The 288,358-nt window shown below is 37.7% G+C and overlaps 4 protein-coding genes across 12 annotated transcripts in view; all 4 read right to left on the bottom strand.

The window, feature by feature from the left end:
* Window positions 1–1,519: 1,519 nt before the first annotated feature.
* On the bottom strand, window positions 1,520–203,018 carry gabbr2 (gamma-aminobutyric acid type B receptor subunit 2). Of its 3 annotated transcripts, none has more exons than XM_039680846.2 (19): window positions 201,928–203,018; window positions 142,819–142,956; window positions 83,249–83,419; window positions 74,672–74,773; window positions 71,961–72,026; window positions 71,566–71,754; window positions 70,608–70,850; window positions 64,567–64,627; window positions 60,171–60,251; window positions 58,527–58,677; window positions 57,969–58,101; window positions 55,661–55,768; window positions 49,665–49,787; window positions 17,528–17,638; window positions 15,358–15,582; window positions 14,900–15,082; window positions 13,167–13,296; window positions 12,768–12,882; window positions 1,520–7,120 (listed from the first exon to the last, which is right to left on the bottom strand). In XM_039680846.2, exons 1-19 carry the CDS (start codon window positions 202,237–202,239, stop codon window positions 6,955–6,957), a joined length of 2,808 nt encoding a protein of 935 aa, XP_039536780.1. In that variant the 5' UTR covers window positions 202,240–203,018; the 3' UTR covers window positions 1,520–6,954. The 3 variants fall into 3 exon arrangements, with proteins under 3 accessions (XP_039536780.1, XP_088979394.1, XP_088979396.1); XM_089123268.1 differs by lacking the exon at window positions 201,928–203,018 and adding an exon at window positions 185,043–185,198; XM_089123270.1 differs by lacking the exon at window positions 201,928–203,018 and adding an exon at window positions 184,110–184,255.
* Window positions 203,019–223,650: 20,632 nt separating this feature from the next.
* On the bottom strand, window positions 223,651–242,303 carry galnt12 (UDP-N-acetyl-alpha-D-galactosamine:polypeptide N-acetylgalactosaminyltransferase 12). Its single transcript, XM_039680662.2, has 10 exons — window positions 241,702–242,303; window positions 240,268–240,437; window positions 238,911–239,100; window positions 238,490–238,675; window positions 238,004–238,121; window positions 235,724–235,900; window positions 231,475–231,606; window positions 230,952–231,065; window positions 229,048–229,203; window positions 223,651–227,671 (listed from the first exon to the last, which is right to left on the bottom strand). Exons 1-10 carry the CDS (start codon window positions 242,058–242,060, stop codon window positions 227,534–227,536), a joined length of 1,740 nt encoding a protein of 579 aa, XP_039536596.2. The 5' UTR covers window positions 242,061–242,303; the 3' UTR covers window positions 223,651–227,533.
* Window positions 242,304–245,802: 3,499 nt separating this feature from the next.
* Window positions 245,803–286,076, bottom strand: galnt4 (polypeptide N-acetylgalactosaminyltransferase 4). Of its 3 annotated transcripts, XM_039680937.2 has the most exons (12): window positions 286,015–286,076; window positions 283,420–283,647; window positions 260,486–260,920; window positions 256,836–257,005; window positions 255,278–255,467; window positions 254,963–255,148; window positions 253,370–253,487; window positions 252,219–252,395; window positions 250,892–251,023; window positions 250,694–250,804; window positions 247,984–248,136; window positions 245,803–247,822 (listed from the first exon to the last, which is right to left on the bottom strand). In XM_039680937.2, the coding sequence occupies exons 3-12, from the start codon at window positions 260,860–260,862 to the stop codon at window positions 247,694–247,696; spliced, it is 1,743 nt and encodes a 580-aa protein (XP_039536871.1). In that variant the 5' UTR covers window positions 260,863–260,920; window positions 283,420–283,647; window positions 286,015–286,076; the 3' UTR covers window positions 245,803–247,693. The 3 variants fall into 3 exon arrangements, with proteins under 3 accessions (XP_039536871.1, XP_039536873.1, XP_039536870.1); XM_039680939.2 differs by lacking the exons at window positions 283,420–283,647; window positions 286,015–286,076 and adding an exon at window positions 283,380–283,398; XM_039680936.2 differs by lacking the exons at window positions 283,420–283,647; window positions 286,015–286,076 and adding an exon at window positions 280,471–280,750.
* Window positions 286,077–288,228: 2,152 nt separating this feature from the next.
* Window positions 288,229–288,358, bottom strand: part of elmo1 (engulfment and cell motility 1 (ced-12 homolog, C. elegans)) — a 96,490-nt gene continuing 96,360 nt past the window's right edge. For all 5 annotated transcript variants that reach the window (XM_089123272.1, XM_039680545.2, XM_089123271.1 and 2 more), the window contains one exon: window positions 288,229–288,358. This exon is cut by the window's right edge and continues 987 nt beyond it. The gene's annotated coding sequence lies outside the window, so the exon portion shown is untranslated.

Genomic DNA, 288,358 nt, shown 5'->3' on the forward strand with positions numbered 1-288,358 from the left:
TACTTTGGCTGCCATGAGCCTGGGAAAACACATCCGTCGTGCACACTTGCTGGTGAACTTTGTTCCCAAGCGAGTAAGTCACTTGCGCAGTGTTGTACGCATACAGTAGATCCTCCTGACGTAGATTACGTCATGCTGATGGGGGGGCGTAAGACCGTTTACATAGTCAACGCGAGCTATGCGAGCAAGCAACGCGAATGACGCGAGCGACGCGCTCCCAACGCGGATCCATATGTCATATCAGGTCTAATTATCAAACTTAAAGAAGTTATTTAGCTTTGCGTTAACACTACATTACCCTGTCATATGTGGTTGGTTTTGACTTTGGCCATCATGACACCATTATAACTGTGTCATTATGGACTAGTTATGAAGATGTCAGGTTGACAGGTTATGATTTCTTGGTTAATGTCAAGTTGTCATAACAAAGACATTTCTGTCTTTTTTAATGTCAAGTTGTCATAATCAAGACATTTTTTGTCTTTGTTCATGTCAAGTTGTCATAACAAAGACATTTCTGTCTTTTTTAATGTCAAGTTGTCATAACAAAGACATTTTAAACAATGTCAACTTTGCATTAAAAGTGTCATAATTTACCAAATGACAGTTAATGACAGAAGTCATAAACATTCATAAAGACTCCTTCATGTTCATGACAGGTGTTATGTCATGTTTATGACAGTGTCATGTCAGTCTTATGCACACCCCTTCAAATAAAGTGTTACCGACTGGACAAAGAGAATGACGCGTACGACCGCATTGATATGCTGTGGGCATGTAGCCCCACCCACGTCATCATGCGTCATTGGCCTTTTAGGCGTGAATATAGGTGTCTTAGGTGTCTTCAGCAGGTGGCGCTAGAGCGCGATATCCCATAGTAATGTGTTGTACCTCGTTTCCCTCCTTCTGGGAACAGTAGTTATATGCATAACTCAACATCATTCAAGGTAAGACCGTGGTGACGGTCTGAGTGAGGTCGAAATAGATCACACTTTTACATAGTTTTTCCATACTGATTTTTTTTAACATAAAATTACACATTTTGACAATGCATTCTCACCCCAAGGCGTCACCTTTGACCATGCTTCAATATTTGACGTTTTAGGCACCCTTTAGCGTCACTTACATGACGCGATCCTACGGCGTCATCTAACTGACGCTAAAGGAAAGCGTCAGTTAGAGGACGCGGTTAGGTTTAGGTGTGGGGTGGGGGTAGGGTACACGCGATCCTAGGGCGTCATCTAACTGACGCTAAAGGGCGCCTAAAGCGGCAGATATTGAAGCATGGTCAAATGCTTCCCAAGGCGTCAGTTAGGTGACGCCTTGGGGGTGAGAATGGGCTGATTTTGAAGAATGTAAAAAAAAATGTTTTCCCATAATAAAGGGATCTGAAGAAAGTCATACAGGTTTGGATCAACATGAAGGCGAGTAAATTACACGATATTCATTTGTGTTTTGATTTTGGTGTACTCCCGTCTTAATTTCCAAATGAGGTGCTTGATAAATAATGAAAAACGAATAATTTAAATTATTTTATTAATAAAACATTTTTTGCAATAATTTATTAAAAATGTTGATTTCCATGCAGTTTAAGGGTACAAGAAATATGAAATGAACACATCCACTTTGATTTGTTCAAGAGCTCCTGTGTGTCTGTGTGTGTGCCAGTGCAAACACACGGGACGGGTACCGCAGTGGAGCACACAAGTGTACACTTCCAAAAAGCACTGTATAGAAAAACAAAACAACAGATTTGTGGAGTTCCTCTTTTTGTTTTCCAGTTTTTTTTTTTCTTTTTTTTTTTCTTGATGGGCAGTGATACGTTTTCTGAACTCAAAAGAGATGATAAAAAAAAAAAAATTATAAAAAAAATAAAGCAAAAGGACAAAAAAAAAAAAGAGCGGTAAGTCTTCCAGCACAGAATAAATAGTTTGTATAGCAATGTGTAAACTTGTAGACAGCACGTTTTCACACAGTGGCAAACAGACATACACGCTCACTGCTAACATTCTGTCTTTTTAACGTCATTTGTAACACCCCCCACAATCATTGTATTGTACCTCTACAGAAAAAATAAGTTGTTTACATTATATACATTAGAAGTTGTTCATTCTCCTGGGGTGATGACAAGGCCTTGCTATTGTTTGTTACATGATGCAAAGATAGACCAGTTCACACCAGAATACGCATGGAGTCCAGCCCAAAATTTTCACAAATCTTGTAGACTGAATTCATGAATCTCTTTGCACAAATGAGTGTTTTCTAGTTTTAGAAGAACACAACACTTAGATCATTTCAGTTTTTTTAAGTAAAATCACAGATTTAAGTGACCAACAAATCAGCTCTTGACTTCATTTCCAAGGTTATTGCCAAGACGGTCATATACAACCAGATGGGCATTCAATAGACCATGATGCATTTTCAAAAGCAACGCATTAACAGGTTAACCTTGTGTTTCGCTTGATACACATGCGCGCGCACACACAGTGATTTGAATCCACAGTATAGAACATATCCAAATAAAAAACATATAAAGCACTACCTTGTATCTCTTTATCCAGTTTTTGTGTTTTTCCAGTGATTTTGTTTTAAAAACGCGACTGTCACAAATTCACTTTTCCCATAACGGGAATGACATGTTTACACAGACGGATCAGTGCTTACCGTTCCATTGTAAAAAGAACAGTTTGTGGTGCATGTGGTGCTATAAATGTCTTCATATTTGTTTTTAGTACACTTCATAGTGTCAGACAGTCTTTAGGGTTGTTCTGAGAAGCATGATCTCTATGACAATATTTCTGTACAATGTCAACATTAGTGTCATAATTATACCCCAAAAGTACAGGTAGTGTAAATTATATTTTGGATATAATTCTGCCTTCCAGCTTAATGTACCATTAAGAACATACTGTAAATATATTTATCTATACAGTTATAATGAGCTAATTATTGCCACTTTAATAATTATTATAATTGTGCATTTGTCAGTAATGGAGTAAAATTATCAGCAAAAAAATTCAATCTATAATGTATGCATAGGATACCATGCATGAAAGATTAAAAAATAAATAATTCTTTTTAATCAATCTAATACATTCTTTGTGTATACATACTTTACCGTATGATTACTCTGAATAAGAATCTCTTAATAATCTCTTGTTCAAATAATTACATGTCACCAGGCTTCTGTTGCCTCAACTAATTCATATTATGGTTATCATTATGATTTTAAAGTAGAGTACTGAATTATGCCCACTCCTTGAGCAGATGTTTGGCCTTATCACTTGTAAACATCCCATTCACTAGTAATAAAATAGATATTTGAGTTGCTCTTTTGGATGATTTTCTAAAAACTATTATTTGAATACTAAAGTTCCTGTTTATGCTTGAAAGTTTATACCATTGAAAACCTCTTTAAAGTGATAGTTCACTTTGAAATAAAATGTTGGTGTGTTTTAGCTTACCTCAAGGGCATCCAAGATGTAGTGACTCATAAATGTAAATACACATGGATGGCCTAAGACGTGAAACAAGCGGTTTGTGTGAGAAAACGAACAGTATTTGTATTGTTTTTACCTCTTGTAATCACAGTCACGTCCAAGTGATCTGAGGGTACGGGGGCTTTGTGGCTGTGGTTAAAAGAGGTAAAAACTATAAGTTCTGTTCGTTTTCTCGCACAAACCGCTCGTTTCGTGTCTTAGGACATTAATGTGTACATACATTTACGAGTCATTAAATAATGTTTAATTTGGACTTCTCTGTGCATGCTCTTTCAGGTGGTGACCATAGACCTCCATTATATGACTGATAGACAAGAACGCTTTGACCTAAAAAATATGAAAATTGAAACTACTGCGGAAACAAAGACATCTACATCTTGGATGTGCTTGAGGTAAGCTAAAACATACCAAAAATTAATTTCAAAGTGAAATATCCCTTTTACCAGGGGCCTGATTTATAAAATGTATATGTATGAATGCTAAAATCCACGCAGACATCTCACACACTTCTCCTTGTGGCAGAGAGATGGAGTACTGCAGGTATTTGGAAATATAAGCAATTCTCAAGGAAAGCATTTGGACGTTGACTGCTGCTTTTTTACATGTTAATGAAATAAATGAGGCGGAGATCTGAAACCTGATCTTCAGCTGCGCACAATTACAAGAACATTAGCTGTTTATAGGTTTCACATCTGGATCAAACATTTTATAAATCAGGCCCCAGCAACTTAAAAATCAAATAGGACCAGTGGATTGCAGTATGAGAATCTACCCATTTTATGACAATTCGTAATCTCTTTGTAAAAGGTTGTAATAACAGTATTGACTGTTTACTGCAAGTTTACTTGTCAGATATGCCATATACCGTTTAAAAAAAAATGAAATGCAATATGTAAATGTGAGCTAGCCCTTTTACTTCAACTGTTTCACTGAGCTTCATTGTTGCTTATCACCCTCCATCCCTCCATTAAAACATATTGAAGTTATAATCTTTTAGCACATCTGTTGTGTTAATGACCATATTACCATAAACAGGAGGTTAAAAGGCGATGAGAAACAATGAACAAATAAAGCCAGTTATAAATTGTATATTGTTTTTTTATGTCCAGTATACACTATTATCTTGTTGATGTTTTAGTTTGTTCTCTAATATAGGACATTAAATATGATGTTCACATGTGCCAACGATGATTATATTGTGGGATACTGATTGTTGAACGTGCCAAACAACATATAAACATTAAAGACATTGATTAATAAACAATAATGTTGAAATGGACTTGGAAATAAGAGCTGATTGTAGTCAGAATGAAAACTCAGTCATAGTCATATGCTGCAAATGTCTGGATGTAGACCATCCCCTCCGTGGACTGAAAAACTCATTGTGTGTTAGAAGCGTCAGTCTGGGTCGTGGCCGTCATGCTAAGACAAGCTCCCGTGGCGTTGTGGGATTTTTGCGTATCTGTGTTGTTTTATTTTATTTAAAGGTCTTTGTCATCGTGACACATTAGTGAGCGTGAGGTACAATGACGATCACTGTTAGCAAGCGAACCGCGTTGTTTCGGTCTCCTCTTTCTTCCCCGAAAAGTTGAGACTATAAATACCCACGTATGTTGCGTTATCATGAGATAACAGCCATAGGAAGTCACGAGTTAGTGAAATTCTCAATGCAATGATTTAGGAATAGGATAATATATGAAGTCACTGTTTTCGTCATCCGGTCGACACGATTCGGTCCGTTAGGCTCCCGTAAGACAACAGGCACACACGTACAGTAACAAATCTGACAGAAACTAAAACCAAGACACCGACGGTGAGATATCAGCCAAAACACTCAACTCTTGCCATTGATATGAATGATACGTAGCTTATTTACGATAATTCATATTTTGATTACATTTCCAGATGTACAAAACAGCTTTAGCTGATGCTCCCTATCTCTGCAAGACATTGTGCAAAGTTCACAGCACACAATGACATTTCAATAGCAACTATGAGATTATTTCACTGTTGCTAAGAGCGAGGTGAAAAGCGAGTCACTCTGCCATTGCTCCTCTGGAACAACACGGCACACACACACACACACACACACACGCGCGCCTCAACCCGAGCCCTTTTAGCCCAAGCTACAACCGTAGAGGATTCACAAATGTTTGGGTTTTTTTCATCAACCAAAAGAGGAAAAAAAAAAGAGAAACAAACAGAGGGAGGGTAAACTGAGAGACTGCACCAGAAAGTCAAAACGAGGCTTTGTTCTTACGTGACTCGACTTATTAAGTTAATTACACTTGTGCTAATTTTTCAGTCCCACTGTTTAATACAATATCGTCCTTCTGTCTTGCTGCGTGGACCGCTTTTGTGTAACCTCGCAGCTTTCTGTGAGGATATTTTGGTTTTGCTCTGCATGGAGTACCACTTCCCTGTTATTATCGCAATTTGTGAGTCTTCTTGTTCTGTAACAGCCGGTCGCATGACGGCGATTGTACATCCGAAGCATGGGTCTGCATCTGTGTGTTTCAGTCCCGGTATGCAGGATCAACTTGCTCGGCTGTAATGGAAGACTGACTCTCTAAAATCGCCGGTTTTGTCTCTCACATACCTTTCGGCTGGACCTGTGGCTCTTTTGAGGTCGCAGTTGCGCGACACCTAATGTGACATTATATGCGATAAACCAAAGTGGTACCTTCGATACTCTGTTACCAGGACAGGCCTACATGATGCTAGACAAACAATGTGTGGTACACGTCTATCCAGGTGAGAACAGTTGGCCTGCGTTTACACCCCCTTGTTCTCTTTAGTAAAAAATCGAGATACTAATAGTCTTATTTACCATTAACCACTTTTTCACACCATTGGGACACTGAAGCAATACAACAAATTCATCGTACGTGTCTGTTCCTGGTTCGTCGACTGTTTGTAAAGTTCCACGGAGCACCAGGCCTCATCAGAATAATTCATTTCACAGCTCACTTTGATGTTCAAATATGGTATTTACATGGCTGTTGATCTGTTGAATAAAGAGGAGTCCTCGCTCGTATCCGCTGCCCCCTTTCCGCAAGTTTCAGCAGAACCAATGTGCACAGATTTCGTGGAAAGGCTGCCGGCGGAAGCGTCTCTTTTTAGCAGCTAAGGCTACGGCGCCTGTCCTCCGTTGATCCACGCTGCTGTTTGGGGTGGGGGGCGTTGAGTCCATCGAGTTAGGAACGGGAGGTGACTGGACATTGATAATGGTTGGGCTGCTGTGTGAGAACCTCCGGTCACCTCCCTCCTAGCCTGAAGATCAGTCCTGCTCTGATGTGGCTATGGATGGTGGGACGGGGGTCATGGATGGATGAAGAGTCGGACCCCCCCACTCCGGGTTGCTCACACACTTCTGTTAACCGCTGATATTGCTCAGTCTGTCTTTTAAAAAAAAAGCTGATCGCTTCCTGGGAGTGCAGTGCAGGGTTAAGGCTCACAGGCCGGACACCATAACCCTGTAGGAGGGGGGCATGTGTCTGTGACGGGGGCTGGAGGCTGGGCTGCTCGTGGGACTGCTGCAGCTCGCGTCCACCCCTCCTATGGAGGGTAGATATGCGTGATGCAGGATCGGCAGCTGCAGGGACAGTCTGCGCTGAATGCTGTGAACACAAAGCACACCGACGAAAATGGTTATTATATACCCAATTCCTTGTTTTCTTTAATAATCTTTAGTTTTCTTTAATACTCTTTAGTTAAAGGAGTAGTTCACTTTAAAAAAAAACACTTTTGCTGATAATTTACTCACCCCCATGTCTTCCAAGATGTCCACGTCTTTCTTTCTTTAGTCGAAAGAAATTAAGGTTTTTGATGAAAACATTCCAGGATTTTCTCCATTTAATGGACTTCATTGGGAACCAAATGGTTGAAGGTCCAAATGAGAGTTTCAATGCAGCTTCAAGGGGCTTTAAATGACATCAGATGATGAATAAGGGTCTTATCTAGAACCCTCCGAGACATGACTCGAAAAAAGATTTGTTCATTTTGATGAGCGAGTCACAAAGGCTCAACACAGAACAGAGCAAGGAGAGCATTTGTGCTTATAAAACTTAAACTTTTTTTATTTCTTTTTAAAATTACCAATTGTTTCACTAGATAAGACCCTTATTCATCATCTGGTGTCGTTCAAAGCCCATTGAAGCTGCACTGAAACAATGCACTGGACCTTGCACCCTCATTTGGACCTTGAACCGTTTGGTTCCCAATGAAGTCCATTATATGGAGATAATCCTGGAATGTTTTATTTTCTTTTTCGACTGAAGAAAGGAAGACGTGGACATCTTGGATGACATGGGGGTGAGCAAATTATCACCAAAATTCTTTTGAAAGTAAACTACTCCTTTAATAGTGGAGAAGAACTCTTGTATGCCTGTAACAGACGTTCATGTATAATTATATCACAAAGCACATTTAAACATATCATGTACATCATGTTTTGTTATTAATCAAGGGTTGACTGGTTAGCATGACCCCTTTAGTCCATGCTGGTGGATGCCATAACTACACCATCTACCATTTTAAAGTTTGGGCTGTAAAGCCTGTAATATTTTTTTGCATGCTCACCAAAGCTGCATTTATTGGATTTATTTGAAAAATAAACAATCCATACAATCCATGTAATCTATTCCTGAAATGATTTGCCATTACTCCAGTCTTTAGTGTCACATAATTTCTCAGAAATCTTCTGTCTTTCTTAATATTCTTGCTGAAACTTGGAAACTAGAAAGTTAAAAATATTAATAATTTATAACATTACAAAAGTATTTGCTTTTGATGTGTCCTTGCTGACTAAAACAAAAAACAGTGTGTAAAGCATCTTTCTCCATTTTTTTGACAGCAACAATGAAATCACATATATTCCCTTATACAGTAAATATATATTTATTTTGTTGTCTTTCTTGTCTCATAGTCAGGATGACAGGTTTGGGACGGTGAATGTTCTTTTGGCAGTGTGTACCTGGCAGTGTGGATATAAAGTCCATTTCATACCGGTGTCTAGATTCAAACTGCACCCCAAGAGGCCGAAGCCCTTTAAATCAATTACAGAATCCAAATAACAGTTATATAAAGTGCACATAGTGCACACACCACACCTCGCATGATTGCTTTTATGATTGGAGTCTCTTTGAGTTATTACTTTTTCAATCAAATATTAATTTCATACATCAATTAAGGAAAATGTCTTCTGTGTTTAGAAATAATTAACATTGATTAGCCAAATGTTGCAGGTTTACATGCAAAACAAAACAATACTCTTTTTGCCAGTGCTAATATGTATTTATTCTTTACTGCAGACAGAGAGAGCAGTCACAATAAATGAATTTGCCGCATATTCCCATGGCAGAGTTGGTGTTATTTTGCAAGGTCAAGACTCCATCAGCTACTGGGGTAAGTGTGTGAGAGTATGTGTGAGTAAAAGAGAGTGTGTCTGTGTGTTTGATTAACAATGACAGTGCAGAATCCCTCCTCTGTGAGATCAAACATTCATGTGCTGGGACAGCCTGTAGTCCTCTAATTCTACTCTCACGTCTATTTTCAGGGTCCAGTGCCTTTCGCTCTCACTAGAAATCACACATTATGTAACCACAGCCCCCCTCCCACGTCTCTCTCTCTGTCCCTGAACCTCGACATGTTTCATTTACTTCTTTTCCCCTGATGTCTGTATTATTTCTCGGCTTCATGTAAATGAGTCTATACAGCAATGTATGTTGTATCTGTTCACCTTGTTTTTAACGCAAGAGTGGGCCTGACCATTGCTATGTGGTGTGTTTACTCTAATGTGCAAGGCTTCCGGTGTTATTCGCTTTCAGTTATGCATCAATAGCGGCTAAATCAGAAGAAAAAAGCTTTCTTCAGCATTGTAGAACAAGTTAGTTTCAAATTAAAACCCTTTAAGTAACACCAGGTAACTTTTCAACCTTCATAATATATTTCCCAAGTCTCTTGTGAGGTACATCAACTTACAATAGGTTGAATGACACGTCTGCCATAGCCTGACGGGGTCTGTAGTGTTTTTAATCGTACTTTTAAACTTTGGGTTTAGAGAAAAATCGTCTGCTTTACGGCATATACGTCACTTCCACCACCTCTCCACTTCCTTAAAATCGAATGTGTGAGTCAAATGTTAATGTGGCTGGAGCACCACAGAAAAACAAGAAAGCAAAAGGTTTTATCGGAGCAAAGCAAAAAGACAAAAAGAGAAAGTGATCGCGTTAAAGGCAGATCGGGGATCAACATTGGGCCAGTGTTTTCTGGCGTGAGCTGTAGGGGTGCGGACTTGGCTGTCATGCGTTTGGACTAGTATGTACGTTATATTGCTTGCATATCTCTTTGTTTTTTTGTCTGCCTGACTATGTTACGGCCGCTATCTTATCCTCCGTTTATCTTCAAAATAAAGTTACCTGGTGTTTTAACTTCTAAATGCGTGTACAAGTTTGGTAGGGGCTACATTCTTGCAAGTACATGTACACTCACCGGCCACTTTATTAGGTACCCCATGCTAGTAACGGGTTGGACCCCCTTTTGCCTTCAGAACTGCCTCAATTCTTCGTGGCATAGATTCAACAAGGTGCTGGAAGCATTCCTCAGGGAGTTTGGTCCATATTGACATGATGGCATCACACAGTTGCCGCAGATTTGTCGGCTGCACATCCATGATGCGAATCTCCCGTTCCACCACATCCCAAAGATGCTCTATTGGATTGAGATCTGGTGACTGTGGAGGCCATTTGAGTACAGCGAACTCATTGTCATGTTCAAGAAACCAGTCTGAGATGATTCCAGCTTTATGACATGGCGCATTATCCTGCTGAAAGTAGCCATCAGAAGTTGGGTACATTGTGGTCATAAAGGGATGGACATGGTCAGCAACAATACTCAGGTAGGCTGTGGCGTTGCAACGATGCTCAATTGGTACCAAGGGGCCCAAAAAATGCCAAGAAAATATTCCCCACACCATGACACCACCACCACCAGCCTGAACCGTTGATACAAGGCAGGATGGATCCATGCTTTCATGTTGTAGACGCCAAATTCTGACCCTACCATCCGAATGTCGCAGCAGAAATCGAGACTCATCAGACCAGGCAACGTTTTTCCAATCTTCTATTGTCCAATTTCGATGAGCTTGTGCAAATTGTAGCCTCAGTTTCCTGTTCTTAGCTGAAAGGAGTGGCACCCGGTGTGGTCTTCTGCTGCTGTAGCCCATCTGCCTCAAAGTTCGACGTACTGTGCGTTCAGAGATGCTCTTCTGCCCACCTTGGTTGTAACGGGTGGTTATTTGAGTCACTGTTGCCCTTCTATCAGCTCGAACCAGTCTGGCCATTCTCCTCTGACCTCTGGCATCAACAAGGCATTTCCGCCCACAGAACTGCCGCTCACTGGATGTTTTTTCTTTTTCGGACCATTCTCTGTAAACCCTAGAGATGGTTGTGCGTGAAAATCCCAGTAGATTAGCAGTTTCTGAAATACTCAGACCAGCCCTTCTGGCACCAACAATCATGCCACGTTCAAAGTCACTCAAATCACCTTTCTTCCCCATACTGATGCTCGGTTTGAACTGCAGGAGATTGTCTTGACCATGTCTACATGCCTAAATGCACTGAGTTGCCGCCATGTGATTGGCTGCTTAGAAATTAAGTGTTAACGAGCAGTTGGACAGGTGTACCTAATAAAGTGGCCGGTGAGTGTATATAAGATGTACAAAATCATATTTTAGGGTACCTAACATGTCAGTGATATTCGTTCATTTTTCTTGCCTCAAGCTATAATGCAAATCGATTTGTAAAATTTGCAGATTCATTTATGGTAGCTTGATATTATAATATTGACGATATATGGTTATTATCTACCACTCAAACATTGAATTGAAGCATATAGATTCAGTAAAACGGTAACCAATAGACTAGGCTACTATAATGACGCTGGCTTGTAAACGTGAGCATCGCGATCATTTGTCGTTAGAAAAAAAAAAATAAAAACCCATGAAATTATATTCTTGACATGCTAAAAATGTATATGCCAATGTACCTGGGATGAAGACATTTCACACGCGACGCAAGCAGAACACCTGCACGTGATCTCCTCCTACAGTGTTCAGGGCTATCATGGTTGTCAACAAATGCGGTATATGTAGGATGACAGAGTTTACGACAGTAGTAGAGGACGAATGCTGTTTCCCAACTGTAGGGGGACCCCGAGAGCAAAAGTTCCCTGGTGTTACTTTAAGACCCATAAAAATAACTTGCAGCTAGTCAGTACCAGGAGGTTTTGTAGAGATGAATATTCTCATTCTAGAGAGCAAAATAAAATGAAATCATTCATTTTTTGGTCCATTTTCCTGCGAAAGATATGGTAAATAGTATACAGTGTGTGTGTGTGTGTAAAAAATCTGTAAACAGACTTAAATTTCGGCCATATATAGCTAAAAGCATGTCGAATTTCCTCAGACTCATACTTTTGTCTTTTTTGGTCCATTTTCCAGAGAAAGATGTGGTAAATAGTATACAGTGTGTGTGTGTGTGTGTGTGTGTGTGTGTGTGTGTGTGTGTGTGTGTATATATATATATATATATATATATATATATATATATATATTGTATTATATATAATATATATTATATATAATACTATATATATATATATATATATATATATATATATATATATATATATATATATATTTAACAAGTAACAAACTTAAACTCGTGCTTAAAATTTCTGCAAACAGACTAGTCTGGTAACCACGGGACTCAGGTCTTTTAGCATTGTGGCATGCTCCTCCTCAAGACATCTGTGAAGCATCTACCCTTCTCTCTATCAAAAACCTCTTAAAAACACTTCAAACAATCTGAATATTACTGTTCAGCTCACAATCTTTAACGGTTCCATGACATGCTTATTTTTGTACGCTTTAATGTAGCCTCTGAATATTACTTTCTGCCATCTTTGATGTTGATTTTTTTTTTTTTTTTCTTAACGCATTTCTTAAGTATTACCCACAACAATTTTGTCATTTTTCAAGCAAATATTCCACATGTAGATTAAATAAGACTTGTCCTGACTTTAGTAGTGGCGCGCATGGGCGCAGGGGTGGCTAGCACCCTTTATTGGCCAGCCGCACCTGTGTCATTGTCTAACAATTTTTTTGTCAAATGTTATGTCTGGAAAGTTGGACTGATATTTTTTTCATAGATTCTTACGTGTCCAGAAACTTTTTTGGGCCTAAAGTACATGCCGGTGTGAACTCACTGTTCTGGTGAGTTGATGTCTTCTAGTGGACCTCTGCTTATCCTAGAAGGATCCATGGATCCCCACTGAGCCTGAGGCTTCTGCTCTAAGTGGTTCTTCAGAGATTTCTCTCCATCTGAAAACAAAGACATGATTTTCAGAATGCTGCCTTTCCATCAGGATGTCAGTGGTGGATTCAGCTGAAGAAGATGCTGAGTCTGAACTCACACCTTAATGACACCTCAAGTTGACATGTTTGTGGGTGAAAAATGTATAACACCAATAAGGTGTTCTTCTTCTCTGGGTGACAGACTCAGGAACAGAGGAATAGAGTTTCACAAACTGAAATGAGTCACGACTGACAGCTGTGTGTGTGATCGACAGGTGAGGAACACAAGGTTTGATATCCACTTCTCCTACCTTTGCCATCAGTGAAGTTGCGTATGCTTAGGATATTGTTGACATCTTGGTAGTGGTTTTGTTTAATGTATGGAGTCTTTTCTGGAGTGTCCTGGAGTTGCATGGTAACCTCTTCCAGTTCCTTATCCAACTGTAACACAAATTAAAAAATCCGATAGCATTTTACAATAAGGCCCCATTAGTAATGCATTAGCTAACAATGAGCAATATATTTGTTATAGTATTTATTAATCTTTGTCAAAAATATCAAATAAAAATGTTAACTCAATGTTAGCTCAAGTCTGTGTTAGTTAGTAAAATGTTAGTTAGTCTGTGAAATAATACTTTTGATTTTAATACATTTAAATTAGCTAAGATTAGTAAATGCTTTGGAATATTGTTCATTATTAGTACATGTTACTAGCCTGGCTAACGCCAGACTACATATCATTTTGAATGAAACGTGGTCTGGAAACCACATGTAAATTTTTGAGGCGTGGTTTAAGAATGCATATTATTGGGTGCTACAAATGTCTATCAAATGCGCCTGTACGTCTATCAAATGCGCCTGTGCTCCCTCCCCGTTCTGTGATTGGTTCCCTGTTTTAGGGGAAAATTTGGTTCATGGTATCCAGACTGCCTAGCAGCGCGAATAAAATCGCATGCTAACATGTTACCTAATGCAGTTAACTATGGTAGCAAATGAAACCTTACTGTAAATTAGTCATTTATTTATATAACAAATTAATAAAAAATAAAATAAACTCAAAATATACAGTAGTATGTTTCTGTAAAATACTTTCAGTAGTGAAAACATTTAGTGATTTTACAAAACAAGTTGCACCCAAAAATATCTATTATTCTTGATATAATTATAAGTATAATAATTTGGTCTTTATATATATTTATACTTAATCCAATATAGATTTGGGCACTGTAGTTTAATTGGCATAATATATTTTTTGTTTGAACCTGTTTTAGTTATTTTTAGGGCAGGGCAATGATTAATCATGATTAATCATATCCAAAATAAAAGTTTGTGTTTACATAATGTATGTGTGTGTGTGTGTGGTGCGTATAATTATTTTGTATATATAAGTACACACACATGCATGTTTATATTTAAGAAATATTTGCATTTATATACTGTATATATATTTATACATAATTTATATAAAATCTAAATATTTTATAAATTAATAACACATTTTTCTTAAATATATACATGCATGTGTGTGATTTTTTATATACAAAATAATTATACACAGTACATATATTATGTAAACACAAACTTTTATTTTGGGAGCGATTAATCGTTGCCCAGTCCTAGTTATTTTTCTTCACATCATTTGAAGAGTTCAGATGCAAAAGCCTCTAAGTGCCATTTGAAAATTTCTTCTAAAATGGTATTTTTTTTATCAAGCTTGTATATTTAAGTTCAGTAATTTCACTTAAATGGCAATGCAGATTACCTATTAATTGTCATTTAAGTGAAATTACTGAACTTAAATATACAAGCTTGATAAAAATGGTCATTTTAGAAGAAAATTTCAAATGGCATTTAGAGGCTTTTGCATCTGAACTCTTCATTTGTTTTGTTTTTTGTTTTTTAAAAAAAAACATGACCCCCTTTAGTGTACAGGCTTATTATTAATTGTTAGCATTATCTTAATAACTGTTTAAAATACACAGTCATTGTAGGAATGTAATCATTTAGTAATTTATGATGATTGAACGGGAGAAACTTCCGTCACCTCTGTAATTCTCATTCGGAGGCGGTGGTTGTCTGTCTGTAGTCCATCAAGACGGGAAGTGTTGGCCTGGTTGACACTGGTTACCGAGGTGGAAGTCTTGGAATCTTCCTTTTTCTGGTTCTGAGTGAACTTTAACCTCCGGTTCTGTGTGGCAGCATCCGGGTTTGTTCGCATTGTTACAAACTAGCAAACGAGAAGAGAACAAGGACATTATATTGAGATCTTTTGGCATTGAGTCTGCTTAGGATGTATTTGTTTTGAGGTAGTCGAATCTTTCAAACTTCAGTGTGTTCATTTCCAGAGTGCTTCAGGGAATGCAAAGTAAGCACTGTTCTCAATTATATACCAGTGAACTTGCTAGGGATTTGCACAAATCAAAATGCCAGAAAGTGGCTTTCGCTGACCTCTACAATTCTTTCCCCATAGGGCTGGATCATGCTGTACGTTGCAGTACTTACCTTTGGCACAAAAACCAGACACAGCGTGATGGTGCTGCAGAAGATGATGACCAGTGCCACGATGCAGAACTGCACATTAGGCTGATCTCGGGTCAGGAAGGACACTGCTGCCCCAATGATACACATGATGCCCACATTATACACACTCATACCGATGTACTTGCTGTCGTTCAGGGCTGGAATGCTCACATTTCTGGTCTCCCAGGCCAAAAAACACCCAAACAACTAGACAAAAAAAAAAAAGAGAAAAGTGCAATGAATTATAAGAGCAGTGAAATCTTAAGTTTTGAATAGACAATCATTTTCACCTTCATCACCGTGTGCAGACCTCAGTTTACAGTGATGAATCATAAAGCCAGTGAGAATGAACTGTGACTGATTTATTTAACACCCTAATTCCTCTAAAGGCAGCTAACAACACCTGTCCAACTCTCAGGAAGTCAGAGAAGTAATCAAAGCACCTTTGTGCGCGACTAGAGTGAACTCTGAGAAATATGACTCAGCTAACATAATGACGCACACTCTGAGATCTGATTCTGCACCCACTCGCTTCAAACCTGTTCAATCCTAATCCAATCACAGACAGTCTCACTCTTTTTCCTTATTCACCCTCTCATTCTCTCGTTCTACAGGAAGACTTCAGCTGTGAGTGAAGTGATTGAGCAGCAGGTTTTCAAACATGACAAGAGGAAGGTAGAGGACGTTTTCTGAAATGAGAGTGTGATGGCATTTGCACTTGTTCACTATTATGATTTTATGACTTTCTTTCTAAATACATTTCAGCCTTGATTTAACATTGACACCTTTGCCTCCCCACAAATCTACAGCTGTAGTTTTTAGAGAGAAGAGAGACAAAGGAGACTGGAAGAGATACTCTGTGGTCCACAGTTGACCTTTGACACGGATCGTCTACTGTAGAGCAGGGTAAAAACAGAGGTAATGGCCTGCCAGTCAACCCAACCACCTGCCGCTATTACAGCAGCCAGAACAAGAGGACAAATCATTTCCACAGAGCACAAAGTGAGTAAGAGGGCAGATTTGTGTTTGAGGATGTTGCCACCATTGACTCAGAGAGTATGGTCTGTGCTATGGGCAATTAACTGACTGGGGGCATTTTGGTTCCTGAGGCACCTTACCAGTAATCTAAAGAGAGGTTAATTGGAAAGAGCAATCTTGCTCATATTATATCTCCTCCTAGGGGTAAAATGTATCAAAGTCCAGTCAGTGAGTCCGGAAGGAAATACCTTACCATTAAGCGCTGTTTGTAAGGAAGCAAAAGAACAATGTTGCAGTTTACAGCAGTTTCTCAATTTATTTGACTCTATTTCTAAAAACACAATATTTGAAGGTGCTTTTAGTGCTTCTGCTGTAATGTCAAAGCTGCTTATTTGCAAACTTTTTATTTATTTATTTAAGTATCATTTTTTTCTTTTTTTCTACAGAAATTAGGAGTTTCAGAAACTAAAAGTAAACAGCAATGCATTTACAATAATTCTTTTTCATTTTTTTACACAGATTTTTAAACTCAATAAAATATTTTAGAGTTTGATATAACTCGAAAAATTATATTCAATGGTAAAATGCCCACAACTTAATTTCATATAAATGAAATTTACATATTTTAATGCTTAATTTAAATCATTTTAAGGCATATTGCGGCCCTCTTTGCTGAAGCCCATTAGTTGATAACCATTCGTTTACAGTAAATTTGGTTTTAGTTTTTTAGTTCAGTGTAAACAACACAAAAGACTGATATTTCAGCAATAAACAGGGGGTGTTGATTTTGTCATAGTTAGAGCTGTTCTTAAGCCTAAAATCAGAGGTAAAATCAGTGGCTTAGGTTTTTTTTGATTTGTAGCTTTTATAAAATATGATAAAATATATATATATATATATTGTTCCCTAATAAATATCCATGTACTCTAAATTATGTTTGTTAACACACTTATACAATATTGTTTATTGGTGGGTCATGAACATTAGATAACTATTGTATGGCATTTGTATTTCCTGATGTAACACAAGAGACTCAGAATCTAGTATTGCAAATGCATTTTCATGACAGTAAGATTTAGTATAATAATTTACCAAGTGGCAGAATATTCAGACTCGGTTGTCTGCGGGAGCAGATGGCGATCATGTTGTTGCTCTCTAGAATGTTCTCACTCACCATAAGGAGGCCTTTGTAGGCATAGACAATCCCCAGCCAAATGGTCATGTGCGTGTTCTCGCAATGCTCCAGGAAGGGCCGGATTGCAATGTCTCGTCCCTGAGGATCTGCCTGTGGAGACGCAGTGAGAAAACCAATGAGTGGAAATAATCCTGGCTAAAAAACACCTTTGTCACTAACAACAATAACAAAATACAGAGGCAGGGCTTATTTGCCTTGACCTAAAAGCGTTTAATATGAAGGTTGATTTGGGGTTGACTTTAAGAATTTATTACCGGTAAATACATTTGCATTTAGATTCAGGAGTAAATTTGCAAAATTGCATTTGCATCGAGTACCAATACTGAGGATGAAGGCATTACAGGAACTGGGATCATTTAATCTCCCATGGTAGACCTTAATGGACTTTTTCAGAGATAGTAACAATAATATAGTCACCTCTACGGGATGCCACTTGAGAGTTAACGATTAACAATAACTCTTTATGGGTCAGGCATTGATCACTTGATATTGATCCAGATATTTACAGTCTTAAATGCAAGACAGATCATGGACTGGGCGGCGAAGGAGGTCTGAGAAAGAAAAGATCTCAACCGAGTTCTCCTCAAAGTGCTGGGTCTAAAAGTAGCCAAGCTTTAACCCACTTTCTGCTGCCCCACTTTGAAAAACCTTTCGTTTGCCATGCAACAACCCAGACACAAAGATAGACAGGGATCCAACCCTCCAAACGCATTCCTAAGTCTTGCATATTTTTCCCAGTTTAGTCACAGAGTGTAACACCCCCAGCTTTCACCCGCCGCTTGTGTGGCTCTAATCAGCAAGATTTGAATTTGCCATTAAGGAGTTCATAGCACAGAAGACATCTTCACAAAGTGACGGTGCGAGTAAAGTGGGCCAGCCAACACAAGGAGTTCTATTTATAAATTAAATATTCCAAAATGTGATAAATCCTAGAAGTCAACAGACATTGTCAGACCATTTTTAAACTCAGCGAGAGAACAGATCAGAGAGGAACTGATGATGATGTATAGTCTGTGGAAAATGTTGATGTGATAAAGTGCTTCAACAATAGCAACGAAAGAAATAGCAAAACAATCCTCTCACTGAGAGTAACACAATAATGCTTTTACTTCTCTTGTTAAACATTCAAGTGTTCCTTCTGACCTCAAAAACCCAGAAATGAAAAGATAAAACTGAAATAAACTGCTTATTTCTGACTGTACAACAAGAGCTCTGCTTTCCTCATAGCCTGAGCTGTAGTTAGTGAAGCTGTGTGGTGTTGCTGGGCAACAGTCGGTGGGTTGGGCTTAAAGAGAGTGCTGGTTGCTCAGTTATTTCTCACTGCATTAGGCGTCTAATGTAATTGTTCACTGGAAGCTGGAAGGATGTGTGACTGACAGAGAGTCTTTGGAGAGATGGTGACAAGAGGGACACAGTTAGCTGAGAAGAGAGAATTATATCAGTTTATAGACTGGAATGAACCATATGGACACTGAGAACTGCAAAGAGGCAGCCATCAGATGCGTCTTCTTGAGTAGTCGAGTAGCAGGTTTAGACACAGAAGGGGCAGCATACAGATAACCCTTTAACCCCTGCCTGAGACTTTTCACTTACAAATGTATTATTAAAGCCTAGCTTACTAAATGGTGGAAGATTGAATATGTAAATTTTATATATTATCTAATTTATTTATCATAATTGTTCCTAGATAATGAAATCTTTTCAATTTTAATTTTCTATTTCCCTGTATGTCTTTACCTTGTTTAGCCCATGTAAGCCTGGTTTTCACATTCATTCCCTGCAAAGTCTTGTTTAGTGTTTGCACTGCAATTCTGAACATGTTTGTATCCTGTTTCTCCTGTGTCCTGGTTACTTTGATTCTCTGCCTGTTCCCTCAGATTTATCTCCTTGCCTCAACCCTTTTCTGTTATTTAGATTGCTGGTTTATGTATGACCCTTGCCTGAATTTGGATTATGTCTTTGGATTACACTGTTCAATAAATAATGCGTTTGGATCCTCAACCTACTTGTCTCAGAGCTGTTTGTGACAATAACACGCAATAATGAATTTGTCTCTCGAAAGATGTCGGAATTGCGGGATATAATGTCAGAATTGCGTGATATAAAGTTGCAATTGCATCAGAATTTAGTTTATATCTCACAATTCTGACTCGATAACGCACAATTGCGACTTTATATCACACAATTCTGGCTTTATATCACGCAATTCAGAGAAATAAAGTACTGCAAGATGTAAACTAGAAAGTGTATTTCTAATAACAGCATGTCTTTCTTTATCAGTTTAATATGTTATTGCTAAATAAAAATTAATTAAAAAAAAAACTAAACTAAATACAAACATTTGAATGATAGTGTTTTATTGTACATGATCTCATTTCTTAATGCATAAAAGCCTATGGGTGTCAACCCTGCTTCTGGAGACCCAACTGTTGGGCAAAATTATTTCCATTCTGCTTCACCTCACCTGGCATCCTGAAGACCTTGATTAGCTGGGTCAGGTGTTACTCGACCCACTACGAGTGCGATTTGAATCAGGGGTCTCCAGCATGAGAGGTGGATGCGCTAACAAAAACTTAAAGACGTCAGTCGCCAGTGTGTCTCTTGAGGCCAAGAGAGTGAGATTGCACAGCTGGCCTATGTTACACATGTGTATTTAATTAGGATTGTAGCTAAACTCTGCAGGAAAGTGGGTCCCCAGGAAGACCTATAGGCATTAAAGTTTACATTGTGTGATCCTGTCCTCCATCTCTCTCAATCTAAGCATGACGGGGAAGAGTGAAAGAGAAAGAAAGTGTCATGGACTCAGTCCTCAGTCATTTCTCCGCTAGCATATATTTTATTACATTGAGGTTTAGTACAGCATGAATGAGATTTCTATTATCCAGCTTCTTTTTCAGACCTTTGATTTTGAGCTAAGCTCTTGTTTAAAATAAATGATAGTTATAATACTCATTTGTATGGGTCAGTCACCCTTCTCTCCATCTGCTTCTCTCTGACATGGCTTCTTGTGACCACAATCTCTTATCTGTAGTAATCCTTTTACATTGCACCCTGTGATCTCTGCGTGCCACTGCTTAAATGTAGTAAGGCGAGGCAGATATTGTTCAATGGAGCTGAGAGTTGTTTAATGAGAAGTTAAGTCAATTATTCAGCCATCAAATCTTAAGGTCAACTCGAACGATACTTCACTGACCTAATCCCACAGCAAAGACATGACACACATCAAGGAATAAGGTTTAGCACCATGGTTCAAAACCAACACTCGCCAAGCACCAAGTTCAAATAAAAATCAGCTCAGGTCAGTAAATAACACACTGATTTCCATTACACAAGAGTAGATGTTAAAACGTCAAGCTGATTTGTACTCGGCTTTCGCAAAGATAAGCACAAACTAAGTCATAGCTTTACAGTAAACTACGCTTCTCCATCCATTTACGCTTCTTTCCATATGGTGATGTGACTTTCCTTCTGTCCAGTGTTAACGGGTGTAGTGTGCACGACGGCTGCAACTACAGTGGAATCTCTCCAGTGGACCAGCATGACAACCGTCTGGATTGAGCCGAGTAGGAGACATCTCTAGTGTCTTCAAGTGGGCAACTTCCGTCCTCAGTGTTTCATCGACTAGCCCACGACACCTCAAGAGGGCTCGACAGTGACCACAGCCAGTTTCTGCTAATCCCAAAACAATATCTGGTCGTGGGTTAGTCGCTATCTCAGGTGGAAAAATAAGCCATCGATCAAGATCAGCCAGCATTCTAATCCCTTGCAGCTTCCAGTTGTCCTGGGCGAGAATTGGTTTTAACACCTTTTCAAGTTATTGGTCATGTTACGCTTGCCTTCCAATGCTAAAGCTAAACGTTGCAGTACTTGGTCATGGCGCCAAGTAAACCTTGGCTAAGAGCCACCTTACATCCAGTCAAATTGTGCCTTAATGTTGCAGGTGATCACAAAGGACAAGAGGGATCCTCTCCTAAACAGAGGTTTAGGTTGTGCGGTGATGGGAGAACATCATATGTTGACCTGATAAGGAAACTGATCCTAAACTCTTCCATTGACCAAAAGTATTGCCAGCCCATCTTGCGTTTTATATGTGGAGAGGTTACATTATATATATATATATATATATACACATATATAAAATGTAACCTCTCCACACCCGGGTCCAACTCGACCCGCTCCGAGCGGGCCTCGAACCTGGGACACCGGCATGAGAGTCAGGCGCTCTAACAAGGAGGCTAAAGACTGCAGCCCCTAGCATCTGTCGCTAGAGCACCTATTGAGATCGGGGAGTGAGGTTTACTCGCACAGCAACTACTAGCTGGCCTCCGTTACACTCACCCCCTTAAACCTCACTCTCATCCGGGTCACGGCACCAATATAACCCCTCCATTTTCTATATTATATACTATTATTATTATAAAAGTTTGGGGTAGGCAGCATTTTTTTTTTAATTCTTAGACTCTTATGTTACCAAGGCTGCATTTATTTGATCAAATTATTCAATTTATGTTTCAATTATTGAATAATATCAACTGAGGGCAAAACTGCATTTTCAGACTCCAGTCTTCAGAAATTCAGAAATCATTCTAATATGCTGCTGATTTGCTGCACAAGAAACATTTCTTCGAATTATCAATGTTGAAAACAGTTTTGCTGATTAATATTTTTATGGAAACCATGATGCTTTTTTTATTTAACAATTCTTTAATAAACAGCAAGTTCAAAAGAACAGCTTTTATTTGAATTCGATTGTTTTAATCCAAAATCGACTTCCATTATGCCATTTTCTCTGATCATTTTGCAGCTGTGGAAAATGTACATTTTGGACCATGTTTAGCACTTTCTGGCTCGCTGACTGCATCTCTGTGTGGCTCCTCCAGGGTTACATCTACCTGCCCCAGATTGAGGATGAACCTGCAGCTGCACGCTGAGGCTTTGCAGATCTGTCTCCCTCTGGTGTGTGCTTATTTTTGGAGTCCACTGCTCTAAACTCCACTTCAAATGCAGTGACTTCAAAGTGGCCCTGCTGCAGTCCCTGCGGCTGAGCCTGGGAGCTGCCATCACTGATTCATTACAGGCTAAATGCATCATTAGACCAGGAATCAAACCCCGAACATCAAGCGCATTTAAATATGCAAATGAGAACTTGCAGTGGCATGTTTCAGATTGCCTTTGTTATTGCAGCCTAAAATGCTTTTTATTGACATCATTCTTTAATCTAATGCTCCAGAATATCTCGGTTTTAATCACAACTCCCATCTGCTCGCTCTCCGCGAGTCTCCGATGCAAATGACTTTCGCTATGTTGCCGTCACACGACTGCCGTCCCGCGCACCCTTCGCCCTACACAAACACACTCACTTATGAACATGCAGCTAATTTGCGAATAACAACCTTCATAAATGGAGTTCGAGTGCTCGCTGTCAAACGTTATTAGAGCTCACACATGGGCAAACATTTGAATCTGGTGACTACTGGGATTATACTGAGGTATGCACACAGATGCGCTCTCAGTATTACGGTCACGGACACATAAACACTCTCATACACTCACACACTCGCAAAATTGAAAGGCCATAACGTATACAGCATGTTTTCTTTTCCAGGGGACAGTCGCGATTTGTGACTCGGGTCATCTATACATCTTTGTTGAGTCAAGGACACGGAGAGGTCCCACACATGATAAGCCATCAGTCCTGATAACTCATTAGGACTGCTGTTTTTTTCCTCCATGAGGGCAGGCATAGCAAACTGTGAGGGATGGAGGATGGCCGCTCTCCATCACAGTGCACTCTGCTGCCCCCATGATTACTGAAGCCACAAGCACCTTTCTGAGCCGTGGACATCAGAGTGCGGAAAAGAGTAGATGGTTGTTTATGCGACTGTCCTCTAACCATGACCAACATGGTTTATAAATACACCACATCTTAAATTCTGAATATGTTCACATTTGGTGATGGGAATAACAATAGTAGTGTAGGGCTGAAACGATTCATCGAGTTACTCGATAAACTCGATTACAAAAATTCCTTGAGGCAAAAATATTGTTAGAGAATGTCTAAAGTTTGGTATAATTATATATTTAAAAAGAAAGAGTAATGTAAGAAGAAATTTTCAATCTTTTTGCATAAAAAAGAACATAACAATAAGAAATCAATCAAAATCAACCGACATAAAAGCGTATGTACTGTATGTAGCTGAAGAAAAATCCATTCAATTACAAAGAAAAATGTCCTTCCAGTAGTCAAATTTATTTAAGAGCTCTTTGAACCTATTGGTGAAATGTGCAAAATGGGTGGCTGAACTGACCCATTGCGCTTCACATTAAACAAACTCCCGGCATACTTCAAACACTGTCTGATCTAATCCTCGAGGTAAAGTCCCACTTGTGTCTCATTTATTTTATCATGCCTGGGATCATCCGCACCTCATTTTCTCTTGTTCTCGGTTTACCTCGCCTTCATTGACTCCATTGAGGTGCACGTCCTGTCCAGGATATTACCCCTTGTGTTAACATTAATTAAACATGATTATAAAGCTCAGAGTGAACGTGATATCTTTTGATGATGTTAATTTCGTACAAGATACTGAATGTTCCCGGTTGTAATAACAAATTTGTCGATTATTATGTACATGGCTACTGTCAAGATCTGTTAGGCTGGTCCTGCTGGAGTTGAATTTAACAAAGAATTTAGTTTTTAGGAAAGTTAAGCTAAAACTTGTTTTCAAAAAAAGCTGTACTTCGAGCAGTGAGACGAAACTCTCTTTTTTCTCATTTTCTGTCTTTGGCAGACTCAAACGTGTGCATGCCCATCATATTCCTGTCATTGCTAGCCGAGATAGCAGAAATTGAGTCCTTGGAGGTGTTGTGATGTGTATTATGCAGACTAAAGACTGTACAGATTGGCTGCTTAACAGCAGGAGAATTTTTCTCTATAATATTCATGGTTCCATGAATATTCCATGTTATTCTCCTCCATGATACAAGTTTTTTTTTTTTAAATCTGATTTTCACTTTAAATAAAATGCAACCATTTGCACATTTCTACTATTCCAAAGCCAATTCTGAAAGAAAATATGATAGGAACCTATTATTCAATGCGCATCTGATTGAAAGATAAACTGTGCATTTCAGTGTTATTGTTAACATTGTGGTTGTTTAAGCAGACAGTTTGCTCTGAAAATTCAATTTAACAGAATTAACAGCAAGCCAAAGATGGCAAGGTTTCAACTGAACTACACATTTTAAACACTTACAATATTGCTTAGTGTTTACAATAAATGCATGTTCTTAAGTAAGCAAGGTTTTATAGAGTATTTAATTCAATTATTATATATAATTATAATTGCAATGGTAAAAAATTACACTTTAAAATTAGCTATAGAAATGTTAATATTCACAAGTAAATATATGTATATTTTTCAATTGCTGATTTTAAAGCCAATGCTTTCTTTGCCTAAATTCTGATTGGGTGGGCATCTGCATTTCACTCCATTCACACCTCACAATTACCACGTTAACACCTGTCATAACACGAGCAGACTATGTGATTCTTCTTTGCTGTCTTCAGGGCCAGGTCACCTGACTTGGCCCTCAAGCAGGGACACATTGCTAAGTGTGACCATGTGACCGCCTCTTTCTTCCACTTGACTGTTCCCCTAAGAAACCCTAAAGCTGTGCGCTGCATGACAACTTTAAAAAGTGTTATTACACAAATAATGCAGTGTTTCTTAGGACCTCAACTACATGCTGCTCGAGCAAGAACACAGTAAATGGCTATTAACATTAACGGACGGATAGACTATATCAGGGTCAGGCGTACTGTAAGTAAAAACATGAACACACTGGAGAGTTTTTAAGCTACACTTTAATCAATCTGCAAAAAAAAAAATAAAAAAAAATAACATGGTTACTACACTTTTACTATGGTTAAAGGGATAGTTCACTTTGAAATTCATTTTTGATATGTTTTAGCTTACTTCATGGGCATCCAAGATGTAGGTGTCTTTGTTTCCACAGTATTTTCAATTTTGATATTTTTAGGTCAAACCGTTCTTGTCTGTCATGTAATGGAGGTTTATGGGGTCCTCCTCAAAAAGCATGCACAGAGAAGACCAAACACGTTTACGTCACTCGTTGTTGTTTTTTGTGTGAAAACAAATTCAACGTTGTCTTTTGATATATCGAAATCATCTTCCATTGCGATTTCCTATACATCTAAATATGTTTAGATCTTCAAAATAAAGGGTAAAACGAGAGAGATCACGTCCGGCGCATGCGCAGACCAAAGCGCCCGCGCCCTCAGATCACTTGGACATGGTTGTGGTTACATGAGGTAAAAACAATATACTGTTTGTTTTCTCACACAAACTGTTCGTTTCATGTCTTAGGCCATCAATGTGTTCGAGTAATTAAATCATGTTTAATTTGAACTTCTCTGTGCATGCTGTTTTAGGTGTAAGAGTGTTGGTAACCAGGCAGTTGATGGCACATATTTTCGACCTCCATTATATGACTGACCGACAAGAACGGTTTGATCTAAAAATATCAAAATTGAAAATACTGTGGAAACAAAGACACCTACATCTTGGATGCCCTTGAGGTAAGGGCTATCCCTTTAATTTTCGTTAGGGTAGATGTTTTCTTAACTACCCCTAAGTGAAGAATAAAAAAAAATGAATAGTAAATATATCAGGGCCTTGATCAAAGACTGAATAAAACATCCAATAATAGGAAGATCCATCAGCGCTTACTGTAAATTACACAAGCTGTCAACGCTCCTTAGGGATTTCACCCCAAAATGTTGTCATTATTTATCCTCAAGTTGTTCCAAACCTGTATGAATTTCTGTCTTCTGTTGAACATAAAATAAGTTATTTTGAAGCAACACATTCTCATCCCAAGCCTCCATCTAACTGACGCTTTTGACCACCCGTCAACATCCGACGTTTTAGGGCAACCTTTAGCATCAGTTAGATGATGCTATCCTGGGGCGTCACCTAACTGACGCTTTACCTTTAGCGTTAGTTAGATGACGTGGGTAGGTTTAGGTCTGGGGTAGGGTTAGACCACTAGGATAGCGTCATCTCACTGACGCTAAAGGGTTCCCTAAAACGTCGGATGTTGACAGACGGCCAAAAGCGTCAGTTAGATGACGCCTTGGGATGAGAACGGGCTGCTTGAAAAGTGTTGGTAACTAGACAGTTGACGGTAGCCATTGACTTTCATGATAGGAAAAAAATACCATGGAAGTCAATATGTGCCATCAACTGCCTGGTTACCAACACTCTTCAAAATATCTTATTTTTTGTTCAACAGTAGAAAGAAACTCATACAGGTTTGGAACAACATGCGACAAAATGATAACAAAAGTTTCATTTTTGGGTGAACTATTCCTTTAATACAGCCAAACAACTGCAATGCCGTTTGCTCATTGCTCTAATCCATACGATTTTTATTTTATTTTAAATAAATAATAAAATAATATTGCATATTAAATTAATGAATATAATTGAAATAAATGCATATTGTATAATATTTTACACAAAACTTATTGCAATGTATCAGGGAGTGGAACGTTTCTGATATAGTCTCCTGGATTATGTGCATGCACTGCCACACCAAACAGCTCTTTACTGCTTACTGGACATTGTCCGGATGTGGACAGCTCTTGGTAATTGTTCCCTAGCTCGCTTCATTGCCAAATTGGATTACTGTGATTGTAGGTGGCCATTTGAACCAAATACTTTGCACTGACTTCAGAGGGACTTAAAGATAAAAAAAAACTAAAAGAGGAGACATGCTTGGCTTTGGCACCTCTGCATTTGGAAGCATGTTAAAACGGAGCAGCCTATTTGGATTCCTCTGAGCGGCAGCCATGTTCCCCTCCCATCGGCCCACTTTATACCAGCCAAGAGGCCAGCAATCTGTCTCTTTAACTAGGGACAGGGAACTGCTTTTAGGAGGACTGTTTCTTTTGCATTCTGATGAGTCGATTAAATCTCACAGTAAGAAAACCGAAATGTGATGTTGTAGAACATCTTGAAGAGGAACAGACTGCGTTTTTGCAGTTGACGCATTGTGAACATCTCAGCCTATCAAAAAAGAACAAGCGTTTGAGGACATTTTGATTCTCAAATTTTTAAATTAATCTACTCAGCGTGTGTGCACAAGAAAGGGGAATGGGATATGGGACAGAGAGAAAAACAGAGACAAAGAGAGATCCTAGCCTGACAAATGACTTAATGATTAATAGTATGGAACTCTATTAATTTGTTTCCATGGATACGAACGAGCAGCTCAGTTCCAAGTCTGTTGGAATGTTCTGCTCAACAGTGATAACGGGTCTCTCCTAACTTCACTCCTTATGATGCATCAAACCGCACAATGTCAGCCAATGAAATAATCCCACAGTCACGCTCCGCATATGCAATTACGCATATGACGGGATGTCTTCTCATTTTATACTCGTTTCTTTCACTCACACTCCATTTGCATTCACGTTAGTCACGCTGCTGACAGTGTCACATGACTTCAGATGTACTGAATGTGTATGCACACACACATGTACCAGTCAGATTTTTGCAGGTGTGAAAGAGTGTGCATTGGTGTATTTTTGTGTGCGTTGGGCAAGGGGCACTGATGTCCGCCTGACTTCAGCTGGCTGGACGCTCTCCAGGCTGTGGGCTGGCAGGGTTTTAGGGGGTGCAGTTGAAAACGAAGGAGGGGGGCTCGACTCCATCCGGCTGCCAGGCAGCCTGTCACACTGTCAGATGGTCAGAGCTGGTTTGTTATCGGGTCTCAGCTGCTCAGACTGAAAACAGTGTCAGTCGGCAGGCCGGTGCCACGGCCGGTCATCAGCCATCAGGGGCGCTAGAGAGATTGAGTTTGAAAGCATTGAGAAAATATTCTGTAACTCTAGCAATGGAGAAACACATGTCTGTTCCTACAAGGCTCTTTTCATGGGAAGCTACTGTATCATATTTGATATGCAAGGCCTATAAATTATCGACATAATCAAACTTTTCTTAAAAATCTGTTGTACACAATCTACTATGTGCCTTCTGTCATCTGACTGATCGTTTATACTTTATATAAAAGGCCTTTTAGTATCCTTCTGAAAATGTTCCTCTTAGGTCGTGGTTGTTTCTTGTTTTACTGAAATGGAACATGATTTTCAAAAATCATAGAGACATCTGAATGTAACATTTTTGTCAGACGTCTTTGAATAATAAGTAATTATTTAAGTCAAGAAATAAACTTCCATAAAATTCTAGAAAATGAATATAATGAACAACACAAAAAAGATTTTAGAATGTCTCCAGCTGGTTTTATAATTAGCCAAAAATCAAATATAATTTACCGTTGACACGTTATCTCGTCCGTCAAAATCTTAGGCTGACTGTCGGTTGGAATATTAGAACTAAAAACATCGACATGACCTTATGAGTATCAATCACTTCACTGAATATTTGCCAGCTAAAAAATAAATAATTATTATCATAAGATAAATCTGTTTTCAAATCCACATAATTTGAAAAGTACGACATTGATGTCCGTCAAAAAGCGCACAATACACAGTAGTATTCGCCTGAAAGAGAGGTCCAGCGAGTACACGCATTTCCTGGAAAAACCACACTACTGATATTTTTCAACTAAAAATTGTATTAAAATTGATCCTAAATAAACAGTTTATTTTCAGGTTTAAATAAAACAATAAACTAATAAAAAAATGCTTAGTCTATTTTATTTCTCTTTTATTTTTTTATTTCAAATTCCCTACAAATAAAATGTATTTCCAATAAAAAAAATAAAATTATAAGTTTGAGCAAAATATACCTATTTACATTATTTTTGGTTCTTATTTCTCGCCAAATTCCTCCAAAAATACTTTTGTTTATTTCCAGGTTTAAATAAATAATAAAAGATAATCTCGGATTTTCAATGTGGTCTCAGACTGTCAGACCCCACTGTATTTCACTCCTACATCATTGCATAAATTATTTAACAATTTCTCTCAAAGATGAATCTAAAAAAAAATAAATAAAAAAAAAATCAGCTCATTTGGAGTCGTGCGGTAATGACGGACCACCTGCAGCCCGTCACATCGATCCAATCCCTCAGATCGGTCTGCAGCACCTGCCTCTCATATCGGCCAAATGACACATTTCATTCTCGCAGAGACTCGAGTCTTATGAGAGTAATGAAGAGCTGTTTGTGGCTGAGTTATCTGGCTCGGGAGGTCTGTGCGGTGCCAGCGCCATCGACCCACGCTTCAAATCAGCTCTCTTTCACACACAGAACCATTTTGGGGGTGTGAGATTCAACACACGGCTTCATATTAAGACTGGAGAGAGCGAGGGAGAGAGAGAGAGTTTGTTCTGTATGATCATTTTCAGGGCCAATAGAACACAAATAGCTTGTGTTCACATAAAAGACAAAGTCAGAAAAAATCCCATTAAATAGGTTAGTCAAGAAGTTCCGGCAAGTGGATCTGAACGATCCTGGTGAGTTGATCCTGGCGCCAGTCAAGATGATTAAAAATACATGCGTTCTCCAAGCTAATTCATCATGAAATCTTAACGAGAGCAGACAAAGTACTGTAGCATCAGCAAATAGAGGAAAACTCTGAACCTTGCCCATAATGCACCCTGTAACCAAAAAGTATATTTTAAAGATTTATTTCATTGTACTGCAAAATTTTTCATCGCTTAGAGTTCAAAACCTGTATGACTTTCTTTCTTCTGCAGAAAAAAAATAGAAATTTAGAAAAAAAATTGATACAATGAAAAGCTATGGGGTCCAAAACAACATAAGAAAGTTTGAAACGGCATGAGGGTGAGTAAATGATGATGGATTTTTTTTTTGTGTGTGTGAACTATCCCTTTGCAAAAGGTATTGAAGAGTTTGCATTGGCTTTTACAAGATCACTCTGTGTTAATATTGTACAATCTGACAAGCAACAACAATAAAAGGCCGGAAAACTTGAACCGTGTGCACCGAGCAGCAGCATCAGATCTGGTCTGGGTCACAAAAGGAACGAAAGCCACTGCGGAGTATAAATTCATTACAGCTGGTCTGATTGCAGGCCAAGTCTGTCGAGATCTCAGAGCTGATGAGAGCAGGAGGAGGAACGGGCAGACAGTCTGTGTGATTGCATAAGAGAACAGACTGATAAAGAGAAAGGACACTCTTAAACAGAGTAGCTGTAGCATTCTGGTCTGTGTACTATATGATTTCAATCATCATTCCAAAAGCGAGCAAATTCAAATCGCCCATTCAACCACTCTGTAGATAAGGATGGGCCATATCGAGATGGCAGTGTGGAACAAATTATAGTCAGAATCAATACATGTCAAGCTCTGATGTGAACATTACAGTGTGTGCGGATGTTATGGGACCGTTCTCTCCATCTAGCTCCTGATCATGGCTGTCATTAGAAACAAATTCCGAAACTAACCATATACAAAATAAAATCTGATCTTGTACTCTAATGTGTGGGTCTCCACAGCACATCCTTCCTTAATTTAGTCTTTTACTCTATAGGTATGTTTTTCACAACACAGTTGTACAAAAAATGGTGTTTCTTTTTTGGTGTAGAAGACAACTTTGTCAAAATGATCTCTTTTGAAACAGATCAGCGAAAACATAATTCGATAACAACCTGTATAGAAACACTACGACCCGTAGACAGATTCACAAATTTGCACAAATTCACATTTTCACAAATTCACAAAAATGTGCACTTTGGAACCCGTTTTCAAAAGCTTGAGTTTTCAGGCCCCCGTTGATTTGTAAATGAATGGCCGCATAAAAAAAGTTTTGGTAACATTTTACAATACGGGTGCATTAATAAGCATTAATTCATGCTTAACTAATGCACAGATAATACTGAATTCATGTGTAACTAATGTTTATTTAAGCTGTTCATTAATCATTACCACATTAGGAACTAATTAAGAGTAAGGTTAATATATTAGTTCATACATGAATTGTTTTTAATTAAATATGTAATTGTGGATTAATTCCATAATAACTATTTTTTTAACTAATAGTGTCAATTAATATGTTAATTACCAGAATGAGCAAAAGCCTTGTATTTTAACTTCCAGATAATATGATAGGTACACTAATATGCATTAATACATGATTAATTACTAAAATTCATGTGCAAATTACTACAATTACTAAATGCCTAGTTAATAATGATGTGCCCCAACAAGTAAAGTCATAACAAAATTATACCTTTGCAAATCATTAGCCAATGATTAATTAAAGGAGACAACTGGAAGTTGAAGTGCATAGCTCTGACTAATTGTGGTAATTAACACATTAATTTACACTATTAGTTCATAAAATATGTTAAGGAATTAATACACAATGACACATTGAATTAATAGCAATTCATGTAATACTTGATCTATTAATCATATAGACTCTTTATTATTTGCTGATGCAGTAATCATTAATTAATGGTTTAGTTCTTCATGAGTTATACATTAACTCATGATTATCTGTGCATTAGTTAAGCATGAATTAATGTATATTAGTGCACCCGTATTGTAAAGTGTTACCAAAGTTTTCATTTTATGGTTGTGTTTCCCCTAAAAAGGGCAAAGTTACAGTACCAGATGCAACATCACTGCTCATCCACACCAGCAGAGGGCGAGACTCAAACACATGAGGTCACACGCAAGGTCTCCCGCTCGCTTTCCCTCTCTGCCGTGCGCTAATGCCACACGGTTTGGAGTACAATCTCTGTCTCACGTGTGCACTCACTCGCTCTAGATTCGGGGGATTTTAACTAATTTGCAGCATAGCTAGTCGATCACGAGTGGCTCAACAGGTAGATATATAGATAAACTCATGTTCCAGGCCAGGTTGACACTTCAGCGTGAGAAATCGGGGGTTGAGGCGTGTGAAACCAATTAAATGCGTGTCTCACGGCCAATGCATGAGAGTTAGCAGCTCTGAGTGAAGCTATGCAAATGACGCTGGTAGGTCACATGATAAGAGGGTAAGTGTAGTACATCCGGATTACATTCATCCTACAAATATTCATAGAACTTACTTTAATGGTCGCAAAGTAAGTTAAAATTCAAATTTGGTACCTACTCAGACAGTACGTGATTTCGGGCGCATCACTGGTCTCTTTCCACCTTATTTTGCAACGCAGATTTAAGCTTTATCCTGTGAATTTACGAGACATTCGTTATGTTAGAAATCTTGCACGTTCACAGGAAATAATTTACTTCAAATGTAAAAATTTTAAGACTGGCTATTTGAATCAAAAAGAAAAGATAAATAATTCATAAATAGAAAATTATATATACACGTAACAAATGGAAGCAACTGTCTCATAAGAAGCTGTTTACAATAAGTTATTAATAGGTGTTTACTTCAAAGGCCCTTTGAAGCCCTTTGATGCGGCCTTGCTTTGGCCCCGTGGAGCTGTGCATGTGAAGGGCATCGGGGCCACAGACCTCTCTGATGTCTCCTTTGCCCTGCCCACTTACTTAACACAAACATCTCTAACCAGCACAAAATGAATTATGAAAGAAAAGACTAATCACAATTCAGCACTTAAATAAGTCATAATAACAATTTCAAACACAAGCTAAATCACATCCAACATTTTTTTTTTTTGTTCTAAAATATGTACAGAGATACAATCTTAATTATAGATTTGGTAGATGAGCAGAAACGCACACGCGCGGGCTCCTGATTGGCACGTCCCATCGCAGCAGTCTGTTGTGGCATGCAGGTTAATGAATGTGCAGATGGCGGTCAGGAGGGGGGCTGTGCCTGCAGTCGGCTCCATCTCCCCTCTTTTCTCGTTCTTCACGTCTCTCCTTCTCCTTTAATATCTTATTTACCTACGTTATTCACCACATGCAGCTTTACAGCTCTCTCAGTGATCACCTGCTGCGTACTGCCGCTTCGCATGCAAAAGTGTGTGCATCCCGTGAGCAGAAAGCTCACTTGATTTCACAGCTTTCCTAACAAGGGATTCGGCAGGGCAATCACAATAGCGTTATTACTGCCTCCTCACGCAGCAGAGAGCTGTAACTGGGGACAAAGGCGGGGTTAAATATGTTCGGCGGACACCTGCGGCGTGGATCGCGGAAGCATGAAATCTCAGGCTAAACATGTCCTGAAGGACAGAGGCTCCGCGCGGGACAGGGCAGGAGGGCGGGGTGAGGAGCGGTGATTAGGAAGGCAGCCGTGCATGAGTGTGTCGAGGAGAACACGGGGGAGAGAGCAGACTTGTGTACGGACTCCCACGGCCTGCTGCACTAAGTGACTGTTGTAGGGTTTAATAGTGCCATATGGTTTACATCTCCACTCACACCATGCCTTTCCTCCAGTGCTCGTGAGCGTATTGATCCTGAGGGCGCTTTCCTTCCTCTCCTCTTCGCTCTCGCTCTCAGATCTCTCGGTTTCCAGACCGCGGAGAGGATGGAGGCCTCCACAGCAGACTGATGGCGATAAGAGCAGGAAGCAGAAGCACTCTGGGTAGAGACAGTAGACGATGTTCCCACCACACTGAGATTTCCATCTGCGATGTGCATTGAGTTCCCTGCAATTCTGCTAGATTGTTTTTTAGGGAGTGAACAGCCTGATCACATGCAGCGATTGCTTTAAGACTACATGGGTAGCACAGTTTTATTTGAACATATTTAAGGAAAATCCCACAAACAAGTGCTACAAGTGCTATTCTGAATGTTCCACAAATGAAACAGTGCCGTGGATTAATAGTACAGTGTTTGAAAATAAAAAAACACAGCTTGTTTTCAGTCATACACCGATTTCTGTGATGTTCTGAGGTGCGTTTCCCAAAAGCATCGTTAGCCAACTGGTCGCTCGTTCTCGTTATTTCAATGAGTCAACATAGTTCCAACTAACATTCGCAAACAGCATCGCAAAGTTGTGTGGTTGGAACGGCAGCTCTCGAGCTGTGGTTAGAAGCATAGTTTCTTGTTTGCATGACATGTGGACTCAAACTTGAGCCAAATAAGCAAGCTGGCTTTCAGTACAATCTATATCTTTTATTCAGAATTCATATGTCATTTACGTCTTTTAATTTGTCAAGAGATTAAAAGTGTTGTTTTGAATAGTACGCATGTGCGAACGTGCTCTACTACGTAAGAACGAGCCTATGATTGAATCTGGAAATAAAGGAAAATAACTGAGAAAAATTAAAAATAGTCCTCAGATGCTATGTTCGTAATTTATTGTAAAACATTTAGTATTAATTTGATCTCAAACAGATACGTTAAATGTAGTTTTTACTCCAGCACCTGTGTGACATCATAAACGAAAGTCATTGTAAGACCAGTTTGGTACAATACGGTTTCGCGAAACAGTCGTGACTAGCTAGTTGAAGAAATCAACGATGCATCGTACTGGTAGTTAAGCAACGAGTTACGTCGTTGTACGGGAAACACACTCCTGGATGGTTGCTAGGGTGTTGCTTACTGGCCCCAAAACTCTATGACAGGGCCCCTTAACTTTGGAGGCCGACTATCCGGTAGAGTTTAGTTTAATCTCCAAACACACCTGAACCAGCTAATCAAGGTCTCCAGGATCACTGAAAGTTAAAAGAAGGTGAGTTTGATCAGGGTTGGAGTAAAATTCTACAGGACAGAGGCCCTACAGAACCTGCTCTCTAATATTCTAGATATGGCTTTGGTCCCTCCATTTTATTGGTCTACAGGATTTTTTTTTTAACCATCTGTGAAGTGCATTGAGCTACCCACAATGCTGCTAGATTGTTTTTATGGAGTTAACAGGCTGATCGCATGCAGTGATTGCTTTAAGACTGCATGGGTATGGCAGGTTCACTCAAACATGTATATTGCGTTGAGGTAACTGACTTACAGTGTTTGAAAATTAAAAAGAAAAACTTGCTCAGGGAAACAGTTGTGGTTAGCTGCTGTTACATTTAGCTTGGAGCTCAAAATCTTGTCTCTTGCCTATTGGCATTTAAGAAAGACAGCAGTTCTGAGCTTGGTTAAAAAAAAAAAAAATTCAATAGGACCAGTTTAGTAGCAGTTTGCGAAGCAGCTTTTGGGAGCAACTACATTTTAAACTGATAACCGACATCTGTGCTTTTCCACTCTGGATAAGCACCAGCCGCCACTGCACACATCTGAGTCTTAAGGCCTCTTAAATGTAATGCCGTGTAATGAACTGTGGGGCACAAAGAAACACACGTTCCCTTCCCAGCTGCTGATAGATTATGAGTGTGTTTGAGCAGCAAATTTTCATTTTCGGTTTCTTGGACAGGGGATTGTACAATTAAACTAGATTTTTTCAATTTCTGTAGAAAATGTGAGTGTGGAAAACCTGTCCCCACAATGCTAGATTGTTCTGGAAGATTGCTAGGGCATTTCTATGCAGATACCAGGGTTTTCAGAATGGTTGCAAGGGTGTTCTGCATTATAGTCTCTAGGATGGGGCCACCGTCCTACAGAGTTTAGCACCAACCCTGATAAAACTCACCTGCCTGTAGCCTTCTAGTAATCCTGAATAAACTGATTAGCTGGTTCAGGTGTGTTTGATTAGGGTTGGAGCTAAACTCTACAGGACAGCGGTTCTCCAGGACAGAGTTGGCCCATGCCTGCTCTGGGTGTTGCTAGGTGATTGCTTACTAGCCCCAAGCCTCTATAGCCCCTTTCACACAGAGATTCCGGAAAATACACGGATAATGTGACCCGGCATTTGTCCCGGGATTGTTTGATTTCGGTTCATTCACACTGCCAGTAATTTGCCGGGATCTGTGAGTGCATTCACACCCGTTAAGATCCCGGAAAGACACATGACGTCAGGATGAGACGTGTCGAAAACATGTACACAGCTGGTGAATGATCTTCAGCTACAGGGCGGATAGTGAGGAACTCCTGGTCTCTGCTTCGTTCCAGTTTGCAGACATTTGTTTGTTCTTTCTTTGTTGATGACAAACACGAACTTTCTTCTAGAGCAACAGAGTCATGCGATGACACGAGCGTCATCACTATGACACACCCCTTATGGCATTGGTCATGGCTTTTGTTCACACAGCGCACATTCCGGGACTCAATCCCAGGACGTGTTTGCGTTCACACAGAAGGCGTTCTGGAAATTTCCCGAGATCAATGGGCTGTGTGAAAGGGGCTTATGACAGCTCTTAGGCTATGTTTACACGGAAACGATTCTGAAGAGAAAACGCAAAAGTGGCGTTGCGTCATCACTTTTTATTCTGAGTTTAGACGAGCGTTTTGTGTGGGAAATTTGCGTGCAAATGGTGACGTAAAAGTCTGTGAAATTCAATGTAGTATGCACTCCAGGCGGCTAGGAGTGCATACTACAGCAACACCAAGTCCACGCGCCTGCGTACAACTTTCACCGTCAAGCAGACTTTTGCGTTTTTACCGTTTACACGGGAACACGACGATGGAGCGTTTTTAAGATTTCCACTCTGGAGGGTGGTTTCACCTTTTTGCGTTTTTAAGCCCCAAAAACGCTGTCGCCGTGTAAACGAAAGGCACATCCGATGAAATATTTTTACGTTTTCACCCGCAAGCGTTCTCGTGTAAACAGGGCCTTAGAAGATTAGAAGATCCTTTGCTTTGAAAAAGTTATACCACACTTTTCACAACAAGCCACTTGTTTTGAGGGGTCATTCAAAATTCATGTCTGTTGTGGGATGAGTTAAAACAAGCACTACTAACATTTCAAAGAACATAACATTTTTCAAGGCTGCTAATTATGAAGCTCAGATTACGGCCATAAATCAGAGCAATAAAACCCCAAGGTCGGCATCTAAATCCTCTCCCAAACCTCTTACCAGACTGCCACTTCTAGAGAAGTGAGAACTGTTTCCAAATCCAAAGCAAATATAATCAGACGATGCGGCAGACAGGATCACAAATCAACCTGACATCCCATTCATCATTGTAGCCAAATAAACCAACTACCACTGTTATTTACAATCACATGATGTATGGATGAATATATAAGTGTCTCGTTGCAGTATTGGACTCGAGGGACGATGGCCACCAGTGACTAAGGAGACCGTGAGCAAACACTTCTTTATAAGATCCTCAGTGACTCAGAGAGGGCAGATCATATGAGTGCTGCTCTCTGGTTTGTGTCACCAGCTGTGTGCGTCATTATGCCCAGGTGGGTTGGCAGCCAGCCAGCTCCCCTGCCACCGCCGAGGGTTTAATTAGCCGAGCCTCAAGGCTGCGGAGTCCCGGATGTCTTGGGGGACGGAGGAGGGTGATTAATGTCACACGCGATAGCGTGACGTTACCCAGACATGACACCGTCGCTATGTTCCATCTTGCTCAATATAGCGCATATCCCTAGCAGGTGAGTTTACGGAAGAGATCTGCCTTAAGCGTTGCCTTTTACCCATGGGACAAGGAGAGAAAAGCATCTCCTCAAGGACTCAAGGAGTTGATGCAGCTGTGCGCTCAGCATCTGTATGCACCCTGCCACCGCACTGCTGATGCAGCAACATATGAGCACACAAGGGAGAAGAATACTGCCCTCGCTCCTCAACACACTGATGAACAGCAGCCAACCGTCCATCCACTCCACATGCAGGTTATTCAAAGCCCTATACCAACATTTTTATAGATTTATTATGATTACACATTTACTTAAAGTCCCCCTGTGGTCAATAATTGTATCCCTTAAAACTCATCTTTGATCACCAAAATTACATATTTAAAAGTTGTTTTTTTTCCTTGAAAAAAAAAAATAGCTTGAATGTAACTTTACAACCTTGCCTCATTTAGTAAAAGCGGATCAATGAATATGAAAATTATCCCCGCCTCCACTCACTCGCACCAGCTCAGAAATCCACTCATTGATGATCACAATTTGACGTGATTGGTTGCAAGGTAGTTTGTGATGTCAGAAACACCAGCAATTTCAAGCTGCATTTTGGAGACTGCATTTGTCTTTGGATTACTTCAGTTTTAGGGAGAAAATACTAAGCAATTGCGTTGACTTATGAATTTGCACATGGTAAAGTATATAAAAACATCACATATACATATAAACAACATTAAAAACTTGATTTTCACCACAGGGGGACTTTAACACTTTCTAAATAGTAGTGTGAAAAGACCCACCAGTGACAATGATTTGTAATAAACAGGCCCAAAAGTACAATTTCATCACCTCATCATTCTGCACCTCAGAAAATTAAATAGTATTTTCCCAAAAGTTGTGATCTTGCAGCCTGAATATGCTGATATAATGATATATAATATGCTGCACAATAAACATGCCGAGAATCAATATTCATGAATAGATGTGTCAGTTCTTCTAATGAATCACTAAAAGTTGAATCGGTCTGACGAATCCTTCTCTGAATAAACTGGCATAATCTATCAAAAGTTACTGAATTACCATCGAAAAGAAAGTTATTCGTTAGAATCCTTCACTGAATGAACAGATTGAATAGTAATCCATCAGAATTGTTTTTAAATTATCATCTGACTCACAGAACGGCAAATCTTTCAGTCATGTCTGACTTCAGATGAAACTGTTTTGTTCACTTAAAGTCTGTGAAACAGTATCCTTATCAAACAAGTATTCGAAATTATTATAATTAAGGAATTATTGTTCATGTGAAGTGTAGCTTTTTCCAAAATTACTACAAAAAAATATTTATTTTTTAATGTATTCAACTATTACTAGATTAGTATTTTTATGTACACTAATTGGTGGGGGAATAGGATGTATTTGGCAACCCAGAATTATGAAATTTGAAAATTCTATAGATTCACACTTAAACAGTTGGGTTTTATCATTTTCGAATCCATTAAGGCGATTTTCTGATATTTAGGAGAATATCAGTAACCAGACAGTTTCTGGTCTCATTGACTTCCATAGTAGGAAGAAATATATACTATGGTAGAAAATCGGCTGAATGGATTCGAAAACGGTAACTCTGGGGGAGTTGTAAAATGAGACTATTTCCAAAAAAATGAGTATCCCTTTAAGAATAAACCCACAGTAAAATGAAGCCAACTGGTGATCAGTGTCACAATCTGACACTCATCCACGCTTTCTTAATGTTAGGATCACAAGTATGGCAATGCAAAGACAGTGTTTTCCCACAACTTAACACTAGAGGCGTCTCTATCGATTTGTTGCTCGAATAATCCTGTTTGTGTCCGTCTCGTATTTACTACTACATGATGTGTGCAAATTGGTGGCTAAAGAGGCAATGATGTAGAAGTAGGCATTGATCTTCCATGGAGGCAGTCTTTCGTGGCACTATGACGTAATAATGTGACAAAATCCAAAACCCCATCATTTATTGTCTTACTAGAATAATAATGTCAAAAAAATAACAAAATGATTGAATGCTGAAAAAATCTGCATTTTTGAGGAATATAGAGAACTCCTCCCCTCTTTCTCTCTCTCTCTCTCTCTCTCTCTCTTTCTCTCTCTTTATTTCTCTTGCTCTCTTCTGGTCCTGAACAGACACTCTCAATCATGGCCCCAGACATATCCATTACACTCAACTCTACAGCTCCTCACAAAGAAGAAAATCCATTAGTCTGTGTGTTTGAGAGTGAGAGCGAATGTGAGGGCATGTAATAGAAAGAAAAAATGGAGATAGAAACGCATAGCTGCAATACCTCTGTGTCCTCCATGTGCCTCCACTACAGGTGTTGTAAGCATTTTCATCACACTGTGTGTGTGTGTGTGTGTGTGTGTGTGTGTGCGCAGCTCTTACCAGGAAGTATTTACCGTAGTTATTGGATAATGATCATTGTTTTACATTGGTATTTGTAGTAAAACCATAATACCTACAGATAAATCACACAAACAAATATTATTTTCTTCCCTTAATAGTTAACTCTGAGGGAGTTGTAAAATGAGCCTATTTCCAAAAAAAGTGGAGTATCCCTTTAAACGAGACACCATTTGGTGCAGGTTTTTCAGCGACAAAAATAAAAGATGATGCAGTGCTACACTGGATACGACAGTAATGTGTGTGTAATGGCGTTTTTTACCATGTGAACTATTGCTTTGTTACAGAACGTTCGATATGTACTGACTATTTATACTGTAGCGCTACAATCAAACTGAATATTGTGATAGTTGCGATTTGCTGTTATTTCCTTTGCTTCTGCATTTATTGGGTTACTGATTTACATTATCGGATATGGAAGAGAGTATAAGGAGAACTGCTTTTCTTATTGTTTTGATCGTAGCCATTCGCTCTAATCCTGAATAAAAGCTTCAGTGAGACATTACAACACTATTCATTTGTTTAAAGCATGACACCGCGAATGATAATGTTTTACACTTTTGCAAAAAGCATGAACGACGAATAGCCTCTAAGAACGTTTCAGTAAAAATAAAAAATCTCAGTTCATAAAAAAATTTTACTGACCCCAAACTTTTGAAAGATAGAGTACAGTATGCAGTTATCCATGAAATTATACTCAACATCTATGGCGAATTGAGGAAAAGTGGGCTCCGTTTTGCCATTTAGACATCAAAAGTGACCGAACTGACCTGAATTTACCCCATCAGCATGTCAGAGAACTCCAAATCTCTTGAAATAGCTGAATAAACAATATCATATTCAGCTGCAGGGGACTCAGACCCTTAACAATCTGTACATCATGGCCCTGATGGACAGCACTTCTTTCTAAGAACAGCAACCCTTGACATTGTCTTTTAAAAGGCCTCTAATTGGTAAATTGCATCCCCCTTATGCTCAATCAGCAGTCGCACAGCAACAGTAAGTCGACAGAGTCTACTTATCCAAACCACATGAATGCAAGAGACAATGGGAAGACAGGAGGATTTAAGTGAGATGGAGCGAGAGACACTTTCTTGGATCATGAGGAGTGAACTGGAAGCTTAGTGGTAAGGCCTGAAAAGTATGCAACCAATAGGTAAACTCATTCAGGATTATGTTAAATATACACTTAATAAACCACCATCAATCATCTCTCGTCTATACAAATACTGTATACATCGTTGGCAACATAAACAGAGCCTCAACAAACTCCTGTCAAAATGACTGATGTGTGCGGCAGACAATAACCATGTCCACATGATCCCGCTGCTCCTGAAAGCAAGGTTTTCCCTCCAGTTCCTCACACTTGATCAATGGAGGAGAGAGGTGGGTGGCTTTCCAGTCCTAAATGACCCAGTTTGTTTTGTTGAGCCATTGATTCCTACACAAACCACAGCCGTTTAACATAAGGAGTCCAACAATGCCTTTCAGATTGTACCACATGCACACACACCCACAAACACGCACACACACAAATGTACTGCATGAACATGATATACAAAACAAAAAGCTATAGGACACAAATGGACAGATGGCTTTTATCCCTATTAATAGCTCTACTAAGGCATTCTTAGACAAATGTGAATACACAGATATTGTTTAAGGGTCTATTAACATACAGTGGCCCACCCACATTGTTGATTGACTTTAAATATGCATATGTGATAACCAGTGTTGGGAGTAACGCATTACAAAAGTAATACATTACAGTAACATATTACTTTTTGCTGTAACGCAGTAGTGTAAGGCATTACTAATCAATTTTCAGTAATATTTTACTCGTTACATGTTCAGTGAGGCTTGTATTACAGTTGTATTACAGTGTATTGTCTGCTTTTACTTCTTAAAGGCAACAGACTATGTGAAAGTTTTAAAGCAGTCTTTTAGTGCCAGTTCAGAGCGGTCGCGTCTGTAACATTGTTTTTTCCTCATAAATGCGAACACGAAAACTAAAATAAAATGAATATTTTAGGTTCTATGGAGACTGGAGAGCCAACCCTTCCTCATCCGATTTGCGCAGTGTAATTAACAGAATTACAAAAAATCGATTTTGCCTCCTATTTTTTTGTCACGCATGAATGTGTGTCTTTTCCCTAATACTAAAAATAAAACATAGACTGATATTTGTCTAATGTCTGGAGTCCTTTAAGGAAGTAGCCTATATACGTTTCAATACATGTATTTTCTGAGAATTTTTATTTAAAGTTTTGACTGCAAATGTCATCATGTCCATAATGCTGGACTTCCCCAATTTTAAATAATTTATCCTCAACTAGTTTTGTGGTGTAGGTCTACGTATTTTATAATGTTAACTTCAAATAATACTAATAGCCTAATTTAAAGATAAGGTAGCATTGGATCTGGACGGTAAGGAGAATAACGCTGGAGTTGGAAGAGGTGTGTCGCGATTCTGTAGGTTCGTTGATCTGAGTCGTGTGGCGAATCGCGATTTCGGTTTCATATTGCATATCGTTACAGTCCAAAAGTTAAGTTCTACTTAGTTATTTTGGTGAAAGTAACTAAAAAGTAATACATGAGTAATGTAACGCATTACAATTCTGGGACAGTAATATTGTAAGGTAATGAATTACTTTTAAATAACAGTAACAAGTAATACCTAATGTATTACAGTTTGGAAGTAACTTGCACAACACTGGTGATAACCTGGTATAAAAGAGTGGAGAAAAACCGAAATAAATGTCTGGCAGTCCTGTCTATGCATGTACAAGCTCCATTGGTTTATTCGTTGATTTTCTTTTCTTTTGATTTCTTTTGTCTACATTGTAGATAATGAAATCTCAAATCACCAGATTTTGGGGACCAGCCAACAAACATGCTACTGCTTATCAAACAGGTGATGATACCACAATCACGAAATGTATGCATTTGCAAATGTGTAAATTTTAATTCCATTTTAATTGAAGTCATGTTTAAAACCAAGTTAATAATTTGGCATACTGCTGGATGCATGCAATTAATGGAAATAAATTTAAAATGATAAAAAAATTACATTACATTTAAATAAATTAAAATACACCTCCATCTATTAAATGTATAAATATATTATACATTTAATAGGTGGTTTTACAACTACTTTTGTTTACTTTTATACAATTTTGGTCCTTAAGTAATTCCATGTCTCATGTATTATGTGGTTTATACAAGCAAAACCATCACTAAGAATAACTAATTTAGTTGATAGAAGGACATTCATTCACTATAAAATGAATGGAAATCAATCAAATGTCCTGAAAATGCTAGAATATACATGGCTATTTATTATTAGATTGGTCCCCTGCCAACAAAATGAATCATTCCAGCTGTACAGTCACATCAGACCCCATCACTTTCCAGACCTGCATCTAAATCAATCCACAATCAAAGCGCACAAGTTTAAGACCAATTATTCCATGTATTAAAGGTTGGCCCTAAAATAAGCATTTGCACATGAAAAGACCCTGTGACTCACGGCTGTCTGCCTGTCCTCAGTCTGACACCGAGAGTGAGGAAAAACTGCCATTCGAACACTTTGACAGACGGCTCGCTTTCACTTAGGAAAATACATGAGAGAGTCCCTTATATTATACGAGCGTGTTCCTGTGCTCAGAAATCCGTAAACACGTCTGGTATAATGCTCTTCTCCATCATTTCATCCATCATCATGATTTGATGAATTACTGCTGCCGTGATTGATAGAAAACGTACTGAAATGTCTCTATTAAAATAGTATTCGGTTTACCGTCTGCTTTCTAAAGGCAGGAACAGCTCACCTTTAATTACGCCAGGTACATGGAGATGACTGAAACAAGATGCTATAATGAGCCTAATTTACATAGAAAGCAGGTATGTTTGTGCTGAAAAAAACCATGACAGTGGCTTAATTTCCAAACTGACAGTGCAGCACTATTTCAGCACATTTTGTGACTGGTTAAAGTGTATTGGTGATAACTGAATAAGACGTGGGTTATATATTGTATGCAAAAGTGGCACAACTATTAAGTGAATTAAAGGGATAGTTCACTTTGAAATTAATCATTGATATGTTTTAGCTTACCTCAAGGGCATCCAAGATGTAGTTGTCTTTGTTTCTGCAGTATTTTTCAATTTTGATATTTTTAGGTCAAACCGTTCTTGTCTGTCAGTCATTTAATGGAGACCTATGGGGTCCACCTAAAACCACAGCCACAAAACGCCCACACCCTCAGATCACTTACATGTGGCTGTGGTTACAAGAGGTAAAAACAATACAAGTACTATTCGTTTTCTCACAAAAAAACGCTCGTTTCGTGTCTTAGGCCATCATTGTGTACTTACATTTACGAGTCATTAAATCATGTTTAATCTGGACTTCTCTGTGCATGCTTTTTTAGGTGGACCCCATAGGTCTCCATTATATGACTGACAGAAAAAAACGGTTTGACCTAAAAATATCAAAATTGAAAATACTGTGGAAACAAAGACACCTACATCTTGGATGCCCTTGAGATAAGCTAAAACATAAAAACAAAAAATTTATAATTTCAAAGTGAACTATCCACGCTTCATTGGATTATGAGATCTGGAGCATCTCAATGTACTCAAAATGTTTGCCTTTTGTTAGTTTAAGATGCATCTTACACAAATTCTACATACTTGTCATCATGTGCGCGCATTTGCAGGTATCCGTCATTACAGCGCCTGTCCAAAGCCTTTCCGTGTATTTTTGTCTTGGGGATCAGCAATGACAGCACTGGTTTATGGGTGTCAGAAGCCTTGGCTGTTGCCATGGCAATGCCACACTGCAATAGTGTGCGCAGGCAGACTGCGCTTGCTGCAGCGTCGACACAAGAACAGGAGCGAGAACGGTGAGTGTTGCAGAAGAAACCTGCTGAATGCTAATCAGCTCCTCCACAGTTTGTCCTTCATCAGACCAGAGAAACACTCAGGATCTACATTACTCTCTCTCTCTCTCTCGGTAAAAACTGAACAAAATGTTCAGTTTTACAGATATTTTAATGTTTCATAGATCTATAGATTTTTTGTATGTTTTTGAATGAAGTGCTCAAAAATTCAGTAAAAACAGCAATGTGAACTGTTACAAATTGTCATTACAATTTGCATTGATTGCGATGGCAAAGCTGTAATGATTCCAGTCTTCACGCAAAAAAATATTTAGGCCTACATTTAGGATTTATGTATTAAATTGCATATAAATTCCATCAATTTCGATTAAATAGTTTTAGCATATAGTAATAAGTCTTGCAAGTTTACACAAATGAAATGTGTATGAGGTAATGGTAACAGTAACAGTAGGCAACTAATAAACTGAATGTGTTTTAAATATACACAATAACAAGGTTTATATATTTATCATTAATAAATCCAATTTGTTTCAATGCCATACTGCTTGGTCTAGAGCTAGCACCAATTTAATCCTTTTTTATTTTAACAGAAAAATTTTAATGGTTTTCACAATGAACAGATTTATGCTGATCTTAAGCATTTGAATAAATGCATAAAAATGATTCTTTAAACAAAATCAAATAGATGCAAATCTCAGTCGTTTCATTTACGACTATATGCATCACATTAAGTTTATTAGCTTGTTTATATATTAAAATGTGTAATCCAAACAGATGGAAATTTGATATGAAATTCAAATGTGGGTTTTTTAGTGTTCAGTGAAAACAGTTTTGCTGCTAAATATGCTTGTGGAAACCGTGATACTTTTTTTTTTCCAGATCCTCTGAAGAATAAAGAGTGCAAAAGAACAGCATTTCAAAAACAACTAAATCGTATGTAACTTTATAAATGTCTTTACCGCTGCTTTTGATCAATTTATTGCATCACTACAGAACAAAAGTTGTAATTTCACTACAAAATTATTACAATATAAGTTCAAATACTACATGTAGTCTTTCAGTTCATCTAAAGTCATAGAAATTACTATACAAATTGACATGAATTAGAAAAAGATAGCTCTGGAAGAAGTACTGCATGTCATGTCATCCACCCTCATATATTTTAGTAAAGAACAAGTATAAAACTTTAAAAATCCTCTGTATGTTTTTCTTTGCCATAATGCAGCACATATGGCCCAGTTTTGTACTTTTTACAAATGTCTGCAAAGTTTGAGTACTAATCTGGATCAGAGGAAGCATACACCGAGCTGGTTTTCAGCAGAGCCGTGAGTGAAGCTCTAAACACAGAAGTTCGCAGCTCACATCAATGCTGTCCGCTGCACTCGGATCTGTTTACATTCCTCCGTTTCATGTCCCTGACAGACTGTCCACTGTAATTGTCTCCAGCCTCACAGACATTCATTTTAAATAAAGACACACTCAGTGTCCTACAGCAGTCAACAATAGCTTATTCCTGACCCAAACATGATGCAGCGATTCTTCAAAATAACATCAGCCCTAAAGTTCCATTCACACTGACAGAGATTCAACTTAGAGGTTGCTAAATTGCTGTACTCTTGGTTACTAATAGAGTGCCGAAGTTATGACGTCACTGTGTAGGACAACTCGGAAGTTAGCGGTGCATGGATTGCCTCGATCGAAAAGCTATGCAGTTTCCCCATAGACTTGGAAATTCGCAAAAAATAAGATCTGTGTTCAACAAAGGGTTGTGAACATTACCTGTTTTGTCAAACAAGATCATCTTTAAAAGTTAATCCAAAATGTATACATTTTGAAGCCTATATAAAGTTTTAAAAAACACAAGCAGACACAATAACAATTAAAAAAAACACAAGCAGGTTATAACTGGTGTGTTTCATGTCAGATCAAAACGTGAAAATATATTGAGGCTTTGTTAACCATAGACAATTGTAGCAAAAACCCATAGACTTTAGGGCGAGGTCAAGGGAACCAGAAGTGCTAAAATGCTAACTCACTTCCGCGTTTGCCTACAAAGTGACGTCATAACTTCGGCACTCAATAGTCATGCCTAGTAAACTCAACAACATCAGGCGACAAATCATTCAAGCTTCACTGTCTGCTCAACTTTGTTGCATCCCCAGCAGCCACTATCAAACATTGGCATCAGATGGCCAACTTTCATTGAAAATGAATGACTTTTAAACTCTTGGTTTGGCTTGCTTGTCCATTCCAATTCTTTGACCTTTGAGAAACGCAGAAATAACTACATATACAGTAGAGGACGGGGGAAAGGAGGAAGGAAAAGCTCGTCTAAACACCCTAGAGTGATGGGAAAGTTAATGGGCCTTTTCCTAGCACCAATCAATCTGCGCTAATCTCCCTGCCGAGAGTTCTCAAGGGAGACAGCGGCCATGATTCCATCGGTGTGACGGCAAAGTCCACTCAGCCACATCGTCTGTTAGTCACCAGGCCTTTCACTCTTTAACACACTAAGTACAGGGATCATACAGCACAGCAATTGACAGACAGATGGAAAGGAACTGCATCATTAAAAACATACATTTAAAGGGATAGTTCACCCAAAAAATTTAAATCTTGTCATTACTTACTTATCCTTATGTCGTTCCAAACCCCTAAGACTTTGGTAAACCATTGAAAGACAATTTAAGATTTATTTCCCCTCAAATGAAAGTCCAGGAAACCCAAAACTTAGAAGAACCAAAAAGGTCATAAAGACATTGTAAAAAGAATCCATATGAATCGCGTGGCTGAATCCAAGTCGAAGTGATCTCTTTATATGATGAACAAATTTAATTTAGGCTTTTATTCACATATAAACACACATAGAGCGCCTCACGTAGGGTAAACACGAAAACTGATGTGAGCGCCGCACGTTAGAACAAACCTCATTGGTTATTGTACATCACATGCTTGAGCTTCTGTTTACCATGATAATGAGCTCTGTGTATATGTGTCGATCATTTAGATGTTAATAAAAGCCTAAATTAAATCTGTTAATTATATAAAGTGGCTGAATCACTTTAAAAGACTTAAACCGCTCAATTCATGTGGATTCATACGGAAGCATATTGCATTCACTTGAGGAAACAAAATCTACTCTGTTGTTCTGAATTAACAAGTTAATTATCTCAGAATTATGAAATAATTAATACAGAGCAAAAAAAATCCATGAAAAATTGTCTAGTAATTCTGAGATAATTAACTCGTTAATTCAGAAAAACAGAGCAAAAACTTTTTTCCCATGAAATTTTATCTTCACTGTAAAAAAATATTGATGGTTTAACTTAAAAAAGTAAGTAACCTGGTTGCCTTAAAATTTTAAGTTCATTGAACTGGAAAAAGTGAGTTAATACAATGAAGTAGATTAATTTAACCATCAGAAACTCAAAATTATATGTTATCTGAACTAAATAAATGATTTAAGTTGAGTTGACGAAGGAAAAAATGTTGTGATTACTACACTGTAAAAAATATTGTTGGTTTAACTTAAAAAAAGTAATTAACCTGGGTTGCTTTAAAATTTTAAGTTGATTGAACTGGAAAAAGTGAGTTAATACAATGATCATCAGAAACTCAAAATAATAAGTTATCTCAACTAAATAAATGATTATAAAGTTGATTTGACAAAAGAAAATATGTTGTGATAACAAATCTTGAAAATATTTTTACAGTGTTGTAATTCTGAGATAATTAACTCATTAATTCAGAAAAACAGAGCAAAAACGTTTTTCCATGAAAAATTATCTTGTAATTGTGAGATAATTAACTCATTAATTCAGAAAAACAGAGCAAAAACTTTTTTCCATGAAAAATTATCTCGTAATTCTGAGATAATTAACTTACACAGGATCCAATACGATGTGTGTGTGTGTGTGTGTATAAAATATGACATGAGGGTGAGTAAATTATAAGAGATTTTTAATTTTTTGGTGAACTATCCCTTTCAGGTCTGACATTGTCTATTTTTGCTTTGCTTTCAGCTAAACGCGTCCAATCATTTGCAACAGAATCTGACTCAAGTCCATGAACACACATGACTAAATGCACATGACAAAAGCAAGCAGACGTTTAAAATGTCCAGCCCATTCTGAAGCCCTGCTCCATCACACACTTCCCCTTATGTGTCAGCATGGGACAGGCTCATGAAAATGCCTTTTCCAAGCATATGTGCCAATGTCCCACATTCCAGCTGGCCTATGTCCCCAAACGCCATGGATGTGGGGGCAGGCCGTCTCACTTCCTGAACCAAAAATAACGCAGATGGTAATGAAACCTTGGCCGCTACGTACTCCCCGGTGATCCCATCTCCCAGTGACTATGATTTAGTTGGGATTGATTAACCATTACTACCCGGTCGAGGGATTCTGCTGAATCGTTACATACAACATTAATAATAACCAATTGGACTCGCCTCCAAGCTGTACTCTTCCACAGTTCTCTTCAGGGGATCCACGATCTGCCAGCATATGAGGATGCACAAATCAATCAGCAACATCCCACCCACGATGATAAAGAGCTTCTGGTCCTTGATAATCTGGAAGAGAAAAAAAAAAGAAAAGCAATGGATGAGGTGATTAAGGGATGAGAAAGAGGCAGAGATGGGCAGGATCCATCAATGGGCTGTTCGCTCAATTCAAACGCATGATCTTCTCTCGCATTTTGAACCTTTGTGGATGAAAGCGCTGCTCCTGTCTGATCTTTTTATCTTTTCTTCTATTTAACACTGGTTGACCTGAACAGAACTCAAATCAAAAGAAAGGTCATCGCGAGGAGGCCTGCGAGTAATTCAGATGGCGGAAACGAACAAATTCTTCCATGATTCCGAATAAAAATGCTAACTCGTTTTGATCTGATGTCTTTTGATGGCTTACCAATAGCCAAAACCTTGCGTCGTGGGAAACAAGGAGGTTGTGAGCAACTCAATGACCATTGAGCGCCATACTGAATTCTATCAGAATGGATTCTCTTTATCTTCAATCAAACAGAGGTTGATGGTTTCATTAAATGGCCAGACATGGGAAATAACACAGGATCATGATGCTTAAAGATGCATTAGCACAATCACTGAAAGCAATGCTTGGCCATATGACCTTAGAACTTCACTTTATTGCACAAAATCTCCTTTTATCTCAGCAAACGGAAGGTGACGATGGATCAAATACGAATAACGGTCCTAAATCCCCCGCTCCACATTTTTACGGCTACAAATAACACCTGAACTTAAAAATTAACTTTTAAGTTATTTGCACTATAAAAGAAATCACTGTTTTCAAACAGGTTTCCCAAAAAAACGACTTTTCACCCCCATCTGCCGTTAGAAATTTGTTAAAGTATCCATTTAAACAAACACCGATGCATATGGCCTAATTATAGACATCTGTGAACATTTAACAGGGAAGTAGCGCTTTAACATCGGAAGAAAGACACACTTCACCTTTAATGGCGCTAATCATGAGCTTGTAAACCAATAACACTTGGTTTTAAGACCCAATAGTTTAAGCTTTTGTATTTACAGTTTAAATTGCTCAAGGTTTGTACAAGAATATTGCTGCAGGTCTACAAGGGCATGTGGTGCATTAGTGTCAGACTGTGTTTGTGCTCAGTCTAAGTTATGCAGGCCATCATGTGCTTGTGTCTGATTGAATTTACAGATGCACACATCTCTGATGCCATCTATTTGTGACGCTGTATGTTCTATAATGCAGTCTGAATGATGCATTATGCAGTATGTGGATGTGTACGTAGGTTTATGCCATAAAATAATGAATATTTTAACTTATTCTGCATCCCCAAAATAATTTGAACTGTATGTTCAGATAAAATAAAATAAACAACCAAAAAAACTAGGAATAATAAGACTGATAGACCAAAGAAATTGAAGGCTTACAGGAGTCGTTCAGCTAAAAATGTAGGTGAACTCACCATCAAGTCTTTCATGCTTCATAAAATGATGTAAAAGCACCATAAATGTAGCATAAAGTGTTCCATATAACTCTCCTGAAGTCCATATATAAGTCTCCTGAAGCAGAGTTATTGTTGTTAACTAAAACTAAACCAAAAACAATAATTTAAAAAATGAATTATTTGAAATAAATAACTAAAATAAAATATAAAAAAACTTATTTTATTTCAGCAAGTTGCCAAACATTGCTCATTTCCGTTTAGTTTAATTTAACACACTTAAAAACTAAAAATAAATACACTAAAACTAATGAATAAAAATGCATACAATATACTGTAGTCATAAAAAAACTAAAAAAATCCTATAACTATTACATTTTGTCAAAAAAGAACATTATGCAAATAAAATATAATTCATATATGAACAAAAACTATAACAATATAGCAATGATACTAAGCTCTAAGAACAATTATTTAACCGAATCTTTTCACTTAATAAATTGATCTGAATGATTCATTCTCAATTCATCTCACCAACTCAATAACAGCCCTCTGGATTTTTTAATAGTTTCATTATAAAATGTTTGTTGTCGTTGCTTACATTTCCAATATAATTGCATGAAAAAATCAACGAGGAAGGATTTCAGAACCATATTTGTCTATGTAATGTCAGTGGGGTCCAAAACAACACTGGATTCCTTTCACTTTCACTGTATGGACATAAAAACACTGAGAATCTTTTTTTGGTGCATCACAGAATAAAAATCATCTAGGTTTGGAATGACATGAGGATGAGTAAATAATGACATTAAAATTTGACCACAGATTTTAAGTCTTAGAGAAGATAAATATACCTGCAATCAACTAAAAACAGGTATACAAAAAAGTAAACATCACTGTGCGCTGTTAAAGCATGTCTGTGTGTGTATCTGCTTCATCTCCCTTTGTTTCTTCACGGTCTACAGAGGTGATTGACTTAACCCTCGCTGCACCCTGAGGGAGAGACTGTAACAGCCCCCTCGGACCACCGGACCCGCATCGAACGGTGCCTGATTTGCGATGGGCTGTCCGTGGAGTCACATACTGTGAGACTGCTTCTCAGCTTGATAAAGAGATGGCACACCCACATGCACACTCACAAAACACAGTCCTGACAGCAGCCATCGCTTCAGAGTGCCAAAACCCAGCAGTCCATCACTGTGTGGAGCGGGAGTCCGCTCACTGCCAGCTTCCTGCACACTGAAGTGCCAGAGGGAATTAAAGCCCTGAGCCTGGGCATTACCTGTCTCTCAATTTATTTATATGCAGTGCGTCTAGTTAAGAACTGGTAATTGAGTGTGAAAGTGTAACCGAAGAGAAGATCCAGGGGGGAAAAAACTGACATGCAATGTATCAAGCTTGAATTCTAAACCTTTGATTGGAGGTCCATTATCAGGGATAACAGGATTTTTGTTGTTCCATGATTAAAATAAAAATAAAAAAATAAATTAAAGGAGCCGTATGTAAGATTGTGGCCAAAACTGGTACTGCAATCAGTTTCAAATTACTGTATCCCCTCCCTCTCGCCCTGACTTGAGGCTGCCAGATAGGATCCAACATTTCTTTTTTATCCGACACGTTTGTATCTGCAGCTGTGGTAACTAGAGCAGAGCTGGCAACACTCGGTGGAGGGTGGAGCATCAGACCAAAACACAACATGACAACATCAACATCAGTTGAGGGCTGCAACTTTACTTTTTAAATGACAATATCCTGGCTGGACTACTGTTGTCAGTGATATAAGTATTTGAAATGAACATGATTTTTAATTTCTAGTGACATATAAGGGTCATTTTATGAATATTTGAAATCGATTTCTTACATACAGCTCATTTAAATAGATATAGATTTTGACTTTCATGTGAAAGGGTTACATAAATAAATAAATTACTTTGTTACAAAAGTGTGCATCGAAGATGATAAACAGGGAAGCTCGAACGTAGGAGGCACAACACAACGTGGGGCTAGTTGTAACACACTTGTTTTAAATACTTACACACATGCTAGCATGACAAAACTTGGTGTATTTACTAGTAGCCATTTCAACACAATATAGAGAAAAAATTGTGCCAAAATTCCTAAATCTTTGTCAGATATCACTGAACATTTATTTAACCATAGCAAAAGTGCATTTCTTACTGTATTAATAAAAAAACCCCACAGAATTGTACTAGACATGTGTTAAATTAATGTGGGGGAAAAACATTCTCTAAACCCTAAGTAGATTTACACATAACGAAACTTGGTGTATTTACTAGTAGCCATTTCAACACAATATAGAGAAAAAAATGTGCCAAAATTCCTAAATCTTTGTCAGATATCACTGAACATTTATTTAACCATAGCAAAAGTGCATTTCTTACTGTATTAATAAAAAAAAACCCACAGAATTGTACTAGACATGTGTTAAATTAATGTGGGGGAAAAACATTCTCTAAACCCTAAGTAGATTTACACATAACGAAACTTGGTGTATTTACTAGTAGCCATTTCAACACAATATAGAGAAAAAATTGTGCCAAAATTCCTAAATCTTTGTCAGATATCACTGAACATTTATTTAACCATAGCAAAAGTGCATTTCTTACTGTATTAATAAAACAAAAACCCACAGAATTGTACTAGACATGTGTTAAATTAATGTGGGGGAAAACAATTCTCTAAACCCTAAGTAGATTTACACAAATGAACAAAGTCAAAAAGTGTCACGTTGTGCCCCGCTCTCCCTCATGTGTGACGTGTGACATGTCTCGCGTGTCACACATGCGCATTTCCGCTTCTTTGTTTAATTTTAATGGTGGCTGCCAAACCCACTTGGATAGCCAATATCAATCAGTTAAATAAAATAAAAAAAATACTTAATCGGCCCTCATACCAATCCCTGAGACCGGCTCGGGGCATCCCTATAAATAATACTAACATAAGAAGATTCCTTTGAAGTTATGAGTTCTCTCAGCTACCTAGTCTACCTGCAGCATTGTTTATCACCCTCTGTCTTCTCTCTCTTTCTGTATATATTCTGCTTGAAATCATCCCACTGATTCTGACTGATTCTGCAGCAGTGGAAGCAGGCTGTGAGCTCTATAAATAAAGATGGCCAGCAGGGTGCTGGAGCTGTGGCTAGCCATCCTTTACACCACTGTCATACAGTATCAGCTGCCTCACTCGCCACATTCTTACGCTGCATTGAAAAACAAGAGCAGGGAGAGAAAGAGCGTATGAAAGGAGGTCAGTGTGCATGCTCAAATCTGTCGTGTTAAAGACCTGCATGGATGCGCTTGTGCGTATAGCTACAGTTCAAAAGAAACCCACTGCACTATTCCCTACAGTGTGACGCTTTTTCTTGCAGAGAAAATTCACACGCAGACTTGTGAAACCCTTGTCTAGCGGAGCAGGAAGACATTGTTCTTTAGAAGAGATCAGAGATTCATTGGTTAGCAGTGGCAGTGCCGGCTGATTCTCGATATGCCAGGAAACTGAGCATGGAGACAGCAAACTGACCTTCATTGAAGAAAGCAATCCTATATTTTAGCTTTTTGGCAGTTGAAAAATGAGACAGCTGGCAGCCCAGTGGCACCATTGCTTTCCCATGATGCTTTAAGCATGGAACCTGTCTCTCCTTTTACAAAAATCCATTTTTCTCCCTCTATTATCAACATCTCCATTACAACATCCATGTATAAAGTTTCCAAGTTTTTTTTTTTTTTAAATTTGTATCATAATTCTTAAAAAAATCAAATATAAATGTCTTACCATAAAACTGCAGTGAAATGTGATCATTATAAGCTAGATGACAAATTATACCATTTCCAATGTGTTCTGCCACACTGGAACCCAATTAATCCTGTCATATGACCTAAAGTTTGGGGTCAGAAAGATTTTTTTAAAAGAAATGAATAGTTTTGATCTGCAATACACATTACATTGATAGAAAGTAACAGTAAAGACATTTATAATGTTACAAAAGTTTATATTTCAAATAAATGCTGTTTCTTTTGAACTTTGTATTCATCACAGAATCCTGTAAAAATGTATCATGGTCTATTAAGCAGCACAATTGTATAATAATAAGAAATGTTTCTTAAGCAGCAAAATCAGCATATTAGAATGATTTCTGAAGGATCATGTGACACTGAAGACTGCAGTAATGATGCTGAAAATCCAGCTTTGCCATCACAGGAATAAATTCAATTTTAAAATATATTATTTAGAAAACAGTTATTTAAAACTTTAATAATATTTCACAATATTACTGTTTTGTATTCCTTGGTGAGCACGAGAACATTTTCAAAAAAACTAAATTTACTGACCCCAACCTTTTGAACGCTACTGTATCTATTTCCAGTATATTATTAATGAAATTTTTGATAATGATCATTTGAAACAGTATACTTGTGACCTTGACCTGTAATGTTGTTTTGTGAGTGCTATGTTGTAACTGAAATGCTTTGAAAGTCTATTTCTCACCTTCTTCTTCATCTTTACATTCTTGAAGATGGCGTGCACTCTCCAGGTCTTTGCAAACATGGCGCCAAACGCTGTTGTGTACCCCACAATGAGGATCCATGTACGGACCTAAAAACGTTAAATGTGAAAGTAAAACATGGTTGTTACAAATCAATAGTTATTATAATTTCGGCACTGGAATGCTACCCTAAAAACCAAGATTAGATTGTAACACCAGTCTATAAAATAAAAAGCAGCAGAAACTGCAAAACCATAAAAATATAGCGATCCAACAGAATTAAATTAACTCAACATGTGATTATGAATTTATAGTTGTCATGTTAATAGTTGCAGCTGTAAAAATGGTCACATTTTATTTTTTATAAACCTAAATTAGATTGTTGTAACTGTATTTATTGGTAAAGGAAACTTGGTAACCTTTTAGTTTAGGGTGCAATTCTCACTATTAACTAGTTGCTTAATAGAATTTTGGCTGTTTATACTTATTGAGAACATATTAATGCCTTTTTTCGCATGGCCATATTCTACATTCCTTAATCCTACGCAATAATGAGTAATGAGGAATTGAGGCAAAAGTCATAGTTAATAGTGAGTAATAATTCTCCCCCATTCTTAAGAGCGACCGAAAACATTAATTAAAATACAAGTGATTAATTGATTGTAAATATAATAATTAATTTCTCTCTGACACATAAAAATATGTTGCTGATGTTCAAAATATATTAGCGGAAATGTCCTTATTGTTAAGTCCAACGCATTTGTCTTCCAGTCCAAGAAAAATGAATATTAATTGCCCAAATTCACCCCATCCTTCAACAGGCCGTAGAGAACAGAGCCCGTCTCAGGCAGGTAGCATGTGTCCTGCTCAACACATTTGTGAGTTATTTCCCCTGTGACTGGAGTTACTGCAGTAGCCAAAAGCCTCATAATTAAAAGGTGGATTATGGTCACATGCAAACAGACAGTGGAGGCGTGACGAGACACATCCAATCATGCTTACTCAGTTTGGTGATACAGCCTGAGCAGAGGTGAAAAGCGTTCAGATTCAAATATAGAGTAGACCAGGGACAGATGTCCCCGTGGAGGTTGGCACAGGGGAAGCTACAGACATCTCAAAAAGGTTTTGAGTCAGATATCCAGTTGCATAGATGCTTCTTTTCTCTAGCACTTGTTTGGCATGTTGGTTTAAAATGCCAAAGAAATTCCAAATTAGAATAATTAACAATATGGGGGTGGTGATGGCGCAGTGGGACACCAATGTGTCCCTGAGCAAGACACTTAACCCTTAGTTGCTCCATAGGCGTGCAACCTCTGACATATAGCAATTGTAAGTCGCTTTGGATAAAAGCGTCAGCTAAATGAATAAATGTAAATGTAGCCCAAGACTGGTTGCCCACTAAAGCTAAGCAGGGCTGAGCCTGGTTAGTACCTGGATGGGAGACCTTCTGAGAAAACCAGGTTGCTGCAGGAAGAGATGTTAGTGATGCCAGCAGGGGGCGCTCATCCTGTGGTCTGTGTGGGTTCTAACGCTCCAGTATAGACCATTTCACAAGATGTAAACAACACTGGTCCAGAAGCACTTCCTGTTTCACATTGTAACTGTTTTCTTTATTTCACATGTAAAAAAAATATCTTAAAGATGTTTGTTTAACTTTTTGATTCAGTTTTAAATGTTCTGTCGGTTGTATTTTATCCCAGCTTTTATGTAGTGTTAAAAAACTGAAACAGGAAGTGCTTCTGGACCAGTGTTGTTTACATCTTGTGAAATGGTCTATAGTAATGGGCACACTATACGGTCAAAAGAGCATCATCCTTCGGATGAGACGTTAAAACTGAGGTCCTGACTTGCTGTGGTCACAAAAAAATCCCAGGATGTCTTTCGAAAGAGAACCCCTGCATCCTGGCCAAATTTGCCCAGTGGCCTTTGTCCATCATGGGCTCCTAATCATCCCCATATATATATATATATATATATATATACCAATTGGCTTCATCACTGTCTCCTCTCCACCAGTAAGCTGGTGTGCAGTGAGCGTTCTGGCGCAATATGGCTGCCGTCGCATCATCCAGGTGGATGCTGAACACTGGTGATGGTTGAGGAGATCCCCATCCTATATTATTATTATTATTATTAAATGTAATATCATTCAAACTAAAATTCCAATTTCAAATTCCAAATTGTCTGCTTATCATTGTGACAATTTATCCATTACAGCACATAAATGTACCCTCAGAAAACAAAAAAAGACAACTGACCCATAGTCTAGACATATTCATATGTGATTCACAGAAATCAGTCATTACTCACAGTACAGAGGGTCTCAAACTCCTTGTCTGACACAAAAGATCCATCCAGACCAAAGAGGAAAATGGAGGCGTAAGATAGCAGGCCACCCAGAATGATCAGGTTATTCATATAGGGACTCGACATTTTGATCAGCCTGCAGATAGAGGGAAGCACACAGCCGATACATTAAATATTCACATTTCATTTATTATTAACAACTGCAATTAAATGAGCATCTACATCCATGACTGCATCATATACGGTGGGATCCAAAATCCCAAAGCCACTAGTCAAAATGCCTTTATTATGCAAAATATCCCATTGCAATTTATATTATCAAAAGACTGAATGAAAGTGCATCTTCTGGGAATCAAGAATATCTTACAAAAATATCTAAAAAATTCTCTCGAAAATGTACTGCAAAGCTAAATTCAAGGCTGTTTTTTTTTTTTTCAAACTTCTTGTTCTCTATCATATATATATATTTTTTCGGCATTGTTCATTTTTTATTTCCCAGATTTCCAATGTGATCTCAGACTTTTGTCTTTTCTTCCTGTCGTAGTCTCGCTCAGCCCTGACCTGTGGTTGCGGTTTTTGATGTTAAAGAAGAGGAAGGCTCCTGCCATGAGCATGCCCAGGATAGTGATGGTAGACAGGATGCTGTAGAGGGGGACGTTTATTTGTCGGCGCTGCAGACGCACAAACGTCCGATCCTTCGGCGGTTCAACACCTACGAGAGTCATGATGGTTCACAGTCAAAATATCTTGGAGTCATCGCAAAGACCGTCATCTTAGAGAAAGCTTTCAACATTTCCGTGTAACTTAAATGACTAAGATTTTAAAATGCCACTCATGTGACATACAGTATTAGCTCTATTTCTGCACAATGTTACATAATAATATTTGTGGATGGGTTTAAAAACGGTGAACGTGATGTGAGATGCGATTACCGGTAGATCTTACAGTACATCATAATGAGAATTTGGAAGACAGTAGAGCTCTTAAACCAAATGAGTCACCAAAATGAGTCAAGAGTTATTTGTGTGTGTGACTTGACAACCTTGGTGATTTCAAGTACAACTGTGAGGCTTTACTGCTATTAGCTCAAAAGCAAATGGTTTACTCTTTTCATTTAGAAAACAATCTCAGTTGGGGTGAGTGTTTGGGCATTTTTTTTCTCTCTTAACTAAAGAGTTAAGAGAGACAAAATGCCCAAACACTCACCCCAACTGAGATTGTTTTCTAAATGAAAAAGAGTATTATCCTGCCAAAGTATTATTTTTACGTTTCCAGCCAGCGCTAGCTTTTTTGATCTTATTATACACAAATATGTCATGGCCCCCAGAATAACTTGTTGTATGAATATGTAAACAATGAATATATCAAAAGAAAGAACACAGACTAAAACATTTTATTCAGCTTCATTCATCTTTTTTTATATTAAAACTCTGCATATGGGTAAGTTTCTTAAAAAAAAAACAACAACATTTGAACAAAAAGCTAAGAAAATCATGTTTTTGTCAAAGACTTTGTCCAGATCGGATTCAGAATGATTATCAAAACATAGACTGAGTCCATCGACACAACAAAGCTTGTACAGTAGTCCTGTACCTCTTTCGGTTTTGGCACTTTTCCCAGTAACGTTGGGCAGTTTTGATTTATATGTTTGGTGATCACATAGCTTACATGTGCATTAACAACTTCTATCTGCTCCTTCTGGCTTATACAGATCTTTTTCTTTGCTTGTTTTTAGATCCGGAGATGCTGTACTTTTTCAGAAGATCTCTAACAGCGGCCCTACCTATAACAGTAAAAACACGGTTTGCTGGAAAAACTTGTCGATTGGCTGGGAAGTGTTCTTTCATGAATGATGGAATATCTCAACAATGGCGGGGAAAGAGTTAAGCATGCCAAATGATTCCTTCAGATTCCCTCTTAACGAGTTCCATTAAAGTAAGACAATTAAGCATTTTACTTCCTGGCCACCACTGTGTTCCTCAGAGGCAATTTGAAAAAAAAAAAAAAAAAATTTTTTTTTTCCAGGGAATAAGGAAAAAAAAAAAAAAGAATGTCAATGTGGGCAAACAGAAAAATAACTCTTGAATTATTCAGATGACCACACACAGAACAGTGGGCACACAACTATCGCAGGCGTGTGAACCTTCTGTCTCTCTCTCACTCAAACGCTGACCCGCAAACACACACAAACGGGGCTATTCCTACCTTGGAACCTGATGGTGTTGTTGATAAGGTCCAGTACATCTGCAATGGCGTTGTACTCGCCCACCTTCACCTCTTGACCCTCTGTGAAAAACAAGAACAAGAGGACGACTGAGATAAGAGCAGTGTGTTCAAAGCCTGTGCCCCCAGAGAGAAACATGACAATAGACAGTACATTTGGTTTCTGTGCGCTCCACTGCAGAATATGCCCAACATACTGCCCAAAATACTCAGGGCGATGTTGACCTAAAAATGTATGTAAATTGCAACCTCACGCATTTGCACATCAATTAAAAGGCACCAGATTAGAATGTCTGGAAAAACAATGAATTGAAACGTTCATCTTATGATGAATAACCTAGCTTTTCTAACAAGGATGCATTGTTAATTTTTACACACTTTTTGTGTGTGTCCTTTAAAAATGTCCTTTAAAGGTGCAGTAAATGATTCTGGTAAGAGTTGTTAAACTTTTCAACAGGGTTGTTTTTTTTTTTAAAACTCGCTTACTGAACCTTTAAATTATTAAGTCAATATTTAGCCTTGCTATATTATTAATTTTAGCCCATTTTACTCGGAAAGTTTACTATAGTATTTATTTCAAATTATATATACACGAAAGCTCAAAAGTTTGGTGTTAGTAAGATTATTTAACGTTTTTGAAAGGCTCTTATTCTTTCCAAGGACACATTTAATTGATACAGTAAAAAAACAGATGAATTTGATGGAATTTTTATTGATTTTTCAGCAGCCAATATTCCAGTCTTCCGTGTTACATGATCCTTCAGAAATCATGATGCTGTTTTTAGTTATTTTTTTTTCCCATTTCTTCATCACCATTATGCTTTTTTATTTTATTTTGTCTTTGTTATTGCTAAAAAAAAAAAAAAAACTTGAAAAATAGCTCACTGAACTATGTATTAAAGATGAAAACAGATGGTTGGTTAGGTGTAACTTGAGGTTTTGTATACAAAGATGCAAATAAAATAAAGCTTAGTGTCAATAAATCCCCAGACGAACAAGACTTACTCCCAGAAGGCAAATATAAGGCAAAGTCTATTCCAAAAGCCATCTTAAAACTCAATATTTCTCCCTGATGTTCGCTTTAACACTACTTGTGTATTGACTTTCACACTTACAGGAAAAAACACATTCCTTCTAGAGAAAAAAAGAGAACATAGTAAATAAAATATTTACTGTATTATTTAGCTCCTGAAAGTATATAGTTTCCTAACTGCTAACATTAAACATTTCCTGTACTGAACTGAGACGCCAACCCATTTTCTGCTCAATACAGTTCAACTGATGGTCTCAGATTTCCACATATAACTGCTGTGGGTTAAAATAGGCCAAGCTTTCATGTGAATAACGCAATTTAAACATGGTAGCCGACAAGATTAACTAGTACTACTACTAATGGACCTCCTTCGATCTGACATTTGATTAAGTTTTGTACCCAAGGTGGTCTTGCTGTGTCAGGGGAATAATTGACAGGAGTGATGTCAAAGCTCCTAGTAAACGTCATCATTCAGGTACTTATCTGAGCATGAGATCAATGGGACACTACAAAAAACCACAAGCATGTAAACTGATGGATAGCTTTCCCTTATTAATTGTCAACTGTAATGACTTATAAAGACTTAAATATTGGTCAGAAAAGTCTTTCAAAAAGGCGACGAGATAGAAATAGTTTGGCCCGAACACAATCTTGTTAGGAGGTGATTGTCACATAACAAGGTTAAGAAATGGCTCTGAGTGTCCCATCTGGGTGGTTTGATGTAGGTGTGATATAGGAGCTGACAGACTAGGACTCTCTCTAGTCTCTATACTTTAAAGGATTAGTTCACTTTTGAAAAAACTTTTGCTGATAAATTACTCACCCCCATGTCATCCAAGATGTCCATGTCTTTCTTTCCTCAGTCGAAAAGAAATTAAGGTTTTTGATGAAAACATTCCAGGATTTTTCTCCTTATAATGGACTTCAATGGGAACCAGTCCAACCGAGGTCCAAACGACAGTTAATAACAGTTTCAGATGCAGCTTCAAATGTCTTTAAACGACACCAGACGATGAATAAGGGTCTTATCATGCGAAACGATCGGTTATTTCAAAGCTTATTCCAAAAATTAAACTTTTCTAAGGACAAATGCTAGCCTTGTAATATATTGTGAGGCGCGTTTGCAACGTCACGTAATACGTAATTACGTTCAAAAGGTCACGGGCGACGTAGCCGGAAGTACAGAATCAAAATCGTCCGACATCGTTGTTTTACCTTTTAATTCCTTTTTTGTAAACGGCGTTTGAGTTAATTTTCACGTTCAACCTATGCGTTCAACTTGTAAACACTCTGTCTCTGTACTTCTGGCTACGTCGCCCGTGACCTTTTGAACGTAATTACGTATTACGTGACGTTGCAAACGCGCCTCACAGAATGGAGAAAGGCTAGCATTTGTCCTTAGAAAAGTTACATTTTTGGAATAAGCTTTGAAATAACCGATCGTTTCGCATGATAAGACCCTTATTCATCGTCTGGTGTCGTTTAAAGACATTTGAAGCTGCATCTGAAACTGTTATTAACTGTCGTTTGGACCTTGGACCGTCTGGTTCCCATGGAAGTCCATTATAAGGAGAAAAATCCTGGAATGTTTTCATCAAAAACCTTAATTTCTTTTCGACTGAGGAAAGAAAGACATGGACATCTTGGATGACATGGGGGTGAGTAAATTATCAGCAAAAGTTTTTGCAAAAGTGAGTACAGTAAGATAAAATGCAAAAGTGAGTACAGTAAGATAAAATGCATTTCTATTAATGGTGCTCTCTCTGAAAACAAGTGAATGGAATCTTGCAGTGTTGCTTCTCAACAAATATCTGGATTCAGGGATATTTTTTTTTTGGAAAACATTTAAAGGACCAATTAAAAAGTTATTAAGAAGTCATTTTAGTGTAAATGATGTGTGACTGACTGACTGAAAAAACTAAGTTAACGAATAAAGTGAAAGAGTGAATAAGCGAGAAAGTGCGTTAATGATGGGTATGAGTAAGTGAGTGAGTTAAAGGTGCAGTAAGCGATTTCTGAAAAACACTGTTGAGAATTAGATTGGACCGAGCACCACAACAAACTTGTAGCCAATCAGCATTAGGGGGCGTGTCCACTCATGATAAGGGACAGAGAGAGAGAGAGTGAGATTTGAAGAAAACTGTAGAAAGAAAACTGGCTGGGAGACATTACAAAAGAGAAAAGGTTAAAGAAATATCTCTTCTAACATAGAAGGGTTATGATTAGGCCAGAGCTTTAAGACCCATGTTAATATATTAAAAAGCTTTCCAGTGCTGGAGAGAGCTGAAACAGGACACAGAGGTTGAGTATTTCTGCTCCTACTTGAGTAAAATTGGTTTTGAGTGTGTGCTACTGACGACTAACAACCAACTTTTGCTTATACTTTTGTAACGAACGCTCATTTTTTGTTCTTCCTTGTCATTCGTTCATCAAGCTTTATTTTGCTTTGCTTCTGCTATGATAACGAGACATCCACTCTTACATTGCATGTTCATGCATTTAGGGGCGGAATATCATTCATCGCATGTATCTTCAATGCGAGTAAACAAAGTGACTGAGTGAATATGAGTATGAGTAAGTGAAGAGAGACAGAAAGCAGAGTAATAGAGTGAGAAACCCAAAGAAAGAAGAAGCCGAAAGCAAGCGTGCGCTTTGATTCAGTGCGAGTTGTGATTGTTCTCGGTGTAGAAGACGACGCTCTCCAGGGCGCTGCTGATAACAGCTTTTCCTTTCTTTCTTTCTTTCTTTTTTTCATTATTTATCCCTGACTGCCATTCGGCTTCATATTGACAGACAGTTCAATCACCCCTCAGCCAAACAACCCTCCGATCCTGCGGCCTGCTCACAAATACAGTCTGAAGAGGTGATGTACTGTAACACACTATGGGAGGGATGCCTCTGTGCCGAAGCAGATAAGACTGAAGAGGGTGGGGAACGCTGGCCTGCGGCTGCCATGGGGTGTGAGGGGGAAATCCCTGCACCGAGATTAAAAACAGTTAATCTCCCCTGCCCTCAGGAAACACACACACACACACACACACACACACACACACTGGATTAATCACATCAGAGGGCAGAGCAGGGGAATTCTCTGACCCCCATTAAACTACAGGACGGCACCAAAGCCGCCGCTGTGCACACGACCATCTACGTGATGTATTGCACAAGCGCTGACTCAACGTCACACCGAGATATGTGTCACACATACAGAACGACACTGGCATAGATTGAGATGTTCATTTAAGACGGAGATTGATCCACATTGGCTGAACGACCTGAGTTTGATCCAGCATTTCCTATAAAAAGGCTTGTTAACCATGAAAAATGACCATCTAATGGACTTACCTTGAAACTGGGTGAATTTTATGGTTCCCATGCGTTCCCCGTTCCTGAACATCACCTGACCCTGCGAAAGAAAAAAAAAACACACACAGCGAACAACCTTCACAAGAGCTGCTTATCACGTGTAAATGGACAGTTTGCAGAAGTCTTGATTGCACAGTTGAGATGATTAATATCATGGCACATAATCCAAGTTGGACAGATATATTTTACGAGGATCGATTTTCCGTCTTGTTGATATATCCTTCACTCTTGGCACAGCAAAAAATTGGGAGTGTATAGCTTGAAGTCTGGCCCAGTGCTTGTTTTTTGGCTCATTTATTAGGTTAAAGATCTTTGAATTGATCACATTCTTAAGGCAAACATAATTAATAGTTGAGGAGCACATGGAGCTCTGAGATGGTTGTCAGGTTGTGCCAGCTGAGTAGAACTGGGATGGTTTACAGGGATGTTGGGATGATTTCATAAAAAAATATAACATAAAATTGTTATATAACATGTGTTATATATATATCACTTCTGCAAATTGGTTATCGGACATTTCAACAAAGACGCATCTTGTATCATAGAAAAAAGTATATACAGGTAAATTTTTTCTTACTTCAGCCAGCACAACTAAAAAAACAAACTAAGAAGCAGCATAATGGCAAAGAAAAGTTGTACAGTAGGTTCAATTGCAAATAACAGTGATGGAGAAAATGAAGAGTTCAGATGCAAAAGCCTCTAAGTGCCATTTGAAATGTTCTTCTAGAATGATCATTTTTATCAAGCTTGTATATTTAAGTTCAGTGATTTCACTTAAATGGCAATGAAGATTAGCTATTAATTGTTATTTAAGTTAAATTACTGAACTTAAATATACAAGTTTGATAAAAATCATCATTAAAGAAAAAAATTTCAAATGGCATTTAGAGGCTTTTGCATCTGAACTCTTCAAATATAAAAAGGCTATTTTGCATTATTCTTCTTATGCCCTTGAGAGATCATCACAACAATATATATATATATAAATATATATATAAATATATATATATATATATATATAATAAATCCCTTTACCTAGTTAGAAAACAATCATTAACAAAAATTATAGTAGTTTTATAATGAATATAAAATAAATAAATAAATAAATAAATAAAAACTCAACAGACCTTGCAGGTTAATCATGGATATCTGATCAAAACCCAGACGAGTATCTAGCATTTTTACATAAATAGCTCCGTCGCTGGATCAAAATACTATCTAATTTGCTCATTAAATCCTAAAAAGGAAATGTGTAAATGCAGTTTGCTGTCTGTCTGCCCCCGGAACTGCCTAATGAGCCATTTAAAAGGATTTGGGATCACTCGGCCCAATAAAATAACAGGTGAGAGGCATACTGCATTACCATGGCAATGATTAGAAGCCCATTAAAACCATGGGAGGCAACTGAGAAGTGATCATATCTCTAAAAATGTCTGTCTTTGAAGTGTAGAGCAGGCTCCGGTCCCAGTGCGATACGATTCTTTGTTTAGATGCTCTGACGTGGGCGAGCTGGATAAATGCTCGCCTTCACAAAACACATTAAAGCTGCAATTCAGAGTAAAGTGTGTAAACAATATATAATGTGAACTGCAGTACTCGTATATTTACACATACCTCATAGGCTTTCAAGTCGTAATATTTGATTTATAAGCTGAGCATGATGTCATTTTTTTATATATAATAAGGAGAAATGATGGTCATATTTTGTTGTTCAGGACCATCATTTTTAATATTTATTTTATAAAACGGAGGAAAGAAAGTCATTTGGATGGTGGCATGAGGGTGAGAAAATATGTGACAGAATTTTTTATTTTTTTGGGGTGAACTATCCCTTTAAGACTCAAGTGAAGAGCTGTAATAGTAGTCGGTTTTTCTAAATCAATGAAGGGTTTTCCTCAGTTTTCACACTCTTTCTCAGTTTCTTTGTTTAGACTGGTTTGATAACATTAGAAAAGCTGAAAATAGGTTTTGTTGCGCTACAGATGTGGGCTTATGGGTCAAACATCTTGATGACACCTTTATCCGTGTGTGTGTGTGTGTGTGTGTGTGTGTGAGAGAGACAGAGACAGAGAGAGAGAGAGAGAGAGAGAGAGAGAGAGAGAGAGAGAAAGAGAGAGAGAGAGAGAGAGAGAGAGAGAGAGAAAGAGAGAGGTGTGCAGAGGTGTGGACAGGCCGGGAGCAGGGGGCCTTATGGAGATCACACAGGTGTGAAAGGCACCCTCAGGTCTGCAAAAGGGGGTTGTGGGTGGAGGTGATGAAGATGCTGAAGCAAATGAGGATGTCGCTGTTGAACAGTCCGAACAGCAACTTATATCAGCAGACTGTAGATTGTTTACCCTAAAATATCCCCCTAAAACATATATATAAAGAGATCAAACTTCTACTGACAATGCAATGACTCAAACAACAGCCCATATCTGCAGTGCAACAATCTATTTTCAGCTTTCCTAATATAATACAAATTAAAAGAATACTTTTTATAAGACATTTCCTTTTTTAATAAAATGTAAGCAGTTAAAGCCTAGTGAATAATCTGAAATATTACAAAAGTAATGGGTAACTGTCAGAGGTTAAAGAAAGAAAAATTATAATATGCCGATTTGGTGGCCAAGAAACATTTATTATTATTAGCAATGGTGAAAACGGTTATGTTTTTATGTTTTTTTTTTTTAAACAGTGATCATCTCGTTCCAGGATTCTATGGTGAATAGAAAGTTCAAAAGAATAGAATTAATTTCAAACAGAAATCTTTTGTAACATTATAAATGTCTTTACTGTCACTTTTGATCAATTGAATGCATCCTTTCTGAATAAAAGTATCCCTTTCTTTCAAAAATATATATATATATTACTGACCTCAAACTTTTGAACAATATGTTTGCTTCTAGAAGTTGTGCTAACCAAATGAAAGCAGCACACCATTACTCGTCACTCAAAATGATCCACAGAGACTTCTCTAAGATAATGTTTTAGTTCCCGAGGCATGCTGGCACTCAATCGATAGCTCTCCTCAGAGGACTCAAAGTCTGATGGAGAAGCTAGAACAGCCCGTTCTGTTGGACACAGACCCAGCAATCGGTACGAGACAAACCTGATCCTTGCGGGACCAATAAATCTGTTGTATCAGATTGCAATCTATTTTTATGCGATTGTGTTTCAGAAGATTCTATGCTTTGATGGGAAGAAGCTATTTCCCATTATAAATTTTAAATTAGAATCTGAGATCATGAATAGTGCGTATCCTCTAAAACATCACCTATAATAGTGTTTTCAAAAGTATCAAATGCAATTTTAAAATTGTGACGCTTTGAGCGCTGTTGAGTGGAATCATAAACACCACTGATTGGTCATTGTGTTCACACGCTCATCGGATATGTCTGAGATTGGCTACAATGATCAACACACAGGAGCGTTTGAGAGCACATGGAAATGATCTGGAGTGTTTTAACTGTACGTTCACACCGCCGCCGACTTAAGGACGCTTGTAAAAAAGTACGGGGAAGCTTGTTGACGCTTTGAACGCTCTGACTTCGCAGGGAGAATAGAAGTGTCACAACATGAAATGTCATAAACAGAAAAAAAACAAGCAATACATAAAGAAACCTTTTAAAATGACAGCATTTTTATAACCGTTTTGGTCGCATTTAGTCGGGAAAAAAATAGTTGGCTATTATTATTATTATTTGCGGCCAAATCGGTGTCACTATGAGCAAATTAATTGCATTCCCGCTATAAAACGAGCATTCGTAAATATTTCAAATAAAAGTTGCGCTCATACGGTCCCTATAAGCAAACAACGTCATGTCATAAATGATACGAAACCAGTAGGAATCACAGCAATGGCGATTATTAGCTTCTCTTCCATTTACTCGGAACTAATGTTTTGGTAGGAACGAAAGTTTACATTGTATATTTCTCCGGAAACAGCTAGACGCGAAGGACGTCTATATTCCGATTGGTTGCTGGCGTTTTGCCACTGCTTGCCGCTGAACCGCGTCACAGCTCATTACCATAAAGTTGAGCTTCTTTCAACTTTCTGATTGACGCTCAAAACGTGACGCCGATGGATTTGACGATCATTGCAGCTGAGAGAAGCCAGCTTCCATTGAAAATGAATGACTTCTGGCCGCTTTGGAAGCTCAAGTCGGCGGCGGTGTGAACGTACAGTGAGGCACAAGCAGACGTCTATCAGAACTGGGTGAAGATGTATATTTACAACATGTTTTTGAAGCACTTGTAGCCAATCACAGAAATATCCAATGAACGTGTGAGTACGATGGACAATCACAGGCGTTTACGATTCCCACCAACAGCGTCATATTTTTCACATTTCACCGAAGTTGGTACATTCCATTCTTTAAACATATCTTCTTTTGAGTTACATATAAAAAAGAAACTCATACAGGTTTGGAATAATGAATGTTTTGATGACAAAATTTTCATTTTTTGGCTGAGCTATTCCTTTAATATTATGCATCACTATCTATAGGTTAGCAGACTGATCTCATGAAGTAGCGTGTGTATGACACGCCAATTCGTATTTACATTTTTGGCGTGCTATCAAGATGCATAATTGCTTTTCAGCGTGTTTATGAACGCCGTTGACTTAACGTTATTACTGTATATATAAATATATGACTTACCTCAACCCCGTCCCTAAACCTAACCGTCACTGGGGTTAATGGCATTTATGACTGTTCCCTTACCATCCTAGAAAAAAAAAAAAAAGATCGCTCCCCAGATGTAGATCTACATTTTGCTTCGTTTCGCGCGGACATTTGACGGCGTGTACAGACGCGCAATCACTCGGACGTTAATGGCGTAGACATACACGCACACACGTAGAAATAACACGGCACTTGACTCGAAAGTGGCATGTATGTTTACGCAAAAGTCATGATGTCATGTTGAGGTTAGAGTTGTCAAAAAGGTCTGACTTCGGTACCAAGTCTGTACTGAAATGTAAAAAATGTGACGCTGTTGGGCAGAATCGTAAACGCCTGTGATTGTCCATTGTACTCACACGCTCATTGGATATTTCTGTGATTGGCTACAAGCGCTTCAAAAACATGTTTTAAATATACATCTAAATCTAAAAATAGAGGAAATCAACTATTAAATATGCAATACTGTAATTGTCCAATAAATGTCGGGCAATCAACATTATGGTACCGATATATTGTGCATCCCTATCTAAAAGGAGGTAGAAAGACCATTGCTCTTGTTTGCATCTCAACTGGTCTTCCAGCAGTATGTTCTTTTTTATGCGTGTTGTTTGTTTTTGCTTCCTCTCCATTAAGCTTCTGCGCAGAGGTCTCGCGGCACATACATTGTTTGTTAGCAGCCTGGGCAAACATAAAACATACTCTGCTACACATGAGAGATAACTGCTTGATAAAAGCTGAAGATGGAGGGCTGGAGGACATACAGTACTAAAACCCAAAATGCCCATTAACCCCTATTCATTCCCCAAACCAACAGCATTTATTGCACTATGAAAATGCCTTCCGTTTTTTTTTTTTTTTAGAGAGACAGGTCGGTTCAGCTTCAGCACGTGCCTTTAGATTTGCTGACTTGCCTTCCTTTTGCGCTCTGTGATTCTCTGTTTTGGCAGCCTGCAGCAGTGTGTTCTCATAAACAAACACACATTCGGTGATGTCTGCAGACAGGACACTCTCTGCATACCAAATATCTCCCTACCTCTTATCTGGTTCTCATTCTGTCAGTGGCATCGCATGTTTAGCATTACTAGCCTCTAATCCCAAGTTGCATTCTTAAATGTACCCTCCCTTCAGCCTCTCACAGGCAGTTTGCAGCAATGAAAGCAGGCCTATCTCTCTTTTGCCTTGGCGATCACAAAATGGCCTTTACAACTCTGCAGCTTTAGGAAATGATGGCTCAATATATATTGACATGCCTAGATTGTGCTAGCTTTTTAGTGGAACATGTTACAGAATTGTAAAGAGGCCAAACAAACACTGCGCTTGGACCCAAGCAAAGCCTGGTTAACACAAACTTACCGTCACCCCAAAGAAGTTGGTTTCGTTCATCACATCCAGGACCATTTTGCCCACCTCTCGGTCATCCACCGTGAAGTTGTGGTACATGTCGTGCCTCTCCTTGTGTCTGAGGAGCTCCATCACACGAGTGAGCGTCTTCGCGATCACCCAGATGCCATCATAGGCAAAGCCGTGAAACTTGCTGGGCTCCACTCCTTTCTGCTCTCGTTCCCGGTTGTACTCCCTGGCGTACTCCTGCGGCGTCTGAACACACACAGGTAAAGCAGCACCGCTTCACAAATAAGGAAGCCCAAGATGAACAAAAGGGAGAAATGTAGTTTGAAACATATGGACCAGGTTCTTGAGACTTCCATTTTTTAAATCATTAATGCACTTCTACTTTATATTGATTTTAATTACAAAAATGTCAATTGGTAACAATCGGGTAAAAGTTTCTTATTTGATTAGTAAAAAGTAATTAATTCCTGTGATGGCAAAGCTGAATTTTCAGCATCATTACTCCAGTCTTCAGTGTCACATGATCCTTCAGAAATCATTCTAATATGCTGATTTGCTGCTCCAGAAACATTTCTTAATATTATCAATGTTGAAAAAAAAAAAATGCTGTGCGTGTGTGTGATAATTCTTTTTTCAGGATTCTTTGATGAACAGAAAGTTCAAAGAACAAAATTTGAAATTGAAATATTTTGTAACAATGTTTACATTTTATTTAATTAACAAGCAATGTAATCATCATAATATCATCATCGTAACTTCATATTTTCAAGGTTGTGAAAATATGTATTTGTCAAAAATGATCAAGAATATCAGAAACTTGGACATGCTGGTCTAAGCTGCTAAATTTCAACAGGGAAAATTAAGGAAAGCTGACAGTGAGAAACTATTGAAACTGAAATTTAAATGCAGAAATTGCACATGGTAGATTTTTTGTTTGTTTGTCAGAAACTCAGACACTCACTCTTCCTGATATTCCCTTTATCTGTTTGGCACTGAGGGGCTCGAAGTCCACGCTGATATAACCCTCCATGGCTGTCAGCAGCTTCTTAGTGGTGCAGTTTGTGGAGTTTGCCTGTTCCCACCAGTTCCCCTGATACCATCCTGGGATGATCCACTGGTACTTACTGCCATACATGTTGAGGTTATAAGCCTGGAGCACACACACAAGATCAGGGACTCAACAGTCATTTCGTTTTAAACAAAAAACGACTGTTAAGTAAACTGTATTGTAACTGTATGACACAGTTAAATGTACAGTCAATTAAATAAATCCAAAATTCCTCAATTCAACAGACCCTTTGCAGTAAATAAAAGGCTCATAGTGCATGTTATGGTGAATAAGTTTGGCTAACTTACACAGCAGAAGACCTTAGCAGCCAAATTCTCATCGAACTGACCAATGATGATCCGAACATCATTATCCTACAGAGAGGGGGCAGAGAACAGCCTTTAATGGGTAGTTAATGGCTAAACATATATATAATGGTGAAATGTACACAAATACACAATGTAAAAAAAAAATGAAAAAAATCTAAGCGTGCTGGTAACCACAAAGCTGTATCCTTAACCCAGGAATTATTCCAAAATATACAGTATAACATGAAATTCCCATCTGTCATTGTTCTGAAAAACAGGTCCAGCCCCACTCATGCTATTGGTTGAAATGTTGGGTTAGGTCACTCCCACTTGAACCTCTCAAACAAACAGATTGCAAATCCATTTGTAGAATAAATTATACATTTTGTGTTTAAGGAAACAATAGAACGTTCTATTGGCTTTCACTTCTTGTCAATATACGTTCTTTGTCGGTACCTAAAAAGTACACAATAGTTGTCACAATAGTATTAGCACAATAGTATATCAGCAGTATGAATCGCTTCATATCCAGAAAGAGAGAGAGATCTGCATCTATAACCGGCAGCCCACTTTAGCATTCTTTCCTTTCCACCTTGTCCAGTTATGCATCATGAACATCAATCCATCACTAGAGCAGGATGAAGCCAAGACTGAATCCATGAAAATGCTCTGGACGCATTTCTCATGTGCTTAGGGCTATGCTAATATTCGAGATATAAACCTGCATATTCTTCTGAGGTTATTTAGTATCTTTTTTTCTCATTCAGTGCATCACAATCTAAAATCACACATCACGTGTGGGCATCACATCCCTCTCCACCCTATTAACTATATTGCCCTTGAAAATGCCAATGAAAATTTCAGGTGGAAGTCACGTCAGACAGCCTTGTTTGAGGGTCGCCACAGCCCCATCCATCAAAAGATGTCTCACAGTTGCCAGGATATTGAAATGCCCACCAGCGACTTAGAGACATCATCTCTGAATGTATTTTTTTGTAGCTTTTTCCTCTTGGGATGTCATCCTCAAGCAGAAGGCTACGGGAAGAACATTTAACATGCACAACTAATGAGCTGCTCAAGATGAAAACTATCATGTTTAAGCAGAAGACAAAATAATGACTCCTGTGGGTGGGCTAGCAACATCTCAGAAAAAAAGTAGCGTTTACAGGTAACATCACAGCGGATGCATTGAAACTGATCCCAGGCCTGCTCTAAACTCGACAATAGTGACATAAACAGCATTCGCAATGGAGTCGCATTCAAACACTGTTTGAAAGTGAACGTGTGGCATGTGGCAAACAGTTTCCTTCAAATGTTTCTCAGAGACTGTCTCATTTGCCACAAAACCACACTCTGCAGTGGTGCCAAAGAACACGCTGAGATATTGGAACTATTGTGCGAAATTCTCCCGCATCCCTTTTCAGGACCGAACGCTTGGGTCAAGCACTTCTTGCTTCACAATCAGCAGCCGTCACAAAGCCCGCTGCTGCTCCCGACGGCATGGACACTTAACCTGAATTTGTCCAGCTGTGTAAGTGGCTCCAGCTGTCCTGGAGTCCTGGCAGACACAAGCTTCTTACACCCAGTCAAAAAAGAGGCTGGATCGACGCCAGGCTGCCCCAGGACATCGCTCACCACTCGCTTTGCTTTTATTAAGAGCATGGTTGTGAGACTTTCCCACATTTACATAGCAAAGGGTAGCCCATCTACAGTGGATATGTGTTTCAAAACTCTGATAAAAGTCTCTTTGTGTATATATATATATATATATATATATATATGTATGTATATATACCTGTATAATGCAACAAGGGTGACTGCTGCCAGCCCAGACTTGGTGCACAGCCATTTCAATGTGAAATATAAAGTAGAATTTACAGACTCTAAGAGTCAACTAGTCAAAAATCTGACTGTGCAAAATTTGAAGAAACATTTCTTCAGCAGTTCTTTGCCATTTGGGGAATTGCGATAATAGAGGTACTAAGTCAGGCAGGTAATAGAAATCATAATAGTTTCACGGTGGAAAAAATGACTCAGCAAAAAAAGGTGGGAACAAACCTTTAGTTGGAAAATTGCAAAGAGAAGCAGCAGTCAACAATGGCACCATGGCTATTCAGATCATATACGGACCAAAATAAATTGATCACGGCATTCCTGCCACTGTATTGGTTCATGATAATGAGTAAGAAAATATTTTAGCATTCTCTTCAAGAATCATCCAAAGCTTACGCCATAATGATTAAAACAATGACACTGCAACTCATTAGTATATCATTAGCATAATATAATAAGCTTCATAGGGAACTGTCAAAGCATAATGTGGCTGAACAGAAAGTGAGAAACAGACTATGAAGAAAAAGAAAAAAAGTTATTTTGCACTCAAGTTTTCTCAAGGAAGTAAAACAAATAATTTATCTTACCCCAAAATTGTCTTATTTGTGTTTGTATTTTTTTAAAGGAAAAATGTAACAAAATTAACAAGATTTATGCTCAAAATAAGAATTTATTTACCTTTTTTTTAATTTGATTTAATGAGAAATGGCCCAAACTGAATCTGAATCGGTGACTTTCACACAAGTGAGTGGAGTGTGTGCATTACATTCCAGTAATTCAACACAGAAAGTTATATATACACACACACATGTATGAGTGGGACATTGTGAACTGTGAGCTATTTATGTTTTCTTAGTGGTGCCTGTAAGCTTTCTCACCTTCAGTTTCTTCACATTCACGCAGGGATCATTAGAGAAACTCTCAGTGTCTGCAATCTGGATGTCTGCCTTCTCCAGTTCATTGGTCAAATCATTCCGCACCTGTCAGAGAGGGAGAATGAGTGAGAAAGGGAACTAGAAATGAAAGAGAACTGAATGAAAGCAGGGTTTGTGGATGGTGAACCACCCAGAAAAATACCCAATCAAAGGCATCACTCCCTTCCTCTGATACATGTCTCAATTCACTCTAATCTCCTGCCGATCTGACGTTCCCCCTGAATCCCAATCAGCCCGGAGCATCTGTGGAAATCTTTTTTCCAATGATCCCACTGGGCTTTGGATAAAACACGACTCCAACCAGCTCGGCTCCCCACAGACTTCATCCATCCTTGTCCATGGATGCTTTTGAAAAATAGACCAGTCCCTTGCAAATAAAGTCTCAATGCCCTCCACAAAGATTTATGGAGTAAGAACCAAAGCATGTACTGAATTGAGTGCCGGTGTATTGTTTAACCCAAAAGGTGCTAAGAAACGGAACTTTTCATACACTCAAAACCACTTGCTGCAAAAATTCCAACCCATCAACAAGACATGGGACAAAAACATTAGCCAAGCCAGAGTTCGCTGTGCAGTAGTACTGTTAGGTACAGGTTAAAACTCTTAAGAGAAGCCTTATCTTTAAACTTATTCTCTTGAATACAGTCATACACTTGTTGAGTCATAGCTTTTATCACCATCTCACTCCATTATATTATAAGTCAACCCAACAACTAGTCCATTTTGAAAACACACTACCGTTCAAAATTAATACTTTTATTCACATGGGTGCATTCAATTGATCAAAAGTGACAGTAAAGACATTAACAATATTACAAAAGATTTCTATTCCAAATAAATGTTGTTCTTCTGAAATTTTTATTCATCAAAAAATCCTGACACAAATATTTCACAAAATTATAAAGCAGCGAATACGTAATATAAACATGTTTAAACAATCTATCTCGATCTATCTCGGCTGACCACCTGTGATCAGATCACCCGAGGCGCATGTTAAAACCGGGAGTAAACCGTGTCAGATTTTGGCAGAAACCTGAACTCATTCTGACAGACGTTACCTGAAAAGCCTGGCTGATCCACATTGTCTTGATTACTGATGCGCGTTGCGCATATTTGTAGCTTAATGCTGGCAGATCCTGGAAACCCCTTTCCACATGAGCAAGTGTGTGTGTTTGTGTGGGTGTACGCATCCACAAATGTGGATCTCATGAGCATGTATACTAACTGTGTGCTTGTGTGTGAGACCACCTGATTTAAGCAAGAGGAAAGAGAGACAGTAAGAGGCACAGAGAGTGATGGGTGGGCACTGTAGTAAAGGAGCTCCAAAAGGATTATGGGATTTGAGAGCTGTCCTAAAGCAGAGGAGAAATGAGCATGATGTGATGTGAAATTCATAATGCATTTATGCACTGACCTGTCAAATGAACCCAGAGAAAAACAGGAAGCCACATCAGTTAGAGAGACATACTGTAAGAGCACAGTACTGGCTGTCAAGAAGCTCTGCAGGCTAATTTACCATAAACCAGACATTATTCTCCATCTCACCCAGATATACAAACTGTGTATGCCATAAATGCCTAAATATTACGGTTTTCAAAGGAGAGCACAGTCCAGCTTTCAACACAACCTATTTACGTATAATTAATTGAAATTAAAAAGGCCAAAAAGCTCGATCCCCCAAAAAGTTAGGGTCTAAAACATTTTTTGGTCATATTTTGGCAAATATTTTTAAGTAGAAGTAGTAAAATTACTCAAACTATATCTGAAATAAAAATAAAGCTGGAACGCAAACTGCAAATATAAAATATGAATAAATAATATTATGACTAAATACCATATTCGTATACTTAAATGAAACTAATAATACAATAATACTAAACATTTTGTAATAATAATACCATGTTTTTGGAACAAATTTGATTAATTGGTATTAGCATTAGCTTTAGCCCCAGCGTTAGCCACAGTCCTCACTGTCCAAAAGTGATCCTTTTCTTCACAGCATCACGGATATCAACCAGTCATCACGATACCAAACAGCAACATGTTCTCTTTAGAGCTGCCAGGCCTGTAGATGATGAATTAACAGGACTAGCGTGGGTCACAGTTTGTTGTATCGCTGCCTTATTTTTCCCTCTTTTTCTAAACCCACAGCAGTCCATCATCAGCCACATTTTCCACACTGCTCAGGTCCCCGTGAGACCGAGCGCCACGAGCCTCTGATTGGCTGCGTCTGATATATAGGAAGGTGTGTGAGTGTCAGCTGGGATCTTCTCTGTGATGCTGACAGCACAATGAGCTCTGACAGAGGACAGTGGCCTGATAATGTGACGCGCCACTGACAAATCTCATCTGTATATGGGCACTGAGGATGCAAACTAATATTATTTCAAATTTGAGTAGAAGCAGATGGTCAGAGATTTCCTTTTAATTGAGCTGTTTTTCAAAATGTTTCGTTTTTATTAGGCATGTCTGATTTTGAATCATGCTAACTACATTTTTTACACAATACTAGAATTATTTTGAGTGGTTTTAAGCACATTGCTAAAGTGTCAGAGGTGTGGTTCCAAGGTAGTCAAAGGTAACTCCTTGTTAATATATTATTTAAATATATGTAAAACAATATTTATTAACATGTATACCAAATTTTATATTATTATGGTTTTATTTTGCTTACTAAAGACTGGCAAAAGATTAATCATTTTATTCAGTAATATCAATATCAGTAACAAAACTGTCAACCAACTACAGCAGTAAACAACCCTAAACAATATATATATATATATATATATATATATATGAAACTACTGGTTTTGAAACTACTTTTCCTTATTACAATGGCTTTATCTCTTAATTTATGTTTATACATTAAATTATAAATCTGCCATTACTTTTAAAGAAAGTTTCCATATTTTGGGGTCCTGAGTATCCAAAAGTTTTTTAAAACACCTCATTTAAATGAGGACATACCAGACCGCATTATAGACTTTTATATACAGCTAATTATAAACCTAATTATAATGCTAGCCTTAAAATATTTATAATTTTACCTTTGAGAACATTCCCAAGGGGAGCTTCTAGGGACAATCTTGTCTCCAAAGTACAGCTAAGTAAACATACATGCACATTTTTCCTATTCAAGAAACCCTGGACACTCAAAACAAGCAAAGACAAGAAAAGAGACCCTTGATGCTTAAAGACAGCTTTCCTATGTGCACAAATTTTTGTCCATGTGTTATTTTTGCATTGCAACATTCCCACAGGCCTCATGCACCTGTGTTCATGGGGACAGATGCGAAAGAAAGACACATTCAGCCTGATGTAACTGTGGACAAGTCTATACTGGATTGTGCAGTAGCGTCGGGATTCCCACGTCCTCCAGGAGAAGCCGAAGCATCAGGATAAGTCAAACACGACGCGGGCAAAGAGCGAGAAAAAGCCAACACGTTAAATGCACCGCCGAGGCCGTGGAGACATATGCATCTATTTATAGCACAGGTTTTAATGAGCCTTTAAACTGAAACAGACACAAACAGGCACAAAGCACAACACAATGGCCAACGCACGCACACGAACTGATCCGCACAAATATAGGACTGCCCATGAGGTCCTATCCATGAAAGGAGGATTGGATGACTTGTGCTTGGATCATCTCCTTAGGGAATGCAATTAGCTCGGCTGAGCCAGCCGATTGTGCTTGTGTTGCCTGAATGTTTAATCAGTGATCAAACAAGCAGAAACTTCATTACACACACACACACAGACAGACAGACAGACACACACACACACACACACACACACACACGAATAGAGCCCCATTACTGAAGCTGCAGGAGTGTGTCCAATAGGTCACTAATGGAGCACCTTGGTGTAAAAGAGGACAGGGCATGTACAGTAGAGAAACCATATGGTGACCTGCTTAAAACACTCGCTTTCTCGCTTCATTTTCGCACATTTAGAGAGAGGGAGAAAGAGAGAAGAACCTTTGGTCTGACGCAAGTGAGATACAGCCACACAAACCATAATATCTATGTAAACATTTGCTTTTAATTACTGCTGTACGCTGGATGGGATGCAGGCAAAGGATTAAATACTTTAAGAAATTCATATATAGGAAATGTGTATATGATCACATTTAACTTACATATATTAATATGATCATTAATTTTCCTTAGTTTACATGTGTAATAATTGGCAAACATTTAAAGCTATAGAAATTTAGGCAATTTTCTGAACAAAGTACATAAGACTCAAACTATATATATATATATATATATATATATATATATATATATTAGGTCTGTCAGATACGTAAACGTGGTAACACTTTAGAATACGGTTCCTTCGTTAATGAATAACTACACAAGAACTAATGAGTAACACAATATTAACAATCTAGTAACTATTATTAACTAACAAGAAACTCAGATTAACGAACTAGTAAGTAATAGCGCACAGACGAAAGTAGTTCACTATTAAGTAATCAATAACTACTATTTTTTTAATACTTCCCAGAGAACTACTGAAAAAGTTTATTAATAATCTAGTAACTACTAGTAATCACTATTAACTAAAAGAAACTCTTATTAACGAATTAGTAATTAACTAAATAATACGGATCCAAATAATTAGTAAGTAATAGCTCACAGATGAAAGTGTTACTAGATATTTCTGTGGGAATTACCAATTATTTGGATCCGTATTATAAAGTGAAGATCATTGGAACTAACTAGTAATTACTCAAGTGTTACTACATGATCTAGTCATGATTTGTGCAAACGTTTGAGATTTTTGGTGAACTTTAGTATACTTATAGAAAATGTCTTTAGTAACACTTGAGTAATTACAAGTTAGTTCCAATGATCTTCACTTTATAATACGAATCCAAATAATTAGTAATTCCCACAGAAGTATCTAGTAACACTTTCATCAGTGAGCTATTACTTACTAATTTGTTAATACTTAAAGAATTTCTTTTAGTTAATAGTAGTTACTAGATTGTTAATAAACTTTTTCAGTAGTTCTCTGGGAAGTATTAAAAAAATAGTAGTTATTGATTACTTAATAGTGAACTACCACTTTCGTCTGTGCGCTATTACTTAGTTCGTTAATCAGAGTTTCTTGTTCGTTAATAATAGTTACTAGATTGTTAATATTGTGTTACTCATTAGTTCTTGTGTAGTTATTCATTAACGAAGGAACCGTATTCTAAAGTGTTACCGTAAACGCATTACTAACACAAACCCATTTTAGCGGCGTAAATGTTTTTATCGCACGATTAACTGTTTTTATGGCCTAGCAAACGTTGCTTTTTTTTTTCACTTGCTTTTGCAACAGGACGCTGCATGCGCTGCGCTATGAAACCTATTAATTTCAATGGCTTGCGCTGTGCGAGGAATTTTTGTTGCTTCGTCGACCAAAGCGCAAGTGAATCTAGCTAGACCGGAAATTAAACACCAGGCACGCTGCTTCACACACTTGTTTAGGCTTGAGAGTTGGCCAAATAGTTAGTTAACGTTACGTTTTGAGTGGATGACGAGCGCGAGAAGCAGAAATGGATGTCAATAAAATTCTAATAAATGAGAATATAAATGGAAATTTTACTTTTAAAATTTGCCAAATTCCACTGACAAGTCCAAAGTGATCTGTGTGTTCTGTCGTTGTGAATTGATCCAGTCTGAAATACCACCTGATGCGAATTCTCCGCCCCCTCGTCAATATCAGGACCTCGTCAGTATTTCTTTCACCCTTTTATTGATGGACAGTGTTACATTGTGTAAGAGAATATTTGCTCCAAGTGAGAACGTTAGTGTGAAATTGAACACCGTATATGCAGTGTTTTGTTTTTGTTTGTTTTTTTTCAATAAAAAACAATTGCACAAAGCAAGCCGATCCACTTTTCCATGTTGACAAGAGCATTAAATTGAGAAAAACTGATGGGACAAAAAGAAATCAAGAGACATTTAGAACATTAAGAATTAGAATTTTGACATTAATGTGATTAATCGCGATTAAATATTTTTAATCGTTTGGCAGCACTACTCCAGACAGACGGACGGACGGACAGATAGACAGATAGATAGATAGATAGCAATTTATGTGTAAATACACAAAAACACACAAACGCACACAATTGTACTCAAAGTGCGAGGCCTGACAAATGGGTTTAATTCCTCATCGGGGGCCCAAGTCATCTAATCTTTTACCACATAAAAAGGGGATTGGGTCTTAATCTGTAAAACAGCATACGGGTGTGTGATTCATGCGGGAGTGTGAACAGCCCTTAATCCACTTACTGATAGACACTCGGGCAAAACATTGACAGCATCCTGCAATGTGTCCGATATGAAGCAGCAGACAGGACAGGTGCTAAATTCCTTCACTAGAGCAAGCTGAGATAGTAAACCAGAGCATTCATGCACAAAACACACAAATCAAAATCTCATTGTTTATTCCTAGTATAAAGGATTCCATATATGCAATTAGAGTGAAGCACTTCTGCTTTTGAGATGAATATTATTAATACTACTCTGTGACACCCAGATCCTCAAGAAAAGGGCAGCAAGTGAGGTTCTAGATCCACACCTCCTGATTTGTGTGACACAACAGATGCACCTCCTCCTGAAATGTCACATCACACACACAGAGCAAGCCGCTATCCTGAGATATGGCACGGCTGAGTGTGAGAGAGTGTGACACTGGTATGCTAATCAGGCTTCCAGTGCCCTCCTCAGGCAGGATGCTCAGGGATCAGTGTCTATTCAGCATCTCCATAAAGAGGAAACGATAAAAGGATTTACACCTTGCACAACTCATCCTGGACCTCCTTACCTCTCCAAAGGCAAGAGCACAATGCTGTTTGGTCATTCATATACAGACATAACTGCTTATTTATTTATAGTATTTAATTTATAGTATTTAATTAGAGCTATTTGCATTGGTAAGAAAATATGAAATCTTCAAATACAGTGCTACAACCTTTCAATCACTGTATTTTTGACACACCTGGAATGCATTTATTTTGTTTGCTACATATTTCCTTTTGCGGATATTGTGAAAACACAGTTTAGACCTTGGTCAATAATTTACAGCCGTGTCCCTGCGTTTTATCCGATATTTGTTTTATCCGGCAAAATCAAAGTCAGCTTTCAACTTGAACATCCTCTTTATATAATTCAGCTGCTATTTTCCATGTCACAAGCATGGAACGGTGTGTCAGCTTTGTCTCATAAATGGTAAAAGAACATGTTTATTTATGATAACTTGTATAGTAAGCTAGCATCCTATATAGCCAGCATCACAGATAGATTGGCGAATGTAATATATTGGTATGAACTGACAAAAAACAAACAAGAAAGATGAATTAATTTCATCTTGAAACAGCCCACTGTGGGAATTTTCCCCACACGTTTCAATCAGCAACACAAACTGCAGTGTCAGCATTATAATTCTCCATACTAGCAGTAGCTCTAGCACTAACACTGATCCATGGCTAGGATCTTGATCCAGGTTTTAGATCTATCACCTGAGGAATACTTTGAACTCTGACAGCACACAGTTACTATGGAGCACTCGTGTGAGAAAGAGATGCTAATGTCTCTCTGCCCCTGGAGGGTTTCAGCTACATGTCCCATTGGAGGAAGGAATTTCCAGAGGCTTACAATAAACACACAAACACACACGACACAATTCCTGATCAGGTTATGTATAAATTCTCAACCAATCAATTCAATCTACGTCCAGCACAGTCATTGAAATGAGATTGACACTCAATTCCCCAGGGAAATCTTACTGGGTCTATTCATATGAATACAAACAGAAGGAAAATGATACACACCCACACTCAAACAGAAAACAATAGGGCTTATATTCCTGAGAAGCACTCTTCCAAATGTTGTGGGCAGGTAAAGCTGTTTATGTGGCGCAATATAATATCTCTATATTTCTACAATACTTCATTTTCCCAAGACATGAGCATGAGGGTTACTTTAAAACACGTTGACATACAGTATAATTTTGAATAACACAAACATAATTTAGACATGCATCTTTATTTTCTTGAGCTCAATTACCAGTGGAATTAAAAGCATATTAAAATATGGAATTAAAATATTTGAAAAACTTTAAAGTTGTTCTTGATATATATTTTTTTTACGTCTGTTTTAGGGTTTTAGGTGTTAAGTTGTCATGTCAAATAAAAAAAATATATTATTATTATTATTATTATTGGGCATAACTTTACACAGTAAAGGTGAGGGATTTTATTCACATTAAAATCTTGTTAACATTCGTATTGTCTAAGTCTATTGGCTATTACTATTAAAATCAGAGAGCATTTTAACGCTCCATTCACTTCCATTGTGCAAAATTCACTACATTTTTTAATTTAGTCACTCAGAATAAGGACATAAAACATAAGATCTACTCTCTACAAAAATGGATAACATTTTAGTTTGAAGGCTGAGCCACAATCATGATTCAAGATACATTCAGATAGAGGGCAGGTTATTTTCCTCAACATACCTCAGAAAAGCGCTGGACATCCTGGGTCAAGGTTCCCACTCTGCTCCAGTTGTAAAAGTTGAGAAACTTCACCACAGCAGGGTTCACAGCGTTGTCTGACGGGACTGTCCTGAAGAAATTTGGATACTTTTTCCTGTCTGCCAGGACAGGAGTTGTGGCCGCAAAAGAAAGCTGAAAAAGAAGAAGATTCTGAGTTTAGCCAAAAGTCTCATCAAGCTAAATCAATTACATCACAGGATATTGTGAAGTCTTATAAAAATGTCATAGCTTCTTGTTAAAGGGTGATTAATAGTTCAAACAAAAAGGAAAATTGTATCATAATTTATACAAAACAATGTATTTTGAAGAATGTAGTATCCAAACAGTTGATGTATCCCATTGATATATTGATATATGGAAGTTTGGTTAACCATATTCTTCAAAATATCTTCAAAATACTTGAGGGTGAGTAAATGATGACCGTTTTCATTTTGGGGTAACTATCCCTTTAAATGTCATATAGCACTGTGGCGTACAGTATTTGGACTGAGATTGTGTTCACATGGAAGGCAAATGGCCGGCCCATAGCCAGTGTGCCAGGAGTCCACATTGTAGGTGTGAATGAATAAACACACTAACACGTCTCTATAAAAAGAAAGCCCTCACACCTTTGGTGAGTGCCTGTGGTGCCTGAAGCCAGGAACGTTTGCACTGCCGATGGTCAAACTCAGCATATCAGCTTACGGATGCAAGTGTGTATTAAGATGCATTATCGAGCATTACATTTTGTGTTTGCACTCCATAGGGTTCAACAATAAGAATTCGGTACAGTTGCACTGCCAACCCCAGCACAAACATATAATATTAATATATAATATTACAACACATATTTTATTTTGAGCAACATTTTAACAAAGTTTTAGAAAAATGTTTGCCATCAATTTTGAAAAAAAAAAAAAACATTTTGCAAAGGTACTTGAAGGGGTGTGCATAAGACTAACATGAAGCCTTCATAATCATGACATGACACATGTTATGAATATGAAGGAAGTTTTATGCATATTTATGACAACTGTCATTAAGTGTCATTCGCTCAATTATGACATTTTTAATGCAAATATGACATTGTTTGAGATGTCCTTGTTATGACACCTTGACATTAACCAATACATCATAAACTGTTAGTGTCTTTGTCATGACAACTTGACATTACTAAGACAACACAACCTGTCATAAACATGACATAGTAGATTAATTATCAAACTTAAGAAAGCATTTACCTTTATTGGTTAACATTACATTAAACTGTCAGGTGGTTGGTTTTAACATTGGCTGTCATGAAGCCATTATAACATTTTAATGACAAATTCAATTAGTAGTTGAGGTCACGAAAAATATTCATGACACAGTTATAATGGCCTCATGACAGCCAATGTCAAAACCAACCACATGACAGTTTAACTTAATTTAATGTCAAGTTGTCATGACACTGACAGGTTATGATATTATGGTTTATGTCAAATGTCATCTTAAAAAATGTCATATTTGCATTCCAAATGTCATTATTGTACAAAAGCCACTTAATGACAGTTGTCAAAAACATACATAAACCCATTTTATATTCATGACATATGTCATGCCATGGTTATGAAGGTGTCATGCCAGTCTTATGCACACCCCTTCAAGTAAAGTGTTACCCTTATTTTTCTGGTAAATGATGGCAGAAGGTGCAGAATGATATTGATTGTTATTGGTTATGATTTTAACCCATTTTAACTGACGTTTCGCAGATGAACCAATTTCGACAAAACCCTTTTACCTTGGTGGTTCATAATTCACAAAAACGTTCAAAACGTGACAGAAAACCAAACGTCTAAGTATTCAAGGCATATTATCATGTACATGATTAGCAAATCATTGGAAGGTAAGAACATGCGAGAAAGTGAATGGCCTGAAACTCTCTCTTAAACGGCTTCCTTTTTGATTTCCACTCCATCTAGCTCTCCCCGGCCTCAATATTAGTAAGATTCTTTAAAAACTCTTCTATACTGTTCAAGTATTGCGTGCTAAGCATGTTTAAATCTTCTGAGCTTTCAAAACGGGGACTGTTTAAAAAAGGCTTCACATGTTTGAAGACTTTTTTGCTCAATGCATGCCCTCTTTAATGTTGTCAAACACCAGGCAGAGCATTTTAAGCCTTAGCTGGAGCGAAAAAACAAGCCCAGAACGTCATGGTAAGATCTTTGTGCCAGTGCTCCCGTCAGTAGATTAACAAATGTACCTCCGGTTATAATACATCCTGAGGGTTGTTAGTCTCTCAGAGATAAACATATGGAAATGATTTGAGTTCAAATAGCGAAAGCCGTCTTATACTTGTTATAAGACGGAGCACAGTCTTTTGCTTACAGTCATAAAATGTCTGTCGGCTACGTGGCTGCACATTCAATTCGATTACATTTTCAAGGCAAACAAGGCAACAAAATCTAAGCTGAATAGTGAAAGGAAATGTAATCATTTAAAAGCAAGATGTTGATGTTTTGTGAAAATTTATATGGATGGCTTGTTGAATTTGCAGGTGATTTAAGCAGATTTACACGTAGTACTAACATAGTAATCTGCATTTCAATACCACAAGGAAGTACCTCAATATAAAAATGTGACAAGTTCTATTCAATTCTTGTCTACATCAGGGTTTTACCTGTAAATGAACTCGGAATAGGATGCTCCCTTGCCTGGGATTGGATCAACTAAATTACTTTTCCCGTGAATAGAATTGAGGGTGAAATGGAATTGACTTTTGCTCTGGAGTGTGCGGTGGCCGTGACCCTTGACCTCTGGTGAGCTGTGTGAACAGTGTCTCATCTCCTCTCATTTGTGGCCCTCTGATGAATGAAGTGGTGACGTAATCACATGAACACTGTGCGGAAGGGGACATGGTCTGAATACAGCATGTTAGGTTTACTTTCTAATACAAGGAAGAGATTCAGGCTCCGTTCCAGTCAAGTCAAAACTATTTAGCGCTCTTCTCAAAACACATCATTTCAAAGCAATTCTACAGAACATCATAATGCATCGTCATGCATTTAGCAGATTACAGCTAGTTCACATTTTACGATAAACAATAAAGCAGTTGAGATTTGCTAGATAGTATTGCCCTATGCAAGTATAATGTTTTTTATGGTGGATAAAGTTATATATTTGCATATCTCTGTTTATATATACAGCTGGGCGATAATATAGTTAAATTTATATGAGCATAGTCAGAACCCTAACCATCCTGAAACCTTTTAAGTGACCATTTTTCCTTAAAGGGTAATTCCACTGGTGGATACATGAATATATTGAAAGTGGGTCATATATGTAGTAGAATAGTATCATAAATTTCTAATTTGGGTCCTTTTTGGCCAATAAAAGGCAGAAAATAACTTTTTAGTGCTTGTGGATTGTAGACAACAATCCCCATAGTGCATTGCAATGCTCAGCTCCGCAGGCCACTCCCACTACTCCGCCCATTAGATGTAGACTAGAGTTGAGCTCCACTCTGCGCTACCGCATGGAAATCATTTCGCACAATGAAATAAGACAATGCACACTAACATTTTCGTTCTTATTCGGTCTGGTTATTACAGTTTACGTTGGAACTGGATCCTAATTGGCACCACGTTTCGTTACCCCACCCTATCCATAATTCATCCGTCTGCGTATACAGTACCTAATTCGTCCATATTTTCAAAAAGTACCGGTGAAATCAAACGCACTGGCACTGATCTGTAATAGGTCTGTTAGCGCATTAAGTCCAACCCCCTATGGGCGGGTTTGAAAGGGTGGGAACTAGTGCTTGTAGTCTTTACAGAAAGCCCCCCTCTTACACTTCCTCCTACAATGACGTAAAATGACTTTTTTTGCGTCATTGTAGGAGGAACGGAAAAAGGTAAATAGCGGATTTCTCTCGTCTCAGGGGAAAATGAGAGAGTGTTGCACGACCATTCAATAGTTTGACTGGGTTTCTAACAATGGAGATCTTAATCCAAATGGATGGGGTGTCACTTTGTCATAAATGTCAAACATTTATCAATGCATTCATCATGCCATCAAAAAATACCTTTTTATCTTCCAAAGATAGACCGTTTGGAACGTCATGAGGGTGAGTATGATGACCGGATTTTCATTTTTAGGTGAACTGTGTTTCCACTGAACACAAGGGGATTCAGCAGACACTCATTTCACTTAAAGTGAACGTATTTGACACATTTTCACAGTTGAACCTCCTTACGGATACAAGCTGAACTTGTCATGCAGTGAAGAAAAAAACTGCCTCTTAATTCTTTCCCTCATCTCACAATAGTGCGCTGGTGTGTACACACCCTGACAGCCAGAGAACTTGTGAATAACAGTCTAACATTTCAATGAATTCCATTAAACCCCGTTAGAAACATTTAGATCTGTGACTATTTAGACAAGGGAACAGATTTGGGTAGGATTTATTTACAATGTTATATTATATGTGAAATGTGTGAACTAAAGCTATAGCTGACAGCAGACATCAGTGCTGACATAATCACACCACCTGCTCTGCATTTCAAGAGGAAGGAGGGTGAGCAGAACATCCATTTTTCTTTTTAATATGGGTGTGAGCAAATAAAAGGGGATAGTGATGGATTGACTTAATCTAATATAATGATTTTGTGTCCTCTAAGAGAGTTATTGATGTTAATCAAGGTAGGGTTAATTGCAGTGCTGAAAAGATAAGACATTACGATTAGGATAATGATAGAGGTTAGTAGTCTGTGGTTCTATTTGAGGACAAGTGTGCATTAATTGATTCACAGATCGACACTATCTAGATTGGTCTGGTTTGGGCCTTTTCAGACCTGCCTAAAAAAACAACAACATTTCCTAACTGACTATTTTGAAAGAAGATGCCAATCTCAGGACAGTGATGTCACGCCTGTTGGACGTGTCAAAGCCAGTGCATTCAATTAAAAGCACTTAAAGGGACAGTTACCTGAAAATGACAGTTCTGTTACCAGACATGTTGTTTTTGGGCCTCATTGACAATTGACAATTTAAACATTATTCAAAATACCTTATTTGGTGTTCCACACAAAGAAAAAAAAAAAAAACAGCCCAAGTTCCTATTTGCATTCATTATATGAAAATTAACTTGGTCATTCTGCTAAATAATTTCTATGTTACAAAGAAGTTAAATTTTGGCCTGAACTGCCCCTTTTAAAAGCCATTTAAAAAACAAACTGGGCTACATTAGGGTACATTGAAAGGTCATATCACGCTGAAAAAGTTATTATAAATGTAGTTATTATAAAAAAGTATTTTTGAACAACTGAATGTAGCCTTGTAGAGAGCATAAGAGACTTATAAATAAATCTTACATGCGCCCAAATTTGAACGGCAGTTTTGGTTTTCACTAATTATTGTGTTATTGTGTAAAAAGTGATAAAAAGTGATCCATCCATTTTTTTGACAATGAAAAACCATTCAAATGAAAGCCTGTGCTCTATACATCTCTATGCACTGCTTAACCCAAAGTGAACAAAATGTGAATGTGAATGTACTGCTTCAAACAAAAAGATCAACCCTCTCTTCACAAATGAGAGATCAAAGAGTTGACTATCCAACAAACCTAAGAAGCAATTTGTTCTTGTGCAACATATTAGCAGATTTACAGCCTCTATCAGAGTTTAATCCTGCTTTCACATCAATGACCAACTCCAGAATAAGAGTCGTGCCACATCACCCCGTCACTCATCTCAGCTCAATGAAGTGCTTGTTGTTCAAAACACACAGATTAGTGCTGCCAATTAAGGATTTTTATCATCCTAGTGCCACTAAATCCAGATGCACCTACGGGACTCACTGAGCATTAAGGGGTCTCTTGGAGGTTGCTCTAATCTTTGTTTAGTGGAGACTAGCCTACATGTTGAATGCTTCATTCTCTCGAGGGAAAAGTCAAAGCATAATGCACTCACACACAACCATGTTCTCTCCACTGAAAAATAAAAACAGATGAGTTTTCCATTGTATTTTGATTTTAAAATCTCTTTTAAAATAATAAATAAACCTAAAATCTTCATATTCGAAAGAAATAGAGTCACAATAAAATATTGCCCCCAAATGGTGTAGTTTCAGCAATCACCAACAGGGGATAACTTCGGTTCATTTGGTCCGGACAAAAATGACAGTCTAGCCCCAAAAGTCATGCCATTGGTTAAACAATGCTGCTTTATTGTGCTAGCTGGGCCGCTCAAAAAAAACAGACCAATATTTTGATAGCGCCCCAGTGACTGGTTCTCAATACTCTAATTGATGCTTCCTCATTTCTCTCTCCCCAGTCCTCCAGTCCGTGACCCAGAAATCAATCGAAGTCCGGCATCATGAGATATTTATCAATTCTCTAAATGCTGCGAGGACGCGAAGCTTAAGAAGAACGGAATCTTGTAGAGGAGTTTTATAGTACATTTTTTTAAATGAATATCCACCCATCTTTCATACTGTGCGTTATGAGGAGGTGATGACTAAATTTGCTTGCAACTACTGTGTTTTAAAGGTATTTTTAGATGTATAATATCAGCCATTTATAAGCTTGGCTTACCGGTATTTGTCAGAATTTAAATACTTGTGCATCATTAAAGAAAAAAAGAGGGTGCAACACTTCCTCTATTAGCAACTTCAGCAAAGCCACTATAAGTGGAGTAGCTAGATATTTTCTTCTGTATAGACCCCTTTCGCGCCGACGTCACAGTTACGTCACGGCGCTAGCTGGAGGCAAAACAAAGTGAAAACTGGAGGCGGTCAATGCAAAACAGCACAGATTCGGCTACATAATAAGGAGCTTAAATAATTGTTACTATTATTAAATGTCATCTTGTTGTGTTGTTTGGTGCAAGAATTGATGAAAAATGAATATGCTGTATCTGGAACTTTTATTTCTAGAAAATATTCACATCATTAAAATCGCACTGTAATGTCACTGTTTACATTGACGTGGTCTCGGCGCTGACTCGGCAGAACTGCAGATCATACACACAAGTTATGTACAGGACCATATAGGCATCTAAAGATTTATATGCCCTCAGTTTCTCTTTACGATCGGTTTCTCTATAAGGTAGGTGCAAGTTAGAAGTCAGGCCACTCAACCGAGGTAACGTACGTTAATCCTGTCAGATCATCCATGCATTGAGTGAGCGTGTAGGCGGCTACAGGTCTGACAATCTGGTTCCGTCCGTTAAAAATAACTTTTGGAAATAACAATCGCGGTCCTGGACACTGAGTGACCTTACACATTAAGATAATATCGGATTTTCTCCAGTCATTGTTAAAAAACAAGCTAACAATCCTTGCTAACTAGCGTTAGTGAAGCGGCCAGATGGATCTTTCTGCCTCCACCTAAGCTCCGCCCACAAAAAAACGTCACCATGTTTACCAACTGTAAAAGGGTCTATAAAACACTGCAGTAATGACAATGGTTCCCTATAGACAACACAACAGGATTTTTCCATTGGCTTTTGGACTGTTGCAAAAAAGAAGCTCTAGTTAGAGCCATAGCCTTGTGGACAGTGCTCTGACATAGCACAGCATGGATGAACTGTTCACAAAAAGATCAATACCATGCATTAAGAAAATAGATCAAATGAATTGCCATTTCATGCTGACTTCAAAACTTGCGCGGTGTTTCGGTGCATCTCTAATTTTACAAATCTAGCTTTAGTCTCTCCCTCCTCACATTTCATCCCTGCATACTTGCATCTTAAGAAGAAACAGCTAAGACACAAGGACAGAAAACAAGTGTGCACAATTAAGAAATGAAAACCCAGTGACACTTTTCAGGAGACTCAACCCACGCATGGCTTGTACTTACAGCCGTCTCTGCATATTAAACATGGATAGGAGAAAGAACATTAACATTCAAAACATTACTTTTAAATAGCCTGAACTTGCACCTTAAAGCATCTCTCTCAATTCAAGCCAGCTGATCTGTGAACTATGTATCGACATCTAATGCATTAGATTCCCTTTACTTCCTGTAGAGCACATGATCAGTCTGAGCACTTGCTTTCTCTCCGTGAGAGAATAAGAAAGGACGTTATCACACAAAATTAGCCTCTCTCCTTCCCACACAGATCCTTTAACAGCAGGAGGCCTGGCGTCTCCAGGTGATATCCAACCTAGAACGTCTTATGTAAATGCAAGTTCTCTTTACATCAGAAGTGCGTAATTCACATTCACTCTTTTCGGAATTCACAAAGAACACATTTATGCACATTTAGTAATAATAAATAAACACATGCATTCATTTCAAACAAGGATCAGACAACATTTTTTTATCACATCACAAAATACATTTCATTCAAACATACTCCTGCAGCGTTATACGTCTGGTCATGCTCATAAACACACAAGGCTAAGGCAGGTGACATCCTATTGGTCTCCTAATCCTGCTCTCCTTTCTTCTCCCAATATTGTCTCTTCATCCTGTTGCTTGCGCCGCTACCGGGTTTTAATTGCCACCCCCTGCCAGAGGCAAAGCCGTGCCGACAACCCGCGTCTTCTTTCCATCAATCTCCCAGTGCCAGTGTTAATTAAAACTGCACCAAGGAGCCACTGCCTGTCACACCTCTGAGCTCCACAGCCTGGGACTGGAAGGTCACAGTGCTCACCTAATAAGTCCAATAGGGGGACTTGGGAATTTATAAACCATAAATATAGCAGATGACTTTGAGAGTGAAGGTATGTGGTAAAATCTGAGATGGTCCTCACTGCAGAACACGAAATCCAGGGGGATCTGAATCCAACTCCTCTCACCATACATATACCTAAATTTAGCCATCTCCGCCCCCTAATCCCTAACCCCACCCCTAATTCTACCCATCTCCATCCCTTAGATCTGGATCCAACTGGATCTCGTGTACTGCAATGAGGTGCTACTGTAAAATCTCCAAAAGCCAATAAATGAATGTTCAATTTCAGTGCATGTTCGCACTATTTGCCCCACAATTTTAGTTTCTTGTGCTCGCTCACCAAGGCCGCATTTAATTACCAGTAAAAACAGTAATTGTGAAATATTATTACACATTAACATAACTTTTTTTCTATTCTGATACATTTTAGAATGTAATTTATTCCTGTGATGGTAAGGCTGAATTTTCAGCATCATTACTCCAATCTTCAGTGTCATCAAGATTTTTTTTATATATTTTTTTCACATGAATTTCGATAAATACAAAGTTAAAATAAACAATTTATTTGAAATGGAATTAATTATAACATAATGAACGTCTTTTATTCCACTCTCGATCAATTTAATGTGTCCTTGCTGAATAAAAGTATTCATTTGATTTTTTTTTTAAAACGTTGACGTGAACATTTTTAACTTTTGAGACTTGCACTTTATTACACGTAATAAATATTTACATTATTTTAAAAATAATAACTATAATACAACCGCAGTTTTATCTGTTACAACTAACTGTTCTAGTTTAGAATAGTTTTAAACAGGTTTACTATATTTTTAAAGGAGAACTCTGGCACAAAATTAACCTTTGGTCTAATAGAACATTGGTACCTAGTCGACCGTTCTCTGAGATTTGTTTTCATGATAATCGAATGTAATCGAATTTCTTTTTACTTATTATATGCCCCCATTTACTAGCGTTATACGCTAAACAGTTTTTAGAGATAAAACTCTCTATTTTGAGATAAAACAAATCTCAGAGAACTGTTGACTAGGTACTAATGTTTTATTAGACCAAAGATTGATTTCACGTCGGAGTTCTCCTTTAATTATCATCTCATCTGTTTTTTCTGAGGAGGCACAACTTTCCTTGCTTTCTCGGACAAAACACTTGTGGAGCATGGAAGAGAAGGAGTTAGACATAACAGAGGGGGACATTGAAGAAAATAAATAAATGGTGGGGCAGAAAATAAGGCATTTTGCATTCTGGGAGCATAGCCTAACTGAGTGAGGTCTAGTGTAGCCGACTCTCTTGACACTCCGGCTGCCTGAGTCAATAGACAGCATTTCATTCTCATTAAGTTTTTCCAGCCAATTCTAGAGACTGTGGCCTTGCAGAATGAAATATTGACAACACTGCACAACATTGTTCTCAGCAACTCTGCCATCGACTTGCAATGAGCTTAGCTTCGTTGCTCTTTGTTAGCTGACTTGAAATGGAAAAGATTAACAAAACGCAGCCATGGTTGTCCACCTCACGATCTCTTTAATTAATGGTAAATAATGTTTTCGTTCACATGTTCATCCCTCCTGAAACACATGCTTTTCGATGCAGTCTAACAGTCGGTTCTGGTAATGAAAATGCCATTCATTTTCTCCACAGAGAAAACATATTGATCAGACCTACTTAGAACTGAGGTTGTTAAGCAACTAGACATGGTTCTGTAAAAGTCATTATGATTTCTACTTCATTGGGGAAAAACAACTACACAAAATTAAATATTACCAAAATCCTGAAGGGCAGCCAATAAGAGAAGTCACTATTGAACACAAAAGAACTACAGAGAAACTGATCCATCCCTTAAAGGTGAAATGTGTATGATGGCCCTTTTCACAAGATGTAATATAAATCTATGGTGACCCCAGAATGTGTCTGTGAAATTTCAGCTCAAAATACCCCCCAGATCATTTATCATAGCTTTTCAAAGTTGCCCCCTCTTGGGTGTTAGTAAAAAACACGTCGTTTTTGTGTGTGTCCCTTTAAATGCAAATGAGCTGCAGCTCTCGGCCTCCGTTCAGAAGACGCTCTGTTCTTTCTATGAGCTTCGGCTACTCCAGCAATAACAAAACACGTAAATAATCTCACTCATCCAAAATCTCAGAAATAACCAGTAGCAGAGTGCAGGAGAGACTCAGGAATGGTTAGTAGATACATTTATGTAGTTGTTGTGGAGTTACATTGATTCATATCATCAACTTATCTACCGTCATGTTTAACTTTTATACAAGTTAACACAGTTCCCTGAGGTCTTTATAAGATAGTGTCCTGTGCTTGTCTGTGCAGCCAACAACAGGACAGTTTGCATGCTTTACTTGATTCTTTGCGTTAGAACTGGTTACACTGTTGTCGCTAGAGAAACTAAATGTTGAAACTAAACCGGCTTATGTTTTACATGCTATCAGAGAAAGGCTTAACAAAGTTACTGGGTTGTCACTGATCACTGATTTTGTCAAGAAAGAATTGTCAGAAAGAACAGGAACCATGGAGGACATCGTGTTCATTCTTGCCTATTTATGATGATATTTAGTCAATATTCAATGATCTGATTCGTTGACAACCATATAAATATATACCTACGCTACACATGCATCACGCCATCTACAGCTTGCTGACTATTCTGGAATTTTGATCAAATAAATGTTTCTGCTTAGCAAAATACATACAATATGCATCAAATGATTATTATTTTATCTACATACATATACATATAAAGGCAATAGAAAGCAATGTAGATGTTGTGTGGAAAATGAATAATCACAACAGCAATAGTTCTCTCCTCCTTCCTTACCCAAACTGAATATGTTACTAACCAACACTGTTGGAACATTGATTAAATCACATGTTCTGTGTGAATAAAACCTGTAAAATATGAATAAATTAACAACTGGTTAAATCCAACTGTAGTTCAAAAGACACAATGTCTATCCACAAGTTTCCGGGGGGGGCGCTCCTGTAAAAAATAAAGTGGGTGCAACTTCCGGTGAGGCGGCGGAAGTAGCATTCCAATGGTATTTTGTGTGTTATTTAGCGAAGAGGCTAGCTGTTTTTCGGAGAATTATTTTACTATTTAAAGACGCAAACCTTTATGAGAGATGTCGTTACGGAGCTCAGGGACAACATGTGCTGTTCGCGGTTGTACGTATAATCAGACTAAACTAATTCAGTGGCTTAAACGTGATTGTTTTGAACATAAGCCTAAAACGAAATCAGAGTGTTCCTGCCAACGATTGTAGCTTTCTGTTCCTCCATTGAAAATGTATGTACCTTATACTGTCCTTGTCGATAAAGGCAATACAGACATCATCAAAGTAGTCCATGTGACATGAGTGGGTTAGTTCGAATTTTTTGAAGCATCGAAAATAGTTTTTGGTCCAAACATAGCAAAAACAACGACTTTATTCAGCATTGTATTCTCTTCCGGTTCTGTTGTCAATGCTCGTTCACGATTCCAATGACGCTGCTGACGTGTTATCTTGTGCGCCCGAGCTTCGTTTACAGTCTGATGGAGACGCGTGTTGTATTCAAGCTTTTCTACATTGTTTGTATTTTGGTATTGCAATATTTTTTAAAATTGGTTCGCGGATGTCCTAATCGTCCTAATCGGGCGCACAAGATCATTGGAATCGTGAACGAGCAATGACAACAGAACCGGAAGAGAATACAATGCTGAATAAAGTCGTTGTTTTTGCTATGTTTGGACCAAAAAATATTTTCGATGCTTCAAAAAATTTGAACTAACCCACTCATGTCAGATGGACTACTTTGATGATGTCTGTATTGCCTTTATGGACAAGGACAGTATAAGGTACATACATTTTCAATGGAGGGACAGAAAGCTCTCAAACTAAATCTAAAATATCTTAAACTCTGTTCCGAAGATGAACGGAGGTCTTAGGGGCTTGGAACGACATGAGGGTGAGTCATTAATGACATAATTTTCATTTTTGGGTGAACTAACCCTTTAAGCTCATGATGAAGCAGCATTGGAACAATCTTGTTACGAGTGAGAGAAAAAGTTTCTCCTCTGACTTTTAAACAAAATGCCTCTTACTCCAGGCAAAATCATACAACTCTGCACTGCTCACATACCCTAATACTAACAGCCACAGTAATAGAGCGAGTAGAAAAGTAGTGGATAAACGAGAGGGTATCTTCAGGCATGAGGGATGGTGTTTTCCATGACCAGAATATATATTTTTTTAAAAATGAACCAATAAGATTGTATCTCAAGGGAGGAACTACCAGCAAGTAAACAGGATCTCAGGTTCAAAGGTGGCCCAATTAGTTAAAGGGAGTGTTAGCAGACACCAACTGAGGAGACTTGGGTTTACCCTCTGACCCTCACCATAGGCACATGGATTCTTGCACATGATTTACAGTTTCCATAATCTAAAACTATTCATCCAGTCCTGGTGTGTTCCAACTATACGTTAGCCTTTACGGTAACCATTACTAATGGGAAACAGCCATTAAACAAACCAAACAAAAGTCCATTTTGCTCACCAAAGCTGCATTTGATCAAACAAATACAATTAAAACAGTAACATTGTTAAATTATTCCAACTATTCTATCTTAATATATTTTATAATGTAACTTATTGCTGTGATGGCAAAGTATGGACACTTTCAGCATCATTACTCCAGTGTTCAGTGTCACGTGATCTTTCAGAAATCATTCTAATATGATGATTTGATGTTCAATAATACAATACTTTCCCCAAACCTTTAAATACTAGTGTATCACGGTATGCAGTCAAATGGTTTAACACTGATAAATATATAAGAAATGTAAATCACCTCTATTGTTTCAATGTTCATTGACCTGGGCCTTGTCAAGGGATTTGGTTAGCTAGAAGCAGGGCTTCCATGGATCATCATCAATAACACGATTAGGTGTTAGATTTTGTCCCAATATTTGCCATAATGAGGGCAGGTGGCTTTCCAAGGTGTCCTCTCCCATAGACACACAAGACAAAGTCAACCCGAAGAGGATAAATCCTGTTTACGTCATTATCGATCTGATATTCATGGTGGAGATATTCACACTGGGGAAGAAGTTTAATCAGCTGCTGAGGATCATGAAGTCCACACAAACGATGCGTTTGATATTCAGTATTCAAGAGAGACATTTGGCACTCGGCATGAAAGCTCAGCACGACCTGCTGCTCATGAGGAATGCTAGGCTGGTACACACACATACCCGGCTCATTAAAGCATAATATACAGCCCAGACAGGGTAAGCCTCACCAATTGTGTTTCAAGAGTCTAATTCATAAAGGCATTTGGGAAATATCAGGCTTATTACCTGTTATTCCAGAGCTTGTTGGTATAAAATGTGACAAAAAATATTCTATTTCAAATAAATGCTGTTCTTTTGAACTTTGTTCATCCTGAAAAAAAAAAAAACATCAAGGTTTCCACAAAAGGTTCTTGAGAACCAAATCAGCACGTTAGAATGATTTCTAATGGATCGTGATGCTAAAAATCCAGCTTTGAATCAATTACAATATTTTAAATAGAATATTTTTTTTTTGTTGATAAAATCTCACTGACCCCAAACTTTTGAATGGTGGTATATACAGTGTGTTAGGTATACAGTATGTCATGTATTTCTTAGTGTGGCAATAGCAACCACATTTACATGATGCTTAGCCTACATAATGTAAAATATCACCAAAATTCCAGTTACATTGGAATATTCTACACAAACACAGTCATTGGGCTGTGGAGCTCATGTGACTTCCAGCAAATTAAAAATGGCAGTCAAAACCCACAAGTCTTGAAACAATGCTGTCCATTCAATTATGCTGCCAGTTGCATGAAAATCATCTGCTAAATTGCGAATAACAAGCTAATTAACTGACATGGAACGTATTGGTTTGACATTTGGTGTGTGTTATTGTGCACATCCATTATATCCACACAGTAGTACTGTATTGCAAATGTTCATCCCTGTCCAGAACCTTGCATCACGACCAGAAAATATTCATCTAATGAGCAACAAAAACCTAATTACCCACATATTTGGAGGTTATTGAGGCTGTTAATTCACCGACACCTTTTGGTTTGACACTATAGTAAAAACTATCAAAGTGGATGTGAGTCACTCTCATAATCAATCTCACGCTGGCATCTCTAGCCACGATGGTGGCCAATGATTATAAAAGCTCTCTCTCTCATAAGTAGCAGACTCAAAACACACACACTCTCACACAGAGAAAAACCCATTAGAAGGCACCGTTGAAAAGATGCTTCTCCCTTTCCACCATCTGCAGCCACATCACCCCCTCCTGCCCAGCATGTGGACCCAATGATGATATGGCAATCGATTTTGTAAGGGAGCCGCCGCTTCATTCTCCACACCGCTGCGAGCGTTAGCGCCACATGAGTGACTCTGCTGAGTCTCACACCTGTACCTGCCCCCCTCCTCCCCACTTCTCCTGCAGGAGCGACGGAGAGATGGAATAGAGGAGCGAGCGGCGCAACTCTGCCAATGCACTGTTGCTAATTGAGGGCATTTAACCCCAATTACAGCAATCCATTCGGCAGGTTGTTTAGATGCCTGTCACAACAGAAATGACCAGCACTCGCCCATCATTATTTCCCACCGACATCGTGCGCATGTGACGGGGCGAGAGGGCACCGTGCTTTTTATGTTGGTGAGAAACACAGCGCCACGTTCAAGAGCTTTTTATCCATCCATAATTCATTGCTGCATATCAATGCATAAAGGAACAAATATATCAGGATGAGAAAAGTGCTTGTTTTCTTGCACAAAAAGAGAGGATACATGACAGGCAAACCAATGTTTATGGTATATGATATCTGTGGACTCGCTGGAATTCTGAGACTCTTGGTTATTCATTCTTAGTGAAATAAACAGTGCATTTCCACAAATCCCTGTCTCAATCGTGCCATGTTAATTCTTATAAAAGCCTGGAGATCAGATTTGGATGGCAATGGTATAAATAACCACAAGAGTCTTTGACTAGCATTATCTGAGGTTACAGCAGATATTCATTTTACTCCTGTCCAAACCTGTCCATATCAGGCCAGTGGGGTCAATATCACAAGGCTTTGGATTTCCAGGGAGAGCGGCGCAAAATTCAACTATTACAAATTCAAAATGGACAGAAACGTCCCGCAAAATATCACATCAGAATTTGATTCAGACCCAACACAGGTTTTATCATGAATAATTGTCACGTTTTGTTTCATGACAGTCATGTTTCATGTGATTCCCTGTTAGTCATGTGGTCCTGCCATGTGTTCTGTGCTGTCAACTTATAGAAATGTAGATGAGTTTTTGAATTCCATTCACATTCACAACCCTGCATCCTCAATTCAAATTCAATCCTAATTCAGGAATTACATTTTACATTACAAAGGCATTTCAAATTGTTACAAAACTTGTTACAATGTGCGGCCCACCATGTGGCCCAAGTAGGTCCAGGCCTCTTGGTGAATTCATGTTAACTGGAATAAGTGTCCATTCCAGCACTTTGTCTCTTTTCAAAGTCACAGCATCCGTGCCAGATTTACTGGTAAACGTGATTCACCAAGTGCAACATCTTCCACGATCAACATCTTTCAATCAAATAATTAACCAATTAATCAATCAATCAGATTTGAGGGACAAGTTTACAGTTTATGTGAAGTTTAGGCTTACAACCAAGGTTAGGTGCTTCTTCATTAGCATTATTCAACTATCATTTAGGATTAGGTTTAGGACAACATTTCCTGACAGGAATGTTATTCCAGAATCAACGCAATATGTTAATCCAGGAACATACTTGATAAAATCACAGTGGCCGAGTCTTACTACTAGAATTTTGAAATTGTCGTAACAAAAATCCATCTTTTCATTCATCCTAAGGTTTAAGTATTTGTACACATCTAAATTGTGGCCCTGCCACCATTCCGATTTTTCCATACTGTCAAAGTCAACAGAGTAAGTGTAAACTGTAATGAAGCAAAAGAGAAAATCTGCATCTGCAATACAACAGTTGGAGAGCGAGACAAAATGTTGAACAATGATTCACAGCACTCGGAGTGATGCATAAATATGCCGGGCTGGCCTAGCCTCCTCTCTCAGCAGGGCAATTCATCTGTGGCATTGTGTTTTCCCGTGCGTGTCTGGAATGGGTGATTTGAAGAGCTGCAACATTAATCAATAAGGAGAGTTAGCTGTCACCAGTGCTCTTCTGGATGAAAAGGAAGGAGAGGGAGTAAAAGCGGATGACCTGGTTAAACAGCCCGGGTTATTGATCATGTGACTCTGGTGTCCTTCAGACTCCCAAGTTTCCTGGAAGATGATGACAGTATTCCCCATGCGCACAGAGAGAGGGGCTAAGGAGCCCTCGTTTCACCAGCTTATTGATCTGCTGCATGACCTGCAGGTCTTACTCTTTTGAATCCCATTATAATCACCTTTAGAGATGCACCACTCAACCGGCCATGAATCGGAACCGGTCGGCTTTTAGTTTTATTTTGGCCAATCTCTATTCTAGACTTTATTCTAAACACATTATTCACTATACTCGAAATATAGTAGGAAAAACATTGAATTGGGGGTGGTGGTTTATATGAATGCATCTCTGAAGGGAAATGACTGTCTTTAGAAAAGTTTTGATGGCATTTTCGTTTCCTCTAACCTCCATATGAAGAGTTCAGATGCAAAAGCCTCTAAGTGCCATTTGAAATTTTCTTCTAGAATGATCATTTTTATCAAGCTTGTATATTTAAGTTCAGTGATTTCACTTAAATGGCAATGATGATTACCTATTAATTGTTATTTAAGTGAAATTACTGAACTTAAATATACAAGTTTGATAAAAATCATCATTAAAGAAGAAAATTTCAAATGGCATTTAGAGGCTTTTGTATCTGAACTTTTCATATAGTGTTTTTAAGCACAGCGTTCTCTATAAGAAAAAGCGTTCTCTGTACTGTTCCATAAGCGCCACCTACTGTCAGAGATTGAATGGCTTTTTCATTCAGTCCAACTGCTGTTTTTGTTTTGTTCAGGTGTCTGTGCTGAAAAAGCTAAAGTTTTTTTTCTTACTTTAAATCTTGAAATTGTACAATTCAATTCAAAAACAGCAGCTCATGCTACATATACAGTGTGTAGCATTTTTGTTTGGATCGTGATTGAAATGCAGTGGTTGCTTAGCCTGGGTTTGCAATCTGGTATCATTGAACCGATTGGCTATGAGCTTTTGATAGACATTCGTAGCACCCAATATTACGCCTCTGGGCATTCGTAAAGCACGCCTCAAATACGAGAAAATTAACATGTGGTTAACCAGGCTAGTGGTTGCCTCTAATTTTAACATATGGGGATGGGAATTTAACAACCCTCTGAATTCACCCTATGGTCTAGAAAGCAAAAGGGAACATTTCATGAGTTTAAATAATAAGCTGTAATTAGCCACAAAGTTTAGAAAAAACAAGCTCACTCGTAATAGTTCTTCAAAGACTAACTTTCAGGATTAGCGAAAGTGTATTCATGTTTTCTCTATTGATCATGCCAGTGGTTTTCAGCAGTTTATCAAATTACCTGTTATCAGAGCAATAGAAACACTGACCCATGAACAGACGTAAAAAATGAAAGCAGCGCACTCAAAGAGAGATGAATGATTGTGTTCCATCACACTCTCTATAACTCTCTCTATTTATAAATTGAGATTTGATGGCGTAACCCGAAATCTCACTGCGTTGCCGCTGCTGGCAGATCAGGCTGTATGAAAGATTAATGAGCAGATGCCGAACTGTAGAAACCATTATTATTCTTTTTCTTCTCCTCGTCACTCCTTCCAACAGGGGGGGGGGGGGGGGGATTACAATGCATGCGCTGCTATCTCTCTGTGCTGATATATTTCCGAGCAAAAACCCTCCTGCAGCCCCTAACACACCTATCGAAAGAGAGAGAAAAGAGAAAGTAATCTCCATGTCTTATGGATCTGGCATATGAGACTAAAAATCTATTTACCAGTGTTTATTTTCACCAGTTTCATTCTTGTCATTTATAATTTATGGTATTCCTTCTATAATGTTCCAGAAGGCAGCATCACATAACACACTGTAACGAACTCTGTACTCTAGGAATTTTAGAAATAGCAGTTGTATGAAATAAATCATGTAGTGTTTTTTTAAGGGGGGGGGGGGGTAAATAGTGTGCAATGTTGCTGTTGGTGCATGAACAGTATCTGCAAAGTTGCAGTGCTGAAAGTTCAATGTAAGCAGAGCTATCGTCTTTTAAAAATCAGGAAGTTTAATGCCTACAAAACGACTCGAATTTATACGTAACTAACCCATGGCAGCACTGGCTTTATAGGCACTAGGCTACTAGTTAGCTATGCTATTTAGTTTCTACGACAAACGCGTACAAACATTAAGGACCTGAATTTTGTATATGTACTAATGTTGTAAATGTATTTTTCATGTATATATACTTAATGACGTTATTTTTCGATTTGATCACGAACGTAAACCTACACTTTGTAAAACAGCAGGCAGCTCACTAGGTTTTCGTACTGAGCCTAGTGTTTTTCAAATGGACTACCGGTATGCTGTAAATGGATTTCTCTTTTTCTCGTCCTCTCTCTCTTCATTCATTTGCCAAAGAAACATTAGAAGGCAGAAACAGGGGAATCTTCACTTGAGGCTATTTGGCTCAGTTTGCTTGAATGCCTGCTTTTCCCTCGTTCAATTAAATTGTTGATGAAGCCAGAATAAAGAAGGAATGTGTAACTACAACCAAACAGAAATGAATCCATAAAGCTTGAGCGCAAAAGCCTGATGATATTTCAAATTTGAAACAGAGGGACATTGATGAGTATGAGTCAGTCAGTGTAACCCAGGTAACTTTCCTGGTAGGAAGACAACGTGAAATCATGCTGGTTGAAATCAGATATTTCCTGGCTCAATTTGATCAGACAGGAAGAACCATGGGTTCTTGAGCTCTCTTTTTTCCCACTAATGCAATATTTTGCATTAGTGGGCAATAGAATATGTGTGCTTGAGAAGTTACAATGACTTGTCAAAATCTCGGAGGCTCAGACAGTAATTGGTTATACGTGCGTAGAAGTGCTCCCTTGAAATCAATACTGTATAACTGTCAGGCCCATTTCCTCCCATTCAAAAAAAAAAAACTAATCCTCCATTTTCATTTCTAATGTCATGGAGATTGGGACTGCCCTTATGACACATTACACATTCATCTTAGCTGTAGTAATTAAATTAACAGTTCATCAGTTGCGTCCTCACAGAAAGATAGAAAGATCTGTCTAGTTCATCTGGATGTGTCACAAGAGGCCTAACTAGGTCTTGGATTCATTACATTTTGACAAGCGTTGAACACAAGTATCTAGTTTTTCATGTTTTTAAATGATTTTGCAAAAAATGTATTTCAAATCTTTCATACCTCAAGAGACTTAATGGAAGTGTCAGTTAATGTAGGTTTCATTCAAGCATGAGCAAGGTTCCTTCAAAAAAATAAAAAGAAAATTGTTGATAGAATATAGTTCAATAAAATTAATTTGGAGAGCACAGAACAGAGGATTTAGTCTTTGAAGTTTTTCTGAATATTTCTAATCCTGATACTTTTGATTGGACACTTTGTTATCTTTGCAAATCTGAGCTTAAAGTCCCTGTAAAGGAATTCTACAAAAAAAAAAAAAATTCTAAACACGTAATAAATGTTACAAATGTATTGTTAAAACATTACAAAGACTGTGAACTGTGAAGTACTGAAATGTGTAGTTAGACCGTTAAACAGTTTTTCACCATTGCTATTTTTTCGGATTTTTTGGGTGGGGTTAAAACAGGGCTCAATGACGCACTGGAGCCCCTGAGCTCCTGGACACACCCCTATTTGATGACGCACTAAGGCCACTGAGGCCACTGAAGAAGAGGTGGATTAATTTTGTGTAGAGCCAACCTTGATGGAGAGCTGAGGATCATCACGGCCAACACCCTGTTAACTACGGGATAGTTTTATAAACTTTCTTCAGAGACAACTGGGATTCACTGATAATCCACTGTTACTGGTGAATGGGGCCGAACCGACTATCTCCCGCCTCAGCCTTCATCATCCCGTCCCGAAAGCAGTGTCACCTATTATCACCGACAGCTTTCCCGCGAGTGGGCGTGGTTTCAGCGCAGCCAGCGGACACGCCCCTAGTGTTTGAGAGCAGAGAATACTGCTCATTTTTTCAAGATTTTGATAGCTTATTTTATGTACTTTCTGGCTTTTTTTATCATTCAAATTTGTTTGAAAAAGAGGTCATCATACTATAAGAATATCCTGTACGTTTCAGAACTGAAAATTTTCTTGTTAGTCCAAAAACAGCTTTTATTAAAACCAAGCCCAGCGAACGCTGTGGAATGTGCCTATGTATGACATCATTGACGACATCAGAAAGAAGAAAATCAAAGCCCATTTCATCATTGCAACTTTGGCCTTGCCCATTGGCGTTAGTGAGATGAAAAGGAGAAAGTAGCCATCCAGGATTACTGGACACAAACACAACAATACCTTCCAAAGTATCCTAATGCTGGGAATGTGGTTATTGATTTTCAACAATGTGAAAGTCTCAGTTGAGCCTTATTTTATTTGTATTTGGTACATTTCACTATGGATTTTTTGATAAATCAGTTGCAATTTCAGCGCAGGCTTTGCAAACAGACTTTTACGATATGGATTTGACAGCAATGCGACCATATAACTAACTTTCTTAATTCTAATGCCTGGTCAGTGACCACTGATTTGTGATATGTAATGATTCATGTACAGTCAGATGTTCTTTGTCTATGTGTCAGTAAATCAAATCAGTGACTAAATATTCAACTTCACATTGTTTCTAGTAGGATGAAAATAATCTATCTAAACTGTGGTTAAATTATATATAGAAAGTGTACAGTGAAGTCTCACAGCAGTCACACCCCTTCAAAGAGCATTCAAATCAGCTGGCTAAAATAAGGGAAGGAAAAATTCCTTTTATTTCTAAATTATGACAATGTTTGATGTACAAATCATCCTAACATTATAAATGCACCCCAGGAAACATTATAAAACAATAAAACAATGCAGTTCATGACCCCTTTTAATGTGACTCATCAAGGAAACATAATTTGATTTTGCATTCTCAGCCATTTTAATTATTGATATATTTATTATATTTGATATATTTATAATAATTTCAGAAATGTTGTAACAAGTGGTCATTTTCCCTCAGTAAAAAGCATCAAATGACTCGTTTATACTGTAATATACTATTCCTTGTAGTCAGAGAATAAGAATTAAGTGTTTTAGCCATATCATATAGGGCAGTATGGCAATATTCTCACTCCAAAAAACGCAAATATATTCTGTCGATAAAGCAAATACGCTTTCAAGCAGTCCTGTCAAGAAAACAAACATCCTGACAACAAACACTCAGTCAATCAACAGCTGTGTTTTACACACTCGCGCTTCACTGCTGGGTCACGATTCATACAGAAGAATATCAGGAAATCAATAAACAAGTGAGCAAATGAGGAAGTCCTTATCTTGATGGGACAGCTGGGTTGTGCTGATGCATTCTGCAGTACTAACTAGGCATACATAACACAGACACACGCACATCTGTCACAGTGAGTTTTTCGACAAAAATAGACATTACTACATGCTTATGAAATATGTAAAACATTCTGAGGTTTAATTACTAAAAAAAAATACATGACATTACAATATGTCATTAAACTGGTACTGTGGTATAAAATGACTCACACATGCTAGATTTCGGTCATGCCACCCACTCCAATAGTACTCAAGCATAAAAACCTGTACTATTTTGGAAATTCCGACGTCAACAGGCTTTTAAACGTTGACCAGGGGAAAAAATGAAATAAATAAATAAATAAATCTACACATTACTAATCAGCTTTGGTGGAGACAGCTTCAAAGGAAATGCCATGCCAAAATCCTTGTGAGCAGCAGCTTCCACATGAATAATGTATGAATTTAATATCTAACCCAGGCACTTATGTTGCCTTCACTTCCTAGCCACGTGCTCAGGCCTCGGCGCCGTGGATTATGCCGGTTGGATTATTACAGCGCGACGGAGGTCTGCGTTTGGGTTACGTGTCACACAGCATGCAGACAGATTCTTAACCTGAGCTCCGATGCGAAACGCACATATGCTTGCGTGCTCATACGATGGTGATGCTCAGAGTTAAAGAATGCTCAAGAATTAATTCAATAAATGTTCCCTTTTCCCCATGTGTTTATAATTATATTAATATATGCAGTAGACATGTGGTGTCACTGTTAGCAACAAGAGTTGCCCTTTCAGGGTGTTTTGTTTTGCATACAGAAGTGAGAACGTGAGGATCTGTGGGGGGGATGTGATACCACTAACTGTTTTTGACACATGATCTTTACACTTTACCTATGACAGTGTACGCATTCTCCATACACTCTAATGGGAAGCACTAAAAGTCATTGTGCTTCCATTGTATGTCAAAATATGTCCAAACAGCTTAATTTTGCATTCATGACAATCATGCAATTTCTTTTTGTTTTAATTAGGGGCCAACAATGGTGGTCCACTCTCACTTGGTACCGTAGACAAGATGAAACATAATCAAAGGGGGACAAAGTTAGCATTTTACTTGGGGAAAAATAACTACTACTTAGCTATTGCATATATGTTGCACAGCTTAAAATATAATAATAATAATAAATGATGATATTATCTAATATAAAATCTATTGGAAATCTATTGAACTCTCGTCCCACAAGGAAGAAAAGGAATAGTCGAATAAAGTTGCTATTTTTGTTTGTTTGTTCGCACAAAAAGTATTCTCTTCGCTTGATAAACTTATACTTGAGCCACTGCTGTCACATGGAATATTTAAACATTTTCTTCATTGACTTTCCTGGCTGTCAAGTTTCAATCCCTTTATGTAGCAGTGATCCACGTCTCAAATTTAATCAAAAATATCTTCATTTGTGTTCCGAAGATGAACGAAGGTCTTCCGGGGTTTGTACAGCATGGGGGTGAGTAATTAATGACTTAATTTTCATTTTTGGGTGAACTATCTATTACTAGCCATGTTTCCATCGACACGTTTTTATCCGAATTAAGTGATATCGTATGAAAAATGCCTTATGGAAAATTCGATGAAATTTCATGAAAATCGACTCAAATGAAATACGTTCGGTCTCATCGGATTTTCTCTTGATCGATATACGGCTAATGCGATAAAAGCTGATGGAAACGTTATTTGCCGAATAAATAAGGAATTGCGATTAAGTTTTATGCCCTTTTATGGTTGCAACACGTCAGAAGATGAGTTCATTTCCGGCCAGTCTGTTTGCGCACACATGGCGGATGTCAACAAAGACAGATGTAAGTGGACAAAGCAAAAAGATGCTTCAACCAAAGGGTTTCCGTGAACCACGATCTCCCAGAACTGATGGAGCGCTGTCGTTCCCACACCATAGTCACCTCCGCTGTCGTTGGGCATACGGGCATCGTCATCATCATAGCAATGTTTATAGCGTCGCTGTTTTCTTAGGTTAGTTTTGCTTGTTTTTACGTGGCTTGGTTGAATTCTAATGTATAATGTGGTCTGTTATTTCTAGTTAACAGACTGCGGCGCTTCTAGTATAACACACCGTTGCCATGGACGCAGTTCAGAGACGGAACAGACTATTTTCTTTAGCAGAAGCAATACTCGTTTTTAAATCAATAAACTCGTTTTTAAGTCAATATTTTGTGTCAAATTATTGATTTATTTATTTATTTGGTTGATTTATATAAGCAGGATAATATATAGCGAGACGGTTGTTATAGCGAATACAACCAACAACCGCCTCGCATACATTATCCCATTCATATGTCGCAATCAGCTGGCACATAAGCATTATTAGCCTTCAACTTGTGAAATATTGATCATTTTTGGTAGATGGCGCGATCCGTTTTGTCTAACAAAACTTTGTTCGCAAAAGTTTGCTTGAATGTTGTTCGATTCAGTGCGAAAATAAATGGAAACACCTTAAAATGTCTCAAATCAATTCGATATACCAATTTGATCGCAAAACAGCATGTGATGTCATTACGTACAGGTTTTTATTCGCTTTAAAGCCGTTGGATGGAAACACACTTTCACCAGCTTTATCCGCATGAGTTTTTTAACCGAATTTCAGATAATTCGATTGACAAGTGGATGGAAACATGGCTACTGTCTATTAATTTAGACTTCTCTGTGCATGCTCTTTGAGGAGGACCCATGGGTGGACCCCATTGACCTCCATTATATGCCTGACAGACAAGAACGGTTTGACCTAAAAATATCGAAATTCAAAATACTGTGGAAACAAAGACGCCTACATCTTGGATACCCTTGAGGTAAGCTAAAACATATGAAAAATGTATTTCAAAGTGAACTATCCCTTTAACTTCCGTTTCCTGTCGACTTTAAACATTATTTTCATTTAAAATCCACTTAACTGAAAAAGCAGACCCTTCTGGTGACACATCTGATAAATCAGTGCAAGTAAAACAATCAGACACCGGAAATGTGAGGTTGGCCATCTAAATGATCTTCACGATTCGCATTAGTGATGTAACCTAACACAGTGCCCGGCGGCAGAGCGTTGCTACTGACAGGCAGAGTAATTATGCAAGACCTGCTGCATGGTTGAGTGAGGGGCTCTGGAGAGCTTTATTTTAGGAAATGATGACGGGAATTTGCAATGGCTGCTGAGGCAGTGAGCACAAGCTGAAAAGGGCGGAGAGAAGCTGATGAGGTTCACTGCAGGGATCGTGAAAGCGTTTTCTATGAAATATTCAACAATGAATCATGAGAGATAGTGAAACCTCCACCCACTTCTCCATCGTCCCTCCCAGCCAGCTAAAAATGAGCACTAAAGGAGTGTGTTAGCAAAATGGTGCACGGCTGGCTGCGCTTGATTGGACACACCTGAAGCCATCACTGTTGTTCTACATTTCCATCAAAGCGCTCCAAAAAGGAAGGAGGTTTTGTGTATTGATGTGCCTATCGTTTTCAAGAAGATTAATATCATAACAAAAATATACACCGGTTTTCGGTATGAACCTGTATACCGCCCAGCACTATGTTAAAGTATAGACCATTTTGCAAGATGTAAACAAAACTGGTCCAGAAACACTTCCTGTTTCAGTTTGTAACCGTTTTCTTTATTTCACATGTAAAGAAAACATATTAAAGATGTTTGTTTCACTTTTTGATTCAGTTTTATATGTTCTGTTGGTCGTATTTTATCCCAGCTTTTATGTAGTGTTAAAAAAACAAAACAGGAAGTGCTTCTGGACCAGTGTTGTTTACATCTTGCAAAATGGTCTATACAGTACATGTATGTAAGCTTGCTATTCTGAATATAGAGCACACCTAAACTACATTTCAGCCACATCAGTTTCTTCTGCCAGTTAAATCCTGTGTTCCACCACATACACTATGGATTTAGCCTTGGCAACTACTAGCCTATAGATATTTTTGATAGCTTTAGGATAAAGCTTTGAGAGCCTAATAACACAGAAGCCCACTGCCCATCCAGCCTAATCAATGTTGGCGCCTTAAATTTGGGTGGAAGGATGATATCAAAGCTGCAGACGTTCACCCAGTGCCAGCCAACAGACCCGATACTTCGTGTGTGATGTTCTGGAATCCGCATTTTCATTAAAAAGACTGAGAACATGGATGACATTATAACGCATTCTCATCCCAAGGCGTCACCTTTTGACCATGCTTCAATATTCGATGCTTTAGGCGCCCTTTAGCGTCAGTTACATGACGCGATCCTACGGTGTCATCTAACTGACGCTAAAGGGTGCCTAAAGCGTCAGATATTGAAGCATGGTCAAAATGCTTAACTGATGCCTTGGGGGTGAGAACATCTCCAGGCAACATGCTAAGCCACTTCTCGGTGTTTCTATTGTCTTTGTAAGAAAACAGTTGTTATTAACACGATTATGTTACTGTATGACTTGCACAGCGTGGCGAGAAGGACTAGGCCGAGGGCCGCGAGAGAATGGCGCGAGGCGATGATTGATGATGAGCAACACCTGCGCAACGCACTGGTCTCGTATCTCTCACGGAGGAGCGGAAGCATAAAAAGAGAAGTGACGACAGTGAAGGAAGAGAGAGGACCAGGCCTGGACTATTTATGTTTTGTTTCAATGTGACGGCAGTCGTCCGTGAGGGGCTGCCGCCCTAACTTTCGTTTTGTTGTTTATTTATTTTTAGATGACTAAAGTGTTTGAATATTCACTGGTTTCCGCCGCCTTCTTCCCATTACAACATACCTTTACCACACATAACAACTCAATATTTGTACTAATTTTCAACTCATTGGTCCAGAAATATAGTCAACTCGTTGGCTGGCTAGTGTTTGCATTGTGTAAATGACACATTCGCACTCACAGCAACAACAGAAGTCTTTGCAGTTTCCCTTTTCAGACATGACAATATATTAAGATAGAAAATGTTCTATATGACATTTAAAAAGCAATAATTTATTGCATGAATAAACAAGCCATATTTATTTACTGAAGCATGTTTCCAAACATGGGAACACTGAGGTAAAGGGTGTCAAATGCTTGAGAACCAAATCAGCATATTAGAATGATTTGTGAAGGATCATGTACACTGAAGACTGGGGTAATGATGCTGAAAATTCAGCTTTTCCATCACAGGAATAAATTGCATTTAAAAGATATTAAATGGAAAACAGCTACTTTAAATTATTTTTACTGTATTTTTTTTTATCAATTAAATCAAGTCTTGGTGAATAAAAGATTCTTACTGACCCCAAACCTTTGAATGACAGTGGTCATACATGCCAAAAAGCGTACATTTACATGCCAAAATGCCAAAAAGCTTTTATCCAAAGCGACTTACATTGCATTTTTTAGGTCCACATTTACATTTTTAAAGTAATTTAGCTGTTATGTGATCCATAAAATGTCAACACAGATACAATACAGCAACTAGCAGAATAACTAATCATCTAATCAGTGCCAGACCGTAAGCTGTGAGAGATATGGCACGAAAGATAAAATAAAGAGAGATAAATAAGGGGAATTCTAGCATAGGAGATGAAAAACTTGTTGTCAAGGATTCTTCCCACATAAAGCATTTTATTTTCCCGCAGTCGCTGTGACTGCGGCCCCTACAGAATTGATCACGCTGATCTGAATCTGCAGACACATTGTGATTAGGTTTTGCAGGGTTATCGACTTTGTGTTAAACTCCGGGCCATCACACAAACTCCTAGCATACGTCTCCCTCCCTCACTACTTCACCATTTATTTCCTTACTTTTATCAATAGCTCTTGTTCTAGTCATTTCTCTGTCCTCATCACCCTCAATCTGTCCAACCTTCGCCTTCAGACACAGAAGAAGAAAAAAAATCAAGGATTAAAGGTTATTTGATTATTTTACCCTTATAATGTTAGTATGTTTTTAGATCAAAAATAGTCATAATTTATAAATAAAAGGCATTATTCCTGGCCTAATTTGAAGGGGCGTGTCTGCTGTGGGATTCAGTGTAACCAGACACTGCTGTGATTGGCTGACATGCTTGCATGTGAAACAGCTACGTTTTACATGTGAAATTCAGCGTTTTTACTATTACAGCTATCAAGATTAACGAATCGTGAGAAGTTTTAAAAGTTTTTAGATCTATTGCCATCACATAAAATGTTGCCATGATGAGCATTGAGCAAGCAGATGACAGTTTGTTGATCGCGAGAATGGAGATCTTATCATTATAAGTTATAACACAGTTTCAGCACTCTCTCTAATGCTTTCACCAATGCAGACACAATCATGTGAATACAGTAAGAACTTCGTTGTGCAGTGTAACGCGCGTCATTGATTTCATAACGAGTTGTCCAGATAAACTCGCCCTGTGTGAAAAGATTGTTCTTCGATGGCTTTCTGTATAATGTGTTCACCATTTGAATAAGATAATTTTCATCCTACTAAAAGAAACAATGTGAAGTTGATATTTTAGTCACTGACAGGGCAGTGACTGACAAGGCAGACATTACAGTTGCTCTGCAGACCAACTCGACTTTATACAGTATCTCTAAAAATAAAGTCTATCTTCTGGCATTAAAACTTTGAGTGTGATTTTTCACGAAGGCAGCAGAAGCCACAACAATATTAGAATTGTATTCAACGTCTGACAAAAAACAGTTAACATAAGATATGCAAGTAAAAAACAAAAATATTTAACCACTCTCATCTCATCTCATGCATTTCAGATTCAATCATGTAAAAAGCTGTTTTAGTTTTTGCCACTGTATCTGTCTGTCACAGTTTCATAAGTGTCCTGGTTCTTTCAACAGCTCTTCCCTAAGCATTCACACCTCTTACGAAAGCGCTCAAAGACAAACCGCACAGTCTATGGCTGGATGAAAGATGTTATCATCTTCCTGCACTACCAGATGGCTATTACCCCAAACCCAACTTCATCTAGATACTTCAGTCCTTCAAGTAGCCATATGTGGCACAGCATCCCCTAAGGCAATGGGACCCATCTTGAGAGCAGCAGCACAAGCTTAAAAAGAGGACTGAATAGAGTATTCTAGTAGGACTAGCTATTGTATTCAGGCAATAGTTCGAACTACTTCTCCATGTTTTCTAGCATATACGTATGTCTTTCCAAGCTAGGGGCATTTTCACTCTCTTGCATTTGGTCCCTCAGTAGGAGGCGTGTTCCTCCTATACGCCACACTGAGTGATGATGATGAAACACCAGGTGATGGTGGATGAAGTCTAAACTTCATTCCCTTGGGCATTGCAATGAGAAACATTAAAAGCCACACTTGTTCATTCACTACACGTTTGTGTCAAACTCTACACACCACTTGTCAAACCAGTGGGACTCCTGCTGATGACCATTTCGCTTGAAATATCGCTTGATGGGAGTTGTTTTGAATGGAATGAGGTAAAATAGCTTGTTTAACACGCACTGGAAACAACTGTGGAGGTATACATATGGTTTATTTTTTGGTATTGTATTCGGCCAAAGCGTCGTTCAGCATGTATTGCCATTTTAGACACAATATTGCTTGTAACGTTCTCTATTTTTGCTCTGCCAAAGCAAACCCAGATAGCAGACTGACATTGAATCAACGTGGAAATATGACATCGAAACAACATTGATCTGACATTGTTTTGCTCATCGAATTAACGTTGAACCAACGTCAGACGCGTCATTCTTTCAAAACTAACGGAAAATCAACTTGAAATCAACGCGTTGTTTCAACGTTATGAAAGCAAACCAATTTTCGATTTTCATTTAGCTTTGAAGAATGCCGCGTCTGACGTTGGTTCAACGTTAATTCGATGAGCAAAATCAACGTTGTTTCAATGTCATGAGAGACGTCGTTTCCACGTTGATTCAATGTCAGTTTGCTGTCTGGGAAGTAGTTTTTAATAGTATGCATCAGTCAGTTCATGGACAAATCAGCGGTTTTGAATGAATCTGATGAATGAATGATTCAGTCACTCACTTGTGGAACAAATCAGTCACTCGTTTCGTTTGTAAATGAATCAGGTTTTTGAACTAATATAAATGACTCTCTCATATATCCAGTCAAAGGTGTATTGATGAAACTTGCAGAAACATTCATATCAAGGTATTTTGCCACAATCGTGCAGCCCAAGCTCGTGTACTGTGCGAGTCTGTAGATGTCAAAACTGAGTACATTTTCTACAAAACAATGAAATGTCCTCTTTTAAGGTCACGATGAGGGGAAAACCACAATTGACAGAGGAAATACCACTGTGCAAAGAGCATGTCAGTAAAAGACAGACTTCATTAGGACTACAACCCCCATTCCGTCTCCAGAGCTTATGGCCCAGTTGCTTCAGCAGCTCCCTATTCAACAGAGCCTCAGCCTGCCATCTGAAGACGCCGCGGTGTGCCAAGCTTCTTGAAATATCTCCTCACCAGGGAAATGACTCTGCCTGTCAACCTGAGAAACCAATGTTCCCCCCAAGCCCAGACACATTCTCGAAATAGTCTCGCTTTCTTCAGAAGAAGAAAAAGAGTGTTTTCTGTGATTCTGCTTGGCATGAAAGTTTAGCCCTGTGGCAGACACAATGGGCACGAGCAACGGTGTGCGGCAACAAAAGACAAGTTGAAATCCACAGCTATTTGTTAAATTTAAGGTAAATGAAGTATTATTTAAAGTGCCCGTTTCCTTTCATGCCTTGTTACATCGCCATTTACGAATGCAAAAGTTTTGCAAAGTTTCAAAGACCAAATTTCAGCCTGAAATGAGACGTCCAGTCTTACTTCCTGTATGAACCTACATAGGTTTGTAACAAATTCACATAATGCCAGCCAATGGTCTTCATCGAACAACGTTGGTTTTGAACTGCCCTTAGAGAGTCTATATTCTATGCAACGGTTTCAGACACTGTGAGAAAAGAGATGAAGTTACAATGTATATTATGAGAGATTTAAAGTGTTTTCTTTGTTTCCCCTTGGAATTTATTATAAATAAATAAATCTATTGTAGGAGACCTTCAAAACAAAATAAGGAATCTTTAAAATAGCATTATAGGGGCATTTTAATGGATCTGAGCAAACAATTAAAAGTTGTATTTTTAATTTAACAAAGATTAATGAATACTTTAAGAAAAGCATTGCACATTTTTAGCTAATGATGGTTAAAAGGAATAGTTCACCCATTTAAATTATGTCATCATTGACTCACACTAAAGTTGTAATGCCTAAAGTAAACTAATGGGACTTTATTGTTTTGTGGATTTTACATCCGGATTCCACACGTTTCTGCCCTTCAAAAATAAGGCCAATTTCCGGTGCTCTCTGGACACCGGATTGAAGCGGGTGATGTGCTTAAGTTGATGGGCTGAGAGTGGACACAAGCACTCTTGTGTGAGTTTTTCAAGGGGAAATGGTGAGGGGTGAAGTGTTCTCAGAGAGATGGCATATCTTGAAGGCCGACACCCCAGCTGAGGCAGACACCTGTACTTCCTCATCCGTGGGGCTCATCGGCGATCTGTGATTACGTCGCATTAGCCCGCTTCGCCGCTGACGTGACTGGGCTGCCAATGGATCCCGTTGTCCTATCAGGGTATCAGAGCTCATCTGTGGCACACTGGCGCCAAGGACTCTCAATGTGAGACGCGCCATCAGGCTCCCACTCCAGTGCACATCTGTCTGTAACAGCCTGTTTGTTTTAGACAGTCTGGAATTAAAGGACATTGAATACAATGGTTTTTGCCCTGTGGATTCAGAGCCTGTGAGAGGGTCCTCCAGCTGTGATATAAGTTTGAGGTTTCCAGCTGAACGGTAACCATCATTCAAAACCTAATCACGCCTCAGATAATCTTCTTTCCACCCCTCATCAATTGTCCGTTCCTCCACCTCTCTTGTTATTTGCTCACAGGGCACGGAGGCCATGAACAGTCACCTATAAATATCACTTCCTCTCTCATGTATGGCACGGCCATAATAGAGCGATATGAAGGGATTGTTTGGCTCAGGACAAGGAGCATAGTTGAGTGAAGAACACAGAATAGAAATTAATTAACCCGAGTCTGTTCAGTCAATTATGACTTCTATATTTCCCCTCCAACGGTACATATCAAAGGCCTGCGAAATGTGCGTCTGAATGGTTGTAAGCCATTCAGAATTGGATAAAAAAAATGTCTTTTGGATTCTTGAATTTGAATTGAGGTAGCAAATGGAAGGGATACATGCTCCAATTCGAAATTGAAATTGTATCAGGGAACTGTCATTTTAACTGAGACACTGAATTCAACCTCAACAAACACTGAATAAAGTTCGTTTAGAGCAAGAACCATAACAAAAAGTACATCACAACTGAGCGTATTGCCACCTAATGGACTCTTCTGGTTCAACATGTGCTGTTGTACGCGCACCATGTGCATGGACACAAAAATTGGGCTCGGACCCACCTGATGACGAAAATTATGCAGACAGCGCTACATGGAGGGCCAAGGTATAATTTGGGCTTTACCGTTTCTCCAATGATTTTCAGTTTAATTTTTCACAGAAGGGTCTCAGACAGAATCAGCCGATCTGAACAAGTGAGTCTTTATTACAGTATTCAAGCTTCAAAGCGGCAGTGAACTTTGAGCTGTTTTTTTTTTTTTTTTTTCATTTGCCCAGACCTTAGGGGGCAGGCGCTCTCAAGTTCACAAAGAAGATGTAAATATTTAAAACCCCATCATCCTTCATCTGGAGCAAGACATGGCCTAGGTCAGAGGTGTGTCCATGATGAGAAATCACCCGTCACGTGAGCGGCGTGAGGTCTGAATGGGTTGCGTTTCGCTTTACCCCTCCAGAGACGATTGTATATAGAGGGGGAGTGATTAAAAGATTATTAGATTAACTGCACAAGAGTCGACCCTGTACATCAAATTAAGAGAGCTTAATGTATTTCAGCCTTCGTGTCTACACTGTGTGAAATTGGCATTTGGGTCTGCCAGCATCAAACACATGTATATTTGTTATGCTGTAATGTAATAATTTATTTAGCAATAAAAGTCCAGAGTGCTACACAGTAAGTGTTAATGGCCCATATTGTTTCCCAACAATAAATGTAGCAATCACATATTAAGACTTGGCAAGAACATTAATAACAATTTCAGAGTAAGGGTCATAGACATTGTCTCCTAAATTTGTCTTGATCTATTAATTTATTCAAAACAACATTACAAATGCAATTCATACATAATGAATAGGATAGACCCCTTTTTTTGGTGAATATGTTTTTTTTAATGTTTCTTTTAGGGATGCAAATTATCGATTAATTCATGAATCATTAGTTGATCAAACTTATCGATCAATTAACGATTAACTGATAAGCACCTATTTTCCTGAAAAAGTAAATTTCTCACGGTATCAATTTAACAAAAAAAGCAAAATATTGCTTATATACTGAATAAAAATCCATGTTATATTGCTCAATTGATTGATTGTTTTAATTCAAATTTTATATATAAATTCAAATACATAAAAAAATAATCATGCACTGGCTCACCTATTGCATGTGAAACATTAAGCAACATAAAAGAAATTTGAAATAAAAATCTATATGGGTAGGCTTATCCTACCTACACTATATTAACCCTACATATAATAATCTATCTGGTAAACTACTTATATAAACAACTTAAAACATTAGCAGTAGCACTTCTAATATAGGGGGAAGTCAAATGTACAACTTGTAACAAGTGGAAATAAGGTGTGGCCCCTTTAAGAGCTGCGCGCTCCCTGTTGAACTATATTGTATGTGACATGCGCCTCAAACTCCCAGTCTATGTTAAGTGACAGACAGACTATTTTCCCTGGTAAAATAACGGAGATAGGGCTAAAAAAACGTGAGAAACCCAGGAAAACGGGAGTGTTGACAGGTATCGTTATATGTAAGAATACAGCTGGATTTTCGAGGTTAGCACGCTGTATATCTGGTAGTCAATATCGATGCACTCCACTCTATTTTGACCGCCTCATGTTTGGTTTCTTTTTTGCCGCCTCATGTTTGTGTCGGCTCTCTCGAGTGAGAACGTCACGTTCACATTGTTCAATTAGCCGACAATTAATTTAATTTAATCGAGTAAATTCTTGTCGACAATCAAACGATAATCGATTAACCGTTTGCATCCCTAGTTTCTTTTACTTCATCTTTTACATGGGGTGGTGATGGCGCAGTGGATAAGACACATGGCTTTGGTGTGAGAGACTCGAGTTCGAATCCACTGTGAGACACCAATGTGTCCCTGAGCAAAATCCCTAGTTTCTCCAGAGGCGTGCGACCTCTGACATATACAGCAATTGTAAGTCGCTTTGGATCAAAGCGTCAGCAAAATGAACAAATGTAAATGTAATGATCCCGACACCACATGACATTTAAGAACTTGGCATGTGTAGATTTTTCCTTTGTTTTATTTTGAATACTTTATCTTGTTATTGACCCATCAACCACTCAAAAACTCATTGGCAGGGCGTGTTGGCCCTGCACGTAGCCAAACATCTTGTCATTAAAATGAAATGGCCATCGAAGGGCCCTTGAACTTAGCACCAACACTTTCCCATTGAGCGTGCCATCTGAGGTGTTAGCGGATAAAGTGCAGTCTCTGCAAAGGGTGTGTGATAAGATGAGAAGCTTTGGCAAAGCCCAAGAGAGCTGAAGAGGTCAGGCTTTATTCTGACACGCACTATATCAAACCACTGACCGTTGAAGCCAAAGAGAGCTGCCAAATGCGGTGTGTACAGACAAGATAAATGTTTTATAGAAAGACTACATTTTGTTCTGTTTACTTTTAATCCGTTTTCTCTTATTTTTCCTCACCGCCAGTGTACAGAAAGAGCAGTCGCACAGACGTGGTAATTAATTAAGCAAAAACACGGGAAGCGCTTCCCTGAGTGCCCATAACGAATGACGCAATCGATGGCCGCGGGCTCTGCTGATACGCGAGGAGAAACTAGAATCGTGGAGCTAATTGTTTTTGAATCAGCAACATGAGGGAATGCAGAAGGGAAGCTAATGGCTTCTGCTTATGCAGCAACTGCCACAAACTGCATTATTCAGTCCGGCCTTCTGGCTCCTCATCCCTGAAGTCCGACCAGAGGCGGCATGGAGAAGGAAGGAGAGAACGGGGACGGTGGACAGACCAAAGGAGCTGAGAGATGAGCCCGAGTGTCCGCACTGCATTAGCATCAAATAGCACCGGCGCTCAGATTAATGGGACATGGAGGAATGGAGGGGAATTCATACAGAGCAGTCGATCGCAAAAATAAACGCTTCACTCTGGCAGAGTAATGGGAAGGTGTAGATTACAATGCAAGGATGGAGAGTCTCAGGAAGTTCTTTTCAACAATTTTATCTGCTGTAGCAGGGATCGTAACGCAAATTAAATAGGGCTTAAAAGGGTAGCGCTACTGACATCATCATATCTGGGACATTTGTATTGTGATCTTTAAATGAGAAGCTAAAGGAAATGTCAACAGCTTTCTTGCAAGTTTTCAACTCGGTTTTTAATCTTTCGAGTAAAGAGTGGGTTACTTTCAATTATTTTCTTATTCATTTTTAATTGTGTTTATTGCTGCTAAAGGTCAGGCTGGCTGTTTGTGTGCATTTCCCAATAGAAGGAAAAGGAAGTCTTGCTGGTAAATCACTAGGTCTCTTTAAAAATGCACAGGATCCACTGCAGGAAGCCATGACCTGCCACTGCTAACCTATCAAACAACAAATATCAGGTAACGCAGCCAATCAAAATCCCACATGCATGCTGGGCGGATGTGTGACAGGATATAATGGACCTGAAGCAGTTTGAAATCTTCAGAGGTAAAGTGGAGATATATTCATATGAATGTAAATTAACAGGCTGAGAGACGTACGTCAAGGAAAGTGACTAAATGTGGATTTTAGAACTTGCTAAACAAAGTGTACTCCCAAAAGTTATAAAACCAAGTGGAATTTACTTTACATCAAGAAATAGAGCATTTCAGAAAAATAAGTTTGCTAGCTTTCTAAAATAATAGTAACAGTCATAAAATGAAATCCGTATCCGTTTCCCAAAGGTTATCAGCATATCTGAAGGTAAAAACATCTTTACAAAAACACAGCATTGACTTCATGTTGAAGGATCTATCTCATCTTAATTTTTTATGCCATTCAAGAGATGAAATAAATGCAATGAACTGCTCTGACAACTGCATAGATAACAGTGTCTGGAGCAACTCAATGGATATCAGGCATGTGATCTTATGATTTATTTAATCTAAAGAGACTTTCAGCAAGCACCATTTTCAGTGACTAAGCTTCAACAGAGAGGAAAAGACAAAATCATACATTTCTCCAAAGCGGTTCTTTTTGTCTGTTGTTTTTTCACCCACAGAAACACCCATGGGGCTATTACAGGACTGATCTGGGATCAATAACATTGTATAATGATTTTTTTCCCAGAGACCTGGCCAATGAGATAGCAGATAGTGTCAGCAGAAATCCATGGGAAAAAAAAAACAACAACAGTAAAGTGAGATTTTTGATTTATTCTAAAACAATGGCAAAATCAATAGATATATAAAGGCTCAGCCAACGTCAATAATAAAGATTTGATGGCCCTGTGCGAGAGGTAATACACTCACTCTGTGTGTGTGGGTTGCGGGAGAATAAAACGATTTGCGGGACTCCCGCAAACTAAAAATATCTATGAATAAAACATATAAAAACTAATTGATTTTATTACTCTGTTGCAGAAAAGCAACAAGAACAACTATTCATAGTTTCTATTCATAACATGTTTGCAGCGTTGAGCGATGTAACCAATCATAGACATATGTGTTGATTTCTTGAACGCAATGGCCAATCAGAAGCATTTAAGATAGACTCCGCTCACCACTCAAAACAAACTTAATGTTCAGTGCTGAATTCTGTTTGCTGGAAAACCCTCTAATTATAACAAACAAAGTGTGGATATTATGAAAGATTCACTGTACAGTCAGCTTCATTGATAATAAAAGAGATGTGTAAGATTGCGATGAACTGTCAGCTTTTTAGGAATTATTAAGGGAGCGCACTTTTTGCGCTTTTTTTATCATGACAGGCCTAACTGCACATGTCATGCATACCAAAGTATATTTGTGGCATCAAATTTCATTCTATTGGGTGGTTTGCATGTGCAACGCCACTGCTGTCAATATTACATACTGCACCTTTAATAAAGATCTATGAAAAACTACCAGCTGTACTGCGTTTGGGTTCTGTCCAATGAGCTTTACAATTGTGCAAACTTACAATTAATGAAATCCAAAGCATTCTGAGACAATGAAGTTATACTAAAGCATTCTAGTTATACTACTACATCCTGCCGGGAGTCCCAGGACAGTTAAAAACTCTCATCCAGAGCTGAATGCAAAGTGTGCAGCACCTACAGTACCTGTCCAGAGTGCTTTAGCGTGCACAGAAATAGACACAACTGTCTAGCAAGGTATAGCATGGAAAAGCTTTTCTGTTCCCTGCCCTAAAATGTATATTTCTCAGCATATGTTCTCCCTAATGTGACTATTTTAAGTATATAGTGGTTTGAGTGCTTAGATTTGGGACCAGAGAGGACGCACTATTTCAAGGGGGGCGAAGCAAACTGAGAGAAACCTCATCCCGGGAACATCCTGTCCCACTTTCCACCAGCCGTCGTGTCAGAGATGCGCATTTGTGCATGCATGTGCATGCTTACGTATACACGTGTGGTTTGAGACGGTGCAGCAGCCAGTTCTGTAATGAGTCTATTTTCTTTTGTCTCCAAGGCCATTTTCTGGAACTAGATTCACATGCCTCATCCAGCTAAAAGGTTTTGATTAAAATTTAAAACAGGACTGCACCATCCTTGCATCGCCCTGTTTATATTTAAACTGCATTTAAGAGGCCACTTGTGTAGATTTCTGGAACTCACAATACACATATCTATCATGCAGATAAAACCACTAAACTTCTGATTGTACATTTGGCAGTAGACTATGTGTGACTCAGAGGTGTGCGTTTTCAAACATGTAAAATAAATGTGCCCATGACACCGTCCACAACACATGCATTTCTCGTGGAGCCCGTGGCATGATGGGACATGCTTGTGCCACACTACAAATCTGCAAACGTATTTTTCAATATGCTAATGAGTAATATTTGTGGAAACACTTCTCTTATCTAATGTCTCTGCGCACACACAATATTATCTTCCTGAACCATCATGGTACATTTGCTGTAATTTTCTGTTTAACAAAGTGTAGCAACATATTAGTGCTAATAAGGCAACAGATAAGGGAGTAGTTGGTAAATTGCTGCTGCTGAAAACACAAAGTGCACAGAGGAATTACAAAACTGGAGCTTACAATCTTTGCCAATCATGTCTTGTTTAAATGATCTTTCCATTGCTTTAATTGTCTTGATCCAGAAATAACAAATTAAAAGATTAAAATTATATCAAAAACAAACAATTGAGAGGGGGCAAACAGAAACTTTAGCTTAAGATACCAACCTGTGTTGTTATTGTTAATTAAACTAAAACTAGTATTTTTGTTAATTGAAATAAAACTGATATATATATACAGTATATATATACAGTATATATATATATATATATATATATATATATATATATATGAAGAGTTCCATTGGAAATTTTCTTCTAAAATGATAATTTTTATCAAGCTTATATATTCAAGTTCAGTAATTTCACTTAAATGACAATTAATAGGTAATCCTCATTGCAACTTAGAGGCTTTTGCATCTGAACTGTTCATATATATATATATATATATATATATATATATATATATATATATATATATATATATATATATACAAAATTTGAAATGTTGCCCTGCCAACCAACTGAAAGAACTAAATTTACTAAAACTGCAATAAACATAAATTAAGTCAAGTCAAGTCACATTTATTTATATAGCGCTTTTCACAATACAGATTGTCTCAAAGCAGCTTCACAGTGATAACATGAAAGTAGCACAACACAGATCAACAACATTGCTAAACACTAAATAACCCCAACTGAGCAAGCCAAAAGTAAGCCAAAAGCAAGGCGACAGTGGAAAGGAACCAAAACTCCATCAGATTGGATGGAGAAAAAACCTTGGGAGAACCCAGGCTCAGTCGGGGGCCAGTTCTCCTCTGGCTTACATTCATATTGTTTATATATAAATATTAAATATAATATTGTTTATGTATAAAACGGCGCCTGGGTTCTAAATATAAATTAGAGCTAAATATAAATATATATAAATATATATAAATTAGGCTGCATAGTTTAGATCAGCCGGAACCGGGAACACGTCCCGTAAATTCAAAAGAAGGATGGCGTCTACGCTAATATTAGTTTCTCTGTTTATCCCGAAGGACCCTCTATGGACCTGCGCCTGGACCCATCCCGACTCATCCTTAAGTGCCGGCCTCATCGACACGACAGCCATCAATGAACAAATTCTCTTAATGTTTCGATTCAATTTGTTTTGTAATCACTGTTCCTTCGTTGGCCTCTCAATAGTCCAATTTCAAAACAGTTTTCACGGGATGAATTTTGGGTTTGTAAGCTTCCGAATGATCCCTAATCTATGATGATTACTAAAATTTGTGATATGAAAAAAAGGCAATAAATAAAGAGTGCCAGTCGTCCCGCTATCAGGACGTGACCGTTAATTTAACCATTTTATCTCAAAATTCTATTTCTGAAAATCATCAGCCGACTTCAGATAACCACAACTGTTGTTACAGAAAAACGATAAAAGAAATAAAAACAGATTTAGAAAGGGCTTGAACCCAGCTTTAATATGGCCTCAAAACCTGTAATATGTCAAATTTCACCATGTGGTGGGTTTTCCCAGATCGCATCATATTTAAACATTTGGAAAATGCTTTATAGTCCATTCAAGGTACACATTTCATTCCCAGGGAATCAAACCCATTGCCCTTGGTGTTGCTATTGCCATGCTCTACTAAATCTGTGATTCAAACCTTTTATATATAACGCCGTCAAAATCAGCAAGGTGTTTGCATCCCATTTTACTTCCGTAATGTGATTTCAGAGTGAAACAGGTTATTGTTACAGAGCGATTTTTGATGGACAATTATGAAGACGTTCACAAAAGGACCAGGAGCATGCAAGGAGGTAAACAGAGTCCATTTTGATTTCATGTTGACCACAAGAGGGTCGCCTCTACTGACTCTTTCCATCAGATCTCATTTTCATCAACTATGTCAACACTACAAGAATGACAGCTGGTGTGAACACAATCACTGCTGCTCAAACCGCATGGACCGACACAGCTGTGTAATCACGCTGTTGGTGTATTAGAACTGGCACATTTGATCTAAAACAGTCGAAACCTAATTTTAGGCACTGTAATATGAGACACTTGTGTGTTCTCTCTAGTCACACTGCTTTCCTGAGCACTTTTCCTGCGGGACAGCAGTGGAATGGTGATACCTCCAACAGCATTAAGCTCTGCTCCAGCAATTCATCCAAATTCTTTTCGACAGTTGGTGTTTTCTTGGCATAGTGCTTTTGTGTTTTCTCGAGACTTATGTGTAAATAAGCGGCAGATGATTGAGAGAGTCACATGCCTTCTGGTACAGTCACATTTTCTCATTAACTCTTTCCGTGCCATTGACAGAATTTTCCTTGTTCTCTGTTATAAAGTTGCTGGTGCTATTACACATCTTCTGAAAGAGTACAGAATCCATGCATCAAAACACAAGAGAAAAAGAAGCAGAAACAAGTGATAGCACGTAAACAGATGCATATGTCAAATAACGTTATCATCAAACTATAAACAGCATATAAATCAAATCGGCTATAGCACTGTGCAAGCTTTGGTGGTGTTTATGGATGCTTTGGGGGTGTGTCTTTCATATTGAGGAACATCTGTATAACACAGCCATAATATGTTTACTTTGTATAGACTTGACCCAACATGCGCTGTAGTAGAAAATGCTACATGGTTTAATAGAAATTCAATAAAACTGTTAAATATATAGAAAACAGAGGCTCTATTTTGTCTTTTGATATATTCACTCTTTACATATTCATAGCAAAATAGTCTGGGGGCCATGACATCTTTAATGAATATAATAAAAAATGATTGCACTGGATGGCAACTTTAAAAAAAATACTCTGGCGTGAAAATCTAATTTGTGATTCTAACCAGATACATTTACACTCCATTACCATTGATGCATAAATTGACATGGCAGGATGTAAACTTACTTATTTCTTTATAAATGTTTATCAGCCATTATGATTTTTGAATTTACCTGATAGCCAGACAATGGAAACCTTCTGAACACTTACAGGCAAAATAAATCAAGCAAAAACTGCTCAGGTAAATGCATGACAATTCAAAGAAACAGTTTTTGAGAGTCAATTTTTTCCCCGACTGTTACCGCAAATGCACTTCACAGAATCAAGACAGACCCAAGTGTTCTGCCCTCACAAATAAGATTTCATATGCACTGTGGTAAATGTGTCATTCCAGGCAAACGTTTGCCTGTGACAGTTAAGGATAGTTAACTACAAGTATATCATTAGCCTCGGTGACATCAGAGAGGTGGGCTAAATTGTCCATTAAATAGTCTCCAAACATAGTCTAAATGGACCATCAAGACAGCCGTAAACTACAGAAGACAATATATCAATACATTGCATCTTTTCGTCAAAAATGAGATATCGTGTAATGTTTCTCGTTCTCCATGTACTGTTCACTGAACTCTGTTTATTTGAAACTTACTTGGCCCATAAAGCATAAATGCAATACATGCACAGAATATTAAAGTACAAATGCAGTAGTTTGCATAGCTGAGAACTTCATCACCATTTATGGCTTTGAACCACATTGAGAAGCAGAATAAATATGCTCATTCTCGAACAACCAGAAAAAGAAAAGAATGCCAATGAAATTAAGAGAAAATAGTGCCATTCAAGGTCTTACAGTGTGAATTTCGTCCGGTAATAACCCATCACAGCATTTCCTACCCTGATTCCCTCGGGGGGGAAAGGCGGAAAAAAGCATGCAGGTATTAGCCTCGGATGCTACACCGTGAAAATCCAGCATGATAATTGTGAACGTGTGTGTGTGTTTTACATTCAAATACAGCATGAAGGCTGAGAGGTGGGCGGTGTGTGTGTGTTCAGGGTGTGGAGTGGACTCTTCCATTATAATACAATTTTGCCTTTTCTCACTCTCGCTCTTCCTCTGAATAGGAGTTTATGTTACAGATATTAGTGAGCTGTGTCAGACATTTAACTGGCTTTTATTGATCCTCGGTTTCGATCTAGCAAAAGCCCCTTTTTAATGGATTGTAATGGATCTGCACTTTGAAGTCCATCCCTTCACTAAATCTCAGCTTGTTTTCCTCTCGGTTTCGGAGATGTTTTTTTTTTTTTTTTTTTTGCACGAGTTTTTGTAATTTTTTTATAATTTCAATCAAGGCGTTTGCCTTGCCTGTTTTCCCAAGAGTCCATTCCTTAAATCTCCTCTACAGTGAGTCTAATGGGTAGTCATGGAAGGAAAATAAGGATCTAGAATTAGTCTGTTGAGTGTGTGGGCTGAAAGTCATTAGTAATAGCCAGTATATTGTGGTCATCACTGCTGTGTCGCTCTGCATCAGAGGATATATCCATGTATATTTAGCAGACACAATCTGCCTTGGCAGCTCTCTGGATGTGCACTTTCTAGCTTTTTAGTATTTCTAATTATTCTTATGCCATGTTTTACATACAGTAGCATAAACCCATCTGCGGTTGTAAGTAAGTACAAAGTACATAAACTACCGTTCAAAGGTTTAACTTTATTATTTTTGAAAGAAATTATTATTTTTATTCAGCCAGGATGCATTAAATTGACTTTCTTGTTTTGAAATGCATTCAAATAGAAAACAGTAACTTTAAATTGTAAACATATTTCACATTATTACTGTTGAACAGTATTGTATTTAAAAATGTAACAAAAATGATTTTTTGCCCTTTATAAAGGAAGAATTTAATAATTATAAAACATATAAACTCCAGTAATAAGACCTAAAAGTGAAACACAATGCAGATACTGCTTTGTCATAATTTAATAAATTAACTTCATTAGGCATTTAGAGCATTAAATAAATATTTAATTATACAATATTTTTATAAATACAATAAAATTCAACTATGAAATCCATGAATTCAGTATTCATGGATATATACCACAGAAGCTGTGTATATGTTGATTTTATATTTCACAGTATCTATATTTAGCAAAATGTTCTGTACTTATGAACACTAATGAGAGAACATTACACTGTTGTCCTTTTCAACACCTTGAAAGTCTTAAAGGTGTTTTTTTCTCTCAAAATCATTGCTTAAAAAGATCAGTTTTAGAAACATCCTTAAACTCACTGCGTGGGAAACAAAAACTGGGAACAAATTTGGGGGAAGCTTTTGACCTTCAAAGTCCAATCTTGCATCAGATGGTGGCCCTGGCACTGTGTGATTCTGGCATTCAGAGGTGAATGATGACACCAGTACCCGCAGCGTGAATGAGGCCAATGCATTCCAGTGACCACAGGTCGCTGTTTCCCCAGCAGACATGAGTCAACACATTGTCATATGCCCAAACCCATCTGGGGCCCTTTTCACAAACACGTCCAGCACTGTAACAGGCTCAGGCTTAAAGATCTACTGACACAGTAGCCCAGTGACCACAGTGTGTGAAAACGGATCTGTTTGCTGCAAGACAACGCAAATGGTAAATGGACATCACTTAAATAGTGCTTTCATAGACCCAATGGCCACCAAAGCACTTTACATTTTGCCTTTGCCTTTACATTCTGCAATGTATAACTGTTGGAAATGCATCTCTGCTATGTAGCACACGTATGAAAAAAAGGTGACTTCCAGTGCATGTTGACAATAAAAATTACTCTAGCGCAACCAATTTGCTTCCTACAGACATTTTGAACAGACAGGTCATGTATGGCAAATGCAATAGTCTTTTCTTCCCTATTGTGACGTATATCAGAGTAAAAACAAATGTAGGACAAATTGACTTTGTCCATCGAAAATTGATTGGATCATTGGATGGTTGTGGTTATTAATTGGTAATATCTCATGTGATTGACAGGTTGTCCCGCCAGTAAACACGTCATCAGAGAAGAGATTAAAGATGTGAGAGGGAGGGGATGTTATTTTGATTAAAGATAATAAAATAGTGATTGAGTAAAATATACAAATCCAAATGAAAAAATAGTGATGTGCACAGATAAATCTTTTATAATAAATACTGAAATATTCCATTAAAAAAAGAAGTCAATTTTGATTTCATGGTGACTTAAAGGCATTAAAGTCACTCCAAAAGTGAATCGTAATTATGCAAATACCTTATTTTAATCATTCTAAGGCTGCATCACATGTGTAATTGGAGTCCCAGAATGCATTGTGATATGCTCACTCAAAAAATAAATCAATGATATCCAATGAGATCGAAAAGTATTAAAAGGAAGCAGTGTAATAAAAATATATGAAGTATTTTGAATATTTGTGTTTCATATGCATGAACTGTGCTGTTAGCTTAGCAACATGCTAAAATCAATGCTAACATCAGACAAACAAATCTGAATCTTTTTTTAAGAAGAGGCACTAGCACTGAAAGAATGCTCACGTTGAGAATGCTTACAGAGCCCATCATTTGCACAAGTGTTAAATTAATTGTACTGTATCTTGCTGGTGTGCTGGAGTCTTAATGTAGTTAACTTTTTTTCTATCTCTATTTGTGTCTCTCTCTCTCTTTGATTCACAGGATGGTGACAGTAAGCTGTGACTTGTACATGTTCCTCCTTGTGCTGTCTACAGTGTTACATCACCAGCTTAGTCATTTGAATATATTCTCTGCGTGACTCAGAGAGAAAGAATATATAATTTATTTTTTGAGTGTATACATGTGTGTGTGTGTGTGTGTGTACACATTCTTGTACTATCTTTATAAGGAGATCCATTGACACAATGCAATCTATAGCAAAGATAGTTCCAAACCTATGTTGGGTTTTATGGGGACATTCCATAGACATACAGTTGTAATCGAAATTATTCAACTCCCATTGCAAATCAGGTTTATCAGCAAAATTTACAGATTTTCTGCTGTTTGCAATTAACAAATCCAACAAAAGTAATCAAAATAGCTAAACGCAACAAGGCTCTAACGCATGTCTCATTCCTATTTTGCACCCGCGCAAAGCGGGCTTTTTCCCTCCAAAGACGCACGTCGGTAAATTAGGAAATTAACTTGCGCTCCCTGGGCGGACAGGCGCAAAAAGGAGGCGTGTTTCGGCGCAAACATTGCCTGGTGCTATTTTACACTTCCAGAAAACAATTCCGCCACTGACTTTAGACCAGGTTTTTTCAACGTTGCGCGTTGTTCATAATGCTATTTTAAGCGTGCATGCTTGGCCATAATGTAGCGGGTGCACAACGCGCATAGATTCTCTCATCAACACAGATGGAGCAATTTCTATTTTTGCAAATCATACATTATAACAAGGAAAAATATTAACACATAAGGGAAACCAATGTGGTTTCCATGCAGATGAAAAAAAACAATTACCCATTTTTTTAAGGCTAATTGTAGTACTGAAGGATCAGACCTGTTTGCCCAATATTGGCAAGAAACATATATATAGTGTTTGTATATAATGTTTAACTGACGCTGATGTGGGAGGGTTGTCTTTCACTGCCCTGACAAGAACGTCGGTCTCATCGGCTGTAAACGCTCGGTAACGCTTCCTTTTGTCCAGTTACCCATGTAAATGCTATGTACTTATTTTAGTAACTACAATCACTGGGTAATAACTAGTACTAACCCTGAACCTACCCCTAAACCTACCCCTGTTCCATGTACTTACCTTATATTAGCCAGTACTTTCTAGGTAAGTACACTGTAAGTACTGTACTGTAAAAGGAAGCGTTACCAAACGCTACTGGCGCGCGCCTGATAAATCTGCCGTTATAATAACAATCGATCATGCTACATGCGCACCTGCTCTTAAAGGGTATGTTGGTTGACACTCTGATTGGTTTATTTCACGTTACGCCCAAACAACACCTGCTGCAAACAATATGTAGAACCATGCACCAGCTTCTGGCAGTGATTCCGTGGAAACTTATCCCATTACTTATGAGCAACGGCCCCCAGTTCAATAATATTTTTGGGTTTGCGTGCGTGCTGCAAATTACATTTTGGCAATAAACCTGATTTGCAATGGGGGTTGAATAATTTCGTTTAGGCCTAATGATTTTTGTACTGTACAAACTGTATATTCTATCTCCTAACCCTAACCCTACCCATCACAGACAACTTTCTGCATTTTCACATTTTCAAAAAAAAAAAAAAACACTTACAATGATATACCCAACCCTAATGAAAATGCATTCATTTTATGCCAAGTATACTACAAATGCATTTACATATTTATGTACTTAATATAAATACCCAGCAATTGTACTTTCATTTGGTTTAAAGTCTGCTAAATTGGAACAACTTCTTTAGTTATCCAAAAATAGTGCTGAAGTTCAACTAAGGATATACTTAAGTATATTGGATTGTGCTAAAGTGGTACTATTGCAAGTATACTTCAGGTACACTGATATATACAGAGATCATACTATCCTTACCAATCGTGATATTAAAATGCAGAATAAAAGGATTAAGAAATGTGCATTGTGCAATAAAGAAGTATTCTTCAAATAAATGCCCTCAAAAACAGATACATGCAATATAAGTAATCATATGAATAACATACATGAAAGACTGTAACTGACGTGCCTACAAGCGCTGTGCCCACAAAGGGATCACACATCACATGACATGTAAACACATTCCATTTTGTGTAATTAAAGCACATTTATTTTGGAAAAGCAATAATCACAGGATCCCTTCATCATGGTATTTCCTTGTTCAAAGTCCTTTCCCACCAGTAAATAATTCATACCCCAGCTCTTCAAAGTGGTGCAGAAAATGTGACCTAAATAAAAAAAATCTCAAAGCCAGAAAAAAAAAAAAAATCCAATACTAGAACAAGGCTGAAAATGTATAAGACCGGATCTTTCATCCATGTCTACTGCACTTACATTTTAATAATACATCATCTAAATAAAGTCAGACAATCATCAGTGACCTTGAGAAAAAGTCTCAAAAACCTTTCATATGAAATGCCTTTCGATTTGACACCGAATGTGATGCATCCTTTTGCTGTTTTACAGGTGGTCATGTAATCATCACAATAACCAGTCAAGTGTAATACTCATTTGTGTGATGGCAATGTCTGTAGTTTAGGGTAAACGCTGTCGTATTGAGAACAGAGCGCAGGACGGCACAGCGGGGAGGCTGCTAATGTGGCTAATGAGTGTAAACTGGACACACTGCTCTCAGACTGAGTGCAAACTCACAGAGAGATCTCACTGCTGGGAGTGCCTGCAGATACAGTGCTGCTCACATACAGTATGCACAGGGCACGAGCACTTTCTCGTTTCTGTCTATTCTGATTAGTTTTCTATTGCCACAGTGAAACCTTCACATGAAGGCATTAGCAACCCATGTTAATTACATAATGTAATGCCTTTTCGAATTCCAGTCTGAGTAAAGGTCGAAACGAGAAGAGAGCCCAGACAGGACTAAATATGGACTTGGACTTTCTGAATTCATCATTGTGCATGAACCAGTGCTATTTAAGTATTATTTATGTACTTCTACAAAATGTATGAATATTTTTCATTTCAATATTTTCAGTTTTCATTTTATTTAAGTTTTAGTAATTTTGTTATGTGATTTAGTCATTCTAATTTTTATTTCTATTTAGCTTTATTTCCATTATCAGTTTTATTTAAACGTATTTTATATCAGTTAGTTAACAAGACCAGGTTTTAGTTTTAGTTAAAAATACAGCCAAGACCATATTTTCATGTTTTCATATTTTTATTTTCATGGAGCCATTCTTGGCTCTCGAGTCCAAGATCATAGTCATAAGCCCCTTTCACACAGTAAATTACATATGGTACGTGAACAGGAACTTTTCAAAAAATACCAGTAAATTGGTTTCTGGCAATTTACCAGTAAGAGAAGTAGTAACATTACCACTAAATCACCAATAATGAACTATGTGTGAACGTGGAATGAAGATTTCTGGTTTGATCACGTGCGAAGTCAGAACGCGCTGATGTAAGAAGTCTAGTTTGGGCCAATTATAAAGTTCTGATGGAGATGACATGATTCCTCAGCGCTAGTGTTTACAGTAAGCATTTTAATAGTTGTTCTAATTAGATATGCGCAAGATGATTATCTTTGACTGTTGCGCCATGTCTCACAGCCTTCTTTTCCATTCATCGGCTCTGCAGTTGAAATCTATTATGCACGACTCGTATTTTTTAGATCAAAAACACATTCTGTTTGATCATCCCCTTAAGCCATTTGCTCAGACGTCAAAAAAAGTTATCAAATTGAACAGATCGTGAAATTAGAAGTGATTCTCCTCATGCGAATGGATGAAGACAACGGCGCGGCATTTAAAAATCACTTCCGATGACTGACATCACAGAATTCATCGGTATTTTGGAGTTGATGTGTGAATGGTCTCTTACCGGTAAAAAGACTGAATGCTTGTGTCAACAGCATATTTGTGTATTTACCAATATCCAAGTCATTCTGGTAATTTTACAGTAATTTACCGGGATTGCTGCGTGAAAGGAGCTATAATCTCAAGAGCACATGGACTCGGTCTTGACTTGGATTTGCCCCTCTTTGAGTCTCGGTCTTAAAGGGCATATTGCAGGTTAGAGGACCCAACGAGTCAATGCATAGAAAAACAATGTAGGAACTAGATTTTCTTTAAAATATACGTATAAACGCTACAGAAGCTTCTGCAGTCGTTTTTGTGAGAAAATTTTTCTTCCGCGTCTGAAAATGGGCGTGGCGGGCGTGACGCAATGAGCGGGAGAGCCGTCTATTCACACAACAGGAAAACAATGGATCGCATGACATTTCGGACGCTGAGGAAATACTCGTATGACGGATCAAGCCATAAAGTTATGAGCCTGCTATGCTAAAGAGATCAGGGACAGGCCAGGATAATGTCAGACAGAACGGTCAGAGAAAAATTAAGATGTGATGTGAGGAGAATCAGTGGAGAACAGGACAGGTGCCTTTTAGGTGAGAGACGTGCTTATAGTATACACGTTCGCAAACGATATACACTGTGCTCACAATATTGTACAGATTATTATGATCCTATAACAGGCCAGCAGACATTAGTATGTTTAGGGTAGATTTCTATACTATTAAATGTATAAAAACTTTACTTGAGTATATTTCTATAGTAAAAGCATAGGCTACTCAGGTAAATTTTTAATACATATTTTTCACCTAGGTTATAACATAAACAGAACATTAAATATTTGAGTATTTAAACAACCAATTCTGTTTTTCAATTACAAGTTCTATGTAGGGCATGACAAGTTACCTATATAACACTATTTGGTGCCATTGGTAGTATACGACGATCAATACTCTTGCTTCGGCATACCATGTTGAACTCCATCATATTGCCGGGATGCTAATCATTTGATCTGAAGTGAACGCTACACACGACCGCGTTTTCCGAGCCGATGCAGAAGAGAAATCCCGTCTGTTCACCTGCTCAAACCGCACCAGGAACGAAAGATAGGCTATATAGCACCGTCACTTTTATTGTAATGGAAACTTGTGGACTCGATCTTGAAGTCCTGACAGGCTGGATTTTTTGCAATCTCCACAAACACAATAATTTACCATGACGATGATAAATTAAAATAAAAATGTACCGAAAGCACACTGACTGACGAGCGCTCTCACTGAACACCAGCCTACTCTGCACTGAGCCGAGGCTGCGGCTCCCTGATATGACGTCAAATGACGCGATGGTGAAAAAAAAGCCGTTTTTACTAGCAGTCCAAGAAACGCTCACTTTATCTTCTAAATTAGTGCCCTTATGTTGTTTTAAAACATTTTAAATCCTGCAATAACTTTTCATATGGTATTTTTATACAAGGTTATTTATAAATTTCGATTTTTTTTTAACCTGCAATATGCTCTTTAATTTGGACTCCTGACTCGATTGAGTCGTCATGACTACAACATTGGAAACGAGATGTTTAAAGAAAAACAAATACAGGGTAGCATCTTTGGGACTATTACACAGTCCAGATTCAAACTAAATTCTCCATTGCACCACAGAGCAAAGCACCTGGAAAACGTACGCTAAACACTAGTCTACGATGCTTCCTACTCAGGTATGAGACAAACAATGACTACCCTAAAAATATTCTGTACCTTCCATCGACCTGTTCCACAAAAACATGTATCCAGTCCTGTTTTCACTAGTGAGTGACAAATTACTAGTTAGACAACAGCAAGTTATGTTAACAACAGTCTTTAAGCCATTAGGCCGATTCATTCAACATGCAGAAATAACAAAACATAAAAAAAATGCAGAAAATAAGCCAAGGCGCTCGCCAGAGCAGTACAGCGGCTCTGAAGAAAATCTTGTGTTTGTGAGCGGGAGATGTATGTAGTGTAAAAGTGCACACTAATTGGCTTTCCTCAGCATATCTCTTCTATCCCTGTGGTCTGAATCGTTGAAAAGCCTGAGAGAAGCTCCATCCCAGTAAAATCATACTTAGACTAATGGTGTGTGGTCACATTTCTGTGAAATTAGTGTTGTGATGTACTGTATGAAGCACAGCTCACACAACTAGACCAACTTGAACCTGTCGACCTTCTGTAAAAGTACATAAATAGGAAGTGACATCATTTGAGTTTGAGGAGCCAAGATTTGGCAGGTTTTACTATCATTTAATATTCATAACTTGATGTTTTTCCATGCTTGACAAGATTCAAACATGTAAAATAACAATGAAGTGGACTTGGCTCAACTTGACACATTGATTAGTAAAATTTACCCTTTTAAGGATAGTTTTGGTTGCCACACTGCTCATCCAATGTCCCCAAACACCCTTGCAAACAGCCCAACCTGTGATTTATTTTTTTTTTTTTAACTTGGAGCCCATGAAAAATGAATAGTGAACAAGAAAGGGTTTGACGTTAGCTGAGCAGCACACAGCACCAGCACATGTTTTATTTAGGAGTTTACTATGGTACTCAGAGGAATTGCAGCAAAACTAGCTTTACTTTTCCAAAAGAATAAAACAGTGATGGTGCAAAAGAAAGGAAGAGAGAGAGAGAGAGAGAGAGAGAGAGGACAGGAACCATCTCTTGCTCTGAGCTTATCAGCCGACTGAGAACAGAACAACTGATGCTGTACAGTGTTCAGTATGAATTGCCGGGTTGTTCATAATTCTTCAGCGCTACATTTGATCACATTCAGTCTCTCATTTGATATTGCTCAGTGTTGCATCAAGGCTGCTTGTGATTAAGGAATTACAAAGCTGTTGTCTTTATAGTATGTCCACACTAATTGAACACAGAGATGTCAAACATGTTTTTCTCTCATACCCAGCGGAGGCCGTTTTTCAGACCTTTAGTTTTAGTTCAACAGAAATATCGACATCTGCGATGGATGTTGCTCTAAATTATAAGAGAAGCCATTATTTCTCAAAAACAGGGAAGCGGGCTCCAACACATTATGCTTTGAAAGGTTTATGGTGCTGTAAAAACCCTTTCTGGCCCACATGATCTATAATGCGCATATATATAACTTGTGGATAATGAAATATTCACTACTAATAGCTAATTGATCGACAAAGCCAGTCCACTTTTGGAACAGACCACTTCCAAGACTGGTTGGAAAAGATCTTTAATTGCATGCCAAATTCTCCATTCATTAAATAATGAAGAGTGGTATGCACAACATCTATGTTTCTTCAACCTTGGACAGTTTTCTTAAGCTATTAATATTTAATTTTGCCACTTTTCCTATGCAATAGTTTTTACCCCTGATCCAGACCAACACTTTCAATTTTAAAGATGAAGTCCACAGTTTTTCCTCTTTCCATTTCTGTTCGAAATCTGCAATTGCAGTTATTTGTGGAATTATCAACTTTACACCTCGATGCGGCACAGCATGGATGAATACAATGTTTGCGGAGAGTGTGCGGCTGTCAGTCACAGGGCCAAAATAACCTGTTTATATAGAAGTAAGATTAAGACTTGAAAGTAAACGGCCAAAACACTGTAAAAATTAATATGCTCTATCTTATTAAAAAAATTGTGCCAACAGATTACAAGCAATATTAATTAAATTTAACAAATTAGAATTGAGTAATGATTAATCAAATTAATTCCTTAAAAGTTAACCATTTCAAATGAGTAAAACTTAAAAAAAAAAAAAACATAAATTTAAGTCACCATTATGGTGATCTGTGTTTGTTTTAAGATTTTTTTTTTTTTTTTTTACATTTACGTTTTTCTCTTTCAGTGATTCGGCTTGTTAACATCAGGTGTCTTATAGAAATATAAATAGTTCTTAATTAAACTTTGACGTCTGCCTGTTATTCAGAAATTTTTGTAAAATTTTTGGGTGTCAACTTTACTCATTTTAAATGGTTGATTAATTATTACTCAATTCTAATTTGTTACATTTAATTAATAATATTTTTTGAAATCTTTTGCCACAATTTTATTGATTAGATAAAGTGTATTAATTTTTACAGTGTATGACTGGGTAATTTTCAAAGTCCCGGGCATTACACATGTGGAATTGTTCTGAAAACTTCAGATGATGAAAAATATGTTGTTACATAGATGAAAAATGCAATGGAAATACTGCGTTTTTCCACAAGCTATGGCATATTTTTGATCGTATGTTTTTCATTGCACTTTGGCATAATAATGTGACAACATTTACAACGAGGATTTTTCTGAGCTTGGTTTCAATAAAGCTGTTTTTGAGACGTACAGTATGAAAAGGACTTATGTTTTCACGTATGCAACTCACTTTCTTAGAGATTTTCCTTTCCTAGTTTCCGTTTCCTCCTCTCACACGTTTCGATTAGACCTATGAACAGAGCGGGCAGGGAGAGTGTGAACCTCTCACTAATACTGTACCATTCTGGGGCATCATGGGACATGAGTCACAATCAGGATGTGTGAGAGTTGCTTGTGGATCAGTTGTTACATAAATCTGAGGGCAGATGGTACCCACAAACCGATCACGGCAACACCCACAGCGAAATGTGAGAGGTGTGTATATGTGGTTGTGCACACTTTGAATTCTTCAGTGCTGAGAGCAGGAATCTCACTGATTCAACACTGAGCCGGCATCATGTTTGGCATGGACTAATGATTATTGCTTGCATTGTTTCAAGTTAAATTAATTAAGGTTGGAGCAGCTGAAATATTCAGGTTATTCAACAAAACTGCTGGCTTCTTTTGTTTCCTGCTCCCAGCAAATGCGAAAAGGCAGGTGACATTTTTTAAAATATTCTTCAGAGAGAGAATCTAAATGCTCAATGACACATTGTCTGTCTGGCTTGCCAGTTTTAATACTCAAAAAATCTGTCATATGACTGTGTATATTCCCAGACTCTAAAAATGAAAACAAACAAACTAAAAAAAGGTTTTAGGTAAGGATGGGCGATAGCTATCATTTTCTTTTTGATCCAATACCAAGTTCTATCAAGGCCAATATCTCATCTCCTCTAATTTGTTGAACATATTAAGAGGTAATTATGGCCATTTAACTAAATTTGAAAGCCATTATTTTTCCAAAGTTCAAAAGAACAGCATATCTTAGAAATCTTCATTATAAATGTTTTATTGTAATTTAGATCAATTTTATTCATCCTCGCTGAATAAAAGTATTCATTTATCACTGACCCCAAACTTTTTGAAACTTTTGTATATAATTTAAAATGCTTGACTTATTAATGCTAAAACTTAAATTATTTATAACAAATAAATAAATAATTAATAGTAAAATGTGAATAATATATATATATATATATATATTTTTTTTTTTTTTGCATATTACATTATGCTCTGTTGAGTGGTGTTTGTGACTACTTGTGCCTTTGAGCATTTCTGCTTGTGTTCAGATGAGTGGAAAGAGAAACAACTCATGTCCTCTGCAGCTACTGCCAACACATTTCTTTTCACATCTCTTTTTCACTTAAAAGTTTAAGATACACATTCAATTTCATGCTACATAAATTAAACCTCACTACTTTATAAGACCGATTTTCCAATGTGAGGATCAATCCTCTCAATCCAGCATCCACCCATCCTTAGTTGTGGGCCTTACATAAACTTTGTGTGCCAACCTCTCTCTGTCAGTCTGGGAAGCGGCAATATGTAAACAGCTTTGGGAGTTGGCTGTTCTTCTCACTCCTGTAGTTGACGTCAAAGAGGAAGATGGCGTCTGCTGAAGCACGTCGACAGCAGTCTGGTTCTGGCACATGCTCGGCTGGGAGCAGATGAGAGGCTGACAGGCTCAAAGACAAACTGCTTGGATCTCAACAATACCAAGAATAATGCAATCGCATGAGGAAACGCCCATGTAAGCATCTCTAAATCATAGAAACACTGTCTATTTTTACTTCTCTTGGCCTACTTTTGAGACTGTGAAGGCACAGATTTTCATCAACGCAAGCATGATGAATGGATCACCCTAGCAAATCAAGAAAGTTCTACTGACAGACATTAATTTTACTTCACTTTTTGCTTTAGTATTTTATAGGGGAATGGAGAGAACAAGAATTCATCAGGAGAACAGGCGGGGGTATGATCAGCTTCAAATTTACATGTTAGCGTCACAGATAAACATGTGAGAGCCATCACTTAGCCACAACTCAAAATAAAGACACTTTTGACAGCAGAACCTCCATGTTGTCTTTACCAAAATATCCAGAGAAACATTCTCCATCAACAAAATGGCTGCCCCAATACAAACAATGAAACATGAGAAGTAGGCCTACCTCAAGTAGGACTACCTCAAGTAAAATACGCCTTATGATGACAAACTGGATCAAGCTACCGAGCAATAAACATGCCGTTTACAAAATATTGTGCAGTGCCTGGTTGTGGAAGAAGACAGTCGCTGCATAAGCTTCTTCTGGTTAAACTATATATTTCATGACTGCTGATGTGGGTAAAACTTTGTCTGTTCGCTTCATTTCACTGAGGATTGTAAACAAGACACAGGTCGAGACTGGATTTGCAGACCGATTCAGATTTAAAAAAACGGTGCTGTGCCATCTATATTGGAAGCGACAGGAATGGTGCAACACACGGACTCTGGGTTGAACATGTATGGGCGAATCATTCCGGTTGCCATTTTTCAAAACAATTTCCTCCACGTGCACTGACGAGTAAGTCGAGACGCCCATAAAAACCGAGTGGTTTTGAGCTAGGCCCAAAACTAGGGTAGAAAATAGCCTATTACTTATTATTTTTTATGGTTTTGGATGTAAAAACCAAGCGAACGTCATAAGTTGACCTCAGAAAACAATATTAAAAATTTAAAAAGCCAGTTCATGACCCCTTTAAGAAACATACTGAAAGAGTACACTACACTTAAATGGCCTTTTTTATTCATATATTATCTCCAAGTATAGTAATTTCTTAAACATACTTTTAATACACTGTATTAAACTGCATCAAATCCAATTAAGCACACTACTTTTTTCGAAAGGATTGGCTTTGAGCACAGATTAAGACATGTTACTATCCAAGATGTGAATGCCAGTATTTTATTTTTTTTTTTTTGGACGTGCAGCTAGCCATTTATTCAGTAAATATTTCCTCATTGTTTTCCAATTAAAAGAAATGATTTATCCTCATTTTTTGTGCATTGAAGTTTTAAAAATGAGCATGGAATCCCTGTTAGTGTTGCCATCTCTTTTGAAATTTAAGCAGAAGTCTCCCTTCGCTCTTCATTTGAAATGAAGCATCTAAGAAATTAACCAGATCTAATTTGTGATTGTTCTTTCCTGCAGGTATACTCATTTCTCTACCAAGGGAGATTTGCAGTTACTTATGCAACTAAATGTCTAATTGCATCTTGGCATTGCATATCCATGCATGCAAAATGCTTAAATCTCATCTAATCACTTTTATTACGATGTTGTGAGCATTGTTACCTTCATCAGACCTAGAATGATGACTACGTTAACAGTATAATAACTTCACAAACAGCACCTGTGAGTCCAGCATGCAAAAAGGCCTCGCTGTTAGTCATTAGTAGAAAATGGCATTCTCTCGTGTTTATCGTTTTCCCTGCTATATGAAAGATGCATATCACACGAGGGCACGATATCACCCGAGCGCTTAGGCAGAAAGGAATGTCTCAGCTCAAAATAATCATTCTCTCGCAGTCTGGGTGACATTCAATTTGATTCAAAGCACTCGAGTCATGTTAATATCTCTGCACATTGCAAGCACTGATGTAACCCACTTCATAACAGAGGAGCCATTCAGAACCATTGAATACCAAGTGATGATTCGAGAAGCACAAAGAAAGCTCAGCACTATTTAATTACACAGTGCGCAGGAGAGGAATGCCTGTGGACATTCTAACAGATTTCAATGGCTCTTGAGGTCAAAAGTTTACTCTAGGGCTGTTTGCATGTTGGCACATCTCTGGAGGTTCAAACACGTGCGTAAAATTTCACTGGTGAAAACACAAGCGTGTTAGCTGCCACTCTAGTTTTTGGTTCTCATGTCTTCATTAAATATAATTACACAATCCATCAATCAACCAACCTCCATTTCCCATTCTCATTGAACACATTGCTTAAATGAAAAATAAAGGTACGGAATCGAAGCATTGAAGATGAAAGATGTGGTTTTGATAAACTGGAGAATAGGTCTCCTTAATGTTCATTTGGTCTTTTTGGCTCTTATGAAATGGAACAGCAGGTGTGACAGAGAAATCTCCAGCCATCGGCGTTCTGGCCCCCCTCTGCTGTTCTCCATCCCGCCTCATATTACCACAGTGTGCCAAGAGGAGGGGCGCGGAAAATGGAAGCGCTGCTAAAAGCGTAATGAGATGCACCTAGTGCTTATTGCCTCGTCACTGCTGCCATAAAACTGCTTTTCTTCACCACTGAAGAGATTCGGGCATTGAATACACAGACCCCTGGACCTGCCGTCCCGGTTTCATCTTAGCCCTTTGGAAGTTCATTACCCAATACGTTAGGCTCCCTCATTTCCCTTTGTTTGTTTTATTTTGTCATATAAAGACTTTGAGGCGTGTCACCACTAATTCCATTGTGGATGTGTTTGCATCCCATCACCCTGGCTAATTAGAGATCTATTCATCTCGGGTTAATGGGAGATTAGTCAACAAATTAGTACTTCTGTAAGATTATCCTCAGGAAGGCAAGACCAGTCTGAGATCAAAAATACATTAATTCCATTTTATGATATTTACATTCACTGTGCAAATATCATACCTTTTAAATTGAACAACCTTATCTAGCCCCTAAAAGATGCATATTAGTGCATCAGAGTTGTACCCTTAGGTATTGAACTTTTCAGGGGTACATTAGATAATTAGTTGTCCTCCATGTAGGGTACTTCCCTATAGTGACAAAATCAGAGCCCCTTAATGTACATTTTTTGCACAAAAATAAATTCTGTTTTATTACACTAATTGATCAACATGAACATTAAAGTGGTCAGATAAGTAATCAATCTTCCCTTGATCTTTTGAGATAAAAGAGTTCGAACCCTAGGGAAAAAAACTCCAAACGTCACCTCCTGAGATGAATCTAAGCTGCACAAAAAACTCATTCAAAACTTTTCTGGCATCAAATCCATCCACATTTAAGTCAGTATTCAGAGATCACCAAATGAAACGTTCTTGGATCAACATCTTTGTTCATCCTTGAACAACATTCCAATCAACCAATCAGATTTTAGTTTAGTTTAAAGGGATACTCCACTTTTTTTGGAAATAGACTCATTACAACTCCCCCAGAGTTAAACAGTTGGGTTTTACCGTTTTCAAATCCATTCAGCCGATTTTCTGATATTTAGAAGAATATCAGTAACCAGACTGGTCTCATTAACTACCATAGTAGGAAAAAATATATACAATGGAAGTTAATGAGACCAGAAACTGTTTGGCTACTGATATTCTTCTAAATATCAGAAAATCGTCTGAATGGATTTGAAAACGGTAAAACTCAACTGTTTAACTCTAAGGGAGTTGTAAAATGAGCCTATTTCCAAAAAAAAAGTGGAGTATCCCTTTAAGTTTAGGCTTACAACCAGGGTTTAGTGCTTTTACATCAATGTTTTTCACATATCATTTTACCTCAGATTTTAGGGATAAGTTATAGGTTGGGTTAGGTTTAGGGATAGGGTTATTAGGACAAAACTTCCAGATAGGTATATTGATCCAGGAACATGTCTTACTTGACAAAATCACGGTGACCCAGAGTCACGGTGAGGTAACACTAAGGTGCTAATTAACATAGCCCAGCAAATATATATTACAATACAAGAATAATAACACTGTTGCTTTAAAATCACGTATTAAATCCAATCTCAGCTCTTTTAGGTTTTTGTGCCCTTTTTTCTACTTGGAACGATGTCCGTTATAATTTCTGTTCCTCTCATGCAAACCAGCCAATTTTGTGGAAAATTGCCAGGTTCTCTTGGTGAAATGTCAGCTGGCTCAGAGGCTGACCACACATATGCCAACACAAAAGTGAAAGTGTAGGAGCCCGGAGGAGATTCCTCATTGGAATTCTTTTATAGTCCTCCAAGCCACACATCAGAGAGATTTTAAATACATCACTTCCTCGAGCCATGTGTGCCGAAGGCTACCTGAGTGTACTACTTTTGTCGGTGATGTGCTAATACACAGATTAGAGATATCACTGGATATTGCAAACAAGAGGGGGGGATAGGCTTAGAGAAACCGAACGCTGACTTCCAGTTAAAATCACAGTATTAACGCACTAAACACACCCGCGGGCCTGCTCAAGACAGAGGTCTCTGGGAAGTTTACTTATTTTTTTCCGATTTTTAACAGCACTGGGATTACGTTTCTGGCCTGGCTTTGCCAACCTTTTGATTTAAGATAGTAGTATTTATTTAAGTCACAGAGGAAATCATTAGCGCAAATATATGGCACATATTCTTCAAGTATGTAAACTCTCTCAGAGTAGCACACGAAACTTGGCATTTTGAGGGAAAAAGAGAATTGCTAATGATATGCAAATGAATAATCACATCGCTGATTTTATGAAGCAAATCTTGGCTGTTGCACAAACCTGCACGAGGTTCCACCCCTCCAACGATTCAGCAATGATTGAAGTCACTGACGGACACACGCCTCCAAAGATCATCAAATGTTTCGGACCGTAGCAGATTGCATCAAAGAAGGCCCGCAATCCCTTTGCGTTGTCGCACTGAAGAAAGAAAAGGAGAGGGGGAAAGGAAGTCAGAAAAAATTATAAATATACTGCACATAGAATAGTAATGTCAATAGTGACATCAGCAGGTGTAACTGCTCTCAATTCATTCATTTGAAAAGCAGGTTTCAATCTTGAGAGCTTTTTTCCTGATATATATCCCTCATGTACAACCACATTCCATAATCAAAAATCCAATGCATGTTTCTTTCATAACATGGTGTAATGGAAGAGTGTAAATGGAGGAAAGAAAACACGGACCTCGAATTTCTGAATGTGAAAACATGGTCTGATGTACAGGAGAGCCCTACCGCTGCGGCACTATGCGCCTATTTCACATCACTATGGCAACGCTCTTGGCTCTGTAGACGAGCTGAAGGAAAGCAAAGATGTAGCAGGGCTATTGATTGTGATGTGAGCCCCTAACTGTTTTATATTTGATTTTCTGATGTTGGTAATGATATTTCAGTCCCTAGTAAATACTTCCAAAGGTCAATTAACAGCAGTCAACTTGACCTGATTCAATCCTGGTCGTAACCAGAAATGTCTCGACACTACACACAGTGACCCCCGTCAAGAATTTCCTCTCGTCTTTTGACCTTGCTTGCTAAAGCGCCTCCTTGTCTTGTTTAACCAATTAAAGAACCGTTTTAAAGACAGGGCATAGATTAAGCCAGAATTAGGCCTTAGTTCAATTTGGACATTTAAGTACTAGGACAAAAAAAAAAAGATTACTGTTGTAAATCTTGAGACAAAACAATGGCAGTGACATATTTTAAAATATTTGAGTGCAAGTTTCTTTCAGTTAAAAATATTTGGGGGGGGGGGGTTTAGTTGAAAACATCAGCATCTCGATTGGACTGGCCAAATTCAGAGACAAAACACTTTTTTTTAACCTAAAATAAATGTGCAGCATAAACACATCCCAACGTTGTATTCAGAATCTGCTGTTTAAAAAAAAGGGACCCATCAGGTTGAACAAGCATGATGCTTCTGTTTCCAGAATGCCTTTATTGGAGCATTTATGTGGTGGATATTTTTGGCCCAAAACCGATGATGATACAACAGACGTACGTCTCTATTTCTGACACCCCATCGCACTTGGTAGTATTCACTAGCCAGTGAGCTTCAGCGTCAGAAATAGAAGTGTTGAAAATAGACTGTGGCGTATGAATATGAGATGAGGCACTGCAGGGTGAGTCGATTGAAGTGATGCTGTTCATAATGCTGAATAAAACAGCAGGCTTTTAAAATATCTCATTTGCATATTTCCTCCATATTCACTTAATTCTGGACATCAGTAGCCATGAAAGCACTAATGCCTGCGACAGACTGTGCAATTTCAGCAACCGCATAAGATCAAGATAAAATTGGGCATGACATGTAAACTGTACGATGATGACACCTATTGAATCATAGGCTACGACCCAAGTTAGTATAGAAGAATAAAACGTCATCAGCATGCGCTAGTGGTAAACCAAGTTGAATTGAACTTTGCCAATTGTGGTTGTTATGTGCACTAGGGCTGGGCGATATGGCCAAAAAAAATTATTTATTTATTTATTTTTTATTTTTTTGGTTAAATGGCGATATACGATATATCTTGGTGCTTTCTACATTTTTTCTATTTGGATAAAGAAAATCTGCATATTTAAAAAAAAAATAATTATTTCACATTCTGCCCAATGATATCCTACAAACAAATATAAAATGCAATATAGGCTATGCAATATATTATGTGCAAAAAAAAATAAAAAAATAAAAAATAAATAAATAAATATATATATATATATATATATATATATATATATAGATTAAAGGCTAAACTAAAAATAAAAATAAAACACAAACTAATTATATTAGCCTCCATTTGATTATCCCATTATAATAGTGACTTTAATAAAATATACATGTAGATTTAAAATTCCAAACATTTATTGTCTCCACTCCAACAACAAATATTTGACGCGCTCGTTCACGGAAGCTTGAATTTTAACGGAGATTTACTTGCAGAAGCTTGTCCACTCCTGACAGTGAAATGGACATATGTTTTACTTTCTAACATTTACAGATGGAGAATATGCCTGTGAAATGTAAGTTGAGCACTGAGGATAGCAGCACATCTCAAACGCATTAAACAGCGCGAGTATTTATCTGTCAGTCAGCAACAGTATCTGTCAGAGCATCTGACAGGACAAGCTGCTTTAAACTTGTTAATATCTTAGGCTACCAGTTATATTGAATCTCTTAATATAAGCTTGTGTCATGTTTAGGACAAATTGTAGCTACTTTCACTGCAGCAGCTCACACTGCGACCTCCACTATTTTTCAGAAGTGCTCATATCAAACTTCTGTATTGATCTAAACAGCTTCATTCCGTATCGTTTCAAAAAACTATATATCGATATATCGTACAAACTCGATATACCGCCCAGCCCTAATGTGCGCTGAAAAAAGAGGAAGCAAAAGAGTAGAATGTGGACAAGGTCATTGCAAGGGAAAAGAGGCAAATTAAGCTTTAACAGTAGTTTAAAATGTTAGTGCCATGTCGCGTTGATCAATACGCCATTTCATGTTGCAGTAGACATAAGTCGTAACAGCAAACACACAGTGAGATGATCATGCTAAATTTCTGACCCTGTCGAACATCCTTGAACCTCTCTCACGTATAGGACCTCAGTTTAGGAGCCAAGACCACAGAAATCGCCAACGCACTGAGGCTGATCTCCAGGCTGGTCTTCAACCATACCTGTGATCTTTCGGTCTGTAATGAAGCTCTAGATACAAATACCATTCCTGAACATTCAAGCAGAATGAGATGTGAGGTAATTGACCAAGAAATTGTGGCGCTCATGTGACTGAAACACATTCTGCACTGAAATCAAGGCACCTTTGAATATCAACAATCACAACGTGGTCGTTTGCCTTATAAGGCGCACATCCACGATCTGCCGAGCAGGCTTTGACCATGTTGTCATGGGAACACACTCCACACTTTGAACGCTAAACGAAAGGAGAAAGCAAGGCTGGTATTGATAGATATGACATGGATTGGCTGCTACAATAATATGGCTATTAATCAGTATTCAGAGGTGATGTTCGAGGGTTTCATTTAGGCTCTGACAGAGTTGACTTCACAACAACTGGCTGCCACCAGCACCACATCACTGCAAATCAATTTAATGAATATATTCATTATCAAATTAAACTGTGTACTGTATATACACTACAGTACATAACTTGCAAAAACATTTTAACAACATAACAGTGGATTTAGTCACTAATGCTTCTTTAAAAATGAATAAACTGGGTTTCAACTGAATAATATAATGCCATCATATTATTCTATATATGTGGTTAAAAATAAATAATTTAATAGTATATAGAATATTTATAGCTTTCATTTATTGTATTTTTTACTTTCATTTATTGTATTCTCATCTTAGTAAACTTAAACTTTAGTTACTGCCAGGGTGACAATTACATTTTTTGGCCTTTTGTTTTTATTATATATATATATATATATATATATATATATATATATATATATATATATATATAATAAGGGTTTACATACATATATGTAAACACACACACACACACACATATATATATATATATATATATATATATATATATATATATACACACACATTTTGTTTCAAGAGAGCAGATAAATGAATTTAGGCTCAAATAAAAATTTCTTGAACATGTATTTATGCATGTGTATAAAGTGTGAAAAGTACATTCAGCTATATATATCATGAAATAAACCATTTAATGTTTACAAAATCCCCCTCTGCTAGATGTCAAGGTCAAAAATCATAATGTCAGGGAAGTTTACGTGGGTTGTACTGTTTAGTTCCATTATAAGTGCCTGGGTAAAAAAAAAAAAAAAAAAAAAAAAAATTCATAAATGCTGAACCTAGAACATTCCTTCAATCTGGGTCAATTTTGCAGTTTTGTAACCAAACGGTTCTCTTGGGTGCTCAACGGGAGTATGGCAGAGGGCAATTCTTTGTTTATAGGATTGAGGCCCAAAGTCCTGTCATTCAAGCCATTAGCATGGTAAGTCAGGCCAGCACAGTGACCACAAGACTTACTGCTGTTGACACACCATCTCTCCTGTGACCAGACTCTAGACCCCCAGTAGACGAGGAGGAAAAAGGAAAAAGTATAAAGCCAAGCTCTAAAGTACCGATTATGTGTAGATTCAGTGGATGCTCGTGAACATGAAATTTATAACGACCTGGTTATTTATGGAAGCAGTGCGTAGTTTAACTGCATCTCGAACAAAACCATACAAAACAAACATGCTTTCGTCAGATCATTCACTAGCTTGATTTGCTCATCTGTTGTAGAGCTATCCGGATTATCTCAATTCAAACACCCATGATCTTATTACTAAATGACAACTATTCACCTGTCTTTAAACTTTGACAAAGTCTCATTTGGACATTCAAACCTGTGTTGCCACTGCCGCTGACCCAGAGTTGTCATGTACAGTGTATGAAACAGTTTAACAAACAGTCTTTTCAATCAAACAGTATCATTAACTCTGTGCTACAAAGATTGAAATTATCACAGGTACTGGGAAAAAAGTTTATAGTTCGGTTATAAACATTGATGTCTACGATCAGTGGCGTTCAGTTATTTAATCATTCATTCAAGAGATTCATTCAAAACCACTGAGTATTCCAGTAATGAAAAATTGCCCCAGGGTCCACAGATTATTTCAAGACTAAAATGCAGGTTTGAGCTGTTTTAACCGCTGTCAGTATTCTGTCAAAATTCTGTCAGTAATTAATCACCCTCGTGTTGTTCCAACCCCCTAAGACTTTCGTTCATCTTCGTAACACAAATTAAGAACACATAGGCTGCAAAGAATTTATATCTGCCAGCCTAGAAAAGTTAGTAAAGACATCATTAAAATTGTCCAAATGACTACAGTGGCTCAACCTTAAGTTTATCAAGTGACGAGAATACTTTTTGTGCGGAAAATAAAACAATTAATCCTGGCGTAACTTAAGCCCTGTCATTGAACAGGGCACTTTATGAGTGAGTAATTGAATCAGTCATTCAAACATTTTTTTTTTTATGATTCATTCAAATTTATTTAAAAAAAATTAACAGAGAGCAACAATTTAAAAAAGAAATGTCAGTTCAGAATCATGATCACAGTTTGAAAAAAAAAAAGCGTGATTCTCAATTTATCAGGAATCATGCCGCTCTAATCTGATGGGGTGAAAAAAAAATAGAAGAGGGCACATATATTTGCAATTGCAGAAGCAAATGACTCGGAAAGGACAGTAGGCTAAGGATTATTAATGGAACTATTTCCTCTGACATCTTCAGCATCATAAAATGGCCACCCGATGTATTGTGGCAACAACAAGGGATAATCACGGCAAGCTAACCATGATGAAACGGCTTGTTAACAGTGGCAATGGCAGCAGCTGCACCTGTCGCCAGTCAATGGCAAATTACTGCACCCAAGTATGCGACCTGAAGACTTTAGGAATGAGAAAGAGATGGAGAGATAAAGAGAGAGAGCAAATGAGGAGCAGTGTGTCTCATGGAGTTCCCTCCTAATAAAGAGGCTTAATGACACAAAAAAAAAAAATGACCAAAAGTGCTTGCACATACAACTGAAGAAAGAAGAAATCAATTAGAAAACGGTTTTGTCATCTTCCATTAATTAGTCTGCAATGTTGATGACGTCCCATATTCAATTTTCTTTCTTAATTCACTGACCCTATCTCCCTCTGCTGATTCTAGGTAATAGTCTTTCACTGGCCTGTTATCTTATCAATGTTCACAGAATACTTGATTTACACAGAAATCGTAGTTTTTGTCCGACTCACTCCATTGACTTGAAAACTACGATAAAACCTGTTGGAAAGCATCATTTGCAGCGATTTTTTGTGGGATCATATCAGTGAACATCCCAGAACACTCAGTGAGTTTCACGTCTTTTAATGCGTTTTATGAATGATTGTTCCAGTCCACATACTGTAGACAACCACTGTGTAGGTGGGGAGGCGCACAGAAACCTAAAATTTTCGGGACAGCAGCATTTGTCCAAATTTCAATATTAATTCAATCCTATTTCATCAGAAACGATCTTAAAATCGGGCTTTAAGTATAAAATACCGAACTAACCCTTTAAGTATGTAAATGATAGCTAATAGAACTGCATTGAAAATGTAGCATTCATTGCACTGGATGCTGTTAAAACAATGAGATACAGTAGGTAGTCATACAAATTGCCTATTGCCACCACTGTGAGACCGATATACAACCCTGTCAGATGTGACAATCGTTCGTGAAATCACCACCAGGCGGCGAAAAGGGACAGTTTGCAACTTTGCTCAGTAAGGCTGTAATTGTGATGTGTTTACTTGTACATGAATATAAAATAATGAAACAAACTACCATTTCCACTTCCATTCTGGCAGGCTGAGTTTGTTTTGCTAGCTAGCTCCGCTGTGCAAACGACTTCCGGCGGAAATTAAGTGCATTTGAGTACAGTAATGGCGGCGCCCATGATTTGGCGCGTAAATTTGTGTATAGAATGGACTGTTTATAGAGAAACCGGAGCATCTAACAGCAGCTGCAGCGATGAGATGAAGGCGGGACTTATTCCGCCATACTGCGTGTTGCACTTTCTCCCATTCATAGTAATATGAGTGCACCGTCTTTCTATGTATAAAGTTTTTGGAGCTACAAAATAGCTAAATAAGAGAATTATAAATGAATATGTTGATGCAATACCGCTTAATATCGTAATCATAGTGCTAAAAGTGATTATCCAAGAATGCCAAGCCCCTTAGGATTGATGCCCTATGACCTTTTCTCAAAATTGCACATGAAGAAACAGAATCAGTTCTGCCATTATGTCCAATTTCATTGTTAAAAGCATACAGCAGAAAGAGATCAGCATGGCAGGCGTGCAGATGCTGACTGTTACTCTCCCTCCAAAGCAGGAACCAAATGGATGCAGTTTCAAAATAAGGCTATTATTCATTGCACTACTATTATGGATTCTTTCTCATAGATATTGTGCAGTTTACCTTTGATGCTTATCGTAAAACACGGCTATATGGTTTAGTCCATTCTATTATCAATTCCTTAAGAGTCTTAAATTATCTTATGTCCGGGACCAGCAAGTACAATACAGAGATCAAAGATGCCTATGATGAGGGTCATGTACAGTGTTCCTGTCCAAAAGCCAAGGGCTTTATCTCCCATTGCATTTAGAGCACACAGGCATGAGGGAAAAAACAGCTCTGTGCATTTGTTCCCCTTCACCGAGCTCAGGGATCCATCGAGCTCCACTCGAGCGCATAAATCCACCTCGATTTTTAAGACCCCAAGACAAGTGGCTTGGGCTTTTGGACATTTGTGACTGCAAACCAGCACCATGCTTGCTGTGGGAATGTTTGCTTGAGATGTTCACACATTTGTGTCGCATGAAACTGAACCAAGTACCCTGGATTTGTAACATTTGTGCACACTGGAGAAGCTGAGAAAGCGCATTGATTGATTAATACCAAGAGCGCACCACAAGACCAAAGCTAGTCATCCAGCATACATTCAAAGTTTAAGTCATGCTGGTAAACTACACAACTAATCATAGATTATGTGTAAAGCTATGATCTAAAAATGACAAACAAGAATGTCCAAGATAAACAAAACAAGTTTAAAACACAGGTGCCAAATGTACTCTTTATATGCACATTGGTTTCATATGGTTTTGTTAAAAAAATTTAATTTAATGACTCAAAATTGAAACATATTTCCATACACCGTAGCCCTCAATGGGGTCCTGGGGCCTATACGACCCCAATCGACTTTTACTTAATAAAAAAAAGGTTCCCTTCATCTCAGTGGAATAAGATTTTGTGACTTTTCATACATCATCTATCTATACACACACACACACACAAAAAAAAAAAAAAAAAAAACTGGGCTTGATTCGGTTGTTCTGAATGTATGTAAAAAAAAATGTTTACACTTCTGGTTTTTGGGGTCAAAATGACCCCACATTGAAATGAATGGGAAATTTGAAAAAACTACATATATTTTCTTCATGTGTCAAAAAAATAATAATAATCAAGCAGAAATCTGAATTTTTTTAGACAGAAATAAAGGCCTAGTATTAAAGCATAAATGCAATGTATCATAAAAAATTATATCTCATATGCAAGCTAATGGTGTAGCTGAGGAATTGTGTGGTAAACTTTATATCTCCAAAAACACAACATTAATGAATAGATGAGAAGTAAACAAAAAAAAAAAATGATATACTATTTGTATGATTAAAAATGTATATTTTTTGTACAATTACTCAATCAAATGTTGGGGTCGTATAAACCCCGAAGCCTAAAAGTGCAAACAGGAAACAAAGACCATTTGAAGGTTAAATACATGTGAGTGTACACATCTTAATCACTATTTCTACAAAAAATTATTTAAAAATGTCTTGCATTATAAAATTATTTACAATTTTATACCATTTTTGGAGCGAGTTGCACCATGTGCAATTTTACAACTTACACTACACTGTAAAAAAAAACTGTTAAATTTACGGGAAAACTCCAGCAGCTGTGGTTACCAGAGTTTTCCTGTTAAAAGTACGGTAGCAACATTTTAGGTTTTCCAGACTTTGACCGTATTTAATTTTACAGCAATAAACCGTGTTTCATTATGCGATTTAATTTACTGACATTTTGAAGTATTAATATCTGATTTGTTCAATTGCAATACACCGACAGCCACAAATCACAGCTATAATGAAAGTCAAATGGTCAATCAAAGCTCATCATTATCAGCTCTTCCACAAGAAAGTTGCACAGTGTCATTCACACAAACATTAAACACCATCATGGTAACATGTTGAAATTTAAAAAAATGAAATAAGAATTAATTTAACAACGTTAAATGTAACATAAAACCCTAATGAACATAACTGATATTATCAAATTATGAATAAACAGTTAAAATACATTAAATGTGAAGTGTCACGCAGGGAATTGTGGGAAAGTCAATTTACATTTTTTCACTGTAAATTATACAATGACTTCTTTTTCACTTCCAAAAACTGTAAATTTAACAGTATTTTACAGTAAAATTACATTAAATGTACCATTATATATATCACAGTTATTTACCGTATATAGTAAGGAAACTTTCTGTTAACCAATTAACAGTTTTTCACAGTCTTTTACTGTTAAAATCACGATCATTTTTACAGTGTAACCTTGCCTAACAAAAAGTTCAAATATATTCTGATATTTTAAAACACTTGACCTTTGTCTTTATCTCGGCATGTTGGCAAAAACCTGGTGCTACTGAGTGAATCAAACCCACCACATGTAATGTAGCAGCAGAAGCACAAACATGACACATTTGTGAACTTTGGTGGTAAATAGTAGTGCTTGAGGGGGCTGTGCCAAAGACTAGTGTTGAATAACTGCCATGCTTTTCCAGAAGACTGATAACTAAACATCTCCGGATGAGGCCACATTGGTTGTGAATTGCAAAAGCCATATTGTTTTGAGTGCACTGAACCATTATTAGTGGTTTGCGGATGTCAGGGGGGCTTCGTTTTATGGAACGGATATACAATGGCTTGGTTAAGGGATGAAAAATGGCAAAATACATTTTAAAAAAATTCCACAATCCATCGCCTCTTGAGGAAGCTGTGCTCGAGGCTGTGATGAGCTTCAAGCAAGTTACAGTACATCGCAGGGACATCAAGGTATTTTCAGACTCAGAGACGTTCAAAGGTTCCCACATGAAGATGAACGACACTGTATCCAAACAAACTGCAAGGAGAGCTATTAGTATACTGTTTTGAAGAAGGCTTAAAACAATATATCTTTGTAATTGGTGGAAATGTGAAAAGAGACAGAGCGAGAAGGATGGCTGTGGAAAGGAAGGCCATTATCAAGTTAATTATTTCTTGGCCCGAGGTCTTCCATTCTCCCCAGGATGTCTCCTCTGGAGAGCCAGGGAGGGGAGGCGGGGATAATTACTGCCATTTTGGATAATTGTGGTGATGTGGCGCTCGGTACAGCATCAGGCCGGGATAAAAGGCCAGCCTACGTTTGGCCCTCAAGAGTTCCTCTTAGTGGAACGCCATCTAGGTCCCTTTCCCAGAAGCCCATTCTTCGAAGTACTTTCCTAAAGCAGTCCCATGGCCTCCGAAACTGCTCTTCCGACTAAAATATCTTCCTCTGAAGTGGTAATTTAAACAAACGTAATAAAATGAAATGCAGCCAGTGGATAAGTCCATGATTAATATGTTCGTACATTAATTCTTTTCAGGGAAGACGATTTCTAGAGTACCTTTAAGGCTGAAGGTGCCAAGAGTTGGGACACGACTGAATTATCTTCCCAGCTGCCACAAAGAGATGCATTGCAGAGACCCTGGGTAACCCAGGACTTGTAAGTTCCTCATTCTTGCTGACAGCGAACGTGCCGTTGATCCATTGCTCTGCTGGCGACATGTTATTACTTAGACTACCACTGAACAGAAATCCCATTTTTGAGTCTAAGCCTCACCCTAAATGCTCATACCGCTTCCATTTATTTGTCATTACGACCGGTGCCATTGCTGAGGCCATTAAACATCCTGCGAGAAGAGAAAAAATGTTTTGCGAGCACTGATATACATACAACGGATCCTCATGCATTAAATCAGTGAGATGTCTGATGGAGCCTCGTTTCTCCAGCGGGGAAATGGCGACTCTAGAACATGTGCTGGTCATTCTATGAGACAAGGGGTCCAGACGTCCGCTCAAAGCCCATATATACGCACCCATCTGCTCCAACCCATAATGCTCAAGGTAATGGGCACCATTCATCAACCTGACTGCTCTTGGACAAGGAGCAGAGGAAAGGGTGGACGGCTGAGTGACATGGCCATATTAAAGTCTGTTCTGAGACTCACATTATTTGGAGTCTTGTGACAACAATGTCCTGCCTCTGTCCAACATAACTCCATTTAATCAGCTGCACGATCGCTCCACATCTAGAGACTCATTGTAGTCGCACTGTTAATATCCTTGTGACAATCCTCAGATGTAAAACACTGTAAAGGCACCAGGGGTCATCACGAGCTGCATGCTAAAAACAAGTATAAAGCATGACCAGTGTAGTCCGATACACAAGAGTATGATTCTTATTCAGGTTGTTTTAAAGACTCAGTTTGAGAATGACGAATCCTTCTCTGAATGAACTCACTAAATCACTATTTCACAAGTGCTAATATAAAGCAGTCCCTCCAGTTTTTTTCGTGATTCTGCAATCACTGAATACAACGCAAAATCAACAAAATGACAAATCAATTTACCACAAAATAATTGCTAAAAGAATTTTAAAATCACAAAAATATATAATATAAACTGAAAATTGAATTTCTCATTTTCATGAGGATAAAGACGTCGTGCATGCACAGTAAGTGGTCTGGGTGAAACAGCGAAAGCGAATGTTTCTCACCTGCCGTCTCGCATAAGTGGCAAGGACGGAGTGAAGCGATTACTCAAGATGGATGAATGGCCAAATAAAAAGTATGATATGCTTGATAGCATTAAAAAAAAGAGTAAATAAAAGCTGTATACCACACAAACTCGATTCAGTACTGACTGATGTCAGACTGGCTGCAGTCTTTGAATGTGCTTGCCACCTGTCAGTGCTTGTGTGAGGATACCGAAATGTGTTCTATTTCTAGGCGTATTGTCCTTAAATGATCAAAATGCACACATAATTATGCCAAAATGTCAGTTTTGTCGGTTATGTCTTGAGTGAACAAGTTTGGGACGTGTCTCAGTATTAGATTCGTGCATTGGCCTACTGTAGGTCTTAAAGTAAAAGCAACCTAATACAGTCTACCAGCTCCTGTGTCATTATTGCTAATCCAACAACAGCAACAGGGGAAAACATAAAACATTTCAAACAATGCATAATATGGAAAATGTGGCATCCTAATTATAAAAAAAAAAAAAACATTTTTCACCAATTTCTGGAAATTTACTTAATTTTTAGTGGTTTAAAAAAATCGTCATTTTGATCGCAAAAATCACCCCCAAAAAATTGCGAAATCCTGGAGGGACTGATAATGGTTTCTATACCCTTATGTAAAATCAAATCCAGTATTAGGGAGTAACAAACTAAATCTGGGGGTGGTGATGGCGCAGTGGGTAAGACACATGCCTTTGGTGTGAGAGACCCGGGTTCGAATTCACTGTGAGAGACAATGTGTCCCTGAGCAAGACACTTAGTTGCTCCAGAGGCGTGCGACCTCTGACATATATAGCAATTGTAAGTCGCTTTGGATAAAAGCGTCAGCTAAATAAATGAAATGTAAATGTAAAAGTACAGATGCTACTATAACCTTAACTTACAGTATAAGTTAAGGTTATAGCATGTCTTTTTTTTTTTGCACATGCTTGCTTGCCCTCTCTAAACTAAAGTTAGTTTAGTCAATATTTCATCATTTCATACGTTTATTATCAATTGACGCCCATTTTACTCTTGGAATTACTTCTTTTTTTACTATTTATTTATTTTTTACATTTTAACTATGTTAAACTACCAACATTATGAACACGTATACACATTTATTAAGCATGTATCAGACATGTAAAAATGTATCAACATATAATCAGTAATACTGAAGTATGAGAGAATGTTTTGGGATTTTACAGTTAGAACTGAAAAAAAAAACGACTAGCAAAGTTCTTCAGTTTACTTGTGTGTGTGTTTGTGATAGGGGAGAGCAGGGCATAACCTAACGCATGTGAGGGGCACATTGTAACATCACCATAAGACAGCTTAAAATGCTATCTCATCTAATCAAAAACATATACAAGTCAAACCAAAATATTTTCTTAATAAAATACAATTATTAACTTTTTCATATACAATAATGGCATTTTTTAATAATTAAAAATAAACAAATTTGAGTTTGATGACAAACACACCGGAAAACACAGCTATACAGCATACTTGAAAACAAAATAATAATGAATCATTTCTGAACGATGATTCACAGTCTTTATCTACATGTTTATCTACATGTTTTCTCAATAGAATCCATAAAAGTATAGAATAAAATATCATATTTCTAATGGGGGAACATTGTAACACAGTGTGTTACAACATGCCCCAACTGCACAACTGGGGTTTAAACCCTGCTAGTGTCTTCTGCTAGTTAGCGAAGCATTAAATAACTATATCAACTGTTAAACAACAGATTGGAGATTAAAATAATACCAGATTTGTCTACTTTTAAATAAACACAAAAAATAGAGATGAAAAATTATATAGTGTATAATTAAATAGAAATTATATAATCTCTATATACAGTAGGCTAGTGTTGATATGGCAACTAGTAAATACACCAAGTTTCGTCATGCTAGCATGTGTGGAAGTATTTAAAACAAGCGTGTTACAACTAGCCCCGCGTTACTTTGTGCCCCGCGCTCCCCTACATATTAACGGACACTGTCCTTCTGCATTAGGAATGCAACGTTTCATGCAATTTTTGGCAAAAAGACTCGTCCTTCATGACGGCAGCCTCATTACTTGTGCTCACAAGAGAAGAGAGAGGAAATGGCTTCTCCTCCACACTGTGTTCGTGGTAAGAAGTGTTCCTGGTGGCGTGCCTTCAGTCAGAGGGCAGGCAAATGAAGCGCAGCCTGCTGATGCTCTAAAGGAGAATTATGCAGTGGCATTGTGATGCGCAGTGCTGGAGTGCCTGTTCAAATGGAGAGCTTTTGAGAGCTGCAGCCCAGCTCTGATTCTGTGGCACAAAGCCGACACCACCAACACAGATGCATTAACCTGCGTGTTTACAGACAACCAACAATGACCCACGGCAATCACCAATCGGTTAACAAAGGAGCACAGCTTTATCCACGGACCAGGTGGCCAGCAAATATGAGAAGTTAACGGTGAATGAAACACCAAACCAGATCATTCTTAACTGACGTTGTCGTAAAGAAAATCTCAACGCACAATATCCCACTTAATAATTATGAGCCCTTGACGTTGTCCGAGGAGCTTTACACAAAAGCATGCTTGCATGCCACTGGTGTGGGGTTTAATTTGGAGTTGACAAAATAAATATCTAATCATTTAAATTAATTTATGCAGGAAAAAATCATTATTGCATTATTTTTCCCCAGTAGGTCACAGAAGGTTAATTGCTCTTTATTGTAGCCTGTAGCTGACAAACTTGGAAAAAAAGACTGATTTGTCTCTCCGAAGGAAATAATAAGCAAAAGCATTTGACCACGTAACTGTAGGCTGAACTGAAAAGCAAAACGGATAAAGAGAAAAAGCATTAAACTCTTTTATGCTTCAAACATATATTCAAACAGTAGGGCTTACTCCTTATTTGGTGGTAGATTTAATCAAGGTATCCGCACAGTCGAGACCATTGTACACCAAACTAGTGACCATACAAATGCTGCGGCAGAAAATAGTCATTTGAAGAGGCTGACGTCAGACACAGCGTTGCCATGACTACAGGGAATGAGCAGTGAGCCTGAATCTTTACAGAAATTAAAGGGAAGGTTAGTCAGTTTTAGCATTTTACTTCTCTTACGCTGCCAGACAGCTGCTCATTTAGGTCATAGTTTAGTTTCAAAAGTTTCTGATGAATGGAATATTGTGTACAGAATATCTGATTTTAAATATTTATTTAGCACTTTTTTAAATCTTTATTTAGTACATTTTTCACTCAAAAGTGAAAATTCTGTCATCATTTACTCACATAGTTCTAAACCTGTAAGACGGAAGTAGACAGATGTTATGCCGCTCACTGTAATAAAACAACAGCAATTTGTGACCATGGCGGGAAAGTACCATAATATAGTGTATATTATAGTTTTCTGAAGCCGTTAATTCATTAATTCTTTATTTAACCCCACTCTTGTAAAACTAAGAAAGCAGCTAGAATAACAGACACATCAAAGCAGAAAAACAGCAATTTACCAAAGAATAAAATACATAATCTTTTAATGTAACAAAATCATTTTGTAAATTATGCCTTTTTTTCTAGCTTTGTTCGAACCCGAGGAACTTTAAGATATATCAAATCATTAGAATGAAGATTGTAGCAAACATTTGAATTAGAAAAAATACAATAAATTCTGGCAACTCAGCTTAATCATTTAAAGTGCAATGACGTGCTTGATAACTATAACCAGTAATGAAATGTAAAGCGCTATGATAAACGGTATTTATATATATTTTTTTAATAATGTACTGGGGCATTCATACAGTATAAAACAGATCTTCATAATCCAATAGGTGGTAAATATTTCCAAATATTTCATATATCTGTTTCTGAAATAAAAACCATAAAGAGTGAAGGGCATTAAATGTAGTCACGCAATGCTGACGTTAAACATTAACAATTTGAGAACAAAGAATAATTTGCAGTTTTATGTGATATGATAAGCGATTGTTAGATTTTTAAGATGACATTTTTCGGTGAAAATGATTATGCTGGTCATACTTCCAAAAAGAATAATTTGTGATTCTGAATGGCAGTATTCACAGCCCGGCGACTGACAGACGCACAATCTCCTCAAACATTGTGTTCATCCACGCTTTGCAATTGCAGATTACGAACAGAGATGGCGACAAAGAGGAAAAACTGCAGACTGCAGCTTTAAGCTTAAGTTTAGACAGTAGTTTATCAATATGTAGCTTAAAAGTTAATTGACTTTCAAATAAAATACACAGGTACTTATAACTCACAACACATTCTATTTTTGTTCCCAAGGAAGATATAATTTCAGGAAGATTCCTTGGCAGAACTTTGGACTTTATAATTACTTTAGTTTTATCTGTATTTAAAATCAGTTGACATAGACGAGACTATACAGAATCAAACACCGACTGTAAGTAACGAAGAGCTTGTGAAGCTGATAAAGCACAACATTAAATAGCATTGGGAATGTTATCACAAATATTATTTATATACAAAAAATAAAATAAAATGGGTTCCAGAACAGACCCCTGAGGGACACCTTTAGAGACTAACAAAACAGATGAGGTACAATCCATTCGAGACAGTTTTATGTGATGAACGGCAATAAAATGAAGTGGCCAAATTCCGAATTTTTTCCTACTATATGGCACAAAATCAGATATGACCCGCTGACATGCAAGCAGGACAAAAAAAAAAAAGCACATGGATTCCAATATTCTCAGATCTGTTTCAGGCCTCATTCATATGTGGAAATAAATCTGATATGAATCGGATGCATTTGAGTCTGCCATGTAAGCGGACAGATTGGATATTCCCGTCAATGCGGGTCGTACATCTCTGAAAAAGCGACACCAACCATGATCACATGACTCTTTTCAATGCCCAGGCTGCTTTTTTCTCTGCCTTAAGAGACCAATGTTTTGCTGACCTTCAAACTTGGTGTGGAAAGCAAAAGCTTGTATAGCCAAGAGTATAGTGTAAATGCAGATATCGGAAATGGGTCATTTGAAGATGAAAAAATATATAGTCAACAAATCAGAATTGGGCATCAACACCTGCAATGTAAATAAGGCCTGTCAATATTTACCTAAAATTTGGTATCACTTTTTTTACAGTCCTGTTCCACATAGACATACTATGTACATATCGATTGCGATTGTGCCATTGTGATTTAATGTGCTGAGTAACATAAATTTTCCCACCGTGTCCAATATTAAAATCAGAGCGACACACTTTGCAAAAGGAGTGGGCATTGTCCATATGGCTTCAAGATATGAAAATAAATTATTCTGTCAAGCTGTTGTTAAATTTACGTAGTAGTACAACAAATGCCATTGGTTATCACAAGTCTTATAACTAATTCCAATGTACTGCATACACAGAAAACTTTACGAGATCAGGGAGGTGGAGAGGTTCTTTTTAGTAAATAACTTATTGATCTGTTATATGTTCTCATATTCATATGTATGATCTTTTGTGTTCCACAGAAGAAACTCTGGATTTAAAGTGACAAGAGGGAGTTAAGTCAACTATTCCAACAAATTCAGGTTAAGCCTTGAGAACAACGTGAGACACAATAAGGAAACTGTGTACAGTTTCCCTCCTGGAATGAACAAAAGTTAGAAAAAACAATCAGCTTGAAAATAGAAACACCTCATTAAATGAGACCTTCCAAGCAGTCTAGGTCAACTGTTAAGATAGCGAGACAAAAGAAAGATGATTACATTTTTGCAAATAACACCATTTGGAGCCAAAATGGCTGACTGCTATCTGAATCCCTAACTCATTCTTAGTGTTTCTGAAGCATGTCAAGAAGCACCTAAATAGGTCATAGAGCCTTTCAGCGACTCCCTTTCGTATTTCATCAAACATGTATCAGTCTACAGCACACATATGCTAGACTACTGACGTTTGGAAGGCTTAATTGTTCATGTGCTGTTTTTCTCGCAAAGGCTCTGCCGGATAAACACAGCAAAGCTAATCAGCTATCGGTTCAACTCAAATGCAACATCAACGTGGGAGTCTAATTGCATCGTCCTATTTTGCAGTCATTTTGAAGTGTTTCCGCCACCGTCTCAGGGTCACCTTCCAAATTATAATAATATCTCTGCTCCATACACTCCAAACACAGAGCTCTCAAGCGTACTGTATATAACAGCTGCCGACCACTGACTCTCCTCTTTCAGATTAATATTTGACGAAGTGAGACAGTTGAGTCTTGATTACAGCAGAAGCCAAACCAGGAAATAACAGGGCCTTGCATATACCGGAGCAGGTCAGATTTCATCATGTTATCCTACCCAGAATCCTCTCATCTTAGAACCACTTCCTCATTTCCTGCTATACCAATCTCTTCCTGAGTAATACAGAACTAAACGCCTACTTTTATATGTCGTCGTCTGAGAACCACAGAGGTTACGTGCACGTCTCCTATGGAGACGACGATCTTGGTCTGACAGCAGGCCTTGGAGAGCTTGGAAACTGACCTCTGTGTTGTAGTCCTGTTGCTCAGTGAGGGATCAGGGATTTAATCACTGGGTTCTGATGACATATGGTGTCATGATATGATGCCACACAACACATTACTGACTACATCGCTGTCAGCCACAGTTCGCGCTCATTTACATTTATTCTGTCACTATTTCGATAGTCCACTTTAGACATTCTACTAACTATAAGTAACTTTTCAACTACATGTCAACTAACTGTCATTAGAGTATTAGTAGACTGTCAGCTTAATATCTGCTAACACTTTATTTTGTTAGTCTCCCAATAGACATTCAACTGACTATAAGTAACTTGGCGAATACAAGTAAACTTATTCTCCTAACACCTAACAGTCTACTGACATGCTAATACTCTAATGACAGTTAGTTGACATGTAGTTGAAAAGTTACTTATAATTAGTAGAACATCTAAAGTGATCGAAATAAAGTGTAACCAAAAATGTTAGCATACCCATTTATGACGATATTTCTGAATGGTTATCAATGGAGGAATAAACTGGGGTAACACTTTAGTTTAGGATCCAATTCTCACTAATAGCTAGTTGCTAAATAACATGTACACAACTATGATATTGGCTGTTTATTAGTACATATTAATGCATGACCATATTGACCATGTCTTGTTCAGCATGACCATTTTCTACATCCCTTAATCCTACCCAATACCTAAACTTAACAACTACCTTACTAACTATTAATAAGCGGTACTTAGGAGTTTGAGGGGAAAAGTCAAGTTAATAGTTAGTTTATAGTGAGAATTAAACCCTAATCTGAACCTAATCATATTCTGAATCTCTAACATAAAATAATAAACTACTTCTAACCAACATCCTCCTGTTATGTGCAATGAGCAATATAATCCTTCAGACAAAAAATAAATTAAAATTTTGCTGTAGCAAAATCACAAACAGCTTTCTTACAAAAATAAAGAATTATGTAGGCTACCAGCAGCTCTCATACAAAAATAATGCTTGTGGACTTGTGGAATGCATATTCTGAATAATTAGTAACATACAGCGCTGAAACCAAACCATTCTGTTTTTCAGAAGAAGGATGCAGGAGAAAAAAAAAGCTGAACACTTTCACATCAGCAATAACAACAAAAACAAAAAAGAAACGCAACTGTGATGTTCATCTGTCATTTTTCGTTATGGTTTAATTGAATCATTGAAAGTCCCCAGCCAAGAAATTGGTTCAAAAAGTGAGATTAAATACAAAATATACACAATTACCTATTGCAGGTTTGCATAATATTCTGAGTTTGAATTTTACTGTTTTTATTCATTTTGAGGAACACTGAATAATACTCGTCTGAGATGTGCAAGTGAGATCAAACTCACTTTCTCACAGGGGTGTCAGTCAATAAATAGGAAAACAAATTAACATGTGTTACTTATTTGTAAAAAAAAAAAAAAAAAAAGTAACTTGGTTATTTTGTTGTAAACATAGTAATGAGTTACTTAACGAGTTACTTGAAAGAAAAGTATACTATGTAACATTACTTGTCACCCCAAACACTGTTGACAGGCTGGCTGGGGGAAAAACAAGGCCAGTCTCTCTCTGAGCTCACTATGCAAGCTCTTCGCACGGGACGATATATCTACAGCCTCTCACTGGATTGCATAATCACTCTTTTGTGCTGTATGCGAAGGTGATCTAACTAGAGCACTATGATGACAAGCCCACAGAGCCCAGAGGATTTGTTAATAATAATCAGTTCTGGCAACTTTAGAAAGTATATATACGGCCATAACTAAAATAAAGTCTAATGCATGACTTTGGAGCAGGAAGTACATGCTGTTAACTCTTAAGGGCTCTTGTGTGTTGTTAGTGCTGGGCATTGGTGAGCAGCCAGGACATATCAGCGGGGGAGAGACACAGCATCTCCTCTGACTGAACCCACTGGCCATTCGGCAGCCAACTGTGTCCATACACACACTCACACACACACACACACACACAGTGATGTACTGTCTCTCCCTGTTCTGAAAGTATACAAACAACATATAGCATGGCCATCCTCAATATCCTATTTACTGCAAGAAATTTACTATTTACTAAGAAATATATAGCACTGAAGACAAACAAAAACTAATTTATTTATATATATATATATATATATATATATATACTGTATAAATAAAACAGCATATTAATGGTTTTGTAAATTACTGAGCAGCATGTAAAATGGTAAATAATCAAACAAATAAAATATCTGGGAATATAACAGGTGTAATCTAATCTATTTCATGGCTTACTCATTCTCCCATGATTTAGCCTTTTCATCGGGAGTGAAAGAAAACATTTTATTTTAATATTTGTGGCATGGAAGCTTATGCCAGGTGTTGACGTTGGCTTGCTATTTCCACAGAGTTCCCTAGTTTCGACCAGTGTTGCCAGATTGGGCGGTTTTGAATTTGATTATGCGGGTAAAAATTGGTTTAGGCGGGTGGACAAAGTTTGTTTGTCGGTTCGGCGGTTTTCAAACATCTAAATTTATAGTACAATAGGTTACTAAACAAAAAAATGAGCATGTACTCCATAAAAGCAGTCATTGACGTTACTAAACACAGACCCATGCAGAGTCAGCTAGCGTTGGTGTTGACGTCGCAGACGAGCACGCACTTTAGCCAATCAGCGGACATGATCATTCATAACTGATGGGTTTTTAGCGAGACAACTTGTGTGCAAGTATTTACTATGACAAAGTGGCATAAATATACAGTAATTCATATCTACAGACTACAGTAAAGAGTGGGAGATTAATCCAAATCTCTAAACATGGATAAGGTGGGAGAAGGCTTGAAGGCTGTATAGCTAACTCTGAGAGCACAGCTGAATGACTTAATTGAAATCGAATATGGGACCCTCATCGTGCACAGTGATCAGGACATCTGCAATTTTTAAACCTTCCAGACTGCACTCTACTCATCTCCAGCAACTACTGAAAGAGGTTTGAATCAACGATTAATCAATTTTTGACTGGTTGTGCAAATCCAGCGTTATGTTCAATACTTCGCGTAAGAAGTATACAGGCGTTCTGTAAGTCTGAAGTTAAAGCAAAACACAAATATAAGCACGCTATTGTTGCTTTTGCTGTTCTCGGATTATCGTACAGTATATATCAATGAAAAACGCATTTTGGCTATGGTGTGTGCATTAACGTGTGTGAAATGACTGTTAATTACGTTGCTTAATCCCATCACATATATATGGGGAATTTTTGCACTTAACTTGGCTTATTCATTCTGTTGACATTAAAAATGATGCTTCAACGTTTGTCTGAAGGTTAAAGTCATCGGTTAATTTCTTGATTGCCACATTCTTAGAAGAAAAGGAACCTTAAAAGGTTCTATCAGCGCTACGTATTTGGAACCCCTAAAAGGTTCTATACACACTCTTAAAAAGGGTTCCTCTGGGTTCTATATAGAACCCTGGGGTTCCGTACTTGGCCAATAGAACCTTTTTACCAAAAAATGGTTCTATATAGAACCATTTTGGAGTTCCATATATGAAGCGGGGGATGGAACCATTTCTGGTTCTAAATAGAACCATTTCTTCTAAGAGTGCATTTCCACCAGGGCATTTTAGTCATTGTTTTCTAATTCACTTTACTGTAATTGCCTTGTTTTTATCTGTTTTCTTGGGAAATGTATTCATTTTTATTTGATTTTGTCATCATTATATTGTTTTAAGGTAGATAAAAATACATTTCCATCACATTATTTTGGCAGTGAAAGTTTTGGGTGGGTTTTTTCACTGGTTTTGACAGTTTGAGTGTTAGAGAGTTAGGCTGGGTTAGACAGGTGAAGCCCGCTGTGTACAGAACAGACCAGTGGAGACTGAGAACATTTGGACATGAAGCAAAGAAATCTGAGTCACATGTCAACTACTCTCCTAGTTTAGCCTCACATCGGCATGCATCGCAAACCGCAACAGCTTCCCATGAGCAACACGGGATGAGGGGGGAGAGGGGCGAGAATACACCTAAAACATTCGGCTGTGTGATGCTAGAAAATAATGTATACTGTGAGGCAAACAAATTAGTTTTCAAAACAAAAGCGAGAAAGAGAGGGAGAGAGATGGGGGGAGCCGAAAGTGAAGATTTATCTTTAGATGAAGATTTGCTGTGACAGTATGGGAACAGGATCTTGTGTCTCTTCCATCATTCTGCACGGAGTTTCACAATTTCTTTTTCACTCTGTCCCGCCATTTTTCCCTCCATTGACTCTCTCTCCTGCCCTTCTGTCTCCCCCTGGAGATCTGATGAGGACATTCCTTATATTTTATTTCTCCTTTTGCACAACACTGCAATATACTGTATCTACACCGCAAAACACATCTACATATAGCCCACAATTGTATTTATCTATATACAATGTGTAATGAATATATGACGCCAAACACAGCTGAGCTGAAATGTACAGAGACCAAAAAAACTATATTTCTTAATTATATCTTGCATTGAAATACATATTAAAGCAGTAAAGACATTTTGCAATGTGATATTTTCATGACAAATATGCAAATTTCAGCAAAAGTTCTCATTATCTTAATGTGCCCATATCTTATACATTTGATTTTTTTATTTAAATCTACATGTACAAGACTTTATAAAATCAAGAACATTTAAAAATATTATGATTAAAATATGAATTGATTTAACAAAATGTGTATGTTTTAAAAATATATTATGGTAACTAATTTTTGGGTGGAAAATGTGCTTAATTTCTTATTAATTCTTATTAACCATGAAAAAAAAAATGTTAATGGATCTAAAAAAAAAACATTTAATTTTCTTTAAGCAAAATATAGTCTTTTATTTTTTTATTTAGTAATAAAATTTGAGTCAGGCATGTTTTTGAGAACTTTGATGAGATTCACCCATGCAGTAGCAACAAAAAAATATTGTTGAATATTAAAAGTCCCCATGCATCGAAAATGATCGAAACGCCTCTCAGAAATCACGTTTTGACTTTGTTCAGCGTCTATTTAGGCAACGACCGTTGTAAAGGCTGTGTACACTAGCTCTGGATTGACAATATTCATTTCTCAATTTTAATCATTAATGATATGCACAGCGTGAACAAAACTTCACTAAACATTTGTAAAGGCTATAATGTCACTTTGTAACATTGTAACACCAAGAAAGCTATACAATGTACATAAAACTCATTAGTTAGCCTAGCTAGATTTTTTTTTACTCTACAGAGAAGAGCATTTTGCAGAATATATGCACTGTATTACATATACTTTTACTTAACCTGTTAGCAATGTCATTACATTACTTAAGGTACGTTTGACTAAATCTGTCATGAAAACATGTTATTACGGTTTGTCATTTAAAATGTTTATATTTCACGAGTCGAAAAATCTGTTAAGAAACATTTGATATAAAACTGCATTACAGCTGTTTTAGCTATTTGAATGTTGATTATTAGTTTGATTAACTAATTGATTATTCATTTATTATCTATTTTTAAGTCAATCCGGAATACTTGGTTTCGGCCCAGAATTTTTGTGTCGGAGTATCCCTATAGTCATGGACAACCTAATGCTTTCTGTGGAGGAATAGAACCGTATTTGTACATTTCAGTAATGGCGGGCACACAGCATGCTGTAGTGAAGTATCTATGAGGAGGACAGGAACGAGAGATAAGGAGAGAGCGAGATGGTGATTGAGAGAGTGAGAGAAATCGCAGGGAGAGGTTAGAACTGCATGCGCATGATGTGGGAGGAAGAGCGTGGGCACAGGAGAAAGCGGGCGCCCAGAGAACCGATGCATCTCTGTGTTTCTCTGTCTTTCTTTCTCTCCTTTTGAATGACTACCTCCTTCTCTACCAAACTGCCTTGTCTCAGGGATTTGGTCTCGGTCTCGATCTCTCTCTCTCTCTCTCTCTCTACCAGCCAACTCATTTTAAAAAGGATGGTAATCATTAAAAGCACTCATGAGCATGAGCCACAGATTGATGTAAAAAAAAAAATAATAAATTCTATCTGCCTATCTTGCAGAAGAACAAAGTGTGGAGAAGATCATTGAAGAGGAACAACCCCTGGCAACTTACAGCTCGTTTCATCACCAGAAGGGGAGGAAAGGGTCACAAATGTAGTTTGTGCTATTTGATGTTTGGCACATTTGTGGAATTTGAGAGAGTTGGAATTAGCACACTGTTGCCATAGCAACAGTATACCTGTTGTGGGGTTAAAGAAGCGCTACACAACAACACACAATTTTGTTGCCAAAACAAAACTGACAACAAAGAAAGCCCAACGGTTGTATGTAGGAATGTAAACATCCCTGTATGTTTGTGTGTGTGTCCGTGTTATTAAACACAACCCTGGTTTTTCTGCTCAAGTCTGAGTTGTTTCCATGGTTACACCGCAGCTGAAATTCATAAACGGTGCACTTTTTTTAAATGACAATGTTTTAAATTGAAGGCAAGTGCTTGCAGTAGTTGTGTTTCTCCCACTGGAGCTTCTCCCTCCGGCCTCTCGGTGTCAGACAGTGGGGAACCTCGGGAAGCCAAAGCACACACCGCTGTAAGCGGACAATTCTCACATTCGACATAGTGTTATGATGCTGTTTTTCACATTCAGGTGCCTCAATGAAACCCTCCAAACGTTGAGAGACGAGAGCAGACAGAGGAAAGACAAAACAAGAAAGGCATACACCAAATGCTCTCAGACACAATTGTGGTGTTTTTTTAATGGCTGAGATGTGAGCTGCATTCTAAAAATGGTATTAGAGGGCGTTATGGTACAAATGTTCTAGGAGGTTATGCATTTTTATTGTCTTCCATCTTGTTTTTTTGTGATCTTTCCATAACAAAAGTTGTTTTCTTGAAATGCTGACAAAGGTTTTCTTAAGATCTCAACTTAATTTTCTTGTGATCAACACAAGTTTTTTACTTAAAAGGGAAAGTTCACCCGAAAAGAAAATTCAGTCATCATTTACTCACCCTCATGTCATTTATTTTTGGAACACAGATGAAGATATTTTTGATGAAATCTGAGAGTTTTCTCTCCTGGCACAGACAGCTATGCAATTGATACTTTGACGCTTCAAAGCGTTCATGAAGAGATTGTAAAAGGAATCAACATGAACTGATAAATTGATTTTCTGAATAGGAATGATCGCTTTATATGATAAACAAGATTGAATTTAACCTTTTAAGCACATATAAACATTCATCAACTCGCACATTAGTTGTGGTAAATGGAAGCTCAAGCATGTTTCCTTGACATGTGGGAACCAATGAGGTTCAGCTACACTGTCGTCACTTGCGAAAACTGAAAGGCGGCGCTGTGGATGGAAACGTGCAGATTAAGGAGCAGTAATATTATAATAAGATCCCCTTCTTACATCAGAAGAATCTGATCGACTTATTTTTTACATGCTTGCAGAGAAAGGCTTACCAAAACAAAGTTACTGGGTTGTCACTGGTCACGTTTTCTGGGTTGGTAGGTGCACCGGGGACCTGATTATAGCACTTAAAACCATAGACTGTAAAAAATATGGAGAAAAAAAAGCGCCACCCATAGACTCTCTGAAGAACGGGTTTGAGGCTGTTTATGGGGGGTATGGGCGGCGCCATACTGGAAAATGTTCAGAAAGGATACAGAGGTGGTATGATTGTGTCAGATCATGCCTGAGACATCAAATTCACTCGGCGCAGCCCGTTATCAGCTGTCAATCAAAGTTAACCGCCCTTATTTGTCATACATTTTATATCTAAATATGATCTAAACTAACGAGATAGAAAAAAATTCACCCCCCTCACAGTTGTCAGGAACTCGGAACATATTAAAGATTAAAATAAAAGTCCATGGGACCAAACTGTAAACATGAATTTATGCTGTGAAAACGGATATTTTAACATGACGTCTATGGATGTTAGCTCCCTTTTGGGATCGGCCTCTAGCGGATTTTCGATGTATTGCAGTTTTTCGCACTTCCAGGTAGGCTTCATTTTTCCAGATTAGAATGTTGCCGCTTGACTTAAACACAGAAAAATCTGATTTTCAAGATATGTCACCTTTTAATCATGTCTTGTTGAAGAGAGGTTCTTTTGCTAAACTTACACTGAAGGAAGTACTTGAGCTGCATCTAGAGACCAGAATACCATTAGCATCTTTTAACTTAAATCAGTCAGTAACCTCTCAGGCAACCTCACTAAAAATGATTACATTAATGGTTACATCTGTCATGTTCCACTTGGATCCATACAAATCTGGTTCTTTCTCTAATTCCTGTATCTGTGAGGTCATAAAGTGTGCATGGTCTTTTGTTCTACAGGTATGTTGTTAAAATCTGTATTAAAGCCATACCTACAGTACTCTCTAAATACTAAGCAAAAGAGTTTTGTATATCAGTGTGAGGCTTTTCACAAACACAACAACCACAACTGCCTGCATTTGTGACCGTCATATTGGAAATGGTTGCAAGACTTCAGACGCACAAAATATCAAATGCACAACCTCCCTGGCTCCATTCATTTGCAGTTCCTGCAGAGGTCGTACAGAGGACGAAAAAAAATAATGCTGCCCAAACATCTCTCTTTCAAGGACTCAATCTTTATTCAAGAAATGAGTCAGATCGAGGACCCCATCTTCAATTCACACTGACTGACTGTTGTTTATCAGTTGCTGGATTTGGTTTAAGGCACATCCTTAATTTGACCTTAATTAGACTGGCCTCATCTGTTTGGAGCCAAAGAGCCTTCCAAGTAATACAAAGAGGAGTCTGACTTTGACTGAATCCTTCATACTAACTAGGTGCCCATTCATACTTATGGAAGCGATTTTATGTGACCCCTAACCTCAAGTCCCATTGCATTTGTGCAACAGACAAGCTGATACACTAAATCATGCTGCCTCATTTTGCTTAGAGTTGTGCTGTTACTATACAAAGCAATCAGACTGTTGAACCTGGTAGATGATAAAAAAAGGTTTAAGGACTAAACAGATTTAGGCCACATAGAATTCATGCTTAAAAATTTAAAAACTTGCTTAAAAACTTAAAATTCATTAATATACATTAGCACTTCCCTGAAAAAAAAACAAATTCTGTAATAAGCAGCATACTCTATTGAGCTACAGGAAGACTAGTAGTGGGAGATATAACCAAAATCATAATATGAGTGATTATTTTGTGATGGAGATATATGAAAATAAGGCTGTTACGATGTCAAAATTGGATGACATTCTACACAATACTAGCCCAAAGTAAAAAGTTCAAAAATATAGTTAAGACAAATAGGTACAAAGAAACTAATTATAAGCAACAGGAGTCAGGACAATTAAATACAATAACAAAATTGTTTGTTAGGTCACTTTAAAGGCACAACGCGGACTTTTTGGCCACTAGGGTGCGCTCGACCTGTAATTTTCATGCCTAGTGCCCCTAGAGGCCACAAGCGCCATCAACAAAAAATTGAGCTTTGACTTGTGTTATTCATGACCACTTAAGTGTTCTCAATGACTTCCATCCTGAGAATGTGCAGTAAGACAAAGCATTCTAAAAAAAATGTCTGTTATAAAAAGGTCCATTGGTCTGTATTAATAAGATTTTTTACAGGCATTTTCCCCATATTTTGCATTACACATTTTAAGGGTTAATATAAATATTTGTCAAAATTAACAGAAAATGTATCTTACACTATGAAAATCAATTATCAATGTAATAATTCAAAACGAATAAAAAAGTAATAAATTAAAATTGTATAGTAGACGTCCATTAATTTTTTTGTTTGTAAAGAGATTTATTTATTTACATTTTTAGTTTTGAATTAATACATTAATTTCTTTTTAATTGGATTTTTAATTTAAATAGAAGTCCTCCATAGTGGTTCACCAGCAAGTCTGATGCTGCTCTAATAGACATTTGTGTGAGCGTCCCCATCCTCAAAACTCACTCTGCATAATGACAAGACAACCATTCCACAGATGAGCCAAGCCACACAGAGCAACAGTCTCACTAATCACCAGAACCTCATGAAATCTGTCAAATTCTGAAGGAAGCTCAACAGAACACCAGTCATTAGAACACAGATTAATTAAATCCAATCTGCAGAATTCCACAGATTTTCACCTAAAATCAGTCAAAAAGTCTGCATATACAAGAGACGGACTGACAGAGACATTCAGAGAGAGAGAGAATAGATTTCAAAAACAGAAAGCCAGCTGCAAAGAGTTTCTATATTCAATACTCCCTGCAGATATCTTGAAATATTTGCTGTCTAACTTTATATTAGCCTCAGCTCATATTGGACAAATACCTCTTGGTCAGCAGAGCAAACTCCTTTGTGTGCAAAACCAAATAGGTGAAAGAAAAGTTCTCATTTGAGCCTTGAAGAAGTTACCAGTTTCCAAAAAGAAAAGGGAGGGCCAAAACTCCCCAGTGCTTGTTTTGGTTATCCGTAATGAATAAGTCCGTGAGAGAGACACTCAGGTCTACAGCACTAACTAACTTACTATGAAATCTTAAAGTCCAGCAGTAAGCCTCGGATCTAAAAGCTACTCCCACCGCAGAGCGCTCCCTCTTCTCATCGCAAGTGTCAGCAGAGCTTCCTGTCTCATGATGCACTCGTGTGGAACCGCTCTGCCCTGCACACTGGCATATGATCAGGTGGGTCTCTTTGTCCTACTTTTCACTGCAGGAGTCAGGGGTCCTGGGCTAGGGAATTGCAAACATGGGTGAACATAATTCTAAGCTCTGTTCTGTCATTCATGACCTGATATAGCTCGTTTGTGATAATAATTAGTTATTAATTGCAAATTTGTCCCGACAAACGGTATATGTAAAGTGTACAGGTTTATTAAATAAAAGCAATGCAAATATGTTTTCATTATACAGAATATACTTTATATTGTAGATTGTATACAAATCGGAGTAACCCATGAAATCCTTTAAAGCAGAATATATGACATCACCAACAAGACATCAAGCAATAGCCCATTTTTGGGGGGTGTGGGATGGGTATGCAAAGCACTACTTACTACTTACTATAAGGTATAAGTGTGAGACTGTCACACACATCATACATACTAGGTACACTAATGTTTAATTATGATCATTACAAAAAATAATAATAATTGACAATGACAATACTTAGTGTCGAGTTGAGTTTCAGTTGTCCTTATCTTAACCCTTGCCCTTGAGTTATCCTAACCATGACGGTACTTGCCGATATCGATTCCGTAACCGATCCCTGCATTTTCACTGCATTTGCAGTGAAATTATTTTTTCCATTTATTTTTCCATTTATTTATTTTTTTTGCATATTTATATATGTTCAATTAATCATTTAGTATGCATGCATGTAAAATGCATAATTGCTGCAATAAAATGTTTATGTATGTGTTAACAGAGCAATATCACATACCACACCAATAAAACATTAGATAATAAAGGTTATATAAAGGTAAGAAATGACTCTTTTATGCAACAGCACATATTTACATTTTACAGTGTAGTTTACTACCGGTAATTGTTTTATGCTTTTGTGCTAAAGAAAATCCAAGTGCTGAGCACACGTTCTTAAAATAAAGTCCACCGAAAATAATATACTGACAAAATTAATCTAAGATCACATTAGCAAATATGAAACCGGAACAGGAGGTGCAGTCATCAAGCAGGGTTATTTAGAAAAGAAAGGGCCTTTCCTAAGAAAGTAAACTGCTGCAGGCAGGAGAAGGGTCCTATATTTATACTATAAAGCACACACAGGCAGCAGAACTAAGGCAAAAGATTTGTGTGAATTGGACTAAAAATAAATATACAGTATCGTGAGTGAATAGGGCTCCAAATAAATGGAGCTATCCGATCAAGACATTGAACTAGCCGCAAGATAACATTCCCCATTCTCCTGCGCCATTAATCACTCGCCCTTTTGGGGAGAATCCAGGAGCAAAATATTTAGCTCAACAGAAGAAAAAGACTTAACCACATCACAGTGAATTAGATCGGAGCAGATACAAAATGTTGTATCTATCTTCTATATGCACCTCTTGTGGGTTGCTGGTTTCCAGCTTTTTTTTTATACATATAAGTGTTACACATCATTCAAAACTGTTAATTGTCTTCTTTTATTTGTGCGCACTCATAATAAAAACAAAATGTTGTTTTGTGCACGTTCCCTCCGTCGCTCTCAATGTGAAGTTCGTTCTAAAACGCGACAATGACCTAGAACTCGGAAAATGGAGTCTCCATTTTTAAATGATGTAAATTATGTCAAAAACAAATATTCTCTGTTTAAGTAATTCCTACACTGTAAAAAAATATTTTCAAGATTTGTGATCACAACATATTGTCTTTTGTCAAATCAACTTTATAATAATTTATTTAGTTGAGATAACTTATTATTTTGAGTTTCTGATGATTAAAATGAATCTCCTTCATTGTATTAACTCACTTTTTCCAGTTCAATCAACTTAAAATTTTAAGGCAACCCAGGTTACTTACTTTTTTTTAAGTTAAACCAACAATATTTTTTACAGTGTAGTAATCACAACATTTTTTTCTTTTGTCAAATCAACTTAAATAATTTATTCAGTTCAGATAACATATAATTTTGAGTTTCTGATTATTAAATCAATCTCCTTCATTGTATTAACTCACTTTTTCCAGTTCAATGAACTTAAAATTAAGGCAACCAGGTTACTTACTTTTTTAAGTTAAACCATCAATATTTTTTACAGTGTATGAATGCAACAGCATGTACAGTTTTCTTCAGCGCGAGCTCATTAACTCTAATGTGACCACGCCCACACGCGCTGTTCAAATTCAAATGATCCTGTTACCGCCTTCATCACCTCTAAACAAAGAATCAGCAACTTCAGTCCTGCTCTGCTTTTCGTTGAGTTTGAAAGTGTTTGGTCTGTGCACCTTGGATTTACCTCAGAAGAAATAGTAGAACACGATTTGATTATGAGAATGATTTTAAAGGTAAGACACATAACGAATGGAAACATTTGAGGTAACATATGATAATCCATATATTTCTATCTACTGTAGTGTTCCTTTTTAACAATGTATAGGCTGCCTGCTCTCTATCTGTTATTATTTTATGCAGCCCTACACATACATTGTATAATGAATCATGGGTCTTGTAATTTTCAATAAAAAAAGGTGATTTTTTTTTAAAGAAAAAATTAGGAAAATTGTGGTTTAGTGTTGTACAGGGACGGACTGGGGCTAAAAAAAAAACAAAAAAACTGGACTTTCTCCCAAATAGGCCCATCATCTGGCCATTCACCCCTAGCTATGCACGACAGAACGCTCCATTTTCTTTCCTCTGATGAACACAAAGGAAGATATTATGAAGAATGATTGGAACTTTAGCAACCATTGACTTTTTTTTTCTACTATGGAAGTCAATAGTGCCAAACAACGATTCAATCGTTCTTCAAAATGTCTTCCTTTGTGTTCAGAAAGAAACTCATATAGGTTTGCAACAACTTGAGGGTGAGTAAATGATGACAGAATTTTCATTTTTGGATGAAATATCCCAATAACTATGTCTACAACATGTTCCAACACCTACCATCTCTTCCGCACTGGATCTCTGTGGGCCACTACTTGGGGACCATGAAGCAGACTGGCTATATCAGATTTTGAAAAAATAAGCTTTAGCACATAGCCTGTGCATGTTGCTCCTTTCATGCTCCTCTACTCGTTGACAGACATACTTCCAGTCCTGCGTTCCACTTATGAAGGGATTTTTTTCACCTGGTTTGGTAAATGCTAAACAAACTGTACAATATAATGTGTGATTCTCCTCACAGTATGTGAGCCATTTGCGGTTGGTACCATTTTTACAACTGAACACTCTCAGTAGAAACTGGCTTTTGCTGAGGGTGGTTAGCAAAAAATTGTTCCTATGACTATCTGACTTGGGCCGTTTGAAATATTGTGATATAGAGCATCCTGGGACATTCTGGCAGACTGGCACTACCCTGCACTCTCCCTGTAATCTTCTGTACTGCAACTATCTTACCGTAACAACCTGAATAAACAAATGATTTTAAAGATAGCTTATTTGCCAGCTGAAGATTGAAACCCTACTGATTCGCTAAGATAGGGATAAAAGCAGCCTATTTAAATGTGTCCTGCTACTGTCACTTACCTAGTCCTTACGTTTTCTGCTAGCCATTCTGCCGGCGATTTAACCCTTTCACATAAATGTAAAATATTCTGTCTGACTGTTATTTAGACGTAATTTACTATGGTTTCCATGGTGACACATCATTGCTTGTCACATGACGCACCGCAGCCACAACAGCAGTGAATGAATGATGATATGATATGCTTTATATGGTTTTTCCTTTTTTATGTAAAATATTCACAAATTTATTAACATAAAATATCTGATATTCCGAATATATGCAACTGGGTTTGTTTTGTTGTCTAAACACCTTTATCGAGTTAGTTGAGCTGTATGTGCGATTGGCGCTGTCATGTTAGTGCCACAGTTCAGAGAATCGGGTTGGATTCACAACACGTTAATTCATCCACTTCTCCCAAAAAACATGAAAGTAAGTGGCTGGTGAATTGAGAGAAGAATAGAGTGAACTTTAAAGTTACTTACATAATGTGTATCTGATTGATATGATCATTGGACGGCCGTTCTGGATTTTTCCCCAACGCACAGATTGTCAGTCTGTCCCTGGTGTTGTATATAAAATATTGAATTGAACATTTTACTAAAAAAACCATGAGATAGATTTTCCTATTTTTTTTTTTTTTTAAGGAAAAATACACAATTTTGAGGCTTGAATCGAGGAGTGGATTAAGCTGATAAAATTAAGGAAAAAGGGCTACCAATTTATTTAAGAGAATTAGCTCAATTTTGCGGTTTTATTTAGAAACAGAGATAATTTCACATAGTTTTGGAGCAAATACTCTAAATTACGGAAGCCCTGAACCGCAACCTAAAAAAAAAAAATCAGTAAAAAAAAAAAAAAAAAAATCAGTAAAAAAAAAAAAAACAGTAAAAAAAAAAAAATCTAGCATTTCGAGATTAAAGTCGAAATGTTTCGAGATTAAAGTCGGAATGTTTCGAGATTAAAGTCGGAATGTTTCGAGATTAAAGTCGAAATGTTTCGAGATTAAAGTCGAAATGTTTCGAGATTAAAGTCGAAATGTTTCGAGATTAAAGTCGAAACATTGTGCATTCATAACAGTGCGCGTCCACTGGCTCAGAGCGCGCGCGCGCGTGTGTGTGTGTGTGAAGTCGAACTGCAATGGATAAACACAAAATAGTAGCTTTTTACTTTTATCTGGGCTTTCAACAAAATCTACACACGTCACACGTGCTAGTGGCAGTGTTTCTGAGGTGTTTTCGTGCTCGTCTAGTCAACACTATCTGGGTCGAGAACACAACAGTACTGTTCGGTCTCCCTCTTCAACGTAAATACGCTCTGGATACATTTTAAGTGCATCATTCTGTATCCAATCATTTGGCCGGATCCTGTGATTTCCTAAGATTTAATAACCACTTATGGTTGAGGAGAGATTCTCTGATATGATTGTAAAGCACTTTGAGTGTAGGCATATATGAAAGCGCTATATAAATGCCCTATTCATTCATTCATTCATTCATAAAGCTGGATTTCTCCATCCAGTCTGAAAAGTGTTTTCCGTGTTGGTTTTCCTATAGGCTAAAGTCTATTCCGGCGCATTATATTTTATAACGATAAAGTAAGATAAGTAATTCAGATAAAAGTAAAAAGCTACTATTTTGTGTTTATCCATGGCAGTTCGACTTCACACACACACACGCGCGCGCTCTGAGCCAGTGGACGCGCACTGTTATGAATGCACAATGTTTCGACTTTAATCTCGAAACATTTCGACTTTAATCTCGAAACATTCCGACTTTAATCTCGAAACATTCCGACTTTAATCTCGAAACATTCCGACTTTAATCTCGAAACATTTCGACTTTAATCTCGAAACATTTCGACTTTAATCTCGAAATGCTAGATTTTTTTTTTTTTTTTACAGATTTTTTTTTTTTTTACAGACTTTTTTTTTTTTTTTACTGACTTTTTTTTTTTTAGGTTGCGGTTCAGGGCTTCCGTACTAAATAAAACTCTTGTGAATAAATAATTAGTATGGGTTTCATGACCTTATTTCCTTCAGTGACATTTTTTTTTTCACAAACCACGCATAAATTCATTATCTCAAAACTACAAACTTTTACATACATGCTGCGGACATATTATTCTAGCAGAGTTTGTGCTAAATACAGTGTAATAAGACATTAGCCATGAAAATGTCCCAAGTAACAGAAATAAACACAAATGTCAGAGCATGTCAGAACACCTCCTGGACCCAGACAACACCTCAGACCCCAGAGGGTTTAAAGTCTTACGGACCCCAAACTTTTGAACGCTAGTGTATCTGTATATATATATAAAATATTAAATGCTGCTTAGAAGAAAAAAAAAAACATTTTTCTTAAATCCGTATAACAGTCTGTACTCATTTTGTATAAAAATGAGGCCCACCAGTCTGAAAACGAAATCATGTAAAGAAATCAGATTCATCACTATAGATAAAGTTGATAAAGGCAGACCTCTTTGATCATCTCAGTGCTGTTGTTTATACAGTTTTGAAATTTTTGTCAACTGTCCCTACCTTAAGTGTCATACAACAACACAGACCTGCAGCATTGGGTGTAAATTCAGCTTGTTTTGCCGATGTGAAAAGGGCATGCTGACTAATTACCTGGTCTTTGCAGGCTCATGTGGCGTCTTTAATTCTCTCTAACCTTTACCAGAGATGTGGCCACCAACGGTGAAGATCTCAGCCTGTATATAGCACCCTTTATACTCTCCATTTACTTCAACATTAATAAACTGGTTTGCATTTGTGTTATTTTAAGTATAGCAGTTATAGTAGTTTAAAGCTGCAGTCTTTAGCTTTTTTGGGGTTAAAAATTATCCAAAATACATATTTGAGAAAATACATAACCAGCTAGTGTTCATATTTCTGCTTGCCTTAGCTTGATTCAAAACGGTAAGCTTGTAATAATGTTTTTAATTCCAGTCAAACTGGTGGATTTCCGCGGGAGGTTCGAGCATGTCTTTGCGTCATTGTGTCACACCTGTACACATAAAGAAGGAGTCTCGGCTAGTATAAGCTATATTGCGTGTGAGGATGTCGGACGTGGAGATTTCTAGCCTTTTCTCACAGCACTTGATATAATTAAACTTATCAATTTGATGGCTGATCCAGAAAGGTTCAAAATACCGGAAGGACATTATATGTAGTCACGCAATGCTGACGTTGTTAACATTAACAATTTGAGAACAAAGTATAATTTGCACGGTTTTGCGTGTTTCCTGATGTTTCTTTCTTGTTCAGATTACATATTAAGGTGAAAATGATTGAGTTGGTCATACTTCCAAAAAGAATAATCTGTGATTCTGAATGCCAGTATCTACACTGGCATGGCGACTGACAGCTGCACTTTCTCCTCAAACATTGTGTTCATCCACGCTGTGCTGTGTCAAATTACAACTCGCGTAAAGTTGATAATTCCGTGAATACATCTGCAGTTGCAGATTTTGAACATGAATGGCAACAAAGTAGCCTGGATGCCAGCCCGAACTCCGCCCACAACATTTTTTGGTCGGAAAGTTCTGTCTGGACTCGATCCATTGAGGAGTATTTATGATTAGACAAGTTCGGGCCAATCAAATTGCCAGGGCGGGCTTTATACGATGATGGACAGATGATCTGCAAGGACGTAATTATCACGTTATCAAAGAGCGCTTAACTGATTTCGCTTGACTGTTGTAAAATAAATCGATAGCGCATTAATTTTAATAGACGAACAGAGAAGTGCAATCAAGGCATTTGTCGATCGGAAAGATATTTTTGCCGTCCCTCCTACATGATTCGGGAAAAGTGTAACTTATCAGCTGGCTCTGACGGTCGCTAAGAAGATGGGACGTAATGAAAAGCCTGTGGTCGTTGTGGTTTCTCCTTTGGTCGCACTCATGGAGGAGTAAGTAAAAGAAGCAACACTCGTTATTTAACTTCTAAAATAAGTAAGTTCTGTATGCAAAGGAGTTGACTTACTGCGTTGCTCTGATTGGTTGTAGGTCTACCGACTATCCAATTGAGTGCAGAGGGTTTTTTTTTTTCCTAGTTCGGTTAAGACACGCCTCATAATCAAAGCCCTAGCGAGGAGTTTCAGACTCATATTCTCACTAGAATATGAGTATGACGAAGTCGGGCTAGCGACAAAGAGGAAAAAACTGTGAACTTTAAGTTTAGTCAATTGCAAACATAATGACAGATTAACTAACTTCTAACTAACTTGATTCTATTCAAATTGTTGCAACATCTAACCACAGAAGAACAAAATACATGTTGTATGTATTTTTTTGATTCAGTCTTTTAAACAATGAAAACAGCAATATTGTAGTTTATTATAACATTATTGCAGTTTACAACTCTTAATTTATTTTCTCGATTTGTAAATACCAGCTAACTTAAAAAAGCTAAATTATGTGTTTTTCCCATCATACAATATTTTTTAGTCAGTTGTGTCAATACTTGCTAAAACACCCCTTGAATCAAATACTTGCATTGCAATACGTACATTGTACAAATGCGTTCTGACATTTCGAAATGCAACAATGCATGAAATTAAGCTTGCATAGATAGAGGCATTTGCTTTTACATCCATTCAAAAGGCAAGCATTGTACAAAACATTCAGTTTTTTACAGTCTGAATTGAGTTTTAAAGAAATTTATTTTGCTTCAAAAAAAAAAAAAAAATTCAGGCTCTGGGCAAAAGCCACCCATGTCAACTGAAGTCAAAGAGCACACACAGCGTAAAACACATGGTTACGGACATGCACGAGCTGTGACGCTCTGTGGGGGAGGGAGGCAAGAAAACAGGGAGATGTGTGAACCGTGACTCCTGTAGGAACATGTCCACAGGCCCTACGGATTCTATCAAACCTGAAGTAGTCACATGGGCAACGGTGATGCATTACACACACACATAAACACATACAGCAAACAGTCCCGTCCCCTCCCTGGCCCAAAAACCCAGTTTTCCTGCAGACATGTATGCAGTCTCCCTTTTTAATGTGGCACGGCTGCTAGTCTGATGGTTAGTGGCAGGTCCATCTCTCTGTGTTTCAGTATTTCCCTTTGATAAAGCCCGAGGAGAGAGAAAGAGTGCCAGCCCGACGCCTCGGCGCAGGCCTCGCATCCCAATGGGGGGTGTTTTCCTCGCTGCTGCCGTGGCAACGACATGTGACAGCAGGAGCACATGGCAAGAGAGCATCTTAGTAAACTCCCCCTGTGCATCTCCATTTGATCCGAACCTTATCCCCGATATCCACACATCCACGTTCACGAAAGACCCAAGAAAGCCATTTACAGTACCAAACCTTGACTGGTACGTGTGTTTTTACCGAAAGCCTCACACACACACGAGTAAAATTAGCAGAATGTGTGGGCACACTGCAGTGAGCTTGCTCATAATACATCACCCAAAAAAGAAAATCCCTCCCAACCAAAAGCCCTCCTACTCTACTATTCAGAAGATTAATCATTTAGCTTCAACAAGCTTTTTCCCCATCGTTATTAGGGAGGGAAATTAGTCCTCTTTTCAATTAGATACAAAACAAGAAAGAAAATGTAAATTTTGGAAAAGTCGTTTCTTGTATTGCGCTAATAAGGATCATTATTAGACATCTTGTGTGGGACTTTAATGACGGCAGTACAAGGGTCCCATGCGTGTCGGAATAGTGAATAGATTAACCTGTGCTGTGAAGCCAGGAGCGGAGCATCTAAATAAAATATTCAGAGCAGGGTGTTGAGCGAACAGACTCGGGTCCCAGCGCCAAGCCTCCGCCGTCTGCCGCCCCTGTTAATATTTCAATTACACTCATGTATAAATGAATTAAATAGGTCCTAACATTGTCCCTGTTCCTTTTCTGCAGAAATTACCGCATCGTACCAGATAAGTCTGTCAGGGGGTGATAGCAGAGGGTTTTTTTTTTTTTTTGGTTGACCTCAAAGGTCTGTTAGAGAGGCTGCATGTTAAACATCTTTCTCTCAGGTACATCGTCTCCCATGCTAGTGGAAAAATAGAGCACATATGGCACCTCAGGCGCAGCATTCAAATGTTTCATGACAAGCTCTGGCATGTCTGATGACCATTTGATATAAGTTGAGCTTCACATATTCTCATTAACTATAACAAGCAATTATGAAATAAGATAAATATCTGAATGTTATTTACAGTAGGTTTTCGATCCTGATAAAGAATTCGAATACCTCCAAGAGCAGTCATCCATTCAATTTAATTGAGTAATTAGTTCAAACAAGTCTAATAAGTTTTCATCAAAACGGTTGATGGTGTCTATGAGCTTAGTATTCGTTCATAATAAGCCTAATGATTAAAATAAGGGAAGATTATGTATTTATTTGTTTAATATGTTATTTCCTTTGCTTATTTCAATTGTTGTGACAGAGGCGCATTCAGAAGGGCATTTTCAAAAGTGCTGGGTACAATGACTCATTCATTACTTTTCCTGTAGCTTACTGATGTTAAAAAAAAAATTAAAATATATATGAAGAGTTCAGATGCAAAAGCCTCTAAGTGCCATTTGAAATTTTCTTCTAAAATGATCATTTTTATCAAGCTTGTATATTTAAGTTCAGTAATTTCACTTAAATGGCAATGAAGATTACCTATTAATTGTCATTTAAGTGAAATTACTGAACCTAAATATACAAGCTTGATAAAAATGATCATTCTAGAACAAAATTTCAAATGGCACTTAGAGGCTTTTGCATCTGAACTCTTCATATATATAAAAAAAAAATATTATACAAAGATGTGATTATGTCCGACCAAAAATGTGATTTGGGTTTAATTGGTCGTAGAGTGAGATATAAACATACTGTATGTTGTTAGTATTGTGAATTTTTACGTGAATAGATACATAGATCCACCACATTTTAAAATAACAGTTTTCTAGGTTAATGCATTTTAAAATGTCATTTATTTCTGTGATGGCAAAGCAAAATTTTTAGTTGCCAGTGTCACATGATCATTAAGAAATCATTCTAATATGCTGATTTGCTGCTCAGAAAACAGTTCATATTACTAAAAATGTTTTCACAGTTGTGCTGCTTAATATTTTTTTGTGGAAACTTTGATGCATTTGTTTCTGCATTCTTCGATAAGTAAAAAAGTTCAAAAGAACAGTATTTACTTTACAACCTATATTCAACCTACAACCTATTACAGTATTTAATACAACTTTATTAATGACTTTTACGGTCACGTTTGATCAATCTAATGCATCCTAATGGAAAAAAAAAAATGATTAATATATATATATTTTTAAACACACTGACCGCAAATTATTGAACGCTTATGTATGTTGGCCTTAAATGTCAATAGGCAACTCACTAGGTTTTGGAACAGAGTTAATAACAGAGCTGAACTGACAGACACTTTTGGGATGCACATGATGTTCTTGTGTATTTGCGTTCCTTGGCTGAATTTCCAGGCCCTCCTCTGCTGTCAGAACTCATTTAGCAGTTTCTCCCTGGCTTCTAGACCTTTCCGCTGCTTGACATAACTGACATTTACATTTGCCCTCTATCAAAGAAAGAGAAACAAGGGTTTAGATCTCTCCACTCCCATAACAATCTTTCTCAAAAGGGCAGCAGAAAAATGACCATCCTCACAGCAATCTTATCAAGCGCTATTTAATCACGGCGGTAAGAGCAAGAGAATCCATTTTCCAGGTTGTCAGCGTCACAATGGGCCAAACTGTCCTTTCACAGTGGAAGAAATGACACGGCGTTGGTTTGAATGAACTCTACATTTCACTCGTAACACCTTTCCCTTCATTCTTTGTCGTCGCATAATTGTTTTCTTTGTACGCACCTTAACGGAATAACGCAAAACGTGACCATTTATTGATGTTGCATTTATTGGTGCTTCTTGTCCTTGGGGTATTTCCACTTCAAAGCAGTGTGTGCAGATAAAACAGAAAGTGGAGGAGAAATGCTAATTCATACAGTTCAAAATGCAGGCAGAAAGGACAGGCAGAAATCAATAGAGCTCCCCTGCGTGAGGGAGAGTCAACAGAGCAGGAGAGTCCAGTGCCCGAGAACATAAATAATATTTATGTAGACGGCAGATCCAAACCACCACAGGGGAGCATGTATAATTCTGATTCATACATCTGAGAAGCAATGATCTAGTAAATTTGAGGCTTGCTCATTTATTTCACACGAAGAGGCTCAGGGGCAACAGGTCGCCATCGGTGATTGTTAAGCCTTATCTGCATGATAACCGTGTTTAAACGTAAAAGCACTGTTGTGATGTTTGGGGCTCACAACACTGTTTGTGTCTGTAGGGCAAGGACAGAATCTGTAATAATGCTGTGAAAGAGACTTGTTTCTTAGAAATTCAGTGGTTTTCTTGCTTACCAATTGCTGTTCTCTCACCTTTTGTCTTCAGTGTACCTGACAGGGCACGGAGGACATTTTGGAAATGGGGAGAGAAACTATAGAGCCAAACTAACTGTTGCAATTTCTGAGAAAACGATTGCATCATATAGTAACCTTGTTAGTGGTTTAAAAATGTGAACACATTAATATTCCAGGTATTCCAACCTCAAAAGGGGTGATTTAAACTACATTAAAAGATTAAATAACACAGTTTTTGTCTAAACAATAATGACTGGGAACGCTTTAATTTGATAGTCAACTTTAGACCATTACAATATGCGAGTTAACTGTTTTGTGTTATTAGTGAAAGTCGACTATTTCTCTTGTTAAAACAAGCACACTGACAAGATAAATGACTGGTCTAATCTTACCACAAAAAAATCTGTATTGATAATATGATACGTTTAGAAAAGCATCAGAAAACACAGCAGCTAAATGACCATTGATGAAACTCAAGAACAAAAATACTGCAGACATGTAACATTACTTCAAAACAAAAAACAAAGAAAGACAAAGGTACTGCTAAACCATGACCACCATGTGCTTTAAGAAAGTAAAGTACTTTATTTTTATTAACGATATCGAAATGCTCTGTTCGTCGTCTCCAAAGATAGAAGGAATTTACCTCTCATTCAGACGAAGTCAATCGGCAAACCCTTCTTTATACTGGTGGAGGTTGTTGAAGTGGGATTCCTTGAAGTGCTTCAGGTCACTAATGTACATCCAACAACCAAACAATTTGACTTGCCCTCTCGTAACTTCTGCATCATTGAGCTCGGCCTAAAAAAATCGGAGCGAGAAATGATAATGGCGGATTGCTCGAAGTGTTGGACCGGTAGTCAATGTCCTTATTTGTCAGTTCCGCTGCAAATACGGTGACGTGATAGTTCAAAAAAACGTCATAGAGAACAGAAAAATCTGAACAGGTTGAAAAATATGACCAAAACAGAATATAAAGATATGAACGATGCACCTGATGAGAATAATTTAATCTTTTCTGTACTTATAAACACTCCAAATATACAAAAAAAATGCATTTAAGGGCTAAAAAAGTGGATTTTGCATGGTTTTTGATGGATTTTTGATGCTCCCCCAACAGACATACAACTCCACCCACTTTGACGCACTTTGCAAGTTAGTCAACTTATTCTAATAACCCAAACCTAACAGTCAACTAATCCTCTAATGAGAGGTAAAAAAAAAAAAAAATAGTTAGTTGACATGTAGTTGCAAAGTGACTTATAGTTAGTAGAATGTCTAAAGTGGACTATTCAGATAAAGTGTAAACGAATGACGCCTCCATCCTAAATTATAGATACCAACTGCCTCCAATGAACAATTCTTCCCATCGAGGTAAATTAAGGCTGTGTCTGAATGCTTGGGCAGCTGACTTGTTGCCAAGTTGCCCTATCAGGCAAAGAATTCTTAAGCACCATAACAGAGAGAGCTTTTAGTGATTGTCAAGTTCTGTGTGTTTTTTTAATTGATTACAGCTCAGCCCAAACTGAACATTTAAAACTCAATATATTCAAACACGGTCAATCATAAATTGTCCTACCAGTTGCGTCTTTGAATGATCCGGAGCTGTAATCATAGTATGCTTTTCCAGGAATTAATGAGAGAACCAACTTCTTCTTCTTCTTCTTCAATTTTTTAAATGGCGGTTGACATCAATTTGTTGCATTACCACCACCGCTGGACTGGAGTGTATAGCAGGAGATGCATTTTTCGATAAAATTAAATTCTTTTCAAAAGCCCTGTATTTTTAAAAACAAAAACGAAAAATTAAAAATCTTCTCAGCATTTATTTGTAAAATAATACTGTATTCAAATATAATTTCATTGGCTTCTACTTGAGCAATACTTGATACTACTTGATAATATTTTAAACAATGAATCAATACATGCTCTACTGTTTCAGGGGTAGGCTGAGAGAACCAACTGAACTCTCTACAAACATTTAAATGCCATGCTCTCTCCATGTAGGTGCGCAGGCAAATATAGTCCCAAAAGCTACTTCCACCAACTTTTGTTGCATGGATGCCCCCTGCAGTTTGGGAGTGCTCTGAGTGTCCTGGGTGAATCTAGGCTTGGAGTGATCAACTAAAGCAAAGTAACCATGAATTGACACAACAGTGATATACTGATTACTTCAAAAATTATGAAATCAAAGTTGGTTAAAAAATATTTACACACAAACTGACCACCAACCTCAACTTTCTTATGCTTTTTTTTTAGCTTAACTGTCACAAAATCAAATGCACAGAATGTTGGGATAATTTTACCTTCAAAAATCGATATCACTAGACAGCATGTCACACGATCAGTGGATTTGGAAGTTGCCTTCCTTCTGCAAAGGCAGAATCTTTCAGTTTTGGACACAGCCCTGGTTTGAAATCAATGTGAGGTAAACAAAACTTTAGTGGCCTTTTGAATACAGGGTTAAGATCTTCTTTATTTACCGCAACTTCCAGTGTCAACAGGATATACGACAATATATCACAGTTCACATTTGCTGTAGGGGTGGCATGAAATGGAAATTTACCCTATTTCAAAATTCATGGTTTTAAATGTATTTGTGCATTTTTCATCAATGCATTTTAAATGTATCATTATTTATTAGTTTTTTTTAACTTAAACTTGATCTTCCGGTGAAATGACAGACTTCTCTTTGGTGACATATGCAGTAGTCAGCTTAAACCCCGCCCCTTTCTTATAATCAGCTGAAAGCTCAGATTTAGATCTGCCTATATCCAATCAACAACCAAAGGATAGAACCACTTTTTTTATTTTTTGACAATAGATTTAACTTGAATGTGTGTCTCACAACATAGAAGAAAGTTCTGCTGCTTCTGCTTCAACGCAAAATATGCTTTCTCATGGAGACCAACTATCAATATAATACTTTGTTTCTTTGGTCAGGGGAAGATTATTGTTTTATAATCGCTTTAGATACCGCAGCAACTTTGATTAGATCAGGAATAGAGCAAAAAATGCTCTACAATTGTTTTAATGGGTCACTGACGGCTCCAGGAAGTTGCCATTACAGTTAATCTTATCTAAAGTGTTCTCACTGATGTAGAAAACATGGCAAACCAAAACACCATATAATTGCCATTCAGGCATCTGGAATATGAAGGAAAATTAATATGAAGTATGCACCCAATCTCTTTGTGAAGTATCTGATGGTCTGGAATGATCCAGGACACATTCAGTAATGAAATAACAATCACTTCTATTAGATTACAGAAACAGGCAACCTTCATCCTCCATCTACCAGCAGAACCACAGCCTGTTTCATTTCACATATCAATCATGCTAAACTAAAGAAAAGCTGTTCATGTGGGGCATAATCTGGCCAAAAACTTGATCCGTGTCAGTAATAATAAAGGGAAAGAGGTTCTCAGCCTCAAACACACCCTCAGGACTTTACTCATCTGTTTAATACAGCCTGCTCACATAAGAACTACATTGAACCAGCCTGTCCGCCTTTTCAGGACTTTGTTAAATGTTGTCAGAAGCCCATCTACAAGGCATCTCTGCAATTATTCATCCCACCATTTTGTGTAATTATAGAGTGTGAGACAGGCGATATGTTTAGCTTATGGTTCAGTGCTTTCGCTCAGAACTTCTCCCTCCCAGTTGTGTGATGCAGTATGCCGAGAGCTTTGTGATGATGAACTTGCCAAAACTGTTGGTGTTCTGTGTCCTTGGCCAAAGCCCAAGAAACTCCAGGCATCCTGCCATTACTTTATCTGTAGTCATCAAATCAATATGAGCAAAGGGGGCATCTGAATGGCAGACCATTTCTCAAGGCAAAAAAGATGTTAAGACTAACATCAGAATTCACCTGAATCCAATCTCAGTGGATTTCGATCTCATTTATACAGTGAGGGTGACTGAAAAAAAAATGGAAAATGAAAATTCTGATCCATTAAACATACTTAATGTGTCTGATAAGAATTATAACTTGCAGTTAATTAAGTGTGACAGATGTTTAATCAGTGAGTTCATTCAGTGAAGGATTCTGCAACTCGTTAGTTTGTGTTTTTTTTTTTTTTGTAATGATTCATTTGTTCTTGAAACATAATACACTGGTCAAGTTTGCTTTTGAATTACTGAGAAGACTCGTCTCAAAAGAGTCATTTGTTTGTAAATTGGACAAATTATGCAGGTCACACAGTATGTTTTGACTGACAAAAAATATCAAGCTCAAAAGAGTCAATTGTTTGTGAATCGGACTTTACTGATCACACTGCAGATCACAATCTACAGAAAACACTGAGGATCTAAACTGTAGAGGACCAAAATTTTGATTCAAGTTGCTTTTAGTGTTTGTGAACAACACACACGTGATTAAATCTAAAATTTTATCAAAATCAAAATTTTCTAAAATTTTGAATTTGCCCTGCACTGAACAGTACAACTTACTTAATCAGCTCAGCTATCCACTGCAGCCATACCTGTGTATGGAGGGTTGATGTGTAAAGCCCCCCCGAGTAATTTTGTGCAAGAGAGTTTTTGGGTTTAATAAATGAGCAAACTGCACCATTACTGCTGAGGCCTGTTGACAGCAGCTTTCCAGTAATACTTCATTAGATAGAAACTGGCCTTCTTTTTCTCTACAAGCCACCCCCATCCATCAGGCACCACATACTGCTCTGTGCTCAATGGCCTATGAGATTGTCCATTTAAAGATGAATCCACTAAAGACATGCTATGGCTGGAGAAAAAGATGAGGGCAACTAACGCTCAGGCTTTCCATTTCTTTGCAATAATAGAATCTGAATGGATGTGATAATGAAAGATGTCTCAGTGTGTCAAGTAAAGAGATTTTGTTCATGAACCTGTTCATTTGTATTCAAATTCATCACAGCGTAAAATCTTCAGGTTAATCTATGCAAGCCAGTGAGCCGCAGTGCTGAACTTGATTTCTTTGGACACTGTAAGTGAATGACAGATCCAAACTATGTTACAATCGATTACAATCAATTTTTAATAATTAAGTCAGTGGACTCCAAATCAACTAGTCACCTGAACAACTAGTCGACTAACCAGGTAACAATAAGAAGGTTTTGGTAGGGCTGGGTTACAAATATAGATTTATTTTTTTATTTTTAGCGATTCTCATTTTAAAGGGTTAGTTCACCCAAAAATGAAAATTCTGTCAGTATTTACTCACCCTCATGTTGTTCCAACCCCGTAAGACCTTCGTTCATCTTCGGAACACAAATTAAGATATTTAAGATATTAAGATCGCTCCTCCATACAGTCCATAGGCTTCTTGAGGGTGTTACGGAGCAGGCTCCCGCTCCGCCTCCTCTCAACCAGCAGAGGGAGCCATCACCGGAGTATTAATCTTAGCAGGACTCCATTCTCCATAATGCACCACTACTGGGACTGATTACACACACACCTGAATCTCATCAGACTTCCTATATAAGCCACACTCATACATTCACCCAGTGCGAAGTATTGCATTGCCACGGCTGTAATGACTGAGCGGTTTTCCCTTGCCTGCCTTTCCTGTGTACCGACCTTGATCTGTTCTGCCACTCTCGTTAGCCTGCTACCTGCCCCGACCCGGATTGTTTTGGATTATTGTTGTTTGCTGCCTGTCCTGATTCTCTGCCTGTTATTCGACCATTCTCTGAGCCTGTTCTGTGATAACCCTGCCTTGCCGATCTCTGACCCTTGCCTGTCTGACTTACCTTCAATAAAGCTGCATATGGATTCAAACATGTCTCGGGTGCCGTTACAGAATACTTCGCCGACCACGAATCCAGCAGCGGTCTTACAGATCTCATCCGAGCTCACGTCCCAAGCCTCACGCCTTGATCTTCATCATCAGCAACTCAGCCACCTGACGACTCTCACGGAGAAGCTGGTCCAAGGTTTGCAAGAGCTACGATCCGCCATCGCTAATCCGCCTACTACACCTGTTAATCCTCCGGTAGAGAATCCACCAGTGAACCCCACTACTTCCCTAGCCCCGAGACTGGCGTTTCCGGACAAATTCGACGGTAATCCGACCAAATGTAAAGGTTTTCTTCTCCAATGCACCCTCTTCGTAGAACAACAACCATCCCTGTACAGTACGGATTCCAGTCGAATCGCATTTGTTTGCTCCCTGCTCACCGGACGAGCACTGGAATGGGCGACAGCGGTGTGGAATAATACCAGTTCTTCGTTCACTTCGTTCAATGAGTTCGTTCAACAATTCCGTCAAGTCTTCGAACATACATCTGAACAGGGGGATGCCGGTGAACAGTTATTGACTCTCTCTCAAGGAAATAGATCCGCAGCGGATTATGCTCTCGCCTTCCGCACCCTCGCAGCACAAACCAACTGGGTAGAGAGCACATTAAAAACTCTATTCCGCAAAGGACTTTCTATTGAGCTACAGTCAGAACTCGCCTGCCGTGATGAAGGTAAATCCTTATCTGAGTTTATCAACCTGGCCATCCAAGTCGATGCTTTGATCCGCTCCCGTCGACCAGTCCGGTTTAACCAACGTTCCCAGTCTGAGAATTTCGCCGAACCTGAACCCATGCAAGTAGGATTCTCTCATCTCACGCCAGAGGAGAGAGAACGTCGCAGACAACAAAGACTCTGCATGTATTGTGGCCAGTCAGGACATCTGAAGTTCGCCTGTCCAGTTCGCCCGACAACCGCTCCTCGCCCGGTGAGTTCATGCTCAGAAAGCCTATTGAAACCCTCTAACTTCAAATTACCCATTATTATCACTATTAGAGGAGAACAGATCAATGCCATGGCTCTTATAGATTCTGGTGCCGCGGGGAATTTCATATCTCATACTTTCGCTGATCATTGCAAGCTCGAACTAATTCCCTGTCTTTCCTCCTTGGCAGTGGAGGCGCTAGATGGCAGACCCCTAGGGGAAGGAAGAATTCAAAATAAGACCGAAGAAGTTGAACTACGCGTCAGCTCCCTGCACACTGAACTGATCAGCTTTTATGTCATACAATCACCTCATCACCCCATAGTATTGGGTTTCCCCTGGTTACAAGCTCATAATCCGCAAATTTCCTGGTCAGAGGGGCAAATCATACAATGGAATCCTTCATGTCACGATCGCTGTCTAACCCCGGTAATCCGCGCCCCTTCTCACGCAGCAAATAACGAGTCTCGAAGTGTTTGTGAAATTGATTTACCCCGAGAAAATTCAAGCCCAGTGTCCAAGACAGATCCAGAAACAATAAATATTGAGGAAACAGAGATACCCGTCGTTTATGCTGATCTCAGGGAGGCATTCAGCAAGAAGAGGGCTTCCCAACTTCCCGAACACCGCTCCACTGACTGTGCTATCGATCTCATCCCAGGTTCCACTCCACCCCGAGGCCGAGTATTCCCGTTATCACAACCCGAATCTGAAGCCATGAGAACCTATATCCAGGAGGAACTCGCTAAGGGCTTCATTCGTCCTTCTACCTCTCCCGCTGCAGCCGGATTCTTCTTTGTTAAGAAAAAAGACGGAGGTTTACGACCCTGCATCGATTACCGGGCTCTTAATGATATCACTGTAAAATTCCGTTATCCTCTTCCTCTAGTGCCAGCAGCTCTCGAACAACTTCGGCAGGCCAAATTCTTCACCAAACTGGATCTACGCAATGCTTATAATTTAATCCGTATCCGAGAGGGGGATGAGTGGAAAACGGCATTTTCTACCACTAGTGGGCACTATGAGTACCTCGTCATGCCTTTCGGATTATCCAACAGTCCGTCTGTGTTTCAATCTTTCATGAATGATATTTTTCGAGACATGCTGGACAAGTGGGTGATAGTCTACATAGACGACATTCTGATTTATTCAAATTCCATGGAGGAACACGTTCAGCAGGTCAGACTAGTTCTCGAACGACTCATCCAGCATCAACTCTTTGCCAAAGCTGAAAAATGTGAATTTCATCAGACAAGCACATCATTCCTGGGTTATATTATCAGTCATGAGGGGGTCGCCATGGACGAAGGAAAGGTAAAGGGGGTCCTGGAATGGCCATTACCACAGACTCTAAAGGAACTACAACGTTTTCTAGGATTTGCAAACTTTTACCGAAGATTTATCCGGAATTTCAGCATCATTGCTGCTCCTCTCACGGCTATGACCAAACGCCCATCATCCAAATTGAAATGGTCTAGCGAGGCAGAACAGGCGTTTAGAGAACTGAAATCCCGATTTACGTCAGCACCCATCCTCCATCATCCAGATCCCGAGAAGCAGTTCATTGTGGAGGTGGATGCGTCCAGCACTGGTGTAGGAGCAGTGTTGTCGCAACGACAAGGAAATCCAGAGAAAATGTATCCATGCGCCTTTTTCTCCCGCAAACTTTCACCGGCTGAGCGAAATTATGATGTGGGGAACAGAGAACTACTGGCTATGAAGCTTGCACTAGAGGAATGGCGACATTGGCTGGAGGGAGCAAGTCAGCCCTTCATCATTTTCACGGATCACAAGAATCTAGAGTATTTACGGTCGGCTAAACGTCTCAACCCTCGCCAAGCAAGATGGGCGTTATTCTTCACCCGTTTCCAGTTTACTGTCACATATCGCCCAGGGTCCAAAAATATCAAGGCTGATGCACTTTCCCGTCAAGCTGAAGGTACCATTCAGAGTCCTGCTTCAGAAAACATCATCCAACCCAATCTACTGGTGGCTCCCGTCCAATGGGACATCATCACAGAAATCCAACAGGTTAACAGTCACACCCAGATCCCATCCGCATGTCCAGACAACCGACTATACGTCCCGGAATCTCTCAGAATCAGACTCATCGATCACGTTCATTCAACTCCCAGCTCTGGACACCCAGGGATTACAGCAACTATCCAGCTCCTCCAAAACCGCTTTTGGTGGCCAACCCTAGCATCTGATACCACTAAACATGTGAAGAACTGTGTTAACTGTAACATGTCCAAAACACCCAGACAGCTACCTGCAGGCCTATTAACACCACTCCCCACACCTCAACGCCCCTGGTCTCATATCGCAATCGACTTCATCACCGATCTACCCAAATCTCAGGGACACACCACCATCCTTACCATAATTGACAGGTTCTCCAAGGCTTGCCGACTCATACCCCTACCCAAACTCCCCACCGCCTTTGAAACTGCTGAAATTCTCTGCAATCAAGTCTTTCGCTTTTACGGTCTACCTGAAGACATTGTCTCCGATCGTGGTCCCCAGTTCACTTCAAGGGTTTGGAGTGCGTTCTTTAAAAATTTAAACGTAAACATCAGCTTAACCTCAGGATACCATCCTCAATCCAACGGTCAGACGGAACGATTAAATCAAGAAATCACACGCTTTTTAAGGGCTTACTGTCAAAAGGAACAAACAGAGTGGAGCAGATACTTGTTTTGGGCAGAATATGCGCAGAATTCATTGGTCAAACCAGCTACAGGACTAACTCCTTTCAAATGTATACTCGGCTTCCAACCTCCACTGTTTCCCTGGTCCGGAGAACCGACGGAACTACCTTCTGTAACAGAATGGCTACGAAAGAGTGAAATGATCTGGAATCAGGCCCATACTCATCTTCTGCATGCTGTCCGAAGACAAGAACTACAGGCCAATCGTCATCGACGCCCTAGCCCTCACTACAGCGCTGGTCAATGGGTGTGGCTCTCCACTAGAGATCTGAGACTCCGACTTCCCTGCCGTAAACTCAGTCCCAGGTATGTTGGTCCATTTCAGATAGTAAAACAAGTTACTCCTGTGTCTTTTCGCTTGGATTTGCCTGCTGATTACCGCATCTCTCCTACCTTCCATGTATCCCTCCTGAAACCTGCTGTGGGCCCGAGGGGAGTGTCGGAAGCGGGAGTCACAGCCCCAGATCCTGCACCGCTCCTGATCAACGGCGAGGAGGCATACCGTGTGCACGAACTGCTGGACTCCAGGCGCCGGGGTAATGTTCTCCAGTATCTGGTGGATTGGGAGGGGTACGGTCCGGAGGAACAATCTTGGATCAACGCCAGTGATATTCTGGACCCATCACTCACAGAGGAATTCCACCGCAACTACCCGGAGAAACCGGCCCCTCGACCTCGTGGAAGACCCCGGCGTCGTCAACCTTCTCGCCTCAGGAGCTGCTCGCAGGAGGGGGGCTCTGTTACGGAGCAGGCTCCCGCTCCGCCTCCTCTCAACCAGCAGAGGGAGCCATCACCGGAGTATTAATCTTAGCAGGACTCCATTCTCCATAATGCACCACTACTGGGACTGATTACACACACACCTGAATCTCATCAGACTTCCTATATAAGCCACACTCATACATTCACCCAGTGCGAAGTATTGCATTGCCACGGCTGTAATGACTGAGCGTTTTTCCCTTGCCTGCCTTTCCTGTGTACCGACCTTGATCTGTTCTGCCACTCTCGTTAGCCTGCTACCTGCCCCGACCCGGATTGTTTTGGATTATTGTTGTTTGCTGCCTGTCCTGATTCTCTGCCTGTTATTCGACCATTCTCTGAGCCTGTTCTGTGATAACCCTGCCTTGCCGATCTCTGACCCTTGCCTGTCTGACTTACCTTCAATAAAGCTGCATATGGATTCAAACATGTCTCGGGTGCCGTTACAGAGGGACTGGCTCTTGCTGTCCTCGAAAAGTCATTAAAGACATCGTTAAAATAGTCCAAGTGACTACAGGGGCTCAATCTTAAGTTTATCAAACGACGAGAACACTTTTGTGCGCAAAAAAACAACAAAAATAACGACTTTATTTCAACTATTCGTTTATTTCTCCCTCTGCGCGAGTCAGGTTACTAGTTTAATAGCGTAAGCTTCTGTTATTGTACGTCACACGCATCACACACACATGACCAGCGTCGGCCAATAGTGAGCCTACGTGTGACGTAGCTCTACGCAATCACACTACGTTAACTGACTTACAGACTCATGGAGAAGGAAGTGAATAGTTGAAATAAAGTCGTTATTTTTGTTATTTTTTTGCGCACAAAAGTGTTCTCGTCGTTTGATAAACTTAAGATTGAGCCCCTGTAGTCACTTGGACTATTTTAACGATGTCTTTAATGACTTTTCGGGGACAGCAAGAGCCAGTCCCTCAAGAAGCCTATGGACTGTATGCAGGAGCGATCTTAATATCTTAAATATCTTAATTTGTGTTCCGAAGATGAACGAAGGTCTTACGGGGTTGAAACAACATGAGGGTGAGTAAATACTGACAGAATTTTCATTTTTGGGTGAACTAACCCTTTAAAGAACCAATATCGATTCTGAAATCCCAAGAATCGATCTTTCAGTCTATGCTGTTTTAGTACATACACATAAGTTATAATATAATATAATATAATATAATATAATATAATATAATATAATATAATATAATATAATATAATATAATATAATATAATATAATATAATATAATATAAGTAACACTTTAGTAGGGTCCAATTCTAATATATGAACATATTTACTAGGAGTAGGATATTGGCTGTTTAGTATTTACAAAGCACATATTAATGCCTTATTCTGCGTGACTATATTCTACATCCCTCTAAAACTAAATGTGCACAGTTCACAGTGTTCACAGTGTGAATGACTTTGAAGAAGTGTGAGCAGTGGATTTGCAGTGGTACTGCCTGTGGACCACCACACTGCACAGCTGTGACCAGACCATCCGTCCATCCCTAGAGACACACATCCCATGGGTCTGTTTACACCATTTATGGACATACACAGACACACACACATTTTGTCTGTGCATCAGTGGCTCCTTCTTTGCTGTCCAGGAATTACACAGGATTTAATGTAATTAGAGGACTGACAAGGGCAAACTTTACGCTTATTACTCAGTGCTCGCCCCTGGAGAAAGAAAGCATTCACATGGCATTTGGCCAATCTATAAAGACAAAAACTAAATCCTCTCTTTCAGTTTTTCTTTTTACAGTTAGAAACATATATTCAGTGTCAGTTTATAAAGATGTGTTTTTCATCCTGTCCATTTAGTTGCATGAAATATCATTATGAAAAAGCACACAGATCAGTGCTTATATCCATCTAGAAATCTCAAGTCTACAAATAATAAAATGTAGAAATGCAAATCAGTTTTTCTAAGGCCTTGTCCCCACTAATGCATTTTCATATGAAAATGCATCTTTTTCTCTCCGTTTTGGCCTTTTTTGTCCACACTGAGACATTTCAATGTGAATGAGAAACTTTTGAAAATGCTAGTGTGGATGGAGAGCGTTTTGAAATCCGGATTAACATAGACATAGCATAAGATGAATCTCATGCGTTCAGACGTGCTCTTGGACAAACCACACTCAAAATAACTGCGTGGGAGGTTTCGAGGTCTGACGTTCATCAGTTCAGTTTTGACCAGAAGCCAGACTCTAGCTGTGTCCATTTTTCCCACAGCGTTTTGGAAGGCAGTGAGAGAAATCAGCTTGGAAGCGTCCCCACCCCCCAGTTCCCCTCTTCTGGCATCCAATCAGTCCCTTTCCTCACTGCCTTCAGCAGCAGAAACAATCCCTGGCAAACATTGTTTTGCATGTATGGTACAAGTCGCTTTTAAAACGCTTGCAAATTTAGCCAGCCAGACAATCAAAGAAATGGATGCCAACTCTAAAAACAGCAATGGAATGTGTACAATACTATAATATTAAGGAACTAATGAATTTTGCACTTTTCTAACCAAAGATAAAGCATCTAGTCAAACACCACAGAACTCGAGGTAATCTCCATTGCTAAAATATGTCATTTAACACAAACACCATCAATAATTATATCTCTAAATCAGCTCTAAAATAATCCATAACACCCAATAACATGCTAGAGTTAGAGAAACCGTAAAACATGCTTTGAAACCCACTTCACGGTTTAACAGTTTTTGAAGAATATGGTTAAAAGCAGACACTTGCATTATTTATTCCCATTAAATAAAGTTAGCATAAAGTCAACATTTAATGGCATTCATTTACTTTCATAATACAACACTTCTGAGCGAAACAGGATATTCCTCATAAGAAAATGTGGGTTGGGACTTTTATCCATCGGAAATTGACTGGATCACTGTTGAGAAGGCTGCTTGACTGGGATGTGAAGGATGAAGGTCAAGTTCACTCACACAAGCATCTTAATGCATCTTAATAATAATGTGCCTTTCTACATTTTGAATAAAAGTGCGGTCAAAGGGCTTGAAACAAACCTGGCTGTCTGGCCTGCTTACTTTGACAACAAATACCATGTTATTATGCTTAAAAACCTTTACAGCATCATACAGCATGGTGACATGAGTCCTTGAAATGTGAAAGACTTGGCCAGGGAGCAGTGGAAAAGAATAACGACTAGAATAACTGCTGGCTATGAGTGTGACTCACTAAAAGGTCAGCAATTAGAGGCCAAATTCACAATTCAACAATAAACATCAACGATTAGTTAAACAACAAAAAAAGATGCTTTATAAATGAAGTAATACATCGGCCAAAATGCATTAAATTATACAGCAGGTCAACCCACGACTCATCATAGACACATGACCTCCTGACCTCTAAAGTATGAAGCGCAGGCCCTCTGTTTATCAGCACGCAAAACAAAACAAAAACACTTGGCTGCAGCAAATTAAAGCCATAGAATTATACAGTAGCATGAGTTTGACAAAATACTAAATTTAGGCTGGTTATTCTGCCTCACTGTCTGATAAATAAAGGCCTCTATAGGAATATGCTCACTTTAAACCAGTTAGTGCTCATTTGCTACACTGTACTTCATAAAAGTCAGAAAAAAAATCAGGATCCAATGGAAGTCATTTAGGTGTAAAATAAAAATAATTATAATTGAATGCAGTGTAGTGTCCTTGTTTCAATGTAATTATATATTTAAGCATTAAAGTAATATTAATAACTACATGGTTAGGTATGGTATATAAATTACTATATGGTCAGGGATAGGATTATGGTTTTTAGGGTTAGTTGCATGTAATAAAACGTAATTTACTCTTATCACTTACAGCATGTAATATATGTAACAAGGTCAGACACTGTACAATAAGTGTTCCCACACATACAGTAAACAAACACACACACAAACTGTATATACTGTACAGTATACAGTATATACAATATATATATATATATATATATATATATATATATATATATATATGAAGAGTTCAGATGCAAAAGCCTCTAAATGCCATTTGAAATTTTCTTCTTTATTGATGATTTTTATCAAACTTGTATATTTAAGTTCAGTAATTTCACTTAAATAACAATTAATTGGTAATTATCATTGCCATTTAAGTGAAATTACTGAACTTAAATATACAAGTTTGATAAAAATCATCATTAAAGAAGAAAATTTCAAATGGCATTTAGAGGCTTTTGCATCTGAACTCTTCATATATATATATATATATATATATATATATACTGTATAGATAGATAGATAGATAGATAGATAGATAGATAGATAGATAGATAGATAGATAGATAGATAGATAGATAGATAGATAGATAGATAGATAGATAGATAGATAGATAGATAGATAGATAGATAGATAGATAGAAATCTCATTACATCACAATAATTTTGTAGTTGTGATTACAGTATTATTAGGTAATATATCACAGCAGCTTTAAATATCAGTTGTACTACTTTTTAATTCAAACAAATTTCAATCAATTAAAGAGTAGAAGTATAAATGTTCAAACACTGTCATTTTAAAACACATTACCGTTTAACTTAATATAAGCTATTATGGCAATGACTTGTAGAAAAAGTGTGACTCGTTGCGACAACACGACGAGATGCTTTACATAAGCTTGAGGCTCTTGGTATTTTGAGAATGACAGAAATGTATGGCAAGGGCTCAGAGCTCTGCAAGGGTCCTTGCACTCTGTGTGCAAATCTGACAAGATGCATTTGCTCCTCCGTGAGGCGTAAGCTGCAGTAATATCTGAACGCATGACACCAGGGTGGTAGTATGAGCTGGGCTCAAAGAGGTCAAGAGTATATTGACTTCAATAGAGTCAAGTCCACATGAAAGCCGTCACCTAATCCATATGAAATGAGCAGTTTAGTCCAAATTTTCTGGAACCTTGATCACATTATATGATGAACAGATTGAATTTAGGACTTGAATTTTAGACTGGAAATTTGAATTCACATATAAACATTGATCAGCAAATACACAGTAAACAGAAGTTCAACCATACTTGTTTAATGTGTAAGAACAAACCTCACTGGTTCTTGCAGCTCAAATGTGCTGCGTAACACAAGAATGAACCTCATTGGTTCTCACATGCTAACCAAGCTCAAGTTTCCATTTACCAGAACTGATTAATGAAGGTTTATATGTGAATTAAAGCCTAAATGAAATATGTTCATCATATAAAGCGATTGAGTCTCTTCAGAAAATGTTGACTAAACTACTCAATTCATATAGATTAGTTTTAGGATCTCTTTTTGAAGCGTTAAAGTGGTAGTGTAACTGTCACAGAACTGAGAGACAGAAAGCTCTCAGATTTCATTCAAATATCTTTATTTGTGTTCATGAAGATGAGTAAATGATGACAGAATCATCCAGAATGACCCTTTAACAAGTGGATAGTCAAAAAAAGTCAGAAGGTCTGGGATCTTTTATCCCTTTTGATTAAACACTTTGAGGGGCAATTGTTCACGTCAGAGCCTCTCATACCTCCATTTGAGCAATAAAAAACATGGCGGTTTATTGTGAAGCAAATTCGTGTTGAATACACATTTATATCAATTATTTACCACAAAGAAGAAAAAACTGACTATGCAGGTAAATAACCACTACAACAGACAACAGTTGAGCCATTTTCAGGATAATCGCACAATAAAAGTAAATCAATGCTTTTTTCTATCTCTATTTGTGGCTTTCTCACTATTTTAGTGGATGAAAACTACTCAAGCCAAACAATATCATTTACCACAGATGAAAGCAGACCCCTACAAAAACGATGGGCATCCCTCCTGCTGTCTGGATGATGCAAGACCAAACCGTGACCTTTAGTACAACTAATGATCTCCAGTCCACTGAAGATACTGAGGGGGTCCATCGCAGTTCAAATGTTACGTGGGCTTCTCTTTTTAATTTCACTCCAGATCTTTCAAGTGTATCTGTGAAAGGCTAAGCGCTGTAGGCACGGGCAGCAGCACCCAGGCGGAGGCGAGCGGATGGGTTCTGCCTGCCTGGGGATGCGTTGAGAGGGGATAAAGGGATAAAGAGCCTCTGCTCTGGGACTGATTACTTACATCTGCCCTGTTAAATCCTTGCATGCATACGCACACTGCTACTACTGTTTGCTTTGTTTACTGTTTGCAAGTGTCATCATCATGTCAGTGTATGTGTGTGTGTATGCACACAAGTTTGGCTATCCATGTGATGATGGCCAAATGTTTGAAACTGATGCACGCCACAAGTACAATGACATAAAATACCCTGTGAGGCCATCTAAAGCTGTCATCACTGTTAAAAGGTTCATAAATCAGCCAAAATCTGCCAAATCACTTTAGTTCTCTTGATACCATAAATTTTAAGCGAGGGCTACATTTAGCAAACACCATGACCTCTGGATAAAAACCAACGTATTCGACACATCCTTACTAAAATAGCTAAAAACAGATGGTTGAAAGTGTCAGAATATATCAGGGATGTCAGACCTTCAAGCCTTACATTATAAAATTAGTTTTTCTAAATAACCTGGCTTTACAAGGGTTACACAATTTTTAATGTACAAAAACGCCAGCGATACGTCTGTCATTCGCCCTTGCATATACACCAAGTGTTCACCAAGGCTCATTTACATAAATACACTAATGCATGCATGCATGATTACTTCTTAGATCTTGTTAAATTACATATTAGTCTGAACTGAAATCTGTTCATCTTGCTGCTGTAAAAATAAGCTGCCAACTGATATATTCAGCTCATTGTGACTGTTGGGGAGAGTGTGAAAATATCACTTAAAGCCTTTCAGATGCATGTTCATCGTGTACAAATCAAAGCAACAATGTGTGTTTGTTGGAAGAAACCGTTTTGTTTAACAAAATGCTGGTAAATCAATATGACAATCAATGCACAACAGATTGCTAAAGCTTCACCGGACATCAGAGGTCATGGACCTTCATCACAAATGATCCAGCTTAAAGCATATGCAGAGCATGTAGCGACAGTCTGTTTTAAATCTAGTTAAGCTTCCACGGATATTTTAACACCTTGGTAATTTACACTTTGATAATTAACCAAACATCTAGCCCGTTTTCCCGCGCTTTTTAATTTCCCTGTTGTAACACATGAAAATGTGGTGATAAATGCTGATTGATTAATTTCGCATCTCCCCAGGTTATCACACCACCATAAATAGCAGATTGTGAGGGCCAAAAAGTGCCTTTAGCACAAAGAAGTCATTTTCATATTTCCTTAGTTGTTACTGTCACCGAAAAACACAATTAGAGCCTGACTTTGAATATACTCTTTATTAAAATAATTACCTATGGGCCTACTTTTTGCCCAGAGTTATTTATTGGGTCAGTTAGTCATTAGATTTACTGTTAGTTCTCATATAGCTAAGCCAAAATGATAATATATATATATATATATATATATATATATATATATATATATATATATATGTTATCAGTGCTGCAGAATCTTAAAAGATCTTTGTAATAAGATGGATTTACATCGATTTGACATCAAGGAAACCAAAAGAGTAAAGGTTCAATCGACCCATTTACTAATCCATAATCCATAAAAGTTCGTTCCATTTGGTATTCCTGATCCTTAAAATTTGTATGAATTATGAAACTAACACTACCCTGCTGAAAAACATACACACATCTTAAACCAGCCTAAAAATACTTTGTTGGTAGCTGGTCTCTTCAGGCCAGTCTATTTGTTTTTGGGCACTTTTTTAGGCTAAATACCAGTTAGGACCAGCACACCATTTTAGGCCGGGTTATGCTGTTTGTTCCCCAGCAGGGTTTAAAAATTGACCCCTAATAGAAAGGAAAATATTATCTTGCATGTACCAGTATGAATTGACAGGTTTGTGTACAAGCTTTCAGCGGAATTTCTAGCAGATGCAGAACTAAGGGTGCTGAAAAAACAGCCATAAACCACATTCAAAATGAAGAGTAATACTGATAACTTCATGCAAATGATCAAGAGAATTGGTTAGGTAAATGACCCACGATATATGAAAACATGCTATACTTAATGCACGAGCTACTGGCACGTGCGCTGCTCATCAAGACTATGCAACACCTGTACACTTCACAAACTTGATTGGTTTAGACATCTGATAGAAAACAATCACTGGACATTGCACAAACCCCAGCAAAATCGCTCTTTACGCATGAGCGCGCGCCGAACGCACACTGCCCGCAGTTTACCCCCGCAACATGCACGTACACGTCGATATAAGCATTTACCTCGGTGTCGTAGATTTTGGTGATGAGTGAGAAGGAGTACTGCCTGGACTCGCGGATGTGCTGAATGGCCAGTTGAACGGCCGGCTCGATGCCTTGACTGATGCCGCTCATCAGCGCTGATTCATTCATCGGCATCAGGACCATGATTGGCAACTTCTCACCATCCCTCATGTACCAGTTGTTGTCCAGGCCGTGCCTTGTGTAATCGTTGCAAACCTTCGCCAATGCAGGTTGAAATCCCCAGACGGACAGGAGTAGGCATCCCGACAGAAAGATCATTTCACATCTGCAGTCCCTCCGGGACGGAGCCATGCTACCGAACAACTGAGATCCACCTTCTCACTGTCCTGGCATCGCAGTCTTTAGGTTCCTCTTGGACGCTGCGATCAGTCAACGAGAAAAGACATGATATGCAATAGTACAGGCTCACGCGCACTCGATCTCGAGAGTAGAAATGATGCGTAAAACCAGAGGGTGTCCTGTCGCAGGGGTTATAAACCGAGCTGCTTCCCCTGTTAGTGTTCAGCACAGGTCCTTAACAAATCCTATCCTACCCAATCCTTTCTTTCACCTCCAATAGAGCACCAAAATGCGCACATCACAATCAACCGCCTTTGCGTTACGCAGAAGGTGCGCGCGCTCTAATTTGAGTCAACCGCTATAATAGCGAATGTAAATGTAACAGCAGAATATATTCCAAGCAGTTGAGGAGTTGCATCCCGATGTGGAAAGCGCATAGGTGAGGTTGCGGAGGGTGAGCCCTGGTATGTAAAAGCAATCCGAGTGAGGATATCCGTGCGAGTCAGATGCTGCTGCTTCGTCGGATGCGCTTCAGGTCTTTCGCGCGCTGGCTGCGCTGTGCATGTATGCGTGCGCGCGTGTGTGAGCGCGCCCGACACAGGCAGAACACATTCTTCACACCGAGCGATATTTTCACAAAAAAACACACGACCGACGAGGGAGCTGTTCACTCGTAACGCGTTCAATACTGTCTCCTCTGAGCGAGGTAATATGTCAGATAAATTGCCCACCTGAGCCCAAATAGAGTCCTTAAAATATGTAATATTCAGAACGTAAACATAGGCTAACTGGAGCGGCGTCGAGTGTTACATAAGCTAGTTTTAAAGATTCACCCGTGTCGAAAGAGTTGACACCTTACAATTAACTCAAATCATATTTCACATTGTTTTTTGGCCATCGACAGCAAGAAATAAACACTGCCACCTAGCTATAACAGCCTCGAATGTGAATAAAGTTCACTTTTCTCTCAAGTTATTGAGCCTCAATTCTAACTGAGAATAAAACATGCGCCTCTCGAGCATTTAAAGTTCAGCTAGATGTGTTTTGCGATGGAAATTAAAACTGGCAGCAAATTTGACAACAACACAGTATGATGATGCTACTCACCGGAAGTCACCTCTGACTGAAGACACGCGAGATTAGGCCAATTTCAAGGTTTCTGTCCGAGGTGCTGAAAAGCACAAACTCTGCGTGCCTTTGCTTACGGTCAGTCAGCATGAGATTACCATGTGGCACACAATTATTAAGCAATAAATCGAAAAACAACATATTTCTGCGACATAATACTTGCATTTGAATTATTGTAAAGGATACGTTTTTTTGTGTACTGTACTTTGTGTACTTTGTGTCAAGGAGAACTTACTTGAACTCGACCATTGATGAAGTGTGTTCTGTTGGTATGTAATGTAGGTCTGTATTGAATAAATATAATCCTGGACATAGCCTGATACATTCATTTTATTGTTTTATTGTTTTGTTTTTTTTTTGTTTGTTTTTTTTTGTATATTACTGTAAGGAGATTCACATATGCGCCCAGCAGTAACATGCTGTAGGCCTACTTAGTACTATTTTAAACATAATTTTCAGATTTTTTTTAATCGTACATGCCATTTTTCACAAATTAATATTAAGTACGAGACTACATGGAATTGTAATATTTACAAAATTTGAATTGTTACACCAGCCGGACTATTTAAGTGAACTGCAAAAAAGCTAAAAGGTGACTACGAATGGTGAAAATAGAGAGATAGATAGATGGATAGATGGATAGATAGATAGATAGATAGATAGATAGATAGATAGATAGATAGATAGATAGATAGATAGATAGATAGATAGATAGATAGATAGATAGATAGATAGATAGATAGATAGACTCTCTATCTCGGTTCAAGCACTGACCCTATACTTAAGTCTTATGGCTTTGTTCACCACTGTCTATGTATTACTTTCTGTTGTGTGATTTCTAGATGAAGAAATAGGTCAAGTTGTTGTCCCATCTGTTTGCTTTATGCGAGACACCTCCCTCCTTTCTGCTATAAGAAACTCAAGCACAAACGTGGCTGATTAAAATAAGGGACACACATAAAGTGGGAAGATCAAGCCAAAAGATTATAGTTATTACAATTTAAAATAGCAGTTTTATATGTAAGAATATTTTAAACTGTAATTCATTAATGTGATGCAATGTCTTAGGTGTCTCATGATCCTTCAGAAATCATTCTAATATGGTGATTTGGTGCTAAAAAAAATGTTTGTATTATTATCGATGTTGAAAACAGTTGTACTGCTTCATTTTTTTGTGGAAACTGCGAAACATGTTTAAATATTCTTTGATGAACAAAAGGTTCAACAGAATTGATTTGAAATTAAAATGTTTTGTTTATGCAAAAGTCTTTACTGTCACATTTGATCAATTTAATGATCCCTTGCTCAATTGAAATATTAAAATCTTACTAACCCCAAGCTTTTGACATCAGCTATACTACTGATGGAAAACAGCGTAGATACACACTTATCTTTTGTTATGTCAACTTATACTGCACATTTGAAAGTCAACTTTGTGGTGACATCTCTAAGAACTTGGATTTATTTATGCCCTAAAGATCCTGTGAAGTCAACACTTGATGCAGGTGAACACACAGCTACCTGCCAACTTGCCACACACACACACACAGTCCTGTCTGACATGTCTCCACTTAATAGAGATTAATGGGACAGCCTGAGGACATTCTTCAGTGCTGCACTGACAATGCATTCCTGCTGGATGCATCCTGAATTTTGAATGTCAGATATTCAAAACAACGGATATGAAAAATGAAGCCTTATGAAGTAGCCATGCCACAAGATCTCTCTAAGTCTAGCCATTTATTAAGGAAATTTGACCATAAAACGTTATCAGATTATCTGTAAGTGATAATCATTTCAACAAATTAATTAAAACCTTTGATGTATGGCATGTCTTTTCTACAGAGTAACAGAATCAGGAAAATGTTTAAAATGTTTGGTATCAGTAAAAAAAAATAAAAAATCCGATTATTGCTTTTTATTTAGCAAAGATGCATTAAATTGATCTATAAAGAATTGATAAATTGATCTATAAACTATAAAGATTACAAAGACTTATAAAGACTAAACATATTTACATATATCGAAATCGTCTTCCATGGTGATTTCCTGTATATCTAAATTTGTTTAGTCTTTATAAGTCTTTGTAATCTTACAAATGCATGTTTTGACAGTTTTGATCAATTTAATGCATCTTTGCTAAATAAAAGCAATAATCAGAAATTTTTTTTTTTACAAACATATTTACATATATCGAAATTGTCTTCCATAGTGATTTCCTGTATATCTAAATATGTTTAGTGAAAGGTAAAACTTCCGAAATCTCTGTGTAAACAATGAGTGACGTAGATGCGCATGCGCAGACCGAAGCGCCCGTGCCGTCAGATCACTTGGACGTGGCTGTGGTTACACGAGGTAAAAATGGTATAAATACTGTTCGTTTTCTCACACAAACCGCTCGTTTCGTGTCTAAGGCCATCAGTGTGTACTTACATTTACGAGTCATTCAATCATGTTTAATTTTGACTTCTCTGTGCATTCTCGTTGAGGTGAAACCCTAAACCTCCATTATATGACTGATAGACAACAAGATTTTGACGGAAAAATATCAAAATTGAAAATACTGTGGAAACAAAGACACCTACATCTTGGATGCCCTTGAGTTAAGCTAAAACACATAAAAAATTCATTTCAAAGTGAACTATCCCTTTAATAAGTACGGTAGGCCTCTTTGAAAACACATTCAACTAGCCTATAATGAAATGACCCGCCTGTTAGAGCTACATATGACAATTTAATATTGTCACGTTCTCTTTTTGCCTGCAGACTCTTCTCTGTTTGGCGTTTTGTTTTTAACCAGACTCTCTGAAGAAGATTTAGCGTTCTTCATGTCAACGATTCTCAATCGTTGTGACAATAACCTATCCCTCTGCACGCGTGAAATGAGTCGGAGCAACTTTTCTTCATTAACGGATATGACACGGACGACGCATCTGCGCAATTTCCCGCGAAAACTATCACGAAAGCAGGGTAGGAAAAAAAAACGTTTTTAAAGAAGGATTGATGATGTATTGACCTTTTTTTTGTATTTTGAACAAAAAAAAGTGACATAGTATAGCCTACCATTAACAAGATGCCCTTAATAACATAGGCTATAGCTCTTTTTGTCACCTGAGCAGTGTCATTCTCTGTGGAAATCAAACATTTTGCTCTTAAGAGATGCACTGGTAAAAATCAATGCAGCTGAGCACAGGCTCAAATTTCAGTGGTCGTGCTCTAGTGAATACTCTATGAGCTGCTAAAGCCATTCTGTAGGCCTCATACCTTTTCTCTGTAATTCCGCCGGAAAAGACAGCTTCCGTCTCTGGGGAAGGTCTCAAGTCTCTCACCAAAATTGGAAATGAAATTGCAGTGATTAACATCGGGCCTCTCAGAGCTTTCAACCCTTTTTAAGCACTGAGAATGCAGCTTTTGCACTTCCAGAGAAGGCCTGCAAGAGAAGTTGTTTCAGGGGGACAAAAAATACACACTTTTAGGAACACTTTATTAGAGAGAAGAACATGAATGCTGTTGTCCCTGAAATATACCTGCACAACACTAATCACAGCACAAACAGATTCTTGATTCTTAGTGGCCTGTCGAAAAAGGGTCCGTTAGCTGTGATGTTTTTATGTGGGTAAAAAGGAGCAATTGTTCATATTTGTTACTGGCACTCATATGGGAAGGTTTCAGGGCTGTTGAAGAATTTCTTCTGCTTTGTGATTCGGGAGTTCCAGTTTTCTGAATGCCATGCATTTCAACTACGAACTGATTCTTGCCCCATTTACATCAGGTTGTATAAAATGTGTGTACTGTAAATACATAATGTATGACTTCTATATGGAGGTGAACTCAATTCATACAGCACAAGAATTCAGTTGTGTTATAAGAAAAATTTACCAATATTAACCAATGTACATCCACAGCACTGATGCAGATAGTTTATGAAGTTAATTGTGGCAAGGAAAAAATGGTGCATGGACTTTTCTTGTGTATCTTGATATTAATAAACATATTTCTATTGACAATCATGTGTCAAAACTGTGATGGACTGATCCTAAAAATATGGACACTTCTTGACCTCGCTAAATTTATCCTGCTTGGAAATTATTTTCCTATTGTTCTCTAGATTATATACAGATTAAGGATTAAATTGTTGGAAAGACAAGAGAGTTGCCTAAAACAAGGTCAGAAGAATTTAGAAGAATTTCTAATTCTTTTCACTTAGAAGTCCTGCCTTGTGACGAATAATAAAATGTATATACATTTACAATGTTAATATACTAAATTAAAACTTTAATTTATGTATTTATGTAATCAAAAAAATGTTGTGTTTTATTATAAGATTTTTTTTATTTCATTAGCCTATATTTTTTCATATAAATATATTTATCATTTCTTTAATGGCAAAGCTCCATTTCCAGAGGCCATTGGTCTTCAGTGTTAATTATATTAATATTTATGCTGACTTGGTGCTCAAGAAACATTTTTCCTTCTGTTTTTTTTTCTTCATATTATTATTAGTTGAAAATGGCTCTGCTGTTTAATGAAGTGTGGATGACGAATAGAAAGTTCAAAAGAACAGAACTGCAGTCCTTACATCATCCTCTTTGGCTCATTTGTCAAGCAAAATAAAAGCTCTCAAATTTCTGGCCCTACCTTCGTCTTGTCGAAGGGAGATTGACTACCTCCTGAGGCCTGCTTCCCTACTGACTGTACAGCAACAACCCCCAACAAACAACCTGATCAATATGGTTAAGTGTCTGTGGAGAGTTCCAGTAGAGCCAAACTCCCTGTCACATCCATCACCTGCAAGGTTCTCCATCAGTAAGAGACTTCCACTCTTCCACTGCACTCAGACAGATGTTTGGCTTGCCTTAATGTGAGCAATATCCTGTCCAAACTCGAGACTTTTGAGGTTGAGGCTGATGAATCCGCAGACAACTCATTTTCTCAGCAACTCGTGCACAGAGGGAGCCAGAGGACGTTGCCTCAGTGTGTCTCAGTGCTGTTTCAGCATACTGAGCCTTCGACCTGTGTGTGTTTGAGCAAACAGATGCTCTGTTCATTAGTGAATGTGCTGAAGGCTCACCCTGTTTCATGCTGCTTAAAATAGACGGGAACAACGCTGATATCTTTGCTAACACTACGATTTTGTTGCATTCTGCTGTTTATAGATATAATGCTGTTTATAGATGTGTTGTCTCGGTTGTTCTGAGCAGAGTCAGTGCCGGTGGTGGCATATTTTTGTAGGCCAACCTAGAAGTTACCTCGACAAAAAAACTAATTGGATTATTTGTTGGCTTTTTGTCGAAAATAAGCTTTAAATTTAAAGAGGCCACGTGCTCTTTTACAAAGCCTTGATTTTCTTTTAGGTTTCTACTAGAATAGGTTTTCATGCTTGAATGTTCAAATGTTTTTCCCACATATTTAACATTGTTGCAGCACCTCTCTTTCCAGTCTGGGTGTCTTTCCCAAACTCATCATTAACCAACAATGGTCTATGGCCAACTAAAGCCCAATGTGTTACACCCAGAGTTGGGGAAAGTTACTTTGAAATGCGTTACAATATTGCGTTATTCCCTTAAAAAGTAACAAATCGTGTAACTTAGTTACTTTTTAAGAAAAGTAATGTGCTACGTAACTTTTTCTCACCTGGGCTGGGCTTGTTTTGTTTTTGGGGTTTTTTTTTTTTTACAAAAAAAGTTATATTTGGTTACTATAAAAGTTTATTTATAGTTATATTGCCATTCTGGATCACGGAAGAATAGGATGCAGGAGAAGAAAGTTTAACGTTTCACCAATAAAAACAAAAAATCTTAAGTTATTTTTGCCTATGGTTTAACTGAACCATTGAAGATCAGCAGCAACTACATTAGTCAATGAAGTGAGATTAAATGCATAAAATATTTGTTTTATGTAACATTTAATCACTATAGGTTTGCATATTATTCGGAATTAGCATTTCACTGAATTTATTCATTTTGAGGAATACTGAATCTTTTTTGTGTAAGTGAGATTAGCAAATGCATGCTTGCATTCAGTCTATAGCGACAATAAATTGTATTTGTAATGTATAACCAAATGTATTTTCTGGAACCTGCACCCAAGAAATGAGCTGTACTGAAAACAAATTCCACCAGCCTGGCTGTGTGGTCATTAAAGTAAATCAATCAACCATCATGTTTACACACAACGTCTCTGCACTTACAATTTATCTCAACATGAGGACAGGGGAGCTGTCAGTGTCAAAAAATGTGAAAAAGTAACTTGTGTTACTTATTTGAAAAAGTAACTCAGATGTTTTGCTGTAAATTTCAAAGTAATGTGTTACTTTACTAGTTACTTGAAAAAAGTAATCTAAAGTTACTTTTAATGAGTAACTCCCAACACTGGTTACGCTACCATAAGAACATTTATTAGACATGCCGACAACACACGACTAACACTAATGCCCTCGCCTATATATATATAAACACACTCACCAGAACCAGTATTTCCCAAGACTCCTTTCAGCCAGTTGAATGATGACAGGTCTGAGCTGGTTTGTTGAGATTCAAATCCAGTGCTAATGTGATCTGAAATACCCCACAGATGTCAGAAGCTTTACATGACACGTCGAAGTGAGTTGTATGGTCACTCATGGTGGCTGTCGGTTCTGAACAATTAACCCTGCATCCATCCAGGCCACGCCACATATCTCTCCGTCAGCCCTCAGGTCATCCTCCTCGAGTCTCCCAGCTCAACCTACAAACTCCAAAACCCAGCGCAAATCACAGGCTCCATCACCAGATCTGCGGTTCTCTCTTTGTATTCAGAATCAGTCAGGCTGGGGCAGAAAAAAAAAACAACCTGAAATCCCCACAGGACCACGGCCACACCAGCAAAGACAGTGGATTCATATTGTATGAGCATGAAATTATTATAGTGTGGAATACTGTTCCATGCATTGCATTGTTTGTATTGTGGTTTGAGTATTCAGACCCTATCTGTCACACATGGCAGGATCTCATCTTGAAATGCTGAATAAATAGATGTTTTACTGTTTTTTTTTTATTTATTTAAGTTACATCTGTGTCCTTCAACCAAAATACTTTGTTTACCTTACAGCTCTCAAATCGAGCAGATTTAGCTTCTACCGTCGCTTTTGAAGCAAGCCAAGTGTGGAACAAGCAAAGGCTGAAACACAAGGGGGAGTTACGGTGCGGGAAGGCAGGTAAATAACTCTAAGGCCCCTGGTAAATTACTGCTTGTTTGGAACAGCTCAACAGCAGGAGCAGGCCGATAAAAAACACTACCTTTGTGCAGAAAAGAAAAAAACACTACCTTTGTGCAGAAAAGGATCCCATTCGTATTTTTGTGTACTTGTTTTGTACTTAAAGTTTGCTTCTTGCACACATACATTTTTGAAAAGAGATTCTGAAAAGAGACATTGTTAACATAGACCTATATCATCTAAAACGTAATATTTGGCATATGAGACGTACAACCGTACGAATACTTTTACAAAATATATTCTTCGTTGTATTTCAAAACATTTACTTTACCAGAAAAATAGGGTAGGGTGATTTGTCTATGGTTCTGTATGGCATGTTTCTATAGCTACATCCCAGTTCACAGGGTCCATCTTTCAAAGACCATGCCTCAAAAGTCTGCGAAGGTCGAACCGAACTTTTTTAAATGTGATAGTCTAGCCTAGGAATTGTTGTCGCCTGGCAACTGTGACAGCTGCAGTTGGTGAGCCGCAATAAGGTATTTAGACTTTATTGAAAGTAATATTCAACTGTCTGAAAGCAAAACTAGGCTCACAGGCTGTCTAAATATGTTGACCTTGGTCCATTTATGTACACATTGGCAATGTCCCAAAATTGAACACTAAGTGCTCACGATCTTCCTCTGAGTTCACACTTTCTGGATCAGATACACGATAAACCGTCATGCAGTTTGGCTGTTTGGTAGATTTTTTGGGCATATCGACTATAAAGGGAGCGTTCGCAAGCACGGTTCTGAAACCTAAAATGACAAATGGGACACCCTATGGTCTTGTGGACTCCAAGTGCACTTCAAGTCTGTGACAGGGCCAATTAAGAGTCCAATCCTGCTCATGGAGGGGCACTGTCCAACCCCAATTTAACACCCTCCAGGATCAAGTTTGGACAACCCTGGCATAAACTATCTATAAAGTTGCATTTTGGTAAGACATAAGTCAACATTTGAACCACTTTTACTTTTTTTTTTTTTTTTTTACATTTCTCTCAACTCTTTCCTCACCAGCATTTTTTTTAAGTTGCCAGCCAGCAATTTTTAATCATTTTCACAAAAGTTTCCATCACTCCATCACAAAGCCCTTCAATCAGCCCTCCAATCAGCCCTACCAATAATTATTTATTTGTTATATTATCTAGGATAATTACGAAAATCTGATTTATTTATATAGCCTATTCAGTTTAATCTTCTATTTAGACTATTATAGATATACATACTTTATTTATTAAAAACTGTATGTGTCCATTGATTTTGAAGTTAGACATTGAAAATTGCAGATCAAGCACATGGGGCTGCATGTTTTTTTCTTGTTATGAATTGTATCCTATATTCCATTATTACAGTTAACTACGCGCAGTGATATAGAACTGTAATGCGGTCAAACCTGCCTGAAACTACTTTAGCCGTGCGTTTCCCTGAAAATAAATGCACACCTTTTGAACGTTCTCAACCAATCAAAATCAAGCATTCAAATGCTGTTAAATGTTATTCACGTTATTTTACATATATGCATCTGCTTACATTATGCTATCGCTTGTATCTTCTGCTTCTTTGCATGAATCTGGAAATTCAGTCTTTTTTAAAAATGTGTCATAGTGCCCCCTACCGTGTAACAGCTAAAACACGGAAAAACAGAAAATTCCCTAAATGGGGGTGAAGTGTAGCCTGTGAAAACCCAGACAACTTCCGGCAAATTTAGATTTGCTCGGAAAGTTAGTCTGGCAAAGAACTCATTCAAGCCCATTTCCAATCCGTTGAAATCGCGGCATCAATCAGAAACGTTGGGGCGGGCTTTACACGATGACAACAGCGCTAGGATTTTGAAGCCTACATTACAAAGATGCCGCGGTCGGACATCACTCGTTTAAATCAGCTATCGCGTCTAAAGCTATCCCGTCCGTTGGTGACGCCCCTTTGGAAATGATTTGTCTATGATGCTTTGCCAAACCATAACTCAGTTACAACTGAGAATGGTCTGGTTTTAACCAGGCTAGGTGAAGCGTTGTCCATCAATGGTAATGAAAGAGTTAAATACACACAGCGAGATAAAACCCAATACTTACCAAAAATAAAAAATGATGGACTAGTTTGCGAAGGATCCACTAATTTCATCCTTTGTGGCTCAGGGAAAGAAGGACGCATTTGTTCGAATTGGGACAGCCTTTGTGTCGCATTCCCTTCAAAGGATGCAGGCTCTTAATTGGGATGCAGCTTATATTAGTTCTATGCATTAATGCATTCTTTTCTCCTCTTGTTTTCATTATTTGCTGCTCCATGGCCAGTTGTGCAGCACATTAACACAGTTGTTTCTCCAATAAACATGCATTCCACACACACACTAATGAAGCCTACCACACATGCACCATGGATGTCCTTCCCTTTGCACTGGAATGTTGCTTCAGGATCTGACTTATGGAATGAGTTGAATCCAAGGAGAAGGAATGAATGTGTGTTCCAGAAAGGGCATGTGACTTAAATGGCTGGAATAAAATTACAGACAAGGTTAATGACAATTTGAAACACTTAGCAGTATGGATTGGTGATGGAGTCCTGATGGGTTTTCTCTCTGAGGAGTGTGGAGCAGACCCAGACAGAAAGTGCATTAAGATCTCATTTTCTGTTTTACATTAATAGAAATCCTGGAATACTTAATGGCATGCGTCATAGATGGAGTAATCAGAAAGGATTCAGCATTGACGGAAATAGATTTAATTTGGATGATGATAAAGTATGATAATAATAATTAAATATACAAAAAGTGTTGTTTTTGAAAGAAGTCTTTTATGCTCACCAAGGCTCCATTTATTTGATACAGTAAAACAGTAATATTGTGAAATATTACTACGTTTTAAAGATTTATTTATTCATGTGACGCAAAGCTGAATTTTTAGCATTGTTATTCCAGGCTTCATTTTCACATAATTCATCAGAAATTATTCTAATGTGCTAATTTGCGCCTTAAGAAACATTTTTATTATCAATGTTAAAAATGGTTGCTCATTTTTAACTTAATGCATCCTTTCTGAAAAAAACTAAAAGAAGCGATTTAAAAAAAAATATATATAAATTTATTTTACAGGGTCTTTGTTGCATGTTACATGTACTTATAGTAATAGTAAATGATGCATAATTACATGCAACTAGCCCTCAAACAAACCCTATATTAAGTACATATTGTTAATTAATATTCTCAGTACTTAAATATATCAAAATAACCAATAACCAAAATATCATACTGACCCTAAACATATACACACTATTGTTATATGTAGAATTTTGTTAAATAAAAAAAATAAATAAAAGTAAACAAACAAGCAATAAATAAACAAATAAGGTTAAACTTAAGCAGAAAGTTGGTCTTTTATTCATATTGAATGATCTGGCCAGAAAAGCAATATCCAACAAAAGCAAGCAACCTAATTGCAAACGAACTAATTAACCTGTAATATTTTACCTGAAACAAGATTTGTACAGAAAACCTCTTAAAACACTGTCCCGTCCACAAAAACGTACTCGCTTCTCTCCTGTTGCCCCCCCACATTTTAGCATTTGCCCGCTGTTGGCACATTTTTCCTTCTCTCAGCATGCCGCCCCATCATCCCATTAAGAGTCTGAGATGCATCCAGTGACCAGGTCAATCGATAATGATGCAGACTTCTCTCATTAGGAGAAGAAGCTCAATTGTCAGGCAAACTGCCACTATCCTTCTCACCTAGTCATCACAGATACAGTAATACAGATTCACAAGCCCAGAAGCCATACGTGATATGGAAAAACTTGACAGATGGAGTCTTAGATTCACATGGCTTAGATCTGTGCATCACAGAAGTATGTGGTGGTTGGCACTCCGAGTTATTCAGGAAGGATATATTACGTAGCTACTGTATTTCAAATCAAGGATATCGAATGCAAAATAAAGTATGTTTTAGCCCAAAATATGTAAGTGGTATAGCATATGTAATTATAATAATATAATAGAATGAGCATGCTCACTAAGCATAATACAGACTATAGAAAATGGCTGCCTTGATTCCAGTGACTCGCTCCATTTCCTAAAATAGAGACCTCACATCACCACTTAGGGCTTGAATGAAGAAAGCCACAGAAGATTCATTTACATACCAAAGAGAACCATGGCACATAGTAAAGTGTTTGATCTGAGAGCATCGGCCACTAAAGCAGACCGCCATCCCCCCCTTTTTTCAATATATTCACAGATTTATTCTATTTATGTATTTATTTTTGAAAAAGAAAATCTATAAACTTTACTTGAAGGGATGAAAAGATGTCACGAATAATACTGTTGAAGCACCAGTTAGTAGTGCTTGCTTTTTTGTTGTTTTTTTTTTTGTTTGTTTTTTTGGCTAAACACTATTTCTATGACTCATTTTTTAGAGTAGGGAAAAACAGGTTGAATAACAGCTCAAATCATGAGGGATGTTAAAATAAAACTTTGCTATTAAGTCGCCAGACTTATTTTAAATTTTTAATTCTGTAGAATTAAGGCCTGTTTACACCAATACCATTTTCTTGCACAAAAATTTAGCCTGATTTTAAAATTCGATTTGTCTGAAAAATGTACAAATTTACAACAACAAAAAAGCATGCTTAGTTTGTTGCAGTGCAGTCTTCGTATAGTGCAATGAAACACCTCCCAGTAAACAACCATTCATTCAAATAAAAATGCTTATCAATTATCAAATATTTGTCTTGATGTGAGATGGCCTTTTACTGAAGGATAGACCCAAGGCATATCTAGAGACATATCATAGACTAGTAAACGAAAAAACAGTATGTGAAAAGAATAGTATGTCCAAATTTACAGAACTCATAAAACAGTAGATGAAAAGTACCTGACTTAATGGTGAGATTCTGAAGTGCACATCCAATGGACCCTTTACTATCAAGTGGCCACGGGAAAGGCAGTAATGCAACACAACCGATGCTATAGGTCACATGACAATGACCACATGGCTAAAATGTCTGGATTTATATTCATACTCAACATATTCTCTCTTCAGCCTTCAGCAATCACTTAGACGGGATTTATCCCAGAGCCAATACGCTGCCGCAAAATATGACGATTAGCAGCCACCTAGCAACCACATACCAACACCCTGGCAACCTCCCACAACACTCCAGTACAGTGACAGTGAGTTTTCCACTCACATTTTCTACAGAAATCCTATTTAATTTGCAGTTTAAGCTTCCAGTGTGGCTGTTGCTAATAGAGAGCCGGTTGTAGGTGTGGTCTCATATGGAGATAAGCATGCTTTGGCAAGACTTCAGTATGAGAACTGTAGCCCTCCTAAGGCTAGTGTGGACACCACAGGGACACAGACCCTCACCATCTGCACCAAAACAGTAGGGGTGCCAGCAAAGCCCGAGCAATTAGCACGCCACCGCTGTCTGTATGAACTTCCTCCCACCCACCTGACAGGCGTGAATGTTCCGGAGCCCCGGTGCTGGGCCTCATCGATCGCCTCTTTGAAAAGGTCGGTTTCTTGGCAAGACACCGGCACCCCCTGCACACAATCTCTTCACAGCCCACTCGCCTACTGCAGAGACAGCCAACCGATCTATTGTGGCAGGAAACACCAGCCGTCCTGTCAGAGAAAGACATGGACGCCCTGTAGCGGCAATACCTAAACGTGGGCTTTAGCGCGCTCATGCAAATGTCTCAGCAGTATCTCCCTTGGAATTTGAGGAATCTGTGACATTCTCAGAAGAGAGAATTTGTAATCTATGCTATCCAACAACAAAAAGATTGTACTCCTCACAGAAAAATAGATGAGGGCTTTACAGTGATGCCACCATGGCTGTCAGCAGTGGATCTCTTCAAATCTTTTAAGGTGGCTGTCATGTGCGAGCTATGAGTGACACATGAATGCTTTGTAAAAAAGCTTTCAAAGCACTTGTGCGTTAGTCTCCCACCACAAAGTAAAAACTGTCAGAGGACACTTCTCTTTCTTTGCCTGACACATCACACACATCTTTTATCTCACGTGTCTTGCTTGCTGCAAGCAACTGTCTCCCTTACAAAACACGCCTAAAAGACATTATGTGTGTCAATGGATGGATAAGATGGAAGGATGGGGAAAATTTGATAAATACTGTATAATGATGGATGGATGGAAAATTAGATTTAAAGATGGATGGAAAAACTAGACAGGCAGACAGACAGATTGATAGATAGTTAGACAGAGATAGACAGACAGATAAATAGACAGACACACACAGACAGAGACAGACGGATAGATAGATAGATAGATAGATAGATAGATAGATAGATAGATAGATAGATAGATAGATAGATAGATAGATAGATAGATAGATAGATAGATAGATAGATAGATAGATAGATAGATAGATAGATCTCTGAAATTAACAGACCTCAGGTTTAAATGTGTAGACCGTATTTTTCCCTCTTCCCAGAATGATACATGCGTGTTTTGACAGGAAATGCCATGAACATTCGTTTTGGAATGGAAAGATGAGCAGATTCCATTCTTTGCCATGCAAGTGTGATATGTGTTGTGACTGTGCTCATCACAGTGTCATTATGGAAAGATTTTCTACACTTCTCATGCTCATCCTAAATAGGAACCGGTAATATTGCTTAAGGTGCGCGTAATTGTCTCTGGATAATTTCAAAATATTAATGCGGCATCACAATGGATATTTTTAGGTGTTAATGCAACCTTGCAACCTGATTAAGCATTTCATTCAGAAGGCAAAAAAAGAGAAGTGTTGTGCATATTATTATAAACAGAGGCAGTTAAATTAAAGGCACAATTTACCATACAATGTCAATTCTGTGTCATTTACTCACCCCAGTTTCGTGTCCTGGCAGCTCTGTTCCCCACAAAGACTGCAGTAATGCCTGCTAAAAATTCAGCTTTATATATATATATATATATATATATATATATATATCAAACTTGGCTCAACACATATTAATCAGACATATTTCTATGTGTTAAAGTGCAAGACTGTAAAACTGTAAGAGAGTAAAATAGGGTGATCAGTGTTATTTTTCTTCTTCACATAAAGCTATATGATTCCAGATGATCAAAAATATACAGTACACTCACCTAAATGATTATTGGGAACACCATACTAATCCTGTGTTTGACCCCCTTTCGCCTTCAGAACTGCCTTAATTCTACGTGGCATTGATTCAATAAGAAAAGCATTCTTTAGAACTGTTGGCACATATTCATAGGATAGCATCATGTAGTTGATGGAGATTTGTGCGATGCACATCCAGGGCACGAAGCTCCCGTTCCACCACATCCCAAAGATGCTCTATTGGGTTGAGATCTTGTGACTGTGGGGGCCATTTTAGTACAGTGAACTCATTGTCATGTTCAGGAAACCAATTTGTAATGATTCGAGCTTTGTGACATGGTGCATTATCCTGCTGGAAGTAGCCATCATAGGATGGGTACATGGCGGCCATAAAGGGATGGACATGGTCAGAAACAATGCCGTCGCATTTAAACGATGCCCAATTGGCACTAAGGGGCCTAAAGTGTGTCAAGAAAACATCCCCCACACCATTACACCACCACCAGCAGCCTGCACAGTGGTAACAAGGCATGATGGATCCATGTTCTCATTCTGTTTATGCCAAATTCTGAATGTCTCAACAGAAATCGAGACTCATCAGACCAGGCAACATTTTTCCAGTCTTCAACTGTCCAATTTTGGTAAGCTAAAAGGCAAATTGTAGCCTTTTTTTTCTTATTTGTAGTGGAGATGAGTGGTACCCGGCACCAGCCCATCCACCTCAAGGTGGTACGTGTTGTGGCTTCACAAGTGCTCTTTGTAAAATTCTTTGTAAACCCTAGAAATGGTTGTGCGTTAAAATCCCTGTCACTGAGCAGATTGTTAAATACTCAGACCGGCCCGTCTGGCACCAACTACCATGCCACGCTCAAAATTGCTTAAATCACCTTTCTTTCCCATTCTGAATATTCAGTTTGGAGTTCAGGAGATTGTCTTGACCAGGACCACACCCCTAAATGCATTGAAGCAACTGCCATGTGATTGGTTATTAGATAATTCGATAATTGCATTAATGAGAAATTGAACAGGTGTTCCTAATAATCCTTTAGGTGAGTGTAGTGCACAAGCCATATGGACCAATTTTATGAGCTTCTTTTTGGAACTTGACAGAATGACGCCATTCACTGTCATTGTATGGGGAAAAGCAGGACATTTCAACAACAACAAAAAAAATTGCAGAAAATCTAAATGGCCATAAAGTTTTAATGAAATCCTTCCCAACAACTTGACATGAGTTTAGGCTTTGGTTATATTGTTATGTCCTGCAGCCACTTGAGGATCATGTTCAACTTCTCGTCTCCAGTGCTCTGACTCAGACTCGAGGAGGCACAGAGCCGAGGGTCGCTTTCGGAAGCTGCTGCTTTTTCTTCACGTACGGTCGGTAACTCCCTACAGTCCTGCATGTCCTTCAGCTTACGGTAGAATACTTTGCAGCTGTAGCCTTCTATCCAGCCCAGCTTTATGTGTGCCATCAGCTGCTCCAGCTCACTGTAGTAGCACAGACAGCCTGCGCACATATATCTTTTAATCCCACAAATCATTTTTGTCGCCGTTACAGTTTGGATAAAACAAGCGTTTAGTCCTGAGCTTTGAAGGTCTCTGGAAAGGTGGTTGATTCCCGTGCAGAACCTGAGGTCAGTTGTTTTGGTGATGGCTTTAAGGTGTCCGAAAGGTACACATTTTATGGTGTGTAGCCTTGGGAGGAACTTGGATCGTCTAGGTTTAACATCCGGTCTCTCCATGCTTTTGGACGGCACTCTTGCAAAGTTTGCAAGGCTCTTCTGACCTTGACTGTTTTTTAAATAAACTTGAGGGTTCTTGAACTATTCTTGTCCTTGAACACTAACAGACGTTGACAAATAATCTGTGACGAGAGAGAGAGAGAGAGAGAGAGAGAGAGAGAAAAAGATCAGCATTTAAACCAAAATGTCAAACATTTTTGAAAGAATGCAAAAATGGTGAAAAATGGGTTTAATTCGTTTTGACCTTTAACAAGTCTGTAAATAAATCTGAGATATATGCTTTTCCCAAGATTGATTTCCTCTCACTCGCTGTCTGTGATCACATGCTATAGACAATTTCCTTTACTTGTTGAAATGGTAAGAGAGGATATGAGTTCCACTGGAAATCAATAAATCTGATGAAATACAAAGAAAGACTCAAACAACAACATAACTTGAAATCCCATTATGTGCCACCATAACAAACCTGTTTGATCCTGCGTAAAGGGGTCAAATCGTGAGAAATGTCATTTTTACTTAACTTTGGAAATAAAACTTTTAGAACTGAAAACTTACTCTTTAGTACAAAAAGAGAATAACATACCAAACCAGTTTGCTGAGGTGAGTAAGATATGGGTAGGCTAATATTATTCCTTAACTCCACAATGATTGACAAAAGTTTTTTTTTTCCTCACAAGTTACAACTGCAAGCTTTTATCTCACTTATTTTCTCAGAATAGTGAGATATTCGCAATTAAGAGTTATAAAGTCCAATTCTGCAATTGCGACTAGCCTGTATAACCTAATTCGGAAAAAAGCAAGAATTGCTCACAAATGCGAAAAAACAAAATCTGAATTGTGAGGTAAAAAGTTGCAATTACCTTTTTCTTGTTTATTCCATGGCACCGTGTAGGGATTTATTTTGTGTTAACATCCAGCAATATGTACATTATCCCTTACTTAAAACAACTGTTTTACATTTTTCCTGTGATGCAAAACTGTATTTTCAGCATCATTACTCAGTGTCACGTGATAAAAATATGAAATGTTACTTTAAAATCATACATGTATAGCTAATAGTTTTAATTATAAGGATCGAAAAATAATATTATAATAAAGGAAAAAATCTAATTTTGGTGAAGAAAAAAAATATGATAATGGTCCCTTTAAAATTTAAACTGAATATAATGACAAACAAAAACAAAACAAAGGACAAAGCAATTGGTACTCGATTCTCAGTTGCACTTCTGTGACTTTGAGAACAGCAGCAGCACTTTCCATACTGATGTACTCGAGGCTGCTTTAGTGAAGTAGTCTAATCAATTCACTTAAGAGTCTGTGACTGTGGGCGACATTCTGTCACCTCAAAATATAAAGGAACAGACAAAGATGACAAAGTTACCTTCCTTTGTAGATTGTCTGGAATCAGTGTCCGTAATGACAGTTTTTTGGAGGCGAGGCTGGTTAGACCCGTTGGTGACTTGAGAGGAGAAACAAACAGCTGAGATGGGTAAATGTAATTGTCCATAATTAAATCAAACGAGGAAATTGTAACCGGATCATATATAAAGTTGGTTAAGGCTCGTTCACACAGAACGCGTTTTTTTTTTTTTTTTTTTTTTTTTTCTTGAGCGCCGCGTTTTTAGAGCATGCGGCAAACTACAACTGGCGCGAGCGCAACGGTTATACACGTCAGTCTAGATAGAACAACAATGGAAAAGTAAAAAAGCGTTCTGTGTGAACGGGCCCTTGTACACAAGTAGTGTAAATTATTCCAATTCTGGGGAAATTCGGAAATAAATTCAGAAGTAGCCTGCAATAAACTGATATTTAAAAAGGATACAGTGCATAGCAAATGAAAAGAAGTCCTCCATTTAAGGAAAATGCAGAAAGAGAAGGAAAAGTGGGGCATTGATGAACAGACTGCACTCCATTAGAAGTTAAATTATACATAATAACCCCAATAGTAGCCTAATTTTCAAAAAGCTTGGAGAGGAGGCATAACGTCTTACTTCAGGCCAACAAAGCAATCTTTATCTAAACAGTTAGGCCAATAGCATCAATACAACACTCTTACCTTTAGCTAATGTCCTTCACAACATCTCCAGCATTTAACAACTGTCTAATCTGTTACAGCGTCTACATTAGAAAAGCAACAGTATTGTTCTTTTTTAAATGATTGTTTAGTGTTACCGAGGAAACCAGAATAAAGTTCTATGATCAGATTCAGATGAGTGACTTTTAAGTGATTTTTAATTAAGCTATAACTTACCTGACATAGCAGAAAAGTGAACGTCTGAATTCAGCGCTCTTTCTCGTTTACATCATCAATGGATTTTACTTTTGATAAATTATGACTTAGAAACAATCATTAAAATAAATACATTCTTACAGATTTTCCATTTTATTCATTTTGTAATTAGCACAGTGGACTGTACCATTAGCACGGGTGTCGCGTGGACTGCAGTCATTTCATTAATGTAAACCTAACTGAGAAGAGAGGTTTAAAAGACTGACCGGGGACGACCTTTTTCAGTCATTAAACAGAAATTGCCTGAAACATCTTGTTAATCAGGAACTTGTCCATTTTGATTTCATGACGACTTTAAGGCCACTGTTAACCCCTGAACGAACCATGTTTCACACTAAAAAAAATAGTAAAATAAATAAAAATGAACTCTTTCACTCTAAAACTCTAAAAGTTGCCAGTCAGCATTTTTGATCATTTTCACACATTTTTCATCGCCCCCAGAATATTGCAATAAATATAACGAAAAAAGAGAAAAAAAACACCTTTTATTCTAGCTTAATGGATTCTTTTTTTTTTATCAACACTTGAATGTGGGAAAAGTCGAAAGTTTGATGAAAAAAAAAAAAGCAACAATTTGAGCCATAATCACATTTTTGTCAAAGGCTACATCCAGATCAGATTCAGAACGATGTTCAAGTAGATGGAGATTGAGTCCATCAACACCCCAAAGCTTCACAGACCCATACCTCGTCCTGGGTAGACATTTCATTCAGTAAAACAGGCAGACTTGATTTATATGCAGTATTATGTTTGATGATCACATTATTTGACATATGCATCTCCTTAAATATGCTATCACTTGTTTCTGCTTCTTTTTTGTCAGTTTTGTTCTGGAGATTCAGTACTCTTTCAGAAGATGTGTAATAGCCCTCCCTATACAGTATAAGTGTATGGGAAAAGAGTTAAAATGGGTTCAAATGCTACAGTAAGCTTCCCATCAAGCCTGAAAGCATGTTGGACTTTCCAATGCAACATGGGGTGAAATCAGTCATTCACAGTGAAGGCTATCCAGTCATTTGCTGAACAGACAGTGGAGAGAATGTTAGCGTGTCTCTGACAGTGTCTTTCTCATCTCGCTTTGCCAAATCAAGCTTATTTCCATCTCTGAAAAGAGAAGCTCGGGTATCGAGAGACCTTGTCAAGCAACACATGGGATGTAGGCGAGCAAGCTGCCGTCATATCCAAGACCCCAAAACGCATCACAAGGTGGTGAGAGCCGTTTTCAACATAGAGATCATTTCAATATTCAATGGCCTTTTCTAAAGCAAAAAAAGTGACGTGGTCGTAATCCCATTTGCCGATGACTACAGTGTACCAACACGGACGCCGTTTCCGAAGAAAAAGAAGTTGAAGCTTGAGCGAGACGAAAATAAGGTTCTCCACACTGATTCACAGGGAAGGCACATTTAACGCCTCTCTGGCAGCAGGGCTGGTGTGATCTGACGGCTTCCAAAAGCTTCGTTCCATGACCCTGTTTTTCCTAAAGCCTGTTCCAAACTAATCCCATCCTGCACCCGGAGAGCGAGGCAGATGACACCATACAAAAGAAGCCCACAAACAGTATGAAATATCAAACAGACGCACATCATGAATGAGTAATTGAGAATGACTGCGGGGCAGAGCGCATGAGGAGCATCTTGGCATGAGCGCTTCCACATACTCAGCTGCACATCTTCAAGCCAGTCAGATAGACTGCCAATGACACCTCCATGATCGTTCTCTGCAACTGCGACTCCGACATAAACGGAAAGAACAAACACGCAAGCACATGGAGAACGAGATTAATGCTTTATAAAGGGAAAAGTTTCCACAGTAACACGAGTGACGTGGCAGAATACGAAATCAAACGCCTGCTGGAAAGAGACGGGAGTGTGTAATACTGCAGAAAAAAAATATATCGCCAGGGGTTGTCAGTTGTTGGTGAGGAAAGACAGGCACACATTGGGATGTTATTCAATGGCTTTAATGTGTAAAAAGTCAAACATGAATTCAGTTCGAAGTTAGAGCAACTTTCATTGTTCAATTTTCATTACAATTAAAAGGTGCACTCAATCATTTTTCTTCCTCACAAAAACTGTTCACACAAAGAAATGAACAGTACACTCACATCAGATGCCTAATAAAAGCGGTTTTATGTTGAGATCACATGACCATTAACTACAGCAGTACTAATCTTGTTTCAGAAACTTTGCGGAATAAATTAATCATTGCCGACTGCAAATAACATATTGTAGCGTAACAAACAAAACTGAGTGCACCTTTAGTTAGAAATAAGACATTTTAGTAACCATAATTTAAGCATTTTCAAAAAAAGAGAGAGAATACCTTCATTTCTGATGTTAAGGTCACTTACATAACAGCATAAAGCTACCTGAATTTTTCTTCCAGCATTGATATGGTTTCAGAACATTCTTAAAAGGAGAGTAAAATGAAATCACAAATCATTCATTATTCCAAGAAAAGTGCATACTCACTGCCGCTGTAACCAACACCACTGTTTTGGCCATTCATTTTTGGGGGGGTTGGTACTATGCGTCAGTATTGGGCATGTTTGAAGATCAATGAACTTTAAACCACATTCATCAAGAGAATGTATCATTGTTGGTGTTTTGTACTTCCATTGTATGGAGTATAAAAAAGTGACCATAGACAAAATGGTCTTATAACCATCCATACATCTTTTTTGACCTCATCAAACAAACCCATTGTCAATTCTTAGGCTTTGATAGAAAGGAAAATCCTACTGATTCAAACATAATGGGTTCTCATTTTATAATCATCATATAATCAATCTCTCAATCACCTTCCTATCTATTGAGGCCCTGGAAACCTCTGTCCAGTATTGAGCTCATGTCACATGTTCTCAGAGAATCACACCAGTAAACCAATTCTCCCTTTGACAATGATAAGTTAGCCCATCACCTTATAGACTAAAGAAAAAAAAAATACTATAGAAAACTTCCCTCTCACCTGTATTTTAGAAAAATGTTCCTTCTTTGAACACTCTGAAAGTCACTCCAAACATGTTAAATGTCTTTAAAAATAAAACTTTTGTCTTCATTTACTCGCCTTTAAGTGTTTCAAAAATATTTCCCTTTGTGGAACATAAGAGAAATTTATAGCAGAATGCTGCAGCTGCTTTTCTTTTTTCATAAAAATTAAGTGAATGATGATTTTCAATCAATAACTACTTTACTTTTGTCCATTCTTCACAAAAAAACTTTCATATGACGTATATAGTGCATAACTTGTATGGATCACTTTTATGAAACTTATAAAGTGCCTTTTTTCGGGGGAAAATATCAGCATGTACATTCTTCAAAATGACTAAACTAATCCTTTCATTTAAAAAAAAAAACTGTCTTTAAACATACAAGTAATTTCAAGACTCCAACGATAGACTAGTGCAGGAATGACATTTTTTGTCGGCCAAAATCTGGAAACGAGTTAGCATTTTAACATTTCCAGTTCCATTGTCCTGAAGTCAATGAGTTTTTTGAATATTTGTTTGTTTTGTCTAAATGCTTTAATATATATCAGTAATACCTTCTTGTAATGTTTTACTTGTCTTGTAAAAGGCGGTTGCTAACAAGTGTCTAAATGTGAGGAAACAGAGGTTGTCGGGACATTATCAGGTAAACTCATCTACTCGCTAGTCCACCTTCAGATTAATTCTACGAACAAAACATGTAAGGATCATAAGCTTCTGTTATTCACAGAACTTATTTTCTGCAATAATCCAAAAGTCAATGAAAAAAAATCCTTTTTTTGTTGCTAGGGAACCAGGGTGATGCTAACTTCTGGGTTGGCCTATAAAAAATAAGTAATCCCTGCACTTAATAAATAACTGAGACAAACTGACAAATTCATGACAAATGACGTTAGCCTGACAGAAACGATCATTCAGCATGAGAAACTGACCCACAGATGGACAGACATTTATGGTGCTTTGTCACTGCATGGTATGGCTCGGTACGGCTCACTTTTGGGGGGTTTTCCACATTGTATTGTTCCTGGTCATTTTTTTTAGTACCACCTCAGTTGAGGTTCCAAGGAAGCGAGCCGTAGTGATGCTAAAATGTAATAAGTAAACACTGCAGATCACTGATTGGTCAGAGAGAATCGTTACTACCAGCATCATTGGATTTGAGACACGAGACGTCAAACCTGCTAGATTTAAATAGCCTAGTCGGCAACAGCCACCGCAGTATAATTTGTTCACACAACTTTTTTTAAACAACTTGCTTTACACAGCCGTCACACGCAACTTGAAAAAAAGAAACGGCTGTATCATGGTCAGTAGACGAATCCCACCCACTTTGAAGCGATACTAAACTGCTGTGGAAAAGCAAACCGAGCCAAAGTAAAGTGAGCCGAGCTGAGTCGTTCAACGCCGTGGAAAAGCACCATTATATCTTGCACTGTTTCTCTACAAGTTTAGGGGAAAATGAAGCAAAATCACAGCACTTTGACCACTACAATCTAGTATTTCAACGCATTCTCATCCCAAGGCATCATATACTGACGCTTTTGCCAATGCGTATACATCCAACGCACATGGCACCCTTTAGCGTCAATATAACACGCTTCGGTTATGGGTAGGTTTAGGTCTGGGGTAGGGTTAGGTTTGGACCACTAGGAGGCGCCTTCTGGTCCACATATATCTGCGTCCCATATATATCTGCCTTAGGATGAGAACGGGCTGAGTATTTTCTGTGACATCCAGCTCTGTTTTGTTCCCTTCAAATGCCCAACAATCACCTACAGCAGGTAAATGACTAGAGGTAGGCTGCCATACGCTTTCAGAAACAAGTAGCAATCATGGTACATTTTTAACTGTAATTGTGTATAAAAAGTGTAACCTTGCATCACAGTCTGAGCATAGTGAGCTACTGAAATTACAGACATGTACTGTAAATATGAGATGATGTTACAACATGGAGGAAGGACATGGAGTAAAATGGAGAATTTGGCACCATCTGGTGGTTGGAAAGAGAATGGCAGGAGTAGCACTGCCATCTCAATACTCAGCCGAAAATAAACACACTACTAAGCTGCCAAGAGGCCCTAAGTTACATCAGGTATCAAATCACAGAGGGGGAGAATTTTAAAATGCTAGAAGCAGGAAAATGTCAAGTCGAAAAACTCTAATTGAAGCTACTTTGTAGAATAGCAGGGGAGGATAAGACACCAGCAGATGGAGCTGGCAGCACTGACTGTTTCAAATAACTCAAATTACCTTCCTGTAAAATTAAATGATAAATACAGTGTTTATGTCTTTGCAGAGACATGGATGTGTTCAGTGACAATGTCTATTTGCACAAAAGTTTGGGGTGTGTAAGATTTTGTTTTGTTTTTGAAGTCTCTTCTGCTCACCAAGGTTGCATTTATTTGATCTAAAATACAGTAATATTGTGAATTATTATTAAAATAACTGTTTTCTATTTGTTTATTATTACATTAGCAATTTAATGCACCCTTGCTGAAAAAAATATTAATTTCTTTTTATATTTTGTTTTATTACTCAACGTATGTATACACGTGTTATTTAATTCATGAATCCAAAACTCTTTTGAAATTTCAGAGAACACTCATTGGCACGAAAATGGTCACTCTCTTTAGGTTTCAAGATTAAAAACCGAACGACTCTATTATAAGTGATGAATTTTAATACTCAGAAATGTTCAAATCTAATTCATTAATCACAGTCTGTACTGTGCACCTCTTGTAACAGGAAGGCACTATCAATCCTAAGTGGAGGAATTGGAATGATCAATAAACTGCTGTGGAGTTGGAGCAGCTGATATGAAAAGTGTAGAGAGAACCTTTGCTATGTCCTCTCTTCGAAGAACCACTTCTGGGAGTCCGAGTCTGAGCAGGGGCGGAGAGCGGGGCCAGGGTTCCCATTGTCAGTCCTGTCCACTGCCTCAATGCATTTCTGTGTCTGAACGTGGTAGAGAGAGCCATCCTGCAAATGCAAAGATTATGATAAGACTTAGATTGTCTTAGACTGATTTTAATACTTTAAGTCAGGGGTTTGTTCGAATACTATAAAAGCCTCAGGCCCACTAGAACAGGAAGCTCGGGAACCCCTAGCATTTCATTTGCTCCCAGCTCTAATTCCCCACAGTCTAGTGAGAAACCTGCTGTCGTCACGCTGCTCTTCAGGTGCTCGCTGTACTGGCGAGAGTTCACACTAAGGCTTGCTTGTGAAATGACACCGCAAGCCACACTGAAACCTCTTGCTGTCCGTGACTTTCTCAAGTAACGCTTTAATGTGACATTTACTTGGCCGGTTATTTGCTTGGAAGGACACCTGAAGTGCTGCAAAGCATGCATGTGTACAATTCTTGTCCTGAATACCTACCAAACCACATGGTAATGCCTGTCAATTTAAAACTAATGCATTTATGTATATATATATATATATATATATATATATATATATATATATATATATATATATATATATACGTATATAATTTATGAATGCATTAGTTTTAAATTGACAGGGGTTACCATGTGGTTTGGTAACTACAAAAAACGCAAATAAGTGAAATAACTTAAATATACAAGCTTGATAAAAATTATTATTCTAAAAGAAAATTTCAAATGGCACTCTTCATATATATATATATATATATATATATATATATATAATTATAAAGCAACCATCATGAGTTGAATGTTAATTGCCGATGACTAAATGCCAGTGATTGTGTTTAGTGTTGTGTTTATTTATTTATATATATACTGTATATATATATATATATATATATAAAATGTTCTAATGATGTCTATTTATTGATTTGATCAAATGCAACAAAACTGTCTTAAAATAATCTTTATGTGCCGACATTTCTCAGCAAATACACTACTGTTTAAAAGTTTGAGGTTGGTAAGATTTTATGTTTTTGAAAGAAGACTCTTATGCTGCATTTAATTGATCAATACAAAAATACATTTAAAACAGTTATATTGTGAACAAATTTTCATCATCATTACTCCAGTCTTCAGTGTCACATGATCCTTCAGAAAACATTTTAATATACAGATTTGGTGCTTAAGAAACATTTATTATGATCATCATCATCATCATCATCATCAATTGAAGCTTAATATTTTTTTCATGATTTTTTGATGAATAGAAAGTTCAAAACAACATCCTTTATTTGAAATAGAATATTTTGTAACTAATGAAATAGAATATTTTGTAAATAATATTCATTTCTTTCAGAAGAAAATCTTACTGATCCCAAACCATTGAACAGTAGTGTATATATATGTGATTAATGTAATTAATTTTAATAAAACTGTTTGTACTGATGTGTTCAATGACCTCACCTCTCTGAATATAAACTTCTGTTCTTCAGGCACAGGTTCCCTGGGTTTACTGCAGTGCTGCATGGTAAGGAATGTGGAAACCGGATCAGCTACGATACAGCCTGCAGGATCCCTCGTGTTATAACGGATCTCTTGGAGCGTTGAGTACTCGAAGAACTGTCACAAAACGAGAAAGGAAAATAATCACACACAGAAGCTCAACACATCAAATCTTAATCAAAGACAAATCCAAAAACAGCAACATCTGATAGAGGCGCACATACGGGTCAATCATGTTATGCAGTAGATTTTGTCCCCATCATATAGTAACTTAATGTATTCGATTTTTAAAAAAAATTTAAATATACATTTCTAAATATATATATATATATATATATATTTAATAAACCTGGTGTCCTCCATGATTCCTGTTCTTTCCGACAACAAACCAGTTTTCATAATGTAAAGAGGTGAAAACTACGGAGACACCATCTGTTTGCAGTGTTTAACCATATTAAAAGATGTATGAATGTATGAATTTGCATTTGTGGAGCAATCTGGATCTTTGGTTTGTCTAATTTGCAGATGAATTGCTTCTTTTAAAATCTCAAATCTGAAGACAAATTACCGTACAAAGCACTCAACAAAACCATGCATTACCAGTAGTTGTATTAATAGGAAATATAGTGTTTAAATCACATTATTGTATCAATAAAATGTTTGTTTTGTATAAGTGTATAAGTGTCAAAAGTTTGGAAACACTGAAATGTTTTTATGTTTTTGAAAGAAGTCTCTTATCCTCACCAAAGCTGCATTTATTTAATCGAAAATACAGTTAAAATGGTAATATTGCGAAATATTACAAATTCAAAAAACAAATTCAAAACTTTGAAAAAGGGTGAAATAGTGAAATACTTTGAGTCTCAAAAGGATTTAAGGCTTAACAGGATTGACCCATATGTACTAAACCAGACAGAATCAGAAGAGCATTTCTTGCATTCACAACACTCTTGTATTCCATCAGAAGAGTGTTGTTGTGCTGTACACAGCTGATATTGTGCACTGATAAGTCTCCAGGGCTCATCTGCCTCCCCACAGAGAGGGAGGAGACGAAAGAAGTCACGCTGCTGTGCCAGGCGGCTAAAGTCACTTTAAAAACAAGCGTGCTGTGAAGTGCACAACACATTATTTACTGCGCCATTTTAGAATGGCATTTTAATAATACATTACAGCTGTGAGAGACACTTCCATGTGTATTCCTGAGGATGCATTAAATCTCTGTGCATTGTTTTGAAGAAGTATAATGTACTCTTTACTTCAACACATTTGTGATGAGTAATGCAATTACTCGTTACATTTGCATGTCACCTAACTTTTTCTAATCTACGGCAACAAAAAGGGCATCGAAGGTACTATATCTTGTGCGTTTTGCCCTTACTCACCCAAACTTGTCAGCATGGCTACTTTACACAAATATGTGTTTCATGTAGGAGATGAGGAGCCCGCAAGTAGTCAAGTAACAGTAATTTATTTATCTGTTATACTGAAGAAACCTTTTTGAAGGATATTTGTTTACTTATGCCCTTTTTGAGCCCTTGAGCTTGACTGAGACATGAGTGTTTATAGGCTGTTGTGTCGACCTTGATATATTGCAATTTTTAGGTGTTTAATTTTATTTTGATTTTTAAAAAAAGTGATGCACTCCTCACAAATCAGCAGTTTCTTGTTTTTCACTGGTATATTTCTTAGGTGTTGAGGACTAGTGCATTTTTGAGCCTACATTCACTACTCTAAGTCGTACTGAAATTGGTGACTTGTAAGTCATTTTCGCTGTTAGGTATTTTTAAGAATGCTTTTCAGGTACTTTTTACACCTCTTGGAGCAGCACGGATGTCTGTCGTTACAGTTGAGAGAATGAAAGTTACCTGGTTTTGTCCCATGCCGTGACACGGGTAAAGAATGACTCGGTGACCGACCATATTATGATCATCAGGTGGGTTGTAGTCAAAACAGTAGTTGGCCTTTCCTTTACTCTTCAGCTACAGTTGAGAAGAAACAAAGAAATATTCCAACAATAGGGTCCAAAAATCTTATTTTTCTTATTTAATTTTTTTTTTTTTAATATACAAATTATATAAATCAGCATAATGAGTGAAAAGTTAAAAAGAAAAAAATATATAGATATTAATATTTCCTTTTCTTTTTAAACTATATTATTTAAAAAAAAAATCAGAAAAAGTTTGGGATTATTTCAACCTTTAAATGAAATAGTCCCATATTTTGAATGTAGACTACACTTTTACATTCGCTTTGTTGATTGTAAAGGAAGTGAACTCATTTCATTGTGTCACAATTTGCTTCCCCTTGCATTTTAAACTCTGAACCAAAAGAACAAGCTAACAGCTACAAAGCTGTGCATGTAAACACAAGTAGTTTGCATCCCCTCACCATGCCAAACATTCCAGGCCTGTCCTCTGGGACTTGAATGTCAGGGTAGATGTTCTCCAAGAACCACTTAAAATCTTTACACTTAAGACGCATTCGGAGTTTCCGTCTGTCCGTCACATCACCATATGCTTCCTGAAAACAAGCAAAGAAAACAAGTTAATAATTGCTCTAATGTAGCATAAGGTACAGTGATGCATAATAATATCATATTATGGAAGTCAAAGGGGACATTTGGTTTGTTTGGTTACCCACATTCCTCAAAAAAAAAAAAATGTTTGTGTGTTCAACAGAACAAAGAAACTCATACAGGTTTAGAACAATGACGTACAGTAAATGATGACTATTTTACACGATTTGTGCACATTTATTATACATGCACAAAAAGCGCATTATTTGCACACTTTCAAAAGAGAATGAGTATTTACTTGCAGGACAAAACTATTTCAGAGGTATAAATAGACAACAGCAGCTCTACATCCAATACCAAAAGCTTTAGCATCATTACAATGCTGAATTGTGCAGCAACAGCAGTAAACACGTAGTTGTTTCATTGGGTGTTCACATTTCTCTATGACAAGTGTTGTAGCTCTGCATAGAAAATGGTTACATTTACATACAGTAGACAAAGTTGGCTGCAGTTTCGATTTGTTCATTTTCTTATTTAATATTTTTTGTTTTCTAGAATGATCCAATCTGCCAAGTTCAATGTGGGCACCAAAATGAACGTGTGTAGCTCACGCCCCGGAGTATGTGCAAAACAGGCTTAAAGGAATAGTTCACTTTGATAGTTCACTGTTCTTGTCTGTCAGTCATATAATGGAGGTAAATGTAAGTACACCTTGATGGCCTAGACACGAAACGAACGGTTTGTGTGAGAAAACCTCTTGTAACCACGTCCACAAAGCACCCGCGTCCCTCAAATCACTTGGAAATGGCAGTGGTTACAAGAGGTAAAAATAATATAAATACTGTTTGTTTTCTCACACAAACCGCTCGTTTCGTGTCTTAGGCCATCAATGTGTACTTACATTTGCGAGTCATTAAATCGCGTTTAATTTAGACTTCTCTGTGCATGCTCTTTGAGGTGGTGACCATAGACCTGCATTATATGACTGACAGACAAGAATGGTTTGACCTAAAAATATTAAAATTGAAACTACTGCGGAAACAAAGACAGCTACATCTTGGATGCCCTTGAGTTAAGAATGTGAAATGAAAGCTCATATGTCATTGGTCAGTATGTTTTCTTTGTCAAACAAAGACAAAAATTAGGTCTTTAGGAATCCATCAAGTATGAGCAACGATAAATCATTAAGAATATACTCAGATACCTTATGCAGACCATGCTGCTAATAGCGGCGATGGCGTTTAAATGAATATGTAAATATGCTGAGCACTTTCCTCTTAAAGGGATACTCCACTTTATTTGGAAATAGGCTCATTTTACCACTCCCACAGAGTTAAACAGTTGGGTTTTACCGTTTTCAAATCCATTCAGCCGATTTTCTGATATTTAGAAGAATATCAGTAACCAGTAGGGTTGGGAACCGAGAACCGGTTCTTTTCCAGAACCGGTTGTGTTTTTGAAAAAATACCGGAACCGTGCAAAATTCCTAAGTTTCGGTTCCGAAAACGGTTCCGATGCGATATCATCATGTGGGCGAAGTGCTGGGAGTAGAAGACGCCGTCTTATTCCTAAATGACAAAAACTTCACCACTGAAGTTGCGATTTGCTCTCACACGCGCTGCATTTGTCACACACAGACACACGCACACTGCGCGCGCCGACCGCCGAGTCACTCTCTAGCCTACATTCAAATCTGTTTGCGCTGAGAGAGAGAGAGCAGTTGTCGATATGAAACTGCTTTACAATCACACAGTCTCAATATTTATTTGCTTCACATATTCAAATGATTTCCGTTACAGAATTAGTGAGATTATAGTTTGAGTAAACATTGACGGTAGTGGTCAAAACAGATGCAGTCCGTATATTTTTTGTGTTCAGAATTTACAAAATATATACAATGAGCGAGTACATCATAATGTTTTTTTTTTCAAACCGTGTTTTTGTCTTATCTTGAATCACTACGTAAAGCCTGTAATAAGCGTTAATACTCGGACTTCTTGTTTAGACTGGCCGGCGGATCGCAGCTGCTGCGGAGTAGCCCAATGCCTGCGTGACTCGAGAGAAGTAGCTCCGGCAACAATGTTCTTCCGCAAGACGCATGCAGTTCTGTTTATTAACTGCTAGAGCGCCGATTTATCCAGTAATGAAATAAGTAAAGTCTTTATAAATCAATCATTCAAACCGTTTAAAAAAATAATCAGTTCTACTCTCTTAAAGCATATTCTACTCCTTCTGAGAGGGTATTCTTCACTGTTGGAGATACAATAAAGGAGAGGTCTAAATTATTATAGAGAATGCAGAATTTTTTAATTTCCTTTATATATATATATATATATATATATATATTTTTTTTTTTTTTTTTTGCAAAGATTGCTTAATAATATTTTGAGTTTGTTTACATTACCAGTCTGTTAAACTAATTTGTCAAGTACTATAAGAAATAAACACAAAAAGGATTGTGGATTTTTCTCTTACTAATATTTTTAATTGAATGGGAACCGGAACCGGAATCGTTTGGCGGAACCGGAATCGGAACCGGAAAATTTCTCACGATTCCCAACCCTAGTAACCAGACAGTTTCTGGTCTTATTGACTTCAATAGTAGGAAAAAAAATATACTATGGAAGTCAATGAGACCAGAAACTGTATGGTAACTGATATTCTTCTAAATGTAAAAAAAAAAATCGTCTGAATACAATCGAAAACGGTAAAACCCAACTGTTTAACTCTGGGGGAGTGGTAAAATGAGCCTATTTCCAAAAAAAAGTGGAGTATCCCTTTAACAACAAAATAAACAAGAAAAATGACAGCAGTAAGAAAGCAGCAGCTAAGAAAGCATCTTATCATAGCGATGTGGATACGTTCATGCTAGCTCTGCAATTCGGCACTTGATTTGATTTCGCTTGAATTATATCAGGAAATGTCACATGAACAGACTGTGCTCTCTCTTCACAGTACATCATCTGTTTTCACAAAATGATCACATGAAACCAAACATCTAATCTTGTGTTTAAAGCATTCTGATGCAATTACCCCGCTGCGGTAAACCATAAAATACAACGATGCAAAATAATGCTGCAACCCCACCTCAGCAAACAAGACTGATATAGGCCAAGTTCCCCTGTTTGTTTGTGGCTGTGGTACCCCCTCATAACCGCCTGTCAGGCAAGAATTACTGGTGAGTGATGGTCTGCACTGTTGCCAGAGATATGATCCCTTATGAGGAACATCTGTTGGAAGTAGAGCTCTGTCGAAAAGGTTCAGCAGCTCTGCGGAAAGACGAATGAAAGGAAGTGTACGTCTAATTAACCAACTTGATAGTGCTTCATCAATAACGTACGGCCCTGCTGTGAGTGCCAGCCGGGTGGCACAACATCACACACATTGATGATCTGACTGTGATCTGATCTTCAGTCTCAACAAAGTCCTGAGGCAGGCACGTACCGTCCAGCTACACGGTCAATTGAGCGGCTGTCAAATGAAGCTTTCTGATCATCGAGATCCATCACAGAGCCCTGTTTTGTTGATCTTTAGGACTCTGTGGCACAACCGACAGAGATTTTGGCCATGAATAAAATATGTCGTGAGACTCGGAGGGTGAAAGAGAGAGTGATCCTCTTACAAGTTTGCGTGGAAGCGGAGTATGAAGGTTGTCAAACCTGATCCACGCTGGCAAGCCCAATGTTTGCCTGTGGTTTATACCTGAAGAGAGAGAGACTTATCTGCTGGCATCACATTAGATTGATTTCGAGTTGGTAGCGCCAACCTGGCAGCATCTCCAAGTTTCAGAGAGAAAAGGGTCACCCGATCTGTCACCAAGAGCACCTCTCTCTTTAACTACAGGGCTCAGTGGGGACCGTGAATGGCAAACACGGACTGAGAGTTGCTGCACTTCTCACTATAGTAATTTCACACTGAGCACAGAGAATGTCACCTGAGGAGTTTCAGCCCACCTGCTAAATGCCATTCCTTCAGAGCATGTCAACAGATTGTGCCAAATACTATGTGCATTGTTCACAAAGAGTCAACTTCCTCTAATCTCGAAGATAGATGGTGCTATAAACATACTCAGATAAGCAAACAAAAGCAGAGTTATGCAACAGACCGCACAAGTGGGCGTACCAGACGTGCATGAGGGCTACGGTGGTAATACACTTCTTTGAATTCATCCATCCAGACTTCTGCCGCCCGCACACTGTTGGCCAAGGCCTTGTTTCTTGAATATGGCGCTTTCTTTGGAAACACGTGACCCACGTGAGAGCAAGGATGGATTTCCAGAGTCCCTCCACACTGCCAGATCTGAAAAACACCACCAAGACAGGATATAGATTAGCCATCCGTAATAATAATAATCCATAGGCAGCATTTTAGAGATCATTGGCTATTAAATTAGATGTTCTAAACCTGTATGTGTTTCTTTGTTCTGTTGAACACAAAAGAAAATATTTTGAGTTATGTGGGTAACCAAACAAACCAAGTAAAATGTCAGGGACTACCAAATATGATTCTTTCTTTTCTTGTACAGACCCTTTAATACTGTGTGAGAACAAAATAGTATGTGTGATATTATAAAGACAACATATTTTTTAGCATAATTGGCTTTTGTTTTGTCATTATAATAAAGTCAAGACAAATTATTCTTAAAATATTATCTGGAAAATATTTATTATTATTATTAAAATGTATTATAAAGAATTATTTTATAGTTGAATTTCCATCAGATTTCCATCAGTTCATTCTTATTATTATTGCTATTAATATACTTGTAACAAATAAATTACATTTTATAATGAAGTTTATGTATATGTGTGTGTGTTTGAGTATATTCTCTATATTATATATATATTATATATATTATATATATATTATATTATATATTACAAATACATTCTGTTTATATGTCAACTCGAACTCTCCCACCATCAAGCTTTAAAATGAATCGTGACGATTTAACACCCTATGTCACATGACAATAAATAAACGCTACGTGACAATCACAAGCACCCATCGCTAATGGACTTGTGTAAATTCAGTTGTTCACTTTCTTTTAGAACGCCCCAAAAAATGGCATTCCCTTCCGGAAGTGCACTTCAAGAGTGCAAAAACGCTGTATGGAATTCGCCCGATAAGATCCCCTAATTGGCTGTTTCGTTGTAGAGGTGTAATTTGTAGTAGAGGTGCAACTTGTAGTAGAGGTGCAAGTAGAGATGTAACTTGTAGTAGAGGTGTAACTTGTAGTAGAGGTGTAAACTGTAGTAGAGATGTAATTTGTAGTAGAGGTGTAATTTGTAGTAGAGCTGTAACTTGTAGTAGAGGTGTAACTTGTAGTAGAGGTGTAAGTAGAGATGTAACTTGTAGTAGAGGTGTAACCTGTAGTAGAGATGTAATTTGTAGTAGATGTGTAACTTGTAGTAGAGGTATAACTTGTAGTAGAGCTGTAATTTGTAGTAGTGGTGTAAACTGTAGTAGAGATGTAATTTGTAGTAGATGTGTAACTTGTAGTAGAGGTATAACTTGTAGTAGAGCTGTAATTTGTAGTAGTGGTGTAAATTGTAGTAGAGATGTAATTTGTAGTAGATGTGTAACTTGTAGTAGAGGTATAACTTGTAGTAGAGCTGTAATTTGTAGTAGTGGTGTAAATTTTAGTAGAGATGTAATTTGTAGTAGATGTGTAACTTGTAGTAGAGGTATAATTTGTAGTAGAGCTGTAATTTGTAGTAGTGGTGTAAATTGTAGTAGAGATGTAATTTGTAGTAGAGGTGTAACTTGTAGAGGTATAACTTGTAGTAACTTGTAGTAGAGCTGTAATTTGTAGTAGAGGTGTAACTTGTAGTAGAGGTATAACTTGTAGTAGACGTGTAACTTGTAGTAAAGGTGTAACTTGTAGAGGTGTAATTTGTAGTAGAGGTGTAACTTGTAGTAGAGGTATAACTTGTAGTAGGGGTGTAATTTGTAGGGGTATGGTTCATAGTACTGCAGGACACAGTAGGATACACGCTGATCTGTCATATTGCATTGAAAGTGCATCTGTCTGGACTTTGTGATGTTTCCTGCCAGATTCTGGTTAAAACACATCCCAAGGCGTTCAAGGCACTCAAAACTCAAATGAACCATTACTGTCTATGTAACAGTGTTAGAACCCTTCAGGGCAATAGCTGAGTAATCAGAGGAATTATGAGTAAGTAAATGCTGCATTAACAGTGAAGGTCGCTTTAGTCATCATACTTGCTGGCAGACACTTAATAAAGGCGCTGAGCGACCTCCTAACCTTGTGTGACTCATCACACAGTTTTCAAACTAGTATTGTCACCATCTGCCCAAAGGCTTTTCACCCTCAGGAAGCCAAAATCTGGGGAGAATCTAGAGGAAAATGTTTCAGAAAAAGCAACAAAATGCACTTACTCGGAATGAGAACTCCAGGTTCTCTCCACCCCACACCTCCATTCCCGTGTCATATGTGCCAAGGTAAAGGAAGTACTTCTTATCGACTGCAAACAAACCCCCAGCCATTGTAGGAGACCTGGATCAAAGCAACAAACAAAATTATTTCTGTGTTCTGTGTAAAATTACATTAACTTCCAGGAAAAGCATATAGGCAGGGTTTAATATTGGTTGATATTTGATTAGAAGAGACAACGTTCACCTTAACAGTTCTGGTGCCTGAAATATGGCCATAAAAAAATGCATTAAATCTGAAAATCTGCCGACTGCTCTGAAGAGCCTGTTTTAACCCTCATGAATCAGGCAAAGCATAATAAAGCTCAAAACCCAAATTTAGAACTTATCAACATTGCATTGTTTTTCAATTAGAACAGGACCAAAAATGAAACCCGTTTCCTTTAGTATTACAAATTGTTTTCTGCTTAGGTGCAACCATGAAGCACAGACCTGACAACATCAGTGGCAGAACTTCTGCGTTTCTGCTCATGTTCTGGGATAGTGTGCCACGTGAACACCAATCGCCAATCAAATCCCCCGATCTGAGGTTCTCCAGGGTTTCCCAGGAACTGGAAGGTGTTCCAATCAATGACATCAATTACTGGACACACCACAGCTGAAGGCTCCTCCTTAATTCTACAAGATTTAAAGATAAAAAAGGAGATAAATATTAGTTCTCATAAAACAAACTGTGATGTGACATGTAACAAATAAAAAAGCATGCAAATTTTGCTATGTAAATGCTATGTAAACGCAAAATTAACCGTGAAAGCATTTTGCCATAACAATATTTGCTAAAGAGCAAATGTATACACTCATTTTGAAAATACTGCATGTTTTGGGTTTGTAAAAAGAGGGTTATCTGTCTCACCTCTGGAGTAAAGGCTCCAACCAGCCTTCATGGCACTCACAGTGGCAATCGAGGAAGGTCAGTACATCTCCTGTAGCAATGGAAGCTCCCAGGAGACGCGCTCGCACCAAACCCTCTCGCTTCCTTGCTCGGATCAGACGCACCTTTTTTAAATTGGCGATGTAGTTTTCTAGAGGTTCCTTTAAATGATCTGTGGATCAAAGTCATGAGAAGTGCTCAGTAACAGCTGCAGTCCTAAAGGAAACAAGAACGTAGGACAGAAATATGCTAATTGGCTTTTGCATTAAGGAACAACTTGCGGTTTCACCACAGGGTGGAGCTGAGATGATGTTGTTGCTGTGGTATTTCATTAATAAGAATGAGTTTTCAAATCTTTGATTTATTTTGAACTTAAATTACAGCTATTATATACTTTTTTATGTGCGCTATTATATTAACATCCTGCGTCGTTTTACACAGGATTTTATTTATTAATTTATTTATTTTTTTGTTAATGTTAAATTTATGACACATGAATATTAGCCTAGGAGATAAGTTGGGTAAAGCCATCGTTTTTTTTTTATTTATTTATTTGTGTGGATTTTTTATTTGTTATTAATATAATTATTATTTTTATGTTTATTTATACATTTGCATTAACGTTGATATGATTTACTCATGTAAAAAGATATTTTGTCCATTTCAGTGTTATTTAAGTTTTATTAATGTTTTGAACTAGCTTTTTTTAAATTAATGCTAATTTTAGTTACATTTTTTGTAATTTCAATATGTGATTTTTTGTCATTTTATTTATTTATTTATTTTTTAAATATTGCTATTTAGGTTTTATTTATTTTTTATTTCAGTTTTAGTTTTATATATTTCCAGATAATAATTCTAGTGCTTCAGCTTAAACTTATTTTATTTTATTGCCAATCAAAATTTCTAATTTTCATTTAGTAATCATATTTTATTTTATTTCAATTATTAAAAATGTTTCATATCTTTAGTTTTAGTTAATGCTAATAAACCTGGTCCATTGTCATCAACAGTTCCCTGTTATGGAAAGAAAAAAAAAACATCTGTTAAGCTCACCATTCTTCAGCAAACAGACTTCACTAAAGAAACAAAATATGTAAGAAAATAAAATGTGAGAGGTGTTTGCACTTTATGATATAGTGTCATCTATGGCAGTTATTTTAGCTGTTTGCTAAGTGGGGTGCAACTAGGATCTTGTTCTTGGTGGTTCCCACTTCCTTGCAGTCTCAAGTCAAAAATGTTCCAAGTTCATCCAAATATGGTTAACTTTTAATACATATGATCTTTTGACAATCCCATGCTCAAAGATTGCATGAGAAGTTTCCATTCAGACTGATACCTCGGTCACTGTAGTCATCCACCAGTATGACTTCAGTCAGCAACAGGTCAGGCGAGGTCTCCAGGACACTGTGCACTGTCCGCAGAAGTGTGGACCAGGCTTCATTGTAGAAGGCTATCACTACCGACGTCGTGGGCAGGCTCAGGTAGTCATATTTCAGGTTTTTACATCTGAATAGACAGATCGTGTTAGTTAATGCTTGCTTGGTGCTGTACATCGCCAGATAGCATTCATGTTTACAGTAGCATTTTCATAAACAAATATGCACAGTAACTGCAGAATGTTTTTATGTTAATGCATTTGCTATCGGAGTGCTGCACAGAGACAGGTACAAAAATATAGCATTGCATATAAAGATAGATAAAAAGTAAAAATACATAAATAAAATAACCACCACAGATGCATCTGTTCAAGCCTAATTATCATTGTAAATCATTGAAGGCTACATTTAACAAATATGATATGATGCAAACAATAAACACAACACATTAAAAACACGACCAAAAAGAGTCAGCTTGATCAAATGAGTTACATAAATTTTGAACCTATTATGTTAAAACCAATTGCAGAATGTTCCTCTTTGTCAGGGGTTCTCAACCAGGGGACCGGAGCTCACTAGGGGGCCTCAGTAAATCTTAAAATTATTTGAATCGAGTTATATTAACATAATATATCTATAAAAGATGTGCAACGTTAAACTGACATTTTTGTTAATTGGTTTTATTACAACAGATGTGCCAGAGGTACATATTAACTTAGGATATAACTAATAGTTACAAATTAACTTTGAATATTGTCTCGGAAAAAGGAGTGCCTTTTGCCGCTGCTCTAACTGGCTATAATAATGAACACCATTTGGATTTGGGAGGGGCCACTGGTCACTTCAAACTATTTTCTATATTCATTTTGTAATTAGGGGTTCACAAATGGGTCCTTGTTCCAAAAAAAAAAAGACTTCTGTGGATTTTATTTATTATTTTAACATTTCAATAGTATTTTTGTTGTTGTTGTTGTTGTTGTTTTGTCCAAATAGAAATAACACCCCCTTTAGATTTTGGATATGTTTTTATTTTAAACTATGCATCATTTATATGAGATGAGTAAGGCCAACTGCAAACTGCACCTCGAGATGTGACGGAACCATATTGCACGTTTTTCTCCTCCTCTGGTACTTTGTAGACGTTCTCTGTCTGTAATCGCACATTAAACACTGGGGCAAAGATAGGGACTGTTTACAAAAACATTTACAACTTCCCTGTTTTGCAATGAATCGAAGCAGATTTAAACAATAAACTACAATCTGTATCCTCTTCTGCATTCTAATGCTATATTCAAATAAATCAATCTAATACATTTATATCAAAGAGTTAATGACCTGTTGTGGCTGAATATCAAAACAAACTTAAAACATCCGTGTACAGCATGGAGACTTACAGTGGGTTCCATCTTTCAGGCAGTCTGCGGTGAAGTGATATTTTATCGCTCACATAAGTGTTTATCTGATGCTTTTTGATGCTCTCCTCTTCCTCTCGTTTCTCTTTTTCAGTCAGGTCAAGTTTAACAGCTCTACCCATCTCCCCCAAAGCATTTACGTCTAAAGGAGGCTTCTCGTAAACCGGTTTCTTCAGTAAATCTTCGTCCACATTTTCGCGCTGCTCGACTGCCACTTCTCTTCGACTGGCCAGGCCGACATCACTCTGCGTGTTCCTATGAAACACTAAATATCCCACTACAAAAGCACCGAGAACGTACAGAATTAACTTCGACCGACTCCGTCTGCCACATATTGCCATAATGTGTCCTTCTAGTCCGTCCTGTTTCCCTCAAACTGTTTGTTATCCAAAGTTCAATCTCATGAAAAGTTCGAAAAAAGTTCGCCCATGTTTGAGGATATCGTTTTCAAGGTGCCAATTTTCATTTTAAAGACGACTACAGTGAAGGGGAAACTATCTAAGCAAAGAGAAAGTTGGTCATTTCATCTGTGGCAAACCAACTTGTTGAATTGTGTGTGTGTGAATCTATGTGAACGACATGAAGGGCGAACAGAGCCGGTTGCAGGGGGAGGAGTTGAAAACAGGAGTTGTTGGAAGCCCATTTTGCCACATACAAAAAAAAAAAAAAATGTGCTTTTGTAAATCATAATGAGATGAAAAGTCGAAATTATGACATATTAAGTTATATTATGAGATGCAAACTCGAAATTATGACTTTGAACGACATATTTTTGATATTTTGACTCGAAATTACGACATAAGAAGTAAAATTATAGCAGAAAGTCATAATTTCGAATGTGTCATTTCAAATGAGTAGACTATGTCATAATTCTATGTCCTGTTGACATAATTTCCATTTTTATTCTAATATGACTTGTAGGCTATAGCCTATGTCATAATTATTACTTTTTATGTCATTATTAAAGACACCATGAAATATATATAGGCCCTATTAGAATTTTGCAGCTACTATTTATATGTGCACATCAATATTTTTTTTAATTCATTAAAATAAAAAAAAAATTGGGACGTTTTTTTTTATTATTTTTCAAGATTACAAGAGCAATAGCACAAATCATTCATAATAAATACTGCAATATTCTGTAAAAAATAAGAATAGTCAATTTTGATTTCATGGTGACTTTAATTTGAAATATTGAGATCAATGATTTAGTATAAATATAATAAATAATGTAATATAAACTTTAAAATAAGTGTCAATTTGTTTCTAAAGAAAGAACAAACCCTTTCTTGAACTTATCAATAAAGTAATTGAAGGGATAATATTGATTTATAATTTTTTTTAAGTGAGTTTCTTTGTTTGGAATTACATATTTATTTATAAAGATACATTTCTTTGGGGGGAAAAAAACAGGGGTAATGCTTCCACTTCAATCAGCAATAGGGGAAATTTTTCTTTGGTTAGGATCTTTCTTTTATCCCTGATGTCAATGCCCCCATATGACCTGTAAGAAAACCAATTGCAGGTTTATACATCTTTTAATACGTAGTTTTGGGGAAATACAATTAACACTTTTGAATTCGTCTTTTTTTTAGATAGATGTATGCCAACATTACTGGTTTTGAGCCACAGCTATACAGTGGCACATACATCCCACAGGTCTGATCACTGCAAGAGGGATTTGCGTGATCACATTAGCAGGCTTGTTTGTCAGATAAGGCCAGCAGAACTGGAAGAGGCATAAAGAAAAAAATCCAGGTCAAATCACAGACTCTTAGGGGTCACACACTGTGACAGAGCGCTAATCCAAATCCAGTTAGTGCACGTCCTCTCTGTAAACACTGTTCTGCCAAGATATGCGCACAAGAGTGCACACACACATCATTACTGAATACATGGAAAAAATGTATGATTTAAATAATAATAACTCATTTGCATTTAACAAACAGCCTAACCTTTCTTTTTCTTTCTTAGCACTTTCTTTTCATTAAGCCAGTGTTTCTTCGGGAGTTTGAAGATATTTTAGTTGCATACTGTGCATTGTCATGCAATTCAGTTATACGTAAATATTTATTTGTGCATTCCTGTTGACATAATTTTCCCCCACAATTTTTGCAATATTATGTGCATTGTTGTTTCTTCATGTTTTTTTTTTTTGCATTAATTAAATCCATATATCTTGCTAGTGTCGGAACAGCGTTCACTGTACAGGACATCAAATGAGTCAAATATTCCTAAAACATTTTTTTTTTTATGAAATGAAGCTTATTGATAGTCTCTGAACATTATTTGTGCCTGAAATGGTTAAAATCATGATACAGTTATAAAGTTTATATAGTGACCTGATGCAAATTATCATAGACATAGTCTTATAAATAATTCACCAAACTAGTGGTTTTAAGTAAGATTGTAGTTGTTGATAAAATGTAGAACAATCTTATGTATTAATGTTTTCCTGTAGGTCTGCATTTGTGAGTTGACTCAGCATCTAGCAGCCAAAAAATTTGAAAGAAAGTGAATTATACTTAAATTCCCATTTTAAGAAAGCAGTTTTATTGGGCTTCTCTTCTTGATGGCATGAAATTATAATTAATTAATAAATGACTTTTTTAATAAGTATTAAAGGGATACTCCACTTTTTTTGGAAATGGGCTCATTTTACAACTCCCTCAGAGTACCATTTTCAAATCCATTCAGCCGATTTTCTGATATTTAGAAGAATATCAGTAACCAGACAGTTTCTGGTCTCATTGACTACCATAGTATATATTTTTTCCTACTATGGAAGTCAATGAGACCAGAAATGGTCTGGTTACTGATATTCTTCGAAATATCAGAAAATCGGCTGAATTGATTCAAAAACGGTAAAACTCAAATGTTTAACTCTGAGGGAGTTGTAAAATGAGCCTGTTTCCCAAAAAAAGTGGAGTATCCCTTTAAGTATTAAGTAACTAAACACATTTTTAATAAGTATTACGAGAAAACATGACACTAAACTTGCATACAATAGCAGAATAATTAGAAATATTGGTAGGGCTTAGTCTAATATACACCCATAGAAATATTGTGATATTTGCCTCCCCCTACCATGACTCCATTCACTTCGTACAAACATTTTTATAATAAACATGTAAGATGTTCCATGTAGCAAGCAAAATATGAATACCCAAATTAATGTTTAATTATTGATTAGGCCATCAGAGAGGTGAGATGGTAATCTGAGTGCCACACTTTTTTGATTGAACACTCTTATTGTGTTGTAATAACCTATGGTACACTGCACACAATGCTGCACAGTCATTTACCACGGATGAACACAGAGCCGTGTAGAATAGCTTTTCTAACATGTCCAATCAGCCACTGATGTAAAATATAGGCTGATATACGTATTCATCAGAGAAGATATGTCGCTGTAAGAGTGAGGGATCACAAGGGCACATGACGGATAAATCACTAATAATAAATACAGCAATATTCCATTAAAAAAAATAAAGAATTGTCGATTTTGATTTCATGGTGACTTTAATAACAAACAGGCCAAATCTAAATAAAGAAAAATCGAATTGTTTGCACTACCACTGCATGACCTTAAGGGAAATGTGATGTGTAAGATGGCAGATAACAAAGACTCTCAGAGGTCCAACAAGATGACAGCTTCCATTTAAGAGTATTCATCATGCACTAGCTACACACAATCCAACCATAAGTCATTGGATTTATGAATTTATGCGTGGTGTAGATATAACATGATGATGACAATGTTCAGTGACCTCCAGCTTCATTTATGTAATTGCGTGAGTGATACACCTGGAGATTGTGCCATTAAACATTTCAGCCTGACTTGGCAGAGCCTCCTTTGTGGTTTCCTCATTATCTGGTTTGTAAAGAGGCTCAGGTCACAAATGTAAAACTGTGAAGGGAACACCTTTATTTTACTGCATGCATTATAATGCTATAAAATTACGGAAATATTTTGAGTCTAATCCCGCGGCACATTTCCCCACCACTAGATGGCACAGCAACAGAAAGCCAAGGAAAAGCCACACTGTTAAAATAAACAAACCACCACAACAACAAATGTAACATCTAGAACTTTAATTTAATTTATTCAGACAAAAAATACTTTGCACCTTTTTTCTCCATGTTCCAAAAATACTTCATTACAGTCGATAAGCAAAACACATGATCACCACAAACTGTGCTTTATCAGTAGTAATTTCATGATCACTTCCCCACAATCCCTATTAAACCATTTGATTCACTGACAATTACAAAGGAGACCTAAAAACTTATGTTGCCATTTTAAATCCATTGTAGTGCAAAAATAAAGGTGTTTTCCATTTACAGTCATTTCCGATATAGCACTTTCAAGATATTTACCGATGAGTTGGAAGACCCGTGATAAAAGCACTTTGTTCATTTTCTGATTGTTTGGCCAGTATCATGGTAAAGTACTGTAATACTCTGATTTGTGAAGATAAATGTGCACTTTTGTGAAAGGAACCAGGCTGAAGAGGCACTTTCTGTTGAGTCAATAAATTACCTACTATACATTTTTTTCAAGGAAAACAATTCATAGGTAAAGTGGACAATTCCCAAATAGGTCGTAGAGAAAAACATGGTTCTCAAATGCAAGATAAAATGGGTTCAGGCCAATGAAAAACATGCGATATCTGAAAAGTGTGGTCCATAATTGGTGGTTTGCAGTCACGTGATTGTGTTGATGGAGGGCAAGGAGTGAAGAACGCAATGGACGAGATGGAGGAAAATCCGTACTGTACTACTTTAGACGCTATTACAAGAGAAACATATGTTGGACGTGATCCTTACGTTATGAAGAGGGCCGATTTTCAACTGAATTGAGAGATTTGCCTGCCATCGAGGCTGTAGATATCAGCAACTAACTCGTCTTACAGACATACTTTGACTTTACAAAGTTCGGAAACTGGTACGTTACACGAACAGCCACATAAGTGTATTTAAACACCTGAATAATGTACTTATAAGGCACATAAATAATGTATTAACTCACATTTGACAAAGTGATCACTGCACACACACACAGGCATTTTCCCATTCGGCTCCTCCCGACCGCAGACGTAGGTTTGCAAGGCATTTTTCCCGGTCAATTTCTTGTATTTTCCCCCCTTATGAACAACAACTTTGTGCACACGATAAAAACTCCTCGTGGTTTGATCGATTTGAGCAACCATAAACGACGCAAAACATAGGCATTTTGAGTGTGTCCTAATGTAGAAAATCACTTCCTGCCCTCCATCTGCTTTTCGCGACAAGCTATTGCTTAATATTTTGTTTCAACTCTAAAATGCAGTTCCTGTAATCTACTTCAAAATGAAGTGTACGTACTTAAACTACCGTATTTGAACACTGACGTTAGTTTAAATGCTTGTACAGTTCCATCAACACCAGTGTGCCAAAATCGTCCATGAAGCTTGCTCAAAATAAGGTGAAAAGACCCTAAATACCCTAACAATATAAAAATAGAAAAGAAAACAGTCACAAAAAAATACCGTAGGAAACCAATAAGCAACAATCGAGACAAACCCATTCACAACATCTTCAAATCAGTCACTTCTGGTACAATTAAATAAAATCACTGTGGAGTAGATTTAAAGATGATCTACTTCCGAGTCTAAAAATGATTCACTAAAATGCATATAGTGCATCAATGTAAACAAAAAAGCTGCTCCAACACAACAACACTATGTTCGTTGGATGGTTGAATTTGCTACAATGTGATATTATCAGTTCTAAAATGCACTTCAGACTTGTAATAGGACGCTGAACGTCTCTGACAAGGAAACGTAAGAATTGGCACTACAAATATATGTCCGCTTTGGTTTGCAAAGGCACTATCTGGAGGATGGGTCCCATTTTTATGCCTTTTTAAACGGAAAAGACGTTCCTTTTGATAATTGCACTTACATTTAAGTTCACATAAGGATTAAAGTCACTCGAAGTTCCAGCGCTGGTGTTTATCTCCGGGAGAGCAACTTCTCATCTGGATATCAGTACGGCCATCTTCTTTGCGATAGGACGTGATGCACATGTTTGAATGAGGGTTATATATGCTGCCATCCTGAAAAGACACAGTTGCCAGACAATCTTTGTTTTAGGCATGGAAATACTACAGGAAAGCATATCTGGTACGCAGTAACATGTCAAACAAGGTTTGGTCTTATCTCCTCCTGTTTTCTGAGCACGACAGTGATGAAATGAGCTACAGGCCAACAGACTCACGTCTCTGAACTCCCACACGATGCCGGGAGGAACGGGAGCACCGTCTTGTGGGCAATGCTTCATCCCGATTTGTGTCAATCCATCCTGGACTTCAGCACACAGCTCGGTCACGGAGTTAAATCGAATCTCCTTTTGAGATGTGTACTCGAAGTACTGAGAGATAGAGAGAGAAACAAAAATGTAATTTGGCACATTTCTTTGGCTTTTGTGAGTTTTAATACATGGTGATGGTGTAAGAGTGTAATTCATTTCCATTAATGAGTCCAAATAGCCAATTTTAATGAATTTTCACACACATGTGAAAAGTGTTTATATACACTCACCTAAATGATTATTAGGAACAAATGTTCAATTTCTCATTAATGAAATTATCTAATCAACCAATCACATGGCAGTTGCTTCAATGCATTTAGGGGTGTGGTCCTGGTCAAGACAATCTCCTGAACTCCAAACTGAATGTCCGAATGGGAAAGAAAGGTGATTTAAGAAATTTTGAGCCTTATTACCACTGTGCAGGCTGGTGGTGGTGGTGTAATGGTGTGGGGGATGTTTTCTTGGCACACTTTAGGCCACTGAGTGCCAATTGGGCATCATTTAAATGCCACGGCCTACCTGAGTATTGTTTCTGACCATGTCCATCCCTTGAGTTCCAATGAGTTCACTGTACTAAAATGGCCCACACAGTCACCAGATCTCAACCCAATAGAGCATCTTTGGGATGTGGTGGAACCGGAGCTTCGTGCCCTGGATGTGCATCCCACAAATCTCCATCAACTGCAAGATGCTATCCTATCAATATGGGTCAACATTTCTAAAGAATGCTTTCAGTACCTTGTTGAATCAATGCCAGGTAGAATTAAGGTAGCTCTGAAGGAGAAAGGGGGTCAAACACAGTATTAGTATGGTGTTTCTAAAAATCCTTTAGGTGAGTGTATACAGTATACACACACACTGCTTGGCCCCCAAACAAATACGGATGTTTGCACGGCTGCTGCTAACAATCAAATCCCGGTTAATAATTCATAAGCAAACAATTTCTTGAAGCAGAGGATCAGAAGTAGATCCTTTGAGGGTAAAGGTTACAATGCTGGATTAATAAGAAAATAAAATAGGGTGGAAGAAACTAAAAGGTCCAGCTATTTAGTTAATAATCCAGTCCAGTGTTTATCAGATGGACAGATGTGATCTCTGTCTGGTTCAAACTGCAGTCAGCATTAGTCTCATTAGCCACATGTATATTTCATACAGATGTCTATCTTTGAGGAGAAGTGGATAAGGTTTCCCTTTTCAGTCCAGGATGTGGAAACATTGATTTTCACTCACACATGGTGCTACTTCACCATGTCCCTTGATGCAGAGCGGTGACATAAGCCACTGGACACATTTGCAGGTTGCCCTTTCCATTACATATACATCCCCAGCAACTCATTCACTTCTTCGACTGTGATACTAGATAAATAACAAACCTCAGAAGGGCAGCACATCTCAGGATGGATTATGTTTCTGCACAAATAAAGCTAGCTTTGTTTCACTGCAAACGCAGTGAAAATGTGAGAACTCTTTCGTCGTCACCACTTTCTACATGGTTTTAAGTAGTGATGCACCGAAATTAAAGGTTTGGGCCGAAACCGAAAATTCAATATCCTCTTGGTCTTGGCTGAAAATGACAAGTGAAATTACTTTTTATTTTTTTTAAATATAACTGTATTAAAGGCACAGTATGTACGATTTTTTGCATTAAGATGAAGACGACAACTCCCCTCATTCCCCGTTCCTTCACAGCGTCATAAAGCTATGCCTTTGTAATTGTTTTGAATATGCAACCTCTATTGGTAAAAATGACATACTGTGCCTTTAATGCTACTTTTTAATTACTTTCTTTAATTAACACTGAAATTTTAAATTTCGGAAAATGAAAATAATTTATTAAACAATCAATTAATTCATTAAATTTAGTTAAACAAAAAATATTTGTTTTTACATTCACTTTTTAATGATTAAATTATACTTCTACTCCAATTTGTTGGTGAAATATGTAAGCAAGGTACGAGAGGCTGTGCTGTATGTACCTTTATAAAATGGTTGCCACACAATATTAAAGTAAAAAAACATGTATTAGTGCAACTTTCTCGAAGTAAAATCACTAAAAGCCTTCCTTCCGCTAGAAAAAATAGTCCCTGAGCGTGAACAGCAACAACGTTCCAATGTGTAAAATGCATGAAAGCTCAAATAAAAACAACATAGAACTGCAGTGTTGCGCAGCGATCAATAGAACCGATGGGTGAAGCGGTCATAGCCGTGTTTTATCGTGAATAAAGCACAGCTCTTGACCAATCAGAATCAAGGATTCGAACTAACCGTTTTATAAAAACATTTATAGGTTGGCTGTATAAACCAGTAACATAGTAAAAGTATGACTTAAATATTACATAAATATCATATTCAAAGCAGTAGTTTTTATGTATTCATTTATTTTTGGGGATATTTTAAAAGACCATTTCCATCATTAAAATGTTTTTTTTTTTAATGTTTTATTAATGTATTTTGCAATAACAATGTGGGCCTGCCCTAGTGACATGTTTTTTGATGACTTTATGCTTTTTATTATTCAACAAAACAATGAAAATTGAAAAAACAGATTTTTTAATAGCTATTTTTTCCAAATAATATTTTTTTTCTCCACAAAAGCGTTAATATTGATGTTAGTTACCTGATTACCGCCCTGACCATGGCAGCCGAACAGGGACAGGTGAGCTCCTGTGGGATTGTGGTCCGGGGCATTGTAGTCCAGGCATTCAGAGTGGATTCCAGCACTACGCACCTGCACCAGGAGCCAGGAAAGAATTGTAATAATGACAACAAAAAGAAACTCCAGAAGGAATTAGATTAGATTAGATCAGTCACTTACCGCTCCGTGCCATCCAGGCCTGTCCTCTGGCACATGCAGGCTGGGATAGATGTTCTTCAGATACCATTCAAAGCTCTTACACTGAAGCCGCTCTCTCAGTACAATCCTTTCAGATATATCTCCGTAAGATTCCTACAAGAGCCAATTAAAATCAGGCATCAAGACAAAGTTTCCAGATTACTGAAAACTGAAATCTATGTAGAAACGACCACAAGTCAAGACCACATGCATTATCTGTAATAGTTATCTGCAGTCAATAAGACAATGTTCTACTTATCACACTTCTAAAGATCATCTAAAGAAGTGGCGTGTGTACGAATCAGATGTGTAAACATTTCTGTAAGACATTTTTTTAATGTGTTTGGGGTATTGTCTCTTTGTAATGTTGTATGCATAGCTGAGTATTTGTTCTTGTGTGTACCTGCCTAGGGACTGTGGCTGTAAATTAGCAATGTTGCTATAATCTGGCTTGTTTAAAGGTTCATTAACTTGCTTTGTCCCTATCAAATAAACAAACAAGAACAAGAAGCTTTTCTGACACTAAAACCTTTCTGCTTTATCCATTCGATTTTTTAATCATCTTTACTGATATTAATAACTTTTTAATATCTTTATTTTAGTTCTTCAAAGATATCAAATCAAGAATGCCACGTATGTACTTACTCAAGGGCGCCGTTCTATAATGTTGACACAACTGCCACGAGTCACGACACACTTTCAACAAACTAAAAGTCAAAGAAACCTAACCAGGTAAACAAGATAATATTCATTTAGGTAACACCTCAGACAGGTATGAAAAGGGTGTGTTTGCATTCAGACCTGAGGTACACGAGCAACTCAAGACAGCCATATATTGACAGGACAAATATTCGTACTCATTGCATCTGGTGTTGTGGCTACCAGAGAATGACTTATTATTTGATCACATTAATAATGTAATTTGTTTGTGAAGTAATATGGAGTTACATGCCACGTTCATGTCAGCCAGGGTGATATAATATATGTTTGGCCTAGTTTTAATATCTTTGTCAGCTAATAAGCTTTTCAAAGACAGCCCAAGGAAGAACAAACACTGTAAGCCGAGAGAACGAACGCATTCAAGCAAAACCTGAGCATCATTTATCTCTTTCACAGTTTTTTTTTCACAGTCACAGGAGTACATACAGTAAGCAATTTTGAGAACAGCACTTTTCTAGATAAACGCTGAGGAAATAACACAACGGTTGTACACCACTAATTATGCAGCAACACAGGATGTTAATAAAGAGGTGCCGCCCACTGACAGGTTACGCTGGGTGAATGGATGGATGGATGGATAGATGTGTACCTTGCGTGCAGGTGGGTTTCGGTTATAGAAGTGCTGTTTGTAAGAGTCCATCCAAACCTCCGCAGCACGGACAGTGTTCTGAAGGAAGTTGGATCGGGAGTAGGGCGCTTTCTTGGGGAAAACGTGACCCACATGGGAGCATGGGTGAATTTCTAAAGACCCTCCACACTGCCACACCTGTAACAAAACATGTTCAAAATGAAGCAAGAATCAAAATGAATTTCTCATTAAAAAAAGACATTGTACATGGTTTTCCATTATTAAAAATTGTAAAGTGAAATTCTGAACAAATATAATAATCTATAAAGTAATAAATAAATAGCAAATAATGCAACATTGTAAATCACCTTATTAATAATTAAAATAAAGTTAATTATATAACCTGTACCACTAAATATTAAGAAAAAAAGAATTACTAAATATATAAATAATGGATTAAATTATTAATGGATTAAATAAATAATGGATGGCAAAAATCATTGTTTTCAATATGGTTAGGATGCCAGAACAGATCAATGTATATGCTATGTGGGAAAAACACACCTACAATTGACTTGTATATAGTTCTGCATATTATAATAAAATATGATAAAGTATTTTAACATTAAAAATTTCACATTTCATTTTTAAACCCACAAGAATTTATTTCTAGAGCATCATTATTTGTTTATGGAGATTTGACTCATCTCGCATGCTATTTTTGCACACAAACTCAACATTTTCTTGTGAACACAGTATCTGATTTTAATGCAATGCACTGCCTGTCAGAAATAAAACATGACAACAGCGCATTAGATCCGACGAGACGCCGACAAAATTCATTTTTTAGGCATTTTCCAGCTTTATTTCCCACATGCTTTTTTATTCCGATTCACAGCACATTTATTATACATGAACAACGTACAGCCCTAGAAGATAGAGCGTTGTATTCGGTTTCCAAATGCATAAATGATTACTCCATGGTATTAACCATCAATCTTCATTTCTAAGCATAGGCTAAAAAAAGAAATCCAATATGAGAGAGATGTCTAATTATAAATGCTCAGTCTCATGCTACCAAGAGCCCGTCAACAGTTGACATGCTCTGATGAGAAGCATATGCAAATTACCAGTACAATAGGTAGCAGGAGCACAGTATACAGGTGTCTTACCCGGAAAGAAAGTTCCAGATTCTCTCCTCCCCAGACCTCCATGCCCATGTCGTAAGTGCCCAGATACTCAAAGTAAGCCTTGCTGACGGCAAAGAGCCCCCCTGCCATAGTGGGAGACCTGTGAAGCGAAAAGCAGCAGATCATTGGTAATTCATCAGAGATACTCCCCTGCAGGTAAGTGCTTCTTAGTTTCAGTTGAGCACCTCTGGGTCTGCCCTCAGATGAGCCTGGAGAGAAATCTAGAGCAGAACTGGACAGTATTTTAATGTAAACCTAGGTCTGAAAATTAAATCTTTTTCACCGCACTGTGGTTTATCAACACATTACACATTTCCTTGTGAAAATAATTTTCAAAAAGATTTACTGGAAATCTGGATGGCTTAATGCGAGAGTTAAATTTAAAAGCCTCAGACTTTCAAAAGAATTTCATTTAGGAAAGCACCAAAATTAAACTTTAATAATGAATAAAAAACAGTTTATAATAATGATAATATGGCTGAATGCCAATATTAAATGTCTATACTATTTTGTCTAAATAAAATCAATTATAGACTTCATAAGAATGTACAGTAAGAGAAATAACTGTTCACCCAAACATTTAAATTCTATCATCCTTCACTCACCCTCTTTTTGTTATAAACATTCGTTCAACTTTGAAGTACAAATGAAGATATTTTAATGAAATCTGAGAGATTTTCGCTCCCTCCATTTTGACACTTCAAAAGTTCATAGTGTTCATAAATGAATCCAGATGAAGAGTGCTTTAGTCCAAATTTTCTTATGAGACACAATCACTTTATATGATGAACAGATTCAATTGAGCGTTTATTCACATATAAACATTCATCAACTCGCATACCATCAGTTGTGGTAAACGGACGCTCAAGCATGTACGCTTGATGTGCGAGAACCATTGAGGTTCATTGAACTTCATTCTCATGCTTTGCAGCAGGTTTGGTTCCTTCTGTTTACGTATGTCCTTTTATCAATGTTTATGTGTATAAAAGCCTAAATTAAATTTGTTCATTACAAAGTGATAGACTCTCTTCAGAAAATTTGGACTAAACCCCTCAATTCTTATGGATTAGTTTATGAAAAAAAATATATATATATAATAGATTTTTCAGTGAACTATCCCTGAAATGAAATTAAATGTTTGAAATGTTTATGTGTTATGAAATGTATTACATTTAATAAATTCATTAAAAGATTTTAAATATTAACTTTAAGTGAGCGTTAAATGACAGCAAATCTAAACGTAAAAATAGAGGAAACGAGTACAAACAATGAAATATGCAATATCAGCTCATATAAATATCCAATATGGATCAATAAACTAACAAAAAAAATATAAATAGTAGTATTGTCAAATATAGTAAAATTGTCAATTACTCCTTCCTTTAGTGTTCCACAGAATAAATAATACATTATTTTTATTTAAAATTATTAAATAATAAATAAAATGTGCTTGAAAAAATTGAAATAACTTAATAAATAACAATTAAAACGAAATACAGGTGAGGTCGACTATCCCTTTAAACATTTATAATCCGTTTTCTTAAATTTCCAAGAGATAGTTGACCAGAAACCAACCTAATGGGGTCAATTCTGGATTTGCGTATCTTGCGATCGATTTCAGGCACTCCATGCCACTGGAATGTCAGCCTCCAGTCAAAGCCGCCCACCATCGGCTCATCTGTCTGCATGTAGAACTCAAATGTGTTCCAGTCAATGGTGTCAATAACTGGACATATGATGGTGGTCTCATTCTCAGCAATTCTGACGACAGAAAGACGAGAAAAGATGATATAAAATGTGCATTTCCCTGGCTAATACACTTGACAAACCTGTTACTGTGGATTATGCGAATGTTTCTATGCTACACTTGAATTGAATTTTAGGTCACACCTCTCCAGCAGTGGCTCGATCCAGCCAGGCACACATTCACAGTGGCAGTCAAGGAAGGTAAGCACGTGTCCTGTAGCGTAGGTGGCGCCGATGAGCCGTGCCCGAACCAGACCTTCTCTTTTTTTGGTGCGAATGAGACGAACACGGTCCAGGTTACTGACATACTGAGCCAGCTGTGACTTCAGGTACACTGTAATCCATGCAAAGAAAATTTGTATCTCTTTAGGATCCAACACATAAAGTTCACTGTATAGTGAACTTTCAAATCACTGGAAAACAACTGATTAACTAATAAACACATTTGGATCTCAGCTAATATAAAAACTCATATGGAATCATAACTATGGCTACCTTACTATCCAGAACTTTGAAGAGGAAGCATGAAATATGCAAACATGAGTGAATGTGTGACTATATTTCAATGCAATTAAGGCATGTTGAAAATTGTGATTTTTAAACGTAATAAACATTACTTAAAAGTAGAGCTGTTAAACGATTAATCGCAATTAATCGCATCCAAAATAAAAGTTTGTGTTTACATAATATATTTGGGTGCACTGTGTATAATTATTTTATATATACAGTATATAATATATATATATATATATATACACACACACACACACACACACACATGCTTGTATATATTTAAGAACAATTTTTATGTATATACTGTGTATAGATTTATATATAATTTAAATTACATATAAATATTTTATAAATAAATCATATTTTTTTCTTAAATATACATGCATGTGTGTGTATTTATATATATATATATATATATATATATACACATATATATATATATATATATATATATATATATATATATATATATATATATATATACAAAACAATTATACACAGTGCACACACATATATTATGTAAACTAAAACTTTTATTTTGGATGCGATTAATCGCTTGACTTAAAAGTAATATGAAACGTAATAAGGTTTTATTGAAGCCTGTTCACACCAAGGATGATAGATATAACAAAAAGTTGTATTGATCGTTCTCATTATATGAGAATAGGGCAGTCCACATAATGACTATAATGATAACGATATTGATGGAATAATTTCAGAACAGTTTTTTCCTGATGAATGACAAAATCACTGACAGGCAGCCAATCAATTTAAAGTGATAGACAACACAACTGCAGAATGCACATAGAATAAACAGAATGTAATTGTCTGTTGGTGTGCATGGTAAAATATTATTCACTAATATATTTTTCAAATGAAAAATCTAAAAAAAAAAATCTTATAAAAATTATAATTATAATATATAATATATAATAATATATATATTATAAAAATCTTTATAGTTCTCATTTTTGGCGTAACCAGGCAATACATTTTCACCTAATGGGTTCAAAACTTTTCTTGCTTACATATTCTTTAGATATTAATTGGTTGTGGAAGAGCTGACCAATCGGGATGAGACAAATTTTCCTCTATAGTGGAAAAGGACCTAAATAATTCAAAAGTAGTTTTAAACTAGTGGATTTTTTTTATTTAAAAACGTGAAGTCGTCTAGAAAGTGTCACGTCACCTCTGTCGCTGAAGTCATCCACGAGAATGACCTCCTTCAGTAGGACGGCTGGCGTCGTCTCCAGCACACTGTGGATGGTTCTTAGTAAAGTGGACCAGGCCTCATTGTAAAATGCTATGACCACTGATGTTGTAGGCAGACCACGGATGTTGTACTTCTTTGCTTTGCATCTGGCATTGCAAAAAAAGAGAAAGAGTTAATCAGACGCTTAAGCAAACTGGCATTTATTCAAATCATGTGGTTTAAGCAAACAGTTTACGCACTACATATTACAATGTGCAAATGTGAACATCTAAAACATAGAGGAACCTGACACAGCTCTGTAAAACTGACATCACGTTCATCCTGCAGTATAGTTGTTGACTTATATTGTGTCACGTGGCAATTATGGTGTGAAGAAGGAATCTGACTATAAGTAAATGTCACTTTCAATTTGTAAAACAAGACATATTTTTTCTCTTTTCTTTGTATTTGACTTCCTGACTGAAGGAGAGATGGAAGACAAACAGACATGCCAGAGACATTTTCACATGAACCCTTTAAGGAAGAGAATTTAGAAATACAGAGATATCAAAGCTAAAAGATACTCATCATTTAATGTTTAATATACTACACAACCATTCAAAAGTTGTTGTTTTTTGAAAAGACAGCATCACTTTTATTAATGTTACAAACTATTTCTATTTCAAATAAATGCTGTTCTTTTGAATTTTTTATTTATCAAAGAATACTGAGAAAAATGTATCAGTTTCCACAAAAACGTTAAGCAGCACAACTGTTTTCAACATTGATAATAATGAGCAATGTTCCTTGAGCACCAAAACTGTACATTAGAATAATTTCTGAAGGATCATGTGACACTGAAGATGGGAGTAATGATGCTGAAAATTAAAAAAAAAAAAATTGAAAACAGTCATCATTTTTTTACTCTATTTTTGATCAAACAAATGTGTACTTCATTGTGTTCCTTGAACTCTACATTCATTGAGATTGACTCATTGCACTTGTACAATAATAATCTCTACAAAGATACCACAGCATAATTTCTGTCAGTAATTGTCAAGTCTTTGACAAGTACTAACTTGCCTAAAAGTTATTTCAGAAAGCGAGCAAAATGACTTCACATTAACTGATAAAAATCCCTGCTGATGCCAAGAAATGTGCTCCTGCCGTGTGTGATCTCCAGGAGAGCCTGTGATGTGGAAATCGGAGCACAGTTGAAAGACTGCAGGGAGAGAGAGAAAAAAAAAAAAACGCGTCCAATTTGTCTGACTTCTCGTCTTCCAAGGGGACACTTTCTCTTTTCAAAGCAGCAGCTTGAACCCTACTCATTATTGTGTGACAAGAACCATGAAACAATTACTCTCATACAAAAGCATTGCTGTTCTAAGAAAATGTCCCAGCTCTATTTTCTATTGTTGTTCATTTTTAATCATGTTGTCTGGCTGCAGGCAATGGATTCGTTTCAGTCAACATCTGTGAAGCTGTGAGGTGGACGGAAGTGTATCAATCACCTGAGGAATCCCCATTCAGGACATGATTTCAATTCCTCTGGAAGTAAAAACAAGCACATTTCCTATTTATTTATTTCTCATGCTTCTATGTAATGGAATATAGTGTGATGAATTTTATTTGCCACATGCCTCTATGACAAGCATAGTCACCAACATGATCCTAGCTTATTCTTGGTTTCTAAAATGCATGTTGCTATGCAGTTCCTAGGTATTTGAGTAGTTGCCATGGCATTGCAGGATTAACAGAGGGTTAAAAGTGCTTGGCTAGAGTTGCAAAGGTGTTCAGAGTGTTTTTAACGTTGCCATGCAGTTGTTGGGATGTTCTGGATGGTCGCTAAGGTGTTGCTAGGGGGTTTCCAGGGCTTTTCCTAACAGTTATTAAGGTGCATGTAGTTACCACGGCTTTGCTATACAGTTATCAAGGTGTTCGGAATGTTTATAGCATGTCGCTAAGCAGTTGTAAGGGTGTTCTGGATGGTTGCTAAAGGGTTTCTATGTGGTTGCCTACAATACAGTGTGCTTGCTTACTATACAGTTATAATCATTTAGCTGACGCTTTTATCCAAAACGACTTACATTTGCTATATATGTCAGAGGTTGCAAGTCTCTTGCTCAGGGACACATTGGTGTCTCACAGTGGATTCGAACCCGGGTCTCTCACACCAAAGGCATGTGTCTTATCCATTGCGCCATCACCACCCAGGTTATTAAGGTGTGTTTTGTTTTGTAGCAGCTATGGTATTCTCTGTGGTTGCTAAGGTGTTCTAAGTAGTTACTATAGTGTTTTCAGCATGTTGCTGTGATTTCTAAAGGCAACCACACACAACAAGATAATCAGCCTGATTTAATTTGGGCCCAATTCTAAGTAAGTCAAGATTATCTTGATGGATCTCCAGATTATCGTATCAGATTTCCCTGAGGTGTGATGCGTGTTAAAATCAATCTGCTTGGAAGACATGTTGAATATTTACGATCAGAAATCGTGTTGTGTAGGGGGAACCACAAGGACAAACGCACACACACTTTGTAGATTGTCACGTGGAACAAAACCATCAGAAAGTGAGCTGATGGAAGACAGAAGCATAACATTTTCTGTAAAAAGCAGTCCAAACACTAGCTGTGACCCAAATGACCCACTATACACTATGCACGGTACTTATGCAATATTTACTCAACCGTGTAGTGTATGAACTTTATAGGTTAATTTTGTCTTTCAACATCGGAGTCTGAGGGCATGAAGTGTCCAACGTTCCACACTTCGTTTTCGTTTACAGTAAATAAGTGCATCATCCGGGTCACTCAAGTGCACTTTTTCTTTTTAGAATTTTCAGCATGAACGCACTACTAGCACTATTTATACGTCAAAATGGCTTAGGCCCCGTCCACACTACGGCGTTTTCGTTTAGAAACTGAGAATTATAACGAATACGATCTCCATCCGCACCAGTGTTTTTATCTGCGTATTAGAAATGATCTCCGTCCACATTAAAACAACTGAAAACGCGGATCACGTGACCAATCACCAACACTGAGCATGCGCATGCCGGTGTAAACAGTGATTGACGAATCAGGGAAGGATACGTCATGACTGATGACACCCAATCATAGAGCCGAGAGTCAGCCTCTGCGTCAGCGTTTCTGAACTCCTCCGTTTTGTCCCGTATACTAAAACGCCCTCCGGAGATTCAAAACGCAAAACAGCGCTGCAGCGTTTCTAAACTTCTCCGTTTTAGTCTGGACGGCAAACGTAGCAAAAGTCTCAGTTTTTAAACGAAAACGCAGTAGTGTGGACAGGGCCTTAGAAAACTCCATAAGTATGCCATTTGGGGCGTACAGTACCTACTATTATCGCCATTAATTCTTGGCCATCGTCTGCCATGTTTGTTTACTCTAAAGTCACGTTTGACCGTGAGAGATTTGACGAAATTTCCTGAATGGAATCTGTTAGCGTGTGGTGTGGTCTTGGTCACATCGCGGCACTCCACACACATGTCCTCATGTTTGTGGTCTCTCACATTTTGAAAATCTGATACGTTTTTAAAAATCTTTTAGAGTGGGACAGCCTTTAGACAATGTTAGGGGGTAGGAGGGTGTGTAATGAGCCCATTGCTGTGAGGTAAAGTGTGGAAGACATACTCGTGCATCCTGTTGTCTTGAATATGGCGATGGAGAGATATCTTGTCACTGATGAATATGTTGATGGCATAGCGCTCAATGCTGGCTTCCTCCTCTTTCTTCTCCTCAGTGCTGAGGGTCAATCGAGTGGCTCGGCCATATTCTCCAGGAGCGTTGGAGTCTGGTGCTAGCTTCTCGTTAACAGGCCGCAGGAGGTTATCGGAGTCCTCCTCCTCATTTGATGGAAGGTCACGGACCAGGATGTCGCGTTGACCGTCATTATTAGCCAGAGATGAAGGGGAAGAACGGACTATAAGGAGATAGAAGAGCCACAGCAGAGAAAAGAGGAAGCCGACCTTGGCCAGGAGAGCCACCTTCCTCGACCAGCGGATCTTCATGACCTGGCACCGAGCACCAATAACAGCACCAGTCAAAGAGCCCTAGACTCCCACCTTTCTGAAGGGCAAGAGAGGAAAGAGAAGGTGCAGATTAGTGATAGACTGATACATTGGCCAGATCTAATTAAAGCCTCGTCAATGAACAATGTACTTTTTACGGAAAATAAAAAGAGTGTTTCAAGTAGAAAATTCGGAAACGTATCTTTTTAACTGAAAACAGACATGTTATTCAGACACATTGTTTCATCTTTTAATCCAAGGGTGTTTGACTAAAGATTCATGCGAAACCGCCAGCTCCAATCACTGAAGCTGAATTGGAGGGGTTGAATACAGACAATCCATCATCAACTGAGGGTAACGGAGTAATCACATAATTGAGCTGCATTAATATTTCAGCATGCAGGGATTTAGCTGAACAGTAGTCGTGACAGACAGACAGACAGTCTGAGACAGTAATCCCATTCCTCAATCACAACACTTCAACATTTTAACCTCATTTAATAATGAATGTTGCTTACGCACACATTTAGACGCAACAAATCTGCACACTAAATAATATAAATGGACCATCAATGCACTTCAAATATTTGGGAGTCTGTGGTTAAAATGTTTGGCAGTATAAAAGCTGATGGCAGATACAGGCTTAACTAAATGAATGTGTGCAAATGCAAAGCGAAAAGAGGGGAAGATATGTATGAAAAAAATCCAACTAGATACTATAAATACCCATTGGCTTGCATTAATTGGCTTTTTAAAAAAAATATATTGTTGTCTGGGGTCAACTTATGACGTTCCCTTGGTTTTTACATTCAAAAACATCTAAATGAATAAGTAATTGGCTATTTTCTAGCCTAGTTTTCTCGGTTTTTATGGGCGTCTCGCATTCAAGACTTGGAAGTAAACGCCCAATGGCAACCGGAATGATTCGCCCATACATGTTCGACCCAGTGTCCGTGTGTTGCACCATTCCTGTCGGATCCAATATAGACAGAACAGCACCGTTTTTTAATCTTAATCGATATGCAAATCCAGTCTCGACCTGTGTCTTGAATTGTTGTGAAATGAAGCGAACAAACGGACAATGTTTTACCAATTTCAGCTGGAACGTCATTAAAAATAACCATGCATTCCTATTGGAATCCAGAGGAAGCTTATGCAGCGACTGTTTTCTTCCACTGCACGATATTTTGTAAATGGCATATTTACTGCTCAGTAGCTTGATCCGGTTTGTCATCACGATCACGAGGCCTATGTTATTTAGCTATGCGTGTAATGCGCGAATCGGTGGGCGGGGCTAAACCGGCCGCGTTGAAGTAGGCGTCCGTCTTCTTCTGTGGGGGTGGTGTTTTATCGTCTTTGTCATCATAACTACTAGGGCTGGCCGGCTGGGTAATAAATATCGATTTCTCGATATTTATCGGTTCTCATTTTTACGAACCGATATCGATTCTTAAATCTCAAGAATCGATTAGTCATCCTGTTTCATTTGAATGAATGGAACATTGTATCGTGGCTGCACGCATCCAAAAAAAAAAAAAAATCACAATAATCTTTGTGCTTTGTTACTATTGATATAATGAAACAAAGTCTCAAATTTCAAATTACGTCCAATTTCTTTCGAAATTCAAAAACATAAATAACGCTTTGGCGCTGTGGCGTGAGATCGCTCTGGCGCAGCTCAAGAGAAGCAGCAGCGCTGATCTCTCTTCCGGCTTAATAATACCAGTCACAGCGCGAAATAAACATGAATGAGCATCTGAAAGTGTGTTAAAAGATTGAGTACAACTTATCGAAATCGACTTCGCTTAATCAGCATATCAACTGTGGAAAGACGTCAGTTAAACAGCTTGTAATCAATGTCATGTATCGTCATATTTACCTCAGAAAACCAACATAAACTCATTAGTCAGCTAGAAAAAATAACTCTAGAGAGGAGCATTTTGCTAAATATATACACCATATTACATATGCAATATAATCTTAATGTTCTTCAATATTTAATGCATATTTATAAATCTAGCAAGTTTTTATGACAGCCACCATTCAAATGTTTATATTTCATATAATCTTCTTATTATAAAACTAAATAAAAGTGTAATTTAAGTGTTTGTATAGCTACAAAACAGTTACCTTCATTTTAGGCTAATGAAGCCTAGTAGGCTACAACTAGACTCCCATAGTTTACAGCATTAGTTAAGAGATTTGATTTCCTTGAGAAAATTTGCCATTTATTGTAATTGATATCCAAAATAATCAATATTGAATCGAAATCGAATAAAATTGCAAGCTTGTGAAGCTCGGAATCGAATCGAATTGTGAAATTTGTGTCAATACCCAGCCCTAATAACTACCCACTTTGAAAAATGAGTCGTTTGCTGATTCTGGTGTCAATAGCTTTCATTGGACTAACTACAGTAGGAGGTTTTCAGTTCTGAAACTTACAGGATATTCTTATAATATGATGACCTCTTTTTACGATGTCAAAAGCTCAAGGAAATTTGATTTCTCAGTTCATCACCCCTTTAATTTGCTTCTACTTATGTGTGCTCTTTAAAAATAGTAATGCATGTATAGGTTTAACTACACCCCTTATGTTGAAACCATATGCCTGTTATGAAACACATACTCATAAAAATGTTCCAAAACTTTGCCATAAATATAACCATTGAATTATAAATGATACATAAAACTAATCCAGTGCATTTCTTATAGGCTACACCTTTTTGACCTTTTAAAAACAAAACAAAAAGTAAAGTGGGCCCAAAGTGTTTAACACTTAAAGGTATAGTTTACAGACTTCACACAACCTTAAAAATTCCATCATCATCATCATTTCAATGAGTTTCTTTCTTCTGTTGAACACAAAAGATGATATTCTGAAGAATGTTGGTATAACCAACCAGTTTCTGATCCCCACTGACTTCCATAGCATTTTTTTTATAATATGGAAGTAAATTAAGTAACAGCATCTGTTTGTTTATCAACTGTTACATGTGTATCGCGAACGCCTGGCTTGGAGTCCTCTTATTAAGGTTTATTATGTTAATTATGATAAATGTTGTTTTGTTTCCTTAGTGTTGATTGGTGGTGCAGGGGAAGGACTGGAGATAAAATGGGAGATGTCCTTGGAAGGCCCCATTCATTGCCATTTTGCCATTGTTTACCGTTTTGAACTTGAGTTAGGAGCGGGGAGTCTCTGCTGAGCTCCCCGTCTCCCATTTTCTGGTTAATTTGTAAGTCGTTTGTGTCCCCGAATCCTAGATTCATATTTTGTGGGACTGTTACACCAACATTCTTCAAAATATCTTTTTTTGTGTGTTCAACAGAACAAAGAAACTTATACAGGTTTACAACAATTTGACGAGTAAACGATAACAAAAAATAAATAAATAAATAAATAAAAAATTGGGGGGTGAACTATCCTTAAGTCATTTCTAAAAGTGTTTTTGTTTTTTGTTTTTTACATTTTAGCATTTTTTTTGTTTAAATGTATTAATTTTATTATTTTTTATCCTTTAAGTTGGCAACAACAATTATGAAAAGAGTGTTTCCTTCTCCTGCTCCAATCTATTGAAGATGTAACTCCCCCTTTCCAAAAGACTGGTCACAAGCCAAGTGACAAAAGCTTTCTGGGATTACAAAATGGAGAGCTCTCTGAAAGCAACCCTTGACTGGGCACCCATGAAAACTACCATATAAACCTGATAGGTTGGATGGATGTGGGAAAGCTGGGGAACTGCAGCTCTTGAGGGTTGAGAAACTTGAGTATCACCTCTGTGGCATTATTACCTTTAAATTATAAGGTTCAAATATAGCTGCGAGCAGCGATGGCGGGCCCAAGCCGGTGGCACCGCAACCCCGGTTCCTTTAGTTACCTAAAGGCACCTGGGTGGCGGTGTCGCAGGCTTTAGCCCTTTCATGATTAAATGAAATGTTAAAACAGCTTGCCATACTCTATCTTTCGTTTCGACTAGTCACAATTACATTACAGATATCTTAAATGATAATACAAACTATTCAAAATGTAATTAAGACTAGTCACTTTTGTCAAAAGGTGGGGTGTTGATATCTACAATGTTAATTCCGGATAGGCAAACTTAGCTTTTAAATGTTAAAAGGGCTTGCCATATAGGGACGTACAGTAGGCTCAGAGAGAGGCTCACCATATTCAAACCAAAATATCTGACTTCCTCTTGATCCAAACTAATGACTATGAATTAGAAAGTTGTCCGGCTTGAGGAGTAAAATGTATATACCGATTTTTGTAACTGTAGATAAAACTAACAACGCCACTTTTGTCAAAAGGTGGCGCTATTTAGTCCCTGCACCATGCCCGTTTCTGAAACTTTGCACATGTCTACTGGCTAATAAATGTGATGTGTCTGATGATTTTCATGCAATTTCAAGCATGCTAAGAGTCTCAAAAGCATCCTAAAATAATTTCAAAGTTTGATGCGTTGCCACGGCAACAGTATCAGATATATGAAGAATCCATTCTCAGGTCTTCATCTGCCATGTATTTACATTATACAGATGAAGTTTGAAGCAAATCGGGTCAAAATACAAGGATGATTTTAAAGCATTTGGAAAGTGACACACTTCCTGCTGCCAGTTGGTGGCGCTATAACTTTGACTCACAATAGTCACATCCATGTGATCGGCCTCTTACAGCGAACACACTGCTGAAGTTTCATCAAGATCAGTTAATGTATGCTGAAGTTATAACACACTTCCTGTTTCACGTTTCTCGCCATAATTTTATTTCCTCGCCACGGCCAAACCGTTCGAGATATCAAAAATCCCCTCGCAAAATTTCATCCTCAGTTTCTTGACTTCATGCTGACCGAGTTTCGTGCCGTGTGTTTGAATTCTCCAGGAGGAGTATTGCAAATTTCATTGTGTGTGTTTTATGAACAACCCTAAATAACCGACTTCATGTCTAGCTGGGGTAAAAGTAAGAGTGTGAGGTATATATGAAACGATGACATCAACATGTGAACCGAGTTTCATATTATTACATGCAAGCGTGTTTGATTTATGGACCAAGTTTTTGGACCCCCTTCCAGGGGGCGCTGTCTAGCCCCCCTGCCACGCCCAGGTACCATCTTCAGCCCGGCCCTGATGGCTGTGGGATCTGACCTGTATGCAAAGTTTCAAGAGTTTTCAAACCCGTTAAGGGCCCCAAAAGCCGCTAAGAGTCTCAAAATCATCAAAAAAAAAGAATTTTAAAGTTTGATGCATTGCCACGGCAACAGTATCAAAGATATCAAGAATCCATTCACAGGTCTTCATCTGCTATGTATTTATATTATACAGATGAAGTTTGAGGCAAATCGGGTCAAAATAAAAGGGTGAGTTCAAAGCATTTTGAAAGTGACACACTTCCTGCTACCAGTTGGTGGCGCTATAACTTTGACTCACAATAGTCACATCCATGTGATCGTCCTCTTACAGCGAACAAACTGCTGAAGTTTCATCAAGATCAGTTAATGTATGCTGAAGTTATGACACACTTCCTGTTTCACGTTTCTCGCCATAATTTCGTTTCCTCGCCACGGCCAAACCGTTCGAGATATCAAAAATCCCCTCGCAAACTTTCATCCTCAATGCCTTGACTTCATGCTGACCGAGTTTCGTGCCGTGTGTTTGAATTCTCTAGGAGGAGTATTGCAAATTCCATTGGGAGTGTTTTATGAACAACCCTAAATAACCGACTTCCTGTTGGGCTGGGGTAAAAAGTAATAGTATGAGGTATATATGAACGATGAGATCTATATGTGCACCGAGTTTCATATTATTACATGCAAGCATGTTTGATTTATGGACCAAGTTTTCGGACTCCGTTCCAGGTGGCGCTGTCTAGCCCCCCTGCCACGCCCGGGTACCATCTTCAGCCCGGCCCTGATGGCCACGGTTTCTGACCCGTGTGCAAAGTTTCAAGAGTTTTTGAGCATGTTAAGGGCCCCAAAAGTGCCCGAATAGTCGTATAAATAATAATAATAATAATAATAAATATAGCTGCGAGCAGCGATGGCGGGCCCAAGCCGGAGGCACCGCAACCCCGGTTCCTTTAGTTACCTAAAGGCACCCGGGTGGCGGTGCCGAAGGCTTTGGCCCTTTCATGATTAAATGTTAAAACGGCTTGCCATACTCTGTCATTTCGAGTAGTCACAATTATGTTACAGATATCTTAAATGATAATACAAACTATCCAAAGTGTAACGACTAGACAGAAAGACGTTGTTGATATCTACAATGTTAATTCTGGATAGGCAAACTTAGCTTTTAAATGTTAAAAGGGCTTGCCATACAGGGACGTAGGCTCAGAGAGAGGCTCACCATATTCAGACCAAAATATCTGACTTCCTCTTGGTCCGAGCTAATGACTATGTATTAGAAAGTTGTACGGCTTGAGGAGCACAATGTATATACCGATTTTTGTAACTTTAGATAAAACTAACAACCCCACTTTTAAGTATATATATGGTGCCTTTAGTGTTATTCTGTACGACGTGCAAAAACTTAACCCCCGCTTTTTAAGTATATATATATATATATATAAAGAGGGTTATTCTGCACAACGTGCAAAAACTTAACCTCCGCATTGACTGTCGAAGAGAAGTGTGCAGAAGAGCTTGCATCAGTGAGGGCTTTGCAAAATATATATACATACAAACACACACACACACACACATATATAAATGAGGTTAGTGTTTTACAATATTAAGGAAAGCAAATGTATTGAAATATAGCACATTAATTTTAAATTCATTCAGCTTCAATTACCAATTTGTAGTTTACCAATTTATCTTACTTTTATTTAAAGCAAACTATACATTTAAAAGATTAGGGTTATATGCATATTTTGTCATTTAAAAAAATACAAAATTGTTATGCAAAAAGATAAGGACTTGCAGAAAAAATCTACAGTCAGCAACACACACACACACACACACATAAACGCAGATACCAGCCACCCCCCCCCTCCCTCTTCCCCACACAGACACTGATAGAGACAAGATACACATCCAAACTGCAATATCTGACTTTCTTTTGGTCTGAGCTTCTTACTGTTAATTAGAAAGTTGATCGGCTTGACAAGAACAATATACGTGGCATGTTTTGTAACTGTAGGTAAAACGAGCAAAGTTAACACAGTTTATGTGTCCTTTTTTAGTGATAAAATTATTTTCCTCGCCACGGCCAAACCGTTCGAGATATCAAAAATCCGTCCGGAATTGAGCATCCTCAATGTCTTGACTTCATGCACACCGAGTATGGTGGTGATTGGTAAACACATGCGTTGTAATTTGATGTATTTCTCCTAGGAGATTTATTCAAACAACCCATAATTCCCAACTTCCATTTGAACTGTCTTAAAACTTAGAGCAGAGATGGGCGCAGGTCACGCAAGTCTCAAGTAAGTCTCAAGTCTTAACCGTCAAGTCTCAAGTAAGTCCCAAGTATTTTTTTTGGGGGGGGGGGGGGGGGGCAAGTCAAGTCAAGTCACAGGCTATGTCAAGTCAAGTCAAGTCTTGTAGTAGGTTAAGTCAAGTGCAAGTCAAGTCACCTTATTATTTTAATTTTACATGCAGAATCTGATCTTAATAAAATGAAAAGACAAGATAAGTATTTGCCAGTAAATTACAATAATTTGCATTGTAAATACTCATGTTCAGTAAAATACACCATGGAATCAAACAAAATTGTAACTTCATAAAATTATTTATTTTTCACTTCTGCCAACAGTGTGTTTGAAATGTTTTAAATTTTCAACATTGAGTCCATAAAACAAATAACAGCTTAACATCCTACAGACTCTCTGAACACCTTCCTCTCTCTCAAACACAGTTTACAAACAATATTAAACTTTGTTACATTTCTCCTCTCTCTCTCTCTCTCTCTCTCTCTCTCTCTCTCTCTCTCTCTCTCTCTCTCTCTCTCACACACAGTGGCGGTTCTAGACCATTTCAACTGGGGGGGCCAAGCTGGGGCCAGTTGTACTGTTAGAGGGGCCAGTTACATTTAGACCTTATCATTTTCTGCACTGCACTGAAGGCATAAATAAGCAAAATACCATGTTTATAATTATCCAACAATTTGCATTTCCATTATATTTTTACATTTGCATTACATATATCAGTCTGTATTTGAATTTCCATTTTATTTTTTTACATTGAATATACAGTATGTATATATATATATATATATATATATATATATATATATAATTTTTACAAATTAATCTACGATTTTTGTTGGGTTTTTTTTTTTTTTTTTTTTTTGCAAAAAGATCAGCAAATTATCCTCTAAACTGGCCTTTTTAGGGGGCTTTCCTCTCAGGGTGAATGAGCTTTTTTATAATTGTTTTTTTCCTGACATCTTTGAAAGACAGAAGCAATAATTAATGCATCCTTGGCCAGGATATAATTATAAAATATGACATGATTTTAAAAGTGACCTATAAAATCGACTATGCAATACACTTTAATTTATCTAGTGCTAATAAAATTATTAAGCCTATTTGGAGAGAGAGATGTTTTAAAATCGACTATGCATTACACTTTAATTTATCTAGTGCTAATAAAATTATTAAGCCTATTTGGAGAGAGAGATGTTTATAATGTGACAATATGTCAGTCATCGTGATTCGTGTAATAAGATGACTAGGCCTAGACTACTTGTTCTGAGCAGGTGTTGTCAGTGAACAGGCTGTAAAACTGTTGTCTAAGTTACAGACTGATACTAATTAAATGGGAAACGAATCGATTACCTAACGTAACCTCGGTTCTCTCTAGATGAGGGAACGAGCATTGCGTAAGCTAGCTTACGCTACGGGAAAGATTCATCTTACATCAGTCAAGTTGTCATAGTTTTTGTCAAACAAGTTGTGAATTTGTTGTAACATTAAAACAGGAGATCATGACTTACTCCGTGCTCCAAGTGATGTTCGGAGCTCCAGTGATTAGTTTCATCTGTGGGACGGGTGAAGAAACTTTCGGAAGATGTTGTAACAGAATCATATGAACAATTCCAGGATATGCTTTTTTTCATTGGTTGTTGCGTTAAATTTTACCCAGATACAATAGTGCCCTTTTCTGATTGGCTATTAAGTAGCACTTCTCTTTTTTTGATTGGCTGATGCGTAGCAGGGTCGACTGCTGAACTCCAGGCGAGACGCGCTTGATTCTCACGTGAGAGCGGCGCGGCCAGAGAAATTGCGTATATTAAATATATTATTAATAGTTTTTCCGCATGAGAAATACAATGTGTGACGGGAGTGTGAGACAAAAGACTGAAACGAGTGAATGTCATGCTCAATGCGTGACACACTATAAAAAAATATTTCACACTGACTCCACATTTAGGGGGGCCACAAGGGGGTCCAAGCTTGTTGTCGCAGGGGCACTGGCCCCCCCAGGCCCCCGCCTAGAACCGCCACTGCTCACACACACACACACACACACACACACACACACTTTCTCTCTCTCTCAAGAAGCAAAAACATGACTGCTAAAGGTTGTATCAGCGATGGCGGGGTAACATCACTTAACATCACGAGTGATATTCCCTTAGGCCACGCCCCCTTGTCTCTCCAAAGTATTATAAGCAATCATGCGCATCCCGTGTGCAGAATGATGCACTTGAAGCAACACCAAGTCACAGCACGCAACGCTTCACATTGAAAAGAACATAGCGAAGGGATGGTATCTATAATCTATGCTTAGTAGGGCTGCACGATTTGGGAAAATGTCATATTGCCATTATTGAGCCAATATTGCAATTGCGATTTGCGACTCCGATATAATAAAATGGTTTCATGAGTCCAACTTGCTTGGTTCTAAAGTAAAATGCACACACAGATTAATGTTTATTTCTCAACTCAAACTAAAAACAACAACAACAATAAATGATTGATAACACCTATAATGATCAATAAACCATCAACCAAACCAACATTACAGTGATTCCATCAATTGAAAGCCATCAACTTTTTAAAAAATTATTAGGCTTAAAAAAATATATATAACAGCTTTTAAGTTAAGTGAACTTCAAACAATCCCCACATAAACCCATAATAAAAAACATATTTACCTATGCCCTTCCTGTCTTAACAGGTACAGAAATTGAATAAAGTTATCAAACAGTCTGCGCTGCCTGAATCATAAATTATATATATAATAATCCTTATAAAAGCTACAAAAGTTCTTTACTCAAGATCAGTGAGTAATTTTCTAATTTCCCTTTGTTCTTTTAACTTTACTGAAAGAACGCTTTATTCGCTGCTGGCCCTTTAAGAGCACCCGTTGCCGAGACGCGGATCTCACACGCGCCTCATAACTCTTTTCATCCATAGACTTTTCTTATGTTATGAAGATACTAGACAAAACCACATTTTGGCATAATTGTGTGTGCTATTGTTCGTTCAAGCTCGAAAGAGAACTGTTTATTCTGGGCTGGCACACACGGTCAGTGCATGCGCATTATGCGAGTATCATCTATTCTAATCTAGGGCACTCACAGGCAGCTTTTCACTTCTTGTCGTGCAAAATGCGAAAAGGCATTTGAACCAATAAGAGGGGGATCTTGTAACACTAGTCAAAGGATGACATTAGCTGCGCTAATAGCCCTACTTTGTTTATTTCATATAAAATCGCGGCATTTTGCGTTATATAATTGCATAGGTTTGAGATCAATATTACGACTGCGATATAATTAATCGTGCAGCACTAATGCTTAGTGTATTCTAAAGGGCAATAAACTCCACTCCAGCAAGATAGTCATTTTATGCAAATCATAGACCTTTATGCCTTATCTACAAATAAAGTATAATATTGGGAACATTGATCTTGAAGAGAGTGTCGTCGTGTTACTGTCGCAACCGAACGCAACGCGCTAATGATGCATGGAGAATGACTGAGGCGAGATGACTTTCCGTTAACTTTAACTTAGAGACTAAAATATTAATTTTACCACACATTAAGCTATTGAATGACTTTAGAAGTCTTGGAATATAGTGTGAAAACTTGATTGTGCTTTACAGTTTTTATGCCTTAGTGGGGCTTAACAAAATAACACAATATGCAGAATGTCGGACGTCACTTATAGGCTAAACTGTTTTTATAGATAAAACTATTTACATTCGGCAGTCATGAAAACAAATCTCAGATAACGGTTGACTAGGTAACAATGTGTAATTTTGCGCCGGAGTTCTCCTTTAACTTACATTAGCTAACGTTAGCTAACTACGAACGAGCTAACCAGATAACATTAACAAATTGACAAGCACTTACTGGGCATAATGGCTCCTCAAATGACGGACGAAATTGGAGGTTGTCATCTGACTGTCCGCGATCTTAACGTTGCATGTCTTGCAAAGCGCTGTTCTTTTGCCATCTTGTTGTAAGAAATTCTTGAATCCGAAAGCGACCCTCGGTATCCCTCCGGCTGACATGTTGATGTGATCTGATGTAAGTGGGCGTGGTGTGCGCGTAAGGTATGAGAGGGCATGACTGATGATCTCTGATCCAGTCATGACAGCGCTATTCTCAGCCTGCGCTCCAGCTGGATCAACTTTATTTTTTTTACATAATTTATATATTTTATATTCAAACTGAAAACATGATGTGATTAACACTCAAGTCATATTATTACATGCAAGTGTGTTTGATTTATGGACCAAATTTTCAGATCAAGTTTATGGACCAAGTTAATTTAATTAATAAACTAATTATATAAAACTATTAATGCACTACAATTAAACTGGTTATATGCCTTTACTTATAAAAAATAAAAAACTTATTTAAAAAAATACCAGGCTTAAGGCATTTATTTTTTATGCAGGCCATACACACAGGAGTGAAATGGTTAAGACCCCTCCCCCTACAAACACACACACATACACAGACAGGCAAAGACAGAGATAGGCTCAGATTGAGCAAGACCACATTCAAACAAACATATCTGACTTTTTGTGGGTCCTAGCTAATGAGTGTCAATTAGAAAGTTGTCCGGCTCGAGGAGTACAATATACATACCGATTTTTGTAACTGTAGATAAAACTAACAACCCCACTTTTGTCAAAAGGTGGCGCTACTGAGCCCTCACCACGCCGTTTCTGAAACTTTGCACGTGTCTACTGGCTAATAAATGTGATGTGTCTGTCGAGTTTCATGCAATTTCAAGCATGCTAAGGGTCTCCAAAGCATCCTAAAAGAATGGTAACGTTTGATGCGTCGCCACGGCAACAGTTTCAAAGATATCAAGAATCCATTCACAGGTCTACATCTGCCGTATGTTTACATTATACAGATGACGTTTGAAGCAAATCGGGTAAAAATAAAAGGGTGATATCAAACCATTTTGAAAGTGACACACTTCCTGCTGCCAGTTGGTGGCGCTATAACTTTGACTCACAATAGTCACATCCATGTGATCGTCCTCTTACAGCGAACACACTGCTGAAGTTTCATCAAGATCAGTTAATGTATGCTGAAGTTATAACAAACTTCCTGGTTCACGTTTCTCGTCATGATTTCGTTTCCTCGCCACGGCCAAACCGTTCGAGATATCAAAAATCCCCTCGCAAACTTTCATCCTCAATGTCTTGACTTCATGCTGACCGAGTTTTGTCGAATTTGAATCAAAGCTCTAGGAGGAGTATTTAACATTCCATTGCGAGCGTTTTACAAACAAACCTCAATAGCCGACTTCCTGTTGGGCTGGGGTAAAAAGTAAAAGCGCGAGGTATAGATGAAACTATGAGATCAACATGTGCACCGAGTTTCATATTATTATATACAAACGTGTTTGAGTTATGGACCAAGTGTTCGGACCCCGTTCCAGGGGGCGCTGACGAGCCGCCCTGCCACGCCCGGGTACCAGCTTCAGCCCGGCTCTGATGGCCGCGGGTTCTGACCCATGTGCAAAGTTTCAAGAGTTTTCGAGCACGTTAAGGGCCCCAAAAATGCCCAAAAGGTTACAAAATAATAATAATAAAATATAGCTGCGAGCAGCGATGGCGGGCCCAAGCCGGTGGCACCGCAACCCCGGTTCCTTTAGTTGGCGGTGGCAAAGGCTTTGGCCCATTTATGATTAAATGTTAAAACTGCTTGCCATACTCTGTCATTTCGACTAGTTACAATTATGTTACAGATATCTTAAATGATAATACAAACTATCCAAAATGTAATTACGAATAGACAGAAAGACGTTGTTGATATCTACAATGTTAATTCCGGACAGGCAAACTTAGCTTTTAAATGTTAAAAGGGCTTGCCATACAGGGACGTAGGCTCAGAGAGAGGCTCACCATATTCAAACCAAAATATCTGACTTCCTCTTGGTCCGAGCTAATGACTATGTATTAGAAAGTTGTCCGGCTTGAGGAGTACAATGTATATAGCGATTTTTGTAACTGTAGATAAAACTAACAACCCCACTTTTGTCAAAAGGTGGCGCTATTTAGTCCTTGCACTATGCCCGTTTCTGAAACTTTGCACATGTCTACTGGCTAATAAATGTGATGTATCTGTTGAGTTTCAAGCAATTTCAATTTCAATTTCAATTTGACTGTTGAAAAGAAGTGCGCCGATTAGATACTCAGGATCGGTATCGGCTCTGACACTGCCATCTTTGACGAGGCTGATTCAAATTCTATATTGTGCATATATACTAGTCTATGTTAGGCACAAAGGCACAAAAACTTTCTAAAGTACCATAAAGTTTTTGTGTACTGTATTATTAGTGTTCTGAAGCTATTATGTGATATAGAAATTAATATTTAAGTCATTCAATTCAAGAACACAAACTTTTCCCTCTCTGCGCCTGTCAGTCATTCTCCATTCAGCATTCAAACAGCACGTCATATTCGGTTACAGTCAATGATGAAACGATCTTCAAGATGATTCAATGTTAATCCTATTATACTGGATCTTTAAGATAAAGGTCTAAAGGTCTATATTTTCGAATGAAGAAACTTTTTCTTGCTGGACTTTATTGCTGTAACTTAACCGTGTTACTTTCTACCGGGTGTCGGACGCTGTCGGTTAGATCACAACACTAGAGTCAGAGCACTATAATTGTTCTTCACGCACACAGTAACTGAAATTTAAAACCTTTAAAAGAAAAGGCTCAATAAACTATTGCATAGATAGATAATGTATAATACACTGTTCATAAATATGTATTTCCTTTGTGCTTTGAACTTTTCAATACGGACTCACTGCGCTGTAACTTCATGTGGCTTCAAGCACATCATTCTCCGCTCGGGATGCACATAAGTGCTTTGTGCTGCACCGTATTGGAGCCGTAATATCATAATGCAGTGACGTAATGACAGATTATTAATTGCCTTTCAATTATATGTTGCTGCGTCATTAAACATCTGTCCTATGCATTTCAAACATTTATAGCAGCCATGGCTATATTTTTTTATGATTTTTGTTATCTTGTTTTTCATTAATGTATTTTTCAAAAATAAGAGCAATGTGTATTATCTATTATTAATATGGTTTATAATAGCATTTTTGTCATAGATTATGACAAAGTAATCATATGATCCACCAGCGAGGAACCAGCAGAACAGAGTGAACATTCATTCTGTTTAGTTCAATCCTACTTAATAGGAATTTATTTAAAATGCTCGCTCTACTCCACACCATTAATGTCTTGTGCGGACATCCGTATTTCGACTTTCGGTTTTAAGTAAGCGATTTAAAAGCTCCCAAGTCCCAGCGGAGTCACACGTTGATTAACCGGTGGGAATATACACAATAGGCCTACCTGATATTGAACACAAGAGGGCAGTATAGCACTACATATGACTCAGATTATTATTTTTTTATGAATTTTACAACAATTCTGGCTGTTTTTGAACGTAAACATAATTCTTAAATGAAAAAAAGGAAAAATTGGGGAAGTTATAATATTTGTATAATTTAATTTAGAAACAAATGATGTATAATTACATTTTTAGAAGATATGAGGCTTTTAGTGTTTACTTTTTTGACATTACTTTAATCTTTTGCCATAGTTGCACATGTCTACTGGCTAATAAATGTGATGTATCTGTTGAGTTTCAAGCAATTTCAAGCATGCTAAGAGTCCCAAAAGCATCAAAAAAGAATGTTAAAGTTTGTTTCGTTGCCACGGCAACAGTATCAAAGATATCAAAAATTCATTCACAGGTCTACATCTGCCGTGTATTTACATTATACAGATGAAGTTTGAAGCAAATCGGTTAAAAATAAGAGAGTGATTTCAAAGCATTTTGAAAGTGACACACTTCCTGCTGCCAGTTGGTGGCGCTATAACTTTGACTCACAATAGTCACATCCATGTGATCGGTCTCTTACAGCGAAAACACTGCTGAAGTTTCATCAAGATCAGTTAATGTATGCTGAAGTTATAACAGACATCCTGTTTCATGTTTCTCGCCATAATTTCGTTTCCTCGCCACGGCCAAACCGTTCGAGATATCAAAAATCCCGTGGCACTTTTTCATCCTTAATGTCTTGACTTCACGCTGATCGAGTTTCGTCGAATTTGGTTCAGTGCTCTAGGAGCAATAATTTAAATTCCATTGCATGTGTTTTAAACACAACCCTAAATAGCCAACTTCCTGTTGGGCTGGGGTAAAATTAAGAGTGTGAAGTATATATGAAACGATGAGATCTATATGTGTACCAAGTTTCATATTATTACATGCAAGTGTGTTTGATTTATGGACCAAATTTTCAGACCAAGTTTATTGACCAAGTTAATCTGATTAATAAACTAATTATATAAAACTATTGTCAATTCACTACAATAAAACTAGTTATATGCCTTTACTTATAAAAAATAAAAATAAAAACTTATTTAAAAAATACCAGGCTTGAGAAATGTATTTTCTTTATGCAGGTCATACACACAGCAGTGAAATGGTTAAGCCCCCTCCCCCTGCACACACACACAGACAGCCAGCCAGCCAGCCAGCCAAAGACACATGTAGGCTCAGAGTGGCCATATTCAAACAAAAATATCTGACTTTCCGTGGGTCCTAGCTAATAAGTGTCAATTAGAAAGTTGTCCGGCTCGAGGAGTACAATATACATACCAATTTTTGTAACTCTAGTTAAAACTAACCACCCCACTTTTGTCAAAAGGTGGCGCTACTGAGCCCTCACCACGCCCGTTTCTGCAACTTTGCACATGTCTACTGGCTAATAAATGTGATGTGTCTGTCGAGTTTCATGCAATTTGAAGCATGCTAAGGGTCTCAAAAGCATCCTAAAAGCATCCTAAAAGAAGGGTGAAGTTTGATGCGTCGCCACGGCAACAGTTTCAAAGATATCAAGAATCCATTCACAGGTCTTCATCTGCCGTATGTTTCCATTATACATATGAAGTTTGAAGCAAATCGGGTAAAAATAAAAGGGTGATATCTAAGCATTTTGAAAGTGACACACTTCCTGCTGCCAGTTGGTGGCGCTATAACTTTGACTCACAATAGTCACATCCATGTGATCGTCCTCTTACAGCGAACACACTGCTGAAGTTTCATCAAGATCAGTTAATGTATGCTGAAGTTATAACACACTTCCTGTTTCACGTTTCTCGCCATGATTTCGTTTCCCCGCCACGGACAAACCGTTCGAGATATAAAAAATCCCCTCGCAAACTTTCATCCTCAATGTCTTGACTTCATGCTGACCGAGTTTCGTCGAATTTGGATCAAAGCTCTAGGAGGAGTATTTGACATTCCATTGCGATCGTTTTACAAACAAACCTCAATAGCCGACTTCCTGTTGGGCTGGGGTAAAAAGTAAGAGCGCGAGGTATAGATGAAACGATGAGATCAACATGTGTACCGAGTTTCATATTATTACATACAAGCGTGTTTGAGTTATGGACCAAGTGTTCGGACCCCGTTCCAGGGGGCGCTGACGAGCCGCCCTGCCACGCCCGGGTACCAGCTTCAGCCCGGCTCTGATGGCCGCGGGTTCTGACCCGTGTGCAAAGTTTCAAGAGTTTTCGAGCACGTTAAGGGCCCCAAAAGTGCCCAAAAGGTAGTAAAATAATAATAATTATAATAATAATAGTAAAGAAAAATAATCCTTAGGAAAACAATAGGGCCTTCGCCCTTTCAGGGCTTGGGCCCTAATAATAATAATCCTAAGGAAAACAATAGGGCCTTCGCCCTTTCAGGGCTTGGGCCCTAAAAACTGGTTTTAATTTGTGCACAAAAGTGTTTAAAAGCTTAATCATGTTGTGTCCTTTGAAACCCATTTTACTTTTTTCCATGATACACTAAGGAGAAATTCACACGTCCAAGCTGTTCTTTTTTTCATATAATGAAAGTGAATGGCGACCATAGCGGTCAAAACAAGATTTTCAGTGAAGAATAATAGCTTAAATTTAACTATCATATGACTTTAAAATACTTTTTTTTTATAATGCCTGCTGGGTAATACAGGCTACTTTTAGTGTTTTTTTGTCCATTTTGGAGATTAACAGCCACTGGTCACCACCTACTTTCATTGTATGGAAGAGAAGCTCAGACATTTACTACCTTTGTGTTCCACAAAAGAAAGGAAGTTACACAGGTTTTGAACAATATGAGGATGAGAAGGATAATAGAGTGACTGTCTGTGTTGTATTAATAAACAACTAAAAATTAGACAACCAGGGCTGTTAGTACAGCCATCTAGGGAGGGTTTAGTCAGAACATTGTGATTGTTCTGTTTACAGTAATCTAGATTTTGCTGCTACATGTGAATCAGGAGCCAGAACATCTGTGTTATAGACTAAAGCTGTCTTACAGTTCCTGCTGAAACCAATAGGCCTAGATCTATTATATGAAAGGACTTTGATGATGCTCTACTTAAATTTAGTACCAGCCCAAAATGATTGACATATCCAGACTTACTTGTCGAACAAGTGCTCTCCATTTGCACCTTGTTCCTTTTCAACTGTCAGTTTTACAATCCCTGCTATTATTTTTTGATCCACTTTGAAATGACTCAGTGGTGATCACTTTTTTGTTCTAAACACAAATTTAGCATTTCCTTCCATTTTCTATTTTTTTTTTAATTATGACATTACATTATAACTCACTCCTCCTAAAACCACCTGTCCTCAAACCAGAAGTTCATATAGATTCTATCATTATTTATAGTTATATTACAGCTTATTTTCTATTTTAAGTACTTGATGATGCTGAAAATTCAGCTTTGCATCACAACAAACAAATAACTTTGTGACTCTCCCGTTTGAACTCGTTTATCAAAATGAACGAATCTTTTTTATTTGGTTCATTCAACAAACGAAATGAACGAATTGACTCGGAGAAAGATTTGTTGATAAACGAGTTCGAACAGGAGAGTCACGAACGCGTATCACAGAACAGAGCAAGGTGACCATTTGAGCTTATAAAACTTAAACTTTGTTATTTTTTTTTAAATGCCCGATCGATTCGATTGATAAGACCCTTACTCATCGTCTGGAATCATTTAAAGCCCTTTGAACAGTTTGCAGTTTGCACTGAAACTGTCTTTTGGATGTTGAACTGTTTGGTTACCAGTAAAGTGCATTATATGGAGAAAAATCCTGGAATGTTTTATTCAAAAACCTTAATTTCTTTTCGACTGAATCGATCTTAGATGACATGGAGATGAGTAAATTATCAATAATTTTTTTTTTATTATTTTTTTTTTAAGTGGACTAACCTACTCCTTTAATTGGGAATAATATTTTGCAATATAACTGTTTTTGCTGCATTTTTATTAAATAAATGCAGCCTTAGTGAGCATAAGAACATTTTTGACAGGTACTGTATATTTTCTGGATTTTAGACAACCCAGATTAAAAAAAAGATGATTTCCTGGTCTTAGCTGGTCACCCAGCCTGGTTGAATTACTACTCAACTGGTTAAGCTGATTTAGGTAAGTAAAACACACATAAGAATAAGAAGCAGAATTAATAATGTAAATTTCCAAAATAAGAAGTAGCAGTGCCGAAAAAGGACTGGCTTTTGACTCCCTCTCAACACTCAGAAACGAACAAAAACATAGGCTACCTACCAAAGTATGGTAGCTACTTGAAAACATTATGGTACCATGATACATGGAAATTCAATTCTTAAAGAGCTTGAATAGCCTACTACACCATGTCAATAGAAATACATAGAAGATTATTATTATCACTGCATCATGGTAACCTACCAGTATTTTTCTCACTCCTCTCTCTCTCTCTCTCTCTCTCTCTCTCACACACACACACACACACACACACAGAGAGAGAGAGAGAGAGAGAGAGAGAGCGAAGCACATGCCATTATCAAACTATTAATACAAGTATGCTAACCCATAACATATAACCCGTACATAACATAACTGGTCAATTTCAATTTCCAAAATACAATGATACAGCCGAGCAGTGACTTTCCGTGTAAACACATGAGTAAACGGTTTAACTTTAATTTAAACAACAATCATCATCGAATGTATTATTGTTCTGAGTCTGACTGACTGAAGGCTAGTTAACATGCAAAACATGTTCATATTGCACACTCACCCACACACATACACGAGACTCGTGTAACTCAATAGCTAATGATGATCTTACCTGATCTCTACATTCCGTGCTCTTAGACAGATAGAGTATAAGGAGCAGCTCGTCCGCCGCTCGTATCACTGTCAGCACACACACATCCTCCTCAAACAACAACCCCGCTCTACTCCACACACAACGGCAGCTCGCGCTAAAAGCTTAAGTAGCTGGACTTTTTACAAACGGGCGACCTTTTGACGAGTTACATGTCTGAGGTAAATGTCATAGTCTTGCATGTAGGCTACTGCATCGCACCCCAGGAAGTTTCACATTTGACAGTCTGAGCTTGAGCTTCATAAAGTGAACCACGTGACCAGAGCATTATGGGAAGGCTGGAGTTCAGCTGAACACTCAAGAGACCCTGTGCGTCATTTAATATTCACACTGTCATATCTATCTATCTATCTATCTATCTATCTATCTATCTATCTATCTATCTATCTATCTATCTATCTATCTATCTATCTATCTATCTATCTATCTATCTATCTTGTAAAAAATATTTTCATGATTTGTAATCCCAACATTTTTTTTCTTTTGACAAATCAACTTAGATAATTTAGTTCAGATAACATAATATTTTGAGTTTCAGATGATTAAATCAATCTGCTTCATTGCATTAACTCAATTTTTCCATTTCAATGAACTTAAAATTGTAAGGCAGCCAGGTTACCTTTTTTAAGTTAAACCAACAATATTTTTACAGTGATAGGCTATTCTTTTGTTTGTTTGTTTAACTTTATTTATTTGTGTAGACTATCTATTGTGATTTTTTTGATAATCAGCCATTTTTGTTTGTTTGCTTTTCTCTTTTTTTAAATCAACAATGATATAGCTGTTTGTTTGTGTTTGTCCAATCTTATATTGTTTTTTTGAGAATCAATCATTATTTGATTGTCCAATTATGCAATTTCATTATGTATTTTTAAGAATCAACCATTTGTACTTAATCTTTAACATTTGAAGAATATAAATAGCAATGTGAAGCTCCAACATCTAATTGATTTGAGTGACTACATGGAAAATCCACAGACAAATGAAAATGCTCTTATGAAATCAGAAATTAAATTAGTTGTAATAAGTTGTTTTATTATGAGAACATTGTTTAATTTAGAAATAAGAAGGGTGTGCATAAATGGTTAATATTTTGAACACAGTGCTTGCTAAAGTTAGACACCATAGTTAAAACAATTTCTTTAATAAAAGAAAACCCTATTAAATGACAAAATAAGCAATCCTACACTCTAAAAAATGCTGGGTTGTTTTAACCCAACTTTGGGTCAAATATGGACTAACCCAGCCGTTGGGTTAAATTTTTACATTACATTTTTAACCCAACATTTCGGGTTTGTCCATATTTGACCCAAAATTGGGTTACAACAACCCAGCATTTTTTAGAGTGTAATGAGGATGCTCGGAATACGTAAGCATGTTGTAATTCTTTCAAATGTTGACTCAACAACACCCTCAACTTGCAGAGAAACTCACATTCTGCAACGTGGCAAGACTTTTATGTTCAAGGTCAGACTGTTAAGTTAGATTGCATCTGGACATGATAGGGTTAACTGTGCTTCAGTATTGCCTTTCTATTGTACAGGTGAAACAGGTATATCTGGGCCCTGTAAATCATTTCCAGCTCTGCACACAAGCCACAATCCTATTAGTTTTGTTACTACCAACAAATGTAAATGTATCAAATACAATACACTGAACAGCTCATAGCAGGTTTATTTAGTAGTCCGTGACACAGCACGTGTGGACACTATGAAATAACCACATTTGCTCATGATCATTACTGTTACCATAGATCAGAAGTAATTATTGACAAGGGAACATGAACTGTATGCTGGCCAGACTGTGTAGAGCTGAATGTTGAACAGAAAGCTGAGCTGCTGCCCTGCCAGTGCACCGAATAACTCTTGTCTGAAACATTTATGTTCATTCTCATCTGTCCCAAGGCAGACATCAAACTAAGAACTGTGTCTCAGATAGTTTAAGATGCTACATAATTCAAATGGACACTGAGACACTGAATTTATAGACAAGCTGTTACCATTATAATTGATTCAAACAACCATGTACAGTTTTCAAATAACTTTACAATGTAAAAATCAATTTCTTTAATCAGCATTTTGTTTGTTTCTAAATAAAATGAGATAATAATATTTTCAAAAGAACATCTTGAATTAATTAATTTAAACAACAATGTACAAGTTCCGGGAAAAGTTTATCATTATAATAACATTTTCAGAGAACATATCAAATTTTTTATAAATGAATTAAATTAATTATGCCTACATTTTTAGGATGAAGATAGTAGTCTGTCTCACACAATTTGCACAAAGAAGAAACATATTTTAAGAATGTTTAGATATTTCTATAGAAACCAAGACAAAAATAATGATTATTATTTTATGCCAAAAAGGAGAAATATCCAAAATTATTGAACAATAATTTCATATTTAACAAGTTAAAAAAAATTTTTTCAACTGATAAAATGTTTACGAGCTGATTAATTCATAAAAAAATATTAAAATTAAAAATAAAGTAAAACAATAAACAAATTAATAACTAATTAAATCCATAAGAATCATTTCAAATTATCTATACTGTATATGCTTGACAGAACCCTATAAAACATTTCCGTATACCACTTTACTAAAAGCCTTTATGTACTGTATAAAAGTATTCATAATGTACATTATAATTCATATCTTTTCATGAATAATTATAAACAAAGTTTAAATGCATTATATTCACTGATTCCATCTGAAATTGGTTGTTTGTCGTGTTTAACTTGTGCATTATACTTTCTAAAGATGTATTAGAACTGTGGTTACAATTATTTATGAGACCATACAGTGCATTAATATGTTAATTACTGCATTAAAATACTTTTATAATGCATTATACATAAATCATACATTTTCTTAAGAGTGGAAGATCAAGAGCTGTGTGACTCACATACGGCGATACTCTCTGTGACCAAAAAACAAGATCTTTCTTTGTAATGAATGGCATTTCTACACTGTCCACACCCAGTTTGCTTTCTTTGGAAAGAATTGATGTGTCCTTCCCACCATGTCCTGGTAGTGCCGGACTCCATCACTCCATCTGGTGCTTAAAGACACAGCCCTTAATTTCCGAGTTGCTGTGTGATAGAGCACCAATGGCTCTGGAGCCTATAAAATACTGAAAACACAACATGTAATGAGTGTTTTCTTCCAAAATACAGTCCAAAAAACAGCATTCTAAACATTTTAGGGTGCGTTTACACTACACTAAAGATGGAAAAGTTTGTCCTTTGCATTTTTGGCGTACCGATGACAACATTGTCAAAATTATCCCGTACACACGGATCCATGAAAACTACTAAAAAATATTTTCAAGATTTGTAATCACAACATTTTTTCTTTTGTCAAATCAACTTAAATAATTTCTTTAGTTCAGATAACTTATTATTTTGAGTTTCTGATGATTAAATCAATCTCCTTCATTGCATTAACTCGCTTTTTCCTGTTCAATCAACTTAAAATTAAGGCAACCAGGTTACTTAATTTTTTAAGTTAAACCAACAATATTTTTTACAGTGTAGTTGCCGATGTCACTTTGTAACGAAACATTACAGGCGCCTTTTATGTAGGCTAATAATACATTTCACAAATTTGCGTTTTTGTAGTTTACACGGAGTCGATGACAGTAATAATTTCAAAAACTTGCTCTTTGATTCGTGAAAGTTTTCAGCCCCCCAAAATGCTGTATAGAAAAAAGTTTTCCGGTTTTAGTTGAAAATGGTGTCGTGAAAACCATATGCGTAAATGTTTTTGAAAATGATGCCACGTGTTTCTTTGTTTCGTAACATCGCCTACTACTGGCCTGGTATGCATAAAACAGCGTTTTTTGGTCGTTTTCCGCGGATACGTGAAAAGAAAGACTTTTAGACATTTTTGTAGTGTAAATATACAGCCTGTACCCTACAAATCACATGTTGTCTGATCTTATGTTTATACCCCATTCCAGCTCAAAATACAAATATAACATGTACATGTGTCTTAAATATAAGGTTTTAATGTAGGTTATGTCTGCAGATACTGCATGTTCAGTAATAGCATACCTGAGAACAGCCCCTATTCTGTTTTGGATTGCACCTTCATGTTTGCCAAGAACCTGTGCTTGATATTTTGCCAGCGTTGGCATGTATGCCAAAACCAATTGATTTTTCTTTTTTGTCTCAGGGGAACACGTTGCAAGAAAAGGAGTTCTATTTCCACGATAAGATCTCCAGCAACCTTTGCTAGATAGGAGCACACATTGTATGTGTCTTACATTACTGATTTTCTTCAGTGCACAAACTTAATAAGCCTGATCAGAGTTGTGCTAGACCTTGTTTGAGGTACACTGTTGTCTGAATATAAAGGGACACAACACAATTAAACCTGTAATCATCTATATCAAATGTTGTGGATATGCATTTTTGTACTTTAACAGACTTTCAGACATTAAAGTTCATTCACAAATGAGTAGCTACTGTATGTCACCTTGTATTATTACTAGAACTGACTAGATTTTCAAAAAAAAAAGTTTTATTACAGTTAATCACCAATTGTAGTCACCATTGTTACATTTGCAGTTTAAATTTGTGTTATACTGTTTGTCTGCAGAAAGAGACTCACTACAACTTCTTGATGAAGTGAAGGCTGTCACCTAGTGGTTATTGTATGAAATGGATTTATTATTGGCATATACTTGATTATTTTGACTAAATCTTCCATTTGCAGAATCTTTTTAACAAAACAGGGTAAAATTAATATTTTATGCTCCAAAAATCATGGTGTATTTACTATACAGATCATCAAAACAATGTCATCAGAATCAAGTTTGGAGGAATAGCCTATCATTTACATTGTACCGAAGCAACTTACAAATGAGGAACACAAGCGATTCATTTCAAGGAGGTAATAACATGACATGTGTAAAACATCACAGTGCAAACTAAAACAGGGATGATGATGATATTTTATTTGTACTGCTATAAGGGGAAATTTGAAAACACTTAAAAAAACTAAAATTATTGAAAACACTGTTGAATGAAGTGAAGCTGAAATAAGATACAAATATTAGTTGAAAAACTTGTATTAGAAAATTTAAGTTCAAGTTGAATCACTAAAGTTGGAAATAAATTAAAACTAAAACTAATTAAAACTGAAAAAATAGCAATATTTAAAAACTAATAAAATGACAAAAGCACATGATGAAAATCTTAATAGATAAATAAATAAAACTACCATAAGAAATATAACAAATAAAAGCCAATTCAAAATATGAATACAACTATAATACAACTAAAATAACACTGATACGAAGCTGCGAACAAGACGTTGAAAAATCACACAGTCATGTAAATCACACTAGAATTCAACAGTTTTTTTAAAGCTACACTGTGTAACTCTTTTAGTTTACTCTTAGCTAAAAACACTTAGTTCTTTCTAAAATAAGTGTGCTCATTAATGTATATTTACTTCGTTCAAGTAATAAAGTATTCTCATTGACAATACATACGGGTAAGGGGTTCTAATGTCGGTCGCCATGTTGCCCCTCCATCTTGAAAGTACATTAGCCAAAGAGGGACATACCCGTTTATTCAAGCTTCGCCTTTCGCGTTTACGCTTGAGTTAACATACATGGACGAGGTCGAACTGGAAGCCATGTTAATCTTGGACTACATTGGCCACCGTAGGAGTTAAAACGAAATCGGAATTGAGAGGAACAGAAACTAATATTCACTGGATGGTCATATATCTTTACACCACTAGATGGGGGTAAAGTCACACAGTGCAGCTTTAAAAGAGTGCTTATTGATGAGATGTGTGTTAACCCGTTTCTTGAATATTGTCAGGCCTTCTGCTGTAGCCTACATATAGGGTTAGGAATATCATTTCACCAGCAAGGAACATGAAGGAGAACATTTGAAAAGAGATTTTGTACCTCTAATGGAACCACAAGCTCATATCCAACATTTCCTGCCTAATATATCAGCCTTAGCGCTGATCACACCATCAGATATGCTGGGAAATGCAAGAACGCAAGCATCTAACAGTGTAATAAATCATAGCCAGACTTCAAAACATTGTCTACAGCTAATGAACTTCTTGAAGATTTACTCTGTTTGTTTGAACTCGTATGGAGTATGGACATTAGGTTTGGCTCACTCTCCCAAAAGATAACTATACAAGATGTGACTTTACAAAGCCTGGAAAGATTTATAAACAATTCAGTCTGGCGACTTAGATCAACACAGGACACAGTCAGGGTGAAAGTAAGTGATATGAATTTTCCAGGGGAGCAGACGTTCACACACTCTGGCATTAGCATTTTAAAAGTTAACACTTTCACTGTATGATTTTGAAAAGAGAACTTTTGATAGCAACGAGTGTTCGGTGTTCCACTTTTAAAGGAAGGGTCATTGAGGTCGCTGCGGTGGCGGAGCAGAACCAGGGTTACAGGAGGCAGAGTGCCATGCCATTATTCTGTGGCCCTTCAGGAGAATAGTTGGTCTTTAGCAGCTGTTCAAACGCATTTGACCACATGAGCATTTACACTAAGAAAGAAATCCGGTCTAATGCGTTTTCGGCTACCTCTGGAAGTGGTCGAAAGTGGACAAACTCAAAATGTTTTTAGACCCTGTTTAGTATCGTCCACTTGTGATCCAATTGACAGCATCTTGACACCAGATAGGATCGGAGTTCTCCTAAATTGATTTTTCAATTCTTATATTGTCTTTAGTCTCCCTTAGGACATACCTTTGAGCTACTGCTGTCTCTGCACCTTTGATGATTCAGAGAACAAACATACTTTTTTTTTTTTTTTTTTTTTCAAAAATACTTTACTTGAGAATGTTGGGTGGCAAGAATTGCTTACATATCCAAATACCTGCAGTACTCCCACTCTCTACCACAAGGAAAAGTGTGTGCATCTGCTTAGAACCTGGCCTGGCACTAAGAACTTTTCTATGTCAAAGACGTATATTTTTATAAAAATGAATGTTGGCGTGAATTTTTGTAAATTCACGTTTTTTAAAGCTACACTGTGCAACTCTTTTAGTTTATTCTAAAAACACTTAGTTCTTTAAAAAAACGTGTTCTCATTAATGAATATTTACTTCTTTCAAGTAATAAAGTATTCTCATGAGTGTATAATATGCCATTGCAAATACATACGGGTAATGTCAGTTGCCATGTTGCCCCTCCATCTTGAAAGTACATGAGCCAAAGAGGGACATACCCGTTAATTCATGCTTCGCCTTTTGCGTTTACGTTTCAGTTAACACTCATGGACGAGGTCGAACTGGAAGCCATGTTAATCTTGGACTACATTGGCCACCGTAAGAGTTAAAACGAAATCAGAATTGAGAGGAACAGAAACTAATATTCACTGGATGGTCATATATCTTTACACCGCTAGATGGGGGTAAAAATCACACAGTGTAGCTTTAAATGAAGCCCCTGGAGACCACTACTCATCGAAGGTGGTTCCCACAAATTCATACAGAATATATTAATAAAAATATAAAATACAATACAAACGAGGGTAGTCCAGTCCTGTTTCTGGGGGGCCTCCTTCCAGCAGAGTTAAGTTCCAGCCTTTATTAAACACACCTAAAGCCAGTTAAACTCAAAACTTACCTCTTCAGGTAGGTAGCCCACTAGGAGCAGGATTGGTCATTCCTGATGTAAAGTATATGCAAGACAGCATGATTAAAGAAATGCAAAAAACCAAACTGGAATCCATCTTTAATGTAAACAGCAGGATGTTGCGTTCTAACAAACATGAGGGGAGAAAAATCATAAATCATAACAATTATAATACCCACAATCTTAAATTAAATCAATCATGAAAGTTCAAA

The sequence above is a fragment of the Pimephales promelas genome, chromosome 18 (assembly GCF_988280905.1).
Source record: "Pimephales promelas chromosome 18, fPimPro1.hap1.1, whole genome shotgun sequence".
NCBI classification, from domain to species: Eukaryota; Metazoa; Chordata; class Actinopteri; order Cypriniformes; family Leuciscidae; genus Pimephales; species Pimephales promelas.

Excerpts from the sequence above, each read along its gene's own strand:
- galnt4 (XM_039680937.2), bottom strand. The coding sequence starts at position 260,862 with ATGAAGATCCGCTGGTCGAGGAAGGTGGCTCTCCTGGCCAAGGTCGGC. Across the intron at positions 255,468-256,835 it reads GGATGACTTCAGCGACAGAG|TGTACCTGAAGTCACAGCTG; the intron begins GTGACGTGACAC and ends CATGGATTACAG. Across the intron at positions 253,488-254,962 it reads TCCAGAATTGACCCCATTAG|GTCTCCCACTATGGCAGGGG; the intron begins GTTGGTTTCTGG and ends TTCGCTTCACAG.
- galnt12 (XM_039680662.2), bottom strand. The coding sequence starts at position 242,060 with ATGGCAATATGTGGCAGACGGAGTCGGTCGAAGTTAATTCTGTACGTT. Across the intron at positions 235,901-238,003 it reads ACCTGGAGTTCTCATTCCGA|ATCTGGCAGTGTGGAGGGAC; the intron begins GTAAGTGCATTT and ends GGTGTTTTTCAG. Across the intron at positions 227,672-229,047 it reads AGAAGTTTATATTCAGAGAG|GATGGCTCTCTCTACCACGT; the intron begins GTGAGGTCATTG and ends TTGCATTTGCAG.
- gabbr2 (XM_039680846.2), bottom strand. The coding sequence starts at position 202,239 with ATGGCTCCGTCCCGGAGGGACTGCAGATGTGAAATGATCTTTCTGTCG. Across the intron at positions 70,851-71,565 it reads TAAAGGGAATATCAGGAAGA|ACGCCGCAGGAGTACGCCAG; the intron begins GTGAGTGTCTGA and ends GTGTGTGTTCAG. Across the intron at positions 58,102-58,526 it reads ATCAAAAACCGCAACCACAG|GCTGATCAAAATGTCGAGTC; the intron begins GTCAGGGCTGAG and ends CTCTATCTGCAG.